General features: G+C 52.3%; 2 pseudogenes; both read right to left on the bottom strand.

Annotated features, from left to right (window-relative positions):
• Nucleotides 1-21,039: 21,039 nt before the first annotated feature.
• Nucleotides 21,040-211,547, bottom strand: LOC128949482 (zinc finger protein 850-like; annotated as a pseudogene).
• A 50,185-nt stretch (nt 211,548-261,732) lies between these two features.
• On the bottom strand, nt 261,733-266,744 carry LOC128949483 (class II histocompatibility antigen, B-L beta chain-like; annotated as a pseudogene).
• Between the last annotated feature and the right edge of the window lie 20,367 nt (nt 266,745-287,111).

Here is a 287,111-nt window from a genome sequence, read left to right on the forward strand (position 1 = left end):
TCCCTCAGCAAATCCCTCACGGGCACAAACAGACCCGGCCTGGGAACACGGAAGGAATTTATTATCAACCAAATCACAGCAGCACAAGGAGAAGGGAAAGAAATCTCTCCAACACCTTCCCCCTGCCCAACATGGATCACCCAGAACAGGGGTCACGAGGGCTCTGCCCAACGGGGGTCACTGGGTATCATCCAGCGTGGATCCTCCCATGGGGGATGGAGCTGGAGCAGCGCACGAAGCTCTTCCCACACTCGGGACACTCGCAGGGCCTCTCCCTGGTGTGGAAGTGCTGGTGAGTGATGATCTCTGAATCCCACCTGAAGCTCTTCTGACATTCCAAGCACTCCTAGGGCCATTCCCCAGTGTGGATCTTGTGGTGCTTGCTGAGGTCAGAGGTCCCCCTGAAGCTCTTCCCACTTTCCCCACACCCCCAGGCCCTCTCCCCAGTGTGGGTGTTCAGGTGTTCCATCAGGGTGGAGCTGGAGCTGAAACCCTTCCCACATTCCAAGCACTTGTGGGGCTTCTCTCTGCCATGAGGCTCCACCAGCTCTGAGCTCTGGCTGCATCTCCGGCCGCCTTCCTGGCTCAGGGGGGCTCTTTCCTCCTCACCCCTCCCAGGGCTGGGTTTGCAGCCCCTCCTCGTGAGGGATCTCTGGGGCTTTTCCTCCTCCTCCATCTGGCCACAGCTTGGTAGTGACAAACCCTGGTTTGGGGGAAACCAAGGTGGGAGCGCCTTGGAGTAGAGGCTCCTCCTGTCCAGGTCTGTCTCTAGAACTCAGCAGGATTCTTGTGTCCATGAAAATCTCCACATATCAAGATTCAGACCAGAAAAGCTCTGCCAGGAGTTCCCTATTGCAGATCTCTCCACTTTTGGGGTTCCAGAGGTTTGCTTTCCTTGGGATCATGGGGGTCCAATGGTTCCAGGGGTTCTCCATTCTCCAGTGTCCTGCTTAGGGATGATCCAGGGGCTTTTCAGGGTCCATGGGGGCCCTTCTACCCTGATATTTTACTTTGAGGTCCCAGGGATCCCTCCTCTCCAGGCTCCCTCCCTTTCCAGTCTGCCGGGGTCCCCCAGCTCTGGGATCGCCCCTCTCTGCTCTCCCCACTCTGGGGGTCCCAGGGGTTCCCCTCCTCTGCTCTCCCGAGGGTCCCCAGGACCAATGTCCTCCCCTGCCCATACGGGGCAATGGCCACGTGGGCCCCCAAAGATCCCCCAAGGGGCTCAGCTTTGGGCTCCTGCAAGATCCAAACCTACACACACAGAGAAAAAAACCTCCCAGAGACACCAGATGATATTTGGGGTCAATTTCACAATCTGCGAGCTCCAAACATACCCCAATAAAAAACCCTCTCAGGGACCCCCCGATGGATTTGGGACGAGCTCCCTCTCCCAGCTCACCTGCAGGACGAGCTTGGGGTGATGGTCCCGCGGCTGCGGCCACAGGCGGCACTGCAACCTCCTGTTCCTCCTGTTCCTGCTCCTGCTCCTCCTCTTCCTGCTCCTCCTTTTCCTCTCTCCCTCCTCCTCCTCCTTCCTAATCCCACCTCCTCCCCAGTTCCTGCCTTCTGTGTATTTACAGTGGGGAGCCTTGCTTGTTTTCAGAACTAGAACAAAGATCCCAGATGGAACAAGGCTTGCTGCTTTTAGTCAGAAGTATCTGTGACTAAAGGTCACGTTTCCTTTGGTTTGGTGCCGTCCTTGTGCCTCCTCAGTGTTCAGGCTGGGCTATGGTGTGTCCTTGTTTGCTGCATTTTCTGAGTTCCTCTTGCACTCTTTGGGCCATAGGCTGTGCCCTGGGAGGGTTCTTTGTGCTCCTTTGTGACGCAGGAGAACCTTCCAGGCGGTTTCTGCGTGAGCTGCTGCTGGGATGTCACAGGAACAGCGCCACGTCCCCGTGGTGTTCCCATTGTTGTGGGACACGGAGGCCTCAGTGCCCAGAGTGGCTCTGGGCTCGTTGCCGGAGGATCCTCCTGCCTGAGGCATTCTCAGCAGCCAGCCCAGCCCTGACGGGTGTCCTTCTGGGCTTGCAGGTGTTATGTTTGCCCAATTATCCCATCATAATAAAAAACCAAACAATATTTAAGTTAGCAGCAATTTTAATTAAATAGTTTAGAAAATATATAAATAAGGGATAATTTGGTTCAAATAATAGCACATAAGCAAAAAGAACCGCGGGGTACGGAGGGCAGGGTTCAATGACCCTTGCCACTTCATGTACAAGCTTGCCAAGTGAAAGTCACCCCTTATATGCCATGTGCAAACGCCATCTCCTCCAATATTTTGTTCGTCACTTTTCTGTCTCCGCCCTCCTCACTACCTTTACCACGCATGCGCCACCACTCGGTTTGGTGGTTGCACAAGTCTTTAGGGGTCGTCACTGATGAAGGCCCTATAGTCTTCTTCGTTGTCCTTTAATTCACCTTTGGGTTACACATGCACACCAAGCCAGTACAATGTAAGCCAAGACTAACGTATCACTGCATCTACATATCAAGGCAATAAATCCCTTATAATTAGCATTTTCTTGGGACCCAACCGGGTTCTTGCTCATTTTTAGCAACTGTACCTTCAGCTTCTTTCCTGTGGTCCTTCCTTCTGCTGGGAAGGGGGGGTGGAGCCCCTCCTCTCCCTCTCCTCCTTGGCATTACAACTTTTAACTATCAACTATTTTATTATTCTCAAATATTAATTACTGTATCAATATTGATTACTGTTTCAATTTTTATCAGCACGAATCATACCTATTTATCATCCCCCATTTCTCTTTTTGATCATTATTATTTGTGCTGTATTTAAAAAGCTGTGCCCTGATATCTTTTATATTTTTCAGAATTTTGGTTTCCTCGTTGTCTCTTTTCATCTTCAAACTTTTCCAGCATTTCTATTACTGCTTCTAGTCTTTCACACTCTCTTTCAAGTTTAGTTAGCATTTCCTGGTTTATTTCTATCTTTTTAGGTCCTTGTTCCTTAACAGGGGTCAATTTAGCTTTTAATACCATTATAGATCTTGATTTTCCTTTTTCTGCTGATTCTGAATCTAGAGACGTTGTAATCTGCATCTTTTGAATCACTGAGTGAATTAGCCTAATAAAACACAAAATCATACAAGGCAGAAACAGAAGTCCCAGAATTGAGCATAACAACATGAACTCTAACTTTTTTCTCCAAACACTTCCAAAGAGGTTACCCCACCAATCTGCTTTCAAGATTGAATTCCACTTTTGTAGTGGCACATGAGCTGCTCTTTTAATTTCCTCTACAAGTTTTGTGATAGCTTCCCCATAATCATCAATTTCTACACAGCACTTAAATTCATTAAATCTCCCACAAGCTCCTCCTTCTTTTGCTAACATATAGTCTAGGGCAATCCTGTTTTGGTACACAAACGCCCGCATTTGTGTATATTGCCTGGCCAACATTTTTAAAGCGTCAGAGGTGTGATTTGACACCACTTCCACTAGTGCTTGGAGCCTTATTAATTTATTCAACAGGTAAATTGGGGTCCTATGTCCCCATGACCCATCCTGAGCCCATGTTGCTGGGTCATAATATGCTATAATTTGTTCTGCAGGCCATTCGTCCTCCTCCCATTTTTGATTCCCTCCTGCTGGTGGAAAATTTAAATTCAAATCTCCTTTATTCCACTGCAGGGTTTCATACAGTGGAGTTCCTAGCACATTGCTCCTAGACCTCAGTAGAACAAAGAAGGAGGGTTGTATTACTCCCAAAGTACAGGTTCCTCCCCATTTTTGAGGTAACACACTGTATACTCGTTGCTCACAAATCCAATATATCTCATCTGAGGGTTTCCATTTCTTATCAGTTTTCTCCGGTTGTTCCCAATAAGACCTCAGGCTGTCGATGGATTGGTGGGGGTTAACTCCAGGACTTCTGTACCAGCATAAATTAATCTGTTCATCCCATTCACAATTTATTTCTTTTATTGGTCCCCAATATCCAACGGGGTTTTCAGGTCGCTAAATTTTTGAACGATCCATATTAATCACCAGTGTGGATTTACAAGGAGTATGCCCTACTATTTTAATAAATTTCCTTCCTTCTTGAGTTATACAAATGATTCCAATTACTTGATGGCTTAAAATCCATCCTTCAGGTCTCTTCAATGTTCCAGAAATTTGGGTATGGTTCCATTTTAAAAACTGCTCTGGAGCTAAGCTCTCACCTTTCCACGGCCATCTTTCAGCCATTTTTAGACCTCCACAAATCCAGCATTTTGATAATCCTAATTCTGTACCAATCTCTTTTTGTAGTGTGTTCTGTTAATTTGTTTAATTGCTCCCCCATTTTCTGTATTGTTCCCCCATTTTCTGTAATGGTTCTGCCCTCCCAGTTTTTCCCGCCTTAGCTTTGTCAATTATTATGTTCCCATTGCAACTCCCACCATGGTATTGTCTGTCATTTGGTCACCTTGGTTACTCCCGCCACAGTTTATGTCAATCCTCTCTGTTATATGATTTCCCCTTTCACTGTGTTTCCTTATATGTGAATTTTTTCTCCTCCCTGGACCCAGTCAATCACTCCCCACTCCTCCTCGTTTGCCAGAATCTTCTGTGCTTAGGGAGACTTGATTGGCTGTGGCTCCGGGGCCCCTCCTTTACATTGTTTCTATTGGGTTTTTCCTCATGTCAGTTATCCTAAGTTCACTCCCCTACCTTCCCCTATTGGTCCTTTGTAAACCCCTCCCTGGGATCCCTCCTCCCCTTTATAACCCTGTTGCACTCTCTGTTCTTGGTCACACGCTGGTAGACACATTAGATTCAACACCTGGGTGTCTGTCACTCCTTGGTTGACAATAAATCTGAGAAGTCCCCAAGTAAAGAGTGTCCAGACTCTTTACTCTCGTTGGCCAGCAGCGATTCCATCCGCTGTGAGCACAGCCCGAAGCCTTCTGACGCCGAGGGGTGCTCCCACATTTGCAGCTGGGTGTTGGCCGCCCTCCTGCTAGCCGGACACCTGACTTTAAGGCCACACCTCGCTGCAGTTTGGTGTCCAACGTTGGGGCCTGGATTACGGCCGGACGCCTTGCCGTTTGGACCGACGGACCCCACGGACGGATTCCTTAGAGTCCACTGGCCACCAAACTACCCTCAGTTGCCGCAGACTCCGTTTTAGGGGTAGCGCTCCTGGGGGACCCGAAGTCGGAACTCCCTGCACCTGTGGAGGACTTTGGAAGACGAGAGCCACTCGCCCGGGTTTTCTTTTGTGCCGCCGCTGGGTCAGGTAAGCCCCAGACTTGGTGGTTTCCCCCCTGCCTTTTTAACCCTCCCTTGGAGTTTATGCCCTGCTCTGGGGACCACTCCCTACCCTTTTCCCAAGAGGGCTGAAATCCCAAGCGGTTTCAGCTCCCGCGTGGCGATCTTGTGCTGCCATAAGCCTGGCGGATGCCGCCCGTCCTGTCTGCTCCGGCGCCGCGCAGAGTTACCGCGTGGCATGGGGGGGCCGGCAGACACTGCCTGCCATTTCCGCTTTTCGCGTGCACGGCTCTGCCACTTTTTGTGCGCCGTGGGAAGCCTAGCAGACTCCGCCCGCCGTGCCACGGAGCCCTCTGCTGCTTTTCGTGCTCGCGGTTTCCCTGTACAGCGGCGCTGGGGCGGGCTTCGGGCACTCTCGGTGTGGCGCTGAGCGGCTGCTGCGGGTATTTCAGCGCGGGGCGGCTTTTCCGCACGGGTCGGCATGGCGCGGTCATCCACCCCCCCCACCGCGTGGCGCGCTGCCCCTCCCCCCCCCCTGCTTTTTGCGCGGTTTTGGAGCGGGGCAGGGTCGCCGTGGCTTTCAGCGCGGGCAGTACTGCTCTCAGTCTCCCCGGGACTCCCCGGGAGCCCCGGCGGAGCCCCGGTCTTTTGGGGACAGCCCTCTCCCCCTTGTTTTTTATTTTTCCTTTCCCGCGGGGTCTGAATCCCCAGACTTGGGGCCAGACCTCACTGCCCAACATCCTTCCTTTCCTCGAGTTGAAACCCCAGACTTGGGGACAGCGAGGGGAGCAGGGGTCAGTGGCGTGTACCTAATTGTTTTAATTTTCGTTTTTCTGGGTGGGTGGAGTGCAACATCAAGAGTTCTAGATCCCTTTAAGGTAGCATTGTCGAGTGCTTCTTAGAGGTTAGACCATGGGTGCAGGTCTGAGCAGGACTCAAATGAGAGTCTACTGTGTTGTTAAGGGTTTGTTGCTTGGGGGAGGGTCTCAAGCCCCCGAAAAGGAGTTGAAAATGTTAATTAAGTGGGTCTTTTCTCAGGTCCCCGAGGTTTCCCCAGAAATTGCGAAGGAGCCATGGTTTTGGGCAGCTGTTGTAGCAAAATTAGAGCAGGCGGCCGACTCTGGGGAAACCCAATTATCTATCGTGGCATACTGGGTGGGCAGAGTGTTAACCTCACTCTGACCGCCCGGGGAACTGAAGGAAAGTCCATCGCATTTAAGTTTGGTCCCCAGTTCTCCCAGTTGTTGTGTTCCTATCCCTCATTCCTCACCCTCTTCCCTCAGGCAGGAGCCCTTGGGAGGGATTCTTAAGGCCAACAAGAAGCAGGGGGTTCACCTTGCCCCTGCTCCCTCTCGACCGGCTCAGCCACCTCCTCCGAAGAGTCCTGGCCAGTCTCTTCGGAGCCCTCCTCCCTATCCCTCTGCCCCTCTCCCTAAGTCCCCAGTTGCCACTCCTAAGTTTGTCAGAATCGATGAACTGGCTCAAGATGGCTCACAGGGAGCACAAAATGGCGGAGACCTCATGGTTTTTCCCGCCACGACCCCTTCTCCCTCCCACAATCCTTCCCTTGATCTATCCCCTTCTCCTGTTTCCCCTCCCTCCGTTCCTCCCCCTGCTCCTCCCCCTACTCTGCCCATGGCTCTGCCTCCCGCAAACTCCTCCCTAAATCCTCCTCCCTATTCCACCCTGCCTCTGAACTCCACCCCGGAGGTGGAGAAAACCAACTTGCCAGGCACAAGCCAGTGCCCCTCCCAAGTGCCAAGCCCCGCCTCAGCCTTCCTCCTTTCCGGTTCCCACGCTCCTCCTTCCGGTTCCCACGCTTTGTGTTCCGGGGGGGAGGGGGGGAGGGGTGGATGACCGGAAGCCAGGACAAGCACCTTTATTGGAAGCTGCCCCGGTTACATACCGCCTCAGCGGGGAGGGGAGTTCTCGGGCTCAATGGGTGTCGCTTGTACAGGCCTAGATCAAGGAACTGTGCAAGGTCCAGAGGGAGTTCTCCCGGGAATCGGAGTATTTCTGGGGTCTCCTTCGCTTGGTCCTTGCTCCAGGAGATCTGGTGCCGGTGGACCTGAGGGCTCTCTTCTCTAGCCTTTTTGGGCCCATGGAGTTTAGGGTCTGGGCAGCAGAGTGGGGGAGGGAGATTGTGGAGGTACTCCCAGTGCTCTGGGGGAGCCAGGCCATGTCTCATGATGCGGACGGCTTGGTACTATCCATGGACCATCTGGTGGGCACCGGGGCTTGGGCAAGCAGGGCGGTGCAGGCAAAGGTTTGTTCTCTGCTCAGCTATTGGAAACCTGCAAGGCCACAGAGCGGGCTTTTTACAAGCTCCTCTCTGCCACATCACAGCTAGAAGTGGAAGAGGTGAATCAGGGCACACAGGAGCCTTATCTCACGTTTGTTGAAAGACTGTATCGGTTTGTAGGGGCTCAGGTTCCGGGAGAGTGGGAGAGAGGAGGTTCTGAGGCTGATGGCCTACCTGAATGCCAGTGCGGCATGCAGGGGGGCCATCCGGTCTCTCCCCCGAGCCCTCGACCCACAGTCGAACAAATGATAGAAGTCTGTGCGAGGAAGGTTCCCCTTCAGGATCCGAAGATGTGCCCCAAGAGAACATTAGTGGCTTTTGCAGAGTTTCCATTCATCGAATGCCCTGAAGCCGAAGCTGCTGCCGCGAACGGACCCTTAACACCGGGTTCCAGCAGGAGGATGACGGCAACCCATCCTTGTCATCTCTGTGGCAAGATGGGGCACTGGATGCCGCAATGTCCCCTGCAGCAAAGGTTTCTGGAGTTCAGAAAAAAGGATGGGGAGGTAGCGAACAAAAAAACTAACTTATGAGCACAGCCCCTCCCTGGGCCAGGACAAAAATAAGGCGGGCCAATTAACATCCAGCAGGGAAGGAGGAGTAAAGGGAGAGCCGCCATACACGCTACTGGATTTGACTTATCTATTATCGGATTTGGCATTTAGCACCTGTGAGTTGTAGCCTAAACCTGTTCTTACCACCTTGTCTTCTGCTTCCCCTTACAGGCTGCAGCTAAGGATATCTATCTTCCCAACAGTGATTTTCAGCTGGTGTCTGCCGATCTGCAACATCTCGGTCGCTGGAGGAAATTAGGACGGTGCAGGTGGACCATTGTTGGTGATACAAAGCACACACCGCGTGACCTTCACATCGTCCTGGGGCTGGTTACTACAGACCGGGACCGTTTCACGGTGGGGCTGTACTGTGTCCGACCCCCACTCTTCCTCCCCAAAGGTCAGATTATTGCCCAGGCCATTCCAGTGCCAGAGGAGACGCACTGGCAAAGATCATCCAAGATACATTGCCTCCAACTGTGGCCTGGGCACAGGTAGTGGGGAGGGAGAAACCCCGACTAACTTGTCAACTTTCTTTAGGGGGAGATCGAAAAATAGTGAGGGGTCTGTGGGACACAGGGGCAGATGTGACAATAATTCCCTCTCGGGAGTGGCCGTCACATTGGGGCTTGCAAAACACGGCTGGAACCATCCAAGGTGTAGGGGGTCTCCAATTGGCCAAGCAATCAAGGAGCATTGTACAAATTATGGGACCAGACAGGCAATTGGCTTCTGTGCGCCCGTTCGTATTAGATTACACCGAGCCTCTCTGGGGGAGAGACCTTTTAGCCCAGTGGGGAGCCAAAACTGACCTTCCCAAGGCTCCCCAGGTTTTTTGGGCAGTGGCCACTGAAGAGCGCTGGACCTGGAAGCTGGAATGGCAGACTGATGAACCAGTACAGGTCTTGCAGTGGCCACTAAACAAACAAAAATTGAAGGCGCTCAACGAGCTCGTTCAGGAGCAGTTACTTAAGGGCAGTATCGTGGAGACCATGTCTCCCTGGAATTCTCCAGTTTTTGTGATCAAGAAGCCAAATAAAGATAAGTGGCGGCTCCTGACCAACCTCCGCCAAATTAACGAAAAAATAGCAGACATGGGGTCTCTCCAACCAGGGATGCCCTCCCCGGCAGTGGTCCCCCGAAATTGGAATTTGGCTGTTGTTGACATCAAAGATTGTTTCTTCCAAATTCCCCTACACCCTGACGATATCCCGCGTTTTGCGTTCACGATTCCTTCCATAAACTGTGAGTCCCCAGACAAGTGCTACCACTGGCGGGTCCTTCCGCAAGGAATGAAGAACTCTCCAGTGATCTGCCAGTGGTACGTTGTTTCTCTGCTGTCCCCCATTTTTGCAGCCCTCGGGGATGCCGTCGTGATTCATCATTATATGGACGACATTCTCGTGTGTGTGCCCGACGATAGTCTGCTTGCCCGTGCGCTTGACCTGACAACCAATGCGTTGGTTGCTGCAGGGTTTGAGCTCCAGCAGGACAAGATTCAATGGATGCCACCTTGGAGGTACCTGGGCCTTGAAATTACCAAGCGGACCATTGTGCTGCAGAAATTGGCAATAAGGACTAATGTCCAGACCCTTGCGGATGTCTATCAACTGTTGGGTGAGACCCTGGCTGGGCATTTCTACCGAGGACCTGGCCCCTGTTTTCGATTTGTTGAAAGGGGGAGAGGGGCTTAGTTCCCCTAGGACTCTCACCCTAGAGGCTTAGGTAGCTCTGGAGAAGATCCAAAAGGCTATTTCGGCCAGGCAGGCCCACCATTATCACCCGGGCTTGCCATTCAAATTCATAATACTGGGAAAATTGCCACACCTCCATGGCATTATCCACCAGTGGGACAAGACGCTGAAGGACCAAGGCTGGGGAGATAAGCTCTTATTCATAGAGTGGGTCTTTCTCAGCCACCATCGGTCCAAAAGAATGACAAGGCCACAGGAGCTGGTAGCTGAACTCATCCTCAAAGCAACGTCGAGGATCAGGGAGTTGGCAGGATGCGATTTCGAATGCATTTACATACCAATTGAATTGGAGTCGGGCCAACTAAAAATGAAGACCTTCAATGAACTGCTGCAAACAAATGAAAACCTTCAGTTTGCGTTGGACAGCTACACTGGGCGTATTGCAGTGAATCAGCCGGCCCAAAAATTATTTAATTCGGAGTTTAAATTATCACTCAAAAAGGTTCAAAGTAAGGAGCCTCTAGATGCCGTGACAGTTTTTACAGACGCGTCGGGAGCATCCCACAAGTCAGTTATGACTTGGAAGGATCCTCGGACTCAGCAGTGGGAGACAGATGTTGCTGTCGTGGAGGGTTCTCCACAAATTGCTGAGTTAGACGCAGTCATCAGGGCATTGCAGAGGTTCCAGGGACCTTTCAATTTGGTAACAGATTCTGCGTATGTCGCCGGTGTAGTGTCCAGAGCTCAATCAGCAGTTCTGCAGGAGGTCTCAAACCAAAAATTATTTGAACTACTTACAAGGCTCGTCGATTTAGTCTCCCACCACAAGCATCCGTTCTTTATAATGCATGTGAGATCGCATACTGACCTGACTGGGTTCATCGCTGAGGGCAACCATCGTGCCGATTCCCTGGCCGCGGCTGCAGTCACGGTGGGCCCACTCCCAGACGTGTTCGGCCAGGCTAAGATCAGCCACCAGCTCTTCCATCAGAACGCGCTTGGCCTGGTCCGGCAATTCCATCTGACCCAAGACCAGGCCAAGGCGATCAGGGCCATATGTCCCCAATGCCAGAGAGACCAGATGCCCACCATTGCCGCGGGGGCTAATCCCCGGGGCTTGGCAAACTGTGAGGTGTGGCAGATGGATGTGACACACATCCCTTCTTTTGGTAGATTGTGTTACGTCCATGTCTCAGTGGATACCTTTTCTGGTGCTATCTATGCCTCTGCCCACACAGGTGAGAAGGCTGCGGATGTCCAGGAGCATCTGCTTCTGGCGTTCACTGTCTTGGGCATCCCTAGGGCCATCAAAACTGACAATGGCCCAGCGTATATGTCCAAGGAACTGCAGAGCTTCCTGCAGCAATGGGGAATAGAACATAAGACCGGCATCCCCTATTCCCCGACAGGCCAAGCCATGGTGGAGAGGGCCCACCAGAGCCTGAAGAAGACCTTAGCTCGGCAGCAAGCGGCTGTGAAGGTGGAGACCCCCCACGTCCAGTTGTCAAGAGCGCTTTACACCCTCAACTTCCTCAATTGCCCATTTGACAACCCCAACCCTCCGGTGGTCCGGCACTTCGGCAGTCACCAGCAGCTGCAGCCTAAAGACAGGCCGCCGGTCCTTATCAAGGATCCGGAGACCTGGCGGACGGAGGGGCCATTTGACCTGATGACCTGGGGGAGAGGATACGCTTGCGTGTCCACTCCCTCAGGCCCCCGCTGGATACCATCCAAATGGATCAGGCCCTTCGTCCCGAAGCAGGGGACACAGAAAGGGGCTGTGCCACAGGTCCAGGTAGTGTGTTGGCGGCAGTGGAGGAAACCCTCCACTATAACATCTTCCTTTTTCTCCGAACTTTCTCCCATTCCTGAAGCAGAGCCCTCTTCTCCCTCTTCTCCTTCTCCTTTTGATTTTCCATTAGTTTATGAGTCTCGACCCTCATCTCCTGTTTCCTCCCCGTCTTCTTCAGATTTAAGTTGGTTGTTTGGGGCAAAGCCATCAGAGTGATTTCCTTATACTTTCACCATTTCTCTTTTGTTTTAGTACATCTCCCCGATGGCCCCCGCATCGTCACCAACGGCTCCCAACCCGGGCATTCTACTGCTACTTCTGGCGACCTATGGACTCCTGCTGCCATCTTCGAAACCGTGGGTTATCCCCCAGCCAAAGGTCAATGTCTGGCGTGCCTTGGCTCAGTCTTTAGGACAAGACCACATTTGCCTCGACACCGGCGCAGCAGAGGACCCGATGTCGTCTTGTCTTGTGGGGATCCCTTTCGCTCTAGGTGAGTTTCCCCCTGCCTTTCAGTCAGCCTTTTCCCCTATTTTGGCCCGGAGCTTTACTATCGTCCCCAGTTTTGATTCTAGTAACGCCTGGAGCGACGGAGTGTTTAGGCTGGATCCTTTAGCCTCCGAGCCCACAGAATTACATCTTCTCGGTTCTGCCAACTCCTCTATCTGTTTTCAGTTTGATTATACTTTAGCTCCTATAAAGAAGGGCGTGGAGGTGGTCCAGCAAACTAAAAAAGAATATCAAGTGAATCAGTGGTGCAGAGCCGTATTAAAGATCAGCAGTCCCACTACCACTGGACGGATCCCTTATGCCCTTCCCAGGGGAGCGTTTTTGATTTGTGGCAATCGAGTGTGGGCAGGCTTCCCCTCTGGTCTGATCGGAGGCCGTGCACTTTTGGCAGACTGACGCTGTTTACCCCCAACATCACCCAAATTGTCAATTGGAGAAAGACAAACGTCACGTCCCAATTGGCCAGGTCTAAAAGAGATCTTAAGGATCTCACTGAGGACTGTGATGACGAAATTACTCATTGGTCTCACTCAAAATCTGTCGCTTTTACCATCCTATTGCCGTGGGTATCAGTGGCTGGGGGTTTTTTTGGGTAGGGGGAACCTTGGCGCGCTGGGCAGGTGGAAGCGGGGATGGAGAGGCGCGGGCTGTGCTGGACCAGCCAATCAGAGCCGGTCATTTCACATTTAAGCCCATTTTTTGGCTTACTGAGCTCGTTCAGGATTTTCTGTTCAGAACCCTTGGTCCCGCTGTCCTGGTTTGAAAAGGAAGTGAGTTTTTTGGGATGCTGTGGTCAAACCAGTCAGTGTTCAGATTTAAATACTGGCACCTGGTGTGGCCCCTGAGGACATGGATTCACCTCTGAGCACACAGGGGGTTAAAAGCAGCGAACTCCCAGGGGAAGCTCTTTTGGTTCCGGTGGGTGAAAGGTTCAGAGCTGCCCTGCCCGGCTGCGGGCTGGGTGCGGGAGGGGAAGCCATGCGGCCGGGTGAGGGGAGCCGGGCCTTGGACAGAGAAGGGAGGTGAAGGCCCCTGCAGGATGGAAGGGTGGAGGAGCACTGAGAGGCATCGGGCAGCGGCCACAGAGAGAGAGAGAGCCGGTGTGTGTGCCTGTGCCACCTTGAAATTTGCTACCTTGTGCTGGCAGCACAGCCGAGAAGGAGAAGGGGTGCAGAGAGAAGGTGCCCGGCAGGGCCAGCGTGGGAGTTCTGGGCAGGCAGAGCCCGAGATTTTAACGCTTTTCTTGGATGATGGAAACCTTAGAAATGCTGATTCTCCTGGAGTTGAATGAGAAGACAGGGATGAAATAGGAGAAAATGGGCAAGTGTGATGAAAGTCCATGCAAGTGAAAGATGTCAGAAGAAGTTGAGAAGAATCCTAGGCGGGAGGAGATGATGGAGTGACCTTTGGCTGGACTTTTCTTGTATAGCCATGGACAGAACCATTTTTCCTGTGACACAGAGACTGCATTTAGGGGGAGGCAATGGCTCGGAGCCAAGAGAGTGCAGTGATGTGATGTGAAGGAGTGGCATGAACAGAGATGGATGAGGAGGGTGGTGGTGCCCTCTGCCTTCAGTGAGGAAGAAGATCTTTGTTCTAGAGACCCCTCGGCCCCAGGGGGTGAATTTGGGAGGGATAGGTGTCCCAAAAGTGAGAGACTGTGCTCATTTTTGGAACTGGGCAAAGCATCCTTAAAAGGGGAACCCCAGAAGCAGCTCTGGTCCATGTGCAGTGCTGAGAGCACTGGGCATGGAAGGAAGATATCACCATGGGAAATGATCTCCGGGCGGTGCCACGTGGTACACCGAAACACAAGAGGTTTCAACTGTGTTTCCTGGGGAAGCCTGTGGCACAAGAGGGACTCCTCTCTCCTTGATGAACTGAGAGTTGATTATCTGAGGGGTGGTGATGGACTGACAGTTGGTGACCTGAGGGGTGGCAACTGAATTGCGACTCCAAGGTTTTGCCTTACTGTGATGTATTGGGAGTTTGGCTGGGGGGAGGAGGAATGTTTGGAATGTTTTCACTCTTTCTGTGTATTTCTTTTATATATTGTAAGTTAAGAAAGTTTTTTTTCTTTGTATTCTGAAGCTGGAGCCTGCTTCACTCTGTTCCTGGTCACATCTCACAGCAGACACCAGGGAGAATGTATTTTCTTGGGGACACTGGCATTGTGCCAGCGTCAAACCGTGACACCAGGGAAAATGGCTGCTTGTGCCAGTCCATCCCCTTGCCCAGAAGGCACCCGCTTGTGTTTGGGCACGAGCTGCTGGCCACAGCCAGACAGGCAGCACCCGCAGCATTGGCCATCAGATGCTGGGCTGATGTTTTCATCCAGAGAGCAAGAAAAGCAGCCAGAAGCACACAAGGCAACTTGACAGCATCTCTGTAAGAATGTCATTGTCCTGTGAATGTCAATAGTGGATGGTGGTTTTGTGCTGCAGATAATCACTTCCGAGCAAAAATCACTCCAGGAAGGGACAACAGCCTCTGCCTTCTGATGGATACCAAGTGTGGCCACCAATTGCTCCAAGTGCTCCTGCCAACAGCCACCTGCAGAAAAGATCACACAGACACCAAGGCACGCTGGCTTTGGCTGTCCTCTGGCAGAGATGTCCCCCGGGGCCACAGGTCTCTGTGGCAGGAGAGAGGCACCAACATTGGCAGGCCTTGGGGATGGCAAATCTCCTTTGGCAGGGACTCTTCCACAGCTGCTGCTGTCAGCTCTGCCCAGGGAACAGAGCAGCATTGGAGCTCTGGGCCACACGTCCTGTGTCTGTGTCACGCCCCTGCGAGTGTGCCGGCCACCCAGCACCGGGACTGGTCCCAAAGAGGCCGTGGCAGGGCCTGTGGAAGGCCCCGGTGCCCTTCCTGCTCTGCTGCGCTGGCAGCCGTGGGGGCTCATTCTGCTGCCCTGAGCAGGCAGAGCAGAGGAGAAGCTGCTTCTTGTTTGGGCCGTTGCTAAAGTTCCTGCTGGGCTGTGTCTTCAACACTTGGGGCAAGGTCTTGCCTGCAAGCTGCGGGGGGGGTGTCCCCAGGGCATGTGGAGGTGTGTCCTGGGGCTCTCTGTGACACAGTGCACCGTGGTCACCGTGGGATGGAAAGGGACAGAGTGTGCAAGGGTGACCCTTTGTGACACGCCGTGACGTAGGTGCTGGCGGCGCCACGGCCACGCCACAGTGCTTGGTGCACGCGACGGGACAGGACAGGACAGAGCAGTGCTGTGAGGAGCCCCCACACAGCCAGCTCGTTCCTTGCTGACCCGGAACTTTTCCGAGGCGTTCCCTGTGCAGGTGCCCTCGAGGCCAGGCTGCAGGACTCGGGGACGTGGAGCATTTCCCAAGCGTCTGCCATCCTTGCAGCCCATGCCCTCGAGGACAGACTGCGAGACTTGCAGTCCTATTTCCTTCCTGAGACTTCTCTCTTGCTGCTGCCCTTGAGGACAGACCGCAGGACTTCCTGTCCTGTAGCCTTCCCGAGGCTCCTCTGTTGCAGGTGCCTTCAAGGCACAGCTGCAGCACTTGCTCATCTTCAGCCCTTCTGAGGCCTCTCTGCTTCAGCAAGCACTCCTACCTGCAAAGAGTGACATGGAGCAGAGAACCCCCAGCGTGCCCAAGCTGGCCTGGCTGGAGGAGGAAGAGGCTGGAGCTACCTCAGCACAGCAGCCTGAAGAACTGGAGCAGTTCCGGATGCTGCAGGAGGGTGAGTGTCAGAGCTGGGCCACAGGGCTGGTGCCTGCAGCCAGCTTGGCCCCATCCCATCCCATCCCATCCCATCCCATCCCATCCCATCCCATCCCATCCCATCCCTGTGGACATATCCATGGATAGGACAGAAGCTGGGCTGGAGCACCTGGCAGCCGCGCTCCATCCCCCGGGGCATCCCGAGGCTCTCCCTGCCTGGGGAGCGCAGGGCTGGGCTGTGTTCTCCGACCTCTCCCGCAGCCCCTCAGCTCTGGCTGCGCTCGCTCTTTGCCAGATGCAGCCAAGGACCGGACACAAGAACAGGAAGCCGCCCGTGGCTGCTTGGGCAGAACGGCGCAGGTACCTGCAGCCATCCCCACCTGGGCTGGGCCTGCTGGCACTGCTCAGCCAAGCACCAGGCTTGGAGTGCTCATGGATTCTCCCACCCTTGCTGCCCTTCTCCTGCAGACCCTCTGTGAATTCATCACGTGCCTTTGGCAGGAAGAGACCGCCGATGCGGGCACGGGCGTCTTGGCCAACCTTCCGTTCCTCGATGCCGAGACCGGTGCTGCCATGCTGGATTTGCTTGTGGAGAAGGGTGTCTCCAATCCAACGCAAGTAAGCAGCCTGGGCAAGGGCTCGATGCTCCCAGCAGTGGTGTGGCGCCTCGAGCTGGCTCTGCCGGGCTCCCTCGGCCTCTGAGACCCGGCCCCGTGCGGTTGGAAGGGAAGCAGTTCTCAGGGGAAGTTGCTGCTCTGGCAGCTCTGTGAGTCTCCCCATGCCCTCTGCAGGTGCCCGCCATGGTGAGGTACATCCACCAGTGGCTCACGGCCAATGAGTCTGCTGGGCACAGGCTGGACAAGGCCCTTCTGGAGCTGACCCAGGAACACCCCTGTGACGTGCTGATCACCCTCTTGCGCTGGGCCCCATCGTGTGACAGGTAGGGCAGCCCCACATGCCTTGAGGGCTTAGGCTCCACTGCCCGTCACCCTGTAGAGCCTGTCCCTGCTGGCTGCCAGACAGGCGGGCAGTTCCAGGATCCTCTGGCTCCTCTGTTTTCCAGTGCTGCCATGTCAGCTCCTGAGCCTGGTGCCACGCTCCCTCCCTGCCCCTCGGGGCCTGTACCCACGTGGGCTGGCTGGCCGCTGCCGGCCGGGGGCAGTGGGCAGAGGCAGGGCTGAGGGCCAGCGCGGGGCCCTGCAGCTGCCCAGGCCACGGCGCTGTGGCCGAGCTTGCCCTGACACAGAGCTCTGACCCCACAGAGCTGCCGCCACCATGTGGGGAACCATCATGTCCTCGAGCAGGACTGCGGAGCCGGCGCTGCAGCTGCTCCTCCATGTGCTGAGCGCCTGGCCAGTGCACAGCGTGTACACCTCCGATGGGGATGATGCAGGAGTCTTTGCCCTGGCTGTGAGTTTCTGGTGCCAGCCTTTGCCAGCCCCCAGGCCGCCTCTCCAGCAGCCAGCTCTCTGTGCTCCCCCCAGCTGCATCTCCCTGCCTCAGGCACTGGGCTGAATCCTGCCTTAGGGGCAGGGTTCAGGGGCACCAGCCCGGCTGCTCCCCCCGTGTCTCCCTCGACCTCTCCCTTGCACACTCAGGCCCTGCCACGTGGATGTCTTGGCCACTGAGCGTTGTCTCTGGCTGTTTTATTTCTTGCAGGCAACCGTGGCACTGTGGAAAATCTTCTATCTGGCCTGGTGCTCGCCTGCTGTGCTGGAGTATTTCCCCAGTCTCTTTCTGCATCTGCTCTTCCAAGCTTACATCAGCACGCAGGAGATGCCAGAAGATGTTGAGACCTTCTGGGAGGGATGCCAGGAGCAACACGGCCTCTCCGCCAACCCCAACAGGTGCTCCGTGCCAGTCCTCCCAGTCTCCCTGTCCCTCCCATGCCCCAGGGCAGGAGCCGGGGCTCCCAGCGTGACCTGGCCTTTGCTCTGCACAGAGCTTTGCGCTGCAGACCCTGAAGGCCCTGCTCTGCCAAATGCACTATGAGCACGTGGTGCTGTCCATGGAACGCAAGCGTGCCTGGGACACGCTGCTCCGTGCCGACACCCACCACTGTGCAGTGGGTCTGCTGGCCAGGTGAGACCTCGTTCTCCCCACCACCCCTCTCCTTTGTGCCCACAACGCCCCACGCAGTCCCCGTGCTCATGGGCGGCAGGGCCTTGTCACCAAGGGAGGGATGAGCAGACTGGAAAAGGCCGGCAGAGGAGGGTGCCCAGGAACAGCCGCCTCCCAAAGCGCCCCCGGGGTGCTCGGGAGCAGAGCAGAGCTCTGCCAGTCAGCCCTGGGAGAGGTCTGCCCGCCCGGCCCAGGAGCAATGGTGCCTTTTTCTCCCTGCCAGGGAGATGCGCCGTGTCTCCACCATCTGGTGCTGCAGCATGGCATCCTGCCTCTTTGAGCTGCTCAGCGAAGGCATTTCAGACTGGGAACTGCCCGCCCTGGCCTTCCTGGTGGAGGTGAGCCCCATGGCCAGCGCTGCCTGGCTGAGCTGCCTCCCACCCCTCTGCCCTCTCGTAGCCGCAGCTGCCTGGGACGCTGCCTGTGCCCTGTGCTGCTGCCTTGGCTCGGCCTGTGCACTTCTGAGCTCCTCCCAGCTGGGCACCTCTGTGCCTGCTCTGTGCCTTTCAGCTCCTGGATTTCCTGGACTTGAGCGAATGCGGTGAACAAGTCCTGGAGATCCTGACAAGGCACCTGCAGAGCCAGTCCAGGGAGATGCGTCGCGTGGCGCTCCGAGGCCTCGTGGTGCTCACCTCGATGGTGAGAAGGAGGCAGCAGCTGAAGCTGTGCTGGCAGCGTGGGGCTGGGGCAAGCAGCCCCTTGGGCTTAGCTGGGCTTTGGCAGCTGTGGCAGCTGCTCCCAGCTCTCCAGGCTCGCTGTTCAGCTGCCTGAGTGGTTTGGGACAGGCCTTCGGCCTCTGAGCCCTGCAGCAGCAGCAGCAGCAGCAGCAGCAGCGTGGGGTTGCCCAGCCTTGTTTTGCACACAGGATCCAAGCATGTACAGCCTGACCGAAAGCCTTGTGAAGCTACTGTGGGATAGGGATGAAGACATCGTGGAGAAGACCCTCATTGTGCTCATCCTCCTGATGCTGCGGAAAGACCTGGCAATAGCCAGCCCCATCGCCCTGCAGCTGGCTGAGGCGCTCTGGCACCTCTTTGACAATGTGAGGCTCTGTGCCCCCAGCCACGGGCACTTGGGTGCTGCCTGGGCACAGGGGGCCTGGAGCAGCAGATGTGGAGGGCTTTGGCTTCCTTTCCAACAGGACAACAGCCTTGTGCAGCTGCTCTCCATTCGCCTCTTCCAAGACGTGATCGCCTTTGTAGTGGCAAAGGGAGAAAAGCCCCTGAAGAAGCCTGTGAGCCAGAGCCTGCTCCCGCTCTTCTTCCACTGCCACGATGAGAACCAGTGTGTGGCACAGGTGAGGCCTCCTGGGTGTCCCCATGGAAGGGGGCTCAGCTGTCTCCCCACCCCCTGGCACCTGACGGGCTCCAGCCTCCTCCCAGCCCTGGCACAGAGATGCGGCTCCTGTGCCCTGGGCTGCGGTGCCATCTCTGGCTCTCTGCTGCTCTGCAGGCCTCTCGGGAAACGCTGCTTTCTGCAGTGAGCTTCCTGAAGAGGAAGGATCTCAAGCAGCTGCTGCAGACGGATCAAATGTGGAGATTTGCTGAGTGCTTGGTAAGGACAGCCTGGAATGCCCAGCCCAATCTCTGGAGCCTGCCCGCGGCGCCCAGTCTGTGGGGCTGGCAGCTGTGGCCCCTGCCCAGTGCCGCACGCAGGGGCACCGGCCTGCGCCCCACACGCCGCTCCCTTCCCTGGGCCGTGCGGGCTCTGCTCCAGACTCCTGTGGCCCCAAGACCGGTGCCGACGGAGCCCTGAGCCAGCCGGGCTGTGCTGCGGGGCGGCACCGCGGCTCGCCGGGCCCTGTGCCCCGTGCCGAGCCCGGCGCCTGCGGCTGCTGGCCGGGCCTCGGGGCTCTGTGGGCAGGGGGAGCAGCGCCGGCCGTAAGGAGCGCCCGGCCCAGGGGCAGGGCCCGCATCAACCCTTTCCCTCCGTGCCCTGCCGCTCTCTGCAGCTGGCAGAGGACAGGAGCCCAGCGGCCGAGCACCTGCGCCTGGCCCTGCCCTACCTGCGGAGCGCACAGGAGCCCCTGCGAGAGGCGGCCGTCAGGTTCATGGGTGAGCGCCAAGCCCGGCTCCCTCCCCGGCCCGCCCCATTGCCGCAGCTCGGCCCCGGCCCCGCCTGCTGTGCCGGCAGCAGGATCCGGGCGCGGGCATGGGCAGCCCCCGCTGGCCTGGGCATTGCTGCTGCCGCCCTCTGGCAGCCGTGCCCTGGGGCGGCAGCGTGCGCCAGGGGCCCGGGCTGAGCCCTGCCGGGCCAGCAGGGCGTGTGGCCTGAGGGCTGGCAGCGCCTGTGGGCGGCAGCTGTGCCTCTGAAGGCAGGACACGCTCTGTGCTCCCCAGGGATGGCCGGGCGCTACCTGACCGGGCAGCAGCCGCAGTTCCGCATCATCTGCAGCGGTGAGTGAGGCCCGCGGGCTCTCGGCGGGGGCTGCCGCTGGCAGCTGCGTTCCCTGGCCCGCCCGCCGACGGCTCCGCTCCCTGCGCGCCCCAAGGGCAGCGGGGCCACAGCGCAGACACCTTGCAGGGGCCTGCGGGGCATTCCTGGCCAGCAGCTGCCAGCTCATCCTTCTTGGCTCCTGCTTCCTCCAGGCCGTGCCAGCAGCTGCGTGGCACGGACGAGGCTGGAGGCTCTGCCCAGCTCCCCGCAGATCCAGCCTCTGACTGTGCCTCTGTTTCTGTCTCTGCAGCCCTTCAGGACATGACGGATGACAGCAGCCCTGCCATCTCATGCCTGGCGCTTCAAGCTCTGTACATCCTTTTAGCTGTACAGAGCGTTCCCTCCTCCCGGCTCCAGAGGATTCGAGACCAACTCCGCCGCCTCTGGAAGTCGCGGCCTTTCCTGTGTGCCCGTGGCTGAGTGTCCTGCGGCGGCACTGTGCAGAACTGATCCGGGAGGCTGCGTCGGCTGGAGCCGCCTGAGCCTGCGGGGAACACCCCTCCTCTGCCAGCACTTCCTTTCCCTTCACCCACTCGAGGAACAATAAATTGCTGTGTTGGATACCCGGGTGTCCAGGAGCTTTCTCTTGGTGCAGAGTGTCTTCAGGCGAATGGGGAAGAGGGGAAAGGCTGCTTGGTCTGCGCAATTTGCCCGAGTGTGCGGTGTGGAAGGGAAAGTGGCCAAACGCCCCTTGGCCTTTGGTGGTTCCTGCAGGAATGTTTTTGTTGCTGCATCAAGTCTTCTGGAGCTGGGGGAACAAGTGTGTTCCGTGTTGTGAGAGTCTGTCTGAAATATCCCTCATCTGCCTTACGATTGTCATGGAGAGAGACCACCAAAAAATTAAAACCCTCGTTTGCTGATCCGGTGGCCGGGAAAGTCATGTGCCTGAGGCCTGAAAGTGTTGCTAAGTTGCTGTTTTCATAGATGTTGTTTGTTATACGCTACACTGAGCTCACAGGGCATCCTGCCCTTTTGCACAATAGCCCTGGAATCCTCCCTACCACTCAGCCTGGCTGGTTTGAGCTTTAGGGTGGTCCCCTCCTCCAAGAGAAGACTGTTCATAACCACTGTGACAGACAAGTAGAGATGTAAGAAACCTCTTCATCAAGAGACTGAGACATGAAATCCCTATGTGAGAAGGCCCCTCTCACCTTCTTCCAGAGACTGGGACCGAAAGCCGCAACTCGGGGGAGGTGTACAGGGCGAGGAAGGAAAGCTGCCCAAAGCAAGATAGATGTTGCAGGTGTAGGCAGTGGACAACGAAAGCAATGACTCTCGCCAGCTGACAAACTTGGACTGTGTGTATCCTTATTTCCCACCCCCCCCCCCCCCGAAGATACAATAAACTACCTTTGTTTTGGCTGCAAAATCCATCCCCCTTGCCCCAGTGAAAAAAAGTATATTTGGGGTCCAGATGAACTGGGCCTCTGAGACCTCCCCGATGCAACAGGCGGGTCCTCGACTGGACTGGACCAAAGGACTTCGTCTCTACGTTTGGTAGCTCTATCCCCTCTCTCTTTCTCTCTCTTTTGTCTCTCTCTTCCCCCATCTTTTTCTCTCCCTTAATCCCTCTATCGCATTTTGCTGTGCTCATTCAATAAAGGTGCATTTGTTTCGATTATCATTGCAAACCCCACTGTAGCGTGTTGGTTCTTTTTGCACCCTGAGATCAAATCCTTGAACCATCACAAAACCCGTCCATGAGGACGGATTGTGACACCCCCCGAGGACCCTTCCCCAAATTCCCCTCCAAAGCCCCCCAGCACCCCCAGACCCTGCTAAAACCCCCTCAAGTTCCCCCCAGACCCTCCCCAAATCCCCCCCAAACTTCCTCAAGACCCCTCCCCAAATTCCCCTCACGACCTCTCCAGGACCCCTCACCTGTCCCTGCGCCTCCTCAGCAGCTCCCGGAGCCCCCCGTCCTCTCCCAGCGCCTCCCCCGCTCTCTCCAGCGCCTCCCGCAGGACCCGCCCGAGCCCGGGGCGGCTCCCGGGGGTCCCTGAGGGGGTCCCGGGGGCGAGGGGTGGGGGGAGGGGGCGCCCGCTCCATGCCCGGCCCCGGGGTCAGGGGGCGCTGCTTCGGGCTCGGCTCTGATTGGCTGGAGCGGCGCGAGGAGGGCGGGAGTTGCTGAGGGGAGACGCCCGGTGATTGGTTGGTTTCGTAGAGGGCACAGCGATTGACAGGAGAGGGGCGGGGGAGCCGGGCTTTGCCGCGGGGAGACGCCCAGTGATTGGTTAGATTGAGGAAAGAGAGGCAGGCGCTGCTGAGGGGAGATGCCCGGTGATTGGTTGGTTCAGCTTGAGAAAGGCAGGAGTAGCTGAGGGGAGACCTGTGGTGATTGGTTGGATCGGCGCATGGGGAGGCCGGTGTTCCTGAGGGGAGACCCGCGGAGAGTGGATGGTTTGGGGCGGGGTGCGCCATGATTCGTTAATTTGGGAGATGTAGTGCAGTGATTGGATGGTTTGGGGCAGGACGCGCCGCTATTGGCTGGGAGAAGCCGGTGATTTTTAAGGGAACATTCCCAGTGTTTTGGGGAAAAAGTCTCGAATTTTTAAGGAAAAATTCACATTTTTTGCAGGAGAAATATTCCCAGTTTTTTGAACCCACATGACCCCAAATAACCCAAATAACCCCAAAATACTTGAAATAAACCGCAAAAAACCTCCAAACAATACCTAAAAGTCCGCCAAATAACCCCAAAAAAATACAAATTACCCCAAAAAACAAAAAAAACCTTCCAAATTAAGTCAAAAAACCCCCAAATAATTTCAAATACAACTAAAAAATAATTTCATATACAACAACATAACCCCCAAGAACGTCAAATAATTCCAAATAAGCCCAAACAAACACAAACACTTCCAAATAAACCCAAATACTTCCAAATAAACCAAGTAAAACCCAAGATAAACCCTAAATAGTCCATAAATGACCCCAAAAAAACCCCAAACCAACCCCAATTAAACCCAAAGAAACCCCAAGTAACCCCAGTTCCTCCCATCCCCACCCCAAAACAGATCCTGACCAGTCAGAACGCATGGCACTGATGACGACCCAGTTGCTGGGCAGAAACTCAGAGCACTGGCCCTGCTCAGCGATTTTCAGCCAATCAGCGCCCAGCCCGACTCTGACTCATCAGTTGCCAGGCACATGCCAAGGCCTCTTACTGCGGTAAATACTCAGACACCGTACGGGGTAATTTCCAGCCAATCAGAGGGACCCCCAAATTGAGATAGCAGGGAATGGGATGCCAAAACTGAGCTGGGAAGGAGGTGGGACCCCCGAACAGGATGAAGCCAATTTTGTTCCTGGAATATGTAAAGTACTTTAGGGATATGCAAAAAGTTGAGGAATATGCAACAGGCTGATATCATGCGAGACAAGGACAACTTAGCAAAAGTTGTTCTGGCCACCAAGACTGCCCTAGTTATTTTCGGGGACACCCCTAATTAATCTGATTTTAATTACATCAGCCTGTTGCATATCCATAAACCAGTTTACATATTTCAGGAACTATTTTACATGGCCCATCCTTGGGGGTGTCTCCCCATTTCAGGAGCCTCCACTGAAATAGAAAATGTACACTCCCTCCCTTTTACTACGACGACTACTACTACTACTACTACTACTACTATTATTATTATTACTATTATTATTATTATAATTACAAACTATAAAAATATTAATACTTTTGAAATTAAGGAGCTCGCAGGCAAAGATATGGGAGTAGAAATAACAGCTTTTTATTAGGAAAAATAGAAAATAGAACTGCAGTAGTACAAATGAAAAAAAAAAACACTGACAGAGTCAGAATCCTCTGGGAATCCAGTGAAACAGGTTCATCCGCTTGGAATCCAGTGGGAAAAGGGCGGATCCTTTGGGAATCCATTCCTTACCTCCCAAAGACAGGGCAAAGGCAGAGCCGTGGAGTTTTTATAGGATATCCAGAGGGTGGAGTTGGGGTTGGGGTCAGGGGAGGAGTTCTTAGCAACATAAGGAGGCTGAGATCAAATTCCTTCCTCTAGGCAACAACAGCAGGACTCGACACAGAATGCGTCCCCAAACCCTAAATACCCTCTAAAACTACTGAGAAATTATGGAACTCAGATATATCCGATGAATGTCCTTCATTGAATCCAATTTTGGGTGTTTTTAAAGGATGAAGGTGAAGCAGAGGAAAATTAAGGCCAAACCAAAAGGAGAAGCAGCCAGGTGTGTTCCCAACATGGATCACAGGGAATGTGAGTGACCAGGGCTGTGCCCAAAGTGCTTCCTCCAGTGGGGGATGGAGCTGGAGCAGCGCACGAAGCTCTACCCGCACTCGGGGCACTCGCAGGGCTTCCCTTAGTGGTGCCTCCGTTGGTGTTGGGTCAAGTGAGAGCTGCTGGAGAAGCTCTTCCCACACTGGGGACACTCGTAGGGCCTCTCCCCAGTGTGGATGCGCCGGTGGGTGACGAGGGTGGAGTTGTACTTGAATCCCTTCCCACAGTCGGGGCACCGGAAGGGCCTCTCCTCTGTGTGAATCCGATAGTGCCGGATGAGTCTGGAGCTGGTCGGAAACCTCTTCCTGCATTTATCACACTCGTAGGGCCTCTCCCCAGTGTGGATGCGCCGGTGGGTGATGAGGGCGGAGTTATCCTTGAATCCCTTCCCGCAGTCGGGGCATTGGAAGGGCCTCTCCTCTCTGTGAATCCGATAGTGCTGGAGGAGAACGAAGCTGGTCTGAAACCTCTTCCCACACTTGGAACACTCGTAGGGCCTCTCCCCAGTGTGGGTCCTCTGGTGGCTGATCAGGCTGGAGCTCTCTCTGAAGCACATCCCACACTTAGAACACTTGTACGGCCTTTCTCCAGTGTGGATCCTCTGGTGCTTCATCAGGTGGGAGCTCTGGCTGAAGCTCTTCCCACACTCCCCACACTCGTAGGGCTTCTCCCCAGTGTGGATCCTCTGGTGCACAATCAGGTCACAGTTCCGCCTGAAGCTCTTCCCACACTCCACGCACGTGTGGGGCTTCTCCCCATCATGGAGCTGCTCATGGAGCACCAGCTCCGAGCTCTGGCTCCCTCTCCGGCCGCCTTCCCGGCCCAGGCTGGCTCCCTCCCCCTCAGATCCCCGCCGGCTGCGTTTGCAGCCCCTCCTTGTGCGGCATCTCCGGGGCTTTTCCTCCCCGTTGGCTTCCTGCGCCATGGAGCCGCTCAAAACGGCCTCTTCCACCAGGTTCTGCCGCGGGCATTTGTCCTCCCTGCTCTCCAAGCTCAGCTCCTGCTCTGGGGGAGGAAGGACAAGGACAGGATGGGATTTGCCTCCGTGCCACAGGCAAGGGCAAGGAGATCCCCCAGGCCTGAGCTGCAGCCGGGGCCGTGCTGGGCTGGGAGATGGAGCAGCACAGAGGGGAAAGGGGCACTGACTTCCTCCTCACCTGTCTCAGTGTCCCGGGGCATCTTCCTCTTCCTCGCAGCCTCCCAGGCCTTGGCAATGGGAAATCCTGGTTTGGGGAAAACAAGGGATGAGCACATTTGTAGGAGCATTGGGGGGTAGGACGGTCGGGACAGATGGAGACGAGAGATCTCTGCAGCCAGGTCATGGAACTTGCGGTTTATTGCAAAGGGCCTGGGTGCAGGGCCCTGCTGGGAGCTGCCAGGCACAGCTCGGAGCAGGCCCGAGAGAAGAGAGGGGTAGAGAGGGTAAGAAGGTAAAAGAGTAAGACAGGCAAGAGCATAAGAGAGCAACGTTCCCATTATAACACAATAAATTTTCTTCTGTGTTGAATATTCTATGTCTCACTAACCAATCTAGTACAAGATACAAATCCTACAGAATTTACATACAGTGTGTAAGAATCAATACATCATCATACTCTGTTACATTTTGCACCCTAAAAACTCCTCTTTGGACCCCTTCTATTGAGCTAGTGGGGTCTGCTCTGACCCTTGGATCTGTCTGCAAGCAGAGGGAATTGTTTCATCAAAAGGGGGTTACCTTCAGTTGGGCCACACCATTGTTTTCCAGTTGTTCACTAACTGAGGTATCTCAGAGCTTGCTTTCATTTCAGTCTTCCTTATACTTTCTATATTCTCAAAATCTTTTTCAAGACAATCATATTTATAAGGCTTTCCTGTTTCACCTTCCCCAACACACACTGAGTTTGAAAGTCCCTTTTCCCCAAGTCCATCTCTACAAGTCACCGGCCACCTCGGCTCCAGAAAAACCTCCCAAACACCAAGTTTCAGCCCGGAAAAAGCCTCCCAGGAGTTCCCCGTCCGTGGTCCCTCCCCTCTGGTGTTCAGGGAGTTCCCCCCTGTCCCAGCTGCTGGGGGTCACGCTTGGATTGGGGGTCCCCCTTCTCCTCGGTGCCCACCCTGCCCAGGCTGCCGGCAGTCCCAGCAATGCCAAAAGCTCCCCCTGCTTCGCTCTCCCCATTTCGGGATGCCGGGGCTGTTTGGGCTCCCGGGCTCCCTTCTCCCCTCATTCTCTGCTCTGGGCTGCAGCAGCTCCAAGGAGTCCCCCCTGCCCCTCTCCAGGCTCTTGAGGCTCCCGCCAATGGCGCCACTCCCCCCTCTCTGGGCTCCCCAATTTGGGCTCCTGGGGGACACAGGGCTCTGCTCCTCCAGGCTGCCTCTGCCGGCAACCGCCACCGCCACCCCCCGATGTCTCCCCAAGGGGCCTTTTCTGCTCAGCCTTGGACTTCTTCAGTCTCCAAACATCCCCCAAAAACCCCAACCCAGGGATCCCCAGGGATATCCAGGCCGAGCTCCCCATCCCCGCTCACCGGCGCGATGGGGGGGCGATGATCCCACAGGTGGGGGCTGCGAATTCAGGCAGGGATCGACAGCGTGGTTCCCTCAGCTCAGCCTCCATCTGCCTTTGTCCCTTCCTCCCCACTCCTCCCCTTCCATCCCCCATCCTTCTCCCCCTCTGTCTTATCCCCACCTCCTTCTCCTCTTCCATCCCTCCCCTTCCATCCCATCTCCTCCTCCTCCCTAACCCCACCTCCTTCTCCTCCTTCCATTGCTGCTCTCTGCCTTCATCCCTTCTCTTCCATCCCTCCCCCTGCTCCTCCTCCCTAACCCCACCTCCTCCTCCCCCTTTGTAATGAGTTAATGTCTTAGTTTGTTCAGCAAGTTTCTAAAGACTACGAAAAGGGGAAAAGCCAATAATAGAAAAACCACAAAGAAAGATGTAACAAGCTAGTATGTTGCAAGATGAATATAACGGGCTAATATACTGCAAAATAAATGTCATAAGGCTTAAACTGCAAAATGTTAGAAGCTAATATGTTGAAAGGCTAAATAAGCAATGTGTAACTATACGTAGCTATGTGCCTATTGTTAGCCGAGGAGTAAGGGGCGAGGCTGTTGACATGGGTAGCGGGCCTGCTATGATTGATAGCACAATATTTGCTTATCTGCTCAGTAAGCTTAAAGTTCCAGGAACCAGAGCAACCATACCAACTAAGGAAAGGTTGACCATGGGGCAAGAAGTGAAAGACTACCAGCCTTCATCCTCGGACGACCGGGAGGCAGACTACGACCACCTAGCAACAGGAGGAGAATGCACAGAGTACTACCCTGAAAGACACACCAACCCGGAAGCAGGACTGTATATAAACCCCACGAAATACCAGAAGCGGGCGGCAGCTGGCGGAGCGGAGACTCCCCTGTCGCCCAGCGCTGATTTGCTTTTTGCCTTGCTTGCTGTAATCAATAAAATCAATAAAAATTGTTAATCTGATTATACTCACTCGGCAGATTGTCCACTCCAATTTATAACACCCTTCATCCCTGCCCTTCCCTCCCTCCTCCTCCTCCCCCAGCAGCCACACCCTCGGTGCCCCGTTCCCGCAGCCCTCGCAGCCCGCGGCAGGAGCGGGGATGGAGCCGGGACAGGTCGGGATGGGCAGCGCGGGGCTCTCGGCTGCTCCAGCCGCTGCGGGCGGGGGGAACCCGGCCCAGGCCAAAGGAGAGGCAAACTGGGCAAACTGGGGGCTGCACATCCAAACTGGGCCTTGCTGGGGACCCTGCCTGGCCACTGCCAGCCCTTGGGGCTCCTCTCGGCACATCCGCCAGGGGGGAACGCACACAGGGCTGGGGGACCCCAGCAGTGGCAGCACTGCCAGGGACTGGGCTGGACTGGGATCGTACTGGGAGTGACTGGGAGTGCACTGGGTTTGTACAGATATCATACTGGGATCATACTGGGAGTGACTGGGACTGTACTGGGCTTGTACTGACATCATACTGGGATCATGTTGCCATGCCAGGGCAGACTGTGATCGCAATGATGGACACTGGGATCATACTGGGAGTGAGCAGGAGCCTGCAGGAGGCAACTGAGACCATGTTAGGGGCAAATGGGATATACTGGGAGTGACTGGGAATATGCTGAGGATGACTGGGAGCAGCTGTGAGTAACTGGGATCATGGTGGGAGCAACTGGGAAGAACAGGGAGTGACTGGGTGCATGCTGGCGGCGATTGGAAACTGCTGGGCTTGTACTGGGATGAACTGGGATCATACTGGTGGTGACTGGGATCATACTGGCAGTGAGTGCCACAACTCTGAGGCTGACTGGGAGTGCTTGGGAGCAAATGGGATCATACTGGAAGGAACTGGAAAGATGGTGGAGGGAACTGGGGTACCCTGGGATATACTGGGAGTGACTGGAAGGAAAGTGAGGGTGAAAGAGAGGAACTGGAACCATGTGGAGCAAAACTGGTTTATTCTGGCAGAGACTGGGAGCACACTGGGCTCATATTTGGATCATACTGGGAGGGACTGGACTAATACTGGGAGGAACTGAGTGTCACAGTGAGCACACCCTGCACATCATCCCCCATACTGGGCCTGACTGGGAACAACTGGGAGCAAATGGCATCATACTGGGACTCACTGAGTTGATTGAGGAAGCGACTGGAACCATGCTGGCGGCAGCTGGGACCAAACTGGGAGAGACTGGAAGTAAGTGGGATTATACTTGTAAAAAATGCATATTTTGTGATTGGGTTATTCCAAATATTAAAATGAATATTATATGTCTTGTGTTAGAAAGTACTGCTGTATTAATTCTCTTAATTACTGAGTTGAATATGGTTTTAGGTTATTAAAAAATGTTAAAATACAAACTATGCTTGGTAAGAGGCTTTTTTTAAAGAAAGGACTTGCAGCGAGATAGCAGCCACACGATACCTAAATCTTTCCGAGAAAAAGAATTTATTGCTCTCTTATCACAAGAAATGAACTTCTTCCTGCCTTGAAGGCACTGTTAGGATTCAGAGGAAGAAGGTGGCACTGACCAGACAGAATCCTGTGTTTGAATGGAATTTATGCATCATGTATGAAGTGTATGAATATGCAACAGGCTGTTGTTTTTAATGGTTAATCCTGTGTTAACAGGTGTCCTTTTTCAGGCTTGTGCTGCCTAGAAAAAGGTACCCGGACATCCGTTACTCTTGGTATTTATTGTCTCATATTGTCCTAATTCGATTTCTCCAAACTGTGATTACTCTAATTGTATTACTATTTTTCATACCCATTTTATTACTATTATGGTTTTAAAATTTTAAAAGCAAGAGATTGGCGTTTTTCACGATTTTAGTAGCAGAGGATGGTTACTAACACCTCGCTGCCGGTGCTTTAGGAGAGTCAGAGTGGGGAAGGCACGCCCTGCCCCGTTGGCAGCCTCGCTCTGTTTCCCCTGGGGTGACCGACAGACGCAGGTAATGGTGGACAAAAGGAGACAATAAAACAAAGAGAAGGGAAAAAGGCTCCCTACAACCGTGGTAATTGGCCCCCGAAGAGTAGTAATGGGCATTAAGAACCCGGGAAGGAAAAGGGATTGGTAAGTATTTCTCAGGGGGGCAGGTACAGGGAGATGAATGTGTGTGAATGAGAGGAGGGCTGGTTGTCCCAGACCTGCCAAGTGAGTGCTGGAGTCTCCCACGCTGCGTTTCCGACTTTCCGCGGTAAGTGGCCAGGAGAGAGACGAAGTGAATGTTAACAGGAGTGAGAGAATCCCCCGGGGTAACTGGGACTGGGTCCCAGAGAGGGGCTGGACCCCTCGGAGGGAGGGAGCAGAGGAGTTTCCGAGCCCAATCCACTAGGAAACGGGACAAAAGGGAACCCTAAATATTCTGCTGCTTTGAGGGATAAGAGAGCCCAAGAGCATCCAGAATTAAAACCTGCTGGATTGAGGAATTAACATCACAAGAGCATCCACGGTTGAGCACAATTCTACCGGATTGAGGATATGCTCAAGAGCATCTGGGGTTGGACAGCACAGCTGGGTTGAGGGATATCCAAGAGCACCAGGACTGGCCAGAAACACCTAAACTTGTAATAGGTGACGTGAAAGTGTATGGTAGAGATAATTAAAGCTATTAATGTATAAAATATTGCAAACTCCACACTAAGTCTCTTGACCATCCTGGCAGGGAGCAGTGTCTTATTCATATTCATATCTAGTTCCTGGACTTGGTTGAGATAAACATCGGGGTTTTTAATGAAAGAATAGAAGCATCCAGGGCGATAATCGCTGGCTTCCCCGGGTCACCAGGTCCAGCCAAGAGTGATTAACGCCTCGACGATTATACAGCTACCAAGATGATCCACAGACCCACCCTGATGCATGTGAATGCTGACTTCCCCAGAGTCTACTGACAACATCAGACACCTGGACTGTGCCTTTGTCCACCTCTGCACAGGTAAAGACACGGTTATGCATGGGAAGAGACACAAAGAACATTTGGTCATCTCTGCCTCGAGCAGAATAAACTGTAAAAGAACTCGCTGCGTCAGGCAGCATTTGTGAACAGGGGGAGACTCTGACATTCGGAGCTCAGATCCGTGTTCACCCAGCACCGAACCCGGGCTCGACGCTGACCCTTGGCTGTGGTAGTGTAGATGACCGAACTTGTGTCTTCCAGGAAAATTAATAAATCTTTGCTAAATTTTCCTACAAGTTTGGCTCTCGATTTGATCATTTATAACAGAAGGTACCTTATTGTTGTCTTGTTGTGTGTGAGAGTGAGTCACGCACAAAATCAGCCTCAGCTTCCCGGGCGGGTGGGAAGGGGGGCTGTGGAAAGAGGAGTGTGTGACCCACAAATAAGCCATTGTTCTCCTGGGCGTGTGGGGGCTGTGGCATAAGGTACAGGTGACCTGCAAAGGGGCCATTGTCCCCAGGGCGTGTGAGGGGGCCGTGGCTAAAGAGTGTGAGTGACACACAAATCAGCCTCACAGGTGAACGGCACCCGAGGCAGCAGAGTCAGGGCCCTCCCAGGAGGCCCGGAGATACTGAGACCCAGAGGCCACCCCAAGGTGAGGGGGGCCACAGGGACCCGCGATTCTCTGTCAACAGGGATCCACCCTGTGTCCTGGGGGTGGGAAAGAATGTGTGGGACAGAATGGGAAATAAAAGTGAGTGAATGTAGATGAATGAAAATACAGGTAATGTAGATTGTGTATTTTAAGCTTCACTATATCTCCTTGGAGGGAGGTGTATTGTACTGAAAGCAGTGTGAGAAAAAAGTTTATTATTTTTCTGTGTGTAGTTGAAAGAAAAGTGGTATTTAGGTTGTTAGTGAATGTGAAAAACAGAGGCGTAAGATTAATAGATAAGATCTTGAAAAATGAGACAGAAAAGCAGTAAGTTGGATACAGGAAAAAAAAAAAGAAAGAAATAGTCCTTTGGGAGTTATGTCAGCTAACAGAGATACAACTCCTTGCAAAAGGAGAAAATACAGGGTATGCAGTAGTCAAAGGGAAAAACATGCAAACTATGGAAAAAGGGAAATTCACCTTAAACTAGTAAGATCAAACTTGTGAATGATATACTTTAAAAAGAGCACTAGAATATTTAACACAAAATAAATGAACTATATATACTGATTCAAGGTATGCCTTTAGAGTAGTACATACCTTTAAAATATTTGGAAAGGAAAAAGATTACTTAATTCAAGACGAAAAGGACTAGTACATGAGGAACTTATTTTAGAGGTTTTAAAGGCATTACAATTACCTAAAAGAGATAGCTATAGTACATATAATGGAACTCCAAAAGGGAAAGACCCCAGAAAGAGGAGGAAATAATTTGGCAGATCACAAAGCTAAGGATGCAGCAGAAAATGGAGCTGAAATAGTTATGTTAATATTAACTCCAAATGAGGAAAAACTAGAAATTCCAAAGTTTAGGGAAGCCGAGAAAAAGGATGAAACAAGATAGGAAGTGAACAAGATAAATCAGGGAAATGGAAATTCTTGATGGAAGACAATTACTTAATAAAATGTGCTTCTAAGAAAATATTAGAAGACATGCATCAGAAAACCCACTGGGGCACTCAAGCTTTGTGTGATCATGTTTTATGGAACTTTGGGTGCATTCTGATTTTTGGAGTTGCAAAGCAAGTAACTAAAAGATGCTTAATTTGCCAAAGGATAAATAAAAACATGATGAGAAAAAAAACTCTGGGAGGTCATGAGTTAGCTCATTGACTATTTCAAAGTATCCAAGCAGAAGTTTAGATTTGCTAGGGTCTGGATTTATTTGTTAAAAAACTCATTTAATCTAGAAGAGAATATGCCATATGTTAGACAGGAGATTTCAGAATAAAAATCTTTGAAGTATCAGAAACACTCAAGAAAACACAAGACAAGAAAAAGGGGAAGTGAGAGGGAGGGGAACAAGAGGAAAAATCAGAAAGAGAGTGGGATCCTCTGCAGGTCTTGCCCCCTCCGTTCGCGGCCCAGGCGCCTGTCCCGGGTCCCGGCTCGCTGCCCGTCTCAGCTCCGCCTGCCCCGGTTTCCATCCCAGGTGCGGCCTCACTGCCCAGGGCAGCTCCACCTGCCCCGGCGCTGTCGCTCAATTTGTGTGCCCTGCTCCCACTGCCTGGCCCGCGGCCGCTCTGCCGGCCGTGCTGGGGAAGATGGGGGTTGCTCTGTCCTGCCGCCCTCTCCGAGGTCACCGCGCCCACCGCACCCAGGGGGGGTCCCAGCCATACCATCCTCGGCTGCCCTGCCCGTGCCACCTGCGATGGGCACCGCCGCTGCTGCCGGGCTCTCCCACCTGCCTTTGCTCTGCCGGCAGCTGCCGGATCAGCCGCCATCAGCCATGTGGGGGCTGCCCACGCTCCGCCTCGGGCTCCACGGGAAGATCCCCCTCTGCCGATTCCGGCAGCAGACCCTGCCCACACTCCCACCGAGCCTCGGCGGGATATCCTCCCCTGACCCCGTCCGGCTCTGAGTTACGTCCCCTTGGTAACCACAGCTCCGGCTGTTCAGGGAAACTCTCTCTCTCTACAGGAAGCAGCTCATCGAAACACTAGGAGCTCAGTTAAAAGGCAGCCCTCTCCAAATTCTTTCCCAAAACACGGGAGAAAGGCTAGAGAAGGTAAAAAAGTGAAAGAGTGAGATGAAGGGATTGCTCTATTTCCGTTCAGAGAGGTTCCCATGGGAGGGATGCGCTGCCCCGCCCCGCAGGAGCCACCAGCGCCCCTGCCGGCCGTGCCCGGAACTGCACCCAAGGGCAAAGCGCGGCAGCCCAAAGGCCGGGACTGGGTCCGGGCTCTGTTTGCTGTCAGTGCCGCAGCTGTTGGTGTTTGTTTGCTTTATTATACACACTAGTAAAGAACTGGTATTCCTATTCCCATATCTTTGCCTGAGAACCCTTTGATTTCACTAGTCTAAAAATTAAGATGGAGGCGGTTTGCATTCTCCACTCCAAGAGAGGCTTTTTCTGCCTTCCCGGGCAGACACCCATCTTGTAAAGCAAGACAAGCACCCACAGGCACTGAGGGGGCTGCAGGAGGGGCACAAGAAGGCCCTGCAGCACTTGGGCACAAAGGCACAGCAGGTGAGTGCAAGAAGGGAGCAGCAAAAGGCCAAGCTGAAGGCAAAGGCCAGGGCACAGTTCCTACAGCCCCTGAGGGATCAACCCCAGGGCCCAAGGGGGCCCCAGCACCCAGGGCACGGCTCGGCCACAAGCACCTGGCAGAGGCATTGCCCTCCTCGGCAGGGGAGAGCCCACCCAAACAGCCCCTGGCAAGGAACCAGGGCTCCAGCTGCAGGGCACAAGGACACTGCAAGCACAGACAGCAGCACCCTCAGGACCAGCAAGTCCACCCCTTGATGGACATGGATTGGCAGGGCTGTCACAGCTCCCATCACACCAGGGACCCTCCACACTGCAGCCCTTGAGAACATTCAGGGTGGGTTTGCATTGAGAGGAGGCATTCCCTGATGGACACAGGGGCTTCTCAATGCACTATGAATGTTCGACATATGGGGGGGAAAACGCTAAAAATATGTTTTATTAGTGAGGAGTTAAGTGGGAAAGATGCGTGGTTTTATTCAACCACTATTGGTACATCTGGGAGAGGGATTTGAAATGCATGAATTTTGACTTGGTCCGAATTGTTATCATGATTTACTGGGAAGGGATTTGATCGCTAAACTTGGAATGCAAATTAATATTATAAAAGGTGATACAGAGGCCAGTACTGCTGTACCTTTGTGTCAAATGTCTGGCGAGGGCTATGCTCAAGTGAATCCAGAAGTTCTGGCAGCCCCAGGGAAATAGGGAAAATTAGATATGGAGCCTCTCCAAAGCACTCTGAACCAACCAGGACAAGTGGTGTCTAAAAGCAACACCCTGTTCCAGGGGAGGGAAGGAAGGGCAATCAGACACAGTGCAGGTCACCGCCCCATGCTCAGCTCAACCCGCGCAGCTGTGGGTGCTTGTGAGAGCCTGGCACTGAAATGCCCTGAGCAGGAAGGCTTCAACATCTTCTGCTGACACCATGGCACCTAACAGGGGGGCAAAAGCAATTCTCACTGCTTCAGCAACCACTGGAGCAGATATCAAGGCACATTCTCCCACAGGAAGCTGGGCTGGCACACAGCCTGCCCTGGCACTTTGCTGCTGCCAACACCCAGCCAGGACATCGGCTCCTGCCTAAGGAGTGCCAAGCAGCACCACTGGTGGCCAAGGGGCCCATGCCAAGTGTCCCTGAGGCCAGAAACAGCCGCCAGCACAGCTCAACACGGGGGGACCCCTCAGCCTGGCCTCAAGGGCTCTGAAGCCCCGCAGATTTGCACTTCCCGCCCGCAGCAGGAGGATGGGAGGCCGCCCCTGAGCCTGCCCTGAAGGCAACGCAGCAGCAGCCAGGGCTCCACAGCGGGCCAAGCCCCTGCGCCTGCCCACAGATCCTCGCCTGGAATCCTCTGCAATCCTGGCCACCCTCCTCTGCCATCTCCAGCACCTGGGGCCAAGCCTTGCTGCCACTGCTGCAGCTTCAGCGCTGGCTGGGCCTGCACTGCCACAGCTGCTGGGGAACACCACGGCACAATTCCACTCTGGGCCTCACTGACACCCACACTCTGGGCTGCCTGCCACTGCACTGCTGCAAAATGCACCCAGTTTGGTTCTTTTAAACCTTATTTCTCTACTCAGGCTTGGTTTTCTTTGCCTTGGGGAAATGAATTTTAAAGGGTTTTTTTAAGGGGTGTTACAGCGCTCAATGAAGATGAGTTTAGCACCTGAAGAGACTGGGAACAGCACAAAAGACACCCACAGAGATAACGACCAGCAACAAAACATCAACATTGCCCAGCAGCAGGAAGAGAAGCTTCATTCCAGGCAGCCTGCAGAGCAGCTTTAGAAATGCAAATGAACACTGCTGGGCAAAGTGTGGACAATGCACCTGGGTCTCTTGCCTGGGGCAGGAATTGGGCTGATTCCCTCTGCCCCTCACCCCAAGCTCTGCCTGCTGGCACTGATGGAATTTGCACAGCTCAAGGCAGAGCCCAGGGGGAGGATATCTGACCCTGCAACACAAACGGGTGAAGCTGAAAAGGGAAACAGCAAATGGAGAATGTTGGGAAAACTTCACTATAAATAAATGGGGGGAATCAGCCCTCTGCCCATTCCCAACATGTGCTGCCACTGTCTGTGTTATATAGGGTGGATTAGAGCACTGGGGATTTTTTGCTACCAAAAATTCAGGGAAATCTGTTGGGAATCCAAGTATTTGATGATTTAATTAGAGAAAGGCAGTCAATTGACGCAGCCCTGGCTGGAGAGAGCGGCCAAAAACAGGGAAAAGATGAACGGCCAGCAGAACAAATCCTACAACACCATGGACCAGCCCCTGGAAACCCGAACCAATTCATATCAGGAGCCACAGAACCCATTCCTCATTTCAATGGCATCATTAGTTTACAAGCTCTGCTCGGAATAATAACCAACCAGACAGCTCCAGCTCCTGACCTTCCTGCTGGGCAATCCACAGAAATGAGGAACACAACACTTAACCATGGGATGGGATCAGATCATCTGTTAGCAGAAAAATAGGGGTTTGTGGAAAATTAAATGTCTCAAACTGCTGTTGGCAAAGAGATGACAAAGGAAACGTGGTGAAAAACCAAAACAACAACGGAAACAAAAAAGCAGCTCATGTATTGGTCCAAACGTGGAAAGGATGGGAATGGGACACGGTTTTGTGGCTCCCTGGCAGACCATGGGTTAAACGAATGCTGTTTCTCCTCTGATGTGCTACAGCAACTCTCATCTTTTTACCATGCTCCACACCTTGAGAGTGCAGCTCATTCAGCAGCTGAGCGAGGGGCCAGGGACTCGCAGATAAGGAAGTAAGGGACGAAATCACCAGCTTCAGTAAATGTTACTAATTAACATGGACTGCTGCTCACAGAAAGACCCGCTAAATTCCTGAACTTCCAGAAGAGCAAAGACTTAACAGAGCCGTGAATATCGGCTGTTCTACAAAAGTGGGGGTGCACATTAACGAGGACATGCAGTTGGCAGATGGGGAGATCTGAACCTTCCAAGCACCTCAGCCAGTGGGCAAATGGAGAGGGAGATGAGGCCGGGAAAATGAGAATAAAAAAGGGGCTGCGAACTACAACAATGGCAGAGAGCGCACGGCAAATGCCCCACGGCCTCTCCCTCTGCTCAGCAATAAAGTCACTTTTACAGGACTCCTCTGTCTCCTCTGCGCACAGAAACCTCCGGCCACGGCAATTTCCCCGCACAGCCCCGGGCACGGGGCAGCCCCCTCTGTCCCAGCCACAGCAACCGGGCCGAGCCAGCGCTGCTCCGCCAGCGGCTCCTGCCGAGGCAGCGGCCGCAAGGAGACCGCGGGCAGCCGCTCCCGCAGCGCCCTCACGCCAGCGGCAACACGGGCCGGACGCGGCACAACGAACCCGCCCGAGCCCCCTGCCGCCCCCGAGGCCCGCAGCCAGCCCCGAGCCCCCGCACAACCCAGCGCGGCTCCCACCTGCGCTGCGGCCGCCTCCGAGCTCCGCCGCCGCCTCACCGCGCTCCGGCCGCTGCCGCCGCTCACGGCACCGCACACACGCTCCGACAATGGCGCTGCTGCCCAGCCACGGCCGCCCTCAGCCCGCCACCGGGGCCCTGCTCCGCCCCGCTCCCACCAATCAGCGCGCCACAACCACGACTGACGCCACCATCGCCCAATCGCAGCCAGGGGCGGGCTCTGCACACGGCACAGCCCCGCCCCGCGCTCTCAGGGTCCCCCGGGCTGCGTGAGGGCAGAGCCGGAGCTGAGGAACAGCCCTGGAACGGGCCCGGGCCCGAGGGGGATTGAGCCAAAAACACAAACAAACTTCTCCGCACCTCCCGCCACGGCTTTCCCGGCACTGCGGCTCCGGTGGCTCCGGCTCAGCGGGAAGCCCTGGAGCCTCACTTCTCCTATCCCTAATTAGGAGCATCAGTGCATCGCTTTCATTTCCCTCAAAAAGAGAAAACCGCCCCAAAGCCCTGTGGATGAGTGGGGGAGGGGAGAGATTTCTGACAGAAAACTCCTAAAACTCAGAGCAGGATGATGAGAAGTAAGTGAAGAGCCTTAAATGCCGCTTTCCCCCACGCCTCCCTCCTTCCAGCTGCACCTTCTGCCCCGGCAGTGCCGCAGACAGGGAATGGGGCCGGGCTCAGTTCATGCCCCGGGGCTTCTCCCTCTGCTCAGGGACAGGAGTCGTTCCCCTGCTGCACCCTGGGCTCTCTCCCACCGGAGACTTCTCCAGGAACTTCTCCGAGCTGAGTCCATCCCACGGGGCACAGCCCCCTCCAAGTGCTGCAGCGTGGGTCACTGTGCCCCGGGGTCAGTCCTGCCAGGACAGGCTGCTCCAGCGGGGCCCTCTGGCCACGGGGTCACAGCCTCCTCTCAGGCATCGCCGTGCTCAGCGTGGCTGCTCCGGGAGCTGCAGGGGGATCTCTGCATCCAAATGGATCTGCAGGGGGATCTCTGCATCCCCAGGGATCTGCAGGGGGATCTCTGCATCCCCATGGATCTGCTGGGTGATCTCTGTGTCCCCAGGGATCTCTGCATCTGGCACCGCTGTTTTTGGAGGCACCAGGAATAGGCTGAGCTCTGCCTGAAGCTCTTCTCACATTCCCCAAGCCCTTCCCAGCACAGGGAAGGGCCCTCCTCTCAGCTCCCCAGGCTGGGTTTGCAGCCACTCCTCGTGGGGGATCTCTGGGCCTTGTCCTCCCCGGTGGATTCCTGTACCATGGAGCCGTTCCAAATGGCCTCTTCCACGAGGTTCTGTGGCAGGGATTTGTTCTCCCTGGTCTCTGTCTGCAGCTCAGTGCCTGGGGGAGGAAGGACAAGGAGAGGAAGAGACAGGGAGAAGGGAAAAGGAAAAGGCAGAAGGAGAGGAAGGAACAAGAAGGAACAAGGGAGGAAGGAGATGGGAAAGGAACATGGATGGATGAAGGACAGAATAAGGAGAAGAAGGAGGGTGGTCAAGGAGAAGATGGGATTTGCCTCCATGCCAGAGGGAAGGGGAAGGAGATCCCCCCAGTCCATCCCTGGCAGGATGGCGTTGGCAGTGAGGCTGTCCTGCAGCGATGCTGGGCTGGGAGATGGAGCAGCAGAGAGGGGAAAGGGGCAGTGATTCCTCCTGCCCTGCCTGGCTGTCCCAGCCTGGAGCGTCCTGGCGCTGCCGAGGCCCTTGGAGCGTCCGGCACTCCGGAGCCCGAAGCTCACGGCTGCTTTATAAAGCTGACAAAGTCGGCAGGATGGGTCTGGGTATGATCTGCAGCAAACTGGGTTTATTGGTACAGGAACAGGGCACAGAGCTGAGCAGGGCCCAGGGACAGAGACAGGGTGCAAGCTGAGGGCACAGGGGGTTTTTATATGGGGTAGTGAGGGTGGAGCTGAGGGTCAGGGTCCAATGGATATGGGGGAAATGGTGCAAAGGAGGGGTTAAGGGTCGGGTCAGCTAATAGGGAAACAGGGGCAGAGGAATGCAGTAAATTAGGGCCAATGGAGGGACAGAGAGGGAGAACATTCTAGGGACTAACCAGGGATGGGTAATAGGGGGTGAACTAGGGTATTTAGGCCAACGGGCCAATGGGGCAACATAAATCAGCATGTGCCTGCAGAGATCTATGGGAGAAGCAAGCTTCTCACCATAACCTTGAAATCTATTCTTCTTATTGGGGACCAGTCCTCCACGGGTGGGAGATTGAGACTCCCATGGGCCTCCACACCAGTGCATCTTCTTTTCCTTGCAGCCTCCTTCTCCTCCGTCCAGACAAAGGTTAGAATTGACAAATCCTGGCTTTGGGGGAAGAACAAGGGGTGAGCACATTGGGTTTTGTGAGAAAGGAGCCTCACTCTTTAGAATTTTTGAAAGTTTAATAAAGAATAATAAGTGGCAAATCAGTAACAGCGCTGGGTGCTTGGCGATGGCCAGAGGCACACTGGTTAACCACAGCAACTCTTCTTGTCTTGTTTTTCCATTGTATTGTTCAAATACATATTCATAATGGTTATACACATTGAAACATTTCTTGGAACTCATTTACATGTTTCAGAAATTCTTTAGGTTGGTTTGACCCCCAACTCGCCATTTTAGAGCACGTGCAGGAATCGTGGATTGCTGTTTTGAGGGTTGTGTGTCACTCCCTCACAAGGGCCCCTGTTCTGTGGTTTCAGCAGGTGACAGTTATTGACACTGGAAGGGTCAGTGGCAGGGCTCCTCATCACATCCCTTCCTTAAATGTTATCTGATCATGCAGACGGTTTTAGCTATTTCCACAAGTACTTGAAATGAACATTAGCTATTTCACAAATATCTCTGAAGTGTTATTGTCAGTTATTTACAAAAATAAAAGCATTGATTATTATTTCACAACTACAGCTACTTCTGCAAAAGTTAACATTCTAATGTACAACACATGGCATCCACTGTAATATTTTTCAAAAGCCAAAACTATAATGTATGTTTTTCATACTCTCCACAAAATAAAATATCATCCATAAATGATGTTCTGAGGATATGAGCTACACAGGGGCCAGGGCATTGGCCACAAAAAGCTGGCAAATTATACTACAGCAAAAGCAGTTAAAAGTGATTACAAACTGCACTCTATCAAAATCATTGTGATAAAGAATAGTTTGCAGAAATCAATACATAATAGCAAAAGCCAACACTACCCAGTTATTTATAACAGACACAGGGCAGGTTTTTCCCTTGCATGGAGCACTTGGGCCTTCCCCGGGCCCCTTCTGCCCTCGTGCAGAGCCGGTGGCATTTTCCAGCACACCCAGTTTGTAACCAAGAGCCGGGTACAGCCGAGAAGGCTCCAAGCGCCTCCTTCCAGGCTGACTCTGCAGGTGCCGAGGCTGCTCTGGGCTCTGCCAGGGCTCTGCTGGGGCTCAGCTCTGGGCCAGGCTGGGCCCGCTCTCCCCTCACATTGCTCCGGGCAGCTGAGGCACAGCGGGAGAAGGAAGGGACACGGCAAGGCAGTTGAGGGTTAAGAGAGTTTTTATTCAAAAAACTGCCATAACAAACAGGCTGTCATAAGAACCATAACACACATGCAGTCCTAACTACCCTAACCAACTAGCAGTGCTAACTACCATAACTAACTACCAGTGCTAACGACCATAACTAACTAGTTTTCCTGACTACTGTAACTGAAAGCTGTCCTCAAGTGCTTCATCTCCTCCGCTGCTCCCTCAGTTGCTTCGCTGCAGTGATCAGAGGGGTCAGGCTGGAGAGAGGCTTGGCTGATGATAAAAATGGGTGCTGTCCAAAGGATAAAAAGGAAAGAAATGCACTGTTACTTTCCAGAGTCAAGTTCCTCACAGGCTCTGTTGCAACATGACAAAGGGAAATGGTTTGGAAACTCAGGAGAGGGAAGCAGGCTCAGATTAGATCTAAGGAAGAATTTTTTAACCAGGAGAGTGGGGAAACACTGACAGAAGGTGCCCAGAGATGTGGGAGGTGCCTCCTCCCTGGAAACATCCAAGCTCAGGTCAGGCAGGGCACTGGGCCCCCTGAGCTGCTTGAAGATGTCCCTGCTCGCTGTGGGGCACCAGGCCCAGATGAGCTCCAAAGGAGCTGCCAAGCCACAGCAGGCGAGGATTCTGCTTGCTCTGCGTGTGGAATGCAGCCAGACTGGAGACTGTCGGAGGGGGCCCCACAAGAAAACCCCTCCCTGGCGCTGCTGCTTCCCCTGCAGCCCCTGGCCCTCAGCTGCAGCAGCTCCTGGGCAGCCCAGCGCCGCTCCTCGTCCGGCTCCAGGCTGCACTCGAGGCAGTCCCGCAGCAGAGCCGACAGGCGCCGGGGCTCCTGCAGCTGCGGGGTCCCGTTCTGCCGGATCAGAGCGCGAGCCTGCAGGGAAAGCAAACTCAGCGCTCTGCCAGCTCCCTTCACACCCACACGGGCTCACATCCACCCCAGGGCCTCAGCCCCAGCTCCAGGGGCACTTTCCTCCCTGCCACAGATGCTGCTCAGAGCTCATTTTGCTATGCCAACCAAAAAGCCCAAACCCTGGGGCTGCCACAGCCACTGCAACATCCAAATGATCTCGCCTTGAGAGCCAGTTTCATTGGCTGACTCTGTCAGTAGGAACCTCCATCAGAAATAGCACATTTTGCTTCTCCAAATGTGGACACCAGCTTTACAGGCCATTTTCCTTAGTCAGTGTGGTCTGCCTGTGTTATTTCAGAGGATTCTTTCATCAAGAGCATCTCTGCAGTGCCACTGACACTCAGAATCTGTGGTGAGGCTGGAGTCCTCTGGGAATTCCCTTCCCATATGCAGAAACCTCCAGCTGCTGCTCCCAGTGCAGGGTCCCCCTGTGCTCACAGGCCTCTGCAGCCACTGCAGAATTTGCCTCTTACCATGGCCCCCGTTTCCCTGAAGTAAGGAGGTTCTCCTTCCACCATCCCGATGGTCACAGTGGCAAAGGCCCAGATGTCCACCTTGGGGCCATAAGGAGATCTGGTCACAGCTTCTGGGGCCATCCAGTGAGCAGTGCCCACCATGGAGCTGCGCTGGTCCTGCTCAGGGCTGAGCTGAGCGCAGAGGCCAAAATCAGCTGAGGACAGAAACAAACCCTGTCAAAGGCAGCTGGAATGAGGAAACCAAGCACCAAGATTCCCCACTGTCAGTCTGAGAGTGCAGTAGTGAAGTCAGCTGGAAAAGCCCTCAGGGCTGTAGCCAAGGAAAGATGGAACTGGACCCTTCAAGAAACCGTCAGCTTTCATGCAGTGGCTTTTACTGATTCCCTTGGAGCTTTAGATTCCCACTGCTGCCCGTCTGGCAGGGCCATAGGCAGAGCAAAGGCACTGCTGGCACCCTGCTCCTCTGCTGAGCTCTCTGCAGGGGCAGCCGCTCTCAGCTGGCAGCAGGGGCCGGGCAGTGCCCCCAGCAGCCCTTGTGGGGCTCTGGCCCTCCCTGGGAAGCAGCCCCACACCCGCAGCCCGGGAGCGCCGTGCCTGGCCAGGAACACCCACCCAGCCTGACAGAGCCGTCCGTGCCCAGGAGGATGTTGGAGCTCTTCAGATCCCTGTGGATCACCCGCTTGGAATGGAGGAAATCCAGGCCCTGCACACACTGAGAGAGAACAATGTGGTAAATAGGTATGGTTTGTGCTGATAAAATTGAAACAGTCATCAATATTGATACAGTAATTAATATTTGGAAATAATAAAACAGTTAAAAGTTGTAATGCCAAAGAAGAAAGGGAGAGGGGGGGCTCTACCCCCCTCTCCTGGCAGATGTTCAAGGATAGGAGGAAAAAGCAAGAGATAACAGTTACTAAAAATTAACTGAGAGAAGTGAACATCTTGTTGGGTCCCAGGAAAATGCCCGCTATAAGAGATTTATTGCTTTGATGCTAAAATGTAGTAATATCTTAGTTTTGGCTTACATTATACTGACTTGGTGTGCATGTGTAACCCAAAGGTGAATTAAAGGACAATGAAGAAGACTATACGGCCTTCATCAGTGACGACCCCCAAAGACTTGTGCGACCACCAAACCGAGTGGTGGCGCATGCGTGGTAAAGGTGGTGAGGAGGGCGGAGACAGAAAAGTGACGAACCAAAAATAGGAGGAGATGGCATTGACACATGGCATATAAGGGGCAACTTTCACTTGGCAAACTTGTACGTGAAGTGGCAAGGGTCATTGAACCCTGCCCTCCGTACCCCGCGGTTGTTTTTGCTTATGCGCTATTATTTGAACCAAATTATCCCTTATTTATATATTTGCTAAACTATTTAATTAAAATTGCTGCTACCTTAAATATTGTTTGGGGTTTTTTTTTGATGGGATAATTGGGCAAACATAACACCTGCAAGCCCAGAAGGACACCCGTCAGGGCTGGGCTGGCTGCTGAGAATGCCTCGGGCAGGAGGATCCTCCAGCAACGAGCCCAGAGCCACTCTGGGCACTGAGGCCTCCGTGTCCCACAGCAAGGGGAACACCACGGGGACGTGGCGCTGTTCCTGTGATGTCCCGGCAGCAGCTCACGCAGAAACCGCCTGGAAGTTCTCCTATGTGACAAAGGAGCACAAAGAACCCTCCCAGGGCACAGCCCATGGCCCAAAGGGTGCAAGAGGAACTCGGAAAATGCAGCAAACAAGGACACCCCACAGCCCAGCCTGAACACAGAGGAGGAACAAGGACGCACCAAACCAAAGGAAACGTGACCTTTAGTCACTGATACTTCTGACTAAAAGCAGCAAGCCTTGTTCCGTCTGGGATCTTTGTTCTGGTTCTAAAAACGAGCAAGGTTCCCCACTCTAAATACACAGAAGGCAGAACTGGGGAGGAGGTGGGGTTAGGAAGGAGGAGGAGGAGGAGGGAGAGAGGAAAAGGAGGAGCAGGAAGAGGAGGAGCAGGAGCAGGAACAGGAGGAACAGGAGGTTCCAGTGCCCCCTGTGGCCGCAGCCGCGGGACCATCACCCCCAGCTCGTCCTGCAGGTGAGCGGGGAGGGGGAGCTTGTCCCAAATCCATCGGGGGGTCCCTGAGAGGGTTTTTTATTGGGGTGTGTTTGTAGCTCATAGACTGTGGAATTGACCCCAAATATCATCTGGTGTCCCTGGGAGGTTTTTTTCTCTGTGTGTGTAGGTTTGGATCTTGCAGGACCCCAGAGCTGAGCCCCTTGTGGGATCTTTGGGGGCCCACGTGGCCATTGCCCAGTATGGGCAGGGGAGGACATTGGTCCTGGGGACCCCTGGGAGAGCAGAGGAGGGGAACCCCTGGGACCCCCAGAGTGGGGAGAGCAGAGAGGGGCGATCCCAGAGCTGGGGGACCCCGGCAGACTGGAAAAGGGGGGAGCCTGGAGAGGAGGGACCCCTGGGATCCCTGGGATCTCAAAGTAGAACATCAGGGGAGAAGGGACCCCATGGACCCCCAAAAGCCCCTGGATCATCCCTTATCAGGACACCGGAGAATGGAGAACCCCTGGAACCATTGGACCCCTGTGATCCCAAGGAAAGGAAACCTCTGGAACCCCAAAAGTGGAGAGATCAGCAATAGGGAACCCCTGGGAGAGCTTTTTCAGGCTAAATCTTGATGTGTGGAGATTTTCATGGGCACAAGACTCCTGCTGAGTTCCAGAGATGGACCTGGCCAGGAGGAGCCTCTACTCCAAGGCGCTCCCACCTTGGTTTCCCCCAAACCAGGGTTTGTCATTCCCAAGCTGTGGCCAGATGGAGGAGGAGGAAAAGCCCCAGAGATCCCTCACAAGGAGGGGCTGCAAACTCAGCCCAGGGAGCTGTGGGGAGGAAAGAGCCCCCCTGAGCCAGGAAGGCGGCCGGAGATGCAGCCAGAGCTCAGAGCTGGTGGAGAAGCCTCATGGCAGAGAGAAGCCCCACAAGTGCTTGGAATGTGGGAAGGGTTTCAGCTCCAGCTCCACCCTGATGGAACACCTGAACACCCACACTGGGGAGAGGCCCTGGGAGTGTGGGGAATGTGAGAAGAGCTTCAGAGGGACCTCTGACCTCAGCAAGCACCACAAGATCCACACTGGGGAATGGCCCTAGGAGTGCTTGGAATGTCAGAAGAGCTTCAGGTGGGATTCAGAGATCGTCACTCACCAGCACTTCCACACCAGGGAGAGGCCCTGCGAGTGTCCCGAGTGTGGGAAGAGCTTCGTGCGCTGCTCCAGCTCCATCCCCCATGGGAGGATCCGCGCTGGATGATCCACAGTGAGCCCCGTTGGGAAGAGCCCTGGTGACCCCTGTTCTGGGTGATCCGTGTTGGGCAGGGGGAAGGTGTTGGAGAGATTTCTTTCCCTTCTCCTTGTGCTGCTATGATTTCGTTGGTAATAAATTCCCTCCGTGTTCCCAGGCCGGATCTGCTGTGCCCGTGTGGGATTTGCTGCGTGATCTCTCCCGGTCCTTGTCCCCACGCAGAAACCCTCGGTTCCATTTTCTGTCCCTGTGTGGCTGCGGGGGGCAGGGACAGAGCGGCTCTGGGGGTGCCTGGCATCGGGCCAGCGTCACCGCTCGCCACGGGCAGCCCTGAGATGCCGCGCACCTGGGCACGCATTGCTGGGCTCACCTGAGCTCCCACCTGCCCAGCGCCCCAAGGTTCCCCCTGCCCAAAAAACCCCCAGCCCGGGGCTGCAGCGTCCCGGAAAGGCCTCAGCCAATGGCAGCGCAGGCAGGAGGCGGCACAGCCAATGAGAGCTCGGGGCGTTGGATTGCCTCATCGGTTGCCGGGCAGAGCCCGTGGCCGATCGCTGCCCAGAAGCGGCGGCAGCCAATGAGAGCGCGCGGCGCTGCCGAGCCCGCCCTGCTCCGGACTGGCGCTCCCAGCGCAGCGCGGCTGCTTTGGGGCTGCTGCTCCCTGCCCGGCCCCGGCCATGGGGCGAGGGGCGGCAGCTGGGGCCCTGCTGGTGGCACTGGTGGTGCTGGGAGCCCCCCCGGCTGCGGGCGCGGAGCTCTCGGGTGAGCGGGGGGCGGGAGGCGCTGGGACAGTGGGGGAGAAGGGGGCGAAGGGGGGAGCCCGGAATGGAGGGGGAGGAGGAGGGGACCCCCCAAAGGGAGAGCGGGAGGGGCTGAGGGGTGGGAGAGGGTGGGGAAGCGGGCAAAAGCGGAGGGGGGGACCTCAAAACTGATCGCAATGGAGACTGGGGATTGGGGAATTTGTGGGAAAATGGGGAAATGGCACCCCAAAGTGATTTGGGGAGCGGCCGGAGGTGGGAGGAGAGAGGATGTGGAAGGGGAAATGGGGGAAGGGCGGCAAAGAGGAAGCGGCAGCGCGGGCAGGCGGGTCCCATGGCGGCCGTGGGGCACAGGGGGTGCGGAGTGGGGATCCGGGGTGGCCCCGGAGCTCTGGGGGTGCTGGGGGAGGGTGTTGGAGAGGCACCCCCCGATCTATGTTCTACACACACAGGGGTGTTCCAGAGGATGACAAAGTCCGAGTGTTACTTCATTAACGGCACGGAGAAGGTGAGGTACATCCAGAGATCCATCTACAACCGGGATCAGTTCATAATGTTCGACAGCGACGTGGGGCACTTTGTGGGGTTCACCCGCTATGGGGAGAAGTTGGCCAAGCGCTGGAACAGCAACGGGGTATTCATGGAGGACAGACGGACTGCGGTGGACTGGTTCTGCCGGTGCTGGTACAAGAATTTTACCCCGTTCATCACAGAGCGCCGAGGTGAGCACGAGGGAGATCGTGTACCCTCGGGGCCTGCCCTGCCAGTGACCCTGGAGCCCCTCAAAATCTCCATGGGCATCGGCCCAGAGCCCTCAGCCCACCTTGTGCCCACCCCCGGGGTCTCCAGATCCTCCCAGTCCCTCCCAGTGCCCCCCCCCGCGCGTCCATTTCAGCGACCCGTAAAGTTGACGCTTGGCAACCAATGAGATCGCATCCTGTTCATGACTCATTTGTTGCCAGGCAGACCCGCAGCACGGAGTGCCTCGCGCCGGACTCGACCTCCCAGTGCCCCGCACTTCATTCCCAGTTCCTTCCAGTTCATCCAAGATCCCTCCCAGTGCCATTCCAGTCCCTCCAAGACCATGCCCAGTTCCTCCCCAGTCTCTCCCAGTCCATTCCCAGTCTCTTCCCAGTTCATTCACGGTTCACTCTCAGACCTCCACCCTCTCTCCCAGTTCCCCCACTCCTTCCCATCTCTCTGTGTCACCCAACTCCCTCCCAGTCTCTCCCACTCCCTCCCAGCACATTCCCAATTCATCCGAGCCCATTCCTAGTCCCTCCCACCACATTCCCCAATCCATTCCCTGTCACTCCGAGTCCATTTCAGTCCATTCCCAGTCCCTCTCCAGCCCAGCCCAGCCCTCCCTTCTCTCTCCCAGTGCCCCCCAGCTGATCCCACTGTGTCCCCGCTCTCTCTCTCTCTCTCCCAGTGCCCCCCAGCGTGTCCATCTCGCTGGTGCCCCCTCGAGCTCCCAGCCCGGCCCCGGCTGCCTGCTCTGCTCCGTGATGGATTTCTACCCTGCTGCCATCCAGGTGAGGTGGTTCCAGGGCCAGCAGGAGCTCTCGGAGCACGTGGTGGCCACCGACGTGGTCCCCAACGGGGACTGGACCTACCAGCTGCTGGTGCTGCTGGAAACGCCGCCCCGGCGCGGGCTCAGCTACAGCTGCCAGGTGGAGCACGTCAGCCTGGAGCAGCCCCTGAGGCGGCACTGGGGTACGGGGGAGCCCCTGGGGGCGCTGGCAGAGCCGCTGGGCTGTACTGGGAGCCACTGGGAGGGAGCTGGAGAGAGCCGGGCTGGAACTGGGAGAGGGGCTGGGGGCTGGGCAAGGGCTGGGAAGGGGTTTGGGGGATGCTGGGGAGGGTGGGATGGGCTTGGGGGGGGGTCCTGGTGGGCACTGGGAGGGAGTTTGGGGGCGCTGGGTGTGACTGGGAGGGAGTTTGGGGGTGCTGGGTGCAAAGGGCAGGGGATTTGGAGGATGCTGGATGCGACTGGGAGGGACTGGAACGAGCCTGGAGGGGGCGCTGGGAGAGGCTTGGGGTGTCGGTGAGAGGTTTTGGGGGTGCTGAGCCCTGCGGACCCCCCAGAGATGCTGCCGGACGCCGCCCGCATCAAGACATTGATAGGGACTGGGGGCTTCGTCTTGGGCTTGGTCTTCCTGGCGCTGGGGCTCGGCTTCTCCCTGCGCAAGAAGGTCAGGGCGGGTGCCGGGGTGGCGTCCCCCCCGTGGCGGAGCGTGTGCGCTCCCATCGGGGCCCCCAGCCCGGTGTCACCCCCTTTTCTCTGCCCACAGAGCTCCTGAGCCGGCGGCGGCCGCAGCCCCTCCCCGTGGGCTCGGGCCCGGCCGGGACCCCCCGCTCCGTCCCCGCTCCGCTGATTCTGGGGGGGTCCCGTGTCCCCCCCAGCCCCCCTGGCGCTCTGCCCCCGCTCAGCGCCTGCTCCCAGTGCTCCCAATAAAGCTTCCCAGTTGGGCCCGGGGCCGCTTATTGGGGGCGATGGGGAGGGATTTGGGGGGGGCGATGGGACGGATTTGGGCAAAGGGAGGGGGACAAAGGGTGCGGGCTGGGCCCGGGGGCAGGGGTCGCTGCCCGCGGATCCCGCAGAGCCTGGTGCGGGACGAGCTCCGTGCCCCGCTCCAGCTCCATCCCCCGTGGGAGGATCCACGCTGGATAATCCCGGGTGACCCCCAGGGTCAGAGCCCCCCGTGTTGGGAACACACCTGGCTGGGGGTTCCACATCTTCCTGGCCCCCCCGTGGACACCTCGATGAAGGCCGGGGGTCCCCGCTACTTTTCTTGTTTCTGCTCCTCTCCTCATCTCCCCCTTCTCTTCCCCCGGTTCAATCGCTCCCCTCCCTCCCCGCTCCTCCTCCCGCCTCCTTCCCCTCTTCTCTCTCACATCCCCCGCCCCTTCCTCCATGGTTTCTTGAAGGGTCCAGTTCCATCTTTCCTTGGCTACAGCCCTGAGGGCTTTTCCAGCTGACTTCACTACTGCACTCTCAGACTGAGAGTGGGGAATCTTGGTGCTTGGTTTCTTCATCCCAGCTGCCTTTGACGGGGTTTGTTTCTGTCCTCAGCTGATTTTGGCCTCTGTGCTCAGCTCAGCCCTGAGCAGGACCAGCGCAGCTCCATGGTGGGCACTGCTCACTGAATGGCCCCAGAAGTTGTGACCAGATCTCCTTATGGCCCCAAGGTGGACATCTGGGCCTTTGGCACTGTGACCATCGGGATGGTGGAAGGAGAACCTCCTTACTTCAGGGAATCCAACGGCGGCCATGGTAAGAGGCAAATTCTGCAGTGGCTGCAGAGGCCTGTGAGCACAGGGGGACCCTGCACTGGGAGCAGCAGCTGGAGGTTTCTGCACATGGGAAGGGAATTCCCAGAGCACTCCAGCACCAACACAGATGAAAATTCTGCAATCTCCAGCAATAATTTGCTTTGGGATTTAAGTTGTTGCAGCTCATCTGGCTGTGAGGATGAGCTGGAAATGTGAAGCAAGTGCATCAGCTCTAATGTTACCTTGCAAGAAAAACCCACACCAACCCCACATCCCAGCCCCAAACAAAACAAGGTTTCTGCAGGAGCTTCTAAAGGACATTTTGCAAGATGATCTTCCCCCTGATTCTTCTCACTGGGAAGCTTGTCGAGAACATGAAGATGATTGTTTCACATCCCCATAGTCTAACGTATTTCTTTCCTAGTCCAAGCTACTTTCTCTGTGTCACCAAGCCTGAGCTTTCAGCATCACAAACCTCCTGTTTCTTGCCTGGCAGTTTCTGGGATGGGGCATCAGGAATGCATTTACTTGAGTGTAGGTGGCACTGCAGAGAGGCACTTGATGTAAGAATCCTCTGAAATAACACAGGCAGACCACACTGACTCTGGAAAATGGCCTGTAAAGCTGGTGTCCATGTTTGGAGAAGCAAAATGGGCTATTTCTGATGGAGGTTCCTACTAACAGAGTCAGCCAATGAAACTGGCTCTCAAGGCGAGATCATTTGGATGTTGCAGTGGCTGTGGCAGCCCCAGGGTTTGGGTTTTTTGGATGGCATAGCAAAATGAGCTGTGAGCAGCATCTGTGGCAGGGAGGAAAGTGCCCCTGGAGCTGGGGCTGAGGCCCGGGGTGGATGTGAGCCCGTGTGGGTGTGAAGGGAGCTGGCAGAGCGCTGAGTTTGCTTTCCCTGCAGGCTCGCGCTCTGATACGGCAGAACGGGACCCCGCAGCTGCAGGAGCCCCGGCGCCTGTCGGCTCTGCTGCGGGACTGCCTCGAGTGCAGCCTGGAGCCGGACGAGGAGCGGCGCTGGGCTGCCCAGGAGCTGCTGCAGCTGAGGGCCAGGGGCTGCAGGGGAAGCAGCAGCGCCAGGGAGGGGTTTTCTTGTGGGGCCCCCTCCGACAGTCTCCAGTCTGGCTGCGTTCCACACGCAGAGCAAGCAGAATCCTCGCCTGCTGTGGCTTGGCAGCTCCTTTGGAGCTCATCTGGGCCTGGTGCCACACAGCGAGCAGGGACATCTTCAAGCAGCTCAGGGGGCCCAGAGCCCTGCCTGACCTGAGCTTGGATGGTTCCAGGGAGGAGGCACCTCCCACATCTCTGGGCACCTTCTGTCAGTGTTTCCCCACTCTGCTGGTTAAAAAATTCTTCCTTAGATCTAATCTGAGCCTGCTTCCCTCTCCTGAGTTTCAAAGCATTTCCCTTTGTCCTGTTGCAACAGAGCCTGTGAGGAACTTGACTCTGGAAAGTAACAGTTAATTTCTTTCCTCTTTATCCTTAGGACAGCACCCATTTTTATCATCAGCCAAGCTTCTCTCCAGCCTGACCCCTCTGATCACTGCAGCGAAGCAACTGAGGGAGCAGCAGAGGAGATGAAGCCCTTGAGGACAGCTTTCAGTTACAGTAGCCAGGACAACGAGTTAGTTATGGTAGTTAGCAGTGGTAGTTAGTTATGGTAGTTAGCACTGATAGTTAGTTTATGGTAGTTAGGACAGCCTGTTTGTTATGGCAGTTTTTTGAATAAAAACTCTCTTAACCCTCAACTGCCTTGCCGTGTCCCTTCCTTCTCCCGCTGTGCCTCAGCTGCCCGGAGCAATGTGAGGGGAGAGCGGGCCCAGCCTGGCCCAGAGCTGAGCCCCAGCAGAGCCCTGGCAGAGCCCAGAGCAGCCTCGGCACCTGCAGAGTCAGCCTGGAAGGAGGCGCTTGGAGCCTTCTGGGCTGCACCCGGCACTTGGTTACAAACTGGGTGTGCTGGAAAATGCCACCGGCTCTGCACGAGGGCAGAAGGGGCCCGGGGAAGGCCCAAGTGCTCCATGCAAGGGAAAAACCTGCCCTGGGATTGTTATAAATAACTAGGTAGTCTTGGCTTTTGCTATTATGTATTGACTTCTGCAAACTATTCTTAATCACAACAATTTTGATAGAGTACAGTTTGTAATCACTTTTAACTGCTTTTGCTGTAGTATAATTTGCCAGCTTTTTGTGGCCAATGCCCCGGCCCCTGTGCAGCTCGTATCCTCAGAACATCATTTATAGATGATATTTTAGTTTGTGGACAGCATGGAACACATATATTATAGTTTTGGCTTTTGCAAAATATTAAAGTGGATGCCATATATTGTGCATTATAATGTTAACTATTTGCAGAAGTAGCAGTAGTTGTGAAATGAGAACTAATGCTTTTATTTTTGTAAATAACTGACAATAACACTTCAGAAATATTTGTGAAATAGCCATTGTTCATTTAAATACTTGTGGAAATAGCTAAAACCGTCTGTACGGTCAGATAACATTTAAGGAAGGGATGTGATGAGGAGCCCTGCCACTGACCCTTGCACTGTCAATAACTGTCACCTGCTGAAACCACAGAACAGGGGCCCTTGTGAGGGAGTGACACACAACCCTCAAAACAGCAATCCACGATTCCTGCACGTGCTCTAAAAAGGCAGGATGTGGGTCAAACCAACCTAAAGAATTTCTGGAACATGTAAATGAGTTCCGAGAAATGTTTGAATGTGTATAACCATTAAGAATATGTATTTGAACAATACAATGGAAAAACAAGACAAGAAGAGTTGCTGTGGTTAACCAGTGTGCCTCTGGCCATCGCCAAGCACCCAGCCCTGTTACTGATTTGCCCCTTATTATTCCTTATTAAACTTTCAAAAATTCTAAAGAGTGAGGCTCCTTTCCCACAAAACCCAAGGTGCTCACCCCTTGTTCCTCCCCCAAAGCCAGGATTTGTCAATCCTAAACTTTGTCTGGATGGAGGAGAAGGAGGCTGCGAGGAAAAGGAAGATGCACTGGTGTGGAGGCCCATGGGAGTCTCAATCTCCCACCCGTGGGGGACTGGTCCCCAATAAGAAGAACAGATTTCAAGGTTATGGTGAGAAACTTGCTTCTCCCATAGATCTTTGCAAGCACATGCTGATTTATGGAAAGTTATGTTACCCCATTGGCCCGTTGGCCTAATTACCCCAGTTCACCCCCTATTACCCATCCCTGGTTAGTCCCTAGAATGTTCTCTCTCTCTGTCCCTCCATTGGCCCTAATTTACTGCATTCCTCTGCCCCTGTTTCCCTATTAGCTGACCCGACCCTTAACCCCTCCTTCGCACCATTTCCCCCATATCCATGGGACCCTGACCCTCAGCTCCACCCTCACTACCCCACATAAAAACCCCCTGTGCCCTCAGCTTGCACCCTGTCTCTGTCCCTGGGCCCTGCTCAGCTCTGTGCCCTGTTCCTGTACCAATAAACCCAGTTTGCTGCAGATCATACCCAGACCCATCCTGCCGACTTTGTCAGCTTTATAAAGCAGCCGTGAGCTTCGGGCTCCGGAGTGCCGGACGCTCCAAGGGCCTCGGCAGCGCCAGGACGCTCCAGGCTGGGACAGCCAGGCAGGGCAGGAGGAATCACTGCCCCTTTCCCCTCTCTGCTGCTCCATCTCCCAGCCCAGCATCGCTGCAGGACAGCCTCACTGCCAACGCCATCCTGCCAGGGATGGACTGGGGGGATCTCCTTCCCCTTCCCTCTGGCATGGAGGCAAATCCCATCTTCTCCTTGTCCACCCTCCTTCCTCTCCTCATTCTGTCCTTCATCCATCCATGTTCCTTTCCCATCTCCTTCCTCCCTTGTTCCTTCTTGTTCCTTCCTCTCCTTCTGCCTTTTCCTTTTCCCTTCTCCCTGTCTCTCCCTCTCCTTGTCCTTCCTCCCCCAGGCACTGAGATGTGGACAGAGACCAGGGAGAACAAATCCCTGCCACAGAACCTCGTGGAAGAGGCCATTTGGAACGGCTCCACGGCTCAGGAATCCACCGGGGAGGAAAAGCCCCAGAGACCCCTCACAAGGAGGGGCTGCAAACGCAGCCTGGGGAGCTGAGAGGAGGTAAAAGCCTCCCTGTGCTGGGAAGGGTTTGGGGAATGTGAGAAGAGCTTCAGGCAGAGCTCAGCCTATTCCTGGTGCCTCCAAAAACAGCGGTGCCAGATGCAGAGATCCCTGGGGACACAGAGATCACCTAGCAGATCCAAGGGGATGCAGAGATCCCCCTGCAGATCCATGGGGATGCAGAGATCCCCCTGCAGATCTACGGGGATGCAGAGATCCCCCTGCAGCCCCCGGAGCAGCCACGCTGAGCACGGCGATGCCTGAGAGGAGGCTGTGACCCCGCGGCCAGAGGGCCCCGCTGGAGCAGCCTGTCCTGGCAGGACTGACCCCGGGACACAGTGACCCACGCTGCAGCACTTGGAGGGGGCTGTGCCCCGTGGGATGGACTCAGCTTGGAGAAGTTCCTGCAGAAGTCTCCGGTGGGACAGAGCCCAGGGTGCAGCAGGGGAACGACTCCTGTCCCTGAGCAGAGGGAGAAGCCCCGGGGCATGAACTGAGCCCGGCCCCATTCCCTGTCTGCGGCACTGCCGGGGTAGGAGGTGCAGCTGGGAGGAGGGAGGTGAGACAGAGTAAAGATCCATTCTGAATTAGGTGAAGTGTCTAAGAACGGTGAAAAGTCTGTGAGGCCAAAGCTGAAGGAAAAACTCGCATGCCGAGACAGCAAGGAGACAGAGAAAGAAAAACAGAAAAGACCACAAGGTCGATTTGCCCCCGACTTAGAAATTCCTTTGATAAAGAAGAACTGGTGCTAAATGTCACGCGGAATGAATATGTATGAACTTATTGTGAAACTGTAGGCATATGCATTTGGAAGGGGGATAAAAGAAGACCCGAGATCTTCAGAGTTACACAAGCCTTTTTGGGGGACTTGCGTCCGGCGCCCGTCGTAATAAAAGCATACCGGGCTTTACAGCCTTTACAAAGTTGTGAGGTTTCTTCTTTTCTCCGCAAAACAGAGGCGTGGGCAAAAACCTGGAATTAAGGATCTTCACTTACTTCTCATTATCCTGCTCTGAGTTTTAGGAGTTTTCTGTCAGAAATCTCTCCCCTCCCCCACTCATCCACAGGGCTTTGGGGCGGTTTTCCCTTTTTGGGGGAAATCAAAGCGATGCCCTGATGCTCCTAATTAGGGGTAGAAGAAGTGATGGTCCGGGGCTTCCGGTTGAGCCAGAGCCACCGGAGCCGCAGTGCGGGGAAAGCCGTGGCGGGAGCTGCGGAGAAGTTTGTTTGTGTTTTCAGCTCAATCCCCTCGGGCCCGGGCCCGTTCCAGGGCTGTTCCTCAGCTCCGGCTCTGCCCTCACGCAGCCCGGGGGGCCCTGAGAGCGCGGGGCGGGGCTGTGCCGTGTGCAGAGCCCGCCCCTGGCTGGGATTGGGCGATGGTGCCGTCAGTCGTGGTTGTGGCGCGCTGATTGGTGGGAGCGGGGCGGAGCAGGGCCCCGGTGGCGGGCTGAGGGCGGCCGTGGCTGGGCAGCGGCGCCATTGTCGGAGCGTGTGTGCGGTCCCGCGAGCGGCGGCAGCGGCCGGAGCGCGGTGAGGCGGCGGCGGAGCTCGGAGGCGGCCGCAGCGCAGGTGGGAGCCGCGCTGGGTTGTGCGGGGGCTCGGGGCTGGCTGCGGGCCTCGGGGGCGGCAGGGGGCTCGGGCGGGTCCGTTGTGCCGTGTCCGGCCCGTGTTGCCGCTGGCGTGAGGGCGCCGCGGGAGCGGCTGCCCGCGGTCTCCTTGCGGCCGCTGCCTCGGCAGGAGCCGCTGGCGGAGCAGCGCTGGCTCGGCCCGGTTGCTGTGGCTGGGACAGAGGGGGCTGCCCCGTGCCCGGGGCTGTGCGGGGAATTCCCGTGGCCGGAGGTTTCTGTGCGCAGAGGAGACAGAGGAGTCCTGTAAAAGTGACTTTATTGCTGAGCAGAGGGAGAGGCCGTGGGGCATTTGCCGTGCGCTCTCTGCCATTGTTGTAGTTTGCAGCCTCCTTTTTATCCTCATTTTCCCGGCCTCATCTCCCTCTCCCTTTGCCCACTGGCTGAGGTCCTTGGAAGGTTCAGACCTCCCGATCCGCCAACTGCAAGTGCCTGTTAATGTGCACCCCTCCTTTTGTATAACAGCTGATATTCACGGCTCTGTAAAGACTTTGTTCTTCTGGAAGTTCAGGAATTTAGCGGGACTTTCTGTGAGCAGCAATCCATGTTAATTAGTAACATTTATTGAAGCTGGTGGTTTCGCCCGTTGCTTCCTTATCTCCAAGTCCCTGGCCCCTCGCTCAGCTGCTGAATGAGCTGCACTCTCAAGGTGTGGAGCATGGTGAAAAGATGAGAGTTGCTGTTGCACATCAGAGGAGAAACAGCATTCGTTTAACCCATGGTCTGCCAGGGAGCCACAAAACCGTGTCCCATTCCTGTCCTTTCCACGTTTGAGCTGGAACATGAGCTGCTTTGTTACTTCCTTTGTTATCTGTTTCACCACTTTTCCTTTGTCAGCTCTTTGGCAACAGCAGTTTGAGACATTTAATTTTCCACAAACTCCCTTTTTTCTGCTAAAACGTAATATGATCCCATCCCATGGTTAAATGTTGTGTTCCTCATTGCAGTGGGTTGGTCAGCAGGAAGGTCAGGAGCTGGAGCTGTTTGGTTGGTTATTATTCCCAGGACAGCTTGTAATCTAATGATGCCATTGAAATGAGGAATGGGTTCTGTGGCTCCTGATATGAATTGGTTCGGGTTTCCAGGGGCTGGTCCATGGTGTTGTAGGATTTCTTCTGCTGGCCGTTCATCTTTTTCCATTTTTGGCCACTCTCTCCAGCCAGGGCTGCATCAATTGACTGCTTTTGTCTAATTAAATCATTAAATACTTGGATTCCCAACTGATTTCCCTGAATTTTTGGTAGCAAAAAATCCCCAGTGCTCTAATATACCCTATATAACACAGACAATGACAGCGCATGTTGGAGTGGGCAGAGGGCTGATTCCCCCCATTTATTTATAGTGAAGTTTTCCCAACGTTCTCCATGTCCTGTTTCCCTTTGCAGCTTCACCCGTTTGTGTTGCAGGGTCAGATATCCTCCCCCTGGGCTCTGCCTTGAGCTGTGCAAATTCCATCAGTGCCAGCAGGCAGAGCTTGGGGTGAGGGGCAGAGGGAATCAGCCCAATTCCTTACCCAGGCAATAGACCCAGGTGCATTGTCCACACTTTGCCCAGCAGTGTTCATTTGCATTTCTAAAGCTCCTCTGCAGGCTGCCTGGAATGGAGCTTCAATTCCAGGGCACCCATCTGGTGAGTCACATGTGGCCCCCCAGAATCTGCTTTTTTTTAAGAAGTATTAACTATTTACGAGTTCAAAATATTACGGTTAAAGCTCTTCAATTTTGCAAAAGCTACATAAAGGAGAACATGGAAAAACCCAGACCAAAACTTGATTCTCACACTTCTGTCCCAAACCTACCTGACAACATTAAGTGGGAATATAATGAAAAATTTTTCTCATGTTGTAATTTTGTCACTGAAACTGCAGGGAAAACAAAAACTCTGGAATAATCTCTTTAGTTTTAGAGAGTCAAGGCATTACTTGTTTCCGGCCAGGATCTGCAACAGAAATAATTTCTTTCACAAATAGGCTGGCTGTGCAGAGAAAATCATTCCATGCCATGTGAGTTTTACTCGATTTTTCCTAAACTTTATGAAGAACCCATTTAAATCCACTGCTTTTATGTTCATTGCTTGCAAGTTGTGTAAGTTTTTAGTATTTCGTTTCCTGTTGGACCCGGATTCCTTCCCCTCTGATGTGAATTCGGTCTCCACCCTCCTGGATTTCCTTCTCAGCCTTTTCCAGCCCAGGTGTCTCCAGCTCTGCCGGGGGCAGTGTCTGGGGTAGCTGCTGGTTGCTGTTTGCTGCTGGGCAGTGTTGATGTTTTGTTGCTGGTCGTTATCTCTGTGGGTGTCTTTTGTGCTGTTCCCAGTCTCTTCAGGTGTTAAACTCATCTCCATTGAGTGGTGTAACACCCTTTAAATAAAAGCCTTAAAATTCCTTTCCCCAAGGCAAAGAAAACCAAGCCTGAGTAGAGAAATAAGGTTTAAAAGAACCAAACTGGGTGCATTTTGCAGCAGTGCAATGGCAGGCAGCCCAGAGTGTGGGTGTCAGTGAGGCCCAGAGTGGAATTGTGCCGTGGTGTTCCCCAGCAGCTGTGGCAGTGCAGGCCCAGCCAGCGCTGAAGCTGCAGCAGTGGCAGCAAGGCTTGGCCCCAGGGGCTGGAGATGGCAGAGGAGGGTGGCCAGGATTGCAGAGGATTCCAGGCGAGGATCTGTGGGCAGGCGCAGGGGCTTGGCCCGCTGTGGAGCCCTGGCTGCTGCTGCGTTGCCTTCAGGGCAGGCTCAGGGGCGGCCTCCCATCCTCCTGCTGCGGGCGGGAAGTGCAAATCTGCGGGGCTTCAGAGCCCTTGAGGCCAGGCTGAGGGGTCCCCCCGTGTTGAGCTGTGCTGGCGGCTGTTTCTGGCCTCAGGGACACTTGGCATGGGCCCCTTGGCCACCAGTGGTGCTGCTTGGCACTCCTTAGGCAGGAGCCGATGTCCTGGCTGGGTGTTGGCAGCAGCAAAGTGCCAGGGCAGGCTGTGTGCCAGCCCAGCTTCCTGTGGGAGAATGTGCCTTGATATCTGCTCCAGTGGTTGCTGAAGCAGTGAGAATTGCTTTTGCCCCCCTGTTAGGTGCCGTGGTGTCAGCAGAAGATGTTGAAGCCTTCCTGCTCAGGGCATTTCAGTGCCAGGCTCTCACAAGCACCCACAGGTGGGCGGGTTGAGCTGAGCATGGGGCGGTGACCTGCGCTGTGTCTGATTCCCCTTCCTTAATAACAGCCTGTCTTGTAGCTCTTTTCCCTTCTGCTGCCCTTGCAGAGCCATCCACAAACACATTTTCTCCCTCAGGTCAGGCAATGTCCCATCATCAATCTGTCCCAGCCTGGGTCTGGAGCTCTGTCCCTTGAGTGCAGTCCTGGGTTCCTTGCCAGCCCCTCTCCAGGCTATTCAAACAGGAGGCTGGGTTAAACCCTTGCCCTGTCCTCAGTTCTAAATCCTCCTGTGCCATTGGACAAGTTTCATACTGTAATAACCGAGCCCTGCTCATCCATTTAGAGGCTCTTTTGGTTGTCAGACCTTTAACTTGATGTCAGACTTGAACTATAGGATATCCTATGTAGGGTTAAACATTTTAGCACAAGAATTCCTTAGGCAAGACCCTGTTTAACACCCACCTCTAATTCAAATTATTTTACCCTGTCTGGAAGGCCCAGGCCAGCCGCCTCAGTTAATCTTCATTTTAACACTTACAAATTCTGTGTTTCCTCCTGCTGTCCATCCATCCAGTTTGTTGACTGGCAGGATAGGAGTGTTGTAGGGAGACATCCTTGGCTCCAAAAGCCCTGCCTTTAACAGGGACTCAGTACCAGGCTGTGAGCCCTTCCTTCCCTCTCTTGGAACGGGGTATTGCTTGTTCTGGTTGCTTTAAAGTAATTTGTAGAGGCTCCATATCTAATTTTCCTTCTTTCCCTGGGGCTGCCCACACTTCTGGGTTCACTTCAGCATGGGCCTTGTCACATTTTGGCACAAAGGTAGAACAGAACTGGCCTCTGTATCACTTTTGCAGTATTAAAACCCAGCTCTCAAATTCCTTCCTAGTTAATTACAAGCACAGGAGGAAGAAAAAGCAATTCATTTATTTCTGACCTATCCCCCACAGCTTCTAATAGTGGTTGAACAAATCATTCCTGGTCATCTTTCCCACTCATTCCCTTAAAAATTAAAATATTCCTTTACTATTTTCCCCCTAGGTCTAAGATTGAGAGTGGATTGAGAGGCCCCTGTGTCCATCAGGAAATGCCTCCTGTCAATGCAGACCCACCCTGAATGTTCTCAAGGGCTGCAGTGTGGAGGGTCCCTGGTGTGATGGGAGCTGTGACAGCCCTGCCAATCCATGTCCATCAAGGGGTGGACTTGCTGGTCCTGAGGGTGCTGCTGTCTGTGCTTGCAGTGTCCTTGTGCCCTGCAGCTGGAGCCCTGGTTCCTTGCCAGGGGCTGTTTGGGTGGGCTCTCCCCTGCCGAGGAGGGCAATGCCTCTGCCAGGTGCTTGTGGCCGAGCCGTGCCCTGGGTGCTGGGGCCCCCTTGGGCCCTGGGGTTGATCCCTCAGGGGCTGTAGGAACTGTGCCCTGGCCTTTGCCTTCAGCTTGGCCTTTTGCTGCTCCCTTCTTGCACTCACCTGCTGTGCCTTTGTGCCCAAGTGCTGCAGGGCCTTCTTGTGCCCCTCCTGCAGCCCCCTCGGTGCCTGTGGGTGCTTGTCTTGCTTTACAAGAGAGGTGTCTGCTCGGGAAGGCAAGAAAAGCCTCTCTTGGAAAGGAGAATGCAAACCCCCTCCCTCTTAATTTTTAGACTAGTGAAATGAAGGGGCTCTCAGGCAAAGATATGGGAATAGGAATACCAGTTCTTTACTAGTGTGTATAATAAAGCAAAGAAACACCAACAGCTGCGGCACTGACAGCAAACAGAGCCCGGACCCAGTCCCGGCCTTTGGGCTGCGGCGCTTTGCCCTTGGGTGCAGTTCCGGGCACGGCCGGCAGGGGCGCTGGTGGCTCCCGCGGGGCGGGGCAGCGCATCCCTCCCATGGGAACCTCTCTGAACGGAAATAGAGCAATCCCTTCATCTAACTCTTTCACTTTTTTACCTTCTCTAGCCTTTCTCCCGTGTTTTGGGAAAGAATTTGGAGAGGGCTGCATTTTAACTGAGCTCCTAGTGTTTCGATAAGGTGCTTCCTGTAGAGAGAGAGAGTTTCCCTGAACAGCCGGAGCTGTGGTTACCAAGGGGACGTAACTCAGAGCAGGGTGGGGTCAGGGGAGGATATCCCGCCGAGGCTGGGTCGGAGTGTGGGCAGGGTCTGCTGCCGGAATCGGCAGATAGGGAATCTTCCCGTGGAGCCCGAGCCGGAGCGTGGGTAGCCCCCACATGGCTGATGGCGGCTGATCCGGCAGCTGCCGGCAGAGCAAAGGCAGGTGGGAGAGCCCGGCAGCAGCGGTGGTGCCCAGCGCAGGTGGCACGGGCAGGGCAGCCGGGGATGGGATGGCTGGGACCCCCCCTGGGTGCGGTGGGCGCGGTGACCTCGGAGCAGGCGGCAGGACAGAGCAAGCCCCATCTTTCCCAGCATGGGCGGCAGAGCGGCCGCGGGCCAGGCAGTGGGAGCAGGGCACACAAATTGAGCGACAGCGCCGGGGCAGGTGGAGCTGCCCTGGGCAGTGAGGCCGCACCTGGGATGGAAACCGGGGCAGGCGGAGCTGAGGCGGGCAGCGAGCCGGGATCCGGGACAGGCGCCTCGGCCGCGAACGGAGGGGGCAAGACCTGCAGAGGATCCCACTCTCTTTCTGATTTTCCTCTTTTTCCCTTCCCTTTCCTTTCCCCTTTTTCTTTTCTTGTCTTGTCTCGGTTGTTTGTGATACTTTAAAGGCTTTTATTCTCCTAAAATCTCCTGTCTAACATATGCCATTCTCTTTCTTCTAGATTAAATGGGGTTTTTTTTACAAATAAATCCGGAACCTAACAAAACTAAACTTCTGCTTAGATGCTTTAAATTGTCGATGGGCTAACTCACGACGTCCTAATGTTGTTTTTCTCTTCACCTTTTTATTTATCCTTTGGCAAATTAAGCCTCTTTCAGTTACTTGCTTTGCTACTCCAAAAATCCCAGTGCCTCCATAGTTTCTTTAAAACTGATCACGCAACACTTGAGTACCCCAGTGGGTTTTCTGATGCATGTCTTCTAATATTTTCCTAGAAGCACATTTTGTTAGCTAATTGTCTCCCATCAGGAAGTTTCCATTTCCCTGATGTATCTTGTTCACTTCCTATCTTGTTTAATTCTTTTTTCTTGGCTTCCCTAAACTTTGTAATTTCCAGTTTTTCCTCGTTTGGAGTTAGTATTAACTTACGTCTTTCAGCTCCATTTTCTGCTGCATCCTTAGCTTTGTGATGTGCCCCCAGTTTGCCCAGTTTGCCTCTCCTTTGGCCCGGGCCGGGTTCCCCCTGCCTGCAGCGGCTGGGAGCAGCCGAGAGCCCCGCGCTGCCCATCCCGACCTGTCCCGGCTCCATCCCCGCTCCTGCCGCGGGCTGCGAGGGCTGCGGGAACGGGGCACCGTGGGTGTGGCTGCTGCTGGGGGAGGAGGAGGAGGAGGCAGGGAAGGGCAGGGATGAAGGGGGAGGAGGAGGTGGGGTTAGAGGGGAGGAGCAGGGGGAGGGGGAATGGAAGAAGAGGAGCAGGAGGAAGAGGAGGGACAAAGGCGGATCAAGGCTGAGCTGAGGGAACCACACCTTCGATCCCTGCCTGAATTCGCAGCCCCCACCTGGGGAGAAGGGGGACCCCCAATCGAAGCGTGACCCCAGCAGCTGGGACAGGGGGGAGCTGCTGAACACCAGAGGGGAGGGACCAGGGACGGGGAACTCCTGGGAGGCTTTTTCAGGGCTGAATCTTGGTGTTTGGGAGGTTTTTCTGGAGCCCAGGTGGACAGTGATTGTAGAGATGGACTCAGGCAGAGGGACCTTCAAACTGAGTGTGTATTGGGGAAGATGAAACAGGAAAACCTTATAAATATGATTATCTGGTAGAAGATTTTGGGAATATAGAAAGAATAAGGAAGATTGAAATGAAAGCAAGCTTTGAGATACCTCAGTTAGTGAATAACTGGAAAACAATGGTGTGGCCAGCTGAAGGTAATCCCCTTTTGATGAAACAATTCCCTCTGCTTACAGACAGATCCAAGGGTCAGAGCAGACCCTACTAGCTCAGCAGAAGGGGTCCAAAGAGGAGTTTTTAGGGTGTGAAATGTAACACAGTATGGTGATGTAATGATTCTTATAGGCTGTATGTAAATGCTGTAGGATTTGCATCTGGTACCAGATTGGTTAGTGAGAAATAGAATATTCCACACAGAAGAAGATTTATTGTATTGTAACGGGACACTTACTCTCTTACGCTTTTGCTCTCTTACTCTCTTACCCTCTCCTCCTCTCTACCCTTCTCTTCTCTTGGGCCTCCTCTGAGCTGTGGCTGGCAGCTCCCAGCAGGGCCCTGCACCCAGGCCCTTTGCAATAAACCGCAAGTTCCACGACCTGGCTGCAGAGATCTCTCGTCTCCGTCCGTCCCGGCCGTCCTACCCCTCAACGCTCCTACAAATGTGCTCATCCCTTGTTTTCCCCTAACCAGGATTTCCCATTGCCTAGGCCTGGGAGGCTGCGAGGAAGAGGAAGATGCCCCGGGACACTGAGACAGGTGAGGAGGAAGTCAGTGCCCCTTTCCCCTCTGTGCTGCTCCATCTCCCAGCCCTGCATGGCCCCGGCTGCAGCTCAGCCCTGGGGGGATCTCCTTGCCCTTGCCTGTGGCACGGAGGCAAATCCCATCCTGTCCTTGTCCTTCCTCCCCCAGAGCAGGAGCTGAGCATGGAGAGCAGGGAGGACAAATGCCCGCGGCAGAACCTGGTGGAAGAGGCCGTTTTGAGCGGCTCCACGGCGCAGGAAGCCAACGGGGAGGAAAAGCCCCGGAGATGCCGCACGAGGAGGGGCTGCAAACGCAGCCGGCGGGGATCTGAGGGGGAAAGAGCCAGCCTGGGCCGGGAAGGCGGCCGGAGATGGAGCCAGAGCTCGGAGCTGGTGCTCCATGAGCAGCTCCATGATGGGGAGAAGCCCCACACGTGTGTGGAGTGTGGGAAGAGCTTCAGGTGGAACTCCGACCTGATCAGGCACCAGAGGATCCACACTGGGGAGAAGCCCTACGAGTGTGGGGAGTGTGGGAAGAGCTTCAGCGTGAGCTCCGACCTGATCAGGCACCAGAGGATCCACACTGGAGAAAGGCCGTACAAATGTTCCGAGTGTGGGATGTGCTTCAGCCACAGCTCCAGCCTGATCCAGCACCAGAGGACCCACACTGGGGAGAGGCCCTATGAGTGTTCCAAGTGTCGGAAGAGGTTTAAGACCAGCACCCATCTCCTCCAGCACTATTGGATTCACAGGGAGGAGAGGCCCTTCCAATGCCCCGACTGCGGGAAGGGATTCAAGCACAACTCCACCCTCATCATCCACCGGCGCATCCACACTGGGGAGAGGCCCTACGAGTGTGATAAATGCAGGAAGAGGTTTCAGAACAGCTCCAATCTCCTCGTGCACTATCGGATTCACACAGAGGAGAGGCCCTTCCGCTGCCCCAACTGCGGGAAGGGATTCAAGCACAACTCCAACCTCATCAGACACCGGCGCATCCACACTGGGGAGAGGCCCTACGAGTGTCCCCAGTGTGGGAAGAGCTTCTCCAGGAACTCTCACTTGACCCAACACCAGCGGAGGCACCAGTAGGGGAAGCCCTGCGAGTGCCCCGGGTGCGGGCAGAGCTTCGTGCGCTGCTCCAGCTCCATCCCCCACTGGAGGAGGCACTTTGGGCACAGCCCAGGTGAGCCACATTCCCTGTGATCCATGTTGGGAACTCAGCTGGCTGCTTCTACTTTTAATTTCACCTTCATTTTTTTCTATTCTCCATCTCTTTGCACTGCAGAAGCCAAGAGGAATAGATCTGTCACCTCCAAACCACTGAAATCCCAGTGAAAACAGCTCAATCTTACCCCAAAAAGAGCACAAACCCACCTCAAAAAACTCAATCGCATGCCAAACTCACTCGATTCCGCAGCCATTAGGCTGAGATGAAGTTGGGAAATGATTTAGAGTTGTGGGATGGAGATTGTGTGGGGCTGGGTGTGTGGGATGTATTTGACAGCAAATAAAACTCTGAGACTTACTGATTTCTCTCCTGTTCATGTTCAGTCTGTTGCAGTTCTGTTTGCAGAGTGCCGCCTTGTCAGCTCGTTGTCTTGGTGTCCCCTTTTCTCTCCTGCCTCTCCTTGCCTGCTCTGTTTCTCTCTCAGTGTCTCCCTGGACCCATGGACCACCAGAGACCCTGCCCTGATTTAACTGACCCAGGCACCACCAGAGACCCTCCCTATATTTAATTGCCTCAGGGACCACTCAATACCCTCCCCTGATTTATTGCCCCAGTGCCCACCAAAGACCCTCCCCTGATTTAATTGACCCCTCCCCTGATTTAATTGACCCCCCCACCAAAGAGCCTCCCCTGATTTAACTGACCTTTCCCTGTTTTAATTCCACTTCCCCTGATTTAATTGACCCCTGCCCTGATATAGATGACCCCTCATTCCCCACAGACCCTCCCCTGATTATTTATTATTTTATTTCCCAATTACTATTTCAATTCCCAGTCCCAGGCGCTGAAGTCCTGAAGGCTGGCAGGGAAATGTCTCTGTAGGATTTTGCTCCATTTCCCTTCAAGGGCGGGAACATCTTTTCCTGGATGGGAGCTGGAATTGCACACTTTTGGAATGTGTGCCGGGCAACACGGACTGGGATCAAACATGGACTGAGATCAAATAGGGGTTGGGATCAAATATGGACTACGATCAAACAGGGACTGGGATCAATTATTGATTGGAATACTACAGTGTGGTGTAAACTGGACTGAGCTTATATAGACTGAGATCAAATACGGGCTGGGATCAAATATTAATTGGGATAAAAATGGACTGGGATCAAATATGGACTAAAATCAACTATGGAGTGGGATAAACTGGACTGGGATCAAATCAGGACTGGGATCAAATATGGCCTGGATCAAATATGACAGATTTTATGGACTGGGATCAAACGTGGACTAGGATAAGCTATGGACAGGGGTCAAATATGGACAGGGATCAAATATGGATTGGGATCAAATGGACTGGGTTCCTACAGACTGGGATAAACTGGACTGAGATTATATAGATGTCGTGGTTTGAGAGGAAGTTAGTTTTCTGGGATATGAAGTGGTCAGGCCAATAGGTGCTCACATTTGAATACTGGCACCTGGTTTGGCCACTGGGGACATTGGATACGCCTCTGAGAACTCAGGGGTTAAAAAGCAGAGCACTCCCGGGGGAAGCTCTCTTGGGTTCCAGCGAGGGAAGCAGGTCGGACCTCCCCTGCCCAGCTCCTGGCTGGTTTGGGGCTGGGTGAGGTAGGCCTGGCCCGAGGATGGAAGGGTGGAAGAGCCCCGAGAGGCATCGGGCAGCCACACCTCCCCCCCAGGAGAGAGAGAGAGACAGAGCCCCTGTGCCACCGTGAAATTTGATATCCTGTGCTGGCAGCACAGCCCGGCTGGCGGAGAAGGGCGGGGGGATGCAGCGAGAAGGGGTCCGGCAGCTGTGGGAGCTTTGGGCGGGTAGAGCCCGAGCTTTTAACCCTTTTTCGGACAAGGAAAACTTTGCAGAACATTAACCTTTCCTAGAAGAGAGATAAGAGATGAAATGGAAGAAGGAAATGTGCAAGTGTGAAGGTCTGGGCAAGTGAAAGATGTCGGGAGAGTAGAGAAGAATCTTAGGTGGGAAGAGATGATGGAGTGGCCTTAGCTGGACTTTTCCTGTATGGCCATGGACAGAACCATGTTTCCTGTGACACAGAGACTGCATCCACGGGGAGGCAATCGCTCAGAGCCAAGAGGGTTCAGTGTTGGTACCCCTCAGCCCCAAGGGGTGAAATTTGGGGGGCACAGGTGTCCCAAAGGTGAGAATGTGCCCTTTTTGGAACGGGACAAAGCATCCTTAAAAGGATAACCCTAGAAGCAGCTCTGGTCCATGTGCAGTGGTGAGAGCACTGGGCATGGAAGGAAGAGGTCACAATGGCAGATGTTCTCCAGGCGGTGCCACGAGTGACGTGGAAACACACGAGGTTTCAGCGGTGTTTCCTGGGGAAGCCTATGGCACAAGAAGGACTCCTCCCCTCTTGATGAACTGAGAATTCATTACCTAAAGGGTGGTGATGGACCGAGAGTTGGTAATTTGTGGGATAGGTGTATTGAAAATTTGGTGGGAGGGGGAGGAAATGTTTTTGGAAAGTTTTCATTTTCCCTGTGTGTTTCTTGTTACTTAGAGTTGTAGTTTAGTTAATAAAGGTTTCTTTTCTTTATTTCTAAGTGGGGGCCTGCTTTGCTTATTCCTGGTCACTTCTCACAACAGACACCAGGGAGCATATATTTTCATGGGGACACTGGCATTGTGCCTGCATGAAACCGTGACACCTACACTGCCAGTTGGCCTTTTTCCACCTCTCCAGCCATCCCCACAGAGCATTGGCTACCATCCATGAATCAGTGTAGAGGTAGAGCTTTGGCCATTTCTTTCCCTTAGCAATGTCCAGGGCCAGCTGAACAGCTTTGAGTTCTGTAAGTTGACTTGATCCACCTTCTCCTTCAGCAGCCTCTGCCACCTGTCGTGTGGGGCTCCATACGGCTGCTTTCCACTTCTGGTCCATCCCTGCAATGTGACAGGAACCGTCAGTGAAAAGAGTGTAGCGCGTTTCCTCTGGGGGCAGTTGGTTATAGGGAGGAGCCTCTTCAGCCCGTGTCACTGGTTCTTGTTGCTCTTCATCAGTAAGACCAAAGTTCTCACCTTCTGGCCAGTTTGTAATTATCTCCAAAATCCCAGGGCGATTCAGGTTTCCAATACGGGCGCACTGTGGGATAAGAGCAATCCGTTTACTCCATGTAGCGTCAGTGGTGTGGTGGGGGGTGGGAACCTTTCCTTTGAACATCCACCCCAGCACTGGTAGTTGGGGTGCCAGGAGGAGTCGTGCTTCCGTGCCAATCACCTCTGAGGCAGCCTGGACTCCTTCATAGGCAGCCAAGATTTCCTTCTCTGTGGGAGTGTAGTTGGCTTCTCACCCTCTGTAGCTTCAACTCCAAAATCCCAGTGGTCGGCCTCGAGTCTCCCCAGGCACCTTCTGCCAAAGGCTCCAGGACAAGCCATGGTTCCTGGCTGCAGAGTAGAGCACGTTCTTCACCTCTGGTCCTGTCCTGACTGGGCCAAGGGCAACTGCATGAGCAATCTCCTGCTTGATCTGGGCAAAGGCTTGTTGCTGCTAAGGGCCCCACTGGAACTCGTTCTTCTTGCAGGTGACCAGGTAAAGAGGGCTCACGATCTGACTGTACTCAGGAATGTGCATCCTCCAAAAGCCTATAACACCTCGGAAAACTTGTGTTTCTTTCTTATTGGTGGGTGGAGACATCGCTGTGATCTTGTTGATTACGTCTGTAGGAATCTGATGCCGTCCATTAATAAGGCCTCCGATCAGCCTTATCATGAAGCAGAGCCTTGGTGCTCAGGATCTCAGTCCCTGAGGAGGGACCGGGTCCCGAAGCCAGCTCAGGCCAATGCCACGGGGCTACCTTTCTAGCAAGCCTGGTGATATTCAGCTCTATAGTGATTAGCAGCTCTTAGGACCTCAGCTCTTTGCTTGCTGGGTAGTGGAGCCCCGGGCTTGAGGCAGCAGCAGACGGAGAGAGGAGAAGGAGAAGGCAGAAGCTGTTCCACAGAGAAGGCTTTATTTGGGGGTTCGCGAAGGGTCTCAGCTCTTCTTCTTCTGAGCTAGTAGGGTACAGCATGCTACTTTTATATGCTTGGCAAGTATCCAAACTTGACCAATGGCAAGGGATTAGGGGGACCATAAAATGACCGATAGGTAAAGGCTACCATGGCATTGTCTTACATGGTTATAGAGACAGGTTATAGGGCAGATGTCCATGGAGTCAGGAAGCTTCCTTGCTGCTGTGTCAGCGTTCCTTTTGTTAGATTCTCCATGGTGCTTTTGCTAAATGTATGGGGTTTACTACAGTCCATCTTGCCACTTCACTGCCAGGAACTGAATCTCACGAGCTGGTCCCTTTACCTTGACTTTTTAATGGCAAAACCAGCTCCCAGGAGGATTTGGATGATTTCCTTCCCTTTCTCAAACACTTCCGCAGCTGTGTTTCCCCACACAATGATATCATCAATATACTGCAGATGTTCTGGAGCCTCTCCCCTTTCCAGTGCAGCCTGGATCAGTCCATGGCAGATGGTGGGGCTGTGCTTCCACCCCTGGGGCAGTCGGTTCCAGGTGTGCTGCACTCCCCTCCATGTGAAAGCAAACTGCGGCCTGCATTCTGCTGCCAGAGGAATGGAGAAAAATGCATTGGCAATGTCTATAGTGGCAAAGCACTTTGCTGCCTTGGACTCCAGCTCATACTGGAGCTCTAATATGTCTGGCAAGGCAGCGCTCAGTGGTGGAGTCACTTCATTCAATGCACGGTAGTCCACAGTCAATCTCCATTCTCCTTCAGGTTTTCGCTCAGGCCAAATGGGGCTGTTGAAGGGTGAGTGGGTCTTGCTGACCACCCCTTGGCTCTCCAGCTCTTGGATCATCTTTTGGATGGGGATCACAGCATCTCGAGTGGTTCTATACTGTCGTCGATGCACTATGGATGTTGCAATTGGCACCTGTTGCTCTTCTCCCTTCAGAAGTCCTACTGCACATGGGTTTTCTGACAGTCCAGGCAAGTTGTTCAACTGCTTGACACCCTCTGTCTCTACAGCAGCTATTCCAAATGTCCATCTGAGTCCCTTTGGGTCTTTGAAATAGCCACTTCGGAGGAAGTCTATGCCTAAAATGCATGGGGCTTCTAGGCCAGTCACAATAGGGTGTTTCTTCCACTCATTTCCAGTCAGGCTCACCTCAGCTTCCACCAAAGCAAAATCCTGTGATCCCCCTGTCACACCAGCAATAGAAACAGATCCCGTCCCCACATGTAATCCTTCCGTAAGCCACAAAGGTCCTTCAGGGAAAAAGACCCAATATTTGCATCTGATCTTGCACCTGCTGCTTTGACTCCTGATTTTATGTCAGGAGGCATTGAGGTTCCTTCTCCTTCATCATCATCATCATCCACTGGTCGATTGGTCTTGTCCGTGCATTTCTCACTTCTAGTACTGGCAGCAACAGCCATTGGTTGAGGCTTATTTTCTGGTTTAGCTGCTGGCTTAGGCTCACTATCTGGTTTGGCTGCTGGCTTCGAGCCTGGGCTGTTGGCTGCAGCCTGAGTCACCGGGATAGTTGCTGATTTATCTCCCTGCCCCCCTGCCTCTCTCTGCTGCCCGACAGGATCTAGCAGTGAGCGATGAGCACAAGCCAGGGCCCAGCTCACTGCAATGACCTTCCTCTCCTTAGGCTCATCCTGGTACTTCTCTTGCAGATATTTCCCCACCTCAGCTGGGTTGTGAATTTGCTCATGGGGAAAATCCCAGACTATAGGGTCAGAGAATTCCTTCAGGATTTGGCCCATATCTTCCCATTTCCCACACCACTTAGGATTTTCCACACCGGGGTCTACTCCTGAGTCAGGGGTCTCATCAGCCCATCTAGAAATCTCAGCCCTCATCCTAGAGAAGCAGCAGGCTGTATAGACGAAGGTTACCAGATTGAATACCAGAAAGATGGTTTCTTTAACGTTCAGGGGAAACTCAACATCCTTCACTAGTGATGCAACAGATTCATAGGACAAGAAGGAAAGCAAAGGCTGAAAAGCCTCATCCCCTGCTGCTCCTCCTCTAACAAACTGGATGCATAACCATAGCCATGAACCATTCATACCTGGAGCAGACCCCAGCATGTTTATAAACTTTTTACACATCATTACCACCAAGCCCAGCAGGATAGCGATTCTGGTCACTGCCCCTCTGCTATAAAAACTACATATTAGGGACAATACTAAAGCTATTTCTGGGTAAGAAAATAAACCTAGGGTCCACAGAGGTATTAAAATCTCAAAAAACCCTAGGGACCAGAAATGCATGCAAGCCTTCAGCCCAACAGACATTATGAATTGAAAAATCATGGCTATTAACTGCTTTATACAAACACAGAGTAATAGCAACCAAAATGCACTCAAAACAGGGTTTTTCCACTCTCTCTCGAGCCCCACGTGTTGGGCGCCAAATTTTGTCCTGGTTTAGCGTAAATTTGGTAGAGAATCTCCAAAGGGGGCCCCTCCAGAAAGCAAACCCACATGGCCCCTCCCTCCAACTGGTTTGGGAAGGATTCCTCAGAGAGAAGAGGAAAGAACCTGTTTATTTAACAGGCACAGCACCCCCAGCACACAGAATGAACAATACCGGATGACACCGCTCTGAAAAAGGTGACAAATTCAGAAAGTCTCTCTCGGGGGTGGTCGCTCTGTTCTCAGTCCCTCCGGCGCTGGGGCAGCTGCTGCAGCCACAAGGTGCAAACTCTCGGTGTTCCCAGGTCCCAGTCTGGAGCAGGTTTGAGAAGGTTGAAAAAAGGAAAGGAGAAACAGTCCAGGAAGGAATTTGGACTGTTTAGCTAAACTAGCTAATGAGCAGGAGCAAAAGCAAGCCGAAGTAAGAGCCAGAGAGAGAGAGAGAGCAAAGCAAAAAGGCGAAAGCAGAACTGTGCACTGCCCCGTCTCTGTGTCCTTGATAAGAAAAACCCAAACAAAACTTTCACATTACAGATACAGTCTTAAAGGCACAGAACATATGAATGGGGATACAAGAATCGTAACGTCACCCTAGGACACACGGGTGTCCTGAACAGTGTCATCCCATTGTTATCCTTTTGATACTAATTCTGTTTGGTTTTATTTTATCAGTAGTCCTATTCATTATTAATTGGAGCATGAAACAGCTGACAAGATTGACGTCTATATTCATGCACACAACTTGGCTGATGTACTCTATCTACACTTTGGACATCCCCATGACATTTGACACAAGGCAGTTATGAATGAAGCCTATGTGTTTTGGAATAATCCTTGATTTCCATTTATGATTTTGTGGAAATTAGTTTCGATTTTTAGTGAATTGTTTTAGAAAATAATTTTTTAAAGTTAATGCTTGTATTAATATGTGTTGATTGCTTTTGCTTTTGATTATTTGTGACTGGTTTTAACCCTTTAAATATTGTTTTAAAAGTAATATTGTTTTAATTAATCAACCATTTGTGAAAATTATTATGATAATCAATATTATGTTTGTTTATTGTTTCCCTTTCCCCCTCCTTCTCCTATCCTTTCTTTTCCTTCTCTCACTCTCTTTTTCCTCTCTTTCTATCATCCCTATTTTTCCGGGTTATACTACCAACGTACGGCGAGTTCTGCAGACTCATCAATGATGCTTGAGAGTTCTGCTGATGAAGATCCCTCAAGACAATCGTGACTCACAAGGTCATGTGAGAGTCTGTCCGAATTTTCCCTCATCTGCCTCACAATCGTCATTGGGGGACCACTGAAGAGAAGACACCCCCTGTCTGAAATCTCTGTCTCCAAGGGAGAAAGTCATGTGCCTGAGACCTGAGAGCGTTGCTAAGCCATTGTTTTCATAGGTGTTCTTTGCTGTGTGCTACACTGAGCCCAATGAGAAGAAGAAGGGGCACCGTGCCCTTTTTGCAACAACAGCCTTGGGAGCTCTCCCACCTCTCGGCCTGGCTGGACTTCTCCTCAGTTTCAGGTGGTCCCCCCACAGAAGACCCTCACCTGTTTTACAACCACCGTGACAGACAGACTGGGATGGAAGGAGCCTCTCCATCAAGGACTGAGACATGGAACCCCCATGTGAAAAGGCCCCTCTGCTCCTTCCAAGGACTGGGACTGAAACCCCCAGCCCGGGGCAGGTGTGTGGGGGAGGCAAGCTGACCAAAGCGAGATGTTTGCCTGCAGGTTGTGACCCCTGGACCAAGAAGACAATGGCTCTCGCTTACTGCTGAGAGCATGGACTACCTGTTACATCTATTCCTCATTGTATCTGTTTCCCCCCCCTCGCAATTTCCAATGGAGTTATCATAATAAAAACCTCTCAGTTACTGAGAGACTTTGAGATCTCCCTGATGTAACAGGCGGATCCTGGACTGGACTGGACCAAAGGACTTTGTCTCTACGTTTGGTAGCTCTATCCCCCTCTTTCTCTCTCTCTCTCCTTTGTCTCTCTCTTCCCCCATCTTTTTCTCTCCCTTAATCCCTCTATCGCATGTCGGTTCTTCGTGCATCCTGAGATCAAATCCATGAACCATTACGAAACCCGTCCATGAGAACGGATCGTGACACCCCCCGAGGATCCCTCCCCAAATTCCCCCCCAAAGGCCCCCAGCACCCCCAGACCCTGCTAAAACCCCCGCAAGTTCCCCCCAGACCCTTCCCAAATCTCCCCCAAATGTCCTCAAGACCCCTCCCCAAATTCCCCTCACGACCCCTCCAGGACCCCTCACCTGTCCCTGCGCCTCCTCAGCAGCTCCCGGAGCCCCCCGTCCTCTCCCAGCCCCTCCCCCGCTCTCTCCAGCGCCTCCCGCAGGACCCGCCCGAGCCCGGGGCGGCTCCCGGGGGTCCCTGAGGGCGTCCCGGGGGGCGGGGGGGGGCAGGGGGCGCCCGTTCAATGCCCGGCCCCATAGTCAGGGGGCGCCGCTTGAGGCTCGGCTCTGATTGGCTGGAGTGGTGCGGGGAGGGCGGGAGTTGGTGAGGGGAGACACCCGGTGATTGGTTGGTTACATAGAGGGCGTGGTGATAGACAGGAGAGGGGCGCGGGAGGCGGGCTTTGCGGAGTGGAGACGCCCAGTGATTGGTCAGATTGAGGAAAGAGAGGCGGGCATTGCTGAGGGGAGACGTGCAGTGATTGGTTGGATCGGGCGCATGAGAGGCGGGTGTGTCTGAGGGGAGGCATGCGGTGATTGGTTGGATCGGCGCACGGGGAAGTCGGTGTTCCTGAGAGGAGACCTGCAGTGATTTGTTGGTTTGGGGCAGGGTGCGCCGTGATTCGTTAATTTGGGAGATGAAGTGCGGTGATTGGATGGTTTGGGGCAGGACGTGCCGCTATTGGCTGGGAAAAGCCAGGGATTTTTAAGGGAACATTCCCGGTGTTTTGGGGAAAAATTCTCAGATTTTTAAGGAAAAATTCACATTTTTTGCAGGAGAAACATTCCCAGTTTTTTGAACCCACATGACCCAAATAACCCAACTAACCCCAAAATACTCGAAATAACCCCCAAATAACTCCAAACAATACTTAGAAGTCCCTCAAATAACCCCAAACAAATCCAAATAACCCCCAAAAAAAGAAAACAAAACCCAAATTAAGTCAAAAAAAACGCAAATGACTTCAAGTACACCTAAAAAAAGCCCTATATAAAACAACATAAACCCCAAGAGCCTCAAATAATTCCAAATAAGCCCAAACAAACCCAAATACATCCAAATATACCCAAATAAACCTAAAAAATTTCAAATAAACCGAGTAAAACCCAAGATAAACCACAAATAGTCCATAAATAACCCCAAATAAACCCCAAACAAACCCTAAATAAACCCTAAGAAAACCCAAGTAACCCCAGTTCCTCCCATCTCCACCCCAAAACAGATCCCGACCAATCAGAATGTGCGGTACTGATGACGTTCCACTTGCTGGGCACAAACTCAGAGCACTGGCCCCGCTCAGCGATTTTCAGCCAATCAGCGCCCGGCCCCACTCTGACTCATCACTTGCCAGGCACATACCAAGGCCTCTCACTGCGGTAAATACTCAGAGACCGCGCGGGGTAATTTCCAGCCAATCAGAGCGTGTCTCGCTGATGACTCATCAGTTGCCAGAAGCGGAATATGGGGGCGGGGGGCGGATGATGACCCTGGGGATGGATTGGAGACCCCACGTTAATCCAAAACGGGGTCGGGACCCCAAAACGGAGCAGGAGGGGCCTGGAGCCCCCAAAACCAAACACGAGCGAGAGGATTGGGAGAACGATTGGAAAGGGGAGCGAGGGCGGGGAAAAGAGGGGGGTGAGACCCCAAAAATGAGCTGGGAGGGGAATGGGACCCCCAAATTGAGGTGGGAGGGAGGTGGGACCCCCAAACAGGATGAAGCCAATTTTGTTCCTGGAATATGTAAAGTACTTTACGGATATGCAAAATGTCGATGAATATGCAACAGGCTGATGTCATGGGAGACAAGGACAACTGAGCAAAAGTTGTTATGGCCACGAAGACCCCCCTAGTTATTTTCGAGGACACCCCTAATTATTCTGGTTTTAATTACATCAGCCTGTTGCATATTCATGGCCCCTCATGCATATCCATAAACTAATCTACATATTTCAGGAACTGTTTTACATGGCCCATCCTTGAGGGTGTCTCCCCATTTCAGGAGCCTCCACTGAAATGGAAAATGAAAACCCCCTCCCTTTTACTATTATCATTGTTATTATTATTATTATTATTATTATTACTATTATTACTATTACTACTATAATTACTATTATTATATTAATCAATTTTGAAATTAAGGGGCTCTCAGGGAAAGATACGGGAGTAGAAATAACAGTTCTTTATTAGGAAAAATTAAAAATATAAATGCAGTAGTACAAACAAAAAAACCAGTGACACAGTCAGAATCCTCTGGGAATCCAGTGAAAAAGGTTGATCCTTTAGGAATCCAGTGGAGAACATGGCTGATCGTTTGGAATCCAGTCGGAAAAAGGGCTGATCCTTTGGGAATCCATTTCTTATCCCCCAAAGACAGGGTACAGGAAGGGCCGTGGAGTTATTATAGGGCATCCCAAGGGTGGAGTTGGGGTTTGGGTCAGGGGAGGAGTTCCTAGCAACACAAGAAGGGTGAGATCAAATTCCTGCCTCTTGGCAATGGCAGCACTCCACACAGAACCTGACCCCAAATCCTAAATTCCCTCTAAAACAACTGAAAAGTTATGGAACTTCAGATATATTCGAAGCTTCATTTAACCCAGTTTTGGGTGTTTTTAAAGGATGAAGGTGAAGCAGAGGAAAATTAAGGCCAAACCAAAAGGAGAACCAGCCAGGTGTGTTCCCAACATGGATCACAGGGAATGTGAGTGACCAGGGCTGTGCCCAAAGTGCCTCCTCCAGTGGGGGATGGAGCTGGAGCAGCGCACGAAGCTCTGCCCGCACTCAGGGCACTCCCAGGGCTTCCCCTACTGGTGCCTCCGTTGGTGTTGGGTCAAGTTAGAGTTGCTGGAGAAGCTCTTCCCACACTGGGGACACTCGTAGGGCCTCTCCCCAGTGTGGATGCGCCGGTGGGTGATGAGGGCAGAGTTCTGCTTGAATCCCTTCCCGCAGTCGGGACAGCGGAAGGGCCTCTCCTCTCTGTGAATCCGATAGTGCTGGAGGAGACAGAAGCTGGTTGGAAACCTCTTCCTGCATTTATCACACTCGTAGGGCCTCTCCCCAGTGTGGAAGCGCCGGTGGTTGATGAGAACGGAGTTCTGCTTGAATCCCTTCCCGCAGTCGCGGCACTGGAAGGGCCTCTCCTCTCTGTGAATCTGATAGTGCCGGAGGTGACAGGAGCTGGTCTTGAACCTCTTCCCACACTTGGAACACTCGTAGGGCCTCTCCTCAGTGTGGGTCCTCTGGTGCCTGATCAGGTTGGAGCTCCGGCTGAAGCTCTTCCCACACTCCCCACACTCGTAGGGCCGTTCCCCAGTGTGGATCCTCTGGTGGCTGATCAGGCTGGATCTCTGCCTGAAGCTCTTCCCACACTCCTCACACTCGTAGGGCCGTTCCCCAGTGTGGATCCTCTGGTGCACAATCAGGTTGCACTTCCACCTGAAGCTCTTCCCACACTCCACGCACGTGTGGGGCTTCTCCCCATCATGGAGCTGCTCATGGAGCACCAGCTCCGAGCTCTGGCTCCGTCTCCGGCCGCCTTCCCGGCCCAGGCTGGCTCTTTCCCCCTCAGATCCCCGCCGGCTGCGTTTGCAGCCCCTCCTTGTGCGGCATCTCCGGGGCTTTTCCTCCCCGTTGGCTTCCTGCGCCGTGGAGCCGCTCAAAACGGCCTCTGCCACCAGGTTCTGCCGCAGGCATTTGTCCTCCCTGCTCTCCATGCTCAGCTCCTGCTCTGGGGGAGGAAGGACAAGGACAGGATGGGATTTGCCTCCGTGCCACAGGCAAGGGCAAGGAGATCCCCCCAGGGCTGAGCTGCAGCCAGGGCCGTGCTGGGCTGGGAGATGGAGCAGCACAGAGGGGAAAGGGGCACTGACTTCCTCCTCACCTGCCTCAGTGTCCCGGGGCATCTTCCTCTTCCTCACAGCCTCCCTGGGGGTGGCAATGGGAAATCCTGGTTTGGGGAAAACAAGGGATGAGAGCGTTTGTAGGAGTGTCGGGGGGTAGGACGGTCGGGACGGACGGAGACAAGAGATCTCTGCAGCCAGGTCGTGGAACTTGCGGTTTATTGCAAAGGGCCTGGGTGCAGGGCCCTGCTTGGAGCTGCCAGGCACAGCTCGGAGCAGGGCTGAGAGAAGAGAGGGGTAGAGAGGATGAGAGGGTAACAGAGTAAGACAGGAAGGAGCGTAAGAGAGTAACGTTCCCATTACAACACAATTAATTTTCTTCTGTGTTGAATATTCTATTTCTCACCAACCAATCTAGTACGAGATACAAATCCTAGAGCATTTACATACAGCGTGTAAGAATCATTACATCACCATACTGTGTTACATTTTGCACCCTAAAAACTCCTCTTTGGACCCCTTCTGCTGAGCTACTAGGGTCTGGATCTGCCTGCAAACAGGGGGAATTGTTTCATCAAACGGGGATTACCTTCAGTTGGGCCACACCATTGTTTTCCAGTTGTTCACTAACTGAGGTATCTCAAAGCTTACTTTCATTTTAATCTTCCTTATACTTTCTATATTCTCAAAGTCTTTTGCCAGACAATCATATTTATAAGGTTTTCCTGTTTCATCTTCCCCAACACACATTGAGTTTGAAGGTCCCTCTGCCCAAGTCCATCTCTACAAGTCACTGTCCACCTGGGCTCCAGAAAAACCTCCCAAACACCAAGATTCAGCCCTGAAAAAGCCTCCCAGGAGTTCCCCGTCCCTGGTCCCTCCCCTCTGGTGTTCAGCAGCTCCCCCCTGTCCCAGCTGCTGGGGTCACGCTTGGATTGGGGGTCCCCCTTGTGCCCGGTGCCCGCCCTGCCCAGGCTGCTGGCAGTCCCAGCAATCCCAAAAGCTCCCCCCACTTCGCTCTCCCCATTTCGGGATGCCGGGGCTGTTTGGGCTCCCGGGCTCCCTTCTCCCCTCATTCTCTGCTCTGGGCTGCAGCGGCTCCAAGGAGTCCCCCCTGCCCCTCTCAGGCTCTTGAGGCTCCCGCCAATGGCGGCGCTCCCCCCTCTCTGGGCTCCCCACTTTGGGCTCCTGGGGGACACAGGGCTCTGCTCCTCCAGGCTGCCTCTGCCGGCAGCCGCCACCGCCACCTCCGATGTACCCCCAAGGGGCCTTTTCCGCTCAGCCCTGGACTTCTTCATTCTCCAAACATTCCCCCAAAAAACCCAACCCAGGGACCCGCCTCAGGATATCCGTGCCAAGCTCCCCCTCCCCGCTCACCAGTGCGATGGAGGGGGGGGGGGGGGGGGGGCGATGATCCCACAGCTGGGGGCTGCGAATTCAGGCAGCGTTTGACAGCTTGGGTCCCTCAGCTCAGCCGCAATCCGCCTTTGTCCCTCCTCTTCCTCTTCCTCACACTCCTCCCCTTCCATCCCCCATCCTCCTCTCCCTCTGTGTTATTCCCACCTCCTTCTCCTCCTTCCATCACTGCTCTCTCTCCGCCTTCATCCCTCCTCTTCCATCCCTCCTCCCCCTGCTCCTCGTCCCTAACCCCACCTCCTCCTCCCCCTTCATCCCTGCCCTTCCCTCCCTCCTCCTCCTCCCCCAGCAGCAGCCACACCCTCGGTGCCCCGTTCCCGCAGCCCTCGCAGCCCGCGGCAGGAGCGGGGATGGAGCCGGGACAGGTCGGGATGGGCAGCGCGGGGCTCTCGGCTGCTCCAGCCGCTGCGGGCGGGGGGAACCCGGCCCGGGCCAAAGGAGAGGCAAACTGGGCAAACTGGGGGCTGCACATCCAAACTGGGCCTTGCTGGGGACCCTGCCTGGCCACTGCCAGCCCCTGGGGCTCCTCTCGGCACATCCGCCAGGGGGGAACGCACACAGGGCTGGGGGACCCCAGCAGTGGCAGCACTGCCAGGGACTGGGCTGGACTGGGATCGTACTGGGAGTGACTGGGACTGTACTGGGTTTGTACAGATATCATACTGGGATTGTACTGGGACTGTACTGGGATTGTACTGATATCATACTGGGATCATACTGGGATCATGATGGGACTGTACTGGGTTTGTATTGACATTATGCTGGGATCATATTGCCATGCCAGGGCAGACTGTGATCGCACTGATGGACACTGGGATCATTCTGGGATCATACTGGGAGTGACTGGGACTTTACTGGCTTTCTGTTGACATCCTATTGGCATCATACTGGGATTGTACTGAGTTTGTACTGACTCCATGCTGCCATCATACTGGGATCATGCTGAGATCACACTGGGAGTGAGTAGGAGCCTGGGGGGGGGGAATTGAGACCATGTTAGGGGTAAATGGGATATACTGGGATGAACTGGGATGGTGAGAGGATGGCTAGGATCATACTGGCAGTGAGTGCCACTACACTGAGGCTGACTGGGAGTGCTTGGGAGCAAATGGGATCATACTGGAAGGAACTGGAAAGATGGTGGAGGGAACTGGGGTACCCTGGGTATATACTGGGGCTGACTAGAAGGAAAATGAGGGTGAAAGAGAGCAACTGGAACCATGTGGAGCACAACTGGTACATTCTGGCAGAGAGTGGGAGCACATTGGGCTCATATTTGGATCATACTGGGAGGGACTGGACTAATACTGGGAGGAACTGAGTGTCACAATGAGCACTCCCTGCACATCATCCCCCATACTGGGCCTGACTGGGAGCAACTGGGAGCAAATGGCATCATACTGGGACTCACTGAGTTGATTGAGGAAGCAACTGGAACCATGCTGGAGACAGCTGGGACTAAACTGGGAGAGATTGGAAGTAAGTGGGATTATACTTGTAAAAAATGCATATTTTGTGATTGGGTTTTCCCAAATATTAAAATGAATATTATATGTCTTGTGTTAGAAAGTAATGCTGTATTAATTATCTTAAGTAGTGGGTTAAATATAGTTTTAGGTTATTAAAAAAATGTTAAAATAGAAACTATGCTTGGTAAGAGGCTTTTTTCCAAGAAATGACTTGCAGCGAGACAGCAGTCACAGGACACCTAAATCTTTCAGAGAAAAAGAATTTATTGCTCTCTTGTCAGAAGAAATGAACTTCTTCCCACCTCGAAGGCGCTGTTAGGATTCAGAGGAAGAAGGTGGCACTGACCAGACAGAATCCTGTGTTTGAATGGAATTTATGCATCATGTATGAAGTGTATGAATATGCAACAGGCTATTGTTTTTAATGGTTAATCCTGCGTTAACAGGTGTCCTTTTTCAGGCCCGGGTGTCCTTTTTCAGGGGTGTCCTTTTTCAGGCTCGTGCTGCCCAGAAAAAGGTACTCAGACATCCGTAACTCTTTGTATTTCTTGTCTCATATTGTCCTAATTCGATTTATCCAAATTGTTATTACTCTAATTGAATTGCAAATTTTTATAACCATTTTATTACTATTAAACATGTAAAATTTTAAAAGCAAGTGATTGGCACTTTTCACAATTTTGGTAGCAGAGGATGGTTACTAACACCTCGCTGCCGGTGCTTTAGGAGAGTCAGAGTGGGGAAGGCGCGCCCTGCCCCGTTGGCAGCCTCGCTCTGTCTCCCCGAACCTCGCTCTCTTACTCCTTTACTCTCTCATCCTCTCTACCCCTCTCTTCTTTCGGGCCTGCTCCGAGCTGTGCCTGGCAGCTTCAAGCAGGGCCCTGCACCCAGGCCCTTTGCCATAAACCGCAATTCCATGCCCTGGCTGCAGAGATCTCTCGACTCCGTCCGTCCCGACCGTCCTACCCCCCGACACTCCGACACCCAAGAGCATCTGGGGTTGGACAACACAGCTGGGTTGAGGGATATCCAAGAGCACCGGAACTGGCCAGAAACACCTAAAATTGTAATAGGTGATGTGAAACTAAAAGGTACCTTATTGTTGTCTTGTTGTGTGTGAGAGCGAGTCACACACAAAATCAGCCTCAGCTTCCCGGGCAGGTGGGAAGGGGGGCTGTGGAAAGAGGAGTGTGTGACCCACAAATAAGCCATTGTTCTCCTGGGTGTGGGGGCTGTGGCATAAGGTACAGGTGACCTGCAAAGGGGCCATTGTCCCCAGGGCGTGTGAGGGGGCCGTGGCTAAAGAGTGTGAGTGACACACAAATCAGCCTCACAGGTGAACGGCACCCGAGGCAGCAGAGTCAGGGCCCTCCCAGGAGGCCCGGAGATACTGAGACCCAGAGGCCACCCCAAGGCGAGGGGGGGCCACAGGGACCCGCGATTCTCTGTCAACAGGGATCCACTCTGTGTCCTGAGGGTGGGAAAGAATGTGCGGAAGGGAATGAGAAATAAAAGTGAGTGAATGTAAACGAATGAAAGTATAGGTAATGTATATTGTGTATTTTAAGCTTCACTCTATTTCCTTGGAGGGAGATGTATTGTATTGAAAGTAGTGTGAGAAAAAGATTTTTTATTTTCATGAGTGTAGTTGAAAGAAAAGTGGTATTTAGGTTGTTAGTGAATTTGAAAAACAGAGGCAGAAGATGAATAGATAAGATCTTGAAAAATGAGACAGAAAACCAGTAAGTTGGACACAGGGGAAAAAAAATAGTCCTCTGGGAGTTATGTTAGCTAACAGAGATACAAATCCTTGCAAAAGGAGAAAATACAGGGTATGCAGTAGTCGATGGGAAAAACATGCAAACTATGGAAAAAGGGAAATTAAACTTAAACTAGTAAGCTCAAACTTGTGAATTATATTCTTTAAGAAGAGCACTAGAATATTTAACACAAAATAAAGGAAGTATATATACTGATTTAAGGTATGCCTTTACAGTAGCACATTCCTTTAAAAAATTTGGAAAAGGAAAAAGATTACTTAATTCAAGAAGAAAAGGACTAGTACATGAGGAGCTTATTTTAGAGGTTTTAGAGGCATTACAATCACCTAGAAGAGATAGTTATAGTACATAATAAGAAACCCCCAAAGGGAAAGACCCCAGAAATAAGAGGAAATAATTTGGTGGATCACGAAACTAAGGCTGCAGCAGAAAATGGAGCTGAAAGAGTTATGTTAATATTAACTCCAAACCAAAAAAACTGGAAATTCCAAAGTTTAGGGAAGCCGAGAAAAAAGAATTAAACAAGACTGGAAGTGACCAAGATAAATCAGGGAAATGGAAACTTCTTGATGGAAGACAATTACTTAATAAAATGTGCTTACTAGGAAAATATTAGAAGACATGCATCAGAAAACCCACTGGGGTACTCAAGCTCTGTGTGATCATTTTTTAAGGAACTATGGGTGCACTGGGATTTTTGGAGTGGCCAAGCAAGTAACTGAAAGATGCTTAATTTGCCAAAGGATAAATAAAAAGGTGAAGAGAAAAACAACATTAGGAGGTTGCGAGTTAGCTAGTAGAGCGCTTCAAAGTATCAGAGCAGAAGTTTAGATTTGCTAGGCTCTGGATTTATTTGTAAAAAAATCCCCATTTAATCTAGAAGAAAGAGAATATGCCATATGTTAGACAGGAGATTTCAGGAGAATAAACATCTCTAAATCATCAGAAACACCCGAGAAAAAACAAGAAAAAGAAAACAGGAAGTGAGAGGGAGGGGAGCAGGAGGAAAAATCAGACAGAGAGTGGGATCCTCTGCAGGTCTTGCCCCCTCCGTTCGCGGCCCAGGCGCCTGTCCCGGGTCCCGGCTCGCTGCCCGCCTCAGCTCCGCCTGCCCCGGTTTCCATCCCAGGTGCGGCCTCACTGCCCAGGGCAGCTCCACCTGCCCCGGCGCTGTCGCTCAATTTGTGTGCCCTGCTCCCACTGCCTGGCCCGCGGCCGCTCTGCCGGCCGTGCTGGGCAAGATGGGGGTTGCTCTGTCCTGCCGCCTGCTCCGAGGTCACCGCGCCCACCGCACCCAGGGGGGGTCCCAGCCATCCCATCCCCGCCTGCCCTGCCCGTGCCACCTGCGCTGGGCACCGCCGCTGCTGCCGGGCTCTCCCACCTGCCTTTGTTCTGCCGGCAGCTGCCGGATCAGCCGCCATCAGCCATGTGGGGGCTGCCCACGCTCCGCCTCGGGCTCCACGGGAAGATCCCCCTCTGGCGATTCCGGCAGCAGACCCTGCCCACACTCCCACCGAGCCTCGGCGGGATATCCTCCCCTGACCCCGTCCTGTTTTGAGTTACGTCCCCTTGGTAACCACAGCTCCGGCTGTTCAGGGAAACTCTCTCTCTCTACAGGAAGCACCTCACCGAAACACTAGGAGCTCAGTTAAAAGGCAGCCCTCTCCAAATTCTTTCTCAAAACATGAGAGAAAGGCTAGAGAAGGTAAAAAAGTGAAAGAGTGAGATGAAGGGATTGCTCTATTTCCGTTCAGAGAGGTTCCCATGGGAGGGATGCGCTGCCCCGCCCCAAGGGAGCCACCAGCGCCCCTGCCGGCCGTGCCCGGAACTGCACCCAAGGGCAAAGCGCCGCAGCCCAAAGGCCGGGACTGGGTCCGGGCTCTGTTTGCTGTCAGTGCCGCAGCTGTTGGTGTTTCTTTGCTTTATTATACACACTAGTAAAGAACTGGTATTCCTATTCCCATATCTTTGCCTGAGAGCCCCTCGATTTCACTAGTCTAAAAATGAAGAGGGAGGGGGTTTGCATTCTCCATTTCAAGAGAGGCTTTTTCTGCCTTCCCGGGCAGACACCTCTCTTGGAAAGCAAGACAAGCAGCCACAGGCACTGAGGGGGCTGCAGGAGGGGCACAAGAAGGCCCTGCAGCACCTGGGCACAAAGGCACAGCAGGTGAATGCAAGAAGGGAGCAGCAAAAGGCCAAGCTGAAGGCAAAGGCCAGGGCACAGTTCCTACAGCCCCTGAGGGATCAACCCCAGGGCCCAAGGGGGCCCCAGCACCCAGGGCACGGCTCGGCCACAAGCACCTGGCAGAGGCATTGCCCTCCTCGGCAGGGGAGAGCCCACCCAAACAGCCCCTGGCAAGGAACCAGGGCTCCAGCTGCAGGGCACAAGGACACTGCAAGCACAGACAGCAGCACCCTCAGGACCAGCAAGTCCACCCCTTGATGGACATGGACTGGCAGGGCTGTCACAGCTCCCATCACACCAGGGACCCTCCACACTGCAGCCCTTGAGAACATTCAGGGTGGGTCTGCATTGAGAGGAGGCATTTCCTGATGGACACAGGGGCCTCTCAATCCACTCTGAATCTTAGACCCAAGGGGGAAAAATGCGAAAAATATGTTTGATTACTGAAGGGATAAGTGGGAAAGATGTATCGTTTTAACCAACCGCTATTAGTAGATCCGAGAGATGGATTTGAAATGCATGAATTTTTATTTACTCCTAATTGCTATAATGATTTACTGGGAAGGGATTTGATCACTAAACTCAGAACAAAATATTATAAAAGGTGGTAACGAAGCCAGTTCTTTTGTACATCTGTGTCAAATGTCTGACGAGGCCTATGCTGAGGTGAACCCAGAAGTGTGGGCAGCCCCAGGGAAAGTGGGAAAATTAGATATGGAGCCTCTCCAAAGCACTCTGAAGCAACCAGGACAAGTGGCGTCTAAAAGCAACACCCTGTTCCAGGGCAGGGAAGGAAGGGGAATCAGACACAGCGCAGGTCACCGCCCCATGCTCAGCTCAACCCGCCCAGCTGTGGGTGCTTGTGAGAGCCTGGCACTGAAATGCCCTGAGCAGGAAGGCTTCAACATCTTCTGCTGACACCATGGCACCTAACGGGGGCAAAAGCAATTCTCACTGCTTCAGCAACCACTGGAGCAGATATCAAGGCACATTCTCCCACACGAAGCTGGGCTGGCACTGAGCCTGCCCTGGCACTTTGCTGCTGCCAACACCCAGCCAGGACATCGGCTCCTGCCTAAGGAGTGCCAAGCAGCACCACTGGTGGCCAAGGGGCCCATGCCAAGTGTCCCTGAGGCCAGAAACAGCCGCCAGCACAGCTCAACACGGGGGGACCCCTCAGCCTGGCCTCAAGGGCTCTGAAGCCCCGCAGATTTGCACTTCCCGCCCGCAGCAGGAGGATGGGAGGCCGCCCCTGAGCCTGCCCTGAAGGCAACGCAGCAGCAGCCAGGGCTCCACAGCGGGCCAAGCCCCTGCGCCTGCCCACAGATCCTCGCCTGGAATCCTCTGCAATCCTGGCCACCCTCCTCTGCCATCTCCAGCCCCTGGGGCCAAGCCTTGCTGCCACTGCTGCAGCTTCAGCGCTGGCTGGGCCTGCACTGCCACAGCTGCTGGGGAACACCACGGCACAATTCCACTCTGGGGCTCACGGACACCCACACTCTGGGCTGCCTGCCATTGCACTGCTGCAAAATGTACCGAGTTTGGTTCTTTTCAATCTTATTTCTCTCCTCAGAAAGGTTTGTCTTTGCCTTGGGGAAATGAATTTTAAAGGTTTTTTTTAAGGGCTTTTACACCACTCAATGGAGATGAGTTTAACATCTCAACAGACTGGGAACAGCCCATAAGACACCCACAGAGATAACGACCAGCAACAAAACATCAACATTGCCCAGCAGCAGGAAGAGAAGCTCCATTCCAGGCAGCCTGCAGAGGAGCTTTAGAAATGCAAATGAACACTGCTGGGCAAAGTGTGGACAATGCACCTGGGTCTCTTGCCTGTGGCAGGAATTGGGCTGATTCCCTCTGCCCCTCACCCCAAGCTCTGCCTGCTGGCACTGATGGAATTTGCACAGCTCAAGGCAGAGCCCAGGGGGAGGATATCTGATCCTGCAACGCAAACGGGTGAAGCGGCAAAGGGAAACAGCAAGTGGACAATGTTGGGAAAACTTCACATTAAATAAATGGGGGGAATCATCCCTCTGCCCACACCAACATGTGCTGTCACTGTCTGTGTTATATAGGGTGTATTACAGCACTGGGGATTATTTTGCTACCTAAAATTCAGGGAAATCAGTTGGGAATCCAAGGATTTGATGATTTAATTAGAGAAAAGCAGTCAATTGATGCAGCCCTGGCTGGAGAGAGTGGCCAAAAATGGAAAAAGATGAACGGCCAGCAGAACAAATCCTACAACACCATGGACCAGCCCCTGGGAACCCGAACCAATTGATATCAGGAGCCACAGAACCCATTTCTCATTTCAATGGCATCATTAGATTACAAGCTCTGCTCAGAATAATAACCAACCAGACAGCTCCAGCTCCTGACCTTCCTGCCGACCAATCCACTGAAATGAGGAACACAACACTTCACCATGGGATGGGATCAGATCATCTGTTAGCAGAAAAAGGAGGAGTTTGTGGAAAATTAAAATACTCAAACTGCTGTTGACAAATAGATGACAAAGGAAAAGTGGTGAAAAAAAAAACACCACCAGAAACAAAAAAGCAGCTCATGTATTGGTCCAAACGTGGAAAGGATGGGAATGGGACACGGTTTTGTGGCTCCCTGGCAGACCATGGGTTAAACGAATGCTGTTTCTCCACTGATGTGCTACAGCAACTCTCATCTTTTTACCATGCTCCACACCTTGAGAGTGCAGCTCATTCAGCAGCTGAGCGAGGGGCCAGGGACTTGGAGATAAGGAAGTAACGGGCAAAACCACCAGCTTCAATAAATGTTACTAATTAACATGGATTGCTGCTCACAGAAAGACCCGCAAAATTCCTGAACTTCGACAAGAATAAAAACTTAACAGAGCCGTGAATATCGGCTGTTCTACAAAAGTGGGGGTGCACATTAACGAGGACATGCACTTGGCGGATCGGGAGGTCTGAACCTTCCAAGCACCTCAGCCAGGGGGCAAAGGGAGAGGGAGATGAAGCCGGGAAAAAGAGGATAAAAAGGAGGCTGCGAACTACAACAATGGCAGAGAGCGCACGGCAAATGCCCCACGGCCTCTCCCTCTGCTCAGCAATAAAGTCACTTTTACAGGACTCCTCTGTCTCCTCTGCGCACAGAAACCTCCGGCCACGGGAATTCCCCGCACAGCCCCGGGCACGGGGCAGCCCCCTCTGTCCCAGCCACAGCAACCGGGCCGAGCCAGCGCTGCTCCGGCAGCGGCTCCAGCCGAGGCAGCGGCCGCAAGGAGACCGCGGGCAGCCGCTCCCGCAGCGCCCTCACGCCAGCGGCAACACGGGCCGGACACGGCACAACGAACCCGCCCGAGCCCCCGGCCGCCCCCGAGGCCCGCAGCCAGCCCCGAGCCCCCGCACAACCCAGCGCGGCTCCCACCTGCGCTGCGGCCGCCTCCGAGCTCCGCCGCCGCCTCACCGCGCTCCGGCCGCTGCCGCCGCTCGCGGGCCCGCACACACGCTCCGACAATGGCGCCGTTGCCCAGCCACGGCCGCCCTCAGCCCGCCGCCGGGACCCTGCTCCGCCCCGCTCCCACCAATCAGCGCGCCACAACCACGACTGACGCCACCATCGCCCAATCCCAGCCAGGGGCGGGCTCTGCACACGGCACAGCCCCGCCCCGCGCTCTCAGGGGCCCCCGGGCTGCGTGAGGGCAGAGCCGGAGCTGAGGAACAGCCCTGGAACGGGCCCGGGCCCGAGGGGGATTGAGCTGAAAACACAAACAAACTTCTCCGCACCTCCCGCCACGGCTTTCCCGGCACTGCGGCTCCGGTGGCTCCCGCTCATCGAGAAGCCCTGGAGCCTCACTTCTCCTACCCCTAATTAGGAGCATCAGGGCATCGCTTTGATTTCCCCCAAAAAGAGAAAACCGCCCCAAACCCCTGTGGATGAGTGGGGGAGGGGAGAGGTTTCTGGCAAAAACTCCCAAAACTCAGGGCAGGATAATGAGAAGTAAGTGAAGAGCCTTAAATGCAGCTTTCCCCCACGCCTCCCTCCTTCCAGCTGCACCTCCTACCCCGGCAGTGCCGCAGACAGGGAATGGGGCCGGGCTCAGTTCATCCCCCGGGGCTTCTCCCTCTGCTCAGGGACAGGAGTCGTTCCCCTGCTGCACCCTGGGCTCTCTCCCACCGGAGACTTCTCCAGGAACTTCTCCAAGCCGAGTCCATCCCACGGGGCACAGCCCCCTCCAAGTGCTGCAGCGTGGGCCACTGTGCCCCGGGGTCAGTCCTGCCAGGACAGGCTGCTCCAGCGGGGCCCTCTGGCCACGGGGTCACAGCCTCCCCTCAGCGTGGCTGCTCCGGGCGCTGCAGGGGGATCTCTGCATACCCATGGATCTGCAGGGGCATCTCTGCATCCCCATGGATCTGCAGGGGGATCTCTGCAGCCCCATTGATCTCTGCATCCTGCACCGCCGTTTTTGGAGGCACCAGGAATAGGCTCAACTCTGCCTGAAGCTCTTCTCACATTCCCCAAACCCTTCCCAGCACAGGGAGGGTTTTACCTCCTCACAGCTCCCCAGGCTGGGTTTGCAGCCCCTCCTCGTGTGGGATCTCTGGAGCTTTTCCTCCCTATTGCATTCCTGTGCCGTGGAGCCGTTCCAAATGGCCTCTTCCACGAGGTTCTGTGGCAGGGATTTGTTCTCCCTGGTCTCTGTCCACATCTCAGTGCCTGGGGGAGGAAGGACAAGGAGAGGGAGAGACAGGGAGAAGGGAAAAGGAAAAGGCAGAAGGAGAGGAAGGAACAAGAAGGAACAAGGGACGAAGGAGATGGGAAAGGAACATGATGGATGAAGGACAGAATGAGGAGAGGAAGGAAGGTGGACAAGGAGAAGATGGGATTTGCCTCCATGCCAGAGGAAAGGGGAAGGAGATCCCCCCAGTCCATCCCTGGCAGGATGGCGATGGCAGTGAGGCTGTCCTGCAGCGATGCTGGGCTGGGAGATGGAGCAGCAGAGAGGGGAAAGGGGCAGTGATTCCTCCTGCCCTGCCTGGCTGTCCCAGCCTGGAGCGTCCTGGCGCTGCCGAGGCCCTTGGAGCGTCCGGCACTCCGGAGCCCGAAGCTCACGGCTGCTTTATAAAGCTGACAAAGTCAGCAGGATGGGTCTGGGTATGATCTGCAGCAAACTGGGTTTATTGGTACAGGAACAGGGGACAGAGCTGAACAGGACCCAGGGACAAAGACAGGGTGCAAGCTGAGGGCACAGGGGGTTTTTATATGGGGTAGTGAGGGTGGAGCTGAGGGTCAGGGTCCAATGGATATGGGGGAAAATGGGGCAAAGGAGGGGTTAAGGGTCGGGTCAGCTAATAGGGAAACAGGGGCAGAGGAATGCAGTAAATTAGGGCCAATGGAGGGACAGAGAGGGAGAACATTCTAGGGACTAACCAGGGATGGGTAATAGGGGGTGAACTAGGGTATTTAGGCCAACAGGCCAATGGGGTAACATAACTTTCCATAAATCAGTATGTGCCTGCAAAGGTCTATGGGAGAAGCAAGTTTCTCGCCATAACCTTGAAATCTATTCTTCTTATTGGGGACCAGTCCCCCACGGGTGGGTGATTGAGACTGCCATGGGCCTCCACACCAGTGCATCTTCCTTTTCCTCGCAGCCTCCTTCTCCTCCATCCAGACAAAGTTTAGGATTGACAAATCCTGGCTTTGGGGGAGGAACAAGGTGTGAGCACATTGGGTTTTGTGAGAAATGAGCCTTGCTCTTTAGAATTTTTGAAAGTTTAATAAGGAATAATAAGGGGCAAATCAGTAACAGTGCTGGGTGCTTGGCGATGGCCAGAGGCACACCGGTTAACCACAGCAACTCTTCTTGTCTAGGTTTCCCATTGTATTGTTCAAATTCATATTCATAATGATTATACATATTCAAACATTTCTTTGAAGTCGTTTACATGTTCCAGGAATTCTTCAGGTTGGTTTGACCCCCAACCTGTCTTTTTAGAGCACGTGCAGGAATCGTGGATTGCTGTTTTGAGGGTTGTGTGTCACTCCCTCACAAGGGCCCCCTGTTCTGTGGTTTCAGCAGGTGACAGTTATTGACAGTGGAAGGGTCAGTGGCAGGGCTCCTCATCACATCCCTTCCTTAAATGTTATCTGACCATGCAGACGGTTTTAGCTATTTCCACAAGTACTTGAAATGAACATTAGCTATTTCACAAATATTTCTGAAGTGGTATTGTCAGTTATTTACAAAAATAAAAGCATTGATTATTATTTTACAACTACAGCTACTTCTGCAAAAGTTAACATTCTAATGTACAACACATGGCATCCACTGTAATATTTTTCAAAAGCCAAAACTATAATGTATGTTTTTCACACTCTCCAAAAACTCAAATATCATCCATAAATGATGTTCTGAGGATATGAGCTACACCGGGGCCAGGGCATTGGCCACAAAAAGCTGGCAAATTATACTATAGAAAAAGCAGTTAAAAGTGATTACAAACTGCACTCTATCAAAACCAGTGGATTAAGAATAGATTGCAGAAGTCAATACATAATAGCAAAAGCCAACACTACCCAGTTATTTATAACAAACCCAGGGCAGGTTTTTCCCTTGCATGGAGCACTTGGGCCTTCCCCGGGCCCCTTCTGCCCTCGTGCAGAGCCGGTGGCATTTTCCAGCACACCCAGTTTGTAACCAAGAGCCGGGTGCAGCCGAGAAGGCTCCAAGCGCCTCCTTCCAGGCTGACTCTGCAGGTGCCGAGGCTGCTCTGGGCTCTGCCAGGGCTCTGCTGGGGCTCAGCTCTGGGCCAGGCTGGGCCCGCTCTCCCCTCACATTGCTCCGGGCAGCTGAGGCACAGCGGGAGAAGGAAGGGACACGGCAAGGCAGTTGAGGGTTAAGAGAGTTTTTATTCAAAAAACTGCCATAACAAACAGGCTGTCCTAACTACCATAAACTAACTACCAGTGCTAACTACCCTAACCAACTACCAGTGCTAACTACCATAACTAACTAGTTGTCCTGACTACTGTAACTCAAAGCTGTCCTCAAGGGCTTCATCTCCCCCGCTGATCCCTCAGTTGCTTCGCTGCAGTGATCAGAGGGGTCAGGCTGGAGAGAGGCTTGGCTGATGATAAAAATGGGTGCTGCCCAAAGGATACAAAGGAAAGAAATGAACTGTTACTTTCCAGAGTCAAGTTCCTCACAGGCTCTGTTGCAACAGGACAAAGGGAAATGGTTTGAAACTCAGGAGAGGGAAGCAGGCTCAGATTAGATCTAAGGAAGAATTTTTTAACCAGCAGAGTGGGGAAACACTGACAGAAGGTGCCCAGAGACGTGGGAGGTGCCTCCTCCCTGGAACCATCCAAGCTCAGGTCAGGCAGGGCTCTGGGCCCCCTGAGCTGCTTGAAGATGTCCCTGCTCGCTGTGGGGCACCAGGCCCAGATGAGCTCCAAAGGAGCTGCCAAGCCACAGCAGGCGAGGATTCTGCTTGCTCTGCGTGTGGAACGCAGCCAGACTGGAGACTGTCGGAGGGGGCCCCACAAGAAAACCCCTCCCTGGCGCTGCTGCTTCCCCTGCAGCCCCTGGCCCTCAGCTGCAGCAGCTCCTGGGCAGCCCAGCGCCGCTCCTCGTCCGGCTCCAGGCTGCACTCGAGGCAGTCCCGCAGCAGAGCCGACAGGCGCCGGGGCTCCTGCAGCTGCGGGGTCCCGTTCTGCCGGATCAGAGCGCGAGCCTGCAGGGAAAGCAAACTCAGCGCTCTGCCAGCTCCCTTCACACCCACACGGGCTCACATCCACCCCGGGGCCTCAGCCCCAGCTCCAGGGGCACTTTCCTCCCTGCCACAGATGCTGCTCAGAGCTCATTTTGCTATGCCAACCAAAAACCCACACCCTGGGGCTGCCACAGCCACTGCAACATCCAAATGATCTCGCCTTGAGAGCCAGTTTCACTGGCTGACTCTGTTAGTAGGAACCTCCATCAGAAATAGCACATTTTGCTTCTCCAAATGTGGACACCAGGTTTACAGGCCATTTTCCAGAGTCAGTGTGGTCTGCCTGTGTTATTTCAGAGGATTCTTACATCAAGTGCATCTCTGCAGTGCCACCGACACTCAAGTAAATGCATTCCTGATGCCCCATCCCAGAAACTGCCAGGCAAGAAACAGGAGGTTTGTGATGCTGAAAGCTCAGGCTTGGTGACACAGAGAAAGTAGCTTGGACTAGGAAAGAAATACGTTAGACTATGGGGATGTTAAACAATCATCTTCATGTTCTCGACAAGTTTCCCAGTGAGGAGAATCAGGGGGAAGATCATCTTGCAAAATGTCCTTTAGAAGCTCCTGCAGAAAACTTGTTTTGTTTGGGGCTGGGATGTGGGGTTGGTGTGGGTTTTTCTTGCAAGGTAACATTAGAACTGATGCACTTGCTTCACATTTCCAGCTCATCCTCACAGCCAGATGAGCTGCAACAGTTTAAATCCCAAAGCAAATTATTGCTGGAGATTGCAGAATTTTCATCTGTGTTGGTGCTGGAGTGCTCTGGGAATTCCCTTCCCATGTGCAGAAACCTCCAGCTGCTGCTCCCAGTGCAGGGTCCCCCTGTGCTCACAGGCCTCTGCAGCCACTGCAGAATTTGCCTCTTACCATGGCCGCCGTTGGATTCCCTGAAGTAAGGAGGTTCTCCTTCCACCATCCCGATGGTCACAATGCCAAAGGCCCAGATGTCCACCTTGGGGCCATAAGGAGATCTGGTCACAGCTTCTGGGGCCATCCAGCGAGCAGTGCCCAGCATGGAGCTGCGCTGGTCCTGCTCAGGGCTGAGCTGAGCACAGAGGCCAAAATCAGCTGAGGACAGAAACAAACCCTGTCAAAGGCAGCTGGAATGAGGAAACCAAGCACCAAGATTCCCCACTCTCAGTCTGAGAGTGCAGTAGTGAAGTCAGCTGGAAAAGTCCTCAGGGCTGTAGCCAAGGAAAGATGGAACTGGACCCTTCAAGAAACCATGGAGGAAGGGGCGGGGGATGTGAGAGAGAAGAGGGGAAGGAGGCGGGAGGAGGAGCGGGGAGTGGGGGAAGCGATTGAACCGGGGGAAGAGAAGGGGGAGATGAGGAGAGGAGCAGAAACAAGAAAAGTAGCGGGGACCCCCGGCCTTCATCGAGGTGTCCACGGGGGGCCAGGAAGATGTGGAACCCCCAGCCAGGTGTGTTCCCAACACGGGGGGCTCTGACCCTGGGGGTCACCCGGGATTATCCAGCGTGGATCCTCCCACGGGGGATGGAGATGGAGCGGCGCACGGAGCTCGTCCCGCACCGGGCACTGCGGGATCCACGGGCAGCGACCCCTCCCCCCGGGCCCAGCCCCCACCCTTTGTCCCCCTCCCTTTGCCCAAATCCGTCCCATCGCCCCCCCCAAACCCCTCTCCATCGCCCCCCAATAAACGGCCCCGGGGCCAACTGGGAAGCTTTATTGGGAGCACTGGGAGCAGGCACTGGGCGGGGACAGAGCGCCAGCGGGGCTGGGGGGGACACGGGACCCCCCCAGAATCAGCGGAGCGGGGACGGAGCGGGGGGGTCCCGGCCGGGCCCGAGCCCACGGGGAGGGGCTGCGGCCGCCGCCGGCTCAGGAGCTCTGTGGGCAGAGAAAAGGGGGTGACACCGGGCTGGGGGCCCCGGCGGGATCGCACACTCTCTGCCACGGCGGGGACGCCACCCCCGGCACCCGCCCTGACCTTCTTGAGCAGGGAGAAGCCGAGCCCCAGCGCCAGGAAGACCAAGCCCAAGACGAAGCCCCCGATGCCCGTCAGCATCTTGCTGCGGGCGGCGTCCGGCGGCATCTCTGGGGGGTCCGCAGGGCTCAGCACCCCCAAAACCTCTCACCGACACCCCGAGCCCCTCCCAGCGCCCTCCCTGTGGCCCCCAGCCCAGCCAGGAACCACTGAAACCTCCCTCCGATTCCTTCCCAGCCCCACCAGGACGCACTAAGACCACTCCCAGTCTCTTCCCCGCACAACCAACCTCAACCCAACCCCTGCTTTGCCATTCGCGATCTCCTTCCAGCCCGTCCAGGCTCACTCCAACTCCCTCCATTTACACCCAGCACCCCCAAACTCCCTGCCAGGCACACCCAGCACCCCCAAACTCCCTCCCAGTGCCCACCAGGACCCCCCCAACCCCATCCCACTTTCCCCAGCGTCCCCCAAACCCCTTCCCAGCCCTTGCCCAGCCCCTCTCCCAGCTCCAGCCCGGCTCTCTCCAACTCCCTCCCAGTGGCTCCCAGCACAGCCCAGCGGCTCTGCCAGCGCCCCCAGGGGCTCCCCCGTACCCCAGTGCCGCCTCGGGGGCTGCTCCAGGCTGACGTGCTCCACCTGGCAGCTGTAGCTGAGCCCGCGCCGGGGCGGCGTTTCCAGCAGCACCAGCAGCTGGTAGGTCCAGTCCCCGTTGGGGACCACGTCGGTGGCCACCACGTGCTCCGAGAGCTCCTGCTGGCCCTGGAACCACCTCACCTGGATGGCAGCAGGGTAGAAATCCATCACGGAGCAGAGCAGGCGGCCGGGGCCGGGCTGGGAGCTCGAGGGGGGCACCAGAGAGATGGACACGCTGGGGGGCACTGGGAGAGACAGAGAGAGAGAGCGGGGACACTCTGGGATCAGCTGCGAGGCAATGGGAGAGAGAAGGGAGAGCTGGGCAGGGCTGGAGAGGGAGTGGGAATGCACTGGGAGGGACTGGGAGCGATTGGGGTGGCACTGAGAGAGATGGGACAGGGTGGACGTCCGGGCTTGAACGGAGAATGAACTGGGAATTAATTTGGAATGGATTTGGAATAGGCTGAGAAGAGGAGGGAGGGACTTTGGAAGTACTGAGAGCGACTAGGATGGCACTCGGAGGGATTTTGGTGGCCCTGGAATTAACTGGGAATGAAGTGCGCGGCACTGGGAGGCCGAGTCCAGCGCGGGGCCCTCGGGATTTCAGCGCCAGGGACTCTGCATGGCAACCGATGAGTCACCAGAGAGACGCGCTCTCATTGGCTGAAAGGAGCCGGCTACACGGACAACCGGGATGGACACGCCGGGCAGGCCCAGGGATGGACTGGGACGGACTGGGAGAGCCACGGGGGTCACTGGGTGGGACAGGAGGCCCAGGGGTTGTTCCGAAGGCGGGCTGAGGGCCCTGGGCTGATTCTCAGAGACGTTTTGAGGGGCTCCAGGGTCATTGGCAGGGCAGGGCCCGAGGGGACACGCTCTGCCCCGCGCTCACCTCGGTGCCCCGTGAGGAACGGGGCAGCAAGCTCGTAGCCGGCCCGGCAGAACGTGTCAACCGCAGCCCGATTATCCTCCAGTATTTCCGGCATTCCGTTGCAGCACCGAGCCTGTGTCTCCCCATAGGGGGTGTCCCCCACGAACACCCGCACGTCGCTGTCGAACATCATGTACTGCTTCCGGTTGTAGATCTACCTCCCCATGAACCTCACCTTCTCCGTACCAATAATGAAGTGACACTCTCTCGTTCTCATCTCCGGGAACACTCCTGTGAGTGCAGAACACAGATCCGGGGTTGTCCCCCCAGCACGCCCCCAGCGCTCCGGGGGCCACCCTGGATCCCCACTCCACACCCGCTCTGCCCCACGGCCGCCATGGGACCCTCCTGCCCGCCCTGCCGCTTCCTCTTTGCCGCTCTTCTCCCATTTCCTCTTTCACATCCGCTCCCCTCCCACCTGCGGCGGCTCCCAAATCACTTTTGGGGTCCCATTTCCCCATTTTCCCACAAATCCCCCAATCTCCAGCCCCCTCGGGATCAGTTTTGGGGGCCCCCCTCCCCTTTTCCCCCCTTCCCTACCCTCTCCCTCCCCTCCCTCCCCTCCCCCCACCCCTCAGCCCCTCCTGCTCTCCCTTTGGGGGGGTCCCTTTTTCTCCCCCTCCATTCCGGGCTCCCCCCTTCGCCCCTTTTCCCCCTTCTCCCCCACTGTCCCAGCGCCTCCCGCCCCCCGCTCACCCGAGAGCTCCGCCCCCGCAGCCGGGGGGGCTCCCAGCACCACCAGTGCCACCAGCAGGGCCCCAGCTGCCGCCCCTCGCCCCATGGCCGGGGCCGGGCAGGGAGCAGCAGCCCCAAAGCAGCCGCGCTGCGCTGGGAGCGCCAGTCCGGAGCAGGGCGGGCTCGGCAGCGCCGCGCGCTCTCATTGGCTGCCGCCGCTTCTGGGCAGCGATCGGCCACGGGCTCTGCCCGGCAACCGATGAGGCAATCCAACGCCCCGACCTCTCATTGGCTGTGCCGCCTTCTGCTTGCGCTGCCATTGGCTGAGGCCTTTCCGGGACCCTGCAGCCCCGGGCTGGGGTTTTTTTGGGGAGGGGGAAGCTTGGGGCGCTGGGCAGGTGGGGCGGGAATGGAGAGGCACGGGCTGTGCTGGACCAGCCAATGAGAGCCGCTCATTTCACATTTAAGCCCATTTTTTGGGTTACTGAGCTCGTTCAGGATTTTCTGTTCGGATCCCTTGGTCCCGCTGTCCTGCTTTGAAAAGGAAGTGAGATTTTGGGATGCTGTGGTCAAACCAATCACTGCTGAGATTTGAATATTGGCACCTAGTGTGGCCCCTGAGGACATGGATTCACCTCTGAGCACACAGGGGGTTAAAAGCAGAGAACTCCCAGGGGAAGCTCTCTTGGTTCCGGTGGGTGAAAGGTTCAGAGCTGCCCTGCCCGGCTGCGGGCTGGGTGCGGGAGGGGAAGCCATGCGGCCGGGTGAGGGGAGCCGGGCCTTGGACAGAGAAGGGAGGTGAAGGCCCCTGCAGGATGGAAGGGTGGAGGAGCACTGAGAGGCATCGGGCAGCGGCCACAGAGAGAGAGAGAGCCGGTGTCTGTGCCTGTGCCTCCTTGAAATTTGCTATCATGTGCTGGCAGCACAGCCGAGAAGGAGAAGGGGTGCAGAGAGAAGGTGCCTGGCAGGGCCAGCATGGGAGTTCTGGGCAGGCAGAGCCTGAGATTTTAACCCTTTTCTTGGATGATGGAAACCTTACAAATGCTGATTCTCCTGGAGCTGAATGAGAAGAGAGATAGAGATGAGATAAGAGGAGATGGGCCACAAGAGAAGTTGAGAAGAATCCTAGGTGGGAGGAAATGATGGATTGGCCTTTGGCTGGACTTCTCTTGTGCAGCCATGGACAGAACCATTTTTCCTGTGGCACAGAGACTGCATTTAGGGGGAGGCAATGGCTCGGAGCCAAGAGAGTGCAGTGATGTGATGTGAAGGAGCGGCATGAACAGAGATGGATGAGGAGGGTGGTGGTGCCCTCTGCCTTCAGTGAGGAAGAAGATCTTTGTTCTTGAGACCCCTCGGCCCCAGGGGGTGAATTTGGGAGGGATAGGTGTCCCAAAAGTGAGAGACTGTTGCTCATTTTTGGAACTGGGCAAAGCATCCTTAAAAGGGGAACCCCAGAAGCAGCTCTGGTCCATGTGCAGTGGTGAGAGCACTGGGCATGGAAGGAAGATGTCACCATGGGAAATGATCTCTGGGCAGTGCCACGTGTGACATGGAAACACAAGAGGTCTCAACTGTGTTTCCTGGGTAAGCCTGTGGCACAAGAGGGACTCCTCTCTCCTTGATGAACTGAGAGTTGATTATCTGAAGGGTGGCAACTGGATTGAGAATCCAATGTTTTATCTCATTGTGCTGTGGTGGAAATTGGTAGGAGGAGGAGGAATGTTTTGGAAGATTTTCATTCTGAGTTTTGTGTGTGTTCCTTTTTACATACAGTTGTAGGTTAATAAAGTTTTTTTTTATTCATTTCTAGAGCTGGAGCCTCTTTGCTGCATTTCTGGTCCCATCCCACAGCAGACACTGGGGAGAATATATTTTCATGGGGGCACTGGCATTATGCCAGCATCAAACCATGACAAAGTCATGTTCCCCAGAATCCACTTATTTTAAGTTATTCACCATGCATTGATCAGTTTAAAAACAGGGGAGTTGTGGAGTGCCCCTGTTCCTAAGGAACAGGAATTTGGTCTCACCCTCCTTGTGTTGCTGAGAACTCCTCCCTCACCCCGAACCCCAACTCCCCCCAGGATCCCCTATAAAAACCCCCTGCCCTGCCTTTGCCTGGTCCTTCATCCCCATCCTGCCCCTCCTGCCCGGGGGTCAGGAACGGATTCTGGAGCTTTCTGGAACCAGGACCCTTCTCGTTTGTTCCCCTGCCCGGTGCCGGCAGCTGCGCCCTCCCTGGGCATGATGAGCCCAGCTGAAACACCCCGCAACAGCAGGGACCCCAAAATCACCCTAAATTCCCCAAACTCCGGTCAGGGACCATGAAATTACCCCAAATATCCCAAAACTCCAGTCAGGGAGCCCAAAATTATCCCCAAATCCCCCAAACTCCAGTCAGGGACCATGAAATTACCCCAAAAATTTCACAAAAATACCTCAAAAAGCTGAAATTCCACTCAGGGATCCCAAAATGACACAAAAATACCCCAAAATCCAGTCAGGAGTCCCAAAATCCTCCAAAATCAGGGCAGGGACCCCAAAATGACCCTAAAATTTGGTCAGTGAGCTAACATTACCCCAAAATTACACGAAAATACCCTAAAATCCCAACAGGAACCCCAAAATTACCCCAAATCCCCCCTGAATCCAGTCAGGGACCCCAAAATTACCCGAGAATATCTCAAAATCTAGTCAAGGATCCCAAACCCCCAAATTACCCCAAATTCAGTCAGGGACCCCAAAATGACCCCAAATACCCCGCAAATTGCCTCAAATCCATTCAGGACACCCCAAACTCCCCCAAAATCAGCCCAGACCTCCCCCCGAATTCAGTAATGAACTCACAAATGCAGTCAAGGACCTCCCAAACCCCACCCCAGATCCTCTCATGACCCCAGTTCTCTGTCAGGACCCCACAATCTCCCTCAGGACTCCCAGTTCCCCCTAAAACTCCTCAGGATCCCTCACATCCCCTCACGACCCTTCACACCCACTCAAGAACCCCCATTTCCCCTCAGAACCCTCCAAAACCCCCCAAATCCCCTCAGGACCCCAAACCCACATACAACCCCTCTCAACCCTCCCCCCATTCCCCCTCAGGACTCCCAGAAATCCTCCCCAGGTCCCCTCACAACCCCTCAGGAACCCAGTCCCCCTCAGGGCCCCAATGCTCCCTCAGGATCACCCCAACCCCCCTGGGACCTCCCCGGAGCCCTCCTCAGCCGCCCCCCCCCCCCGCTCCCGGTGCTGACCGCGGTCGCTGTCGCCCATCCCGCGCTGCCGGGGGAGGTCCCGGGGCTCCCTCGGCGCCCCCAGATTCCCGCCCCGCCCCCTCCCCCCCCCCGCGGCCTCAGCCCCGCTCCGCCGCCGCCGGCCCCCATCAGGACCACAATGCCCACAATGCACCGCGTTTCTACCGGAAGCGGCCGCCACTAGGGGAACTTCCGCCAATACTTCTGCAAGGCGCGGCTTCTGATTGGTCTGCGCCGCATTTGGCGCTTCTCGCCAGAGGTCTCTCTCGCGAGAGAAGCAGCGCGGCCCTGTTTGTTGAGGGCAACTCTGTGGGCTCCTCAGAGCGAACCGCGTTCCTTCATAAATGGAGCCGGGAACAGCGGAATCCGCCTGGAAATGGCGGGATGGAGCCTAAATCCCCTGGGGATGGAGCCTAAATCCCCTGGGGTTCAACCAAAGGGCCCAAGTCCTGGAGCTTTCCATGGATACGGGCGGTACTGCGGCGGCGCGAGGGCCGGTGACGTCACATCGGCCCCCACCTCTTTTTCCGGCCCCTCCTGAGGGGGCTCCGCCTTTTCCCGGTGCCGACCCCGGGGCCTGTTCTGGGCGGGACCGGAGCGGGTTCCGGGGCTCCTTCGCCACCGGAGCGCCCTGACGGTGTCCCCAAGGTGTCCCCAAGGTGTCTGCAGTGAGCATGGAGCCCCAAGAGGTGCGACGGGAGGGGGAGAGGAGGGGAAACGTGGGGTGGTAAAAGGGGGCAGTGAGGGAGGGGAGAGGATACGGGGGCTGGCGAGGGGGTGGCAGAGGGGACAGCAGAGGGTGGCAGAGGGGACAGCAGTGGGGGCAGGAGGGTGGCAGAGGCTACGAGGGAAGTGGCAGAGGTGGCAGCGGGAACAATGGAGGGACAGACGGGCAGCAGAGCCCTCCAGGGAGGGGCAAAAAGGACCCCTCGGTGTTGTCTGATTGATAAATGACACAAAACTCGGATAAGTTTTGTGGGTGCTTTATTAAGGGCCCGGGGAGCTGGGGGACTCACGTCTCAAAAACCCGAGCTTCCGATTTCACATATGGGTGCTTCTTTCTTATACATGCGATTCACAACAAAGTCTCCAAGAAACAGTTCTCCGTTCCCCTTGCCTAGTCACAGACCTCTTGTGATACATTCCTTAGTTCACAAGCAAGATCATAAATCTTCTGCTTATCTTATTCTAAGAGCATTGTATGCTGCCTCTAGACAGGTTAGCATTCTTACTTTCTTGCACTAGTTTAATTATTTATTAAATTCCTAAGACTACCTGCTAGGTTACACACAAACCCAACACACACACTATCAACGGCTACAAAACTGCTTTTAACAAACCAATTCACACACAACTCATAACTAAACTATAATTACACATTTTGCTAAATTTCATTTCTTTTCCAACATTTCTCTCCTTTTGAGCATCCTTCAGTCCTGCTGCAAGGATGCTCAATCACCAGTATTGACAGTAACATCTTCATAACGAGGTGGGGAGTGTTCTTCATTCTGCCGCCCGCGGGTCATCGCCTTCAGCAACCGGAGAGATCGCTTCTTTTCCTTTTCGATCACACCCAAGAGGCATCTATATACAATCCATATAGTCATTAAAAATACTAAAAACATTAGTGCATACTGTATAGCAGACGTAATCCAGCCAGACAGGTGAAGCCCCAAAGAATCAAATACTGCTCTTATCTAGTTATGCTGTGCTTCCTTTTCAATTTCTTTGGTTTTTGTTTTTACTTCTGCCAGTTGAGAAATATCTTTCTCAACTTCAAGTGTAACATTTGGAATGTGTACACAGCAATGATCTATTCTGCTACTCAGGTAACTACAAACTCTATGTTCTTTTAACAATAGCAAATCTAATGCCATTCTGTTTTGTAGGGTCATTCTTGATATAGCTTGCAATTGCAAATTTAGATCTTTAAATCTCTTCTTAGTAGCTGCTGCCAACTTTTCTGTCTGTCCTAACAAGTTGTTGAGCATTTCTTTATTTCAATATGTCGCTACCGGAGGGAATAATGACTCTAATATCCATCCAAAATGTACTCCTAAGCCAGGTTCATGCCACTGCTCCTCTGGGGATTCTTTCTTCTTTCTGAGTCTTTTCTTTTGGATCAATCTATTCTGTTTCCAGTATGGACACAATGTGGGAACCCTTAGGGTAATTTGTGTTACTGATCTATCTAGAGGTAAATGTGTGGTCCATTGTCCATGTCCCAACACCCAGACTAGATTTCCAGGACTGTGCACAGTAGTATATCTGCAATCTATAGGTCCATCCATGGACTCTCGGCTAACCGTGTGATCATACCCCCTACACTTGCATCCCCACTTTAATGCCATTTTCACCGGTACCAATCCAATTCGGTCTTCCGGTGTATCACATGTAAAAACCTCAGTACAATTCCAATCCTCTTTCTGCGGTCTGAACTCTCGGGAAGATGTAGACATGATGAGGGCCCTATAATGTGACTGATTCTTTACTCCTGACCATTGGATGCACCATTGTACTTCTTCAAGGTAATTATAGTGTTCCAAAACACTAGGTCTCCATAATGTCTTCTAACTATTCCAGGTGTCAAAATTCTGTGTGACATTCTGACAACTCATCTCATTTCGGTGGGATTTCGTTCTTATTCGTATTGTATTGCATGGCTCATCTATTGGGGTTGCAATTAAACACTTCTTGGTATTTTGAATCCAACCATAGTGATGGGATTTCTTTTCACATTCTTCTCTAGTCATAACTCGAATGGTCATACACAAATCTCTCTATACATCTACTGGTTTGGGAACTGACTGGCAGGACCATGAAACATTCTTAAATGTTTCAGGCATTTTGGTTACTGGTATTATTCCTTAGGGAATTGGTTCAGCCTGTGGTAATGGCAGGCAAGCTGTTATTTTAGTCACGTTCTGCATGATCTCAAAATCTCTAATTAATCCTACTACTAAGTTTTCTTGCTCAGTATTCTGTTCTATTGTATCATTAGGCTCCCGTCTACTCCTTCTACCGTGTCTCTGTAAGGATAACATCATTCTGTCATGCCTCCACCATGCATTTCCTATTCTAGGATTAGTGACATTCAACCACCCACAACTTTTGCCTTCCTTCTCCCACCAACTGGTCTCGTCTTCTATTCTGTCCCAGGTCAGTTCCCTATTTTGCTTCTACCGTTTGACCCGTAGGTTCCTTTGATATCTTGATCTTACTAGGAAGGAACAATTTATTCTGAGGGGTGGCTCATCTCACATGTCCGCTGCCATTGATACTGGATCAACCTTTATGTTTTCATCACGATCTCCTGTCTCTGGCAAAACCCTCATACTCACTCTTTTGTAATCAAAATTATCTCATATCTTGACCAAACATGTATATTCTTCCGTATCGTTTGTGTTTACCTTAGTAAGTTTCAGTACTTTGCTTCTTTGTTGTTTATCTTGATCTGAACTGACTCCGATCTTGCCTCGGCTTCTTTCAGCTCCCTGTTGCCATATTGCAATAACTTCACCAGCCTCGACTTTCTGGCTGTCAAATATAACACAAGTTAATTGAACATCCATCCCTTCCATGACTGTAACCTTTGTTTCTTCAACTTGTACTAGAGTAGACCCTTGAACGGGTAATAGTCTCATGATCACTAACAGTAATATAATTAAGAAGGCGGCTTTGCGCAGAAGATCATCCGGGTTGGAGACACCATCTGGGTTTCCCATTGGACCGGTGCCTTCTTTACCCTGGTGTAATGGATCCAAGCATCCATCCCCTGGACCTTCACCGCCGTGTAGGTCGTCATCATCACCTGGTGGGGTCCGCTCCATGATTCCCGTAGCGGATCCGTGATCCACTTCTTGACGTACACCTGGTCCCCAGGCTGAATGTCGTGGACAGAATTCTCCAGCGTGAGCGGTCTATTCCATTGTAAGGTATTTCTTAAAGAATTCAAGATCTTATTAAGTGACATAACATACTCTGCAATCGCCTGGTCCCCACTCACATGTACCTCCCCTTTTAATACAGTTGCATGATATGGTTTGCCATATAGTATCTCATATGGACTTACGCCTACCTTTTCCCTTGGCTTAATTCGAATCCTGAGTAGGGCCAAAGGCAAAGCTTGAGGCCAGTGCAGTTTAGCTTCCTGGCAAATCTTTTTGATTTCTTTTCAGGGTTTGATTCATCTTTTCTACTTGCCCACTAGACTGAGGTCTCCAGGGGGTATGCAAATTCCAGGTTATATCTAACAGTCGTGCTAATTCTTGTACTACCCTGGCTATAAAATGTGTACTCCTATATGATGACAATCCTAAAGGTACTCCAAATCTTGGTATTATTTCTTTTAACAAGGTTTTTACTACCTTTTTAGCTTGATTAGTTCTACATGGAAAAGCTTCCGGCCACTCTGAAAACGTACATACATACACTAACAAGTATCTGTATCCCTGTGCCCTAGGCAATTCGGAAAAATCAACTTGCCAATAATCTCCCGGTTGTGGCCCGACTTGCAGCTTTCCCATTTGTATTTGTCTCCTAACTACTGGATTATTTTTCAAACATACCGGGCACATTGCATTAACTCTTTTTGCTATTGTTAACGTCTGATTAGAGATTATCTCATTCTTCAAAAATTTTACTAATACTTCTGCCCCCCAATGACATTTGTTATGTTCTGATTCTAAAATAAATTTCATTATGCGAGTAGGTACTACTATTTGTCTCATTGGTGTAACATACTACCTAAGTTGATTCTTCTGTGCCCCTAGCAAGTTTATTAGTTTTCCATCTTCTATTGAATATTTGGGCTCCTGATTCAGGTATGGGGTAGCCGGATTCGTTCTTACCGGTACTAATGCCATTTGAGTCCATATTTCTCGTGCCACTTGCCGTGCTGTAACATCAGCAAATCGGTTTCTTCTGTAAATGTCTCCTTCCGCAGTCTGATGTCTTCTAACATGCATAACTGCAACTGCTTTGGGACTATGTACCGCATCCAGGAGCTGTAGCACTTCTTCCCGGTGCTTGATGTTGGTTCTCTGTGAATTCAAAAGCTCCTTTTCTTTCTATAACGCCCCATGTACATGAACCACACCAAAGGCATATTTAGAATCCGTCCAGATATTAACCCTTTTGTCCTTGCTCAAATACAGGGCTCTGGTGAGTCCAATCACCTCTGCCTTCTGGGCCGAAGTTCCAGGTAACAAAGCCTTTGCCTCTATTACCTGATCCAATGTTACCACTGCATACCCAGCATAGCGAGTCCCATTCTCGACAAAACTGGATCCATCAGTGTATAGTTCCCATTCAGGGTCTTCCAATGGTTCATCCTTTAGGTCGGGTCTGCTGGCATATACTTGTTCAATTACCTCTACGCAATCGTGCACCAGTCCCCCAGCCTCCTGGTCACTGCGTAAAAATTCTGCTGGATTAACATGATTAGCAGTCCTTATTTCAATATCATCCTGTTCTCTCAGGATAGCCTGGTATTGCAACATTCGACTGGATGATAGCCAGTGACCTCCCTTTTGCTCTAAAACGGCCATGACCATATGGGGAACAAAGACTTTCATTTTTGCCCCCAAAGTCAATTTCTGGGCCTCTTGAATAAGAATTATTGTTGCTGCCACGGCTCGTAAACACGAGGGCCACCCGGAACTTACCGAATCCAGTTGTTTAGAGAAGTATCCCACTGGCCTCTTCTAGGATCTTACCTTCTGGTTGAGGACCCCCAATGCCAGTTTTTGCCTCTCATTCACATACAACTGGAATTCCTTGGTCAGGTCAGGGAGTCCTAGGGCTGGGGCCTCCTTTAGTGCCTGCTTCAATTCCTGGAAGGCCTTCTTTTGCTGTGTTGTCCACTCCAGCCGATGCTGCTTCAAGGCCTCATACAGTGGCTTGGCTAGGAGACCGAAATTCATAATCCACAGTCGACACCATCCCACCATTCCTAGAAAAGATCTCAATTCCTGATGGTTACGAGGCAAAGGAATAGCACATATTGCCTCTATTCGGTTTACTCTCAAATGTCTCTGCCCTTGTGTGATCTCACAACTGAGATAAATAACGCTATTTTTGACCAATTGAGCTTTTTCCTTAGAAACCCGATACTCTGCTTGGGCTCAGCATGTTGAGTAATTTAATTGTTAATTCTACACACATTTCCCTTTCTTTGGCAGCCAGAAAAATGTCGTCTACGTACTGCAGGACTACATACAAGGATGGGGATATTGTTACCTGGGTTGTCTTCCATTCCTCTAACTCCTTGGCCAGTTGGTTTCCAAAAATAGTAGGGGAGTTTTTAAATCCCTGTGGAATTCTCGTCTACGTAAGCTGCTTCTTTATCCCAGAATCAGGACTCTCTCACTCGAAGGCAAAATATTTCTTACTCTCTACTGCCAGTGGGATGCAGAAGAAGGCATCTTTAAGGTCAATCACTGAGAACCATTTAAACTCCTCCGATACAGATGTTAACAAGGTGTAAGGATTAGCAACAACTGGATGTATGTCTTTCACTATTTCATTAATAGCTGTCAAGTCCTGTACCAAACAGTACTTACCATTAGGCTTCTTCACTGGAAAAATTGGAGTATTATACTCTGATTTACATTCCTGTAATATTCCTTGAACTAAAAATTGTTTAATTAACGGGGCTACTCCCCTCTTTGCTTCAAGCTTCAAGGGGTATTGCTTTACCCTCACTGGTCGGGCCCCTTCCTTTAGTTCTACCTTTACTGGCTGCGCGGCTTTAGATTTTCCAGGGACTCCTGACTCCCATACCCAGGGTACTACAGCCTGCTCAATTTCTTCTGGAATAGGAGAGGCATCCACTTCCTTGATCACAAAAATGCCTGCTATTTGTTTTTCAGGTATTTCCAATTTCACTCTTCCCCTTTCAAATATTATTTTCACATTAAGTCAGGACAACAGGTCTCTACTAAGAAGGGGTGTGGGGCAGTTTGGCATATACAAAAATTGGTGATCTAATTCCTTCCCCCAAACCTAAGATTTAAAGGTTGTAAAAATGGTTGTTCCTCTAGCTTCCCTGTTGCCCCCACCACCTGTACTGTTGTGTCACTCAAAGGTCCCAATCGTCTATTGAGTACAGAATATGTTGCTCCAGTGTGTACCATAAATTCTTGATCCTTTCCATCTATTTCCAAAACTACTCTTAAATCCTGGTCTAGTCAGCTTTGATTCTGATAGTTTCCTAAAACTAGTGCTTGAGCGACTTCTGCTGGTCCTCCCCTGAATCCTCCCACAGGAGCATTCCCCATTGGACCTGTCCTTAATCCTATGTTTCCCATGCCCATACCTGCTCTAACCGGGCATTCATTTTTCCAGTGTCCCAATTGTCGGCAAAACGCACACTGGTTTGGATCCAACCTCTCCATGTTAGGTGCAAACCCAAATCCTCCCCGACCTCTTGCCAGCCCCCTCTGTCCGCGATTAGCTCCTCCCCGACCTCAACCCCTAATGGGTCTTCCTCCTGCCCCTGTCTGTTGCATTACAGCCAGAATACTAGCTTGTTGTCTTTTTGCAGTTTCTTTTCCTCTGTTGTTGTATACCTTCCACGCTACCTCCAGCATTTTATCCAAACTCCGAGTATCCTCTCCTTCCAGCTTTTGTAACTTTTTCCTAATATCCTCTTGTGATTGCCCCATAAACAACAATGCCAATTGAAGTTTTCCTGATTGATCCTCTACATCTAAATTAGTAAACTTCCGAGCCATGTCTTTTAATCGTTCTAAAAAGGCAGACGGAGGCTCATTCTTGTCCTGCTTGACCAAATGCAACTTAGACCAGTTCATAGTCTTAGGTATTCCTGTCCTAATTCCTTCCACCAACAATTCCTGATATTGTTTTACAGCCCTTATTCCTCCCGTAGAGTTTGGGTCCCACTTAGGTTCCTCACTTGGTACCAATTCATCAACTGTCTCACTTAGTTGTCTCAACCGAATTTCCTCACGAGCCTTTTCTCTAGTGGCTCTAATAACCATTTCCTTTTCCGTGGAATCCATTATAGTATCTAATAATACCTGTAAATCATTCCAGTCCGGATTCTGAGTCTTTATTACCATTTTAACCACCCTTGCCACCCTTTCAGGATCCTCCCGATAACTCCCCGCTGATTGCTTCCATATTACCAAATCCCCGGGGGAGAAAGGCACCTTTATAAGTATCCTTTCTCCCTGTGGTCCCACAGCTTCCCTTAACGGCGCAATTAACTGTGGCCCCTTCTGCCCCTTCCTTCCCTGGCGAGTCCGCCCTGCTAACGGAGTTCTTTTAACACTCTCATTCTTTTCACCATCACCACCATCACTATCACTCTCACTAGATCCCGTTTTTATAGCTATATCCGCAGGGGAGCAGGGGGCACATTAGGAGCAACCGGAACCTTGGGAGGTGCTATACAATAAGACAAATCTTCCTCGACTGAAGGATACAAATTACGCTCCTTTCTTTCTTTACATCCCACACACTCCCTCTCATCATTCACTTCTAAAACCAAAATACCGCACTCCTTTTGCCATTCCTCTTTCCGGTACAAAACGAAAAACAAATCCAAATATGGTATTTCATCCCATTTCTCATTTCTCCTTAAAAATTGCATCAAAGGTTCCATTATCCCCAATTCCAGTGTACCATTCACCAGCCATCCCGCTTCCCCAATCTCATATTCAGGTCACCAATGATTACAATAATCTATCATTTTACTTTTATCCAATTCTTGATAATACCCTTCACTTTTCCACCGTTTCAATATACAACCTAATGGTGTATTTCCAGGTATTTTACCATTGGCTTGCACTAAGGTTTTAAATGTTTTAAAAGACATCATATTACAACCTTTAATTCCACCTTTAATCCCAATAAACCAATATACCTTCTCGCCGTCCTTCCCTAAAAAACACAGGAGGCGAGTTCCGGTCCTGCATCCTTAGACGTCTTATGGCCGGAGCCTAGGCTTTTTTTACCAACCACCAAATCCAAATCCAATTATCACCTTTTTCCAATATAAAGCACCTTCGGGCTTACCTTGGCAGTTGTCCGACAGGCGCGGGGTCGGGTACGACCGATGACTCCCCGAGAAGTGCTCGGTGCCAGCTTGGAGTGGATCGGGACGCGAACCGCCCCAGCAGCCTTCGGAGTCCTGTCACGGTCGCCAGAAAACTGTTGCCCGATTGATAAATGACACAAAACTCGGATAAGTTTTGTGGGTGCTTTATTAAGGGCCCAGGGAGCTTGGGGGACTCACGTCCCAAAAACCCGAGCCCCCAAATTCACATATGGGTGCTTCCCTCTTATACATGCAATTCACAACAAAGTCTCCAAGAAACAGTTCCCTGTTCCCCTTGCCTAGTCACAGACCCCTTGTGATACATTCCTTGGTTCACAAACAAGATCATTAATCCTCTGCTTATCTTATTCTAAGAGCATTGTATGCTGCCTCCAGACAGGTTAGCATTCTTACTTTCCTGCACTAGTTTAATTATTTATTAAATCCCTATGACTACCTGCTAGGTTACACACAAAACCCAACACACTTTCAATGGCTACAACACTACTTTTTAACAAACCAGTTCACACACAACTCACTATAATTAAACATTTTCCTAAATTTCATTTCTTTTCCAACAAGCGGGGAGGGAGAGCTCATCCCAAATCCATCGGGGGGTCCCTGAGAGGGTTTTTTATTGGGGTATGTTTGGAGCTCGCAGATTGTGAAATTGCCCCCAAATATCATCTGGTGTCTCTGGGAGGTTTTTTCCTCTGTGTGTATAGGTTTGGATCTCACAGGACCCCAGACCTGAGCCCCTTGGGGGATCTTTGGGGGCCCACATGGCCATTGCCCAGTATGGGCAGGGGAGGACATTGGTCCTGGGGACCCCTGGGAGAGCAGAGGAGGGGAACCCCTGGGACCCCCAGAGTGGGGAGAGCAGAGAGGGGCGATCCCAGAGCTGGGGCACCCCGGCAGACTGGAAAGGGAGGGAGCCTGGAGAGGAGGGACCCCTGGGATCCCTGGGACCTCAAAGCAGAGCATCAGGGGAGAAGGGCCCCCATGGACCCCCAAAAGCCCCTGGATCATCCCTAAGCAGGACGCTGGAGAATGGAGAACCCCTGGAACCATTGGACCCCCATGATCCCAAGGAATGGAAACATCTGGAACCCCAAAAGTGGAGAGATCAGCAATAGGGAACTCCTGGGAGAGTTTTTTCGGGCTAAATCTTGATGTGTGGAGATTTTCATGGACGCAAGACTCCTGCTGAGTTCCAGAGATGGACCTTGCCAGGAGGAGCCTCTACTCCAAGGTGCTCCCACCTTGGTTTCCCCCAAACCAGGGTTTGTCACTCCCAAGCTGTGGCCAGATGGAGGAGGAGGAAAAGCCCCAGAGATCCCTCACGAGGAGGGGCTGCAAACCCAGCCCAGGGAGGTGTGAGGAGGAAAGAGCCCCCCTGAGCCAGGAAGGCGGCCGGAGATGCAGCCAGAGCTCAGAGCTGGTGGAGCCTCATGGCAGGGAGAAGCCCCACAAGTGCTTGGAATGTGGGAAGGGTTTCAGCTCCAGCTCCACCCTGATGGAACACCTGAACATCCACGCTGGGGAGAGGCCCTGTGAGTGTGGGGAATGAGGGAAGAGCTTCAGTGGGACCTCCGACCTCAGCAAGCACCACAAGATCCACACTGGGGAATGGCCCTAGGAGTGCTTGGAATGTCAGAAGAGCTTCAGGTGGGATTCAGAGATCGTCACTCACCAGCACTTCCACACCAGGGAGAGGCCCTGCGAGTGTCCCGAGTGTGGGAAGAGCTCCGTGCGCCGCTCCATCTCCATCCCCCGTGGGAGGATCCACGCTGGATGATCCCCAGTGACCCCCGTTGGGAGAGCCCTCGTGACCCCTGTTCTGGGTGATCCGTGTTGGGCAGGGGAAGGTGTTGGAGAGATTTCTTTCCCTTCTCCTTGTGCTGCTATGATTTGGTTGGTAATAAATTCCCTCCGTGTTCCCAGGCCTGGTCTGTTTGTGCCCGTGCGGGATTTGCTGAGGGATCTCTCCCGGTCCTTGTCCCCACGCAGGAACCCTCGGTTCCATTTTCTGTCCCTGTGCGGCTGTGGGGGGCAGGGACAGAGCGGTTCTGGGGGTGCCTGGCATCGGGCCAGCGTCACGGACACCCCTGAGATGCCGCGCACCTGGGCACGCATTGCTGGGCTCACCTGAGCTCCCACCTGCCCAGCGCCCCAAGGTTCCCCCTGCCCAAAAAACCCCCAGCCCGGGGCTGCAGCGTCCCGGAAAGGCCTCAGCCAATGGGAGCGCAGGCAGGAGGCGGCTTAGCCAATGAGAGCTCGGAGCGTTGGATTGCCTCATCGGTTGCCGGGCAGAGCCCGCGGCCGGTCGCTGCCCAGAAGCGGCGGCAGCCAATGAGAGCGCGCGGCGCTGCCGAGCCCGCCCTGCTCCGGACTGGCGCTCCCAGCGCAGCGCGGCTGCTTTGGGGCTGCTGCTCCCTGCCCGGCCCCGGCCATGGGGCGAGGGGCGGCAGCTGGGGCCCTGCTGGTGGCACTGGTGGCGCTGGGAGCCCCCCCGGCTGCGGGCGCGGAGCTCTCGGGTGAGCGGGGGGCGGGAGGCGCTGGGACAGTGGGGGAGAAGGGGGAAAAGGGGGCGAAGGGGGGAGCCCGGAATGGAGGGGGAGGAGGAGGGGACCCCCCAAAGGGAGAGCGGGAGGGGCTGAGGGGTGGGGGGAGGAGGGGGGTGGGGAGAGAGTGGGGAAGGGGAAAAGGGGGAGGGGTACCCCAAACTGAGCCCAAGGGGGCTGAGGATTGGGGGATTTTTCGGAAAATGGGGAAATGGGACCCCAAAAGTGATTTGGGAGTGGCTGGATGTGGGAGGGGAGAGGATGTGGAAGGGGAAATGAGGGAAGGGCGGCAAAGAGGAAGCGGCAGCGCGGGCAGGAGGGTCCCATGGCGGCCGTGGGGCACAGGGGGTGCGGAGTGGGGATCCGGGGTGGGCCCCGGAGCTCTGGGGGTGCGGAGCGGGGGGCGCCCCCTGAGCTGTGTCCGGCACACACCGGGGTGTTTCAGCTCATGTTTAAGTGCGAGTGTTACTTCATTAATGGCACGGAGAGGGTAAGGTTCGTGGAGAGGTACATCTACAACCGGGAGCAGTTCGTGATGTTCGACGGCGACGTGGGGCTGCACGTGGGGTTCACCCCCTGTGGGGAGAGGTTTGCCGGGAAGATGAACAGCGACCCGGCTAGACTGGAGTACGCACGGACTGCGCTGGACTGGTACTGCCGGTACAACTACGACTATTACACCCCGATCACTGTGGAGCGCCGAGGTGAGCGCAGGGCAGAGCGTGTCCCCTCGGGCCCTACCCTGCCAATGACCCTGGAGGCCCTCAAAACCTCCCTGGGAATCTCCCCAGAGCCCCCAGCCCTCCTTGTGCCCATCCCCGAGGCCTCCTGTCCCTTACCAGTCCCTCCCAATCGTCTCCAGTTCATTCTCAATCCCTCCCAGTTTATTCCCAGTCCCACCCAGCCACTCCAAATCAATTCCCAATCTATTCCCAGTTCCCTCACAGTTCACTCTCAGACGTCCACCCTCTCTCCCAGTGCACCCCCATCCCCTCCCACCTCTCGCAGTGCCACCCAACTCCCTCCCAGTCCCTCCCAGTCCCTCCCAACACATTCCCAGTCCATCCGAGCCCATCCCCAGTCCCTCCCACCACTTGCCCCTGGCCATTCCTTGTCACTCCCCGTCACTCCCAATCGCTCCCAGTCCCTTCCCAGTCCATTCCAGTCCATGCCAGTCTCTCACCAGCCCACCCCAGCCCTCCCCTCTCTCTCCCAGTGCCCCCCAGCTGATCCCAGTGTGTCCCCGCTCTCTCTCTGTCTCTCCCAGTGCCCCCCAGCGTGTCCATCTCGCTGGTGCCCCCCTCGAGCTCCCAGCCCGGCCCCGGCCGCCTGCTCTGCTCCGTGATGGATTTCTACCCTGCTGCCATCCAGGTGAGGTGGTTCCAGGGCCAGCAGGAGCTCTCGGAGCACGTGGTGGCCACCGACGTGGTCCCCAACGGGGAATGGACCTACCAGCTGCTGGTGCTGCTGGAAACGCCGCCCCGGCGCGGACTCAGCTACAGCTGCCAGGTGGAGCACGTCAGCCTGGAGCAGCCCCTGAGGCGGCACTGGGGTACGGGGGAGCCCCTGGGGGCGCTGGCAGAGCCGCTGGGCTGTGCTGGGAGCCACTGGGAGGGAGCTGGAGAGAGCCGGGCTGGAACTGGGAGAGGGGCTGGGGGCTGGGCAAGGGCTGGGAAGGGGTTTGGGGGATGCTGGGGAGGGTGGGATGGGGTTGGGGGGGTACTGGTGGGCACTGGGAGGGAGTTTGGGGGTGCTGGGTGTGACTGGGAGGGATCGCAGTGAGCCCCGAGGGGCTGGAAGGAGATCGGCGATGGCAAAGCGGGGCTCGCCATGAGCTCGGTTGTGCTGGGCACAGCCTGGGAGGGCTCTGGCTGAGTCCTGCTGGGGCTGCCAAGGGACTGCGAGAGGCTTTGGGGGTCCTGGGGCGCTGGGGGCAACTGGGAGGGGGCTGTGAGATGCTGAGAGGGACGGGAGGGGCTTTGGTGGCTCCTGGCCAGGACAAAAAGGGATCGAGGGGAGGTTTCAGGGGGTCCTGGCTGGGCCGAGGGCCACAGGGAGGGCGCTGGGAGGGGCTCGGGGTGTCGGTGAGAGGTTTTGGGGGTGCTGAGCCCTGTGGACCCCCCAGAGATGCCGCCGGACGCCGCCCGCAGCAAGATGCTGACGGGCATCGGGGGCTTCGTCTTGGGCTTGGTCTTCCTGGCGCTGGGGCTCGGCTTCTCCCTGCGCAAGAAGGTCAGGGCGGGTGCCGGGGGTGGCGTCCCCGCCGTGGCGGAGCGTGTGCGCTCCCGCCGGGCCCCAGCCCGGTGTCACCCCCTTTTCTCTGCCCACAGAGCTCCTGAGCCGGCGGCGGCCGCAGCCCCTCCCCGTGGGCTCGGGCCCGGCCGGGACCCCCTGCTCCGTCCCCGCCCCGCTGATTCTGGGGGGGTCCCGTGTCCCCCCCAGCCCCGCTGGCGCTCTGCCCCCGCCCAGTGCCTGCTGCCAGTGCTCCCAGTAAAGCTTCCCAGTTGGGCCCGGGGCCGTTTATTGGGGGGCGATGGGGAGGGGTCTGGGGGGGGGGGGACAAAGGGTGGAGGGAGGGGGACAAAGGGTGGAGGCTGGGCCCGGGGGGAGCGGGAAGAGGATGTGGAGGAGGAGGAAGAGGAAGAGGAAGAGGAAGAGGAAGAGGAAGAGGAAGAGGAAGAGGAAGAGGAAGAGGAAGAGGAAGAGGAAGAGGAAGGATCAGGAGAAAGGCCGGAGAGAGGAGGAGAAGGAGGCGGGATAAGAAATGAGGAGGAGGTGGGGGAAGGAGAAACTGGAAAGAAGAAGAAGAGGAGGAAGAAGAGCAGCAGCACCAGAACCTCGCCATTTTTCCACGCCCCCAGAGCTGCAGCCCCCCCGGCACCATCAGCATCGCCCCCTCCCCACATCCTGCACTGAGCACGGAGGGAGAGCTCAACCCTTGTTAAGAATATCTAATTAATTTAAAATAACTAATACTTTTTAATTTTAATAAAATGTTATTTTTATTTATGAAAACACCCTACAACTTAAATTTATATAATTTAAAAAATAATTTTATATTGGTGTGAGAGTCGGTTCTGAATTTTCCCTCGTCTGCCTCAGGATTGTCATTGGGGGACCACTAAGAAAAGACCGCCCCTTTCTTAAATCTCTGGCTCCAAGGGAGAAAGTCACATGCCAACAACGCCCTAGATCTGAGAGCGTTGTTAAGCCATTGTTCTCACAGGTGGTGTTTGCTGTGTGCTACACTGAGCCCAATGAGAAGAAGAAGGGGGCACCGTGCCCTTTTTGCAACAACAGCCTTGGAAGCTGTCCCACCTCTTGGCCTCGCTGGACTTCTCCTGAGTTTCAGGTGGTCCCCCCACAGAAGACCCTCACCTGTTTTACAACCACCGGGACAGACAGACTGAGATGGAAGGAGCCTCTCCACCAAGGACTGAGACATGGAACCCCCATGTGAAAAGGCCCCTCTGCTCCTTCCAAGGACTGGGACTGAAACCCCGAGCCCGGGGCAGGTGTGTGGGGGAGGCAAGCTGACCAAAGCGAGATGTTTGCCTGCAGGTTGTGACTGCTGGACCAAGAAGACAATGGCTCTCGCTTACTGCTGAGAGCATGGACTACCTGTTACATCTATTCCTTATTGAATCTGTTTCCCCATCCTCGCAATTTCCAATAGAGTTATCATAATAAAAACCTCTGAGTTAGCGAGAGACTTCAAGATCTCCCCGACGCAACAGGCGGATCCTCGACTGGACTGGACCAAAGGACTTTGTCTCTACGTTTGGCAGCCGTATTCCCTCTCTCTTCCTTTATCTTTTCTCTCCCTTAATCCCTCTATCGCATTTTGCTGTGGTCATTCAATAAAGGTGCATTTGTTTTGATTATCATTGCAAACCCCTTTGTACCGTATCAGTTCTTTTTCACCCTGAGATCAAATCCACGAGCCATCACGAAACCCGTCCGTGAGGACGGATCGTGACACCCCCCGAGGACCCCTCCCCAAATTCCCCCCCAGCACCCCCAGACCCTGCTAAAACCCCCTCAAGTTCCCCCCAGACCCTCCCCAAATCCCCCCCAAACCTCCTCAAGACCCCTCCCCAAATTCCCCTCACGACCCCTCCAGGACCCCTCACCTGTCCCTGCGCCTCCTCAGCAGCTCCCGGAGCCCCCCGTCCTCTCCCAGCGCCTCCCCCGCTCTCTCCAGCGCCTCCCGCAGGACCCGCCCGAGCCCGGGGCGGCTCCCGGGGGTCCCTGAGGGGGTCCCGGGGTGGGGGGAATAGGGGGCGCCCGCTCCATGCCCGGCCACTTGTCAGGGGGCGCTGCTTTGGGCTCGGCTCCGATTGGTTGAGGAGGGGCGGGGAGGACGGGAGTTGCTTAGGGGAGACTCCCGGTGAGTGGTGGGTTTGATAGAGGGCGCGGTGATTGACAGGAGAGGGGCGAGGGAGGCGGGCTTTGCCGAGGGGAGGCGCGCGGTGATTGGTTGGTTCAGCTCGAGAGAAGCGGGAGTAGCTGAGGGGAGACCTGCGGTGATTGGTTGATTCGGCGCGCGAGAGGCGGGCGGTGGGGAGTCATGCAGTGATTGGTTGGATCCGCGCAGGGGAAGGCCGGTGTTCCTGAGGGAATACCCGCGGTGATTGGTTGGTTTGGGGTGGGGTGCACCATGATTCGTTAGTTTGGGAGATGAAGAGTGGTGATTGGATGGTTTGGGGTGGGGCGCGGTGCTATTGGCTGGGAAAAGTCTGGGATTATTTAAAGGACTTCCCCGGTTTTTTGGGGAAAAACTCTCAGATTTTTAAGGAAAAATTCCCGTTTTTTTACAGGAGAAACATTCCCGGGTTTTTTGACCCCACATGACGCCAAATAACCTAAATAACCCCAAAACACTCCAAATAAACCCCAAAGAACACCCAAAAACCCCCAAATACCTGAAAATGCCCCAAATAACCCCCCAAAAAATCCAAATAACCCAAAAAAACCAAACAAAAAAAAAATTAAACTCAAAGACCCCCTAATGATTTCCAGTACACCTAAAAAAACCCCATGTACACCAACATAACTCCCAAGAACCCCAAATAATTCCAAATAAGCCCAAATAAACCCAAACAAACCAAAATACTTCCAAATAAACCCAAATAATTCCAAATAACACCAAATAAACAGAAATAAATCAAGTAAAACCCAAGAGAAACCCCAATTAGTCCATAAATAGCCCCAAATAAACCCCAAACAAACTCTAAATTAACCCAAAGAAACCCCAAGAAACCCCAGTTCCTCCGGTCCCCACCCATAAACAGATCCCAACCAATCAGAACGCGTGGCACTGATGACGTTCCACTTGCTGGGCACAAACTCAGAGCGCGAGCCCCGCCCAGCGATTTTCAGCCAATCAGCGCCCGGCCCGACTCTGACTCATCACTTGCCAGGCAGACACCACACACAAAAGCTTCTCACTGCAGTAAATACTCAGAGATCGCGGGGGGGGGAGGGGGGGTGTAATTTCCAGCCAATCAGAGCATGTCCCGCTGATGACTCATCAGATGCCAGGAGCGGAATTTGGGGAGGGGGGGAAGGTGACCCTGGGGATGGGCTGGGGACCCCAAATTAATCCAAAATGGGGTCGGGACCCTAAAACGGAGCTGGAGGGGCCTGGAGCCCCCAAAACCAAACACGGGGGAGGGGATTGGGGGAACCATCGGAAAGGGGAGGGAGAGCAGGGAAAAGAGGGGTGTGGGACCCCCAAATTGAGCTGGGAGGGGGATGGGACCCCCAAACAGGATGAAGCCAATTTTGTTCCTGGAATATGTGAAGTAGTTTATGGATATGCGAAAAGCCTATTAATATGCAACAGGCTGTTGTAATGGGAGAAAAGGACCGTAAAGCAAAGGTTGTTATGGCCACCAAGACCCCCCAGTTATTTTCAGGGACACCCCTTAATTAATCTGGTTTAACTACATCAGCCTGTTGCATATTCATAGACCCTCATGCATATCCATAAACTAATCTACATATTTCAGGAACTATTTTACATGGCCCGTCCTTCGGGGTGTCTCCCCATTTCAGGAGCCTCCACTGAAATGGAAAACGAAAACCCCCTCCCTTTGATGATGATGATGATGATGATGATTACATTAATTAATTTTGAAATTAAGGGGTTCTCAGGCAAAGATACGGGAGTAGAAATAACAGTTCTTTATTAGGAAAAATTAAAAATACAAATGCAGTAGTACAAACAAAAAAACCAGTGACACAGTCAGAATCCTCTGGGAATCCAGTGAAAAAGGCTGATCCTCTGGGAATCCAGTGGGCAAATATTTATCCTCAGGGAATCCAGTGGGAAAAGGTGGACAGTCTGGGAATACAGTGGAAAAAAGGGTGATCCTTTGGGAATTCAGTGGGAAAAGCTGAAATTTTTGGAATCTGGTCAGAAAAAGGCTAATCCTCTAAGAATCCAGTGGGGAAAAGGCTGATCCTCTGGGAATCCACTGGGAAAAGCTTTGTCCTCTAGGAATCAAGTGGAGAATGAGGCTGATCCTTTGGAATCCAGTAGGAATAGGGCCGATCCTTTGGGAATCCATTTCTTAACCCCCAAAGACACGGCACAGGAAGGGCCATGGAGTTTTTATAGGGTATGCCAAGGGTGGAGTTGGGGTTGGGGTCAGGGGAGGAGTTCTTAGCAACACAAGAAGGGTGAGATCAAATTCCTGCCTATTAGCAACAGCAGCATGCCACACAGAACGTGTCCCCAAAACCTAAATCCCCTCTAAAACAACTGAGAAATTATGCAACGTCAGATATATTCGATGAATTTCCTTCATTTAAACCAGTTTTGGGTGTTTTTAAAGGATGAAGTTGAAGCAGAGGCCAAACCAAAAGGCGAAGCAGCCAGGTTTGTTCCCAACATGGATCACAGGGAATGTGAGTGACCAGGGCTGTGCCCAAAGTGCCTCCTCCAGTGGGGGATGGAGCTGGAGCAGCGCACAAAGCTCTGCCCGCACTAGGGGTACGCGCAGGGCTTCCCTTACCGGTGCCTCCGTTGGTGTTGGGTCAAGTGAGAGCTCTGTGAGAAGCTCTTCCCACACTGGGGACACTCGTAGGGCTTCTCCCCAGTGTGGATGCGCTGGTGCTTGACAAGGGTGGAGTTGTGCTTGAATCCCTTCCCGCAGTCGGGGCAGCGGAAAGGCCTCTCCTCTCTGTGAATCCGAGACTGCAGGAGGAGACGGGAGCTGGTTGGAAACCTCTTCCTGCATTTATCACACTCGTAGGGCCTCTCCCCCGTGTGGATGCGCCGGTGGGTAATGAGGTGGGAGTTGTTCTTGAATCCCTTCCCGCAGTCGGGGCATTGGAAGGGCCTCTCCTCTCTGTGACTCTGATAGTGCCGCAGGAGATCGGAGCTGGTCTGAAACCTCTTCCCACACTTGGAACACTGGTAGGGCCTCTCCCCAGTGTGGGTCCTTTGGTGCCTGATCAGGCTGGAGCTCTGGCTGAAGCACATCCCACACTCAGAACACTTGCACGGCCTTTCTCCAGTGTGGATTCTCTGGTGCCTGATCAGGTGGGAGCTCAGGTTGAAGCTCTTCCCACACTCCCCACACTCGTAGGGCCGTTCCGCAGTGTGGATCCTCTGGTGCACAATCAGGTTGGAGTTCCACCTGAAGCTCTTCCCACACTCCACGCACGTGTGGGGCTTCTCCCCATCATGGAGCTGCTCATCGAGCACCAGCTCCGAGCTCTGGCTCCGTCTCCAGCCGCCTTCCCGGCCCAGGCTGGCTCTTTCCCCCTCAGATCCCCGCCGGCTGCGTTTGCAGCCCCTCCTCGTGCGGCATCTCCGGGGCTTTTCCTCCCTGTTGGCTTCCTGCGCCATGGAGCTGCTCAAAACGGCCTCTTCCACCAGGTTCTGCCGCGGGCATTTGTCCTCCCTGCTCTCCATGCTCAGCTCCTGCTCTGGGGGAGGAAGGACAAGGACAGGATGGGATTTGCCTCCGTGCCACAGGCAAGGGCAAGGAGATCCCCCCAGGGCTGAGCTGCAGCCAGGGCTGTGCTGGGCTGGGAGATGGAGCAGCACAGAGGGGAAAGGGGCACTCATCACCAGCTCGGGGCTGTGCACAAATCACAAACAGGACTGGACTGCTGGGAATGCGTCCTGAGCTGTGTGATTTTCCAACCATCTGTCTCATTACTTGCTTATGACAATGGGAAGATGCCAGTAGCTCACTTCACAGGTAGCAGACAAAGGACTTCATGTTAAAACTTATTTTAAAAGGTTTTTGGCCAATCACACAAAGCAAAAGCATATTGACTGTAGTTCCATCCAAGCACTATAAGCACATTGATGGTTAAAACAACGCTTGCTTATTTCAAGTACAATACCTGCTTGTAAGCCTTAAAAAACAATACACAGAGCTCCATTATTAAGCTTGAAACTTCCTAATATCTGGCTAGATACACTTTTCCGCGGGTTAGGGAGTTATTCTAGATAAGTGTTAATGCACAGACCATTGTTCTATTTCTCCTTACTTTCTACTTCTTATACAATTTTTCCACTGATCAATCTATTGGCTGCTGCAAAGCTCAAATCAGTTCTAATGTCTCTGAGGCTTGTCTTTTGCAGCTTTCCCAAAACCATCTGATTTTAAGCATTCCAGAGACACTGACTTCCTTCTCACCTGCCTCATTGTCCTGGGGCATCTTCCTCTTCATCGCAGCCTCCCAGGAGCTGGCAATGGGAAATCCTGGTTTGGGGAAAACAAGGGATGAGAATGTTGAGTTTGAAGTTCCCTCTGCCCAAGTCCATCTCTACAAGTCACTGGCACTCTGGGCTCCAGAAAAACCTCCCAAACACCACGATTCAGCCCTGAAAAAGCCTCCCAGGGGTTCTCCGTCCCTGGTTCCTCCCCTTAGTGTTCGGGGGTTCCCCCTGTCCCAGCTGCTGGGGGTCACACTTGGATTGGGGGTCCCCCTTGTGCTCGGTGCCCGCCCTGCCCAGGCTGTTGGCAGTCCCAGCAATCCCAAAAGGTCCCCTGGCTTCCCTCTCCTCATTTCAGGATCCAGGGGCTTTTTGGGCTCCTGGGCTCCCTTCTCCCCTCATTCTCTGTTCTGGGCTGCAGCGGCTCCAAGGAGTCCCCCCTGCCCCTCTCCAGGCTCTTGAGGCTCCCGCCAATGGCGGCGCTCCCCCCTCTCTGGGCTCCCCACTTTGGGTTCCTGGGGGACACAGGGCTCTGCTCCTCCAGGCTGCCTCTGCCGGCAGCCGCCACCGCCACCCCCCTGATGTCCCCCCAAGGGGCCTTTTCCACTCAGCCTTGGACTCCTTCATTCTCCAAACATCCCCCAAAACCCCAACCCAGGGACACCCCGGGATATCCGGGCCAAGCTCCCCCTCCCTGCTCACCAGTGCGATTGGGAGGCGATGATCCCACAGGTGGGGGCTGCGAATTCAGGCAGGGATTGACAGCGTGGTTCCCTCAGCTCAGCCTCGATCTGCCTTTGTCCCTCCTCTTCCTCTTCCTCCCACTCCTCCTCTTCCATCCCCTGCACTCCTCCTCCTCCTCTGTCTTATTCCCACCTCCTTCTCCTCTTCCATCGCTGCTCTCTCTCTGCCTTCATCCCTCCTCTTCCATCCCTCCCCCTGCTCCTCCTCCCTAACCCCACCTCCTCCTCCCCCTCCATCCCTGCCCTTCCCTGCCTCCTCCTCCTCCCCCAGCAGCAGCCACACCCTCGGTGCCCCGTTCCCGCAGCCCTCGCAGCCGCGGCAGGAGCGGGGATGGAGCCGAGACAGGTCGGGATGGGCAGCGCGGGGCTCTCGGCTGCTCCCAGCCGCTCTGGGCGGGGGGAACCCGGCCCGGGCCAAAGGAGAGGCAAACTGGGCAAACTGGGGGCTGCACATCCAAACTGGGCCTTGCTGTGGACCCTGCCTGGCCACTGCCAGCCCTTGGGGCTCCTCTCGGCACATCCGCCAGGGGGGAACGCACACAGGGCTGGGGGACCCCAGCAGTGGCAGCACTGCCAGGGACTGGGACTGCACTGGGATCATACTGGGAGTGACTGGGACTGTACTGGGTTTGTACAGATATCATACTGGGATTGTACTGGGTTTGTACTGACATCATACTGGGATCATACTGGAGTGACTGGGACTGTACTGGGCTTGTACAGATATCATACTGGGATTGTACTGGGTTTGTACTGACATCATACTGGGATCGTACTGGGATCATGATGGGACTGTACTGGGTTTGTACTGACATTATTCTGGGATCATATTGCCATGCCAGGGCAGACTGTGATCGCACTGATGGACACTGGGATCATACTGGGATCATACTGGGAGTGACTGGGACTTTACTGGCTTTCTATTGACATCCCATTGGCATCATACTGGGATTGTACTGAGTTTGTACTGACTCCATACTGCCATCATACTGGGATCATGCTGAGATCACACTGGGAGTGAGTAGGAGCCTGGAGGGGGCAATTGAGACCATGTTAGGGATAAATGGGATATACTGGGATGAACTGGGATGGTGCTGAGGATGGCTAGGATCATACTGGCAGTGAGTGCCACTACACTGAGGCTGACTTGGAGTGCTTGGGAGGAAATGGGATCATACTGGAAGGAACTGGAAAGATGGTAGAGGGAACTGGGGTACCCTGGGATATACTGGGACTGACTAGAAGGAAAATGAGGGTGAAAGAGAGCAGCTGGAACCACGTAGAGCACAACTGGTTTATTCTGGCAGAGACTGGGAGCACACTGGGGCCAAATTTGGATCATACTGGGACTGACTGGACTAATACTGGGAGGAACTGAGTGTCACAGTGAGCACACCTTGCACATCACCCCCCATACTGGGCCTGACTGGGAGCAACTGGGAGCAAATGGCATCATACTGGAACTCACTGAGTTGATTGAGGAAGCAACTGGAACCATGCTGGCGGCAGCTGGGACCATACTGGGAGAGACTGGAAGTAAGTGGGATTATACTTTTGAAAAGTGCATTTTTTGTGATTGGGTTTTCGCAATTATTAACATGAATATTATACGTCTTGTGTTAGAAAGTAACTCTGTATTAATTCTCTAAAGTAGTGGGTTAAATATAGTTTTAGGTTATTAAAAAAATGTTAAAATAGAAACTATGCTTGGTATGAGACTTTTTTAAAGAAAGGACTTGCAGCGAGATAGCAGCCACAGGACACCTAAATCTTTCAGGGAAAAAGAATTTATTGGTCTCTTGTCAGAAGAAATGAACTTCTTCCTGCCTCGAAGCTGCTGTTAGGTTTCAGAGGAAGAAGTTGACAATGACCGGACAGAATCCTGTGTTTGAATGGAATTTATGCATCATGTATGAAGTGTATGAATATGCAACAGGCTATTGTTTTTAATGGTTAATCCTGTGCTAACAGGTGTCCTTTTTCGGGCTCGTACCGCCCAGGAAAAGGTACCCAGATGTCCGTAACTCTTTGTATTTGTTGTCTCATATTGTCCTAATTCGATTTCTCCAAATTGTTATTACTCTAATATTATTACTATTTTTTATAACCATTTTATTACCATTAAACTTTTAAAATTTTAAAAGCACGTGATTGGCGTTTTTCACAATTTGGTAGCAGAGGATGGTTACTAACACCTCGCTGCCGGTGCTTTAGGAGAGTCAGAGTGGGGAAGGCGCGCCCTGCCCTGTTGGCAGCCTCGCTCTGTTTCCCCTGGGGTGACCGACAGACACAGGTTATGGTGGACAAAAGGAGACAATAAAACAAAGAGAAGGGAAAAGGCTCCCTACAACTGCGGTAATTGGCCCCCTAAGAGTAGCAATATGCAGGAAGAACCTGGGAAGGAAAAGGGATTGGTAAGTATTTCTCAGGAGGGCAGGTACAGGGGGATGAATGTGTGTGAATGAGAGGAGGGCTGGTTGTCCCAGACCTGCCAAGTGAGTGCTGGAGTCTCCCACACTGCGTTTCCGACTTTCCGCGGTAAGTGGCCAGGAAAGAGACGAAGTGAATGTTAACAGGAGTGAGAGAACCCCCCGGGGTAACTGGGACTGGGTCTCAGAGAGGGGCTGGACCCCTCGGAGGAAGGGAGCAGAGGAGTTTCCGAGCCAAATCCACTAGGAAATGGGACAAAAGGGGCCCCTAAAAACCTGCTGGGTTGAGGGATAAGAGTGCCCAAGAGCATCCAGAATTAAAACCTGCTGGGTTGAGGGACTAACATTCCAAGAGCATTCAGGGTTGAGCAAAATTCTGCCAGAGTGAAGATATCCTCAAGAGCATCTGGGATTGGAGCACACAGCTGGGCTGAGGGATAAAAAAATGCCCAAGTGTTGGGGAAGATGAAACAGGAAAGCCTTATTGATAGTGGAACCCTGGAAAAAGTTAAAGATAGAATCCAAAATGTTAGGCTTTGTGCTTTCCCAGATCAACTTCACCTGCGTAAGCAGTATGATAAATTATATAATTGTTAGATGTGATGATTGTTTAGTAATTAAATGTAATTATTATATAACCATAAGAAGAATAGTGAGAAACTATGTTGGAAATTCAGAGAGGGGCTAAATTTATGTATAAAATAGAACAATATAAGTTTAATAATTAACATGAAAATTATGTAACGATAGAGTATAAAACATGATCATTTCGGATGTATGGTCGGAGTCAGATTTGGGTTGAATATACCCTGATTCCCAGAGCTCTTAATAAAAAGCACCGCATATAATCGCTCCGTGATTATGTGTTTTTGAACGCTAACATTTTGGCGACCCGAAGATGGGACCCTTGTGAGTGCTGCTGAGCGAGTTCGCGACTCGATCACGCTCCAGCCGGCACCGAGGGATTCTCGGGGAGCCCATCGGCCGCGACCGCTTCAGCCGCTCACAAACATCCCCGGGAGAAAGGTAAGGTGCTTTTTACTTTGGTTTGGATGCCTGCCAATAAGACGCAGCGAAAGCTACGCTTGGTTGGGCTAATGGAATTCCTGTTGGTGTAAGCCTAGGCGCCGTTCCGTAAGACAATCGCGAAAGCGTTGCAGGTTCGGCATTTGTGGTATTTTTGAAATGGAGAAACTTAAAGGGATTTTGGGCAGTAACACCCCTATCCCGCAAAATTCTGCTTTGGGGTGCTTATTAGCACATTGGAAACAAGGTAACTTTGGGGAAGGATTACGTAAAACTAAGTTGATTGATTATTGTAATTCATGGTGGCCAGAATATGCCTTGGAGAATGGTGAAAAATGGCCAAAATACAGTACTCTGCAATATAACACTATTTCGCAGTTAATGTCGTTTTGTAAACAAGAAGGAAAATGGGATGAAGTCCCATATGTTGATCTGTTTTTCTACTTACGGGGAAAGCCAGAATGGCAGAATGAATGTGAATTATTAATGGTTAAAACATCTGCAAAGTGTGGGGTTTGTGAGGAACGTTGTTTAGAACACTTGGCGTTAAGAGAAAGCTTGAGTAGAGAAAATTATACAGATATTGATTTACAAGTAGCTCCAATAAGAACAAGAGAACCTAACCCTATCCCACCTGTTTCATCTGTCCCTATCCCACTACCTGCTCCTCACCCACCTACCCCTGAACCTGTCTCGTCTAGTACACCTTTCCCTCTTTATCCTCCTCTCCCATCATCACCCGATCCCTCTTCCTCGGAAGATGAGCAAAACCTAACTGTGATAGAAAGAGGAAAGAGGAATGCGAGTGAAAAAGATAGCGATGGTAATGAATCAGTGACCCCAATAGCTCATAGAACCCGGGGTCGGGCAAAGTTTGCTCCAGTTGTGCATAGAGATGGCATAAGGAAACAAAAACGGACTGTGATTGCCCCCTTGCGACAAGGTGTCGGAGTGGAAGGGCCAGTATTTGTAAAAGTGCTTTTTTCCCCAGCAGACTTAGTAATTTGGAAACAGTCAGCCGGAACTTATAGAGAAAATCCTGATAAAGTGGCACACATAGTAAAAATGGTTATGAAAACGCAAAATCCTGACTGGGATGACATACAAGTGATATTAGATACTCTGATGGATTCTACTGAAAAAGAAATGGTACTTAAGGCAGCCAAAGAGAGGGCAAGAGAAGATATTAGAAATGGGCTGGTAACAGGGAACTTAGACCTGAATTTCCCAATTGAGGATCCAAATTGGGACCCTAATTTATTGTGTGATATGAGGAGATTACGGAAATACCAAGAGTGGATCCAAATAGGAGTTCAGAATGCTGTGCCCAAAACTATAAATTGGTCCAAACTATATGAGGTTCGACAGGAAAAGAAGGAATCTCCCACTGCGTTTTTGGAGAGGCTTAAGGAGGTAGCAAGGAAATATACAGACCTCCAAATGGATACAGAGCAAGCAAAGGCTCAGCTTGCTCTCATATTCTTGGGCCAATCACAGGATGACATTCGTAGAAAATTGCAAAAATTAGAAGGGGAAGAATTAAGGAATTTGGATAAGTTACTCGAGGTCGCTTGGAAGGTATACAACAATCGGGAAAAAGAAGCTAGTAAAAGGCAGCAGCAAAATCTTTTGGCAGTAATACAGGGGAGAGGGAACCCAAATTTCAGGGGGCGTAACAGGAATGGTCGGGGTAGGAGACCAGTTACCCAGGGGTTAAGCCTGAATCAGTGTGCATATTGTAAGCAGGAGGAGCATTGGAAGCGAAATTGCCCAAGTTTGAATAACCAGTTTGACCAGGGCAATCAGCTCCAGCAGGCTACCAAGGAGATGGTCCTGGGGGAGTATACCAGCTGACTAGACGTAGAACCGGTAGAACAAGTTAAGGAACCTGTTGAAAATATACAGTTAGGGCATAAAGAGGTCAGATTTCTAATAGATACGGGAGCTAGTTTTTCTGTATTGAATGATTTGGAAGGAGAAATTGGGGACAAGGAAACGACAATAGTCGGCGCTACAGGGAAAGAGGAAAAACGGCCTTTTCTACAACCCCTAGATTTGTGTTTTGGAAACAAGGTCATGACACACGAATTTTTATATGTACCTGAGTGTCCAATTCCGCTTTTAGGGAGAGATTTGCTAGCGAAACTTGATGTGGTAATAACCTTTGAAAATGGAGAGCTTATAATGAAAATACCTGAATCAAAGACGGGACAGATATTAATGATCAAAGAAAAACCTGTCCCCTCTATCCCTAGGGAGGTAGAAGATGCAGTGATTCCCTCTGTATGGGAGACGGATATACCAGGGAAATCTAAATTGGCACAACCAGTGCATGTAGAGTTAAAAGAAGGGGCAAGGGCTGTACAAGTCAAACAATATCCCATAAAACCAGAAGCACGGCAAGGAATAGTAAAGATTATTGAGAAATTCTTGAAATACCGAATTTTAGAAGAATGTGAATCAGAATTTAATACACCAATATTTCCAGTAAAGAAGCCAAATGGTGAATATAGATTAGTGCAGGATTTGAGAGCAATAAATAAAATAACAAAGGACATTTATCCAGTGGTAACAAATCCTTATACATTGCTAACATCCGTAAAGGAGATATATAAATGGTTTACCGTAATTGATTTAAAAGATGCCTTTTTCTGCATCCCCCTTGACAAAGAAAGTAGGAAACTGTTTGCCTTTGTGTGGGAAAACCCAGGGAATGGAAGAAAGACCCAGCTCACCTGGACACGAAAAGAACTCACCGACCCTATTCGGAAACCAACTGGAAAAGGAACTGGAGATTTGGACTGAAAATGGGCAAGTACCAAGAGACCAATACTTATTGTTGCAGTATGTTGATGATATACTAATAGCTATAGAAGCAAGAGCAACCTGTATAAAGGTAATCATTGAGATTTTAAATTCACTGGGAATGGGAGGCTATAAAGTATCCAGAGGAAAGGCACGAATCGCACAACAGACTGATTTACCTGGGATGTGAAATTTCACAAGGGCAACGAAAACTAGGTACTAACCATATCCAAGCTATTTGTGCTATTCCAGATCCCCAGAATTTACATGAGCTGCGAGTCTTCCTCGGGATGGCAGGATGGTGTCGCTTGTGGATCATGGACTATGGACTGATTGCAAACCCCCTGTATGAAGCTCAGAAGACGCAGCCATTCACCTGGGGCAAACCACAGAAAGAAGCCTTCCTAAAATTAAAGGAAGCACTGACAACTGCTCCAGCACTAGGGTTACCTGATCTGTCTAAAGATTTTCAGCTGTTTGTACATGAAAGGCTGCGCCTAGCACTAGGAGTCCTGACCCAACATCTGGGAAGCTGGAAAAGGCCGGTGGGCTACTTTTCCAAACAACTCGACAACATAAGTGCCGGGTGGCCCCTATGTCTGCGGGCAGTCGCAGCTACTGTGATCCTGATACAAGAAGCCAGGAAACTTGCTATGGGAAGGCACATAGATGTCTATGTACCACACATGGTAACCACTGTCTTAGAACAAAAGGGGGGCCATTGGCTATCTCCCAGCAGGATGATGAAATTCCAGGTAGTCCTGACTGAGCAGGATGATGTCACATTAAAAACAACTAACCTTTTGAATCCAGCTTTGTTCCTAGGTACCACAACTGAAGAAGGCCCATTAGAACACGACTGTGTAGAAGTAATAGAGTACACCTATTCAGCAAGAGAGGACCTGAAAGATGTCCCACTAGAGCAGCCGGAGTGGGAGCTGTTTATAGATGGGAGCAGCTTCGTGGAAAATGGAACCAGATACGCTGGATATGCGGTAACAACAGTCAATACAGTAGTGGAGGCAAAGGCATTACCACCAAATACATCTGCCCAGAGGGCAGAACTGGTTGCTTTAACCAGGGCACTAGAATTGAGTGAAGGGAAAAAGGTAAATATCTGGACTGACTCAAAATATGCTTTTGGAGTGGTGCATGTACACGGAGCACTGTGGAAAGAAAGAGGACAGTTATCTTCTCGGGGTACGCACATTAAACATCAAGATGCAGTCCTGCAATTGATACAGGCAGTACAAAAACCTGAACAAGTAGCAATCATTCACTGCAAAGCACACCAATCAGGAAACTCCAAAATCTGTGAGGGAAATCGAAAGGCAGACTGGGCAGCCCGACAGGTTGCTCGAAAGGTACAAACAACAATGGCATTGATACCTTTGAAGCTTAATGTATCCCAATTCAATTTGCCTCCAAAACCAAAATATTCAGTAGAAGATGAGAGACTGGCACGTTTGCTAAATGCACAAAAGAATTCAGAGGGATGGTATGTAACTTGCACAAGGACAAATAGTGGTACCCCCCTTGATAATGAGAGAGGTTCTACAAATTAAACATAACGAATGTCACTGGGGAGCAGAGGCATTGGTAAAATTGCTAAAGCAGAGTTTAATTTCAGTACGGATGTTAACAATGGCAAAATCAGTAATGTCAAAATGTGATATCTGCTTGAAAAACAACGCAGTGGCCAGGCGACAGGCACAGCTAGGAAGAATTCGGATAGGAATAGAGCCAGGAGACTATTGGCAGGTAGATTTTGTAGAACTACCAAGGACTCGAGGATACAAATACCTGTTAGTGGGGGTTGACACATTCTCTGGGTGGCCAGAAGCCCTTCCCTGTCGCACGAACCAAGCAAAGGAAACAGTTAAGTGGTTACTACAGGAGATTATTCCCAGGTTTGGGGTACCCCTAGGGGTATCATCAGATAGGGGACCCCATTTCGTAGCTACAGTAGTAAGAGAGGTAAGTAGATTGCTGGGGATAAATTGGGACCTCCACACACCGTGGAGACCCCAGTCAAGTCGACAGGTAGAGAGGATGAATCAGACACTAAAAAGGCAAATCAGAAAAATATGCCAATGTGGAGAGTTTAGTTCAAGAATGACTTAAAGAAAAAGGCCATGAAGACATACAATTGAGAGAAAAGTAAAAGGTAAAAGTAAAGCAGTTCCTAAAGCAGTTCCCAGCCTGATTTCTATAAACAATTAGACTCTCTTTATAAACAATAAGGTTCTCAGACAGTCTTCCCATAACAAGCAGAACACCCTCTCTGGGAGAAGATGGCACCCTGGGAACAGATGTGGAAGCTTTGGGAACACTGGTTCTGTTTTTAATAAACAATTGTAGGTATTGTAAAACAAAAGGAGTGGTTAGAGTTTTCTCTGTTAGCCTATCATGAACTCGGATTTTGGAATATGCATGAAGTTCGTTAACATTATTATTTAAAGTGGCTGATCGATCAATAAACCTGAGTTCGATGCATTAAAGGATGGTCATTCTCCCTTCATTTCCAACATGCCAAGAAGCCAAATTGCAGTGGCCCCAGGCTTTGCCAATAGCACTGTTGAGGATTCAGATAAAGCCTAGGAGTGGGATGTCAGTCAGTCCTTATGAGATATTGTATGGGAAACCATATGAATCTCCTGAGTCTAACCCTAATGTACACGTCACAGGAAAGCAGGAAGTGTATAATTATGTTCTGTCTCTTGGGAAAACTTTAGCTCGGCTCTGGAGTATCCTCGTGTGGAATAGACCACTGACTCTCGAGAACCCAGTCCATAACGTACATCCAGGAGACGAGGTGTACATCAAGAACTGGAACGAGGAACCGCTGAAAGAAAAGTGGAGTGGACCCCATCAGGTACTACTGACCACCTTTACAGCAGTCAAAGTAGCCGGCGTGGAACCCTGGATCCACTACACCCGAGTGAAGAAAGTCCATCCTGGATCACAGACTGTATAAACTCTGGAATCAACAAAGGCTGCAGATAAGACGTGTTTAATTGCTTTCAGAATGCTATCAGTAATTGTGCTAGCGTTATGGTTATTAATATCTTTGGGATGTGGAATGCAAAATGATCAACCAACCACTCTTCATTCTAGAGTGAAGAGAGAGGTACAAACGGAAACACAGGTGATAAAGGTTTCTAATGCAGTTCGGGCTGAGAATGTAATGATCAGATTAGTCAAAGATTTTGCCAAAATGCAAAACACCAGCTGAATAACTGCCTGTCTGCCAATACCAAAGGCAGCAGGAGACCCAGTAAATTGGGGAATCATAACATCAAAACTACCTGAAATACAAAAGAACAAAACAATTACATGTAAACTGGTACCCGAATCGAGGCAAGTTACAGAAACAACTCTGGTATGGGAATGTGAGGCCAAGGATAAGAAAGATCAGATAGAACCTTGGGACAGTGCGTGGTCTGTGAGTATTCTTCAAAGATTCCAATATATGGCAAACACCCCTTGGTGTATTAAGTGCAAGGCCCCGAGAATGAAACAGATCCAGCAATAACGAACACTGACACTAGAAGCAGAACGAGGGCAGACAAAGTAAGTTGGTGGGCATGTAATAAAACTCATGACTGCACTTCAGATGATGAAGAGATAAAACAGATGCCACCCCTGGCAATAGCCCTACAAATTGGTTGTGTTTGCAGAGGGATCAAACATAAACAAGGCAGAGTGAATTATAAAGTAATTATAGGGTGTACCAGGATTACAATCCGAGGTCCAGGACAATTTGTATGGGCAGCAAGTGATGGTACCTGGACAACACATCTGCCTATAGATGGGAAAGTAAAGGAGATTACTTTAGGCCTCCCAACCTTATGTCCAATTTGGAAAAAGTCCCCATTTAATGGAAAACATGAACTTCTGCAGATAAGAGCAAGACGAGAAGTTCTAGACAATGAAAATCCAGATGACACTTGGCAAGAATCCTCTAGTGGAGTGAAATTTGGATGGGCCCTAGAGTCATTGCTTGGTCCTATAGCAAACTATAAGAGCAGAGAGATGCTGTACAAACTTACAGGTCAGGTAGGTAGACTGGCAAGAGTCACCCGGGAAGGATTTAAAGAATTAAATATACAATTACAAACCACCACAAAAATGACTTTACAAAATCGATTGGCCCTAGATATGTTACTCCCGAAAGAGCATGGAGTATGTGGATTTTTAAAGGGACAAGTTGATCATTGCTGCGTTCATATCCCAAATGTAACTGCAGATGTAGAATATGACATCAATCAGTTGAAACAAATAGATCATGAAGCACAAGAAGAGCAAAAGGATTTGGCTACAAGCTGGTTAGGAAAAATCTTTAAAGGATTGGGGTGGAATGTGAGTTCATGGATTAAATCTATCATTGAGAGTGTGATAATCTTACTAATTGTATTCTTAGCAATTTAGTTAGTTTACAGCATCTTAAAGGGAAAGATACAGAAGAAAACATCCTGGAACCAGAGGATAATAAAGGAACTAACACGAGATCCACGCCCACCATCTTCTGGTTCTCCAGTTCGTAGCAGCATCCACGACAACGTTTACATCAACCCTGGATTTGAAGAACCAAGTACGAACTGAGGAATAAAGGACTGTATTAAGTGAAAACATTTACACCTATAGTGAAGTGAAAATGCTTTCAAAGGGGGGAGAATGATAGTGGAACCCTGGAAAAAGTTAAAGATAGAATCCAAAATGTTATGCTTTGTGCTTTCCCAGATCAATTGCACCTGCATAAGCAGTATGATAAATTATATAATTGTTAGATGTGATGATTGTTTAGTAATTAAATGTAATTATTATATAACCATAAGTAGAATAGTGAGAAACTATGTTGGAAATTCAGAGAGGGGCTAAATTTATGTATACAATAGAACAAAATAAGTTTAATAATTAACATGAAAATTATGTAACGATAGAGTATAAAACATGATCATTTCGGATGTATGGTCGGAGTCAGATTTGGGTTGAATATACCCCGATTCCCAGAACTCTTAATAAAAAGCACCGCATATAATCGCTCCGTGATTATGTGTTTTTGAACGCTAACATTATAAATATGATTGTCTGGCAAAAGATTTTGACAATATAGAAACTATAAGCGAGACTGAAATGAAAGCAAGCTTTGAGATATCTTAGTTTCTGAACAACTGGAAAACAATGGTATGGCTGGCTGAAGGTAATCCCCTTTTGATGAAACAATTCCCTCTGCTTGCAGACAGGTCCAAAGGTCAGAGCAGACCCCACTAGCTCAGCAGGAGGGGTCCAAAAAGGAGTTTTAAGGGTTTAAAATGTAACACAGTATGGTAATGTCATGATTCTTATAGGCTGTGTGTAAATTCTATAGGATTTCTATCTTGTACTAGATTGGTTAGTGAGAAATAGAATATTCAACACAGAAAATTTATTGTATTGTAACGGGAACCTCGCTCTCTTACGCTTTTACTCTCTCACCCTCTCATCCTCTCTACCCCTCTCTTCTCTCGGGCCTGCTCTGAGCTGTGCCTGGCAGCTCCAAGCAGGGCCCTGCACCCAGGCCCTTTGCAATAAACCGCAAGTTCCACGCCCTGGCTGCAGAGATCTCTCGTCTCCGTCCGTCCTGACCGTCCTACACCCAAGAGCATCTGGGGTTGCACAACACAGCTGGGTTGAGGGATATCCAAGAGCACCAGGACTGGCCAGAAACACCTAAACTTGTAATAGGTGATGTGAAAGTAAAAGGTACCTTATTGTTGTCTTGCTGTGTGTGAGAGTGAGTCACACACAAAATCAGCCTCAGCTTCCCAGGCGGGTGGGAAGGGGGGCTGTGGAAAGAGGAGTGTGTGACCCACAAATAAGCCATTGTTCTCCTGGGCGTGTGGGGGCTGTGGCATAAGGTACAGGTGACCTGCAAAGGGGCCATTGTCCCCAGGGCTAAAGAGTGTGAGTGACACACAAATCAGCCTCACGGGTGAACGGCACCAGAGGCAGCAGAGTCAGGGCCCTCCCAGGAGGCCCGGAGATACTGAGACCCAGAGGCCACCCCAAGGCGAGGGGGGCCACAGGGACCCGTGATTCTCTGTCAACAGGGATCCACTCTGTGTCCTGAGGGTGGGAAAGAATGTGTGGAAGTGAATGGGAAACAAAAGTGAGTGAATGTAGATGAATGAAAGTATAGGTAATGTGGATTGTGTATTTTAAGCTTCACTATATTTCCATGGAGGGAGGTGTATTGTATTAAAAGTAGTGTGAGAAAAAGATTTTTTATTTTTGTGTGTGTAGTTGAAAGAAAAGTGGTATTTAGGTTGTTAGTGAATGTGAAAAACAGAGGCAGAAGATGAATAGATAAGATCTTGAAAAATGAGACAGAAAACCAGTAAGTTGGACACAGGGGGGAAAAAAATGAAAAAAAAAATTCCTTTGGGAGTTATGTTAGCTAACAGAGATACAACTCCTTGCAAAAAGAGAAAATACAGGGTATGTAGTAGTTGATGGGAAAAACATGCAAACTATGGAAAAAGGGAAATTAACCTTAAACTAGTAAGCTCAAACTTGTGAATTATATACTTTAAAAAGAGCACTAGAATATTTAACACAAAATAAAGGAACTATATATACTGATTCAAGGTATGTCTTTAGAGTAGTACATACCTGTAAAAAATTTGGAAAGGAAGAAGATTACTTAATTCAAGAAGAAAAGGACTGGTACATGAGGAGCTTATTTTAGAGGCATTACAATCAACTAAGAGAGATAGCTATAGTACATATTAGGGAACTCCAAAAGGGAAAGACCCCAGAAAGAGGAGGAAATAATTTGGCAGATCACAAAGCTAAGGATGCAGCAGAAAACGGAGCTGAAAGAGTTATGTTAATATTTACTCCAAACCAGGAAAAACTGGAAATTCCAAAGTTTAGGGAAGCCGAGAAAAAAGAATTAAACAAGACAGGAAGTGAAAAAGATAAATCAGGGAAACGGAAACTTCTTGATGGAAGACAATTACTTAATAAAATGTGCTTCTAGGAAAATATTAGAAGACATGCATCAGAAAACGCACTGGGGTACTCAAGCTTTGTGTGATAAATTTTTAAGGAACTATACGTGCACTGGGATTTTTGGATTTAGGATGTATCCTTAATTTGCCAAAGGATAAATAAAAAGGTGATGAGAAAAACAACATTAGGAGGTCCTGAGTTAGCTCGTTGGCCATTTCAAAGTATCCAAGCAGAAGTTTAGATTTGTTAGGTTATGGGTTTATTTGTAAAAAAACCCCATTTCATCTAGAAGAAAGAGAATATGCCATATGTTAGACAGGAGATTTCAGGAAAATAAAAATTTTTGAAGTATCAGAATACACAAGAGAAAAAACAAGAAAAGAAAAAGGGAAAATGAAAAGGAAGGGAAGAAGAGGAAAAATCAGAAAGAGAGTGGGATCCTCTGCAGGTCTTGCCCTCCGTTCACGGCCCAGGCGCCTGTCCCGGGTCCCGGCTCGCTGCCCGCCTCAGCTCCGCCTGCCCCGGTTTCCCTCCCAGGTGCGGCCTCACTGCCCAGGGCAGCTCCACCTGCCCCGGCGCTGTCGCTCAATTTCTGTGCCCTGCTCCCACTGCCTGGCCCGCGGCCGCTCTGCCGCCCATGCTGGGCAAGATGGGGGTTGCTCTGTCCTGCCGCCTGCTCCGAGGTCACCGCGCCCACCGCACCCGGGGGGGTCCTAGCCATCCCATCCCCGCCTGCCCTGCCCGTGCCACCTGCGCTGGGCACCGCCGCTGCTGCCGGGCTCTCCCACCTGCCTTTGCTCTGCCGGCAGCTGCCGGATCAGCCGCCATCAGCCATGTGGGGGCTACCCACGCTCCGCCTCGGCCTCCACGGGAAGATCCCCCTCTGCCGATTCCAGCAGCAGACCCTGCCCACACTCCCACCGAGCCTCGGCGGGATATCCTCCCCTGATCCCGTCCTGCTCAGAGTTACATCCCCTTGGTAACCACAGCTCCGGCTGTTCAGGGAAAATTTCTCTCTCTCTACAGGAAGCACCTTATCGAAACACTAGGAGCTCAGTTAAAAGGCAGCCCTCTCCAAATTCTTTCCCAAACCACGGGAGAAAGGCTAGAGAAGGTAAAAAAGTGAAAGAGTTAGATGAAGGGATTGCTCTATTTCCGTTCAGAGAGGTTCCCATGGGAGGGATGCGCTGCCCCGCCCCAAGGGAGCCACCAGCGCCCCTGCCGGCCGTGCCCGGAACTGCACCCAAGGGGAAAGCGCCGCAGCCCAAAGGCCGGGACTGGGTCTGGGCTCTGTTTGCTGTCAGTGCTGCAGCTGTTGGTGTTTGTTTGCTTTATTATACACACTAGTAAAGAACTGGTATTCCTATTCCCATATCTTTGCCTGAGAACCCTTTGATTTCACTAGTCTAAAAATTAAGAGGGAGGGGGTTTGCATTCTCCACTCCAAGAGAGGCTTTTTCTGCCTTCCCGAGCAGACACCTCTCTTGTAAAGCAAGACAAGCACCCAACAGGCACTGAGGGGGGCTGCAGGAGGGGCACAAGAAGGACCTGCAGCACTTGGGCACAAAGGCACAGCAGGTGAATGCAAGAAGGGAGCAGCAAAAGGCCAAGCTGAAGGCAAAGGCCAGGGCACAGTTCCTACAGCCCCTGAGGGATCAACCCCAGGGCCCAAGGGGGCCCCAGCACCCAGGGCACGGCTCGGCCACAAGCACCTGGCAGAGGCATTGCCCTCCTCGGCAGGGCAGAGCCCACCCAAACAGCCCCTGGCAAGGAACCAGGGCTCCACCTGCAGGGCACAAGGACACTGCAAGCACAGACAGCAGCACCCTCAGGACCAGCAAGTCCACCCCTTGATGGACATGGATTGGCAGGGCTGTCACAGCTCCCATCACACTAGGCACCCTCCACAATGCAGCCCTTGAGAGCATTCAGGGTGGGTCTGCATTGAGAGGAGGCATTTCCTGATGGACACAGGGGCCTCTCAATCCACTCTGAATTCTTGACCTAAAGGGGAAAATAGTAAAGGAATATTTTAATTTTTAAGGGAGTGAGTGGGAAAGATGAGCAGCTATGATTTGTTCAACCCCGTTAGAAGCTGTGGGGGATAGGACTGAAATAAATGGATTTTAACACTGTAAAAGGGGATACAGAGGACTGTTCTGTTCCACTTTTGTGTGAAGATCAGACAATGCCTATGCTGCAGTGAAACCTTAAGTGTGGGCAGCCCCAGGGAAATAGGGAAAATTAGATTTGGAGCCTCTACAAATTACTTTAAAGCAACCAGGACAAGCAGTACCCTGTTCCAAGAGAGGGAAGGAAGGGCTCACAGTCTGGTATTGAGTCCCTGGTAAAGGCAGGGCTTTTGGAGCCAAGGATGCCTCCCTACAACACTCCTATCCTGCCAGTCAACAAACTGGATGGATGGACAGGAGGAGGAATCACAGAATTTTAAAGTGCTAAAATGAAGAGTAACTGAGGTGGCAGGCCCTGGCCTTCCAGACAGGGAAAAAGAATTTGAATCCTAGGTGGATGTTAAACAGGGTCTTGCCAAAGGAATTCTTGTGCTAAAATGTTTAACCCAGTAGCCAGAGAGTGGCCTCATTCTCTGCAGAATTGTGCAGCCACAGCTTTCATTGGAACTGTGGCCTGAAAACTGATGACAACAGGAGGATCTCCTAGAGTTCAAGTCTGGCATCAAGTTAAAGCTCTGGCGACCAAAAGAGCCTCTACATGGATGAGCATGGCTCGGTTATTACAGTATGAAAGTTGTTCAATGGCACAAGAGGATTTAGAACCGAGGACAGGGCAAGGGTTTAACCCAGCCTCCTGTTTGAACAGCCTGGAGAGGGGCTGGCAAGGAACCCAGGACTGCACTCAAGGGACAGAGCTCCACACCCAGGCTGGGAGAGATTGATGATGGGACATTGCCTGGCCTAAGGGAGAAAATGTGTTTGTGGATGGCTCTGCAAGGGCAGCAGAAGGGAAAAGAGCTACAAGACAGGCTGTTATTAACGAAGGGGAATCAGACACAGCGCAGGTCACCGCCCCATGCTCAGCTCAACCCGCCCACCTGTGGGTGCTTGTGAGAGCCTGGCACTGAAATGCCCTGAGCAGGAAGGCTTCAATATCTTCTGCTGACACCATGGCACCTAACAGGGGGGCAAAAGCAATTCTCACTGCTTCAGCAACCACTGGAGCAGATATCAAGGCACATTCTCCCATAGGAAGCTGGGCTGGCACACAGCCTGCCCCGGCACTTTGCTGCTGCCAACACTCAGCCAGGACATCGGCTCCTGCCTAAGGAGTGCAAAGCAGCACCACTGGTGGCCAAGGGGCCCATGCCAAGTGTCTCTGAGGCCAGAAACAGCCGCCAGCACAGCTCAGCACGGGGGGACCCCTCAGCCTGGCCTCAAGGGCTCTGAAGCCCCAGAGATTTGCACTTCCCACCTGCAGCAGCAGGATGGGAGGCCGCCCCTGAGCCTGCCCTGAAGGCAACGCAGCAGCAGCCAGGGCTCCACAGCGGGCCAGGCCCCTGCGCCTGCCCACAGATCCTAGCCTGGAATCCTCTGCAATCCTGGCCACCCTCCTCTGCCATCTCCAGCCACTGGGGCCAAGCCTTGCTGTCACTGCTGCAGCTTCAGCGCTGGCTGGGCCTGCATTGCTACAGCGACTGCGGAACACCAGGGCACAATTCCACTCTGGGGCTCACGGACACCCACACTCTGGGCTGCCTGCCATTGCACTGCTGCAAAATGCACCCAGTTTGGTTCTTCTAAATCTTATTTCTCTGCTCAGTCTTGGTTTGTCTTTGCCTTGGGGAAAGGAATTTTAAAGGTTTTATTTAAGGGGTTTTACACTACTCAATGGAGATGAGTTTAACATCTCAACAGACTGGGAATAGCCCTAAAGACACCCACAGAGATAACGACCAGCAAAAAAACATCAACATTGCCCAGCAGCAAACAGCAACTAACAGCTACCCCAGACACTGCCCCCGGCAGAGCTGGAGACACCTGGGCTGGAAAAGGCTGAGAAGGAAATCCAGGAGTGTGGAAACCAAATTCACATCAGAGGGGAAGAAATCCGGGTCCAACAGGAAACCAAATAATAAAAACTTACACAACTTGGAAGCAATGAACATTAAAGCAGTGGATTTAGATTGGTTTAGACTACATAAAGTTTAGGAAAAATCTAGTAAAACTCACATGGCATGGAATGATTTTCTCTGCACAGCCGGGCTATTTGTGAAAGAAGTTATTTCTGTTGCACATCCTGGCCAGAACCAAGTAATGCCTTGACTCTCTAACACTAAAGAGATTCTTGGAGAGGTTTTGTTTTCCCTGCAGTTTCAATGACAAAATTAAAACATGAGAAAAATTTTTCATAATATTCCCACTTTATATTATCAGGTAGGTTTGGGACAGAAGTGTGAGAATCAGTTTTTGGTCTGGGTTTTTCCACATTCGCCTTTATGTTGCATTTTACAAAATCGAAGAGATTTAACTGTAATACTTTGAACATAAATAGTTAATACTTTTTTTTCAAAAAGCATATTCTGGGGGGGCCACATGTGACTCACCAGATGGCTGCCCTGGAAGAGAAGCTTCATTCCAGGCAGCCTGCAGAGCAGCTTTAGAAATGCAAATGAACACTGCTGGGAAAAGTGTGGAAAATGCACCTGGGTCCCTTGCCTGGGGCAGGAATTGGGCTCATTCCCTCTGCCCCTCACCCCAAGCTCTGCCTGCTTGCATTGATGGAATTTGCACAGCTCGAGGCAGAGCCCAGGGTGAGTGAAGCAAAGTGAAAATTTTCCAGGATAGAAATCCATTTTAATTTAAGTGAAATGTACATTTTTGAGTTGAGTCTGTAGTTAGAAACCATAGTTATTTAGCCAGACTGCAAGGTCTAAGCTCAGTGGAGTTACTTCAGCGAAGGACAGAGATAAAGGCGGGAGACAGAAGATGATAGAAGGAGACAGAGACAGAGACTGCTGTAAGAGCAAGTCAACCTGACCTCGGAATTTTTTCTGATAAAGAGGAACTAGTGGTAAATGTCACACAAAACCCATAAAAATGAATATGTATGAACCTGTTGTGAAACTGTATGCATATGTATTTAAGAGTGAGATAAACAGAGACCTGAAGTTCTCAGAGGTACACATGCCTCTTTTGAAGAGAGCAATCTCCGCATGCATCCAGCGCTGTAATAAACATACCAGCTTTACAACTTTGACAAAGTTGTAGAGTTTTCTTCTTTTCTCTGCAAAACATTATGGCGAGCCAAGGCAGGAGTTCTCTGTCCCTGCAGGGGCGGAGGGATAGACAGACCTCCAAGGCGCTCCCTACGATTTTTTTCCTGGTGGGACTCCGCTCATCTCGACTTGCCTCCTGCGAGGACAGACAAGGACATGTTGGCCTGTGGGGGAGAATACGGTATGTATTGAGGGGCCCCTGGGGGGGAAAAAGAGAGCTAGGGAGTAAATCACTCAGAGACATCTGGGTGTAGCTGGTGGAGCAGCTGGATTTGAGGCGGGGGTTCATTGTTCTGATAGAGCAGCCGCTAGCGACCCTGGGGGTGGGTCGAGTGGACCTCTATGCGTGTGTATGTGTGTAGTGTCCGGACACTGTATCAGGGGTTCATTGTCTGATAGAGCAGCTGCTAGCGACCCTGGGGGTGGGTCGAATGAATCTCTATATGCGTGTGTGTGTCAAACACTGTGTCACTGTACGGTAAATGCATTGTGTGGTCAGTGCACTGTGTTTCTAATTATGCAAGTGTATAAGTGTATGGTGTATAAAACAGAGTAGATCTACAGTGCCCTGCAGTGCGAGGGGAGTGAGTACTACCCGTGTTTGAAGCAGCCGAGTGAGGCCTGAGGCTGCAGCAGGCTGTGGGGGGAGGGAGAGAAGTGCCCCGAGGAGAAGCGAGTGGAGAAACGTCAGTGACGGTATTTATTGTGTTTAAATGTAGTGATTTATGTAAATTTGGTACATTTTAACCGTGAGTACGAGCTCAGAGAGTTCCTTTGCCCTGAATGTTTGGACTTGATCTCTGGACTATGTGCTGTTATTTTGATTTGTGTCCAGGGAAAACTGATGTGAGTAAATGCTGAATTATGGTATGCTGTGTTAGGTTGAGAAAAGTGGGCACTTTGAGAGATATGCCCATTCCCAGTGATTTTGTGTGGTGATTTTCTTCCACTGCATTATGGTAATTTGATTCTCGGATTGTATAGTGGTGTTTGTGGAGATTTTAAGATTTTGTTTGCAACAAGAGTAGCATTTTACACAGAAGAACTATGGTATGGTGATTTATGTTTAACTATGGTAAAGCAAATTAAAGGAATTCCAAGAATTCTCCCCTCACAGCAATTCAAGCCCTGGCTCTAGTGAATTTGAGATAAAGGGGGGGTGCGTGTGTCTGTGTCTGTGGGCGTATCAGAGTTTCTGCTGTGACAAGCACAGCCTTTTTGCAAGGCAGTAAAACGAGTGTAAGTAGACACAGTGCTTAATTAGATTGTGCAAGAAGAGAACTAGAAAATACTGATATTTTGTGAAACAGAGTTTAGATAGAAGAGATGAATGAGTTTATGAGACTTGAGCTGCTACTATAGTAAGTCTGGACTGGGAACAGCCTGCTGTAGGGATTTAGAGTTCTCTGTAATAAACAGAATAGCCTGCCTCTGCGGGCAATTCCTTCGGTGCATCAAGAGGCTGGCACGCTGCGTTAGTATTATTGTAGTGCAGTGTTTGTGAGAAACGCTGGTATTGCTGTTCTAATAAGCGTCAGGGCACATGCCCTCAATGTAAATTAAAGTTTTCTGATCAAGCTGATTCAGAACCTAAGATCTTAAACCTTGTGTATGGGAAATCACATCTGATACCTGCCACCTGGAGCTGTGTGTGTGTGTGTGTGTGTGTGTGTGTGTGTGTAGGAGGAAGACTGAGAAATTACTGTGAAGCTTTGTAAAGAGAAGATGTGGTGGAAGCGAGATAGGGCAAGGAGAAAGAGATAATGAGAACTGACCAGAGCAAAGAGATTGCTATATTAGCCCCTTTTAGAAGGGGCTCACTGGGAGAAGGCTGCCAGTAGAAGCAGCTCAGAAAATAAGATTTATAATACTTCATTGCAGTTAATACTGTTTTAAAATAGGAAGGTAAATGGGATGGGGTTTTGTATGCTGATATGTCTTTTTGTTTTAAGAAGTCACCCAGAATGGCAAAGAGACTGTGAGATCAGACCGCCCTCTGGTCTTGGCCCTTGAAAAGGAAGACAAGGCAAAGAGAAAGCAAATCAAACGTGTTGTTCAGCATGCAGCATAAGATAGCAATGTATGAAGTCAAACAAAGATTATCATGCTGAAATACAAAGCGATTACAGTTTACAAAATGAGTACATATGATTTGTTGAAGGCTCCTCCTAAGGTAAAGGAGGAAGGATAAAGATGACCTCCCTAAAAGGGAAGAAGGCTTAGGCTCCAAAAGTATACCCACTCGAACCCATCCCCCTCCTGGCAGTTCAATTTCATCCAGAACTAGGATGTAACACACCCCTCTGCAAGAGGCAGTGAGATCAGAAGAAAGAAAAGGGTAGAATTTTAGTCAACAGAAGGACCATATATTCAGTTTTAAATAAAGCTTTAGTACTTGTGGAGAATGTTTAGGTTGTAGTGTGGGGAAAAACTGGCCAGTCTGAGAAGGCATACTTTTGCAAACCTTTAAAGTAACATGTGTACTATGTGTACTTAGAAGCTTTTGTACAATTCACTCAATTCACTAAACATTCCCAAATGAGAAAGGTTACTCTGGAGGCAAATGACATAAAGATGTTAGGCTTAACATTAACAGCCATTGAAATTAGGAAAGACATTAGTAAAGAGATAGTAAATATACTAGAATAAATAAATAAGTGTTTTCGAGGGTATGGGCCTCTGCTGCACCAGGGAGGGTGAAAAATGCCCCCATACAGTAATCAAGCTTAAGGAAAGAACACAACCAGTGAGAATTGAGTAGTACCCTCAAAAGGAAGATAGGGAAGGAATCAGCAAAATAATTGATAGTACTGGATTGAGGGCTGTCAATAAGATAACACAGAATTTATACCCTGTGTAAGCAAATCCATATACTTTACTAACTTGTTTAACACCTGAGCTAACCTGGTTCACTGTTTTAGGCCTAAGAGAGGCCTTCTTTTGCCTCCCTATCCACAAAGCCAGCCAGAAAATTTTTGCATTCAAACACAGCTCACATGGTCCATGTGCCTGAAGGCTTCAAAATTCCCCACTCCAATTAGAGAACAGCTTGCAAAGACCCAGAGTCCCGAGAAGCTCCACAAGAGGAAAGGAGGCTGTTGCAGTACGTGGATGATCTTCCAGTAGCCACTCAGACGAGGGAAGCCTGGATGGTAAGCCTTTTGAATTTCCTAGGACTCCAAGGATGCAGAGTCTCAAAGAAAAAGGCACAGGTAGTGAAACAGAAGGTAATCTACCTGGGGTAAGAAGTGAGTGCTGAGCAGCAGGCTTTAAGGCAGGGAAGCCGTATGCCAAACCCCGAAACCCCAGACAACAAAGGAACTCCCAACTTTCTTAGGCATGGCAGGGTGGTGCCGGCTGTGGGTTTATAGTTATGCACTGCTCGTCAGACCCCTCTATGCTCTTATTGCCGATGGAAACAGAGATCTCTAGTTGACAAAAGGAGCCACACAGGCCTTTCACCAGCTAGAGAGTGTCCTTATGTCAGCTCCAGCCTTGAGACTTCCAGATGTCAGTAAACCATTCTTTCTATTTTTCCATGCGAGGAGTTTCCCTGGGAATACTGGCTCAGGACTTGGGTCCATACCGAAGGGCAGTTGCTTACTTCTCTAAGCAACTAGATGCAACAGCCAAAGGATGGCCAGGTTGCCTCAGAGGTGTAGCAGCAGTTGTGCTGAATATTCAAGAAGCACCCAAGTCTACCCTAGGACAAAAATGACTGTGCTAGTGTCCCACACAGTGTCTGCAGTACTGGAAGTAAATGGTGGCCACTGGCTTTCACCACAGAGGTTTCTGAAATACCAGGCCATCATGGTAGAGCAAGATGATGTAGAGATAGTGGTGACTAATATTGTCAACCCAGCATCTATTCTCAGTGGAATCAAGGAGAAGCAGTACACCATGATTGCCTAGAGACCATGAAAGCTGCCTACTCCTGCTGCCCAGACTTAAAGGACACTCCTTTGGACGATGCAGAGCCCTGGCTCACTTACGGGAGCAGCTACATTGCCAGCGTAAAGCGACATGCAAAGTACACAGTGACTACCTGCAGAGAGGTAATAGAGTCTGGACCCTTACCAACAGGTACCTCTGCACAGAAGGCTGAGATAAATACATTGTCCCATGCCTTAGAAACAGCAAAAGGCATTCAGAGTCGTGCATGTGCATGGAGCCATCTGGAAGGAGAGGGGACTGCTGACCTCACAAGGGAAAAAGAGACAAACAGGCTCCTGGAAGCAGTTCAGCTACCTGAAAAAGCATATTAAGGCACACCAGAGAGTGAGCTTAAAATTGGAGGAAAGAAATGAGCTGGCGGCTAGAGAGGCAAAGAAAGCAGCAAAGGGTGAGGTAATTATGGACAGATTTTCCTCAAAGGTAAGCCATAATACAATAATACTAATCAAAACAGACATACAACTACAAGGGGTGTGTCACCCTGGTTTTTTAGGATTTTCTATGCCTTCTGATGTTGACATTCTTGTAGTGAACTTTCTCACACACTTTCTGTAAATAACTCATTGTTTTGCATTCCTTGATGGAGGAGGAGAGAGTTGATGGACTGTTGGTTTAACCAGTGTCATTGGAGAGGTGTCACTGTCACCCTCCAATCCGCTGTCACTTTTGTAAAACTACAAATATTGGAGTCAGAAAATAAACTTCCCTTTTTTCCTTCACCTTGAGAACGGTGGTGTGCTTGTGTTCTTTCGTGTCCTACAGCGACATCTGGTGACCGCCCAAGTGCTCCTCACCACCTTTACTGCAATCAAGATTAAGGAACAAAGCACCAAGATCCATCATTCCCGAGTGAAGAAGGCTCCTGAGGGACTTTAGAAAGTTACAATGGGTAACAACAAACTGAAATTAAAACTTTCTCGAGAAAATAAATAGAGTGTGAGTAAAATGATAAGCACAGTGTAATAATCGCCCAAAGAACAGAACTACTTGTAGTTGAAATAGATAATCAAGTAGATGTAGCTTAGAGAGTTGTGTCATTTATGATTCTTGCTGTAACCACAGCTGATGCAGCACCACTTCCATATCATGTGACTAGTATATAAGTGCCAAGGAAAAGCCTATGATTTTAACTCCTAAAAATCTCTGGGTCAAATGCTAAAAATTACAAATGCAACTGTGTAAAAAGAAGAAATGGTTGGGGATGTAAATATGTGTTTGTCCAAGACAGATTCCATGAATCTCATCAAGAATTCTAAATACCATGACAAATGCTTAACTAGCTGCTCTGAGTTTAGACTTAGATACAGAGCAAAGTATTTATCACTTTGAAATGCATCCCATTAACCAGATAACCTTGCCCATGTATACAAGACAAAGTTGTATCTGCCTCAGAACAGCATGCCCCACTATAATAGTAGATGAGATCACAGTGAAGGAAACTCAATTTAACTTGTGCATTTGTAACTTTGTCAAAATCAAAGGATGCGCTTTTTCCTATCAGGCACCTGTTGTATCATACCAACATAGAAAGGCGAATTTGATCACTGTCCAAGAAATATTGCCTGTGCCCACAGGGATGAACTTAGCTTTGGTTACCAAATTGTTAAAACATTATGAATTAAAGAAAATTCTTAAAAAAGTTAAAGATAAAAGGAAAAGAACTTTGATTACAACACACCATGACACAGAGACTATACGGAAAGTATTTAAAAGATTGGAAAAAGGCCCATCCCATCATTAGTGGGATGTGCTTTGTGAGCAGTCTCCAATGGCAGCTGACTTGCTCAATACCTTCGTTCATCCAATTATTGTTTTACTTCTCTTGGTTAGTATAAGTTTGATTTTGTCTATTACAGTACTTATTTAGAATTAGAGACTGTTGCAGCAAGTAGCAGCTTTAACTTCAATACTGAGAACATATGGTACGGTTTTAAGAAACACCACATAAGTTGGCTAGACAAAGAAGAATCTATATGTTAGTGTAAGAATTTACCAGCCTTAAAGAAGGAGTAGGGATTGAATTATGATTTAAAAAATTTAAGATTTTAGCTGAGGGTTAGAACCAATTCATATTGAAGTCAGATACACCAACAACTGGTTAATGATTATTAGACGCTTAAGTTAAAGCTAATTGTTACATTATGAGCTCATTTGTAGAAGGAAGAGGAGCAAGTGAACCAATATAGGAACATATTGAAACCAGCAGAACAATGCCCAGCACCTGGACTCTGTGTCAATCCATCACGAAGCAGGGGGCCTTGGATTGTGCCAGAGGATCACAGAGACCTGACCAAGACCTTCCTGACTTCATCCCTGGGACCACTGACCCAATTTGAGACCACTGACCCAATTCAAGAGAAGAATTGCGCACACATGAAGGACTAATAACCTCATTTTAATACAAAGCGGGGATGGGAGGTGCTGGGGTTATGCATATATATTATTTTGGGAAATAAATAGAAGGCAAAAATCCTTGTGTGGTGCAGTCATGCATTTCAAGAATGACCCCTTCCGGGCCACCCACCAGCGTAATAAACATACCACTTTCTAACTTTAACTAGTTAGAGAGTCTTTGTCCCTGATTTTCAGTTTTAATGATTAAGTGACAATGCTATAGACCCAAAACTGACTACATCTGGGACTGCACAAAAGATTATGTGCATACAAAATAATAAGAAAGACCACTTGGAAGAAGCAAAAATTATTTATGAAAAAAAAAAAAGCAAATAATGGAGGATAGAAAAAAAGAAATACTGCTCAAGCCAAATTATTTGTAAAAAGGGAAGAGGAAAGATTATTACAGAGGCTTATTATATTGTTATATTAAGAGGAATCTTATATGTACAATGTTAAAATAACTTTGCTTTTATTTCTGCTGTTAATAAAAACTTAGACATGGCAGTAGTGGTAGCTGATCTAGTTAGGAGTGAACTGTTTGGTCGGGATAACATCCAGTGAACACGTCATGAGCACCCTGCTATTGATGTGCCAACTATCAGCATCTGCCGTCTGAAGAAAGTGTGGGCCAAGGCCCAGAGTGGAAGTGATCAAGAGAGGGAACCAAAACCACAGCCAAGAAACACACATGCTCTAAAAAGGCAGAGCTGAGGAGGAGCCATGCTAAACAGTTCCTGAAATATGTAAACTAGATGATGGATATGCATAAGAGTCTATGAATATGCAACAGGCTGATGTAATAGAAATGGTATAAAAAGGGTGTTTCCCAAACTAGCAGGGATGCTCTTGGCTTAGTACCAAGATGCACTAAGCCGTAATTTTTGTTTTACTGTCTCTGTCTCCTACTGTCCTTTATTAAAGTTTTAAATTTTAACAGGAAAGTGAACCGTGTTTTTCACAAGGGAAGATGGAACCTTAACGTGTATCGATCCCTGGTTGCCAACTGCTGGTCGTAGTGGGGATTGTAAAACCGGTTCTTTTCTCATTTTTTAGCTTGTACGTTTCACTATGGGGCTACACCCTTTGATGGCTTTTCTCGCGATCTTTCCCCTCCTTCGCTTGCTCAAGGCTGCAATGAGTTCATCAATTTCACCTTCCCCGGAGCTGCTGGAGCAGGAGCTCTCTGGTTCGGCTGACCCTGTTGTACCATATAATCTATTTTGCCTCCCCCCAATCCTAGGGAGCCCCACGCGGGATTTGCTGCGTCTTTTAACCCGGGCTGCGCGTCCGCCCGCGCCGGTGACGTCATCCCCCGAAGCCGCTGTCCGGCGTTCAGGGTTGCCATGGAAACTGACAGGGCTGGGAGCGGAGAGACCCCGCCCCCATGGGAGGTTCCCTCTCCGCCCTCCCGGCACAAGGCTCCGCCCCCGGCTCCTCCTCCTGCTCTCGGGGCGGTGCCGTGGGCGGTGCCCGCCATCCATCCCCTCCCCTCTCCCGGCACAAGGCTCCGCCCCGGCTCCTCCTCCTGGCCCGGGGCCGGCGCCATCCCTGCCGGCCCGGGCTCGCCTTTCTCCTCCTTCCCCGGCTGGGCCCCGTCTGAGCTGCGCCTCCCCCGCCCCCCGATCGTGTCGGCGCTGGCGGCGGGGGGGGGCGCGCCTTGGCCCGGACCCGACCGACCCCACCCTCAGGGCGGGAGAGACTCGATCTGAGCCTTTTTCCTCCCTTTTTTTACTTTTGTTTGCCAATATTGGCTCTTTTTCCTTTTCTCCCCTTTTCCCTTTCAGACTAAGGGATGCTCTTCCTATTGCTTTGCTGCTGGGCTCCGCTGACATGCTGGCACCATAAAGAGCCTCGCATACTCCAGCTCACCTGAGCACCCTGAGGATTTATCCTCGCGTCTACGGCAAATCAAACTTGATATTAATCTCTTATCCCAACTACCAAACTCGGGCCTTGTCTGATTGCCCTCTAGCTCATACCGCCGCCAGATCTTTTCTGAGAGTCCAATAAGTTTGCATTTGAAAAACAAGGCTCCCCGCGGTAAGGGGTCCCCAGTTTCTCAGTGCTAATCTCAGGGGACTGTCTCTCGGGATATTATCACTACAGCACTCGCAGCAGAATATACACACGGAATTTTAACAGTTCTGAGCAGAAATTAAAAGAACCAGCGAGAGAGAGAAAGAGCGAGATTCCGATCGCGGCGCTCCGGAGCGGCGGTGCGGGAACGATCCCTGCGCCAGCACTGCCGGCCCCAGGCCAAGCCCAGCCCCGCAATCCAACCCCGCTGCTCACAGCGCCCGCCCTCCCCGGCCCGGGGCACAGCGAGCCCCGCACCCGCTGCGCTCCCGAGCACAAAGCGCCCCTTCCCACCGCGCTCACCCGATAAACACAGCGCCCCTGCAGCCGCTCACGCCTCTCTCGCTCCTCCCGAGCTTCTCGGCCTCCCGCACCCTCCGCCCCGCACCTGAGCCCCGCCAGTGCCGCGGCTGGGGGCAGCAGCTGCACCTTCCTCTGCCTCTGCTCCAGCCCTGCCCAGGTGCCTCGGCTCCCTTCGTGCTCGCCACAAACTGAGGCCTTCACAAGGCTGACCTAGAACAGAGGCCAGACACGGTTACACAATAAAGCAGGCATTTGTTAAAAGGCCTCCGTGGATACACCTTGGGCAGAACAAGAGCCCAGCCAGGGCTTCGCCCAAGATCAACCAAAATGGCCACAAAATGGACGGCCGGTCACGAGGTCTGTCACTTTTATAAGTTCTGCTCCATTTGCATATTGGAGTTAATTGTCCAATTATGTCTTTAGATGATGAAGTCCCATCCTTCTTGTTTTTCTCTCTTCAGTGCCCGTTGTTTATGCTCTCGGGCCTGAAGTTTGGATTATTTGTCCTTGGGTTCCCAGCTAGAGCAGGAATTGTTTTGTCTCCCTGCTCTGTGAACAGAGCTCAGCATCCCTTAATATGAAGCCCAGACCCAGAGAGTAAAGCAGCACAGAATCTGAAAAACAGAAAAGCCAAAGCCTGAGGCATCAAATCCATGACAGCCCCCCACACACTCACCACGCCTCCCCCTCGGCAACCCCCAGGCCCTCCCCATTGATTGAAGCCCCCAAAATGCTCCCAGGCCCGAGCCCCTTGGCCCCCCTGAACCCCCAGCCCGTGTTCTCACCTGGGAAACCCCAAATCTTTGGGAATTCTCAAGTGGGATTACCCAATTCCCTGGAAACCTCACCTGGGACCCCCAAAACCTCACCTGGGAACTCCAAACCTTCCAGGATCCCCCCAACCCCCCCAGGACCCTCCTAACTTTATCTGGGATTCCCCCAAACTCCCCTGGGAGCCCCCAAACTCCACCTGGGATCCCCCAAACCCCCCAAAACACTGGTGACAGTGGGACAGAACTGGGGCGTTGGGTTGGTGACACTGGAATGAGGCTGTGGACACCGGGTTGGTGGCACTGGAATGATGACACAGGGGTGGTGGCACTGGGACAGCCCTGGGGACACTGGGGTGGTGACAGTGGGATAGAACTGGTGGCACTGGGGTTGAATTGGTGGCACTGGGCTGGTGGCACTGGGATGGAACTGGGGACACTGGGACAGGACTGGTGGCCGTGGCACAGGGACACGGGGATTGAACTGGTGGCACTGGGCTGTTGGCACTGCCATGTCCCTGGTGCCACCTGTCCAGTGTCCCCATGTCCCTGCAGTGTCCCTGGGGGTGGCCGAGGATGGTCACCTGCTGCTGGCCCTGGCCATGGTGGCCGTGTCCTGCGAGGTGGCCTGGCGGGATCTGAGGACATTGCAGCATCACCTGGCCACCAGCGGGGCCACCAGCGGGACATGGCCCTGCGCCTGCATGACCGCGCCCGGTGGGTGGCGGCCACCAGGGCCAGCGCCGAGGCCACCGCGGCCACCAACGAGGTCACCGTGGATGTGCTGGGGCAGCTGGAGGAGGTGACGCGGGCGCTGGGGACGTTGGTGGCCGCTGTCACCCGGGACAGGGAGGTGACGCCATGGGGGACAAGGGGACAGGGCTTCCCCAGCGCTGCCCGGGTGCTCGGGGACATCGTGGTGGCCTTGGGGACACCGGGGGAAGGGCACAAGGAGGTGACACGGAGGCTGGAGGTGGCCCAGGGGGCACTGGCGGGGCAGGGGTAGGGACAGGGTGGGGACACGTGGGTGGCACTGTCACCGCTGGGGCACGGGGACACCCTGAGGGACATTGGGGACCTTGGGGACACCCCCGTGTCCTTCCCTTGGAGACACCAGGGCCAACTTGACGTCCCCTGTCCCGTTTTGGGTCACCACAATGTCCCTGATGTCCCCGCAGTGTCCCCAACAGGACATCAGGGGACACTTGGGCCTTGTTCAGGACCCTGAGGAGACATCAGGGCCGTGTGGGGACACTCAGGGGACATTGGGGTCTTGTTGGGGACATCGGCGGGACATTGGGGACCCCGCCCTGGCCCTGCCGGCGGGGGGCGGTGCCGGGGGGTGACCTCACCTTTCCCTCGCCCCTCCCCACCCCCCCGGCCGCCCCATTCGGGCGAGTCTCTGACTGTCGCTCGGGTGTGTTCACCCCCCGGAGTGTCACCAAAGTGTCACCAGACTGTCTCCAAGGCGTCCCCGGCGTGTCCCCCAGCAGCCATGGAGCCCCTCGAGGTGCGACAATCCCGGCGCGGGGGCGGGAGGGGACACAGGGGACACAGGGGGTGGCGGGAGGGGCCGGGGGGGCCAGAGGGGACCAAGGTGGTGGAGGGGCAGGAGGGGAGAGGGGTTCGCAAGGGGGACGGGAGGGTGTGGCAGGAAGGGGGGACGTGACAGAGGGATGGAGGGGACTGAGGGTGGTGGGGTTGGTGGGACATTGGGGGGCAGGGTGTGGCAGAGGGGACGAGGGGGTAACAAAGGGACAGAGGGGACAGCAGAGCCCTCCAGGGAGGGGACGAATGGGACCCTGGGAGGGCACAAAGGCACCACCGCAGGAGGCCACAAGAGCCACCAGGTCCCTCACACCTCCCCTGTCCCCTCCTCAGCTGTTCCCATCCCTGCTGGAGTCACTGGTCACCGTGGTGGCCACCCTGAACAAGGTGGCAGACACCACGGCCCCGCTGGAAAAAATCGATGAGGTGCTGGATGTGCCCCCAGAGTGCCTGCACGCAGGCCTGGAGGGCTTCGCCAATCGCCTCCGGAACACCCTGGACCACGGTGGTGTCACCTGGTGGCACCGTGGTGTCACCTTCGAGCGCAAGTACACTCTCACCTCCCTGGGCCAGGCCCTGGCCGCCTATGAGAGCACCCCATGGACCACCTGGGCCCAGGTGACGAGGGGGGCCAGGGCCTGGCGGAAGTCGGTGGCCACACTGGTGGACAGCTGGTTCCAGCTGCTGGGGAAGGCCACCGAGCTCTGGGATGCCTGCAGGGACGTGGTCGCCGGTGAGGGCACCACTGCGGCCATAGAAGATGCTATGGGAGAGGCCGAGGTGGACAGCAGTGAGGAGGAGGAGGAGGCCACCACAATGAGAGAGCAGGCAGAGGCGGCATTGGAGATGCTGGAGCAATTGGTGGCCGCATGTGACGAAGCCACTGCATTCCCCCGGGAGCTGCGGCGCAGGGTTCGGGACATCGAAGCTGCCCTGAAGGGGACAAATGAGCCGTCCCGCGACTTCTGTGTGACCTTGGCGGCCAAGGGGGCCGAGGCTGAGCGGCTGTGGGATGCCAGCGCCCGCCTGGCCAACAATCACCTGCTGCACACACTCAGGGACACGGAGTGTATCTACTGGGATTCCTATTGTGACCCTTGGCTTGATAACCATAGCCACCATGAGGTGGTCAAGAAATGCCAAAGAGCCATCGAGGACATCCCAAGTCTGCTGTGGGAACAGTGATGTCACCACTGTGCTGTCACTGGGGACAGTGACATCATTGGGGACATCACTGGTGTCACTTGTCCCCTCCCTACTCCCCACATGGGATTTGAGACAAATTTAGGGAATTTTCTGGGAATTTTCTTTGAAATTGTCCCAAATCCTGATGGGAATTCCTGGGGTACTGTCACTTGGGATGCTCAGGGACACGCAGGGACACTTTGGGGACACGCAGGGACATGCAGGGACATGGTAGCAGGTCAGGGGGTGAATGAGCCCCCTCGGTGCCTTCAGCAGAGGCAGCTTTCCGCCGTGGCTGCAGTGCAGCCGGGTTATAAATGACAATATGATAATTGGCTTTTGCAATTCCTGTATTGGCTTTTGCAATTGTTGTTATTGATCACAAGTATTTTGCTATGGTGCTTGGTATTGATACTGATGACTGATAATCCCTTGCAGCTGCTTGCTGGTACAATATAATCTATCCGTTGATGTGTGCACTGTGTTACCGATTTATTGTTCGCCTAATGGTGCCTTGAGTCCCTGCCTCTGCCCCCAGCCCCGTTATCATCAAGGACCCCCCCCCAATTTACCAGGGCCCCCCCATTCACTGCTCCCCCCCTTCACCGATTCCCCCAAAGGGCTGGGAACCCCCCGATCCATGAGCTCCCCCCAGTGCGCCAGGACACCGACACCACCATCCATGGGACCCGACCCCCACCCCCCACCCCTCACTGCCCTCCCACTCACCAGGACTCCCAATCCATGGGACCCCCCCGCACTCACCAGGACCCCCCCGGCACCCCCCCATTGATTGAACCCCCCCGAAACGCCCCGAGCCCCTCCCCGGCCCCCCCGAGCCCCCGGCCCGTGTTGGGCCCCGGTGGAGCCGCCGCTGAGCGGAGCCTGTCAATCAACGCCGATCGGGCTTGTAGTCACGCCCACGGGGAGGCGGGGCCTCGAGGGACGGCCAATGGAGACTGACAGAGCGGGGAGGGGGCGGGGATTGGAAAGGCGAGGAATGGGAGCGTATAAAAGGGGCGGAGCCCCATAAGCAGCGACCAATGGGGAGGGGAGAGGGCGTGGCCTGGGATGCGAAAAAAGGGGAGCGCGGGAAAAAGCGGGCAAGGAATGGGGGTGTGGGAAAGGGGCGGGGCCTGGAGGGAAACAAAAGTGGGCGTGACTTGACAGATAAGGAATGGGGCGGGGAAAGGGGCGGGGCCTAAAAGGAAACGAAACTGGACGGGGCCTGGCGAGCAAGAAATGGGGCGTGGGAAAGGGGCGGGGTTCCAAGCGGAGCCCAGGAAGGGGAGAAAAAGAGACCCCTTGGGGACACTGGGGGGTTGTTGGGGACACCAAGGCTCCCAAGCGATCCCAAATCCTACTGGATCCCAAGGAATAACCCCAAAGGGTCTCAAATCCCAAATCCTGGATCTAAAATTCCCAGATCACAAATGCCGCTGGATACCCCAAATCCAATCCTAAAAGGTCACAAATCCTGGATCCAAACCAATGCCAAAGCCCAGACCCCTACTGGATCTCCAAAAACAATCCACAAAAACCAATTTCAAATCAAGATCCTGGCAGGAAAATGGACAGGGATAGTGGGACAGGAAGGGGGACACTGGGGTGAAACTGGTGGCAATGGGATGGAGACATTGGTATGGGGACAGTGGGGTGGTGGCACTGGGCTGGCACTGAGAGCGCTGGGATAGAACTGGGCTGGTGGCACTGGGATGAACCTGGTGGCACTGGGATTGAACTGGGGACACTGGAGTGTGACAGTGGGGCAGCCCTGGGGACACTGGACTGCTGGCACTGGACTGGTGGCACTGGGATGGAACTGGGGACATGGGGACAGGGCTGGTGGCAGTGGCACAGGGACACTGGGATTGAACTGGTGCCACTGGGATTGAACAGGTGGCACTGGACGGGTGGCACTGCTGTGTCCCTGGTGCCACCTGTGCGGTGTCCCCGTGTCCCCACAGTGTCCCTGGGGTGGCTGAGGATGGTCACCTGCTGCTGGCCCTGCCCGCGGTGCCCGTGTCCTGCCAGATGGCCCAGCAGGGGAGGGGACATCGCAGTGTCACGGGGCCGCCAGCGGGGCCTGGTTTTATGACGTCATCTCGCCCTGCCCCTTTCGGCGGGCGCCATTCCTTGGACATCGGCTCTGGCTCTGCGGGGAGATCGAACCGGCACCGAGAGATCAAAGGAACGATGGGAAGGGTTCCCCTGAGCGATGGATGCAAAACGAGCTTTGCCTTCGCAAACAATCGGGGCCTGGGGGGTTAATTAATTAATTAATGCTGGCATCAGCAACCCAGTGCCAGCCCAGTGTCCCCAGTCCTGCCCCAGTGCCACCAGCCCAGTGCTCCCAGTGCCAGCCCAGTGCCACCGCCCCATTGTCCCCATACCAATGTCACCATCCCAGTGTCCCCATCCTGTCCCAGCGTCCCTGTCCCAGTGCTCCCATTTCTGTCCCAGTGTCCCCAGTTCCACCCCAGTAGCAAAACAGCAAAAAAGAAGAATTTATGAATTCTTCTCTCGTCACCAGAGAGTGGAAACACTACACGATTTAACTGCAAGGAGAAACAAAAAATATTGGTTTAATGCACAAGATAGCATGGAGGCAAGTCAAGGGTTAAAACCAAACGAAACAACATCTGAACTCACAAGAATGTTTGAAAATAATTTATATAGAATATAGAAAAATATATGCATAATTTTATATAAAAAGGAGCAAATTTTTACTCAATACATTAATAATACATAAGTATAATATAAACTCTGTTAGTATAAAATACATTAATGTAAAATATTTTATCAAATATATAATATTCCTATTGTATAACTTTCTATATAATACTAATATATATTTTGATTAACATTATATTATGAATATGCATAAACCCTAATGAATATGCATGAAAACCTCTTTGATGTAACAGGACGTAAAGAACATGGCTTAATTAACGGTGAGCTTTTGGCAATTAGCACCAGAATTTTAACCTTTAACGAACTTTTATAAATATTTCAATTCTGACCCGTGTTTCTCACAGGGGGTCCCGGCTGATAATGGGGGAGGGGGGGACAGGACTGAGCCCCAAGAGACCCCCCCAGTGCTGGGGACCCCCCTGTGCCCCCCCAGCACTTGGAGCCCCCCGGTCCCACTCCCGGCTCCCCCCAGTCCCGGTGCTGCTCCCGGGGGTCCCGCGGCTCTGGGGGCTCAAAGGGGAGGGGGCAGAACCCCCGTGATGGGTGGGGGGCACAAAGGGGGGTCCCGGCCCGGTGCTCGGGGGGGTCGGTACACGAGGGGGGGTCCGGTCCCTGTCCCGGTGCTCGGTGAGGGGGGATCAGGGCACGAGGAGGGTCCAGTCCCGGTGCTGGTGCACAGGGGGTGCTCAGTGATTCGGGGGAGTCTCCAGCGGCCCCAGTGCACGAGGGGGGGTCTCGGTGCTCGGTGATTTGGGGGGGTTTCTGGTGGTCCCAGTGCCTGAGGGGGGTCCCAATGAACGATGACAGCACTGATTGATGGGGGGGTCTCCGGTGGTCCCGGTGCACCAGGGGAGGGTCCCGGTTCCTCGGGGGGTTCCGGTGGTGCCGGTGCACGAGGAGAGGGAGGGAAACTCGAGGGTCCTGATACCTGAGGGGGGTCCTGAGGGGGGCGTCCCGGTGCATGAGGATGGTGAAATTCGGGGGTCCCGGTGCTCAGGGGGGTCCCAGTGGGTGCTCAAGGATGGCGTGTGACACAGAGAGAGATCCCAGTGACACCAGGGACCCCCACACATCGACTGGGCCAGTCCTGGTGACACTCAGGGGTCTCTTGGTGGCACTTGAGGAACTGGTGGCAATCCGGAGGCTCGTGGTGACATAAGGAGCTGGTGGCACTGGAGGTGCTCTTGGTGACACGAGAGGCTGGTGGCACTTGAGGAACTGGTGGCACTTGAGGGGCTCTTGGTGACACGAGAAGCTGGTGGCACTTGAGGAACTGGTGGCACTCGAGGGGCTCTTGGTGACACGCAGCGCTGTGGCACTCAAGGAGCTGGTGGCACTCGACTATCCACAAGTCTCTCCAGTGACATCACTGCACCAATGACATCACAGTGGTGACATCACTGTCCCCGCAGCAGCCTTGGGATGTCCTCGATGGCTTTTTGGCACTGCTCAGCCACTGCACGGCTGCTGGGGCCACTGGGGCCACCGTGGCCACCATAGGGACTCAAGAGGAGGTCGTGGATGTCCCCAAGTGTCCCCAAAAGGTGATGCTTGAAGAGGCGGGCGCTGGCCTCCCGCAGCTGCTCAAACTTGACCACTTTCGCCACCAAGTCCTCAGGGACATTGGGGGATGCCTCCTTTGTCCCCTCCAGGGCAGCCTCAATGTCCCTGAGCTGGCACTCCATGTAACTGATAAACTCAGTGGCTCTGTCACACGCATCCACCAAGCGCTGCAGCGGCTCCAGGGCCACCTCTGCCCAATGTCTCCTCCTGATGGCCGCCCTCGCCCGCCTGGAGGCCACCACAGCCTCTCCCATGGCCTCGTTGGTGGCCATTGCCACCTGGGCATCACTTGTGGCCCCCACTGAGGCCTCCTCATCCCTGTCCAGGGCCACCATGAGCTGCTGGGCTGTGGCTGCCAGGTTGTCCCCAGCTGTCCCCCTGCGGGTGGCCTTGTCCTGCTGGTCCCTGGCCCGGGCGAGGGTCGTGTCCTCGCAGGCATCACGGAGCTTGGTGATCTCCTCGACCAGCTGTTTCCATCTCTCCTCACACGCAGACACCAACTCCCGCCAGGCGCTGCCTGCGGCTCTCACATCGGCCCAGGTGGCCCCAGGGGTGGCCCCGAGGGTGGCCAGGGCCTGGCCCAGAGAGGGGACACCGGGGTGTTCCAGGCCCTTACGGAGGCTCCAGGTGAAGATCCTCAGGGCCGCGTGCAGCAACTTTGGGGGTGCACAGCGCCGCACGCCCCGGTGTGGCCCGGTCACGGTGGCTGTCACATCACCCAGGGTGGCCACCACGGACACCAGAGCCTCCAGCAGCTGGGGAGGGGACAGGGGAAGTGTCAGGGACCTGGTGGCACATGTGGCCTCTTGTGTGGCCCCTGTGCCCTCCTGAGATCCCATTTGTCCCTTCTCCCTGGAGGGCTCTGCTGAACCCCTGTCCCTTTGTCACCCCCTCATCACCTCAGCCACCCCCTGCCACCCTCCCTGCTGTCCCTGCTGCCAGGCCCTGCCACCGCACTCGTAGCCTCTGCCATCCTCTGCTGTCCCTTCTGCCAGCCCTCATGTCCCCATCCCCCTGTGTCACCCCCATCCCCCCCTGCCCCCACACCATTTCCCCTCTCCCCTTCCTGCCACTGCCTTCTGTCCCCTTTGCCACCCCCTGTCCCCTCCCACCACATCCCCCATCTCCCCCCATTCTCCACTGCCCCTCACCCCTAGTGTCCCCTCTGTCCCCCTCTCCCCCCACCCCATCGCACCTCTTGGGGCTCCACGCTCACTGGGGACACACTGGGGATGCTCTGGGGACACTCTGGGGGTCGAAGGAGCCTTGGGATGTCCTCGATGGCTCTTTGGCACCGCTCGGCCACCCCACAGGCACTGGGGCAGGCAGGACCACCAGTGAAATAGACCTTGATGATGTCATCAACTGCCCCCAGCAGGTGATCCTTGACCAGGTGCGTCTTGGTCTCCCACAGCTGCTTGGCCACGGCCACCTTGGCCACCAAGTCCTCAGGGACATCGGGGACACCTTATGTGTCCCCTCCAGGGTGGCATCGATACAGTGCCCATACAGGCACCCTGGGAACACGAGCAGATTCATCTCCTCGTCCTGCCTGGGCAGGGTGCCCAGCAGCTCACCCAGGATGGCCACTACAGTGACCTCTGGCTGCAGCAGGGCCGGGGATAGCTGGAGAGGGGACAGGAGAAGAGTCAGAGACCTGGTGGCACTTATGGCCTCCTCAAGAGGCCCCGGTCCTTTCCCGGGGTCCCCTTTGTCCCCTCCCTTGAGGGCTCTGCTTCCCCCGCTGTCCATTTGTCACCCCCTCATCCTCTCTGCCACCCCCTACCACCACGCTCGTAGCCCCTGCCACCCTCTGCTGTTCCTTCAGCCACTGCCCGCTAGACCATGTGTCCCCAACACCCCCCGTCATCCCCATCCCCCACTGCCACCTTCCCCCGCCTTTCCCCTCCACCTGTCACCTCCCTCCTTCCTGCCACTCCCTCCTATCCCCTTTGTGACCCCTGTCCCCTCCCACCAGCCCCCATGTCCCCTCCAGCCCCCATTGGCTCCTCTCTCCCCCCACCACTCCCCCAACCCATCGCACCTCTTGGAGCTCCGTGGTCACTGGGGAGACACTGGGGACACCTTGGGGACACTCTGGGGATCGAACGAGCCTTGGGATGTCCTCGATGGCTCTTTGGCAGTGCTCAGCCACCCCATGGCTGGGGTGGGCACTGGGGCGGGCAGGACCACTATCGAAATACAACCTGATGATGTCTCGAACTGTCCCTGCCAGGTGACCCTTGACCAGGCGGGTGTTGTCCTCCCACAGCCACTCAGCCACGGCCACCTTGGCCACCAAGTCCTCAGGGACAGTGGGGGATGCCTCGCTTGTCCCCTTCAGGGTGGTCTTGATGTCCCTGAGCAGGCGCCACAGCTCCCAGGGGAACACAGAGGCTTCATCACACGCGGCCACCAAGCGCTCCAGCAGCCCCAGGGCCGCCTCCACCCGCTGTCTCACCATGGTGGCCCTTGTTGCCTCGCTGGCAGCCACCCTGGCCTCTCTCCTCACCTGGGCTCCATGCCCGGCCACCACCTCAGCCCCCTCCTCCCAGCCCAGGACCTGACCCAGCTCCACCATGTTTTCCTGAGCTGTCCCATCACGGGCAGCCTCATCCTGCAGCTCCCTGGCCCGGGCAGTGGTGGCGGCCGCCCTGTCGGCCGCCTTGGTGGCCAAATCCCTGCAGGCGTTGCGGAGCTTGGTGGCCGTCCTGGCCAGCTGGGCCCAGCTGTTCACAAGCGGAATCACCGACCTGTGCCACTTCCTGGCTGCCATGGTCACACGCTTCTGGGGGGGCCACGGGGGTTTCTCTCCGACGAACAGGGCCCGGCTCAGGGAGGTGAAAGGGTCTTCATCATCATAGAGGACATTGTGGCACTACCAGGGGACTTCAATGCAGTCCCGGATGGCCTTGAGCTGCCAGCTGAATGACCCCAGGTGCGAGCACATGTGCCTTGAGGGCGTGAGCAGCAGATTCATCTCATCACGACTGGGCAGGGTGGCCAGCAGCTCGCCCAGGATGGCCGCCATTGTGACCTGTGGTTGCAGCAGGGCCGGGGACAGCTGGGGAGGGGACAGGGGAGGTGTCAGGGAGCTGGTGCCATTTGTGGCCTCCTGGGGTGGCCCTGTGGCCCCAATGGGTTCCCTTTTGTCCCCTGCATCCGTTTGTCAGCCTCTTGTTCCTTCTGCCATCCCCTGCCCCTCCCTTTGCAGCCCCTCCTGCCCGCTGCCCGTCTGCTGTCCCCTCTGCCACCGCACTGCTCCCACTGCTGTCCTCTCTGCCACCCCCTGCCACCACATTCCTAGCCCCTGAAAACCCCTGCTGTACCATCTGTCACTGTCTGCCAGCCCCCATGTCCCCACCACCCCATGTCCCCCAAATTCCTCACTGCCCCCTCCCCATCATGTCTCCTCGCCTGGCACCTCCCCCTCGCCCGCCACTCACTCCTGTCCCCTTTATGACCCCCTGTCCCCTATGCCACCCCCCAGAACCTCCCATCCCCCATTACCCCATCCCCCTCATTGTCCTCTCTGTCCCCCTTAACCCCCCCCCCCCATCGCGCCTCTTGGGGATCCATGCTCACTGAGGACACTTTGGAGACGCTCTGGGGACACTCTGGGGATCGAACGAGCCTTGGGATGTCCTCGATGGCTCTCTGGCACTGCTTGGCCACCTCACAGGCACTGGGGCTGTTGGGACCATCAGTGAACAAGAATTCGATGGTGTCTGGAAGAGTCTTCCCAAGGTGATCCTTGGCCAGGCGGGCGTTGTCCTCCCACAGCTGCTCAGCCACGGTCACCTTGGCCACCAAGTCCTCAGAGACATTAAGGGACTGCTTCTTTGTCTCCTTCAGGATGCCTTTGGCGTCCCTGAGCAGGCGCTGCAGCTCCCAGGGGAACGCGGTGGCTTCGTCACACATGGCCACCAAGCGCTCCAGCAGCCCCAGGGCCACCTCCAGCGGCTGTCTCTCCATGGTGGCCCTTGTTGCCTGGCTGGCAGCCACCATGGCATCTCTCCTCACCGAGGATTCACACCTGGCTACCACCTCGGCCCTCTCCTCCCGGCCCAGGGCCTGACCCAGCTCCACCATGTTTTCCTGAGCTGTCCCATCACAGGCAGCCGCATCCTGCAGCTCCCTGGCCCGGGCAGTTTGGAAGGCCACCACGTCGGCCGCTTCAGTGGCCACTTCCATGCAGATGTTGTGGAGCTTGGTGGCCTTCCTGGCCAGCTTGGCCCTGCTGTTCACAAGCTCATCCACCGACTCCTGCCACTTGCTGGCCACCATTGTCACATCATCCCAGGGGACCATGGGATGCTCTTGTGGGCGGCCAGGGCGTGACTCAGGGAGGTGAGAGGCTCATCAGCATCGGAGATGACACTGCGGCGCCACCAGGCATCATCAATGCGGTTCAGGGTGTACTGGAGCTCCTCGGTGAATTTCTCCAGTTTCCAGTACAGGCACCCTGGGGACACGGGCAGCATCTCCTCATCCCGCCAGGGCAGGGTGGCCAGCAGCTCGCCCAGGGTGGCCACCACAGTGACCTGTGCCTGCAGCAGGACCGGGGACAGCTGGGGAGGGGACACAAGAGGTGTCACGGACCTGGTGGCATGTGTGGCCTCCTGAGGCAGCCCCTGTGCCCTCCCAGGGTCCCCTTTGTCCCCTGTCCCTTTGTCAGCCTCTTTGTGCCTCTGCCACGCCCTGCCTCACCCCTCATAGCCCCTCCTCCCACGTGCCCAACTGCTGTCCCCTCTACCACCTTCCTGCAAGCCCCCATGTACCCTCCCCCCTGAATCATCCCCATCCCCCACTGGCACCTCCTCCCATGTCTCCTCCCCCCACCTCAGCTCCCCCCTTCCTGCCACTCACTCCTGTCCCCTTTGTGACCCCCATCCCCTCCCGACATTCCCGTGCTCCCTCCATTCTCCATTGCCCCCTCTCCCACCCCAGTGTGCCCTCAGTCCCCCTCTCCACCCCACCCCCCTGCCATCGCACCTCTTGTGGTTCCACGCTCACTGGGGCCACCTTAGGGACGCTCTGGGGACACTCCAGGGGTTGAAGGAGCCTTGGGATGTCCTCGATGGCTCTTTGGCACTGCTTGGCCACCCAGCGGCAATGGGGGCTGTCGGGACCACAACCGTCACAGAACTCGATGATGTCATGAAGTGTCCCCCCCACGTGATCCTTGACCAGGCGGGCGTTGGCCTCCCACAGCCACTTGGCCTCAGCCACCTTGGCCACCAAGTCCTCAGGGACATCAGGGGACGCCTCATTTGTCCCCTTCAGGGTGGCCTCAATGTCCCCAACCCTGCGCCGCAGCTCCCAGGGGAACGCGGTGGCTTCGTCACACGCGGCCACCAAGTGCTCCAGCAGCCCCAGGGCCACCTCCACCCGCTGTCTTACCATGGTGGCCCTTGTTGCCTCGCTGGTAGCAACTCTGGCCTCTCTCCTCACCTGGGCTCCATGCCCGGCCACCACCTCGGCCCCCTCTTCCCTGCCCAGGGCCTGACCCAGCTCCACCATGTTTTCCTGAGCCGTCCAATAACGGGCAACTTCCTCCTGCAGCTCCCTGGCCCGGGAGGTGGCGGTGGTCACCAAGTCTGCTGCCACAGTGGCCATCACCCTGCAGGCGTTGCAGAGCTTGGTGGTTTTCCTGGCCAGGTCTGCCCAGCTGTCCACAAGCACAGACACTGATTGCTGCCACTTGCTGGCCGCCATTTTTACATGGTTCCAGGTGCTCCATGGGGTACTGTTGGAGGCGGTCAGGGCCCGGCTCAGGGAGGTGACAGGGTCATCATCATTGGAGGTGACATTGTGGCACCACAAGTTGTCATCAATGCAGTATAAGGTGGCCCGGAGCTCCCTGGTGAAATCCTCCAGGTTCCAGCGCAGACACGTTAGGGACACAGGCAGCATCTTGTCCCATCTGCGCAGGGTGGCCAGCAGCTCACCCAGGATGGCCACCACGGTGACCTGTGGCTGCAGCAGAGCTGGGGACAGCTGGGGAGGGGACAGGGGAGGTGTCAGGGATCTCATGGGACTTGTGGCCTCCTGGGGTGGACCCCTGCCCCCAAGGGGTCCCCTTTGTTCCCTCCATCCCTTTCTCAGCCTCTTGTTCCCTCCACCACCCTCTGCCTCTCCCCTAGTAGGCCCTGCCACCACCCTGCCCCACTGCTGTCCCCTCAGCTACCCCTCGCCTGCCCTAGTGTCCCCTCCCCTCCATCACTCACTGCCCCCTCACCCCTCTTTCCCCTCCCCTCGCTGCCACTGCCTCCTGTCCCCTTTGTGACTCCCTGTCACATTCACCACCTCCTGTGTTCCCCCATCCCCCACTGACCCCTCCCCCCCAGTGTCCCCTCTGTCCCTCTCCCTCCCCCTCCCTCCATCGCACCTCTTGGAGCTCCACAGTCACTGGGGACACCTTGGGGACAACTCGGGGACACTACAGGGGTTGAACTAGCCTTGGGATGTCCTCGATGGCTCTTTGGCACTGCTCAGCCATCCCACAGGCACTGGGGCTGGCAGGACCACCCGTGAACAAGAAGTTGACAAAATCTTGAAGTGTCTTCCCAAGGTGATCCTTGGCCAGGCGGGCGTTGGCCTCCCACAGCTGCTCAGCCACGGCCACCTTGGCCACCAAGTCCTCAGGGACATTAAGGGACTGCTTCTTTGTCTCCTTCAGGATGCCTTTGGTGTCCCTGAGCAGGCGCTGCAGATCCCAGGGGAATGCGGTGGCTTCGTCATACGCGGCCACCAAGCGCTCCAGCAGCCCCAGGGCCACCTCCAGCTGCTGTCTCTCCATGGTGGCCCTTGTTGCCTCACTGGCAGCCACCATGGCCTCTCTCCTCATCCAGGATTCACGCCTTGCCACCACCTCGGCCCAGGGCCTCCCCACCCAGGGCCTGACCCAGCTCCACCATGTTTTCCTGAGCTGTCCAATAATGGGCAGTCTTGGCCTGCAGCTCCCTGGCCCGGGCAGTGGCGGTGGCCGCCCTGTCGGCCGCCTTGGTGGCCAAATCCCTGCAGGCGTTGGGGAGCTTGGTGGCCGTCCTGGCCAGCTGGGCCCAGCTGTCCTTGAGTGCAGCCACCAACTCCTGCCACACCCAGGCCACCATTTGCACATCGAACCTGCTGGTCCAATGGGTGCTCTTGTAGGCGGCCAGGGCCTGGCTCAGGGAGGCGGGAGGGTCATCATCATCAGAGGTGAAAGGGTCATCATCATCGCAGGTGACATTGCGGTGCCTCCAGGTCTCATCAGTGCACAGGCTGTCGCGGAGCTCATTGGTGAAGTCCATCAGGTCCGAGTACAGGTGCAATGGGGACACGAGCAGAGTCATCTCGTCCAGGCTGGGCAGGGTGGCCAGCAGCTCGCCCAGGGTGGCCACCACGGTGACCTGCGGCTGCAGCAGGGCCGGGGACAGCTGGGGAGGGGACAGAGGAAGTGTCAGGGACCTAGTGGCACTTACGGCCTCCTGCGATGACCCCTGTGCCCTCCCGGGCTCCCCTTTGTCCCATCCCTGGAGGGCTCTGCTGTCCCCTCTGTCCCTCTGTCAACCCCCCGACCCCTCTGCTACCCCGCACTGTCGCTCGCGTGTGCTCCCCATTCCCCACTGCCCCCTCCCCCACCGTCGCACCTCTTGGGACTCCATGCTCACTGGGGACACCTTGGGGACGCTCCGCTGCCGAAGGAGCCCCGGCACCAGCTCCGGTCCCGGCCCAGAACAGGCCCCGGGGTCGGCGCCGGGAAAAGGCGGAGCCGCCTCAGGAGGGGCCGGAAAAGGGGTTGGGCGAGGTGACGTCACCGCCCGCCCTTTCCAGTACCGCTCCTATCCATGGAAAGCGCCTGGATTTGGGCGTTTTGATTGAATCCCAGGGGATTTAGGCTCAGTAGAAGGGGATTTAGGCTCCATCTCCAGGGGATTTAGGTTCCATCCCACCATTTCTAGGCGGATTAATTCCGCCGTTCCCGGCTGGATTTACGAGGGAACGCGGAGCGCTCTGAGGAGCCCGCAGAGTTGCCCTCAACAAATAGGGCCGCGCTGCTTCTCTCGCGAGACCTCTGGCGAGAAGCCCCCAAAGGCAGCGCGGACCAATCAGAAGCCGCGCCGGCCAGAAGTACTGGCAGAAGTTCCCGTTGCTTTGGCGTCGGCAGCTGCTTCCGGCGAACCCGCGGTGCATTGTGGACATTGTGGTCCCCGTAGGGCCCAGCGGCGGAGGAGCGGGGCTGAGGCCGCAGGGGGGGGGAGGGGGCGGGGCGGGAATTGGCGGGCGCCGAGGGAGCCCCGGGAGCCCCCCGGCAGCGCGGGATGGGCGACAGCGACCGCGGTCAGCACCGGGAGCGGGGAGCGGGGGAGGGGCGATGAGGGGGGGGTTTGGAGGGGTTATGAAAGGATTGGGAGGGACTGAGGGAGAACTGGGGGTCCTGAGGGGATGTGGGGTGTTCTGAGGGCGTTTGGGGAGATCCAGAGGGAGAACTGGGGGTCGTGAGGAGATTTGGGGGCTCCTGAGGGGGTTGGAGGGGTTGTGAGGGGATTTTGGGGGGTGAGAGGGAGAACTGGGGATCCTGAGGGTATTTGGGGGGGTCCTGAGGGGGTTTGGGGGGATTGTGAGGGGGCTGAGGTGGCTGAGGGGTTGTGAGGGGGTTTGGGACGTGGTGAGGGGATGTGGAGGGTCCTGGGGGAGAATTAGGTGTCCTGAGGGGATTTGTGGGGCTCTGGAGAGATCTGGGAGGGTCTTGAGGGATATGGGGAACTCATGAGGAAATCTGGGGGGATTCTGAGGAGATTTTCGAGGGTCCTAAGGAGGATATGGGAGCCCTGCGGGGGACCTGGGGTACTGAGGGTAGTTTGGAAGTTGTGAGGGCATTTGGGGGCATTCTGAGTGGGTTTGGGAGGATTTTGGGAGTTTCCGACTAGATTTGGGGCATCCTGAGGGAATTTTGGAGATCCCCGAGTGGATTTTGTGGGTCCCTGACAGGATTAGGGGTGATTTGGGGTTATTTTGGGGTCCCTGACTGGATTTGGAGGCATTTGGGGAATTTTGGGATCCCTGGCTGAATTTTGGGGTATTTTCAGATAATTTTGGGGTCCCTGACTGGATTCTGGGAGGATTTGGGGTAATTTAGGAGTCCCTGAGGGGACTTTGGGGTATTTTCAGGTGTTTTTGGGGTAAGTTTGGCTATCTGACCAGATTTTGGGGTCCTTGTCCTGATTTTGGGATATTTTGGAATACCTGACTACATTTTGGGGTATTTTTGGGTCATTTTGGGGTTCCTCACCAGATTTTAGCCATGTTGGGGTAATTTCATGGTCCCTGACCAGAGTTTGAAGATTTTTTGGGGTATTTTTTGGAGTAATTTTGTGATCTCACACTAGAGTTTGGGGTTTTTTTGGGGTATTTTTGTAGGACAACAGGGGAAGGATGGTCGGGATGGAGAGAGACAAGAGATCTCTGAAGCCAGGCCATGGAACTTGGGGTTTATTGCAAAGGGCCTGGGTGCAGGGCCCTGCTTGGAGCTGCCAGGCACAGCTGGAGCAGGCCTGAGAGAGGGAGAAGAGTGGTGTTATATTTGCCCAATTATCCCATCATCAAAAAAACCCAAACACTATTAAAGGTAGAAGCAATTTTCATTGAATAGCTTAGAATATATAAAATCGGATAGACTTGAAATATTGACAATGTAATTTGGTTAAAATAAGGGATAATTTGGTTCCAATAATAGCGCATTAGCAAAAAAAAACCAAACAGCGAGGGGTACGGAGCGCAGGGCCCTTGGACCCGTGCCACCTCACATGCGAGCTTGCCAAGGGAAAATTCCCCCTGTTGTGCCATGTGTCAATGCCATCTCCTCCCATTTTCGAATCATCACACTTCTACCTCCGCCCTCATCACCACCTTTACCGCGCATGCTCCACCGCTCGGTTTGGTGGTCACACCCGTCTTTGGGGGTCATCACTGATGAAGGCCTCTCCTCTTCCTCGATGTCCTTTAATTCACCCTTGGGTTACACATGCGCACCAAGCCAGTATAATGTAAGCCAAAATTAACATACTACTACATTTTAGCATCAAAGCAATAAATTTATTATAGCGGGCATTTTCCAGGGACCCAACCAGATTTTCCTTACTTTCTGTTAATTTTTAGTAACTGTTATCTCTTGCTTTTTCCTGCCTTGAACATCTGCAGGAAAGTGGGGGGGAATGGAACCCCTCCTCCCCTTTCTTTCTTGGCATTACACCTTTTAACTGTTTTATTATTTCCAAATATTAATTACTGTATCAATATCAATTCCTGTTTCTATTTTGTCAGCACGGATCATACCTATTTACCACACTTATCATGATCCTGCTCTGAGTCTCCCCTCCCCCACTCATCCACAGCGGTTTGGGGCGGTTTTTCCTTTTTGGGGGGAATCAAAGCGATGCACTGATGCTCCGAATTAGGGGCAGGACAAGTGAGGCTCCAGGGCTTCCCGCTCAGCCGGAGCCACCGGAGCCGCAGTGCCGGGAAAGCCGTGGCGGGAGGTGCGGAGAAGTTTGTTTGTGTTTTCAGCTCAATCCCCTCGGGCCCGGGCCCGTTCCAGGGCTGTTCCTCAGCTCCGGCTCTGCCCTCACGCAGCCCGGGGGGCCCGGAGAGCGCGGGGCGGGGCTGTGCCGTGTGCAGAGCCCGCCCCTGGCTGGGATTGGGCGATGGTGCCGTCAGTCGTGTTTGTGGCGCGCTGATTGGTGGGAGCGGGGCGGAGCAGCGTCTCGGTGGCGGGCTGAGGGCGGCCGTGGCTGGGCAGCGGCGCCATTGTCGGAGCGTGTGTGCGGACCCGCGAGCGGCGGCAGCGGCCGGAGCGCGGTGAGGCGGCGACGAAGCTCGGAGGCGGCCGCAGCGCAGGTGGGAGCCGCGCTGGGTTGTGCGGGGGCTCGGGGCTGGCTGCGGGCCTCGGGGGCGGCAGGGGGCTCGGGCGGGTTCGTTGTGCCGTGTCCGGCGCGTGTTGCCGCTGGCGTGAGGGCGCTGCGGGAGCGGCTGCCCGCGGTCTCCTTGCGGCCGCTGCCTCGGCAGGAGCCGCTGGCGGAGCAGCGCTGGCTCGGCCCGGTTGCTGTGGCTGGAACAGAGGGGGCTGCCCCGTGCCCAGGGCTGTGCGGGGAAATTCCCGTGGCCGGAGGTTTCTGTTTCCAGAGGAGATAGAGGAGTCCTGTAAAAGTGACTTTATTGCTGAGCAGAGGGAGAGGCCGTGCGGCATTTGCCGTGCGCTCTCTGCCGTTGTTGTAATTCGCAGCCTCCTTTTTATCCTCATTTTCCCAGCCTCATCTCCCTCTCCCTTTGCCCACTGGCTGAGGTACTTGGAAGGTTCAGACCTCCCGATCCGCCAACTGGATGTCCTCGTTAATGTGCATCCCCACTTTTGTATAACAGCCGATATTCATGGCTCTGTTAAATCCTTGTTCTTCTGGAAGTTCAGGAATTTAGCGGGACTTTCTGTGAGCAGCAGTCCCATGTAAATTAGTAACATTTATTGAAGCTGGTGGTTTCGCCCGTTACTTCCTTATCTGCAAGTCCCTGGCCCCTCGCTCAGTTGCTGAATGAGCTGCACTCTCAAGGTGTGGAGCACGGTAAAAAGATGAGAGTTGCTGTAGCACATCAGAGTCGAAACAACATTCATTTAACCCATGGTCTGCCAGGGAACCACAAAACCGTGTCCCATTCCCATCCTTTCCGCGTTTAAATCCGTACATGAGCTACTTCTTTCCTTTGTTATCTTATTCACCACTTTTCCTTTTTCATCTTTTTGCCAACAGCAGCTTGAGTCATTTAATTTTCCACAAACTCCTCCTTTTTCTGCTAACAGATGATCTGACCCCATCCCATGGTTAAGTATTGTGTTCCTCATTTCAGTGGATTGGTCGGCAGGAAGGTCAGGAGCTGGAGCTGTCTGGTTGGTTATTATTGTGAGGGCAGCTTGTAATCTAATGATGCCATTGAAATGAGAAATGGGCTCTGTGGCTCCTGATATGAATTGGTTCGGGTTCCCAGGGCCTGGTCCATGGTGTTGTAGGATTTGTTCTGCTGGCCATTCATCTTTTCCCTATTTTTGGCCACTCTCTCCAGCCAGGGCTGCATCAATTGACTGCTTTTCTCTAACTAAATCATCAAATCCTTGGATTCCCAGCTTATTTCCCTGAATATTTGGTAGCAAAAAACCCCCAGTGCTCTAATATAACCTACATAACACAGATAGTGACAGCACATGTTGGAGTGGGCAGAGGGATGATTCCCCCCCCATTTATTTATAGTGAAGTTTTCCCAACGTTCTCCATTTGCTGTTTCCCTTTGCAGCTTCACCCGTTTGTGTTGCAGGGTCAGATATCCTCCCCCTGGGCTCTGCCTTGAGCTGTGCAAATTCCATCAGTGCCAGCAGGCAGAGCTTGGGGTGAGGGGCAGAGGGAATCAGCCCAATTCCTGCCCCAGGCAAGAGACCCAGGTGCATTGTCCAGGCTTTGCCCAGCAGTGTTCATTTGCATTTCTAAAGCTCCTCTGCAGGCTGCCTGGAATGAAGCTTCTCTTCCTGCTGCTGGGCAACGTTGATGTTTTGTTGCTGGTCGTTATCTCTGTGGGTGTCTTTTGGGTTGTTCCCAGTCTGTTCAGGTGTTAAACTCATCTCCATGGAGCAGTGTAACACCACTTAAATAAAACCTTTAAAATTCATTTCCCCAAGGCAAAGAAACCCAAGCCTGAGTAGAGAAATAAGGTTTAAAAGAACCGAAATCGGTGCATTTTGCAGCAGTGCAATGGCAGGCAGCCCAGAGTGTGGGTGTCAGTGAGCCCCAGAGTGGAATTGTGCCGTGGTGTTCCCCAGCAGCTGTGGCAGTGCAGGCCCAGCCAGCGCTGAAGCTGCAGCAGTGGCAGCAAGGCTTGGCCCCAGTGGCTGGAGATGGCAGAGGAGGGTGGCCAGGATTGCAGAGGATTCCAGGCGAGGATCTGTGGGCAGGCGCAGGGGCTTGGCCCGCTGTGGAGCCCTGGCTGCTGCTGCGTTGCCTTCAGGGCAGGCTCAGGGGCGGCCTCCCATCGTCCTGCTGCAGGCGGGAAGTGCAAATCTGCGGGGCTTCAGAGCCCTTGAGGCCAGGCTGAGGGGTCCCCCGTGTTGAGCTGTGCTGGCGGCTGTTTGTGGCCTCAGGGACACTTGGCATGGGCCCCTTGGCCACCAGTGGTGCTGCTTGGCACTCCTTAGGCAGGAGCCGATGTCCTGGCTGGGTGTTGGCAGCAGCAAAGTGCCAGAGCAGGCTGTGTGCCAGCCCAGCTTCCTGTGGGAGAATATCCCTTGATATCTGCTCCAGTGGTTGCTGAAGCAGTGAGAATTGCTTTTGCCCCCCTGTTAGGTGCCATGGTGTCAGCAGAAGATATTGAAGCCTTCCTGCTCAGGGCATTTCAGCTCCAGGCTCTCACAAGCACCCACAGCTGGGCGGGTTGAGCTGAGCATGGGGCAGTGACCTGCGCTGCGTCTGATTCCCCTTCCTTCCCTCCCCTGGAACAGGGTGTTGCTGTTAGACACCACTTGTCTTGCTGGCTTCAGAGTGCATTGGAGAGGCTCCATATCTAATTTTCCCTCTTTCCCTGGAGCTGCCCACACTTCTGGGTTCACTTCAGATAGGCCTCGCCAGACATTTGACACAGTGGTACAACAGAACTAGCCTCGTTACTGAAATAAACAAAAAAGGGGCCAGGAGACTTCTTCTCCTGTTTAATGCCTTTATTAAAAGTGATCAGCTCAGGATTGGGCGGCTCGACGCGTCTGCAGTCTCCGTCGTCTCTCCCAAGGCGACTCAGAAAAGGAGGATATGCGCAGCTCTGTCCACTAGGGGCAGAGCTGGGGATCACGTCCTCGTGGGAGCCTTTAGGGCCTGCTGATCCCGTCAGATGGTACCTTTGCCGGCTCAGTCAGCCTGGTCTCACCACCGGGGTCGTCTCTCGTGGTCAGGGCGAGAGGCTCTGAAGGTGTTTTGCATCTCTGCAGGTTCAGCATTCGGCTCTTTACGTCTAGACATCACTCTAGTCTCTCAACTCTTAGGTGGCTCGTCGTTTTGGGGTCTTCTCTGTACACCGGGGGACCCATGCTGCATTGTGGTCTTGGAGTCACTTTGCATAGCCCCCCCCACCTTCTCAGGTCTCTTCTACTGTTCGGGAAGGTTCCCACCCTTCTGGGAAAGGTACAACTTAGCCTCGGGCGAGGCTCTGCTGATACAAAAGGAGCGATTAGCCACAACGACTCGTGATTACAATAACAAAACACAAAGAACTTCAGCAGCTACCCGTGGTCTGGCTGCTTTTTGTAACTTTTTCTCACAAAAAAATATTACCCGAATTTTTGTTCATAACAGTCCCCCCTCTTTTTCTTTGATCGAGCTTAAATTCCAAGCTCGCATCAACTCACAATTTTTTTGTTTTGAATCTACTATAAATCTCTTGTGCACTTTGGTAATCATGGTTACTAAACCTTGTTACTTTCCTTGGTTTCTTCAGGTTGGTCTGCACGGCAAGTACTATTCTACTAAAACAGATAAATAAGCATAGTAAAAAAAGCAATCCTCCAAGTACACACACAGTGAGAAAAACTACCTTTTCCCATACATCCTTTTTGAAAATCTCCCACCCACTGGGATCAAGTGTAGGAGTTTGATCTTGATTATTTACACATGCTAATCTTTTTATTTCATTTGAAATGTTCCTAATAATCGAATTCTTTATTTTTTATACTGCCTGGAGCCTGATGACTTTGTTTAACATAGGTATTGGGGTCCGAATTTGGCTTTTACAATTTTGGATTTTCTCAATTTCTATTTCACTTTCCCGGTTCTGTTTATTTTCTCCCAAATCATTATATATAGGAACTCCCAAATTTGATCCAGTTTCTTTGGGTAATAAGAGAATTGGTTTTATCACTCTAGCAATGCAGTTGCCAGATGAGATCAAACTTAGGGATTTTGGGCTCCCCTGAAATGTGTTCCAAAAGGGGTTGATCTCCTTTCCAGTACACTTATATAAATACTTGTAACAAACAATTTTTCTTACTATTTTCACCATTTCTTTACTTTTTACTAGATCTGCTGAGCTTGTTTCAGCAGCATCACATTCAAAGCACAACCAGGCTTCCCCTACAGTACACTCTCCTAGGAGTGGCTGCCTAGAAGTGGCAGTATTGTGTGCTCTCCAATACACTCTCTTATTTTTCTGATAAAGGACCAATTGGGAGGGGTTAACACAATCAGGGTTAGAACTGATGTGGACTCTCGACAAGGAGCTCACTTCCTCCTCACAGAGAGGTTGGTAGCATTCACAGCATGGCTCAGCTGGGCTCCCCTGAGCACCACCAGCAATTAGAGCCATCAGTACTACCCTTCCCAAGAGTCCGGTATGGGTCATCTTGCACAGCTTGCCCACCCGGCCTTGCCTCTTGGGGAATTTTACTGAGGAAAAGCTTCCAAGCTCTTTAGAGTCCCTTCTACCCGCTTCTCTGGTTAAACCTCTCTTGGTCTGTTCCCTACCAATTTTGGTTTCCCCTCCCAGGGGAGTGTTCTGTAGAGGATTAACCTGGAGTCTTTAGAACTCAATTAAGGAACTTAATCAGAATTTCTTATTTACAGTCTTAAACTTTTTACCAACATAGTTTACACAGAACAGTTTTGAAACATTTTAAGCAATATTAGAACTCTTGATACCAATTTTTTCCCACACAGTTCAGTCTATTTGACTCTTCCTTCTGAGAGTCAACTTTAAATCCTTTGGTCCTTTTACCACAGTATACTCAGGTGATTTAGCTTGTGAAGCAGATGAATCCTTATCCAGTGCCCAGAGGTGAGTGGTGTGGACTCTGGCCCAATGCCAGAGGGAAAAACTGGGAGTCTGGCCCAATGCCAGAAGGAGAAAGGGGTGGAGTCCGGTCCAATGCCAGAGGAAAAAAAACCTGATGTTGAATCCTGGTCTAATGCCAGGAGGAGAATGGGGTGCAGTCTAGTCCAATGCCAGAGTGCCAGAGGAAAAAAACCTGGTGTTGAATCCTGGTCCAATGCCAGGGGGTGAGAGTGATGTAAGTCCAACCTTTTTTTTTTGGTCTGCACAGTCGAAGTAGTAATGAAGAGTACCTGAAACGGGCTTTCAAACACAGGCATTAATGGTCTGTTATTTAATGATTTTATCAAAACTCAGTTTCTCTGTCCAATGCTATTGGTTAATTTCTCTTTTTCCATAGTTTGCACGTTTCTCTCATCAACTTCTGCATACTCTGTATTTTGCAAGGAGTTGTATTTCTCAGCTAACTTAACTCCCAAAGTATTTTTGTTCCCTTATATCTCTGTGTATTTCATTCACTGGTTTTCTGTTCTATTTTCAAGATCTTATTTATCTCTTGCTTCTGTTTCTTACTTTCACTTAGAGCCTAAATATTTCTTTCAACCCCTTACACTTAAATTTTTGGGGTTTTTTTCTTACACCATTCTTCTACACAATACACTTCCCTCTAAGGAGATGTGGTAAAACTTATAATGCACAATCTACATTACCTCTATTCTAATTTGTCTATATTCACTCCCACACATTCCTTCACACCTTCAAGACACAAACTGGATCATTATTGCTAGAAAATCACAGGTCCCTGTAGCCCCCTCTCACCCTGGGGTTGGCCCACAGGTCTCAGTATCCCTGGGCCTCTTGGAAGGGCCCTGACTCTGGTTGCCTCTGGTGCACAGTCACCTGTGAGGCTGTCTGTGTGTCACTCACGCTCTTACAGCTAGGGCTCCCTCACACATCTGGGGAGCACTAGTCTGGTTTGCAGGTCACACACGCTCTTTGGCCACAGCCCCCACCCGCCCGGGGGACACAAGCCTGGTTTGCAGGTCACACATACACACACTTGCACTGCCCCCTTCCCACCTGCCCGGGAAGTTGAGGCTGACTTCGTGACTCACTCTCACACACACAAGACAACAAAAAGGTACCTTTTACTTTCACATAATTTATTACAAGTAAAGTATTACTGGCCAGTTTTGGTGCTACTGGATACCCTTTCTACCTAGCTGTTTTTTTGTCTAACTTCAGATGTTTTTTCACTATACTATACTATACTTCTTAGTACTTTGTTGAGACAGGACTTATCTGCTCCTGTATCTACTCAAAAATTCAAATTCTTCATTTAGGGGTCCCACCTCAAAGTTTACCAAGGGGCTCTTCTAGATGTTGCATCGGGTCCCCTATAGTGTAAAGCCCCTGACCTTCTAATCGTCACCTCTAAGGATCTTCCCTAAATTATCTTGTTCCCTGGCTATTGCCGCATCGAGACTAAGCTTTCTACAAAACCTCCTGACGTGTCCTGGCTCTCCACAGTAATAGCAATGTCGCTCTCTCAAAGGGCTTTGAGGTGTCTCCATCCCTCTTGCACCTGACAGTACTGGCCTATCCTTGCCTCCTTGGTGGTGGACCCGCCCACCCTGCACTTTCTCTAGCTACAGCAACCATGATCTTAGCCTTGGCCTTTGCTTTTTCTTCCTCCCTCCTTAAATACACCTTCAATGCTTCTCTTAACAACTCATTAATGTCCTTCTCTTGCCAATCTTCCATCTTTTCCAGTTTTCTCCTTATATCAGGCCAAGATTTGGTAACAAATTGGACTTTTAACAGCATTTGACCTTCTGGGGTGTCTGTGTCTATTTTAGAATACAACTGGAAGTTCCGCCTTAGGCGATTTAGCCAAGCAGCAGGAGCTTCATCCTTCTCTTGTGCACCCTCAAATGCCAATTGGGTGTTAGTTCCTTTGGGAACTGACTCTTTGATCCCCCGTATCATCAAAGACCTATATTCCCTCATGGCCTTCCTCCCCTCCTCCTGGTTAGGGTTCCAGCTGGGCTCCGTTAGTGGCAATTTCTGTTCACCTGTTGGCACCTGGGGTCCTGGACTGTTATCTTTCTCCCATATTCTTATGCCAGCCGCCCTTATCATCCGGACCTCTTCTGGGGAAAATAATATACTCAGGATGGAATTCATCTCCCCCCAAGTGTAGATATTTGGACCTAGAAATTGTTCCACTTGGTTGGCTATGCCCACTGGGTCCTCCACTAAATGCCCCAACTCTTTCTTGAATCCTCTCACCTCAGAAGCAGTTAGGGGAGCATTCACAAAGCCAACACCTCCCGCTACTCCTCCCATAGGAACCTCTCTGAGGGGAAAGAGTCTCTCCGCCTTGGAGGTCTTGGATCTGGTGCTACAGTACGGCCCATCTTCAGATGCCAAACTACTTTGAGGGATCTCTGGGTTACCGTGAACATTCTGCCCATCAGCAGGTGTATTTGCTGATGGCTGTTTATCGGGCAAGGAGGCATTTGTGTCCCAACTAGGAGGAGGTAAAGGGACAGCAATAGGAGGGGGAGAAGAGCCTGAGTGAATATTAAGCGGAGCTGGAGAAGGGGTGGAGAATGCAGCAGGTGGAGTAGGCGCTTGTGGTGATGCAGAAGGAACTGGAGGAGCTGAAGGGGGTGGTGAGGGAGTGGTTGGAGGAGATACTGGGTTTATCATAGCGGAAGCTGAAGAGGTAGAAGGAGGAATTTGAGCAGGTGGTAGTGGGATGGCAGCCGGGGGAGGAACCGGACCTGCCATTTGAGGTGCTTGTAGAAGAGGATTATAAGGTGGAGGGGCAGAAGGAGGCAAATAATCCAGGGGGTCCCATCTTTTACTAGTTCTATCATCCCCTCCTTCATTCCCTTCTTTCTTCCTCTGTACCTTACAAATTCGCACCCCTTCATCCCCAATAGCGCTCTTTACCCAGCAAGATATATACAGTAATTGCTCAGGATCAGTATCTCCTCGAGCTGTCAGATAATTATTTAATTGTTGGCACATCCACTTATCCTTTGTCCCACACCAAGGCCATCCTCCTTGCACCTCTAATTCTGGCCAGACTTCCATACAATAATGGATCATTTTCACTTTATCTAATCCCTCCGTGGCCTCTATAGAATCCCATTTTTCTAACAGTTCTCCTAAGGGACTAGTGGGATGTACATACCTCAGTCTCTTGCCGGTCTTTTTACTATTACAACATCCCATTTTTCAGGTCTCAATAACAAAGTCTCAAAGGTGCCTCAACTGACCGGTAGTTTCAAAAAAACCTTGTTTGAGGAGCTTCAGCCTCCTCCACTGAACTTCAAATTTCTGCCTGATGCTCAGGACTTTATACTGAAACAACTGCCCAATCTCTTGATTGCCCAACTTTCGTCAGGTCTTATATCTATCGGGACTTGAACACACGATGCCTCGGCCAAGAATCCGGGTCGTGCCTGACTCCCTCAGTCAGGAGAAACAACTGCCTGATTTTTAGTTTGCCTAACTCGCCAATTTTTAGGCATCACCGTATCAGGACTTAAAAGCAAACCACAGCCTCCTTCGCTGGGGTTTGTGCCTGACTCCCTTTGTCAGGACTTACTTTGCCTGCAGGGCTTGCGAAAACACCCGAATCCTTCTCGGGACTGACAAATCTTACGCGAATCCTTCTGGAGACTTACAAAAGTGCCTGACCTCCCTTTGTCAGGACTTTGGGGTGCGTGCCACTCATACACAGTAATTCACTCCGCACGCCCGGAGTGGGGGGGCCCTTTATTCCCCCTTGGGAGACGGCTTCACTCACACTGAGTCCACTCGCTTCCCCCTGGTCCTGGCCGGTTTTCTCGCGAAAATCCGGAAACGCAGTACTGAGGGGTCCCTCTCACTTCGAAGGTCCGGCTGCCGGCCCTCGTCTCACTCACACACACATGCGCACGTCTCCCACTCCCGCCACCGGATTTCTCACCAGTCCGGTGCTCCGGTGCTCCTCTGCGTCGCTGTCCTGAGCCGGTCCCTCTTGGTCCTGGTAGCCAGCTGTCCTCTGAAGATCCAAGATGGCCAGTCCTGAGTCCTCTTGCGGCGTGGCTATTCCGGACAAGCGCCCCCAGCTGAAATAAACAAAAAAGGGGCCAGGAGACTTCTTCTCCTGTTTAATGCCTTTATTAAAAGTGATCAGCTCAGGATTGGGCGGCTCGACGCGTCTGCAGTCTCCGTCGTCTCTCCCAAGGCGACTCAGAAAAGGAGGATATGCGCAGCTCTGTCCACTAGGGGCAGAGCTGGGGATCACGTCCTCGTGGGAGCCTTTAGGGCCTGCTGATCCCGTCAGATGGTACCTTTGCCGGCTCAGTCAGCCTGGTCTCACCACCGGGGTCGTCTCTCGTGGTCAGGGCGAGAGGCTCTGAAGGTGTTTTGCATCTCTGCAGGTTCAGCATTCGGCTCTTTACGTCTAGACATCACTCTAGTCTCTCAACTCTTAGGTGGCTCGTCGTTTTGGGGTCTTCTCTGTACACCGGGGGACCCATGCTGCATTGTGGTCTTGGAGTCACTTTGCATAGCCCCCCCCACCTTCTCAGGTCTCTTCTACTGTTCGGGAAGGTTCCCACCCTTCTGGGAAAGGTACAACTTAGCCTCGGGCGAGGCTCTGCTGATACAAAAGGAGCGATTAGCCACAACGACTCGTGATTACAATAACAAAACACAAAGAACTTCAGCAGCTACCCGTGGTCTGGCTGCTTTTTGTAACTTTTTCTCACAAAAAAATATTACCCGAATTTTTGTTCATAACAGTCCCCCCTCTTTTTCTTTGATCGAGCTTAAATTCCAAGCTCGCATCAACTCACAATTTTTTTGTTTTGAATCTACTATAAATCTCTTGTGCACTTTGGTAATCATGGTTACTAAACCTTGTTACTTTCCTTGGTTTCTTCAGGTTGGTCTGCACGGCAAGTACTATTCTACTAAAACAGATAAATAAGCATAGTAAAAAAAGCAATCCTCCAAGTACACACACAGTGAGAAAAACTACCTTTTCCCATACATCCTTTTTGAAAATCTCCCACCCACTGGGATCAAGTGTAGGAGTTTGATCTTGATTATTTACACATGCTAATCTTTTTATTTCATTTGAAATGTTCCTAATAATCGAATTCTTTATTTTTTATACTGCCTGGAGCCTGATGACTTTGTTTAACATAGGTATTGGGGTCCGAATTTGGCTTTTACAATTTTGGATTTTCTCAATTTCTATTTCACTTTCCCGGTTCTGTTTATTTTCTCCCAAATCATTATATATAGGAACTCCCAAATTTGATCCAGTTTCTTTGGGTAATAAGAGAATTGGTTTTATCACTCTAGCAATGCAGTTGCCAGATGAGATCAAACTTAGGGATTTTGGGCTCCCCTGAAATGTGTTCCAAAAGGGGTTGATCTCCTTTCCAGTACACTTATATAAATACTTGTAACAAACAATTTTTCTTACTATTTTCACCATTTCTTTACTTTTTACTAGATCTGCTGAGCTTGTTTCAGCAGCATCACATTCAAAGCACAACCAGGCTTCCCCTACAGTACACTCTCCTAGGAGTGGCTGCCTAGAAGTGGCAGTATTGTGTGCTCTCCAATACACTCTCTTATTTTTCTGATAAAGGACCAATTGGGAGGGGTTAACACAATCAGGGTTAGAACTGATGTGGACTCTCGACAAGGAGCTCACTTCCTCCTCATAGAGGGGTTGGTAGCATTCACAGCATGGCTCAGCTGGGCTCCCCTGAGCACCACCAGCAATTAGAGCCATCAGTACTACCCTTCCCAAGAGTCCGGTATGGGTCATCTTGCACAGCTTGCCCACCCGGCCTTGCCTCTTGGGGAATTTTACTGAGGAAAAGCTTCCAAGCTCTTTAGAGTCCCTTCTACCCGCTTCTCTGGTTAAACCTCTCTTGGTCTGTTCCCTACCAATTTTGGTTTCCCCTCCCAGGGGAGTGTTCTGTAGAGGATTAACCTGGAGTCTTTAGAACTCAATTAAGGAACTTAATCAGAATTTCTTATTTACAGTCTTAAACTTTTTACCAACATAGTTTACACAGAACAGTTTTGAAACATTTTAAGCAATATTAGAACTCTTGATACCAATTTTTTCCCACACAGTTCAGTCTATTTGACTCTTCCTTCTGAGAGTCAACTTTAAATCCTTTGGTCCTTTTACCACAGTATACTCAGGTGATTTAGCTTGTGAAGCAGATGAATCCTTATCCAGTGCCCAGAGGTGAGTGGTGTGGACTCTGGCCCAATGCCAGAGGGAAAAACTGGGAGTCTGGCCCAATGCCAGAAGGAGAAAGGGGTGGAGTCCGGTCCAATGCCAGAGGAAAAAAAACCTGATGTTGAATCCTGGTCTAATGCCAGGAGGAGAATGGGGTGCAGTCTAGTCCAATGCCAGAGTGCCAGAGGAAAAAAACCTGGTGTTGAATCCTGGTCCAATGCCAGGGGGTGAGAGTGATGTAAGTCCAACCTTTTTTTTTTGGTCTGCACAGTCGAAGTAGTAATGAAGAGTACCTGAAACGGGCTTTCAAACACAGGCATTAATGGTCTGTTATTTAATGATTTTATCAAAACTCAGTTTCTCTGTCCAATGCTATTGGTTAATTTCTCTTTTTCCATAGTTTGCACGTTTCTCTCATCAACTTCTGCATACTCTGTATTTTGCAAGGAGTTGTATTTCTCAGCTAACTTAACTCCCAAAGTATTTTTGTTCCCTTATATCTCTGTGTATTTCATTCACTGGTTTTCTGTTCTATTTTCAAGATCTTATTTATCTCTTGCTTCTGTTTCTTACTTTCACTTAGAGCCTAAATATTTCTTTCAACCCCTTACACTTAAATTTTTGGGGTTTTTTTCTTACACCATTCTTCTACACAATACACTTCCCTCTAAGGAGATGTGGTAAAACTTATAATGCACAATCTACATTACCTCTATTCTAATTTGTCTATATTCACTCCCACACATTCCTTCACACCTTCAAGACACAAACTGGATCATTATTGCTAGAAAATCACAGGTCCCTGTAGCCCCCTCTCACCCTGGGGTTGGCCCACAGGTCTCAGTATCCCTGGGCCTCTTGGAAGGGCCCTGACTCTGGTTGCCTCTGGTGCACAGTCACCTGTGAGGCTGTCTGTGTGTCACTCACGCTCTTACAGCTAGGGCTCCCTCACACATCTGGGGAGCACTAGTCTGGTTTGCAGGTCACACACGCTCTTTGGCCACAGCCCCCACCCGCCCGGGGGACACAAGCCTGGTTTGCAGGTCACACATACACACACTTGCACTGCCCCCTTCCCACCTGCCCGGGAAGTTGAGGCTGACTTCGTGACTCACTCTCACACACACAAGACAACAAAAAGGTACCTTTTACTTTCACATAATTTATTACAAGTAAAGTATTACTGGCCAGTTTTGGTGCTACTGGATACCCTTTCTACCTAGCTGTTTTTTTGTCTAACTTCAGATGTTTTTTCGCTATACTATACTATACTATACTTCGTAGTACTTTGTTGAGACAGGACTTATCTGCTCCTGTATCTACTCAAAAATTCAAATTCTTCATTTAGGGGTCCCACCTCAAAGTTTACCAAGGGGCTCTTCTAGATGTTGCATCGGGTCCCCTATAGTGTAAAGCCCCTGACCTTCTAATCGTCACCTCTAAGGATCTTCCCTAAATTATCTTGTTCCCTGGCTATTGCCGCATCGAGACTAAGCTTTCTACAAAACCTCCTGACGTGTCCTGGCTCTCCACAGTAATAGCAATGTCGCTCTCTCAAAGGGCTTTGAGGTGTCTCCATCCCTCTTGCACCTGACAGTACTGGCCTATCCTTGCCTCCTCCTGGTGGTGGACCCGCCCACCCTGCACTTTCTCTAGCTACAGCAACCATGATCTTAGCCTTGGCCTTTGCTTTTTCTTCCTCCCTCCTTAAATACACCTTCAATGCTTCTCTTAACAACTCATTAATGTCCTTCTCTTGCCAATCTTCCATCTTTTCCAGTTTTCTCCTTATATCAGGCCAAGATTTGGTAACAAATTGGACTTTTAACAGCATTTGACCTTCTGGGGTGTCTGTGTCTATTTTAGAATACAACTGGAAGTTCCGCCTTAGGCGATTTAGCCAAGCAGCAGGAGCTTCATCCTTCTCTTGTGCACCCTCAAATGCCAATTGGGTGTTAGTTCCTTTGGGAACTGACTCTTTGATCCCCCGTATCATCAAAGACCTATATTCCCTCATGGCCTTCCTCCCCTCCTCCTGGTTAGGGTTCCAGCTGGGCTCCGTTAGTGGCAATTTCTGTTCACCTGTTGGCACCTGGGGTCCTGGACTGTTATCTTTCTCCCATATTCTTATGCCAGCCGCCCTTATCATCCGGACCTCTTCTGGGGAAAATAATATACTCAGGATGGAATTCATCTCCCCCCAAGTGTAGATATTTGGACCTAGAAATTGTTCCACTTGGTTGGCTATGCCCACTGGGTCCTCCACTAAATGCCCCAACTCTTTCTTGAATCCTCTCACCTCAGAAGCAGTTAGGGGAGCATTCACAAAGCCAACACCTCCCGCTACTCCTCCCATAGGAACCTCTCTGAGGGGAAAGAGTCTCTCCGCCTTGGAGGTCTTGGATCTGGTGCTACAGTACGGCCCATCTTCAGATGCCAAACTACTTTGAGGGATCTCTGGGTTACCGTGAACATTCTGCCCATCAGCAGGTGTATTTGCTGATGGCTGTTTATCGGGCAAGGAGGCATTTGTGTCCCAACTAGGAGGAGGTAAAGGGACAGCAATAGGAGGGGGAGAAGAGCCTGAGTGAATATTAAGCGGAGCTGGAGAAGGGGTGGAGAATGCAGCAGGTGGAGTAGGCGCTTGTGGTGATGCAGAAGGAACTGGAGGAGCTGAAGGGGGTGGTGAGGGAGTGGTTGGAGGAGATACTGGGTTTATCATAGCGGAAGCTGAAGAGGTAGAAGGAGGAATTTGAGCAGGTGGTAGTGGGATGGCAGCCGGGGGAGGAACCGGACCTGCCATTTGAGGTGCTTGTAGAAGAGGATTATAAGGTGGAGGGGCAGAAGGAGGCAAATAATCCAGGGGGTCCCATCTTTTACTAGTTCTATCATCCCCTCCTTCATTCCCTTCTTTCTTCCTCTGTACCTTACAAATTCGCACCCCTTCATCCCCAATAGCGCTCTTTACCCAGCAAGATATATACAGTAATTGCTCAGGATCAGTATCTCCTCGAGCTGTCAGATAATTATTTAATTGTTGGCACATCCACTTATCCTTTGTCCCACACCAAGGCCATCCTCCTTGCACCTCTAATTCTGGCCAGACTTCCATACAATAATGGATCATTTTCACTTTATCTAATCCCTCCGTGGCCTCTATAGAATCCCATTTTTCTAACAGTTCTCCTAAGGGACTAGTGGGATGTACATACCTCAGTCTCTTGCCGGTCTTTTTACTATTACAACATCCCATTTTTCAGGTCTCAATAACAAAGTCTCAAAGGTGCCTCAACTGACCGGTAGTTTCAAAAAAACCTTGTTTGAGGAGCTTCAGCCTCCTCCACTGAACTTCAAATTTCTGCCTGATGCTCAGGACTTTATACTGAAACAACTGCCCAATCTCTTGATTGCCCAACTTTCGTCAGGTCTTATATCTATCGGGACTTGAACACACGATGCCTCGGCCAAGAATCCGGGTCGTGCCTGACTCCCTCAGTCAGGAGAAACAACTGCCTGATTTTTAGTTTGCCTAACTCGCCAATTTTTAGGCATCACCGTATCAGGACTTAAAAGCAAACCACAGCCTCCTTCGCTGGGGTTTGTGCCTGACTCCCTTTGTCAGGACTTACTTTGCCTGCAGGGCTTGCGAAAACACCCGAATCCTTCTCGGGACTGACAAATCTTACGCGAATCCTTCTGGAGACTTACAAAAGTGCCTGACCTCCCTTTGTCAGGACTTTGGGGTGCGTGCCACTCATACACAGTAATTCACTCCGCACGCCCGGAGTGGGGGGGCCCTTTGTTCCCCCTTGGGAGACGGCTTCACTCACACTGAGTCCACTCGCTTCCCCCTGATCCTGGCCGGTTTTCTCGCGAAAATCCGGAAACGCAGTACTGAGGGGTCCCTCTCACTTCGAAGGTCCGGCTGCCGGCCCTCGTCTCACTCACACACACATGCGCACGTCTCCCACTCCCGCCACCGGATTTCTCACCAGTCCGGTGCTCCGGTGCTCCTCTGCGTCGCTGTCCTGAGCCGGTCCCTCTTGGTCCTGGTAGCCAGCTGTCCTCTGAAGATCCAAGATGGCCAGTCCTGAGTCCTCTTGCGGCGTGGCTATTCCGGACAAGCGCCCCCAGCTGAAATAAACAAAAAAGGGGCCAGGAGACTTCTTCTCCTGTTTAATGCCTTTATTAAAAGTGATCAGCTCAGGATTGGGCGGCTCGACGCGTCTGCAGTCTCCGTCGTCTCTCCCAAGGCGACTCAGAAAAGGAGGATATGCGCAGCTCTGTCCACTAGGGGCAGAGCTGGGGATCACGTCCTCGTGGGAGCCTTTAGGGCCTGCTGATCCCGTCAGATGGTACCTTTGCCGGCTCAGTCAGCCTGGTCTCACCACCGGGGTCGTCTCTCGTGGTCAGGGCGAGAGGCTCTGAAGGTGTTTTGCATCTCTGCAGGTTCAGCATTCGGCTCTTTACGTCTAGACATCACTCTAGTCTCTCAACTCTTAGGTGGCTCGTCGTTTTGGGGTCTTCTCTGTACACCGGGGGACCCATGCTGCATTGTGGTCTTGGAGTCACTTTGCATAGCCCCCCCCACCTTCTCAGGTCTCTTCTACTGTTCGGGAAGGTTCCCACCCTTCTGGGAAAGGTACAACTTAGCCTCGGGCGAGGCTCTGCTGATACAAAAGGAGCGATTAGCCACAACGACTCGTGATTACAATAACAAAACACAAAGAACTTCAGCAGCTACCCGTGGTCTGGCTGCTTTTTGTAACTTTTTCTCACAAAAAAATATTACCCGAATTTTTGTTCATAACAGTCCCCCCTCTTTTTCTTTGATCGAGCTTAAATTCCAAGCTCGCATCAACTCACAATTTTTTTGTTTTGAATCTACTATAAATCTCTTGTGCACTTTGGTAATCATGGTTACTAAACCTTGTTACTTTCCTTGGTTTCTTCAGGTTGGTCTGCACGGCAAGTACTATTCTACTAAAACAGATAAATAAGCATAGTAAAAAAAGCAATCCTCCAAGTACACACACAGTGAGAAAAACTACCTTTTCCCATACATCCTTTTTGAAAATCTCCCACCCACTGGGATCAAGTGTAGGAGTTTGATCTTGATTATTTACACATGCTAATCTTTTTATTTCATTTGAAATGTTCCTAATAATCGAATTCTTTATTTTTTATACTGCCTGGAGCCTGATGACTTTGTTTAACATAGGTATTGGGGTCCGAATTTGGCTTTTACAATTTTGGATTTTCTCAATTTCTATTTCACTTTCCCGGTTCTGTTTATTTTCTCCCAAATCATTATATATAGGAACTCCCAAATTTGATCCAGTTTCTTTGGGTAATAAGAGAATTGGTTTTATCACTCTAGCAATGCAGTTGCCAGATGAGATCAAACTTAGGGATTTTGGGCTCCCCTGAAATGTGTTCCAAAAGGGGTTGATCTCCTTTCCAGTACACTTATATAAATACTTGTAACAAACAATTTTTCTTACTATTTTCACCATTTCTTTACTTTTTACTAGATCTGCTGAGCTTGTTTCAGCAGCATCACATTCAAAGCACAACCAGGCTTCCCCTACAGTACACTCTCCTAGGAGTGGCTGCCTAGAAGTGGCAGTATTGTGTGCTCTCCAATACACTCTCTTATTTTTCTGATAAAGGACCAATTGGGAGGGGTTAACACAATCAGGGTTAGAACTGATGTGGACTCTCGACAAGGAGCTCACTTCCTCCTCATAGAGGGGTTGGTAGCATTCACAGCATGGCTCAGCTGGGCTCCCCTGAGCACCACCAGCAATTAGAGCCATCAGTACTACCCTTCCCAAGAGTCCGGTATGGGTCATCTTGCACAGCTTGCCCACCCGGCCTTGCCTCTTGGGGAATTTTACTGAGGAAAAGCTTCCAAGCTCTTTAGAGTCCCTTCTACCCGCTTCTCTGGTTAAACCTCTCTTGGTCTGTTCCCTACCAATTTTGGTTTCCCCTCCCAGGGGAGTGTTCTGTAGAGGATTAACCTGGAGTCTTTAGAACTCAATTAAGGAACTTAATCAGAATTTCTTATTTACAGTCTTAAACTTTTTACCAACATAGTTTACACAGAACAGTTTTGAAACATTTTAAGCAATATTAGAACTCTTGATACCAATTTTTTCCCACACAGTTCAGTCTATTTGACTCTTCCTTCTGAGAGTCAACTTTAAATCCTTTGGTCCTTTTACCACAGTATACTCAGGTGATTTAGCTTGTGAAGCAGATGAATCCTTATCCAGTGCCCAGAGGTGAGTGGTGTGGACTCTGGCCCAATGCCAGAGGGAAAAACTGGGAGTCTGGCCCAATGCCAGAAGGAGAAAGGGGTGGAGTCCGGTCCAATGCCAGAGGAAAAAAAACCTGATGTTGAATCCTGGTCTAATGCCAGGAGGAGAATGGGGTGCAGTCTAGTCCAATGCCAGAGTGCCAGAGGAAAAAAACCTGGTGTTGAATCCTGGTCCAATGCCAGGGGGTGAGAGTGATGTAAGTCCAACCTTTTTTTTTTGGTCTGCACAGTCGAAGTAGTAATGAAGAGTACCTGAAACGGGCTTTCAAACACAGGCATTAATGGTCTGTTATTTAATGATTTTATCAAAACTCAGTTTCTCTGTCCAATGCTATTGGTTAATTTCTCTTTTTCCATAGTTTGCACGTTTCTCTCATCAACTTCTGCATACTCTGTATTTTGCAAGGAGTTGTATTTCTCAGCTAACTTAACTCCCAAAGTATTTTTGTTCCCTTATATCTCTGTGTATTTCATTCACTGGTTTTCTGTTCTATTTTCAAGATCTTATTTATCTCTTGCTTCTGTTTCTTACTTTCACTTAGAGCCTAAATATTTCTTTCAACCCCTTACACTTAAATTTTTGGGGTTTTTTTCTTACACCATTCTTCTACACAATACACTTCCCTCTAAGGAGATGTGGTAAAACTTATAATGCACAATCTACATTACCTCTATTCTAATTTGTCTATATTCACTCCCACACATTCCTTCACACCTTCAAGACACAAACTGGATCATTATTGCTAGAAAATCACAGGTCCCTGTAGCCCCCTCTCACCCTGGGGTTGGCCCACAGGTCTCAGTATCCCTGGGCCTCTTGGAAGGGCCCTGACTCTGGTTGCCTCTGGTGCACAGTCACCTGTGAGGCTGTCTGTGTGTCACTCACGCTCTTACAGCTAGGGCTCCCTCACACATCTGGGGAGCACTAGTCTGGTTTGCAGGTCACACACGCTCTTTGGCCACAGCCCCCACCCGCCCGGGGGACACAAGCCTGGTTTGCAGGTCACACATACACACACTTGCACTGCCCCCTTCCCACCTGCCCGGGAAGTTGAGGCTGACTTCGTGACTCACTCTCACACACACAAGACAACAAAAAGGTACCTTTTACTTTCACATAATTTATTACAAGTAAAGTATTACTGGCCAGTTTTGGTGCTACTGGATACCCTTTCTACCTAGCTGTTTTTTTGTCTAACTTCAGATGTTTTTTCACTATACTATACTATACTTCTTAGTACTTTGTTGAGACAGGACTTATCTGCTCCTGTATCTACTCAAAAATTCAAATTCTTCATTTAGGGGTCCCACCTCAAAGTTTACCAAGGGGCTCTTCTAGATGTTGCATCGGGTCCCCTATAGTGTAAAGCCCCTGACCTTCTAATCGTCACCTCTAAGGATCTTCCCTAAATTATCTTGTTCCCTGGCTATTGCCGCATCGAGACTAAGCTTTCTACAAAACCTCCTGACGTGTCCTGGCTCTCCACAGTAATAGCAATGTCGCTCTCTCAAAGGGCTTTGAGGTGTCTCCATCCCTCTTGCACCTGACAGTACTGGCCTATCCTTGCCTCCTTGGTGGTGGACCCGCCCACCCTGCACTTTCTCTAGCTACAGCAACCATGATCTTAGCCTTGGCCTTTGCTTTTTCTTCCTCCCTCCTTAAATACACCTTCAATGCTTCTCTTAACAACTCATTAATGTCCTTCTCTTGCCAATCTTCCATCTTTTCCAGTTTTCTCCTTATATCAGGCCAAGATTTGGTAACAAATTGGACTTTTAACAGCATTTGACCTTCTGGGGTGTCTGTGTCTATTTTAGAATACAACTGGAAGTTCCGCCTTAGGCGATTTAGCCAAGCAGCAGGAGCTTCATCCTTCTCTTGTGCACCCTCAAATGCCAATTGGGTGTTAGTTCCTTTGGGAACTGACTCTTTGATCCCCCGTATCATCAAAGACCTATATTCCCTCATGGCCTTCCTCCCCTCCTCCTGGTTAGGGTTCCAGCTGGGCTCCGTTAGTGGCAATTTCTGTTCACCTGTTGGCACCTGGGGTCCTGGACTGTTATCTTTCTCCCATATTCTTATGCCAGCCGCCCTTATCATCCGGACCTCTTCTGGGGAAAATAATATACTCAGGATGGAATTCATCTCCCCCCAAGTGTAGATATTTGGACCTAGAAATTGTTCCACTTGGTTGGCTATGCCCACTGGGTCCTCCACTAAATGCCCCAACTCTTTCTTGAATCCTCTCACCTCAGAAGCAGTTAGGGGAGCATTCACAAAGCCAACACCTCCCGCTACTCCTCCCATAGGAACCTCTCTGAGGGGAAAGAGTCTCTCCGCCTTGGAGGTCTTGGATCTGGTGCTACAGTACGGCCCATCTTCAGATGCCAAACTACTTTGAGGGATCTCTGGGTTACCGTGAACATTCTGCCCATCAGCAGGTGTATTTGCTGATGGCTGTTTATCGGGCAAGGAGGCATTTGTGTCCCAACTAGGAGGAGGTAAAGGGACAGCAATAGGAGGGGGAGAAGAGCCTGAGTGAATATTAAGCGGAGCTGGAGAAGGGGTGGAGAATGCAGCAGGTGGAGTAGGCGCTTGTGGTGATGCAGAAGGAACTGGAGGAGCTGAAGGGGGTGGTGAGGGAGTGGTTGGAGGAGATACTGGGTTTATCATAGCGGAAGCTGAAGAGGTAGAAGGAGGAATTTGAGCAGGTGGTAGTGGGATGGCAGCCGGGGGAGGAACCGGACCTGCCATTTGAGGTGCTTGTAGAAGAGGATTATAAGGTGGAGGGGCAGAAGGAGGCAAATAATCCAGGGGGTCCCATCTTTTACTAGTTCTATCATCCCCTCCTTCATTCCCTTCTTTCTTCCTCTGTACCTTACAAATTCGCACCCCTTCATCCCCAATAGCGCTCTTTACCCAGCAAGATATATACAGTAATTGCTCAGGATCAGTATCTCCTCGAGCTGTCAGATAATTATTTAATTGTTGGCACATCCACTTATCCTTTGTCCCACACCAAGGCCATCCTCCTTGCACCTCTAATTCTGGCCAGACTTCCATACAATAATGGATCATTTTCACTTTATCTAATCCCTCCGTGGCCTCTATAGAATCCCATTTTTCTAACAGTTCTCCTAAGGGACTAGTGGGATGTACATACCTCAGTCTCTTGCCGGTCTTTTTACTATTACAACATCCCATTTTTCAGGTCTCAATAACAAAGTCTCAAAGGTGCCTCAACTGACCGGTAGTTTCAAAAAAACCTTGTTTGAGGAGCTTCAGCCTCCTCCACTGAACTTCAAATTTCTGCCTGATGCTCAGGACTTTATACTGAAACAACTGCCCAATCTCTTGATTGCCCAACTTTCGTCAGGTCTTATATCTATCGGGACTTGAACACACGATGCCTCGGCCAAGAATCCGGGTCGTGCCTGACTCCCTCAGTCAGGAGAAACAACTGCCTGATTTTTAGTTTGCCTAACTCGCCAATTTTTAGGCATCACCGTATCAGGACTTAAAAGCAAACCACAGCCTCCTTCGCTGGGGTTTGTGCCTGACTCCCTTTGTCAGGACTTACTTTGCCTGCAGGGCTTGCGAAAACACCCGAATCCTTCTCGGGACTGACAAATCTTACGCGAATCCTTCTGGAGACTTACAAAAGTGCCTGACCTCCCTTTGTCAGGACTTTGGGGTGCGTGCCACTCATACACAGTAATTCACTCCGCACGCCCGGAGTGGGGGGGCCCTTTATTCCCCCTTGGGAGACGGCTTCACTCACACTGAGTCCACTCGCTTCCCCCTGGTCCTGGCCGGTTTTCTCGCGAAAATCCGGAAACGCAGTACTGAGGGGTCCCTCTCACTTCGAAGGTCCGGCTGCCGGCCCTCGTCTCACTCACACACACATGCGCACGTCTCCCACTCCCGCCACCGGATTTCTCACCAGTCCGGTGCTCCGGTGCTCCTCTGCGTCGCTGTCCTGAGCCGGTCCCTCTTGGTCCTGGTAGCCAGCTGTCCTCTGAAGATCCAAGATGGCCAGTCCTGAGTCCTCTTGCGGCGTGGCTATTCCGGACAAGCGCCCCCAGCTGAAATAAACAAAAAAGGGGCCAGGAGACTTCTTCTCCTGTTTAATGCCTTTATTAAAAGTGATCAGCTCAGGATTGGGCGGCTCGACGCGTCTGCAGTCTCCGTCGTCTCTCCCAAGGCGACTCAGAAAAGGAGGATATGCGCAGCTCTGTCCACTAGGGGCAGAGCTGGGGATCACGTCCTCGTGGGAGCCTTTAGGGCCTGCTGATCCCGTCAGATGGTACCTTTGCCGGCTCAGTCAGCCTGGTCTCACCACCGGGGTCGTCTCTCGTGGTCAGGGCGAGAGGCTCTGAAGGTGTTTTGCATCTCTGCAGGTTCAGCATTCGGCTCTTTACGTCTAGACATCACTCTAGTCTCTCAACTCTTAGGTGGCTCGTCGTTTTGGGGTCTTCTCTGTACACCGGGGGACCCATGCTGCATTGTGGTCTTGGAGTCACTTTGCATAGCCCCCCCCACCTTCTCAGGTCTCTTCTACTGTTCGGGAAGGTTCCCACCCTTCTGGGAAAGGTACAACTTAGCCTCGGGCGAGGCTCTGCTGATACAAAAGGAGCGATTAGCCACAACGACTCGTGATTACAATAACAAAACACAAAGAACTTCAGCAGCTACCCGTGGTCTGGCTGCTTTTTGTAACTTTTTCTCACAAAAAAATATTACCCGAATTTTTGTTCATAACAGTCCCCCCTCTTTTTCTTTGATCGAGCTTAAATTCCAAGCTCGCATCAACTCACAATTTTTTTGTTTTGAATCTACTATAAATCTCTTGTGCACTTTGGTAATCATGGTTACTAAACCTTGTTACTTTCCTTGGTTTCTTCAGGTTGGTCTGCACGGCAAGTACTATTCTACTAAAACAGATAAATAAGCATAGTAAAAAAAGCAATCCTCCAAGTACACACACAGTGAGAAAAACTACCTTTTCCCATACATCCTTTTTGAAAATCTCCCACCCACTGGGATCAAGTGTAGGAGTTTGATCTTGATTATTTACACATGCTAATCTTTTTATTTCATTTGAAATGTTCCTAATAATCGAATTCTTTATTTTTTATACTGCCTGGAGCCTGATGACTTTGTTTAACATAGGTATTGGGGTCCGAATTTGGCTTTTACAATTTTGGATTTTCTCAATTTCTATTTCACTTTCCCGGTTCTGTTTATTTTCTCCCAAATCATTATATATAGGAACTCCCAAATTTGATCCAGTTTCTTTGGGTAATAAGAGAATTGGTTTTATCACTCTAGCAATGCAGTTGCCAGATGAGATCAAACTTAGGGATTTTGGGCTCCCCTGAAATGTGTTCCAAAAGGGGTTGATCTCCTTTCCAGTACACTTATATAAATACTTGTAACAAACAATTTTTCTTACTATTTTCACCATTTCTTTACTTTTTACTAGATCTGCTGAGCTTGTTTCAGCAGCATCACATTCAAAGCACAACCAGGCTTCCCCTACAGTACACTCTCCTAGGAGTGGCTGCCTAGAAGTGGCAGTATTGTGTGCTCTCCAATACACTCTCTTATTTTTCTGATAAAGGACCAATTGGGAGGGGTTAACACAATCAGGGTTAGAACTGATGTGGACTCTCGACAAGGAGCTCACTTCCTCCTCATAGAGGGGTTGGTAGCATTCACAGCATGGCTCAGCTGGGCTCCCCTGAGCACCACCAGCAATTAGAGCCATCAGTACTACCCTTCCCAAGAGTCCGGTATGGGTCATCTTGCACAGCTTGCCCACCCGGCCTTGCCTCTTGGGGAATTTTACTGAGGAAAAGCTTCCAAGCTCTTTAGAGTCCCTTCTACCCGCTTCTCTGGTTAAACCTCTCTTGGTCTGTTCCCTACCAATTTTGGTTTCCCCTCCCAGGGGAGTGTTCTGTAGAGGATTAACCTGGAGTCTTTAGAACTCAATTAAGGAACTTAATCAGAATTTCTTATTTACAGTCTTAAACTTTTTACCAACATAGTTTACACAGAACAGTTTTGAAACATTTTAAGCAATATTAGAACTCTTGATACCAATTTTTTCCCACACAGTTCAGTCTATTTGACTCTTCCTTCTGAGAGTCAACTTTAAATCCTTTGGTCCTTTTACCACAGTATACTCAGGTGATTTAGCTTGTGAAGCAGATGAATCCTTATCCAGTGCCCAGAGGTGAGTGGTGTGGACTCTGGCCCAATGCCAGAGGGAAAAACTGGGAGTCTGGCCCAATGCCAGAAGGAGAAAGGGGTGGAGTCCGGTCCAATGCCAGAGGAAAAAAAACCTGATGTTGAATCCTGGTCTAATGCCAGGAGGAGAATGGGGTGCAGTCTAGTCCAATGCCAGAGTGCCAGAGGAAAAAAACCTGGTGTTGAATCCTGGTCCAATGCCAGGGGGTGAGAGTGATGTAAGTCCAACCTTTTTTTTTTGGTCTGCACAGTCGAAGTAGTAATGAAGAGTACCTGAAACGGGCTTTCAAACACAGGCATTAATGGTCTGTTATTTAATGATTTTATCAAAACTCAGTTTCTCTGTCCAATGCTATTGGTTAATTTCTCTTTTTCCATAGTTTGCACGTTTCTCTCATCAACTTCTGCATACTCTGTATTTTGCAAGGAGTTGTATTTCTCAGCTAACTTAACTCCCAAAGTATTTTTGTTCCCTTATATCTCTGTGTATTTCATTCACTGGTTTTCTGTTCTATTTTCAAGATCTTATTTATCTCTTGCTTCTGTTTCTTACTTTCACTTAGAGCCTAAATATTTCTTTCAACCCCTTACACTTAAATTTTTGGGGTTTTTTTCTTACACCATTCTTCTACACAATACACTTCCCTCTAAGGAGATGTGGTAAAACTTATAATGCACAATCTACATTACCTCTATTCTAATTTGTCTATATTCACTCCCACACATTCCTTCACACCTTCAAGACACAAACTGGATCATTATTGCTAGAAAATCACAGGTCCCTGTAGCCCCCTCTCACCCTGGGGTTGGCCCACAGGTCTCAGTATCCCTGGGCCTCTTGGAAGGGCCCTGACTCTGGTTGCCTCTGGTGCACAGTCACCTGTGAGGCTGTCTGTGTGTCACTCACGCTCTTACAGCTAGGGCTCCCTCACACATCTGGGGAGCACTAGTCTGGTTTGCAGGTCACACACGCTCTTTGGCCACAGCCCCCACCCGCCCGGGGGACACAAGCCTGGTTTGCAGGTCACACATACACACACTTGCACTGCCCCCTTCCCACCTGCCCGGGAAGTTGAGGCTGACTTCGTGACTCACTCTCACACACACAAGACAACAAAAAGGTACCTTTTACTTTCACATAATTTATTACAAGTAAAGTATTACTGGCCAGTTTTGGTGCTACTGGATACCCTTTCTACCTAGCTGTTTTTTTGTCTAACTTCAGATGTTTTTTCGCTATACTATACTATACTATACTTCGTAGTACTTTGTTGAGACAGGACTTATCTGCTCCTGTATCTACTCAAAAATTCAAATTCTTCATTTAGGGGTCCCACCTCAAAGTTTACCAAGGGGCTCTTCTAGATGTTGCATCGGGTCCCCTATAGTGTAAAGCCCCTGACCTTCTAATCGTCACCTCTAAGGATCTTCCCTAAATTATCTTGTTCCCTGGCTATTGCCGCATCGAGACTAAGCTTTCTACAAAACCTCCTGACGTGTCCTGGCTCTCCACAGTAATAGCAATGTCGCTCTCTCAAAGGGCTTTGAGGTGTCTCCATCCCTCTTGCACCTGACAGTACTGGCCTATCCTTGCCTCCTCCTGGTGGTGGACCCGCCCACCCTGCACTTTCTCTAGCTACAGCAACCATGATCTTAGCCTTGGCCTTTGCTTTTTCTTCCTCCCTCCTTAAATACACCTTCAATGCTTCTCTTAACAACTCATTAATGTCCTTCTCTTGCCAATCTTCCATCTTTTCCAGTTTTCTCCTTATATCAGGCCAAGATTTGGTAACAAATTGGACTTTTAACAGCATTTGACCTTCTGGGGTGTCTGTGTCTATTTTAGAATACAACTGGAAGTTCCGCCTTAGGCGATTTAGCCAAGCAGCAGGAGCTTCATCCTTCTCTTGTGCACCCTCAAATGCCAATTGGGTGTTAGTTCCTTTGGGAACTGACTCTTTGATCCCCCGTATCATCAAAGACCTATATTCCCTCATGGCCTTCCTCCCCTCCTCCTGGTTAGGGTTCCAGCTGGGCTCCGTTAGTGGCAATTTCTGTTCACCTGTTGGCACCTGGGGTCCTGGACTGTTATCTTTCTCCCATATTCTTATGCCAGCCGCCCTTATCATCCGGACCTCTTCTGGGGAAAATAATATACTCAGGATGGAATTCATCTCCCCCCAAGTGTAGATATTTGGACCTAGAAATTGTTCCACTTGGTTGGCTATGCCCACTGGGTCCTCCACTAAATGCCCCAACTCTTTCTTGAATCCTCTCACCTCAGAAGCAGTTAGGGGAGCATTCACAAAGCCAACACCTCCCGCTACTCCTCCCATAGGAACCTCTCTGAGGGGAAAGAGTCTCTCCGCCTTGGAGGTCTTGGATCTGGTGCTACAGTACGGCCCATCTTCAGATGCCAAACTACTTTGAGGGATCTCTGGGTTACCGTGAACATTCTGCCCATCAGCAGGTGTATTTGCTGATGGCTGTTTATCGGGCAAGGAGGCATTTGTGTCCCAACTAGGAGGAGGTAAAGGGACAGCAATAGGAGGGGGAGAAGAGCCTGAGTGAATATTAAGCGGAGCTGGAGAAGGGGTGGAGAATGCAGCAGGTGGAGTAGGCGCTTGTGGTGATGCAGAAGGAACTGGAGGAGCTGAAGGGGGTGGTGAGGGAGTGGTTGGAGGAGATACTGGGTTTATCATAGCGGAAGCTGAAGAGGTAGAAGGAGGAATTTGAGCAGGTGGTAGTGGGATGGCAGCCGGGGGAGGAACCGGACCTGCCATTTGAGGTGCTTGTAGAAGAGGATTATAAGGTGGAGGGGCAGAAGGAGGCAAATAATCCAGGGGGTCCCATCTTTTACTAGTTCTATCATCCCCTCCTTCATTCCCTTCTTTCTTCCTCTGTACCTTACAAATTCGCACCCCTTCATCCCCAATAGCGCTCTTTACCCAGCAAGATATATACAGTAATTGCTCAGGATCAGTATCTCCTCGAGCTGTCAGATAATTATTTAATTGTTGGCACATCCACTTATCCTTTGTCCCACACCAAGGCCATCCTCCTTGCACCTCTAATTCTGGCCAGACTTCCATACAATAATGGATCATTTTCACTTTATCTAATCCCTCCGTGGCCTCTATAGAATCCCATTTTTCTAACAGTTCTCCTAAGGGACTAGTGGGATGTACATACCTCAGTCTCTTGCCGGTCTTTTTACTATTACAACATCCCATTTTTCAGGTCTCAATAACAAAGTCTCAAAGGTGCCTCAACTGACCGGTAGTTTCAAAAAAACCTTGTTTGAGGAGCTTCAGCCTCCTCCACTGAACTTCAAATTTCTGCCTGATGCTCAGGACTTTATACTGAAACAACTGCCCAATCTCTTGATTGCCCAACTTTCGTCAGGTCTTATATCTATCGGGACTTGAACACACGATGCCTCGGCCAAGAATCCGGGTCGTGCCTGACTCCCTCAGTCAGGAGAAACAACTGCCTGATTTTTAGTTTGCCTAACTCGCCAATTTTTAGGCATCACCGTATCAGGACTTAAAAGCAAACCACAGCCTCCTTCGCTGGGGTTTGTGCCTGACTCCCTTTGTCAGGACTTACTTTGCCTGCAGGGCTTGCGAAAACACCCGAATCCTTCTCGGGACTGACAAATCTTACGCGAATCCTTCTGGAGACTTACAAAAGTGCCTGACCTCCCTTTGTCAGGACTTTGGGGTGCGTGCCACTCATACACAGTAATTCACTCCGCACGCCCGGAGTGGGGGGGCCCTTTGTTCCCCCTTGGGAGACGGCTTCACTCACACTGAGTCCACTCGCTTCCCCCTGATCCTGGCCGGTTTTCTCGCGAAAATCCGGAAACGCAGTACTGAGGGGTCCCTCTCACTTCGAAGGTCCGGCTGCCGGCCCTCGTCTCACTCACACACACATGCGCACGTCTCCCACTCCCGCCACCGGATTTCTCACCAGTCCGGTGCTCCGGTGCTCCTCTGCGTCGCTGTCCTGAGCCGGTCCCTCTTGGTCCTGGTAGCCAGCTGTCCTCTGAAGATCCAAGATGGCCAGTCCTGAGTCCTCTTGCGGCGTGGCTATTCCGGACAAGCGCCCCCAGCTGAAATAAACAAAAAAGGGGCCAGGAGACTTCTTCTCCTGTTTAATGCCTTTATTAAAAGTGATCAGCTCAGGATTGGGCGGCTCGACGCGTCTGCAGTCTCCGTCGTCTCTCCCAAGGCGACTCAGAAAAGGAGGATATGCGCAGCTCTGTCCACTAGGGGCAGAGCTGGGGATCACGTCCTCGTGGGAGCCTTTAGGGCCTGCTGATCCCGTCAGATGGTACCTTTGCCGGCTCAGTCAGCCTGGTCTCACCACCGGGGTCGTCTCTCGTGGTCAGGGCGAGAGGCTCTGAAGGTGTTTTGCATCTCTGCAGGTTCAGCATTCGGCTCTTTACGTCTAGACATCACTCTAGTCTCTCAACTCTTAGGTGGCTCGTCGTTTTGGGGTCTTCTCTGTACACCGGGGGACCCATGCTGCATTGTGGTCTTGGAGTCACTTTGCATAGCCCCCCCCACCTTCTCAGGTCTCTTCTACTGTTCGGGAAGGTTCCCACCCTTCTGGGAAAGGTACAACTTAGCCTCGGGCGAGGCTCTGCTGATACAAAAGGAGCGATTAGCCACAACGACTCGTGATTACAATAACAAAACACAAAGAACTTCAGCAGCTACCCGTGGTCTGGCTGCTTTTTGTAACTTTTTCTCACAAAAAAATATTACCCGAATTTTTGTTCATAACAGTTACCCCTTTTTATAATATTAATTTGTATTACGAGTTTAGTGATCAAATCCCTTCCCAGTGAATCATGATAGCAAAAGCAAGTAAAAATTCATGCATTTCAAACCCATCTTCTGGGTATACTAATCGTGATTGAATAAAACCATACGTCTTTCCCACTTATCCCCTCACAAAGGAAACATAATATTAGCATTTTCCCCCCTTAGGTCTAAGATTCCGAGTGGATTGAGAGGCCCCTGTGTCCATCAGGAAATGCCTCCTCTCAATGCTGACCCACCCTGAATGTTCTCAAGGGCTGCACTGTGGAAGGTCCCTGGTGTGATGGGAGCTGTGACAGCCCTGCCAATCCATGTCCATCAAGGGGTGGACTTGCTGGTCCTGAGGGTGCTGCTGTCTGTGCTTGCAGTGTCCTTGTGCCCTGCAGCTGGAGCCCTGGTTCCTTGCCAGGGGCTGTTTGGGTGGGCTCTCCCCTGCCGAGGAGGGCAATGCCTCTGCCAGGTGCTTGTGGCCGAGCCGTGCCCTGGGTGCTGGGGCCCCCTTGGGCCCTGGGGTTGATCCCTCAGGGGCTGTAGGAACTGTGCCCTGGCCTTTGCCTTCAGCTTGGCCTTTTGCTGCTCCCTTCTTGCACTCACCTGCTGTGCCTTTGTGCCCAAGTGCTGCAGGGCCTTCTTGTGCCCCTCCTGCAGCCCCCCTCAGTGCCTGTGGGTGCTTGTCTTGCTTTACAAGAGAGGTGTCTGCTCGGGAAGGCAGAAAAAGCCTCTCTTTGAATGGAAAATGCAAACCCCCTCCCTCTTAATTTTTAGACCAGTGAAATCAAGGTGGTCTCAAGCAAAGATATGGGAATAGGAATACCGGTTCTTTGCTAGTGTGTATAATAAAGCAAACAAACACCAACAGCTGCGGCACTGACAGCAAACAGAGCCCGGACCCAGTCCCGGCCTTTGGGCTGCGGCGCTTTTCCCTTGTGTGCAGTTCTGGGCATGGCCGGCAGGGGCGCTGGTGGCTCCCGCGGGGCGGGGCAGCGCATCCCTCCCATGGGAACCTCTCTGAACGGAAATAGAGCAATCCCTTCATCTAACTCTTTCACTTTTTTACCTTCTATAGCCTTTCTCCCGTGTTTTGAGACAGAATTTGGAGAGGGCTGCCTTTTAACTGAGCTCCTAGTGTTTTGATAAGGTGCTTCCTCTAGAGAGAGAGAGTTTCCCTGAACAGCCGCAGCTGTGGTTACCAAGGGGATGTAACTCAGAGCAGGACGGGGTCAGGGGAGGATATCCCGCCGAGTCTGGGTGGGAGTGTGGGCAGGGTCTGCTGCCGGAATCGGCAGAGGGGGATCTTCCCGTGGAGCCCGAGGTGGAGCATGGGCAGCCCCCACATGGCTGATGGCGGCTGATCCGGCAGCTGCCGGCAGAGCAAAGGCAGGTGGGAGAGCCCGGCAGCAGCGGCGGTGCCCAGCGCAGGTGGCACGGGCAGGGCAGCCGGGGATGGGATGGCTGGGACCCCCCCCTGGGTGCGGTGGGCGCGGTGACCTCGGAGCAGGCGGCAGGACAGAGCAACCCCCATCTTCCCCAGCATGGCCGGCAGAGCGGCCGCGGGCCAGGCAGTGGGAGCAGGGCACACAAATTGAGCGACAGCGCCGGGGCAGGTGGAGCTGCCCTGGGCAGTGAGGCCGCACCTGGGATGGAAACCGGGGCAGGCGGAGCTGAGGCGGGCAGCGAGCCGGGACCCGGGACAGGCGCCTGGGCCGTGAACGGAGGGGACAAGACCTGCAGAGGATCCCACTCTCTTTCTGATTTTTCCTCCTGCTCCCCTCCCTCTTACTTCATCTTTTCCTTTTCCTGTTTTTTCTCATATGTTTCTGATAATTTAGAGATTTGTATTCTCCTAAAATCTCCTAACATATGGCATATTCTCTTCTAGATTAAATGGGTTTTTTAACAAATAAATCCAGAGCCTAGCAAATCTAAACTTCTGCTTTGATACTTTGAAATGGTTGATGATCTAACTCACGATCTCCTAATCTTGTTTTTCTCATCACCTTTTTATTTATCCTTTGGCAAATTAAGCATCTTTCAATTACTTGCTCTGCTACTCCAAAATCGCAGTACACCCATAGTTCCTTAATGATCACACAAAGCTTGAGTACCCCAGTGGGTTTTCTAATGCATGTGTTCTAATATTTTTCTAATAAGCACATTTTATTAAGTAATTGTCTTCCATCATGAAGTTTCCATTTCCCTGATTTATCTTGATCACTTCCTGTCTTGTTTAATTCTTTTTTCTCAGCTTCCCTAAACTTTGGAATTTCCAGTTTTTCCTGGTTTGGAGGTAATATTAACATAACTATTTCAGCTCCATTTTCTGCTGCATCCTTAGCTTTGTTTTCTGCCAAATTATTTCCTCTTCTTTCTGGGGTCTTTCCCTTTTGGAGTTCCCTAATATGTACTATAGCTATCTCTTTTAGGTAATTGTAGTGCCTCTAAAACCTCTAAAATAATTGCCTCCTGTACTAGTCCTTTTCTTCTTGAATTAAGTAATCTTTTTCCTTTCCAAATTTTTTACAGGTATCTACTACTCTAAAGGCATACCTTGAATCAGTATATATAGTTCCTTTATTTTGTGTTAAATATTCTAGTGCTCTTTTCAAAGTATATCCATCACAAGTTTGAGCTTCCTAGTTTAAGGTTAATTTCCCTTTTTCCATAGTTTGCACGTTTTTCCCATCAACTTCTACATACCCTGTATTTTCTGCTTTAGGAAGTTGTATCTCTGTTAGCTGACATAACTCCCAAAGGACTATTTTTTTCTTTTTTTTCCCCTGTATCCAACTTACTGGTTTTCTGTGTCATTTTTCAAGATCTTATCTATTCATCTTCTGCCTCTGTTTTTCCCTTTCACTAACAACCTAAATACTACTTTTCTTTCAACTACACACACAAAAATAAAAAACTTTTTCCTCACACTACTTTCAGTACAATACACCTCCCTCCAAGGAGATATAGTGAAGCTTAAAATGCACAATCCACATTACCATTACTTTCATTCATCTACATTCACTCACTTTTATTTCTCACTCACTTCCACACGTTCTTTCCCACCCTCAGGACACAGAGTGGATCCCTGTTGACAGAGAATCGCGGGTCCCTGTGGCCCCCCCTCACCTTGGGGTGGCCTCTGGGTCTCAGTATCTCCGGGCCTCCTGGGAGGGCCCTGACTCTGCTGCCTCCGGTGCCGTTCACCTGTGAGGCTGATTTGTGTGTCACTCACACTCTTTAGCCACGGCCCCCTCACACGCCCTGGGGACAATGGCCCGTTTGCAGGTCACCTGTACCTTATGCCACAGCCCCCACACCCAGGAGAACAATGGCTTATTTGTGGGTCACACACTCCTCTTTCCACAGCCCCCCCTTCCCACCCGCCCAGGAAGCTGAGGCTGATTTTGTGTGTGACTCACTCTCACACACAACAAGACAACAATAAGGTACCTTCTGTTATAAATGATCAAATCGAGAGCCGAACTTGTAAGAAAATTTAGCTAAGATTTATTAATTTGTCTGTGAGACTGAAGTGCGCTTGTCAAAACCAGCACAGCCAAGGGTCAGCGTCGAGCCCGGGTTCGGTGCTGGGTGAACACGGATCTGAGCTCCGAATGTCAGAGTCTCCCCCTGTTCACAAATGCTGCCTGACGCAGCGAGTTCTTTTACAGTTCATTCTGCTCAAGGCAGAGATGACCGAATGTTCTTTGTGTCTCTTCCCATGCATAACCGTGTCTTTACCTGTGCAGAGGTGGACAAAGACTCAGTCCAGGTGTCTGATGTTGTCAGTAGACTCCAGGGAAGTCAGCATTCACATGCATCAGGGTGGGGCTGTGGATCATCTTGGTAGCTGTATAATCTTCGAGGCAATAATCACTCTTGGCTGGACCTGGTGACCTGGTGAAGCCAGCGATTATCGCCCTGGAAGCTTCTATTATTTCATTAAAAACCCCGATGTTTATCTCAGCCAAGTCCAGGAACTAGATGTATATGAATAAGACACTGCTGCTGGCCAGGATGGTCAAAAGACATAATGTGGATTTTACAATATTTTATACTTTAATAGCTTTAGTTATCTCTACCATACACTTTCACATCACCTATTACAAGTTTAGGTCTTTCTGGCCAGTCCCCGTGCTCTTGGATATCCCTCAACCCTGCTGTGTTGTCGAATCCCAGATGCTCTTGAGCATATCCTCAATCCGGCAGGATTTTGCTCAACCGTGGATGCTCTTGGAATGTTAATTCCTCCACCCAGCAGGTTTTAATTCTGGATGCTCTTGGGCTCTCTTATCCCTCAATCCAGCAGAATTTTTAGGAGCCCCTTTTGTCCCGTTTCCTAGTGGATTTGGCTCAGAAAGTCCTCTGCTCCCTTCCTCCGAGGGGTCCAGCCCCTCTCTGGGACCCAGTCCCAGTTACCCCGGGGGATTCTCTCACTCCTCTCATCACTCGCTGTGTCTCTTTACTGGCTGCTTCCCTCGAGGAAAGTTGGAAACGCAGCGTGGGGGACTCCAGCACTCACTTGGCAGGTCTGGGACAACCAGCCCTCGTCTCATTCACAGCCCAAAGCAGAGAATGAGGGGAGAAGGGAGCCCGGGAGCCCAAAAAGTCCCGACATCCCGAAATGGGGAGAGGGAAGCAGGGGGAGCTTTTGGCATTGCTGGGACTGCCAGCAGCCTGGGCAGGGCGGGCACCGAGGAGAAGGGGGACCCCCAATCCAAGCATGACCCCCAGCAGCTGGGACAGGGGGGAACCCCCGAACACCAGAGGGGAGGGACCAGGGATGGAGAACTCCTGAGCGGAGTTTTTCAGGGCTGAATCTTGGTGTGTGGGAGGTTTTTCTGGAGCCCTGATGGCCGGTGACTTGTAGAGATGGACTTGGGCAGAGGCACCTTCAAACTCAGTGTGTGTTGGGGAAGATGAAACAGGAAAGCCTTATAAATACAATTGTCTGGCAAAAGATTTTGTGAACATAAAAAGTATAAGGAAGATTGGAATGAAAGCAAGCTCTGAGATACCTCAGTGAACAAGTGGAAAACAATGGTGTGGCCCAACTGAAGGTAATCCCCTTTTGATGAAACAATTCCCTCTGCTTGCAGACAGATCCAAGGGTCAGAGCAGACCCTACTAGCTCAATAGAAGGGGCCCAAAGAGGAGTTTTTAGGGTGTAAAATGTAACACAGTATGGTGATGTAATGATTTTACAGGCTGTATGTAAATGCTGTAGGATTTGTATCTTGTACTAGATTGGTTAGTGAGAAATAGAATATTCAACACAGAAGAAGATTGATTGTATTGTAACAGGAACCTTACTCTCATACGCTCTTCTCTTACTCTGTTACTCTCTCACCCTCTCTACCCCTCTCTTCTCTCAGGCCTGCTCCGAGCTGTGCCTGGCAGCTCCAAGCAGGGCCCTGCACCCAGGCCCTTTGCAATAAACTGCAAGTTCCACGACCTGGCTGCAGAGATCTCTCGTCTCCGTCTGTCCCGACCGTCCTACCCCCCGACGCTCCTACAAACGCGCTCATCCCTTGTTTTCCCCAAACCAGGATTTCCCATTGCCAACCCCAGGGAGGCTGCGAGGAAGAGGAAGATGCCCCGGAACACTGAGGCAGGTGAGGAGGAAGTCAGTGCCCCTTTCCCCTCTGTGCTGCTCCATCTCCCAGCCCAGCACGGCCCCGGCTGCAGCTCAGCCCTGGGGGGATCTCCTTGCCCTTGCCTGTGGCACGGAGGCAAATCCCATCCTGTCCTTGTCCTTCCTCCCCCAGAGCAGGAGCTGAGCATGGAGAGCAGGGAGGACAAATGCCCGCAGCAGAACCTGGTGGCAGAGGCCGTTTTGAGCGGCTCCACGGCGCAGGAAGCCAACGGGGAGGAAAAGGCCCGGAGATGCCGCACGAGGAGGGGCTGCAAACGCAGCTGGAGGGGATCTGAGGGGGAAAGAGCCAGCCTGGGCCGGGAAGGCGGCTGGAGATGGAGCCAGAGCTCGGAGCTGGTGCTCCATGAGCAGCTCCATGATGGGGAGAAGCCCCACACATGTGTGGAGTGTGGGAAGAGCTTCAGGTGGAACTCCGACCTGATCAGGCACCAGAGGATCCACACTAGGGAGAAGCCCTACGAGTGTGAGGAGTGTGGGAAGAGCTTCAGCCAGAGGTCCAACCTGATCAGCCACCAGAGGATCCACACTGGGGAGAGGCCCTACGAGTGTTCCAAGTGTGGGAAGAGGTTTACGACCAGCTCCCATCTCCTCCAGCACTATCGGATTCACAGAGAGGAGAGGCCCTTCCAATGCCCCGACTGTGGGAAGGGATTCAAGCACAACTCCACCCTTGTCACTCACCGGCGCATCCACACTGGGGAGAGGCCCTACGAGTGTGATAAATGCAGGAAGAAGTTTTCGACCAGCTGCCATCTCCTCCGGCACTATCGGATTCACAGAGAGGAGAGGCCCTTCCGCTGCCCTGACTGCGGGAAGGGATTCAAGCGCAACTCCACCCTCGTCAGGCACCGGCACATCCACACTGGGGAGAGGCCCTACGAGTGTCCCCAGTGTGGGAAGAGCTTCTCCAGCAGTTCTAACTTGACCCGGCACCAACGGAGGCACCGGTAAGGGAAGCCCTGTGAGTGCCCCGAGTGCGGGCAGAGCTTCGTGCGCTGCTCCACCTCCATCCCCCACTGGAGGAGGCACTTTGGGCACAGCCCTGGTGAGCCACATTCCCCGTGATCCATGTTGGGAACACACCTGGCTGCTTAGCCTTTTGGTTCGGCATTAATTTTCTTCTGCTTCACCTTCATCCTTTAAGGACACCCAAAAATGGGTTAAATAAAGGAAATTGATCTAATAGATCTGAAGTTCCATAGTTGCTCAGTTGTTTTAGAGGGAATTTAGGATTTGGGGACACGTTCTGTGTGCAGTGCTGCTGTTGCTAAGAGGAAGGAATTTGATCTCACCCTTTTTGTGTTGCTAAGAACTCCTCCCCTGACCCCAACCCCAATTCCACCCTTGGGATACCCTGTAAATATTCCACAGCCCTGCCTTTCACCTGCCTTTCGGGGTTAAGAAATGGATTCCCAAAGGATCAGCCCTGTTCCCACTGTATTCCAAGAGGATGGACCTGTTTCACTGGATTCCCAGAGGATACTGGGTCTATCACTCGTTTTTTTTGGTTTGTACTACTGCATTTTATGTTTAATTCTTGCTAGTAAAGAACTGTTATTTCTACTCTCATATCTTTGCCTGAGAGTTCCTTAATTTCAAAAGTATTTAATATTTTTATACTATAATAATAATAATAATAATAATAATAATAGTAATAATACTACTATTACTACTACTAATAATAGTAATAATAATAATAATAATAATAATAATAATAATAATAATAGTATTAATAGTGATAATAGTAATCAAAGGGAGGGGGTTTACATTTTGTATTTCAGTGGAGATTCCTGAAATTGGGAGACACCTCCAAGGCTGGGCCATGTAAAATAGTTCCTGAAAGATGTAAATTACTTTATGGATATGGATGAGGGTCTATGAATATGCAACAGGCAGATGTAATTAAAACCAGATTAATTAAGAGGTGTCCCCGAAAATAACTAGGGGGGTCTTTGTGGCCATAACAACCTTTGCTCGAAGGTCCTTGTCTCCCATTACATCAGTCTGTTGCATATTCATGGCCTTGTTGTATATCCATAAACTACTTTACATATTCTGGCATCAAAAGTGGATTCATCCTGGTTGGGGGTCCAGCCCCCTCCCAGCTCAATTTGGGGGTCCCATCCTCCTCCCAGCTCAGTTTTTGGATCCCATACCCATCCCAGCTTAATTTGGGGGTCCCATTCTCCTTCCACCTCAATTTGGGGGTCCCATCCGTCTCCCACCTCAACTTTGGGGTCCCACGCCCCTCTTTTTCCCACTCTCCCTCCCCTTTTCAATCATTCCCCCAATCCCCTCCCCCGTGTTTGGTTTTAGGGGCTTCAGGGTCCTCCTGGGGGCTCCAGGCCTCTACTGCTCCATTTTGCGGTCCCGACCCGGTTTTGGAATAATTTGGGGTCTCCAATGCTTCCCCAGGGTCACCTTCCCCCTCCCCCTCCCCCAAATTCCGCTCCTGGCAACTGATGAGTCATCAGCGAGACACGCTGTGATTGGCTGGAAAATTGAAAATTCCGGGGAAGGGAGGAAACAGATACAATAAGGAACAGATGTAACAGGTAGTCCATGCTCTCAGCAGTAAGCGAGAGCCATTGTCTTCTTGGTGCAGCGGTCACAACCTGCAGGCAAACATCTCACTTTGGCCAGCTTGCCTCCCCCACACACCTGCCCTGGGCTGGGGGTTTCAGTCCCAGTCCTTGGAAGGAGCAGAGGGGCCTTTTCACATGGGAGTTCCATGTCTCAGTCCGTGATGGAGAGGCTCCTTACCTCTCAATCTGTCTGTCACGGTGGTTGTAAAACAGGTGAGGGTCTTCTGTGGGGGGGGACCACCTGAAACAGAGACAGAGATTTCAGACAGGGGGGTCTTCTCTTCAGTGGTCCCCCAGTGACGATCATGAGGCAGGTGAGGGAAAATTCGGACAGACTCTCACACGACCCCGTGACTCATGATTGTCTTGAGGGATCTTCATCAGCAGAACTCTGAAGCATCATTGATGAGTCTGCAGAACTCGCTGTACATTGGTAGTATAACCCGGGAAAATAGGGATGATAGAAAGAGAGGAAAAAGAGAGTGAGAGAAGGAAAAGAAAGGATAGGAGAAGGAGGGGGAAAGGGAAACAATAAACAAACATAATATTGATTATCATAACTATTTTCACAAATGGTTGATTAATTAAAACAACATTACTTTTAAAACAGTATTTAAATGGTTAAAACCAGTCACAAATAATCAAAAGCAAAAGAAATCAACACATATTAATGCAAGCATTAACTTTAAAAAATTATTTTCTAAAACAATTCACTAAAAATCGAAAGTAATTTCCACAAAATAATAAATGGAAATCAAGGATTATTCCAAAACACAGAGGCTTCATTCATAATTGCCTTGTGTCAAATGTCATGGGGATGTCCACAGTGTAGAGGACATCAGCCAAGTTGTGTGCATTAACTATAGACATCAATCTTGTCAGCTGTTTTATGCTCCAATTAATAATGAATAGGACTACTGATAAAATAAAACCAAATAGAATTAGTATCAAAAGGATGACAATGGGATGACACTGTTCAGGACACCCATGTGTCCTAGGGTGACGTTATGATGCTTGTATCCCCATTCATATGTTCTGTGCCTTTAAGACTGTCTCTGTAGTGTGAAAGTTTTGTTTGGGTTTTTCTTATCAAGGACACGGAGACGGGGCAGTGCATAGTTCTGCTTTCGCCTTTTTGCTTTGCTCTCTCTCTCTCTCTGGCTCTTACTTCTGCTTCACTTCTGCTTGCTTTTGCTCCTGCTCATTAGTTAGTTTAGCTAAACAGTCCAAATTCCTTCCTGGACTGTTTCTCCTTTCCTTTTTTCAACCTTCTCGAACCTGCTCCAGACTGGGACCTGGGAACACCGACAGTTTGCACCTTGTGGCTGCAGCAGCTGCCCCAGCGCCGGAGGGACTGAGAACAGAGCGACCACCCCCGAGAGAGACTTTCTGAATTTGTCACCTTTTTCAGAGCGATGTCATCCGGTATTGTTCATTCTGTGTGCTGGGGGTGCTGTGCCTGTTAAATAAACAGGTTCTTCCCACTTCTCTCTGAGGAATCCTTCCCAAACCGGTTGGGGGGAGGGGCCGTGTGGGTTTGCTTTCTGGAGGGGCCCCCTTTGGAGATTCTCTACCAAATTTACCCTAAACCAGGACAAAATTTGGCGCCCAACACGTGGGGCTCGAGAGAGAGTGGAAAAACCCTTTTTTGAGTGCATTTTGGTTGCCATTACTCTGTGTTTGTATAAAGCAGTTAATAGCCATGCTTTTTGAATTCATAATGTCTGTTGGGGTGAAGGCTTGCATGCATTTCTGGTCCCTAAGGTTTTTTGAGATTTTAATACCTCTATGGTCCCTAGGTTTATTTTCTTACCCAGAAATAGCTCTAGTATTGTCCCTAATATGTAGTTTTTATAGCAGAGGGGCAGTGACCAGAGTAGCTATCCTGCTGGGCTTGGTGGTAATGATGTGTAAAAAGTTTATAAACATGCTGGGGTCTGCTCCAGGTATGAATGGTTCACGGCTATGGTTATGCATCCAGTTTGTTAGAGGAGGAGCAGCAGGGGATGAGGCATTTCAGCCTTTGCTTTCCTTCTTCTCCTATGAATCTGTTGCATCACTATTGAAGGATGTTCAGTTTCCCCTGAACGTTCAAGAAACCATCTTTCTGGTATTGAGTCTGGTAACCTTCGTCTATACAGCCTGCTGCTTCTCTAGGATGAGGGCTGAGATTTCTAGACCGGCTGATGAGACCCCTGACTCAGGAGTAGACCCCGGTGTGGAAAATCCTAAGTGGTGTGGGAAATGGGAGGATATGGGCCAAATCCTGAAGGAATTCTCTGACCCTATAGTCTGGGATTTTCCCCATGAGCAAATTCAGAACCCAGCTGAGGTGGGGAAATATCTGAAAGAGAAGTCCCAGGATGAGCCTAAGGAGAGGAAGGTCATTGCAGTGAGCTGGGCCCTGGCTTGTGCTCATCGCTCACTGCTGGATCCTGTCGGGCAGCAGACAGAGGCAGGGGGGCAGGGAGATAAATCAGCAGCTATCCCGGTGACTCAGGCTGCAGCCAACAGCCCAGGCTCAAAGCCAGCAGCTAAACCAGATAGAGAGCCTAAGCCAGCAGCTAAACCAGAAAATAAGCCTCAACCAATGGCTGTTGCTGCCAGTACTAGAAGTGGGAAATGCACGGACAAGACCAATCGACCAGTGGATGATGTGGATGATGATGATGATGGAGAAGGAACCTCAATGCCTCCTGACATAAAATTAGGAGTCAAAGCAGCAGGTGCAAGATCAGATGCAAATATTGAGTCCTTTTCCCTGAAGGACCTTCGTGGCTTACGGAAGGATTACATGTGGGGACAGAGTCTGTTTCTATTGCTGGTGTGACCAGGGGGATCACAGGATTTTACTTTGGTGGAAGCTGAGGTGAGCCTGACTGGAAATGAGTGGAAGAAACACCCTATTGTGACTGGCCCAGAAGCCCCATGCATTTTAGGTATAGACTTCCTCCGAAGTGGGTATTTCAAAGACCCAAAGGGACTCAGATGGGCATTTGGAATAGCTGCTGTAGAGACAGAGGGTGTCAAGCAGTTGAACACCTTGCCTGGACTGTTAGAAAACCTATCTGCAGTAGGACTTCTGAAGGGAGAAGAGCAACAGGTGCCAATTGCCGCTTCCATAGTGCATCGACGACAGTATAGAACCACTCGAGATGCTGTGATCCCCATCCAAAAGATGATCCAAGAGCTGGAGAGCCAAGGGGTGGTCAGCAAGACCCACTCACCCTTCAACACCCCCTTCTGGCCTGAGTGAAAATCTGAAGGAGAATGGAGATTGACTGTGGACTACCGTGCATTGAATGAAGTGACTCCACCACTGAGCGCTGCCGTGCCAGACATATTAGAGCTCCAGTACGAGCTGGAGTCCAAGGCAGCAAAGTGCTTTGCCACTATAGACATTGCCAATGCATTTTTCTCCATTCCTCTGGCAGCAGAATGCAGGCCTCAGTTTGCTTTCACATGGAGGGGAGTGCAGTACACCTGGAACCGACTGCCCCAGGGGTGGAAGCGCAGCCCCACCATCTGCCATGGACTGATCCAGGCTGCACTGGAAAGGGGTGAGGCTCCAGAACATCTGCAGTATATTGATGACATCATTGTGTGGGGGGAACACAACTGCGGAAGTGTTTGAGAAAGGGAAGGAAATCATCCAAATCCTCCTGGGAACTGGTTTTGCCATTAAAAAGTCAAGGTAAAGGGACCAGCTTGTGAGATTCAGTTCCTGGCAGTGAAGTGGCAAGATGGACTGTAGTAAACCCCATTCATTTAGCAAAAGCACCATGGAGAATCTAACAAAAGGAATGCTGGCACAGCAGCAAGGAAGCTTCCTGACTCCATGGACATCTGCCCTATAAACTGTCTCTATAACCATGTGAGACAATGCCATGGTAGCCTTTACCTATCGGTCATTTTATGGTCCCCCTAATCCCTTGCCATTGGTCAAGTTTGGATACTTGCCAAGCCTATAAAAGTAGCATGCTGTACCCTACTAGCTCAGAAGAAGAAGAGCTGAGACCCTTCACGGACCCCCAAATAAAGCCTTCTCTGTGGAACAGCTTCTGCCTTCTCCTTCTCCTCTCTCCGTCTGCTGCTGCCTCAAGCCTGGGGCTCCACTACCCAGCAAGCAAAGAGCTGAGGTCCTAAGAGCTGCTAATCACTATAGAGCTGAATATCACCAGGCTTGCTAGAAAGGCAGCCCCGCGGCATTGGCCTGAGCTGGCTTCGGGACCCGGTCCCTCCTCAGGGACTGAGATCCTGAGCACCAAGGCTCTGCTTCATGATAAGGCTGATCGGAGGCCTTATTAATGGACGGCATCAGATTCCTACAGACATAATCAACAAGATCACAGCGATGTCTCCACCTACCAATAAGAAAGAAACACAAGCTTTCCTAGGTGCCACAGGCTTTTGGAGGATGCACATTCCTGAGTACAGTCAGATCGTGAGCCCCCTTTACCTGGTCACCTGCAAGAAGAACGAGTTCCACTGGGGCCCTGAGCAGCAACAAGCCTTTGCCCAGATCAAGCAGGAGATTGCTCATGCAGTTGCCCTTGGCCAGTCAGGACAGGACCAGAGGTGAAGAACGTGCTCTACTCTGCAGCCGGGAACCATGGCTTGTCCTGAAGCCTTTGGCAGAAGGTGCCTGGGGAGACTCGAGGCCGACCACTGGGATTTTGGAGTCGAAGCTACAGAGGGTGAGAAGCCAACTACACTCCCACAGAGAAGGAAATCTTGGCTGCCTATGAAGGAGTCCAAGCTGCCTCAGAGGTGATTGGCACGGAAGCACAACTCCTCCTGGCACCCCGACTACCGGTGCTGGGGTGGATGTTCAAAGGAAAGGTTCCCACCCCCCACCACACCACTGATGCTACATGGAGTAAACGGATTGCTCTTATCACACAGCACGCCCGTATTGGAAACCTCAATTGCCCTGGGATTTTGGAGATAATTACAAACTGGCTGGAAGGTGAGAACTTTGGTCTTAGTGATGAAGAGCCACAAGAACCAGTGACAGGGGCTGAAGAGACTCCTCCCTATAACCAACTGCCCCCAGAGGAAACGCGCTACGCTCTTTTCACTGACGGTTCCTGTCGCATCGCAGGGATGAACCAGAAGTGGAAAGCAGCCGTATGGAGCCCCACACAACAGGTTGCAGAGGCTGCTGAAGGAGAAGGTGGATCAAGTCAACTTACAAAACTCAAAGCTGTTCAGGTTGCTGTGGACAATGCTAAGGGAGAGAAATGGCCAAAGCTCTACCTCTACACTGATTCATGAATAGTAGCCAATGCTCTGTGGGGATTGCTGGAGAGGTGGAAAAAGGCGAACTGGCAGTGTAGGTGTCATGGTTTGATGCTGGCACAATGCCAGTGTCCCCATGAAAATATATGCTCCCTGGTGTCTGCTGTGAGATGTGACCAGGAATAAGCAAAGCAGGCCCCCACTTGGAAATAAAGAAAATAAACCTTTATTAACTAAACTACAACTCTAAGTAACACGAAACACACAGGGAAAATGAAAACTTTCCAAAAACATTTCCTCCCGCCGCCATCAAATTTCCAATACACCTATCCTACAAATCACCAACTCTCGGTCCATCACCACCCTTTAGGTAATCAATTCTCAGTTCATCAAGGGGAGAGGAATCCTTCTTGTGCCATAGGCTTCCCCGGGAAACACCGCTGAAACCTCGTGTGTTTCCACGTCACTCATGGCACCGTCTGGAGAACATCTGCCATTGTGACCTCTTCCTTCCACATCCAGTGCTCTCACCACTGCACATGGACCAGAGCTGCTTCTAGGGTTGTCCTTTTAAGGATGCTTTGTCCCGTTCCAAAAAGGGCACAGTCTCACCTTTGGGACACCTATCCCCCCCAAATTTCACCCCCTGGGGCCCAGGGGTACCAACACTAAACCCTCTTAGCTCTGAGCCATTGCCTCCCCCTGGATGCAGTCTCTGTGTCACAGGAAACATGGTTCTGTCCATGGCCATACAGGAAAAGTCCAGCTAAGGCCACTCCATCATCTCTTCCCACCTAAGATTCTTCTCTACTCTCCTGATATCTTTCACTTGCCCAGACCTTCACACTTGCACAATTCCGTCCTCCATTTCATCTCTTATCTCTCTTCTAGCAAAGGTTAATGTTCTGCAAAGTTTTCCTTGTCCGAAAAAGGGTTAAAAGCTCGGGCTCTGCCCATCCAAAGCTCCCACAGCTGCCGGACCCCTTCTCGCTGCATCCCCCCGCCCTTTCACGGTGGCACAGGCGCTCTCTGTCTCTCTCTGTGTCCTGGGGGGGAGGTGTGGCTGCCCCCGATGCCTCTCGGGGCTCTTCCACCCTTCCATCCTCGGGCCAGGCCTACCTCACCCAGCCCCAAACCAGCCAGGAGCTGGGCAGGGGAGGCCCGACCTGCTTCCCTCACTGGAACCCAAGAGAGCTTCCCCCGGGAGTGCTCTGCTTTTTAACCCCTGAGTTCTCAGAGCGGTATGCAATGTCCCCAGTGGCCAAACCCGGTGCCAGTATTCAAATGTGAGCACCTATTGGCCTGACCACTTCATATCCCAGAAAACTAACTTCCTCTCAAACCACGACATCTATATAATCTCAGTCCAGTTTATCCCAGTCTGCAGGAACCCAGTCCATTTGATCCCAATCCATATTTGATCCCAGTCCATATTTAATCCCTGTCCACAGCTTATCCTAGTCCATATTTGATCGCAGTCCATAAAATCTGTCATATTTGATCCAGGCCATATTTGATCCCAGTCCAAAGTTGATCCCTGTCCTGATTTGATCCCAGTCCAGTTTATCCCAGTCCATAGTTGATTTTAGTCCATATTTGATCCCAGTCCATTTTTTATCCCAACTCATATTTGATCCCAGTCCATATTTGACCCCAGTCCATATTTGATCCCAGTCCCTGTTTGATCCTAGTCCATATTTGATCCCAACCCCTATCTGATCCTAGTCCATGTTTGATCCCAGTCCGTGTTGCCCGGCACACATTCCAAAAGTCTGGAATTCCAGCTCCCATCCAGGAAAAGATGTTCCCGCCCTTGAAGGGAAATGGAGCAAAATCCTACAGAGACATTTCCCTGCCAGCCTTCAGGACTTCAGCTCCTGAGACTGGGAATTGAAATAGTAATTGGGAAATAAAACAATAAATAATCAGGGGAGGGTCTGTGGGGACAGAGGGGTCATCTAAATCAGGGCAGGGGTCAATTAAATCAGGGCAGGGTCAATTAAATCAGGGAATGGGACAGCTAAATCAGGGCAGGGGTCAATTAAATTGGGGGAAGGGGAATTAAAACAGGGAAAGGGTAAATTAAATCAGGGGAGGGGTCAATTCAGGGGAGGGGTTAATTAAATCAGGGAAAGGTCAACTAAATCAGGGGAGGGTCTTTGGTGGCAGGGGTCAATTAAATCAGGGGAGGGGTCAATTTAATCAGGGGAGGGTCTTTGGTGGTCACTGGGGCAATAAATCAGGGGAGGGTATTGGGTGGTCCCTGAGGCAATTAAATATAGGGAGGGTCTCTGGTGGTGCCTGGGTCAACTAAATCAGGGCAGGGTCTCTGGTGGTCCCAGGGTCCAGGGAGACACTGAGAGAGAAACAGAGCAGGCAAGGAGAGGTAGGAGAGAAAAGGGGACACCAAGACAATGAGCTGAGAAGGCGGCACTCTGCAAACAGAACTGCAACAGACTGAACATGAACGGGAGAGAAATCAGTAAGTCTCAGAGTTTTATTTGCTGTCAAATACATCCGACACACCCAGCCCCACACAATCACCATCCCACCACTCTAATTGAGACCCCACGACTCTAAATCACCTCCCAACCTCATCTCAGCCTGATGGCTGCGGAATCGAGTGAGTTTGGCATGGGACTGAGTTTTTTGAGGTGGGTTTGAGCTCTTTTTGGGGTAAGATTGAGCTGTTTTCACTGGGATTTCAGTGGTTTTCAGGTGACAGATCCATTTCTCTTGGCATTTGCAGTGCAAAGAGATGGAGAATAGAAAAAAATTAAGGTGAAATTAAAAGGTGAAGCAGCCAGGTGTGTTCCCAACATGGATCACATGGAATGTGGCTCACCTGGGCTGTGCCCAAAGTGCCTCCTCCAGTGGGGGATGGAGCTGGAGCAGCGCACGAAGCTCTGCCCGCACTCGGGGCACTCCCACGGCTTCCCTTAGTGGTGCCTCTGTTGGTGTTGGGTCAAGTGAGAGTTCCTGGAGAAGCTCTTCCCACACTGGGGACACTCGTAGGGCCTCTCCCCAGTGTGGATGCGCCGGTGCCTGATGAGGTGGGAGTTGTGCTTGAATCCCTTCCCACAGTCGGGGCAGTGGAAGGGCCTCTCCTCTCTGTGAATCCGATAGTGTCGGAGGAGATGGGAGCTGGTCTGAAACCTCTTCCTGCATTTATCACACTTGTAGGGCCTCTCCCCAGTGTGGATGCGCCGGTGAGTGACAAGGGTGGAGTTGTGCTTGAATCCCTTCCCGCAGTCGGGGCATTGGAAGGGCCTCTCCTCTCTGTGAATCCGATAGTGCTGGAGGAGATGGGAGCTGGTCAGAAACCCCTTCCCACACTTGGAACACTCATAGGGCCTCTCCCCAGAGTGGGTCCTCTGGTGCATGACCAGGCCGGAGCTCTGGCTGAAGCACTTCCCACACTCCCCACACTCGTAGGGCTTCTCTCCAGTGTGGGTCCTCTGGTGGACAATCAGGTCGGAGCTCTGGCTGAAGCACTTCCCACACTCCTCACACTCGTAGGGCTTCTCCCCAGTGTGGATCCTCTGGTGCCTGATCAGGTCACAGTTCCGCCTGAAGCTCTTCCCACACTCCCCACACGTGTGGGGCTTCTCCCCATCATGGAGCTGCTCATGGAGCACCAGCTCCGAGCTCTGGCTCCATCTCCAGCCGCCTTCCCGGCCCAGGCTGGCTCTTTCCCCCTCAGATCCCCGCCGGCTGCGTTTGCAGCCTCCCCTCGTGCGGCATCTCCGGGGCTTTTCCTCCCCGTTGGCTTCCTGCGCCGTGGAGCCGCTCAAAACGGCCTCTGCCACCAGGTTCTGCCGCGGGCATTTGTCCTCCCTGCCCTCCATGCTCAGCTCCTGCTCTGGGGGAGGAAGGACAAGGACAGGATGGGATTTGCCTCCGTGCCACAGGCAAGGGCAAGGAGATCCCCCCAGGCCTGAGCTGCAGCCGGGCCGTGCTGGGCTGGGAGATGGAGCAGCACAGAGGGGAAAGGGGCACTGACTTCCTCCTCACCTGCCTCAGTGTTCCGGGGCATCTTCCTCTTCCTCGCAGCCTCCCTGGGGTTGGCAATGGGAAATCCTGGTTTGGGGAAAACAAGGGATGAGCGTGTTTGTAGGAGCGTCGGGGGGTAGGACAGTCGGGACAGACGGAGACGAGAGATCTCTGCAGCCAGGGCGTGGAACTTGCGGTTTATTGCAAAGGGCCTGGGTGCAGGGCCCTGTTTGGAGCTGCCAGGCACAGCTCGGAGCAGGCCCGAGAGAAGAGAGGGGTAGAGAGGGTGAGAGGGTAAGAGAGTAAGACAGGCAAGAGGATAACACAGTAACGTTCCCATTACAACACAATAAATTTTCTTCTCTGTTGAATATTCTATTTCTCACCAACCAATCAAGTACAAGATAAAAATCCTACAGCATTTACATACAGCCTGTAAGAATCATCACATCACCATACTGTGTTACATTTTACACCCTAAAAACTCCTCATTGGACCCCTTCTGCTGAGCTAGTAGGGTCTGCGCTGACCCTTGGACCTGTCTGCAAGCAGAGGGAATTGTTTCATCAAAAGCGGATTATCTTCAGTCAGGCCACACCATTGTTTTCCAGTTGTTCACTAACTGAGATATCTCAGATCTTGCTTTCATTTCAGTCTTCCTTACACTTTCTATATTCTCAAAATCTTTTGCAAGACAATCATATTTATAAGGCTTTCCTGTTTCACCTTCCCCAACACACATTGCGTTTGAAGGTCCCTTTTGCCCAAGTCCATGTCTACAACTCACCGGCCACCTCGTCTCCAGGAAAATCTCCCAAACACCAAGATTCAGCCCTGAAAAAGCCTCCCAGGAGTTCCCCGTCGCTGGTCCCTCCCCTCTGGAGTTCAGGGCTTTCCCCCTGTCCCAGCTACTGGGGTCACGCTTGGATTGGGGGTCCCCCTTCTCCTCGGTGCCCGCCCTGCCCAGGCTGCTGGCAGTCCCAGCAATCCCAAAAGCTCCCCTCGCTTTGCTCTCCCCATTTCAGGATGCCGGGGGTTTTTGGGCTCCCGGGGTCCCTTCTCCCCTCATTCTCTGCTCTGGGCTGCAGCGGCTCCAAGGAGTCACCCCTGCCCCTCTCCAGGCTCTTGAGGCTCCCGCCAATGGCGGCGCTCCCCCCTCTCTGGGCTCCCCACTTTGAGCTCCTGGTGGACACAGGGCTCTGCTCCTCCAGGCTGCCTCTGCCGGCAGCCGCCACCGGCACCCCCGATGTCCCCCCAAGGGGCCTTTTCCGCTCAGCCTTGGACTTCTTCATTCTCCAAACATCCCCAAAAACCCCAACCCGGGGACCCCCCGGGATATCTGGGCCGACCTCCCCCACTCTGCTCACCGGCGCGATTGGGGGGGCGATGATCCCACAGGTGGGGGCTGCGAATTCAGGCAGGGATTGACGGCGTGGTTCCCTCAGCTCAGCCTCGATCTGCCTTTGTCCCTTCCTCCCACTCGTCCCCTTCCATCCCCCATCCTCCTCCCCCTCTGTCTTATCCCCACCTCCTTTTCCTCTTCCATCCCTCCCCTTCCATCCCATCTCCTCCTCCTCCCTAACCCCACCTCCTCCTCCCCCTTTTTAATGAGTTAATGTCTTAGTTTGTTCATCAAGTTGCTAAAGACTATGAAAAGGGGAAAAGCCAATAATAGAAAAACCGCAATGAAAGATGTAACAAGCTAGTATGTTGCAAGATGAATATAACGGGCTAATATACTGCAAAATAAATGTCATAAGGCTGAAACTGCAAAATGTTAGAAGCTAATATGTTGAAAGGCTAAATAAGCAATATGTAACTATACGTAGCTATGTGCCTATTGTTAGCCAAGGAGTAAGGGGCAAGGCCCTTGACACGGGTAGTGGGCCTGCTATGATTGATAGCACAATATTGGCTTATCTGCTCAGTAAGCTTAAAGTTCCAGGAACCAGACCAACCATACCAACTAAGGAAAGGTTGACCGTGGGGCAAGAAGAAGAAGACTACCGGCCTTCACCCTCGGACCACCGGGAGGCAGACTACGACCACCTAGCAACAGGAGGAGAATGCACAGAGTACTACCCTGAAAGACACACCAACCCGGAAGCAGGACTGTATATAAACCCCACGAAATACCAGAAGCGGGCGGCAGTTGGCGGAGCAGAGACTCCCCTGTTGCCCAGCGCTGATTTGCTTTTTGCCTTGCTTGCTGTAATCAATAAAAATTCTTAATCTGATTATACTCACTCGGCAGATTGTCCACTCCAATTTATGACACCCTTCATCCCTGCCCTTCCCTCCCTCCTCCTCCTCCCCCAGCAGCAGCCACACCCTCGGTGCCCCGTTCCCGCAGCCCTCGCAGCCCCCGGCAGGAGCGGGGATGGAGCCGGGACAGGTTGGGATGGGCAGCGCGGGGCTCTCGGCTGCTCCCAGCCGCTGCGGGCGGGGGGAACGCGGCCCGGGCCAAAGGAGAGGCAAACTGGGAAAACTGGGGGCTGCACATCCAAACTGGGCCTTGCTGGGGACCCTGCCTGGCCACTGCCAGCCCTTGGGGCTCCTCTCGGCACATCCGCCAGGGGGGAACGCACACAGGGCTGGGGGATCCCAGCAGTGGCAGCACTGCCAGGGACTGGGCTGGACTGAGATCATACTGGGAGTGACTGGGAGTGTACTGGCTTTGTACTGACACCATACTGGGATCGTGATGGAACTGTACTGGGTTTGTATTGACATTATTCTGGGATCATATTGCCATGCCAGGGCAGACCGTGATCGCACTGATGGACACTGTGATCATACTGGGAGTGAGCAGGAGCCTGCAGGAGGCAACCGAGACCATGTTAGGGGCAAATGGGATATAGTGGGAGTGACTGGGAATATGCTGAGGATGACTGGGAGCAGCTGTGAGTAACTGGGATCATGGTGGGAGAAACTGGGAAGAACAGGGAGTGACTGGGTGCATGCTGGCGGCGACTGGAAACTGCTGGGCTTGTACTGGGATGAACTGGGATCATACTGGTGGTGATTGGGATCATACTGGCAGTGAGTGCCACAACTCTGAGGCTGACTGGGAGTGCTTGGGAGCAAATGGGATCATACTGGAAGGAACTGGAAAGATGGTGGAGGGAACTGGGCTACCCTGGGAGATACTGGGAGTGACTGGAAGGAAAGTGAGGGTGAAAGAGAGCAACTGGAACCATGCAGAGCAAAACTGGTTTATTCTGGCAGAGACTGGGAGCACACTGGGCTCATATTTGGGCCATACTGGGACTGACTGGACTAATACTGGGAGGAACTGAGTGTCACAGTGAGCACTCCCTGCACATCATCCCCCATACTGGGTCTGACTGGGAGCAACTGGGAGCAAATGGCATCATACCGGGACACACTGAGTTGATTGAGGAAGCAACTGGAACCATGCTGGCGGCAGCTGGGACCAAACTGGGAGAGACTGGAAGTAAGTGGGATTATCCTTGTGAAAAATGCATATTTTGTGATTGGGTTATCCCAAATATTAAAATGAATATTATATGTCTTGTGTTAGAAAGTACTGCTGTATTAATTCTGTTAATTAGTGAGTTGAATATGGTTTTAGGTTATTAAAAAATGTTAAAATAGAAACTATGCTTGGTAAGAGGCTTTTTTTAAAGAAAGGACTTGCAGCGAGATAGCAGCCACAGGATACCTAAATATTTCAGAGAAAAAGAATTTATTGCCCTCTTATCAGAAGAAAGGAACTTCTTCCAACCTCAAAGGCGCTGTTAGGATTCAGAGGCAGAAGCTGGCACTGACCAGACAGAATCCTGTGTTTGAATGGAATTTATGCATCATGTATGAAGTGTATGAATATGCAACAGGCTATTGTTTTTAATGGTTAATCCTGTGTTAACAGGTGTCCTTTTTCAGGCTTGTGCTGCCCAGAAAAAGGTACCCGGACATCCGTAACTCTTGGTATTTATTGTCTCATATTGTCCTAATTCGATTTCTCCAAACTGTGATTACTCTAATTGTATTACTATTTTTCATACCCATTTTATTACTATTATGGTTTTAAAATTTTAAAAGCAAGTGATTGGCGTTTTTCACAATTTTGGTAGCAGAGGATGGTTATTAACACCTCGCTGCCGGTGCTTTAGGAGAGTCAGAGTGGGGAAGGCGCGCCCGGCCCCGTTGGCAGCCTCGCTGTTTTTCCCCTGGGGTGACCGACAGACGCAGGTTATGGTGGACAAAAGGAGACAATAAAACAAAGAGAAGGGAAAAGGCTCCCTACAACCGCCGTAATTAGCCCCCTAAGAGTAGTAATGTGCATGAAGAATCCGGGAAGGAAAAGGGATTGCTAAGTATTTCTCAGGGGGACAGGTACAGGGGGATGAATGTGTGTGAATGAGAGGAGGGCTGGTTGTCCCAGACCCGCCAAGTGAGTGCTGGAGTCTCCCACGCTGCGTTTCCGACTTCCCGCCGTAAGTGGCCAGGAAAGAGATGAAGTGAATGTTAACAGGAGTGAGAGAATCCCCCGGGGTAACTGGGACTGGGTCTCAGAGTGGGGCTGGACCCCTCGGAGGAAGGCAGCAGAGGAGTTTCCGAGCCCAATCCACTAGGAAACGGGACAAAAGGGAACCCTAAAAATTCTGTTGGTTTGAGGGATAAGAGAGCCCAAGAGCATCCAGAATTAAAACCTGCTGGGTTGAGGAATTAACATTCCAAGAGCATTCAGGGTTGTGCAAAATTCTGCTGGATAGAGGATATGCTCAAAAGCATCTGGGGTTGGACAGCACAGCTGGGTTGAGGGATATCCAAGAGCACCAGGACTGGCCAGAAACACCTAAACTTGTAATAGGTGATGTGAAAGTGTATGGTAGAGATAATTAAAGCAATTAATGTATAAAATATTGTAAACTCCACACTAAGTGTCTTGACCATCCTGGCAGGGAGCAGTGTCTTATTCATATACATCTAGTTCCTGGACTTGGTTGAGATAAACATTGGGGTTTTTAATGAAAGAATAGAAGCTTCCAGGGCGATAATCGCTGGCTTCCCCAGGTCACCAGGTCCAGCCAAGAGTGATTATTGCCTCGACGATTACACAGCTACCAAGATGATCCACACCCCACCCTGATGCATGTGAATGCTGACTTCCCTGGAGTCTACTGACAACATCAGACACCTGGACTGAGTCTTTGTCCACCTCTGCACAGGTAAAGCCAAGGTTATGCATGGGAAGAGACACAAAGAACATTCGGTCATCTCTGCCTCGAGCAGAATAAACTGTAAAAGAACTCGCTGCGTCAGGCAGCATTTGTGAATAGGGGGAGACTCTGACATTCGGAGCTCAGATCCGTGTTTGCCCAGCACCGAACCCGGGCTCGACGCTGACCCTTGGCTGTGCTGGTTTTGACAACCGAACTTCAGTCGACAGACCAATTAATAAATCTTTGCTAAATTTTCTTATAAGTTTGGCTCTGGATTTGATCACTTATAACAGAAGGTACCTTATTGTTGTCTTGTTGTGTGTGACAGTGAGTCACACACAAAATCAGCCTCAGCTTCCCCGGCGAGTGGGAAGGGGGGGCTGTGGAAAGAGGAGTGTGTGACCCACAAATAAGCCATTGTTCTCCTGGGCGTGTGGGGGCTGTGGCATAAGGTACAGGTGACCTGCAAAGGGGCCATTGTCCCCAGGGCGTGTGAGGGGGCCGTGGCTAAAGAGTGTGAGTGACACACAAATCAGCCTCACAGGTGAACGGCACCAGAGGCAGAAGAGTCAGGGCCCTCCCAGGAGCCCCGGAGATACTGAGACCCAGAGGCCACCCCAAGGTGAGGGGGGCCACAGGGACCCGCGATTCTCTGTCAACAGGGATCCACTCTGTGTCCTGAGGGTGGGAAAGAATGTGTGGAAGTGAATGGGAAATAAAAGTAAATGAATGTAAATGAATGAAAGTATAGGTAATGTGGATTGTGCATTTTAGGCCTTACCATATGTCTTCGGAGGGAGATGTATTGTACTGAAAGTGTGAGAAAAAAGTTTTTTATTTTTGTGTGTCTAGTTGAAAGAAAAGTCATATTTAGGTTGATAGTGAAAGGGAAAAACAGAGGCAGAAGATGAATAGATAAGACCTTGAAAAATGAGACAGAAAACCAATAAGTTGGATACAGGGAAAAAAAAAAAGAAAAAATAATCGTTTGGGAGTTATGTTAGCTAACAGATACAACTCCTTCCAAAAAAAGAAAACAGAGGGTATGTAGTAGTCGAAGGGAAAAACATGCAAACTATGGAAAAAGGGAAATTAACCTTAAACTAGTAAGCTCAAACTTGTGAATTATACACTTTATAAAGAGCATTAGAATATTTAACACAAAATAAAGGAACTATATATACTGATTCAAGGTATGCCTTTAGAGTAGAACATACCTTGAAAAAATTTAGAAAGGAAAAAGATTACTTAATTTAAGAAGAAAAGGACTAGTACATGAGGAACTTATTTTAGAGGTTTTAAAGGCATTACAATTACCTAAAAGAGATAGCTATATGACATATTAGGGAACTCCAAACGGGAAAGACCCCAGAAAGAGGAGGAAATAATTTGGCGGATCACGAAGCTAAGGATGCAGCAGAAAATGGAGCTGAAAGAGTTACGTTAATAATAACTCCAAATGAGGAAAAAACGGAAATTCCAAAGTTTAGGGAAGCCGACAAAAAAGAATTAAACAAGACAGGAAATGATCAAGATAAATCAGGGAAATGGAAACTTCATGATGGAAGACAATTACTTAATAAAATGTGCTTCTAAGACAATATTAGAAAACAGGCATCAGAAAACCCACTGGGGTACTCAAGCTTTGTGTGATCATTTTTTAGGAATTATGGGTGCATTGGGATTTTTGGAGTTGCAAAGCAAGTAACTAAAAGATGTTTCATTTGCCAAAGGATAAATAAAAAGGTGATGAGAAAAACAACATGAGGAGGTCATGAGTTAGCTCATTGACTATTTCAAGGTATCCAAGCAGAAGTTTAGATTTGCTAGGGTCTGGATTTATTTGTTAAAAAACCCATTTAATCTAGAAGAGAATATGCCATATGTTAGACAGGAGATTTTAGGAGAGTAAAAATCTTTAAAGTATGAGAAAGCCCCGAGAAAAAAACAAGAAAAGACAAAGGGAAATGAAAGGGAGGGGAACAAGAGGAAAAATTATAAAGAGTGGGATCCTCTGCAGGTCTTGCCCCCTCTGTTCGCGGCCGAGGCGCCTGTCCCGGGTCCCGGCTCGCTGCCCGCCTCAGCTCCGCCTGCCCCGGTTTCCATCCCAGGTGCGGCCTCACTGCCCAGGGCAGCTCCACCTGCCCCGGCGCTGTCGCTCAACTTGTGTGCCCTGCTCCCACTGCCTGGCCCGCGGCCGCTCTGCCGGCCATGCTGGGGAAGATGGGGGTTGCTCTGTCCTGCCGCCTGCTCCGAGGTCACCGCGCCCACCGCACCCAGGGGGGTCCCAGCCATCCCATCCCCGCCTGCCCTGCCCGTGCCACCTGCGCTGGGCACCGCCGCTGCTGCCGGGCTCTCCCACCTGCCTTTGCTCTGCCGGCAGCTGCCGGATCAGCCGCCATCAGCCATGTGGGGGCTGCCCACGCTCCGCCTCGGGCTCCACGGGAAGATCCCCCTCTGGCGATTCCGGCAGCAGACCCTGCCCACACTCCCACCGAGCCTCGGTGGGATATCCTCCCCTGACCCCGTCCTGCTCTGAGTTACGTCCCCTTGGTAACCACAGCTCTGGCTGTCCAGGGAAACTCTCTCTCTCTAGAGGAAGCACCTTATCGAAACACTAGGAGCTCAGTTAAAAGGCAGCCCTCTCCAAATTCTTTCTCAAAACACAGAAGAAAGGCTAGAGAAGGTAAAAAAGTGACAGAGTTAGATGAAGAGATTGCTCTATTTCCATTCAGAGGGGTTCCCATGGGAGGGATGCGCTGCCCCGCCCCGTGGGAGCCCCCAGCGCCCCTGCCGGCCGTGCCCGGAACTGCACCCAAGGGGAAAGCGCCGCAGCCCAAAGGCCGGGACTGGGTCCAGGCTCTGTTTGCTGTCAGTGCCGCAGCTGTTGGTGTTTGTTTGCTTTATTATACACACTAGTAAAGAACTGGTATTCCTATTCCCATATCTTTGCCTCAGAGCCCCTTAATTTCACTAGTCCAAAAATTAAGAGGGAGGCGGTTTGCATTCTCCATTCCAAGAAAGGCTTTTTCTACCATCCCAAGAAGACACCTCTCTTGTAAAGCAAGACAAGCACCCACAGGCACTGAGGGGGCTGCAGGAGGGGCACAAGAAGGCCCTGCAGCACTTGGGCACAAAGGCACAGCAGGTGAGTGCAAGAAGGGAGCAGCAAAAGGCCAAGCTGGAGGCAAAGGCCAGGGCACAGTTCCTACAGCCCCTGAGGGATCAACCCCAGGGCCCAAGGGGGCCCCAGCACCCAGGGCACGGGCTCGGCCACAAGCACCTGGCAGAGGCATTGCCCTCCTCGGCAGGGGAGAGCCCACCCAAACAGCCCCTGGCAAGGAACCAGGGCTCCAGCTGCAGGGCACAAGGACACTGCAAACACAGACAGCAGCACCCTCAGGACCAGCAAGTCCACCCCTTGATGGACATGGATTGGCAGGGCTGTCACAGCTCCCATCACACCAGGGACCCTCCACACTGCAGCCCTTGAGAACATACAGGGTGGGTCTGCATTGAGAGGAGGCATTTCCTGATGGACACAGGGGCCTCTCAATCCACTCTGATCTTAGACCGAAAGGGGAAAATAGTGAAGGAATATTTCGATTTTTAAGGGAATGAGTGGGAAAGATGAGCAGGTATGATTTGTTCGACTACTATTAGAAGCTGGGGGGGATAGGTTGGAAATAAATGAATTCCTTTTTCTTTCTCCTGTGATTCTAATTAACTAGGAAGGAATTTGAGAGCTGGATTTTAATACTGTAAAAGGGGATACAGAGGCCAGTTCTGCTCTACCTTTGTGCTAGAAGTCTGACAAGGCCCATGCTGAAGTGAACCCAGAAGTGTGGGCAGCCCCAGGGAAAGAGGGAAAATTGGATATGGAGCCTCTACAAATTACTTTAAAGCAACCAGGACAAGTAATACCCTGTTCCAAGAGAGGGAAGGAAGGGCTCACAGCCTGGTATGGAGTCCTGGTTAAAGGCAGGGCTTTTGGATCCAAGGATGCGTCCCTACAACACTCCTATCCTGCCAGTCAGCAAATTGGATGGATGGACACAAGGAGGAGGAAACACAGAATTTGCAAGTGTTAAAATGAAGATTAACTGAGGCGGCTGGCCTGGGCCTTCCAGACAAGGTAAAAGAATTTGAATTACAGGTGGATGTTAAACAGGGTCCTGCCAAAGGAATTCTCGTGCTAAAATGTTTAACCCAGTGGCCAGAGAGTTGCCTCATTGTCTGCAGAATTGTGCAGCCACAGCTTTCATGGGAGCTGAGGCCTGAAAACTGATGACAACAGGAGGATCTCCTAGAGTTCCAGTCTGGCATCAAGTTAAAGCTCTAAAAACCAAAAGAGCCTCTAAATGGATGAGCAGGGCTCGTTTATTACAGTATGAAACTTGTTCAGTGGCACAGGGGGATTTAGAACTGAGGACAGAGCAAGGGTTTAACCCAGCCTCCTGTTTGAACAGCCTGGAGAGGGGCTGGCAAGGAACCCAGGACTGCACTCAAGGAACAGAGCTCCAGACCCAGGCTGGGACAGATTGATGGGACATTGCCTGGCCTGAGGGAGAAAATGTGTTTGTGGATGGCTCTGCAAGGGCAGCAGAAGGGAAAAGAGTTACAAGACAGGCTGTTATTAAGGAAGGGGAATCAGACACAGCGCAGGTCACCGCCCCATGCTCAGCTCAACCCGCGCAGCTGTGGGTGCTTGTGAGAGCCTGGCACTGAAATGCCCTGAGCAGGAAGGCTTCAATATCTTCTGCTGACACCACGGCACCTAACAGGGGGGCAAAAGCAATTCTCACTGCTTCAGCAACCACTGGAGCAGATATCAGGGGATATTCTCCCACAGGAAGCTGGGCTGGCACAGAGCCTGCCCTGGCACTTTGCTGCTGCCAACACCCAGCCAGGACATCGGCTCCTGCCTAAGGAGTGCCAAGCAGCACCACTGGTGGCCAAGGGGCCCATGCCAAGTGTCCCTGAGGCCACAAACAGCTGCCAGCACAGCTCAACACGGGGGGACCCCTCAGCCTGGCCTCAAGGGCTCTGAAGCCCCGCAGATTTGCACTTCCCGCCCGCAGCAGGAGGATGGGAGGCCGCCCCTGAGCCTGCCCTGAAGGCAACGCAGCAGCAGCCAGGGCTCCACAGCGGGCCAAGCCCCTGCGCCTGCCCACAGATCCTCGGCTGGAATCCTCTGCAATCCCGGCCACCCTCCTCTGCCATCTCCAGCCCCTGGGGCCAAGCCTTGCTGCCACTGCTGCAGCTTCAGCGCTGGCTGGGCCTGCACTGCCACAGCTGCTGGGGAACACCACGGCACAATTCCACTCTGGGGCTCACTGACACCCACACTCTGGGCTGCCTGCCATTGCACTGCTGCAAAATGTACCGATTTCGGTTCTTCTAAATCTTATTTCTCTGCTCAGGCTTGGTTTGTCTTTGCCTTGGGGAAAGGAATTTTAAAGGTTTTATTTAAGGGGTGTTACACCACTCAATGGAGATGAGTTTAACAGACTGGGAACAGCCCAAAAGACACCCACAGAGATAACGACCAGCAACAAAACATCAACATTGCCCAGCAGCAGGAAGAGAAGCTTCATTCCAGGCAGCCTGCAGAGGAGCTTTAGAAATGCAAATGAACACTGCTGGGCAAAGTGTCGACAATGCACCTGGGCCTCTTGCCCGGGGCAGGAATTGGGCTGATTCCCTCTGCCCCTCACCCCAAGCTCTGCCTGCTGGCACTGATGGAATTTGCACAGCTCAAGGCAGAGCCCAGGGGGAGGATATCTGACCCTGCAACACAAACGGGTGAAGCTGCAAAGGGAAACAGCACATGGAGAATGTTGGGAAAACTTCACTATAAACAAATGGGGGGGAATCATCCCTCTGCCCACTACAACATGTGCTGTCAATGTCTATTCTATATACGGTACATTAGAGCACTGGGGTGTTTCTGCTACTCCAACTTCAGCGAAATCAGCTGGGAATCCAAGTTTAAATTGATATTTAAATTAGAGAAAATCGGCCATTCATTCAGCCCTGGCTCCTGAGGCAGTGCAAACAATTACAAAAACATAAACGTCCACCAGAACAAATCTGACAACACCATGGACCAGCCCCTGGGTACCCGAACCAATACATAGCAGGAGCCACAGAACCCATTTCTCATTTCAATGGCATCATTAGATTACAAGCTCTCCTCGCAAAAACCAACCAGACAGCTCCAGCTCCTGACATTCCTGCTGACCAATCCACTGAAATGAGGAACACAACACTTCACCATGGGATGGGATCAGATCATCTGTTAGCAGAAAAAAGAGGAATTTGTGAAAATTTAATGACTCAAACTACTGTTGGCAAATAGATGACAAAGGAAAAGTGGTGAAAAAGAAAACAACAACGGAAACAAAAAAGCAGTTCATGTATTGGTCCAAATGTGGAAAGCATGGGAAGGGGACATGGTTTTGTGGCTCCCTGACAGACCATGGGTTAAACGAATGTTTTTTCTTCTCTGACGTGCTACAGCAACTCTCATCTTTTTACTGTGCTCCACGCCTTGAGAGTGCAGCTCATTCAGCAGCTGAGCGAGGGGATGCAGGCGGCAGCCAGGCCTCCTGATCCAGAAACGGCTACAGAACGACAGGGAATGAGGGCACTGCGAATAATCCCAAAACCAAACAAGACTCAGTAAGGAAAAAAGAAAGAAAAAAAAAAAAAGGAAAAGAAAAAAAAAAATCACTGAGTGAATCTACCTGGAGATTGAGTCAGGGACTCGTACATAAGGAAGGGAAAAAACATCAGTTTCAAAAACTGTTACTAATTTACATGGACCACTGCTCAGACAAAGTCCCGCTGAATTCCTGAACTTCCACAAGAACAAAGACTTAACAGAGCCGTGAATATCGGCTGTTCTACAAATGTGGGGGTGCACATTAACGAGGACATGCAGTTGGCGGATCGGGAGTTCTGAACCTTCCAAGTACCTCAGCCAGGGGGCAAGGGGAGAGGGAGATGAGCCGGGAAAATGAGGATAAAAAGGAGGCTGCGAATTACAACAACGGCAGAGAGCGCACGGCAAATGCCCCACGGCCTCTCCCTCTGCTCAGCAATAAAGTCACTTTTACAGGACTCCTCTGTCTCCTCTGGGCACAGAAACCTCCGGCCACGGGAATTCCCCGCACAGCGCCGGGCACGGGGCAGCCCCCTCTGTCCCAGCCACAGCAACCGGGCCGAGCCAGCGCTGCTCCGGCAGCGGCTCCGGCCGAGGCAGCGGCCGCAAGGAGACCGCGGGCAGCCGCTCCCGCAGCGCCCTCACGCCAGTGGCAACACGGGCCGGACACAGCACAACGAACCCGCCCGAGCCCCCTGCCGCCCCCGAGGCCCGCAGCCAGCCCCGAGACCCCGCACAACTCAGCGCGGCTCCCACCTGCGCTGCGGCCGCCTCCGAGCTCCGCCGCCGCCTCACCGCGCTCCGGCCGCTGCCGCCGCTCACGGACCCGCACACACGCTCCGACAATGGCGCCGCTGCCCAGCCACGGCCGCCCTCAGCCCGCCACCGGGGCCCTGCTCCGCCCCGCTCCCACCAATCAGCGCGCCACAACCACGACTGACGGCACCATCGCCCAATCCCAGCCAGGGGCGGGCTCTGCACACGGCCCCGCCCCGCCCCGCGCTCTCAGGGCCCGCCGGGCTGCGTGAGGGCAGAGCCGGAGCTGAGGAACAGCCCTGGAACGGGCCCGGGCCCGAGGGGATTGAGCTGAAAACACAAACAAACTTCTCTGCAGCTCCCGCCACGGCTTTTCTGGCACTGCGGTCCGGTGGCTCCAGCTCAGCCGGGAGTCCTGGAGCCTGACTTCTCCTACCCCTAATTAGGAGCATCAGTGCATCGCTTTGATTTCCCCCAAAAAGAGAAAACCGCCCCAAACCCCTGTGGATGAGTGGGGGAGGGGAGAGATTTCGGACAGAAAACTCCAAAAACTCAGAGCAGGATAACGAGAAATAAGTCAAGACCCTTACATCTTGCTTTTCCCCACGCCTCCCTCCTTCCAGCTGCACCTCCTACCCCTGCAGTGCCGCAGACAGGGAATGGGGCCGCGCTCAGTTCATGCCCCGGGGCTTCTCCCTCTGCTCAGGGACAGGAGTCGTTCCCCTGCTACAGCCTGGGCTCTCTCCCACCGGAGACTTCTCCAGGAACTTCTCCAAGCTGAGTCCATCCCATGGGGCACAGCCCCCTCCAAGTGCTGCAGCGTGGGTCACTGTGCCCCAGTTTCTCAGTGCTAATCTCAGGGGACTGTCTCTCGGGATATTACCACTACAGCACTCGCAGCAGAATATACACACGGAATTTCAACAGCTCTGAGTAGAAATTTAAAAAACCAACGAGAGAGAGAAAGAGCGAGATTCCGATCGCGGCGCTCCGGAGCTTCGCTGCGGGAACGATCCCTGCGCCAGCACTGCCGGCCCCAGGCCAAGCCCAGCCCCGCAATCCAACCGCGCTGCTCACAGCGCCCGCCCTCCCCGGCCCGGGGCACAGCGAGCCCCGCACCCGCTGCGCTCCCGAGCACAAAACGCCCCTTCCCACTGCGCTCACCCGATAAACACAGCGCCCCTGCAGCCGCTCACGCCTCTCTCGCTCCTCCCGAGCTTCTCGGCCTCCCGCACCCTCTGCCCCGCACCTGGGCCCCGCCAGTGCCGCGGGCTGGGGGCAGCAGCTGCACCTTCCTCTGCCTCTGCTCCAGCCTTGCCCAGGTGCCTCGGCTCCCTTCGTGCTCGCCACAAACTGAGGCCTTCACAAGGCTGACCTAGAACAGAGGCCAGACACGGTTACACAATAAAGCAGGCATTTGTTAAAAGGCCTCCGTGGATACACCTTGGGCAGAACAAGAGCCCAGCCAGGGCTACGCCCAAGATGAACCAAAATGGCCACAAAATGGACGGACGGTCACGAGGTCTGTCACTTTTATAAGTTCTGCTCCATTTGCATATTGGAGTTAATTGTCCAATTATGTCTTTAGATGATGAACTCCCATCCTTCTTGTTTTTCTCTCTTCAGTGCCCGTTGTTTATGCTCTTGGGCCTGAGGTTTGCATTATTTGTCCTTGGGTTCCCAGCTAGAGCAGGAATTGTTTTGTCTCCCTGCTCTGTGAACAGAGCTCAGCATCCCTTAATATGAAGCTATGGTAGATAGGGAAAGGCGCTGCGGAAGATCTCGCGATGTCACGGAAAGGCAGGACCCTCTGTTCCCCTTAGATAAGACCATCCATTCCCTGTAGATAAGAAATTAACATAGGAATGTAGCCCCCCTCAACCGAATACCAGTCCATCCCCTACCCAGTAACTTTCCACCCCTTACTAACCATAGATGGTAAAGACAGACCCACGTTGGCGTAGAGACCCCTTAGACTATAAAAACCCAAGAGATGAGATAATAAAGGCCTTTTGACCGTCCATCACATTGATGCCTGCGTGTGTCATTGGCCCGAGCGGCCCTGGAGAGTTTGGGCCGCCGTGCTGTTCCTCTGAACCAGGTCGCCTGCCTTGCTCCAGAAGGCCACATACTGGTGCCGAGACCCGGGAAAGCTGCAACGCCCGGGGAACGGGGATTCTCCTGGACAGAGGTCGGCGACTGTAGTGGCGGGTCCGACTACAGCGGGAGGGACGCCTCCGGACCAGCGTGGACCATGGAATCCACAGCGAAGGTCGTAAGTGAGGCTCATGAGCAATGGGGAATTAAAGGTGAGCTCAGGAATTCTAATCTTGCTATTGCAAGGCTCCTAGAGCTGGGGACGATCGGATATCCGGTAAATATATTATGTTCGGAAGCGCGGGAGAAGTGCACTGCACAGTAGAGGACTCTAAGTCCGCCGGCAGAGGAAAAAACCTCAGAGCGTGGGGGAAAGTAGAAGAGGCCCTACGCGAGACGTTAGAAGAACAGGAGACGCAGAAAGCCATGCGTACAGGTTTATTAGCTACACCAAAGCCGGGGGCGGGGGCCGCGACACAAACCGCCTCTGAGAGCAATCGGATTGAAGGCGGGAACATGCGGGGGCCGGGCGCGTTCCACCCCTTCCCGAGCCCGAGCCCAGACCCCCCTGAGCCCCCAGGAGAGCCCCCCGGAACCCCCAGGGGACCCCCCGACCTTCCCACGGAGCCCGCCGGGTCCTAGCCCCCCCGCAGAACCATCCGAAAAAACCGCGGTTTCTCTATCCGTCTCTTCCCCGCCGATTGCCGATCCAGCAGAAGAGGCAGAGCAGCGCGTGCGATGCTTCCAGCAGGGACCCGCGGAGAAGGTGCGGAACGCGGCCGGATTGTCGGACCCCGCCAGGATCGGTAAAAACTCACCCCCGCCATGTGCGTTTAAAAATGGCGCCGAACCACATGGCGAGGGCGGAAGGGAGGAAGAGAAGGGCGGAAATGCAGTCAGCCCGCTTAACAACGCATGCGTGGGCGAGCGGGGAGACGGGGCAGCCCCCATGGAGACGCGTAAGACCAATCAGAGCGCATTATTCAAATTAGGTCCTTATAGGGCAAGGACCTCCCCCAGCAGGAGGTGGGGGGACCCCAGGGGGAGGGAGCGGCACAACCCCCAAAGGGAGGAGCGGGATCGGAGCCGCACAAAACAGCACGGAGCGCCGGAAGTGTACTGGCAGTCAGCTTCCAGCTCAGAGTCAAGTAACAGCTGCTCAAACAGCTCGGAAGAGCCGACCGAGTCCGGCTGGGACTTGGAAACCGAGAGAGCAGAATTAATGCGGTTTCGAGCGAAACCGAATAAAGCTTTAAACAATATCGGGAAACAATCGCAACACAAACTCACCGATGGGGGAAAAATAAAAGCAGCCTGTGGGGACCGGGCACCGGCAGCCTCCATGCACGCTTTCCCGGAGGGGGTTGCCGGAGCGCGGGGGAACCAACAAAGGGCATATACCCCAGTTAACACAAAAGAAGCCAAAGCGATTTCAGAAATAGGGATCAACTCAGCTGTAGTACCCACTCCTGAGGACGACCTTTCTAGCAATAACGATCTGCTCACTTCTGATATTACGCAAATAAGCCGCATGCCTTTTGACGGGACGGGGCGGATTATATTTAAGCAGGAGTGGCAGGACGACCGCGTTAGCCCAGGCTTCCGGGGAAGGACAGCAACTCAGCGAGCTGTCCCCAGCCGGCACAGCCTTCCCTGGCAGCACTCTCACTTCAAGCACGCCCGAGAGGGACCTGTCGGAGGTGCGGGAAGACGCCTCGCTAGGGACTGTAGATCCTGACCCCGGGGAAATGGGAGAGGGAGGGGGCGCGCGGGCCACACTCAGCCTCCTCCCGCTGCAAATGCGAGACGGCCCATCTATGCCAACCCCCAGTGGGGCAGGGGACCCTCATACCCTATGCCCCCACAGGGAGCAGTCAACTTTGCAAAATTCTCCACCCCTGTTAGGAAGGGATGTTCTCTCCTTGCTAGGATTCCGGATCACAAATTTATCATGAGAGCCACTGCCGTACACCCTCCGCTGCCAATCAAATTGACTTGGAAATCATCAGACCCTGTATGGGTTGAGCAGCGGCCCCTGACAGAGCCTCGAGCGGCAGCCTTGCGGGAACTGGTCGATTGAGAACTGCAAAAGGGTCACATAGAACCCTCCACCAGCCCATGGAACACCCCTGTATTCGTGGTCCCCAAAAGGTCCGGAGAAGGCTATCGTCTCGTCCATGACCTGAGAGAAGTGAACAAGATTATCAGACCCATGGGTCCAGTCCAGACACCGTTACCCACGAACTCAGCCATCCCCGCAGGGCAGCCATGCGCAGTATTGGATATCAAGGACTGCTTCTCTTCAATACCCCTGCACCCTGAGGACAGAGAGAGATTCGCCTTTTCCGGGGCATTTCGGAACGGCGAGCGGCCCAACCTTCGCTTCCAATGGAGAGTACTTCCACAAGGCCTGGTCGACAGCCCGACCATATGCCAAATCACGGTGGACAAAGCACTGACGCCAGTCTGACACTCCTACCCCACCGCAACCATCATCCAGTACAAGGACGACATCCGGGTCGCAGCACCATCGACAAGCCAAGTAGATCACCTGGTGACCACAGTCACAGAGACCCTTCAGGCCAACGGCTTCGAGATCGCGAGCGCAAAGATCAAGAGAGGACCCTGCATGACCTTCCTGGGAGTGGGGACCACAAGCTCCTACGTGACACCCCCCGAGGTGAAGGTCAACCGAGACATCAAGACGCTCCACGACGTGCAACGCCTGGTAGGATCGCTGCAGTGGCTTCGCAACATCGTCCAGATTCCTCCCGAGGTCAGGGACCCTCTGTACGACCTCCTGAAAGGAAAGCACCCCTGGGAACCCAAGGAGCTGACACCGCAAGCAACGAGCTCCCTCGACTTCATCAAAAACCAGATGGCCACTGGCACGCTTGCCAGGTGGAACCCAGCCATGCCTCTGGACCTGTAGGACCACTTTACACCGAAGGGGGGAGTGGGAGCACTGGCCCAAGGACTTGCAGAAAAGGCCCGACCGATCCAATGGGTGGTCCTCGGAAGACCCGCTCGTGCATTTTCCCCAGGAATCGAATGCATCGCCAGCCTCATCATGAAAGGCAGGAGACTCACCTCGAAACACCTAGGGACAGAGCTGACAAACATCCACCTTCCGTTTCGCAAGCAGCCGACCACGGAGCCAGCCACAATATCGGAGTACCTGGCCCTTGCTCTCACCGGCTTCGGAGGAGAAATCTCCTACTCCTCCAGACCACCCTGGACTCAGCTGCTGACCATGGTCGACATGGACATGCCACCGAAGGTCAAGGACAGACTGCAGCCAGGACCAACGGTCTTCACAGACGCTTCCTCCACGACTTCAACCGCAGCAGTGGTGTGGCAGGCAGGAGAGCAATGGCACTGCGTCAAAGAGTGTGACCCCACGCTGTCAGTGCAACAACTGGAGGCAGCAGCAGTGGCTTTGGCATGCGGACTCTTCCAAGAAGAACACCTCAACATCATAACGGACTCTATATTCGTGGCAAGGCTCTGCCTAGCCATGGCAGGACCAGGAACGTCAACATCAGCAGCAGCCCTAATGCTGGAAGAAGCACTCTCCTCGCGACAGGGCACCGCGTCAGTCATCCACATCAACAGCCATGACCCAGTCAAAGGTTACTTCCAGATCGGCAACGACAAAGTGGACGCCGCAGCAAAAGGCGTTCGGACCTTGCAAAGAGCTCGTCAACTGCACGAGTTGCTCCACATCGGAGCCAAAGCACTGGTGAAGAGATGCGAAATCTCGGCGGACGCAAAACATGTGGTAGCCACCTGCCCTCATTGCCAGAAGTTACCCCTTTGGACCTGCGAAGTCAACCCGAGAGGTCTCAAGCCCTCAGAAATCTGGCAGTCGGACTTCACCTGGTGCGAACTGCTGAAGCCCCGAGCATGGCTTGCAGTGACAGTGGACACTTATAGCGGAACGATCATAGCTACACAGCACCCCAAAACTAACTCCAAAGCCACAATTCAGCACTGGCTGACAGCCATGGCTTGGCTTGGTATCCCCAAGCAGATCAAAATGGACAATGGCTCCAATTTCACCACCAAACAAGTACAGGAATTTGCCTCGAAATAGGGCACCACGTTAGTGCAAGGCATCCCACATAACAGTACTGGACAGGCCATAGTTGAGAGAGCAAACCAGACCCTGAAAACCAAGATAGAAGTGTTGGCAAAAGCAGAGGGCTTTGCCAATGCCATTCCCCCAGGAGATCAGGCACATATGCTGGCAACCGCTTTGCTGGCACTGAATCAGTTCCCTAGGGGAGATGAAACAAACAGTCCCGTCCAAAAACACTGGGCCACTCGAACGCTAGAAGAGGGCCCAGAGGTGGTAATCAGAAACGAGCTAGGCAAGTGGGAACGGGGTTGGAGGCTGATTCTCACGGGGCGAGGGTACGCAGCAGTCAAAAAGGACGGCAAAATCAGGTGGTGTCCACTTAAGTCAATTAAACCGGACCTTCATAGCGAGCAGAATGAGACTGACGAGAATTGCGAGTATTTGTTTACAGGACCTGCTCACGGGACGTCCTCGTGACGCGCACTTCCCGGTTCCAGACGAAAGACACAGGCCACCAAGCCGCCAGGCAGCGCCCAAGAGACCCGCACAGGTGAGACCCAAGCACCAAGGAAGTTTCTGTGGGATTTTGCTGTTGGGGCTAGTCGTCAGAGGGCAAGCCAGCCCAGACCGCAATCCCCATCGGCCATTCAGGTGGGTCATGCGACACCTTAGTAGGGGCAAAGCACTCAGAGAAATCGCCACACCGAACACCCCATCCTTCGTGCTCCGCATCACCAATCGGTTTCCAGGACGGCCAAAGGAAAACCCCTATTCCCTACACGTCACACACTCGTACCTATCCTACTGGTGCCCAGCTTCAAACCCTGGGAAAAGCTACTGCAATCACCCAGGGTGGGGATATTGTGGGCACTGGGGCTGCGAAACCATAGTTACAGATGCCAGACTGTCGGGGCCTGGGTGGGATCCACAAGAGCCAGACAAATTCTCACAGTTCACCTGGGCACCCATTGGCTGCAAAATACCCTTCTTCTCTCACGGAAACTTCCATCGAAACCAACATAAAATCCCTAGATTTTGGGCATGCACAGGTTACAATGGGACGGTCTTGCAGCCAGATCACCCTAGCTGGGCCACAGGACAGTGGTCCTTCAAGGGTCAAAAGAGAGGGGGAATGTGCAAATTATCAGGTTCCAACCATCGGCACCCCAAGCGGTCGGACCCAACAAAGCGATTAAAAGCGTGCCGAAAGGGAGAAACGTAACCTACCCCAAAACCTTACCCACAGGGGTCAGCCATGTCCCGACCAGTCAAGCGGAGACCTTTCAGAGGAGCCGCTTAACCGAGTCAGACTCAGACCCAATCCTTCATATGTTAGAAGCTACCTTTGTATCCCCGAACGAATCCAACCCTAACCTAACCGAATCCTGCTGGCCTTGTTACGATGTCAAACCCCCCTTTTACAAAGGAGTCGGTCTAAACACTCCCTTCGGTTACTCCACAGCAGACACACCCAACCAATGTAGATGGGACAACCCCGCAAAGGAATCACCCTGAGTCAAGTCACAGGCTGAGGCAGATGCTTTGGCAATGCAACCCTAGCTAGGCGGAGAGGTAACGTCTGCACCAAAATTGTCAAGCCTAACAGGAAAAACAATAAATGGGCAGTCCCATCCGCATCTGGGAGGTGGGTTTGCCAGCGATCCGGAGTGAATCCTTGTGAGTTCCTTCCCAAATTCAATGGCTCTAACGACTTCTGTGTCCAAGTCCTGATTGTTCCTAGGGTCCTGTACCACTCAGAGGAAGAAGTGTACCATCTTCTTGAGGGACCCAGCCGGATCCACAAAAGGGAAATATTGACAGGTTTCTAACGGTCACCTTCGGACCATGCCTGCTGAACAAGCTGGTCTCGTTCGTTCAGACCCGCCTGGAACGGACCAACATCCAGTTCTTAGGCCGACGACAATTGCTGTGAATTCAACCAAAGAATTCAACCAGGGAACACTGCCAGTCACAAGATTTTCCGAACTTGTCTGGCAAAAGCTTACTCAGGTTTCCCAAGACCCCTTTCCCTTGTCAAGTTACAACCTTATACCTCATTTCAGTACCTATGTATATGACTACCTCATTCATTTGTGAAAAAGGTGGGGGAGATGTGGTAGATAGGGAAAGGCCCTGCGGAAGATCTCGTGATGTCACGGAAAGGCAAGACCCTCTGTTCCCCTTAGATAAGACCATCCGTTCCCCGTAGATAAGAAATTAACATAGGAATGTAGCCCCCTCAACCGAATACCAGTCCATCCCCTACCCAGTAACTTTCCACCCCTTACTAACCATAGATGGTAAAGACAGACCCACGTTGACGTAGAGACCCCTTAGACTATAAAAACCCAAGAGATGAGATAATAAAGGCCTTCTGACCGTCCATCACATTGATGCCTGTGTGTGTCATTGGCCTGAGCGGCCCTGGAGAGTTTGGGCCGCCGTGCTGTTCCTCTGAACCAGGTCGCCTGCCTTGCTCCAGAAGGCAACAAGTCTTCCTCATTCTGACCTTTCTAACTTTTCAATGCAAATATGACAAATGAACCCTTGGTAGAACTCCCATTCTCCATCTTCAATTGGTTTCAGAACAGAGGAAGCCACAATTGTCTTATGTTCCTAAAAGCTATTTATCAGTTTCTATATTCTTCATTAAAAACCCAGCTAACCAAACAGTATGTTGACAAGCAATCAATTATTAATTAACTACTAACTCTTAAGTTCCTCAAGGCCTTCCCATTTTTTGATTAACTCTAATAAAGCTTATCTCTAACTGAAACCTCAGTTCCTTTAAAATCTCTAAATTTCTTAAAGTTTATGTCTCACAGGGACGTGGCCACTAATGAGGCCACCACTGTGGCCACCGCCACTGCCCTGGCTGGGGACCTGCAAGACACGGCCACCTGCTAGGGGACATAAATCCACAACCTGGTGGCCATGGCACAGCAGCCGCTGGTGGCCCTGGCCAAGGAGGAGGTGACTTCAGTGGTGGCTGCGCTTGAGGCCCGGGTTGCAGCCTCCGCCATGGAGGAAGAGGCAGCCACCAAGGCCATGGGAGAGGCCATGGCGGCCAGCAGCCAGGCAAAGGTAGCCACCAGGAGGGACAGAGGGCGGAGGCGGCCCTGGGGCTGCTGGAGCGCTTGGCGGCTGCCTGTGACGAAGCCACCGTGTTTCCCCGGGAGCTGCGGCACTGGTTCAAGGACATCAAGGCTGGCTCTGAAGGGGACAAATCAGATATCCCCTGATGTCCCCAAGGCCTTGGTTGCTGCAGTGGCCAAGGCCAAGTGGCTGTGGGAGGCCAGCAGCCGCCTGGCCACATGTCACCTGCTGAGAACACCTGGGGACATCTGCAGGCTCCTTCTGAGTCCCCCCAGTGGCCCCGGTGGCCTTGGTGGCCGTGCAGTGGCTGAGTGGTGCCAAAAAGCCACTGAGGACATCCAAAAGCTGCTGCGGGAACAGTGATGACAGCACTGTGACATCATCAGGGCAGTGACATCATCAGGGACATCGCTGGTGTCACTTGTCTTGTCTCCCCTCCCTGTGTGGGATTTTAGACACATTTGGGGAGTTTTCTGAGAATTTTCATTAAAATTGCCCCAAATCCTGGGGTAATTCCTGGAGTAACACACCAGGATCCCCCCCTTTGCTGCCTGCCTGCTTCACAACATCCCCCAGAACTCCTCCAGCCACTTCCCCCTCGGTCCTCCCAAGCCCCTGGCCCACGTTGGCCCCTGCTGGGGCCTGGCTGGCTCTACCCCCTGGGGCCCCCCAGAGTTTGACTGCCATTTTCTCTTCCTCTGGAAGTACCCCGATACCTAACTGCACTTGCAAATCCCTTCCCATCAGATTATATCCTTCCCCCCATACGAATAAAACATCCCTCATTCCTAATTTGTTTGTTCCTTCAAATATTGCATTTTTTATAACAGGTGCTTCATATCTTTCTCCCTTTGCCCCTACTACTTGAACTGTATTTTGGCTTTTTTTTGCATCCTCTTGGAATTCTATAAACATGTCCTCTTAGCCCCTGTGTCTACTAAAAATTCAAATTCTTCCTCCTGAGGGCCTAGTTTGAAATTTATCAAGGGCTCTTGCTGATATTTTGACCCCAGGAGACAAAGCCCCTGACTTCCCTATTCAACCCAATTCCTCATGTGCCCCTCCCAGTGGCACTTCTAGGAGGGGCTTTAGTGCCACTGCTTGGTTCTCATTTTTCCATTCCTCTCGCTGGACTGCTCTGCCCCAGGAATTCTGGCTGGGTCCATCAGGGGGTGCATCAAGTGCTGGCAGATATAGAGGGGACAGATACTCTAAGGTCTCAATTTTCAGTTTCTTTTAACTTAAATGTGTTCACCTACCTCAGGGAAGCCTCACCCTTCCAACTGGCAGCAGAATCTGTTTTTTCTTGACTGACTGGTTCTTTGGCATTCACATGAATATTCAAAGTTTGGCATATCCACCCTTGAAAGGAACTCTATTTTGGCCAGATCAATGATAAATGATCAGATCTTGTCTCCTGATGAGTCTATTTCATCATATAGTAATCAATCATTTTGATTTTATTTGCATTCTTTTTGTCAGGGTTATGTACCCTCTGTGCCAATTTCATGCCTAGGAGGCTGTTTGGAGGTATATCTGTTGCCCGATTGATAAATGACACAAAACTCGGATAAGTTTTGTGGGTGCTTTATTAAGGGCCCGGGGGAACTGGGGGACTAATGTCCCAAAGCCCGAGCCCCCCGATTTCACGTATGGGTGCTTCCCTCTTATACATGCGATTCACAACAAAGTCTCCAAGAAACAGTTCCCCTTGCCTAGTCACAGTCCCCTTGTGATACATTCCTTAGTTCACAAGCAAGATCATAAATCTTCTGCTTATCTTATTCTAAGAGCATTGTATGCTGCCTCCAGACAGGTTAGCATTCTTACTTTCCTGCACTAGTTTAATTATTTATTAAATTCCTAAGACTACCTGCTAGGTTACACACAAACCCAACACACACACTATCAACGGCTACAAAACTGCAAAACTGCTTTTAACAAACCAATTCACACACAACTCATAACTAAACTATAATTACACATTTTGCTAAATTTCATTTCTTTTCCAACATTTCCCCCCTTTTGAGCATCCTTCAGTCCTGCTGCAAGGATGCTCAATCAACAGTATTGACAGTAACATCTTCATAACGAGGTGGGGAGTGTTCTTCATTCTGCCGCCCGCGGGTCATCGCCTTCAGCAACCGGAGAGATCGCTTCTTTTCCTTTTCGATCACACCCAAGAGGCATCTATATACAATCCATATAGTCATTAAAAATACTAAAAACATTAGTGCATACTGTATAGCAGACGTAATCCAGCCAGACAGGTGAAGCCCCAAAGAATCAAATACTGCTCCTATTCAGTTATGCTGTGCTTCCTTTTCAATTTCCTTGGTTTTTGTTTCCACTTCTGCCAGTTGAGAAATATCTTTCTCAACTTCAAGTGTAACATTTGGAATGTGTACACAGCAATGATCTATTCTCCTACTCAGGTAACCACAAACTCCATGTTCTTTTAACAGTAGCAAATCCAATGCCATTCTGTTTTGTAGGGTCATTCTTGATGTAGCTTGCAATTGCAAATTTAGATCTTTAAATCTCTGCTTAGTAGCTGCTGCCAACCTTTCTGTCTGTCCTAACAAGTTGTTGAGCATTTCCCTATTTCGATATGTCGCTACCGGAGGGAATAATGACTCTAATATCCATCCAAAGTGTACTCCTGAGCCAGGTTCATGCCACTGCTCCTCTAGGGATTCTTCCCTCTTTCTGAGTCCTTTCCTTTGGATCAATCTATTCTGTTTCCAGTATGGACACAATGTGGGAACCCCTAGGGTGATTTGTGTTACTGATCCATCTAGAGGTAAATGTGTGGTCCACTGTCCATGTCCCAACACCCAGACTAGATTTCCAGGGCTATGCACAGTAGTATATCTGCAATCTATAGGTCCATCCATGGACTCTCGGCTAACCGTGTGATCATACCCCCTACACTCGCATCCCCACTTTAATGCCATTTTCACCGGTACCACTCCAATTCGGTCTTCCAGTGTATCACATGTAAAAACCTAAGTACAATTCCAATCCTCTTTCTGCGGTCTGAACTCTCGGGAAGATGTAGACGTGATGAGGGCCCTATAATGTGACTGATTCTTTACTCCTGACCATTGGATGCACCATCGTACTTCCCCAAGGTAATTATAGTGTTCCAAAACCTGGGTCCCCATAATGTCTTCCAACTATTCCAGGTGTCAAAATTGTGTGTGACATTCTGACAACTCATCTCATTTCGGTGGGATTTCGTTCTTATTCGTACTGTATTGCATGGCTCATCTATTGGGGTTGCAATTAAACACCTTCTGGTATTTTGAATCCAACCATAATTATTTGGTTTCTTTTCACATTCCTCTCTAGTCATAGCCCGGATGGTCATACATAAATCCCTCCATACATCTACTGGTTTGGGAACTGACTGGCAGGACCATGAAACATTCTTAAATGTTTCAGGCATTTTGGTTACCGGTATTATTCCCCAGGGAATTGGTTCACCTGCAGCCTGTGGTAATGGTAGGCAAGCTGTTATTTTAGTCACGTTCTGCATGATCCCAAAATCTCTAATTAATCCTACCACTAAGTTTTCCTGCTCAGTATTCCATTCTATTGTATCATTAGCCTCCCGTCTACTCCTTCTACCGTGTCTCTGTAAGGATAACATCATTCTGTCATGCCTCCACCATGCATTTCCTATTCTAGGATTAGTGACATTCAATCACCCACAACTTTTGCCTTCCTTCTCCCACCAACTGGTCCCATCCTCTATTCTGTCCCAGGTCAGTTCCCTATTTTGCTTCCACCATTTGACCTGTAGGTTCAAAGGATATCTTGATCTTACTAGGAAGGAACAATTTATTCTAAGGGGTGGCCCATCCCACATGTCCGCTGTCATTGATACTGGATCAACCTTTATGTTTTCAGCACGATCCCCTGTCCCTGGCAAAACCCTCATACTCACTCTTTTGTAATCAACACTATCCCGTATCTTGACCAAACATGTATATTCTCCCGTATCATTTGTGGTTACCTTAATAAGATTCAGTACCGTGTTTCCTTGTTGTTTATCCTGATCCCAACCGACTCCGATCTTGCCTCAGCTTCTTTCAGCCCCCCGTTGCCATATTGCAATAACTTCACCGGCCTCAACTTTCTGGCTGTCAAATATAACACAAGTTAATTGAACATCCATCCCTTCCATGACTGTAACCTTTGTTTCTTCAACCTGTACTAGAGTAGACCCTTGAACGGGTAATAGTCTCATGATCACTAGCAGTAATATAATTAAGAAGGCGGCTTTGGGCGGAAGATCATCCGGGTTGGAGACACTATCTGGGTCTCCCATTGGAACGGTGCCTTCTTTACCCTGGTGTAATGGATCCAAGTGTCCATCCCCTGGACCTTCACCGCCGTGTAGGTCGTCATCATCACCTGGTGGGGTCCGCTCCATGATTCCCGTAGCGGATCCGTGATCCACTTCTTGACGTACACCTGGTCCCCAGGCTGAATGTCGTGGACCGAATTCTCCAGCGTGAGCGGTCTATTCCACTGTAAGGTATTTCTTAAAGAATTCAAGATCTTATTAAGTGACATAACATACTCTGCAATCGCCTGGTCCCCACTCACATGTACCTCCCCTTTTAATACAGTTGCATGGTATGGTTTGCCATATAGTATCTCATATGGACTTACGCCTACCTTTTTCCCTTGGTTTAATTCGAATCCTGAGTAGGGCCAAAGGTAAAGCTTGAGGCCAGTGCAGTTTAGCTTCCTGGCAAATCTTTTTGATTTGTCCTTTCAGGGTTTGATTCATCCTTTCCACCTGCCCACTAGACTGAGGTCTCCAGGGGGTATGCAAATTCCAGGTTATATCTAACAGTCGTGCTAATTCCTGCACTACCCTGGCTATAAAATGCGGACCCCTATCTGATGACAATCCTAAAGGTACTCCAAATCTTGGTATTATTTCTTTTAACAAGGTTTTTACCACCTCCTTAGCCTGATTAGTTCTACATGGAAAAGCTTCCGGCCACCCTGAGAACGTACATACGTACACTAACAAGTATCTGTATCCCTGTGCCCTAGGCAATTCGGAAAAATCAACCTGCCAGTAATCTCCCGGTTGTGGCCCGACTTGCAGCTTTCCCATTTGTATTTGTCTCCTAACTACTGGATTATTTTTCAAACATACCGGGCACATTGCATTAACTCTTTTTGCCATTGTTAACATCTGATTAGAGATTATCTCATTCTTCAAAAATTTTACCAATACTTCTGCCCCCCAATGACATTTGTTATGTTCTGATTCCAAAATAAATTTCATTATGCGAGTAGGTACCACTATTTGTCCCATTGGTGTAACATACCACCCAAGTTGATTCCTCTGTGCCCCTAGCAAGTTTATTAGTTTTCCATCTTCTATTGAATATTTGGGCTCCTGATTCAGGTATGGGGTAGCCGGATTCGTTCTTACCGGTACCAATGCCATTTGAGTCCATATTTCCCGTGCCACTTGCCGTGCTGTAGCATCAGCAAATCGGTTTCCTCTGTAAACATCTCCTTCTGCAGTCTGATGTCCTCTAACATGCATAACTGCAACTGCTTTGGGACTATGTACCGCATCCAGGAGCTGTAGCACTTCTTCCCGGTGCTTGATGTTGGTTCCCTGTGAATGCAATAGCCCCCTTTCCTTCCATAACGCCCCATGTACATGAACCACACCAAAGGCATATTTAGAATCCGTCCAGATATTAACCCTTTTGTCCTTGCTCAAATACAAGGCTCTGGTGAGTCCAATCACCTCTGCCTTCTGGGCCGAAGTTCCAGGTAACAAAGCCTTTGCCTCTATTACCTGATCCAATGTTACCACTGCATACCCGGCATAACGAGTCCCATTCTCGACAAAACTGGATCCATCAGTGTATAGTTCCCATTCAGGGTCTTCCAATGGTTCATCCTTTAGGTCGGGTCTGCTGGCATATATTTGATCAATTACCTCTATGCAATCGTGCACCAGTCCCCCAGCCTCCTGGTCACTGCGTAAAAACTCTGCTGGATTAACATGATTAGTAGTCCTTATTTCAATATCATCCTGTTCTCTCAGGATAGCCTTGTATTGCAACATTCAACTGGATGATAGCCAGTGACCCCCCTTTTGCTCCAAAACGGCCATGACCATATGGGGAACAAACACTTTCATTTTTGCCCCCAAAGTCAATTTCCGGGCCTCTTGAATAAGAATTATTGTTGCCGCCACGGCTCGTAAACACGAGGGCCACCCGGAACTTACTGAATCCAGTTGTTTAGAGAAGTATCCCACTGGCCTCTTCCAGGATCCCACCTTCTGGGTGAGGACCCCCAATGCCAGTTTTTGCCTCTCATTCACGTACAACTGGAATTCCTTGGTCAGGTCAGGGAGTCCTAGGGCTGGGGCCTCCTTTAGTGCCTGCTTCAATTCCTGGAAGGCCTTCTTTTGCTGTGTTGTCCACTCCAGCCGATGCTGCTTCAAGGCCTCATACAGTGGCTTGGCTAGGAGACCGAAATTCATGATCCACAGTCAACACCATCCCACCATTCCTAGAAAAGATCTCAATTCCTGATGGTTACGAGGCAAAGGAATAGCACATATTGCCTCTATTCGGTTTACTCCCAAACGTCTCTGCCCTTGTGTGATCTCACAACCGAGATAAATAACGCTATTTTTGACCAATTGAGCTTTTTCCTTAGAAACCCGATACCCTGCTTGGCCCAGCATGTTGAGTAATTTAATTGTTAATTCCACACACATTTCCCTTTCCTTAGTAGCCAGAAAAATGTCGTCCACGTACTGCAGGACTACATACAAGGATGGGGATATTGTTACCTGGGTCATCTTCCATTCCTCCAGCTCCTTGGCCAGTTGATTTCCAAAAATAGTAGGGGAGCATTTAAATCCCTGTGGGAGTCTCGTCCACGTAAGCTGCTTCTTTCTCCCAAAATCAGGACTGTCCCACTCGAAGGCAAAATATTTCCTACTCTCTACTGCCAATGGGATGCAGAAGAAGGCATCTTTAAGGTCAATCACTGAGAACCATTTAAACTCCTCCGATACAGATGTTAACAAGGTATAAGGATTAGCAACAACTGGATGTATGTCTTTCACTATTTCATTAATAGCCCTTAAGTCCTGTACCAAACGGTACTTACCATTAGGTTTCTTTACTGGAAAAATTGGAGTATTATACTCCGATTCACATTCCTGTAATATTCCTTCAGCCAAAAATTGTTTAATTAACTGGGCTACTCCCCTCCTTGCTTCAAGCTTCAAGGGGTATTGCTTTACCCTCACTGGTTGGGCCCCTTCCTTTAGTTCCACCTTTACTGGCTGCGCAGCTTTAGATTTTCCGGGGACCCCTGACTCCCATACCCAGGGTACTACAGCCTGCTCAATTTCTTCTGGAATAGGAGAGGCATCCACTTCCTTGATCACAAAAATGCCTGCTATTCGTTCCTCAGGTATTTCCAATTTCACCCTTCCCCCCTCAAATATTATTCTCACATTAAGTCAAGACAACACGTCTCTGCCAAGAAGGGGTGTGGGGCAATTTGGGATATACAAAAATTGGTGATCTAATTCCTTCCCCCCAAACCTAAGATTTAAAGGTTGTAAAAATGATTGTTCCTCTAGCTTCCCTGTTGCCCCCACCACCTGTACTGTTGTGTCACTCAAAGGTCCCAATCGTCTATTAAGTAAAGAATAGGTTGCTCCAGTGTCTACCATAAATTCTTGATCCTTTCCATTTATCTCTAAAACTACCCTAAGATCCTTTTCTAGTCAGCTTTGATTCTGATAGTTTCCCAAAACTAGTGCTTGAGCGACTTCTGCTGGTCCTCCCGTGAATCCTCCCACAGGAGCATTCCCCATTGGACCTGTCCTTAATCCTATGTTTCCCATGCCCATACCTGCTCTAACCGGGCATTCATTTTTCCAGTGTCCCAATTGTCGGCAAAACGCACACTGGTTTGGATCCAACCTCCCCATGTTAGGTGCAAACCCAAATCCTCCCCGACCTCTTGCCAGCCCCCTCTGTCCGCGATTAGCTCCTCCCCGACCTCGACCCCTAATGAGTCTTCCTCCTGCCCTGTCTGTTGCATTACAGCCAGAATACTAGCTTGGTGTCTTTTTGCAGTTTCTTTTTCCCTGTTGTTGTATACCTTCCACGCTACCTCCAACATTTTATCCAAACTCCAGGTGTCCACTCCTTCCAGCTTTCTTAACTTTTTCCTAATATCCTCTTGTGATTGCCCCATAAACAACAATGCCAACTGAAGTTTTCCTGATTGATCCTCTACATCTAAATTAGTAAACTTCCGAGCCATGTCTTTTAATCGTTCTAAAATGGCAGACGGAGACTCATTCTTGTCCTGCTTGACCGAATACAGCTTAGACCAATTCATAGTCTTAGGTATTCCTGTTCTAATTCCTTCCACCAACAATTCCTGATATCGTTTTACAGCCCTTATTCCTCCCGTAGAGTTTGGGTCCCACCTTGGTTCCTCACTAGGTACCAATTCATCAACTGTTTCATTTAGTTGTCTCAACCGAATTTCCTCACGAGCCTTTTCTCTAGTGGCTTTAATAGCCATTTCCTTTTCCGTGGAATCCATTATAGTATCTAATAATACCTGTAAATCATTCCAGTCCGGATTCTGAGTCTTTATTACCATTTTAACCACCCTTGCCACCCTTTCAGGATCCTCCCGATAACTCCCCGCTGATTGCTTCCATATTACCAAATCCCCGGGGGAGAAAGGCACCTTTATAAGTATCCTTTCTCCCTGTGGTCCCACAGCTTCCCTTAACGGCGCAATTAACTGTGGCCCCTTCTGCCCCTTCCTCCCCTTGCGAGTCTGCCCTGCTAACGGAGTTCTTTTAACACTCTCATTCTTTTCACCATCACCACCATCACTATCACTCTCACTAGATCCCGTTTTTATAGCTATATCCGCAGGGGGAGCAGAGGGCACATTAGGAGCAACCGGAGCCCTCGGAAGTGCTATACAGTAAGACAAATCTTCCTCAACTGAAGGATACAAATTACACTCCTTTCTTTCTTTACATCCCACACACTCCCTCTCACCATTCACTTCTAAAACCAAAATACTGCACTCCTTTTGCCATTCATCTTTCCGGTGTAAAACAAAGAACAAATCTAAATATGGTATTTCATCCCATTTCTCATTTCTCCTTAAAAATTGCATCAAAGATTCCATTATCCCCAATTCCAGTGTACCATTGACCGGCCATCCTGCTTGCCCAATCTCATATTCAGGCCACCAATGATTACAATAATCTATCATTTTGCTTTTATCCAATTCTTGATAATACCCCTCACTTTTCCACCGTTTCAATATACAACCTAATGGCGTATTTCCAGGTATTTTACCATTGGCTTGCACTAAGGTTTTAAAAGTTTTAAAAGGCATCATATTACAGCCTTTAATTCCACCTTTATTCCCAGTAAACCAGTACACCTTAAACCAATATACCTTCTCGCCGTCCTTCCCAGAAAAAAAACAGGAGGCGAGTTCCGGTCCTGCGTCCTTAGACGTCTTATGGCCGGAGCCTAGGCTTTTTACCAACCACCAAATCCAAATCCAATTATCACCTTTTTCCAATATAAAGCACCTTCGGGCTTACCTTGGCAGTTGTCCAACAGGCGCAGGGTCGGTTACGACCGATGTCTCCCTGAGAAGTGCTCGGTGCCGGCTTGGAGTGGATCGGGACGCGGAACCGCCCCAGCTGCCTTTGGAGTCCTGCCGCGGTCGCCAGAAAAATTGTTGCCCGATTGATAAATGACACAAAACTCAGATAAGTTTTGTGGGTGCTTTATTACGGGCCCGGGGGAACTGGGGGACTCACGTCCCAAAAACCCAAGCCCCCGATTTCACATATGGGTGCTTCCCTCTTATACATGCGATTCACAACAAAGTCTCCAAGAAACAGTTCCCTTGTGATACATTCCTTAGTTCACAGGCAAGATCATAAATCTTCTGCTTATCTTATTCTAAGAGCATTGTATGCTGCCTTCAGACAGGTTAGCATTCTTACTCTCCTGCATTAGTTTAATTATTTATTAAATTCCTAAGACTACCTGCTAGGTTACACACAAACCCAACACACACACTATCAACGGCTACAAAACTGCAAAACTGCTTTTAACAAACCAATTCACACACAACTCATAACTAAACTATAATTACACATTTTGCTAAATTTCATTTCTTTTCCAACAGAAGTACTGGCAGAAGTTCCTATTGCTTCGGCGTCGGCAGCTGTTTCCGGCGAATCCGCGGTGCATTGTGGGCATTGTGGTCCCGGTGAGGCCCAGCGGCGGAGGAGCGGGGCTGAGGCCGTGGCCGGGGGAGGGGGCGGGGCGGGAATTTGCGGGCGCCGAGGGAGCCCCGGGACCGCCCCCCGGCAGCGCGGGATGGGCGACAGCGACCGCGGTCAGCACCGGGAGCGGGGAGAGGGGGAGGGGCAATGAGGGGGGGTTTGGAGGGGTTATGAAAGGATTGGGAGGGACTGAGCGAGAACTGGGGGTCCTGAGGGGATGTGGGGGGTTCTGAGGGCGTTTGGGGAGATCGAGAGGGAGAACTGGGGGTCGTGAGGAGATTTGGGGGCTTCTGAGGGGATTGGAGGGGTTGTGAGGGGGTTTGGGACGTGGTGAGGGGATGTGGAGGGTCCTGGGGGAGAATTAGGTATCCTGAGGGGGTTTTTGGGGCTCTAAGGAGATCTGGGGGGGTCTTGAGGGGATATGGGGACATCATGAGGAAATCTGGGGGGATTCTGAGGAGCTTTTTAAGGGTCTTGAGGAGGACTGGGGGGCCGTGCTGGAGACCTGGGTGTACTGAGAGTAGTTAGGAGGATTGTGAGGGCATTTGGGGGCATTCTGAGTGGGTTTGGGAGGATTTGGGGAGTTTCCGACTAGATTTGGGGCATCCTGAGGGAATTTTGGAGATCCCCGAGTGGACTTTATGGGTCCCTGACTGGATTTGGGTTGGTTTGGGGTTATTTTGGGGAACCTGACTGGATTTTGTGGCATTTAGGGAATTTTGTGATCCCTGGCTGGATTTTGGGGTATTTTCAGGTAATTTTGGGGTCCCTAAATGGATTCTGGGAAGAGTTGGTGTAATTTAGGAGTCTCTGATGGGATTTTGGGGTGTTTTCAGGTGTTTTTGCGGTAAGTTTGGCCTTCTGATCGGATTTTGGGGTCCCTGCCCAGATTTTGGGATATTTTGGGATACCTGACTGGATTTTGCGGTCCCTCACCAGATTTTGGCCATTTTGGGGTAATTTCATGGTCCCTGACCAGAGTTTGGGGATTTTTTTGGGTATTTTGGGGTAATTTTGTGATCTCTGGCTGCAATTTTGGGTTTTTTTGGGGTATTTTTGTAGGACAACAGGGGAAGGATGGTCGGGATGGAGAGAGACAAGAGATCTCTGAAGCCAGGTCATGGAACTTGGGGTTTATTGCAAAGGGCCTGGGTGCAGAGCCCTGCTTGGAGCTGCCAGGCACAGCTGGAGCAGGCCTGAGAGAGGGAGAAGAGTGGTGTTATATTTGCCCAATTATCCCATCATCAAAAAAACCAAACACTATAAAAGGTAGCAGCAATTTTCATTGAATAGCTTAGAATATATAAAATCGGATAGACTTGAAATATGGACAATGTAATTTGGTTAAAATAAGGGATAATTTGGTTCCAATAATAGCGCATTAGCAAAAAAACCAAACAGCGAGGGGTACGGAGTGCAGGGCCCTTGGACCCCTGCTACCTCACGTAGGAGCTTGCCAAGGGAAAATTCCCCCTTTTGTGCCATGTGTCAATGCCATCTCCTCCCATTTTAGATTCAAAATTCCCCCTTTTGTGCCATGTGTCAATGCCATCTCCTCCCATTTTAGATTCATCGCACTTCTACCTCCGCCCTCATCACCACCTTTACCGCGCATGCTCCACCACTCGGTTTGGTGGTCATACCCGTCTTTGGGGGTCATCACTGATGAAGGCCTCTCCTCTTCCTTGATGTCCTTTCATTCACCCTTGGGTTACACATGCACACTAAGCCACTAAAATGTAATCCAAAACGAACATAATATTATATTTAAGCATCAAAGCAATAAATCTCTTCTAACTAGCATTTTCCTGGGACACAACCAGATTTTCCTTTCTTTCTGTTAATTTTTAGTAACAGTTATCACTTGCTTTTTTCTACCTTGAACATCTGCAGGAAAGTGGGGGGGAATGCAACCCCTCCTCCCCTTTCTTTCTTGGCATTACACCTTTTAACTGTTTTATTATTGCCAAATATTAATTACTGTATAAATATTGATTGCTGTTTCAATTTTGTCAGTATGAATCATACCTATTTAGCACACTTCTCATTATCATGCTCTGAGATTTTGGAGTTTTCTGTCAGAAATCTCTCCCCTCCCCCACTCATCCACAGAGGTTTGGGGCGGTTTTCCCTTTTTGGGGAAAATCAAAGCGATGCCCTGGTGCTCCTAATTAGGGGTGGGAGAAGTGAGGTTCCAGGGCTTCCCGCTGAGCCGGAGCCACCGGAGCCGCAGTGCCGGGAAAGCCGTGGCGGGAGATGCGGAGAAGTTTGTTTGTGTTTTCAGCTCAAGCCCCTCGGGCCCGGGCCCGTCCCAGGGCTGTTCCTCAGCTCCGGCTCTGCCCTCACGCAGCCCGGGGGGCCCTGAGAGCGCGGGGCGGGGCGGGGCCGTGTGCAGAGCCCGCCCCTGGCTGGGATTGGGCGATGGTGCCGTCAGTCGTGGTTGTGGCGCGCTGATTGGTGGGAGCGGGGCGGAGCAGGGCCCCGGTGGCGGGCTGAGGGCGGCCGTGGCTGGGCAGCGGCGCCATTGTCGGAGCGTGTGTGCGGTCCCGTGAGGGGCGGCAGCGGCCGGAGCGCGGTGAGGCGGCGGCGGAGCTCGGAGGCGGCCGCAGCGCAGGTGGGAGCCGCGCTGGGTTGTGCGGGGGCTCGGGGCTGGCTGCGGGCCTCGGGGGCGGCAGGGGGCTTGGGCGGGTTCGTTGTGCTGTGTCCGGCCCGTGTTGCCGCTGGCGTGAGGGCGCTGCGGGAGCGGCTGCCCGCGGTCTCCTTGCGGCCGCTGCCTCGGCAGGAGCCGCTGCCGGAGCAGCGCTGGCTCTGCCCGGTTGCTGTGGCTGGGACAGAGGGGGCTGCCCCGTGCCCGGGGCTGTGCGGGGAAATTCCCGTGGCCGGAGGTTTCTGTTTCCAGAGGAGACAGAGGAGTCCTGTAAAAGTGACTTTATTGCTGAGCAGAGGGAGAGGCCGTGGGGCATTTGCCGTGCGCTCTCTGCCATTGTTGTAGTTCGCAGCCTCCTTTTTATCCTCATTTTCCCGGCTTAATTTCCCTCTCCCTTTGCCCACTGGCTGACGTGCTTGAAAGGTTCAGACCTCCCGGTCCGGTAACTGCATGTCCGTGTTAATGTGCACCCCCACTTTTGTATAACAGCCGATATTCACGGCTCTGTAAAGGCTTTGTTCTTCTGGAAGTTCCGGAATTTAGCGGGACTTTGAGGAGCTTTCTGTGTCAGTTTCTAACATTTTCTAAAACTGGTGTTTTCTCCCATTTCTTCCTTATCTGCAAGTCCCTGGCCCTATCTCCAGGCAGACTCACTCATTGACTCTGTTTTTTCTTCCTTCGTCCTCTTTGGATTTGGGATTATTCTTAGTGCCCTCATTCCCTGTCCTTCTGTTGCCGTTTCTGGATCAGGAGGCCTGGCTGCCACCTGCATCCCCTCCCTCAGATGTCGAATGAGCTGCACTCTCAAGGTGTGGAGCATGGCAAAAAGATAAGAGTTGCTGTAGCACATCCGAGGAGAAACAGCATTCGTTTAACCCATGGTCTGCCAGGGAGCCACAAAACCGTGTCCCATTCCCATTCTGTTTGAGCTGGAACATGAGGTGCTTTCTTACTTCCTTCGTTATCTGTTTCACCACATTTCCTTTGTCATCTCTTTGCCAACAGCAGTTTGAGTCATTTAATTTTCCACAAACTCCCCTTTTTTTCTGCTAAAAGGTAATATGATCCCGTCCCATGGTGAAGTGTTGTGTTCCTCATTTCAGTGGATTGGTCGCCAGGAAGGTCAGGAGCTGGAGCTGTCTGGTTGGTTATTATTCCGAGCAGAGCTTGTAATCTAATGATGCCATTGAAATGAGAAGTGGGTTCTGTGGCTCCTGATATGAATTGGTTCGGGTTCCCAGGGGCTGGTCCATGGTGTTGCAGGATTTGTTCTGCTGGCCGTTCATCTTTTCCCCAATTTTGGCCACTCTTTCCAGCCAGGGCTGCAGCAATTGACTGCTTTTCTCTAACTAAGTCATCAAATCCTTGGATTCCCAACTGATTTCCCTGAATTTTTGGTAGCAAAAAACCCCCAGTGCTCTAAATTGGAGTGGGCAGAGGGATGATTGCCCCCAATTTTTTATAGTGAAGTTTTCCCAACATTCTCCATTTGATGTTTCCCTTTGCAGCTTCACCCGTTTCTGTTGCAGGGTCAGATATCCTCCCCCTGGGCTCTGCCTTGAGCTGTGCAAATTCCATCAGTGCCAGCAGGCAGAGCTTGGGGTGAGGGGCAGAGGGAATCAGCCCAATTCCTGCCCCAGGCAAGAGACCCAGGTGCATTGTCCAGGCTTTGCCCAGCAGTGTTCATTTGCATTTCTAAAGCTCCTCTGCAGGCTGCCTGGAATGAAGCTTCTCTTCCTGCTGCTGGGCAATGTTGATGTTTTGTTGCTGGTCGTTATCTCTGTGGGTATCTTTTGGGCTATTCTCAGTCTGTTCAGGTGTTAAACTAATCTCCTTTGAGTGGTGTAACTTCCCCTTAAAAAAAACCTTTAAAATTCCTTTCCCCAAGGCAAAGACAAACCAAGCCTGAGCAGAGAAATAAGATTTTAAAAGAACCAAAATCGGTACATTTTGCAGCAGTGCAGTGGCAGGCAGCCCAGAGTGTGGGTGTCAGTGAGCCCCGGAGTGGAATTGTGCTGTGGTGTTCCCCAGCAGCTGTGGCAGTGCAGGCCCAGCCAGCGCTGAAGCTGCAGCAGTGGCAGCAAGGCTTGGCCCCAGTGGCTGGAGATGGCAGAGGAGGGTGGCCGGGATTGCAGAGGATTCCAGGCGAGGATCTGTGGGCAGGCGCAGGGGCTTGGCCCGCTGTGGAGCCCTGGCTGCTGCTGCGTTGCCTTCAGGGCAGGCTCAGGGGCGGCCTCCCATCCTCCTGCTGCGGGCGGGAAGTGCAAATCTGCGGGGCTTCAGAGCCCTTGAGGCCAGGCTGAGGGGTCCCCCTGTGTTGAGCTGTGCTGGGGGCAGTTTGTGGCCTCAGGGACACTTGGCATGGGCCCCTTGGCCACCAGTGGTGCTGCTTTGCACTCCTTAGGCAGGAGCCGATGTCCTGGCTGGGTGTTGGCAGCAGCAAAGTGCCAGGGCAGGCTGTGTGCCAGCCCAGCTTCCTGTGGGAGAATATCCCTTGATATCTGCTCCTGTGGTTGCTGAAGCAGTGAGAATTGCTTTTGCCCCCCTGTTAGGTGCCATGATGTCAGCAGAAGATATTGAAGCCTTCCTGCTCAGGGCATTTCAGTGCCAGACTCTCACAAGCAGCCACAGCTGCGCGGGTTGAGCTGAGCATGGGGCGGTGACCTGCACTGTGTCTGATTCCCCTTCCTTAATAACAGCCTGTCTTGTAGCTCTTTTCCCTTCTGCTGCCCTTGCAGACCCATCCACAAACACATTTTCTCCCTCAGGCCAGGGAATGTCCCATCAATCTCTCCCAGCCTGGGTCTGGAGCTCTGTCCCTTGAGTGCAGTCCTGGGTTCCTTGCCAGCCCCTCTCCAGGCTGTTCAAACAGGAGGCTGGGTTAAACCCTTGCCCTGTCCTCAGTTCTAAATCCTCCTGTGCCACTGAACAAGTTTCATACTGTAATAACCAAGCCCTGCTCATCCATTTAGAGGCGGTTTTGGTTGTCAAAGCTTTAACTTGATGCCAGACTTGAACTGTAGGAGATCCTATGTAGAGTTAAATATTTTAGCTCAAGAATTCCTTAGGCAAGACCCTCTTTAATATCCACCTCTAATTCAAATTCTTTTTCCCTGTCTGGAAGGCCCAGGCCAGCCGCCTCAGTTAATCTTCATTTTAACACTTGCAAATTCTGTGTTTCCTCCTCCTTGTGTCCATCCATCCAGTTTGTTGGCTGGCAGGATAGGAGCGTTGTAGGGAGGCATCCTTGGATCCAAAAGCCCTGCCTTTAACCAGGACTCAATCCCAGGCTGTGAGCCCTTCCTTCCCTCTCTTGGAACAGGGTATTGCTTGTCCTGGTTGCTTTAAAGTAATTTGTAGAGGCTCCATATCTAATTTTCCCTCTTTCCCTGGGGCTGCCCACACTTCTGGGTTCACTTCAGCATAGGCCTTGCATGACATTTGGCACAGAGGTACAACAGAAATGGCCTCTGTATCACTTTTTATAATATTAATTTGCATTACGAGTTTAGCGATCAAATGCCTTCCCAGTAAATCATGATAACAATTAGGAGCAAATACAACTTCATGCATTTCAGACCCATCTCCCACTTCTGCTAACAGTGGTTGAATAAAACCACACATCCTTCTCACTTATCCCCTGAATAATCAGAGACATTTTTGCCCCCATTAGGTCTAAGATTCAGAGTGGATTGAGAGGCCCCTGTGTCCAACAGGACATGCCTCCTCTCAATGCAGACCCACCCTGAATGTTCTCAAGGGCTGCAGTGTGGAGGGTCCCTGGTGTGATAGGAGTTCTGACAGCCCTGCCAATCCATGTCCATCAAGGGGTGGACTTGTTGGTCCTGAGGGTGCTGCTGTCTGTGCTTGCAGTGTCCTTGTGCCCTGCAGCTGGAGCCCTGGCTCCTTGCCAGGGGCTGTTTGGGTGGGCTCTCCCCTGCCGAGGAGGGCAATGCCTCTGCCAGGTGCTTGTGGCCGAGCCCGTGCCCTGGGTGCTGGGGCCCCCTTGGCCCCTGGGGTTGATCCCTCAGGGGCTGTAGGAACTGTGCCCTGGCCTTTGCCTTCAGCTTGGCCTTTTGCTGCTCCCTTCTTGCCCTCACCTGCTGTGCCTTTGTGCCCAAGTGCTGCAGGGCCTCCTTGTGCCCCTCCTGCAGCCCCCCTCAGTGCCTGTGGGTGCTTGTCTTGCTTTACAAGAGAGGTGTCTGCTCGGGAAGGCAGAAAAAGCCTCTCTTGGAATGGATAATGCAAACCCCCTCCCTCTTAATTTTTAGACTAGTGAAATGAAGGGGCTCTCAGGCAAAGATATGGGAATAGGAATACCAGTTCTTTACGAGTGTGTATAATAAAGCAAACAAACACCAACAGCTGCGGCACTGACAGCAAACAGAGCCCGGACCCAGTCCCGGCCTTTGGGCTGCAGCGCTTTGCCCCTTGGGTGCAGTTCCGGGCACGGCCGGCAGGGGCGCTGGCGGCTCCCGCGGGGCGGGGCAGCGCATCCCTCCCATGGGAACCTCTCTGAACGGAAATAGAGCAATCCCTTCATCTCACTCTTTCACTTTTTTACCTTCTCTAGCCTTTCTCCCGTGTTTTGGGAAAGAATTTGGACGGGGCTGCCTTTTAACTGAGCTCCTAGTGTTTCGATAAGGTGCTTCCTGTGGAGAGAGAGAGTTTCCCTGAACATCCGGAGCTGTGGTTACCAAAGGGATGTAACTCAGAGCAGAACGAGGTCAGGGGAGGATATCCCGCCGAGGCTCGGTGGGAGTGTGGCCAGGGTCTGCTGCCGGAATCGCCAGAGGGGGATGTTCCCGTGGAGCCCGAGGCGGAGCGTGGGTAGCCCCCACATGGCTGATGGTGGCTGATCCAGCAGCTGCCGGCAGAGCAAAGGCAGGTGGGAGAGCCCGGCAGCAGCGGCGGTGCCCAGCGCAGGTGGCATGGGCAGGGCAGGCGGGGATGGGATGGCTGGGACCCCCCCTGGGTGCGGTGGGCGCGGTGACCTCGGAGCAGACGGCAGGACAGAGCAACCCCCATCTTCCCCAGCATGGCCGGCAGAGCGGCCGCGGGCCAGGCAGTGGGAGCAGGGCACACAAGTTGAGCGACAGCGCCGGGGCAGGTGGAGCTGCCCTGGGCAGTGAGGCCGCACCTGGGATGGAAACCGGGGCAGGCGGAGCTGAGGCGGGCAGCGAGCCGGGACCCGGGGCAGGCGCCTCGTGAACGGAGGGGGCAAGACCTGCAGAGGATCCCACTGTCTTTATGGTTTTTCCTCCTGTTCCCTTCCCTTTCATTTCCCTTTTTCTTTTCTTGTTTGTTCTCGGGGCATTCTGATACTTCAACGATTTTTATTCTCCTAAAATCTCCTGTCTTACATATGGCATATTCTCTTTCTTCTATATTAAATGTGGTTTTTTTACAAATAAACCCACAACCTAACAAATCTAAACTTCTGCTTGGATACTTTGAAATGGCCAACGAGCTGACTCAGGACCTCCTAATGTTGTTTTTCTCTTCAGCTTTTTATTTATCCTTTGGGAAATTAAGGATTCATCCTAAATCCAAAAATCCCAGTGCACGTATAGTTCCTTAAAAAATGATCACACAAAGCTTGAGTACCCCAGTGCGTTTTCTGATGCATGTCTTCTAATATTTTCCTAGAAGTAAAGCAATTTATTAAGTAATTGTCTTCCATCAAGAAGTTTCCATTTCCCTGATTTATCTTGTTCACTTCCTGTGTTGTTTGATTCTTTTTTCTTGACTTTCCTAAACTTTGGAATTTCCAGTTTTTCCTCGTTTGGGGTTAATATTAACATAACTCTTTCAGCTCCATTTTCTGCTGCATCCTTAGCTTCGTGATCTGCCAAGTTATTTCCTCTTATTTCTGGGGTCTTTCCCTTTTGGAGTTCCCTAATATGTACTATAGCTATCACTTTTAGGTGATTGTAATGCCTCTAAAATAAGTTCCTCATGTACTAGTCCTTTTCTTCTTGAATTAAGTAATCTTCTTCCTTTCCAAATTTTTTACAGGTATGTACTACTCTAAAGGCCTACCCTGAATCAGTATGTATAGTTCCTTTATTTTGTGTTAAATATTCTAGTGCTCTTTTAAAATTATTTAATTCACAAGGTAGAGCTTACTAGTTTAACAGTAATTTCCCTTTTTCCATAGTTTGCATGTTTTTCCCATCAACTACTACATACCCTATATTTTCTCCTTTTGCAAGGAGTTGTATCTCTGTTAGCTAACATAACTCCCAAAGGAATGTTTTTTTTCATTTTTTTTCCCCTGTGCCCAACTTACTGGTTTTTGATCTCATTTTTCAAGATCTTATCTATTCATCGTCTTCCTCTGTTTTTCACATTCACTAACAAGCTAAATACCACTTTTCTTTCAAATACACTCATGAAAATAAAAAATCTTTTTCCTCACACTACTTTCAGTAGAATACACCTCCCTCCAAGGAAATATATTGAAGCTTAAAACACACAATCCACATTACCTATACTTTCATTCATCTACATTCAGTCACTTTTATTTCTCACTCACTTCCACACATTCTTTCCCACCCTCAGGACACAGAGTGGATCCCTGTTGACAGAGAATCGCGGGTCCCTGTGGCCCCCCCTCACCTTGGGGTGGCCTCTGGGCCTCAGTATCTCCGGGCCTCCTGGGAGGGCCCTGACTCTGCTGCCTCCGGTGCCGGTCACCTGTGAGGCTGATTTGTGTGTCACTCACACTCTTTAGCCAGGGCCCCCTCACACGCCCTGGGGACAATGGCCCCTTTGCAGGTCACCTGTACCTTATGCCACAGCCCCCACACGCCCAGGAGAACAATGGCTTATTTGTGGGTCACACACTCCTCTTTCCACAGCCCCCCCTTCCCACTCGCCCGGGAAGCTGAGGCAGATTTTGTGTGTGACTCACTCTCACACACAACAACACAACAATAAGGTACCTTTTACTTTCACATCAGCTATTAAAACTTTAGGTGTTTCTGGCCAGTCCTGGTGCTCTTGGATATCCCTCAACCCAGCTGTGTTGTGCAACCCCAGATGCTCTTGGGTGTTGGAGTGTTGGGGGGTAGGACGGTCGGGACAGACGGAGACGAGAGAGCTCTGCAGCCAGGTCGTGGAACTTGCGGTTTATTGCAAAGGGCCTGGGTGCAGGGCCCTGCTTGGAGCTGCCAGGCACAGCTGGAGCAGGCCCGAGAGAAGAGAGGGGTAGAGAGGGTGAGAGAGTAAAAGCGTAAGAGAGCGAGGTTCCCATTACAATACAATAAATTTTCTGTGTTGACTATTCTATTGCTCACTAACCAATCTAGTACAAGATAGAAATCCTAGAGCGTTTACATACAGCCTATAAGAATCATTACATTACCATACTGTGTTACATTTTAAACCCTTAAAAGTCCTTTTTGGACCCCTTCTGCTGGGCTAGTAGGCTCTGCTCTGACCCTTGGACCTGTCTGTAAGCAGAGAGAATTATTTCATCAAAAGGGGATTACCTTCAGCCAGCCATACCATTGTTTTCCAGTTGTTCAGAAACTAAGATATCTCAAAGCTTGCTTTCATTTCAATCTCGCTTATAGTTTCTATATTCTCAAAATCTTTTGCCAGACAATCATATTTATAAGGCTTTCCTGTCTCATCTTCCCCAACACTTTGGCATTGTTTTATCCCTCAGCCCAGCTGTGTGCTCCAATCCCAGATGCTCTTGAGGATATCTTCACTCTGGCAGAATTTTGCTCAACCCTGAATGGTCTTGGAATGTTAGTCCCTCAGCCCAGCAGGTTTTAATTCTGGATGCTCTTGGGCACTCTTATCCCTCAATCCAGCAGGTTTTTAGGGTCCTCGTTTGTCCCATTTCCTAGTGGATTGGGCTCGGAAACTCCTCTGCTGCCTTCCTCCGAGGGGTCCAGCCCCTCTCTGAGACCCAGTCCCAGTTACCCCGGGGGATTCTCTCACTCCTGTTAACATTCACTTTGTCTCTCTCCTGGCCACTTACCGTGGAAAGTCGGAAACGCAGCGTGGGAGACTCCAGCACTCACTTGGCAGGTCTGGAACAACCAGCCCTCCTCTCATTCACACACATTCATCCCCCTGTACCTGCCCCCCTGAGAAATACTTACCAATCCCTTTTCCTTCCCGGGTTCTTCCTGCACATTACTACTCTTATGGGGCCAATTACCGCGGTCGTAGGGAGCCTTTTCCCTTCTCTTTGTTTTATTGTCTCCTTTTGTCCGCCATAACCTGCGTCTGTCGGTCACCCCAGGGGAGACAGAGCGAGGCTGCCAACGGGGCAGGGCGCGTCTTCCCCACTCTGACTCTCCTAAAGCACCGGCAGCGAGGTGTTCGTAACCATCCTCTGCTACAATTGTGAAAAATGCCAATCACGTGCTTTTAAAATTTGCAAAGTTTAATGGTAATAAAATGGTTATAAATAATAGTAATAATATTAGAGTAATAACAATTTGGAGAAATCGAATTAGGACAATATGAGACAACAAATACGAAGTTACGGACGTCTGGGTACCTTTTTCTGGGCAGCACAAGCCTGAAAAAGGACACCCGTTAACACAGGATTAACCATTAAAAACAATAGCCTGTTGCATATTCATACACTTCATACATGATGCATAAATTCCATTCAAACACAGGATTCTGTCTGGTCATTGTCAACTTCTTCCTCTGAAACCTAACAGCAGCTTCAAGGCAGGAAGAAGTTATTTCTTCTGACAAGAGACCAATAAATTCTTTTTCCTTGAAAGATTTAGGTGTCCTGTGGTTGCTATCTCGCTGCAAGTCCTTTCTTTAAAATGTCTCATACCAAGCATCGTTTCTATTTTAACATTTTTTAATAACCTAAAACTATATTTAACCCACTACTTAAGAGAATTAATACAGCAGTACTTTCTAACACAAGACATATAATATCCATTTTTGTTAATAATTGTGAAAACCCAATCACAAAATATGCACTTTTCAAATGTATATTCCCACTTTTTCCAGTCTCTCCCACTATGGTCCCAGCTGTCTCCAGCATGGTTCCAGTTGCTTCCTCAATCACCTCAGTGAGTCCCAGTATGATGCCATTTGCTCCCAGTTGCTGCCAGTCAGGCCCAGTATGGGGGATGATGTGCAAGGTGTGCTCACTGTGACACTCAGTTCCTTCCAGTATTAGTCCAGTCAGTCCCAGTATGATCCAAATTTGGCCCAAGTGTGCTCCTAGTCTCTGCCAGAATAAACCAGTTTTGCTCCACATGGTTCCAGTTCCTCTCTTTCACCCTCATTTTCCTTCTTGTCACTCCCAGTATCTCCCAGGGTAGCCCAGTTCCCTCCACCATCTTTCCAGTTCCTTCCAGTATGATCCCATTTGCTCCCAAGCACTCCCAGTCAGCCTCAGTGTAGTGGCACTCACTGCCAGTATGATCTTAGCCATCCTCAGCACCATCCCAGTTCATCCCAGTATATCCCATTTACCCCTAACATGGTCTCAATTGCCCCCCCCCAGGCTCCTGCTCACTCCCAGTGTGATCTCAGCATGATCCCAGTATGATGGCAGTATGGAGTCAGTACAAACTCAGTAGAATCCCAGTATGATGCCAATAGGATGTCAATAGAAAGCCAGTAAAGTCCCAGTTGCTCCCAGTATGATCCCAGAATGATCCCAGTGTCCATCAGTGCGATCACAGTCTGCCCTGGCATGGCAATATGATCCCAGAATAATGTCAGTACAAACCCAGTACAGTCCCATCATGATCCCAGTACGATCCCAGAATGATGTCAGTACAAACCCAATATGATTCCAGTATGATATCTGTACAAGCCCAGTACAGTCCCAGTCACTCCCAGTACGATCCCAGTCCAGCCCAGTCCCTGGCAGTGCTGCCAGTGCTGGGATCCCCCAGCCCTGTGTGCGTTCCCCCCTGGCGGATGTGCCGAGAGGAGCCCCAAGGGTGGCAGTGGCCAGGCAGGGTCCCCAGCAATGCCCAGTTTGGATGTGCAGCCCCCAGTTTGCCCAGTTTGTGTCTCCTTTGGCCCGGGCCGGGTTCCCCCCGCCCGCAGCGGCTGGGAGCAGCCGAGAGCCCCGCGCTGCCCATCCCGACCTGTCCCGGCTCCATCCCCGCTCCTGCTGCGGGCTGCGAGGGCTGCGGGAACAGGGCACCGAGGGTGTGGCTACTGCTGGGGGAGGAGGAGGATGGAGGGAAGGGCAGGGATGGTGGGGGAGGAGGAGGTGGGGTTAGGGAGGAGGAGCAGGGGGAGGGATGGAAGAGGAGGGATGAAGGCGGAGAGAGAGCAGCGATGAAAGAGGCGAAGGAGGTGGGAATAAGACAGAGAGGGCGGACGAGTGCAGGGGATGGAAGGGGAGGAGTGGGAGGAAGAGGAGGCACAAAGGCAGATCGAGGCTGAGCTGGGGTAGGGAACCACGCAGTCGATCCCTGCCTGAATTCGCAGCCCCCACCTGTGGGATCATCATCCCCCCATCGCGCCGGTGAGCGGGGAGGGGGAGCTCGGCCCGGATATCCTGGGGGGTCCCTGGGTTGGGGTTTTTGGGGGATGTTTGTAGAATGAAGAAGTCCAAGGCTGAGCGGAAAAGGCCCCTTGGGGGGACATCAGGGGGTGACGGTGGCGGCTGCCGGCAGAGGCAGCCTGGAGGAGCAGAGCCCTGTGTCCCCCAGGAGCCCAAAGTGGGGAGCCCAGAGAGGGGGGAGCGGCGCCATTGGCGGGAGCCTCAAGAGCCTGGAGAGGGGTAGGGGGAACTCCTTGGAGCCGCTGCAGCCCAGAGCAGAGAATGAGGGGAGAAGGGAGCCCGGGAGCCCAAACAGCCCCTGGATCCCGAAATGGGGAGAGTGAAGCAGGGGGAGCTTTTGGGATTGCTGGGACTGCCAGCAGCCTGCGCAGGGCAGGCACCGAGGAGAAGGGGGACCCCCAATCCAAGCGTGACCCCAGCAGCTGGGACAGGGGGAACCCCCGAACACCAGAGGGGAGGGGCCAGGGACGGGGAACCCCTGGGAGGCTTTTTCAGGGCTGAATCTTGGGTGTTTGGGAGGTTTTTCTGGAGCCCAGAGTTCCAGTGACTTGTAGAGATGGACTTGGGCAGAGGCACTTTCAAACTCACCGTGCTCATCCCTTGTTTTCCCCAAACCAGGATTTCCCATTGCCAGCTCCTGGGAGGCTGCGAGGAAGAGGAAGTTGCCCCAGGACAATGAGGCAGGTGAGGAGGAAGTCAGTGTCTCTGGAATGCTTAAAATCAGATGGTTTTGGGAAAGCTGTGAAAGACAAGCCTCAGACACATTAGAACTGATTTGAGCTTTGCAACAGCCAATAGATTGATCAGCAGAAAGATTGTATAAGAAGTAGCAAGTAAGGAGAAATAGAACAATGGTCTGTGCATTAACACTTATCTAGAATAACTCCCTAACCTGCGGAAAAGTATATCTAGCAAGATATTAGGAAGATTCAAGCTTAATAATGGAGCTCTGTGTATTGTTTTTTAAGGCTTACAAGCAGGTATTGTACTTGAAATAAGCAAGCGTTGTTTTAACCATCAATGTGCTTAGAGTGCTTGGATGGGACTACTGTTAATATGCTTTTGCTTTGTGTGATTGGCCAAAAACCTTTTAAAGTAAGTTTTAACATAAAGGCCTTTGTCTGCTACCTGTGATGTGAGCTACTGGCATCTTCCCATTGTCATAACCAAGTAATGAGACAGATGGTTGGACAATCACACAGCTCAGGACGCATTCCCAGCAGTCCAGTCCTGTTGGTGGTTTGTGCACAGCCCCGAGCTGGCGATGAGTGCCCCTTTCCCCTCTGTGCTGCTCCATCTCCCATCCCAGCACGGCCCTGGCTGCAGCTCAGCCCTGGGGGGATCTCCTTGCACTTGCCTGTGGCACGGAGGCAAATCCCATCCTGTCCTTGTCCTTCCTCCCCCAGAGCAGGAGCTGAGCATGGAGAGCAGGGAGGACAAATGCCCGCGGCAGAACCTGGTGGAAGAGGCTGTTTTGAGCGGCTCCACGGCGCAGGAAGCCAATGGGGAGGAAAATCCCCGGAGATGCCGCACGAGGAGGGGCTGCAAACGCAGCCGGCGGGGATCTGAGGGGGAAAGAGCCAGCCTGGGCCGGGAAGGCAGCCGGAGACGGAGCCAGAGGTCGGAGCTGGTGCTCCATGAGCAGCTCCATGATGGGGAGAAGCCACACACATGCATGGAGTGTGGGAAGAGCTTCAGGTGGAACTGCCACCTGATTGTGCACCAGAGGATCCACACTGGGGAGAAGCCCTACGAGTGTGGGGAGTGCGGGAGGAGCTTCAGCATGAGCTCCCACCTTATCAGCCACCAGAGGATCCACACTGGAGAAAGGCCGTACAAGTGTTCCGAGTGTGGGATGTGCTTCAGAGAGAGCTCCATCCTGATCACACACCACAGGACCCACACTGGGGAGAGGCCCTATGAGTGTTCCAAGTGTGGGAAGGGGTTTCTGACCAGCTCCGATCTCCTCCAGCACTATCTGAGTCACAGAGAGGAGAGGCCCTTCCAATGCCCTGACTGCGGGAAGGGATTCAAGCGCAACTCCGCCCTCGTCACCCACCGGCGCATCCACACAGGGGAGAGGCCCTACGAGTGTGATAAATGCAGGAAGAGGTTTCAGAACAGCTCCTGTCTCCTCCAGCACTATTGGATTCACACAGAGGAGAGGCCCTTCCGCTGCCCCGACTGTGGGAAGGGATTCAAGCGCAACTCCGCCCTCGTCATGCACCGGCGCATCCACACAGGGGAGAGGCCCTACGAGTGTCCCCAGTGTGGGAAGAGCTTCTCACAGAGCTCTCACTTGACCCAACACCAATGGAGGCACTGGTAAGGGAAGCCCTGCGAGTGCCCCGAGTACGGGCAGAGCTTCGTGCGCTGCTCCAGCTCCATCCCCCACTGGAGAAGGCACCTTGGGCACAGCCCTGGTCACTCACATTCCCTGTGATCCATGTTGAGAACACACCTGGCTGCTTTGCCTTTTGGTTTGCTTCACCTTCATCCTTTAAGAACACCCAAAACTGGGTTAAATGAAGGAAATTCATTGAATATATCTGACGTTGCATAATTTCTCAGTTGTTTTAGAGGGAATTTAGGATTTGGGGACACGTTTTGTGTGGAGTGCTGCTGTTGCTAAGAGGCAGGAATTTGATCTCACCCTTTTTGTGTTGCTAAGAACTCCTCCCCTGACCCCAACCCCAACTCCACCCTTGGCACGCCCTATAAAAACTCCATGGCCCTTCCTGTGTCCTGTCTTTGGGGGTTAAGAAATGGATTCCCAAAGGATCAGCCCTATTCCTACTGGATTCCAAAGGATCAGCCTCATTCTCCACTTGATTCCTAGAGGACAAAGCTTTTCCCAGTGGATTCCCAGAGGATCAGCCCTTTCCCCACTGGATTCTTAGAGGATTAGCCTTTTTCTGACCAGATTCCAAAAATTTCAGCTTCTCCCACTGGATTCCCTGAGGATAAATATTTGCCCACTGGATTCCCACAGGATCAGCCTTTTTCACTGGATTCCCAGAGGATTCTGACTGGGTCACTGTTTTTTTTTTGTTTGTACTACTGCATTTGTATTTTTAATTTTTCGTAATAAAGAACTGTTATTTCTACTCCCATATCTTTGCCTGAGAACCCCTTAATTTCAAAATTAATTAATGTCATCATCATCATCATCAAAGGGAGGGGGTTTACATTTTCTATTTCAGTGGAGACTCCTGAAATAGGGAGACACCCCCAAGGCTGGGCCATGTAAAATAGTTCCTGAAATATGTAGATTAGTTTATGGATATGGATGAGGGTCTATGAATATGCAACAGGCCGATGTAGTTAAACCAGATTAATTAAGGGGTGTCCCTGAAAATAACTGGGGGGTCTTGGTGGCCATAACAACCTTTGCTTTACGGTCCTTTTCTCCCATTACATCAGCCTGTTACATATTAATAGGCTTTTCGCATATCCATGAACTACTTTACATATTCCAGGAACAAAATTGGCTTCATCCTGTTTGAGGGTCCCATCCCCCTGCCAGCTCAATTTTGGGGTCCCCCCCCCCTCTTTTCCCTGCTCTCCCTCCCCTTTCCGATCGTTCCCCCAGTCCCCTCCCCCGTGTTTGGTTTTGGGGGCTCCAGGCCCTTCCTGCTCCGTTTTAGGGTCCCGACCCCATTTTGGATTAATTTGGGGTCCCCAGCCCATCCCCAGGATCCCCTTCCCCCCCCCCACCGAATTCCACTCCTGGCAACTGATGAGTCATCAGCGAGACACGCTCTGATTGGCTGGAAATTACACCCTTCCCCTTCCCCCGCGATCTCTTAGTATTTACCGCAGTGAAAGGCCTTAGTGTGTACCGGCGACTGATGAGTCAGAGTCGGGCCGGGCGCTGATTGGCTGAAAATTGCTGAGCGGGGCCAGTGCTCTGAGTTTGTGCCCAGCAAGTGGATTGTCATCAGTGCTGCGCGTTCTGATTGGTCGGGATCTGTTTATGGGTGGGGACCGGAGGAACTGGGGTTTCTTGGGGTTTATTTGGGTTAATTTAGGGTTTGTTTGGGGTTTATTTGGGGCTATTTATGTACTAATTGGGGTTTCTCTTGGGTTTTACTTGATTTATTTCTGTTTATTTGGTGTTATTTGGAATTATTTGAGTTTATTTGGAAGTACTTTGGTTTGTTTGGGTTTATTTGGGCTTCTTTGGAATTATTTGGGGTTCTTGGGAGTTATGTGGGTGTACATGGGGTTTTTTTAGGTGTACTGGAAATCATTTGGGGGTCTTTGAGTTTAATTCGGTTGCTTTTGTTTGTTTTTTTGGGGTTTTTTTGGTTTTTTTGGGGGGTTATTTGGGGCATTTTCAGGTATTTGGGTTTTTTTGGGTGTTCTTTGGGGCTTATTTCGAGTGTTTTGGGGTTATTTAGGTTATTTGGGGTCATGTGGGGTCAAAAAACCCGGGAATGTTTCTCCTGTAAAAAAACGGGAATTTTTCGTGAAAAATCTGAGAGTTTTTCCCCAAAAAACCGGGAAAGTCCTTTAAAAAATCCCAGACTTTTCCCAGCCAATAGCGGAGCGCCCCACCCCAAACTATCCAATCACCACTCTTCATCTCCCAAACCAACGAATCATGGCGCACCCCACCCCAAACCAACCAATCACCGCGGGTATTCCCTCAGGAACACCGGTCTTACCGTGCGCGGATCCAACCAATCACCGCATGCCTCCCCACCGCCCGCCTCTCGCGCGCCGAATCAACCAATCACCGCAGGTCTCCCCTCAGCTACTCCCGCCTCTCTCGAGCTGAACCAACCAATCACCGCGCGCCTCCCCTCGGCAAAGCCCACCTCCCTCGCCCCTCTCCTGTCAATCACCGCGCTCTCTATCAAACCAACCACTCACCGGGCGTCTCCCCTCAGCAACTCCCGCCCTCCCCGCCCCTCCTCAACCAATCGGAGCCGAGCCCAAAGCAGCGCCCCCTGACCACGGGCCGGGCATGGAGCGGGCGCCCCCTCCCCCCGCTCCCCCGAGACCCCCTCAGGGACCCCCGAGAGCCGCCCCGGGCTCGGGCGGGTCCTGCGGGAGGCGCTGGAGAGAGCGGGGGGGGGCGCTGGGAGAGGACGGGGGGCTCCGGGTACTGCTGAGGAGGTGCAGGGACAGGTGAGGGGTCCTGGAGGGGTCGTGAGGGGAATTTGGGGAGGGGTCTTGAGGATGTTTGGGGGGGGATTTGGGGAGGGTCTGGGGGGAACTTGAGGGGGTTTTAGCAGGGTCTGGGGGTGCTGGGGGGGAATCTGGGGAGGGGTCCTCGGGGGGTGTCAAAATCCGTCGTCACGAACGGGTTTCGTGATGGTTCATGGATTTGATGTCAGGGTGCAAAAAGAACTGACACGGTACAAGGGGGTTTGCAATGATAATCGAAACAAATGCACCTTTATTGAATGACCACAGCAAAATGCGATAGAGGGATTAAGGGAGAGAAAAGATAAAGGAAGAGAGAGGGAATAGGGCTGTCAAATGTAGAGACAAAGTCCTTTGGTCCAGTCCAGTCGAGGATCCGCCTGTTGCGTCGGGGAGATCTCGAAGTCTCTCGCTAACTCAGAGGTTTTTATTATGATAACTCCATTGGAAATTACGAGGGGGGGGATACAGATACAATAAGGAATAGATGTAACAGGTAGTCCATGCTCTCAGCAGTAAACGAGAGCCATTGTCTTCTTGGTCCAGCGGTCACAACCTGCAGGCAAACATCTCGCTTTGGTCAGCTTGCCTCCCCCACACACCTGCCCCGGGCTGGGGGTTTCAGTCCCAGTCCTTGGAAGGAGCAGAGGGGCCTTTTCACATGGGGGTTCCATGTCTCAGTCCTTGATGGAGAGGCTCCTTCCATCTCAGTCTGTCTGTCACGGTGGTTGTGAAACAGGTGAGGGTCTTCTGTGGGGGGACCACCTGAAACTCAGGAGAAGTCCAGCCAGGCCGAGAGGTGGCACAGCTCCCAAGGCTGTTGTTGCGAAAAGGGCACGATGCTCCCTTCTTGTCCTTGGGCTCAGTGTAGCATACAGCAAACAACACCTGTGAGAACAATGGCTTAGCAATGCTCTCAGATCTAGGGCGTTGTTGGCATGTGACTTTCTCCTTTGGAGCCAGAGATTTAAGACAGGGGCGGTCTTTTCTTAGTGGTCCCCCAATGACGATCCTGAGGCAGACGAGGGAAAATTTGGAACCGACTCTTACACCAATATAAAATTATTTTTTAAATTATATAAATTTAAGTTGTATGGTGTTTTCATAAAATAAAATAACATTTTATTAAAATTAAAAACTATTATTTTAAATTAATTAGCTATTCTTAACAAGGGTTGAGCTCTCCCTCCCTGCTCAGTGCAGGATGTGGGGAGGGGGCGATGCTGACGGGGCCGGGGGGGCTGCAGCTCTGGGGGCGTGGAAAAACGGCGAGGTTCTGGTGCTGCTGCTCTTCTTCCTCCTCTTCTTCTTCTTTCCAGTTCCTCCTTCCCTCACCTCCTCCTCTTTTCTTCTTATCCTGCCTCCTTCTCCTCCTCTCTCCGGCCTTTCTCCTGATCCTTCCTCTTCCTCTTCCTCTTCCTCTTCCTCCCCCTCCTCCTCCACATCCTCTTCCCGCTCCCCCCGGGCCCAGCCCCCACCCTTTGTCCCCCTCCCTCTTTCCACACCCCTCTCCATCGCCCCCCAATAAACGGCCCCGGGCCCAACTGGGAAGCTTTACTGGGAGCACTGGGAGCAGGCACTGGGCGGGGGCAGAGCGCCAGCAGGGCTGGGGGGGACACGGGACCCCCCCAAAGTCAGCGGAGCGGGGACGGAGCGGGGGGTCCCGGCGGGCCCGAGCCCACGGGGAGGGGCTGCGGCCGCCGCCGGCTCAAGAGCTCTGGGGGCAGAGAAAAGGGGGTGACACCGAGCTGGGGGCGCCGGCGGGAGCGCACACGCTCCGCCACGGCGGGGACGCCACCTCCGGCACCCGCCCTGACCTTCTTGCGCAGGGAGAAGCCGAGCCCCAGCGCCAGGAAGACCAAGCCCAAGACGAAGCCCCCGATGCCCGTCAGCATCTTGCTGCGGGCGGCGTCCGGCGGCATCTCTGGGGGGTCCGCAGGGCTCAGCAGCCCCAAAACCTCTCACCGACACCCCGAGCCTCTACCAGGGCCCTCCCTGTGGCCCCCAGCCCAGCCAGGAACCACTGAAACCTCCCCCCGATCCCTTTTTGGCCTGGCCAGGAGCCACCAAAGCCCCTCCCGTCCCTCTCAGCATCCCACAGCCCCCTCCCAGTTGCCCCCAGCACCCCAGGACCCCCAAAGCCTCTCGCAGTCTCTTGGCAGCCCCAGCAGGACTCAGCCAGAGCCCTCCCAGGCTGTGCCCAGCACAACCGAGCTCATGGCGCGCCCCGCTTTGCCATCGCCGATCTCCTTCCAGCCCCTCCGGGCTCACTGCGATCCCTCCCAGTCACACCCAGAGCCCCCAAACTCCCTCCCAGTCAGACCCAGCGCCCCCAAACTCCCTCCCAGTGCCCACCAGGACCCCCCCAAGCCCATCCCACCCTCCCCAGCATCCCCCAAACCCCTTCCCAGCCCTTGCCCAGCCCCTCTCCCAGTTCCAGCCCGGGTCTCTCCATCTCCCTCCCAGTGGCTCCCAGCACAGCCCAGCGGCTCTGCCAGCGCCCCCAGGGGCTCCCCCGTACCCCAGTGCCGCCTTGGGGGCTGCTCCAGGCTGACGTGCTCCACCTGGCAGCTGTAGCTGAGCCCGCGCCGGGGCGGCGTTTCCAGCAGCAGCAGCAGCTGGTAGGTCCAGTCCCCGTTGGGGACCACGTCGGTGGCCACCACGTGCTCCGAGAGCTCCTGCTGGCCCTGGAACCACCTCACCTGGATGGCAGCAGGGTAGAAATTCATCACGGAGTAGAGCAGGCGGCCGGGGCCGGGCTGGGAGCTCGAGGGGGGAACCAGCGAGACGGACACGCTGGGGGGCACTGGGAGAGAGAGCAAGAGAGAGAGCGGGGACACAGTGGGATCAGCTGGGGGGCACTGGGAGAGAGAGGGGAGGGCTGGGCTGGGCTGGATAGGGACTGGGAACGGACTGAAATGGACTCGGAGTGACAGGGAATGGATTGGGGAATGTGGTGGGAGGGACTGGGAATGGGCTCGGATGAATTGGGAATGTGCTGGGAGGGAGTGGGAGAGACTGGGAGGGAGTTGGGTGACACAGAGAGATGGGAAGGAATGAGGGAACTGGGAGAGAGGGTGGAGGTCTGAGAGTGAACTGTGAATGAACTGGGAGGAGACTGGGAATGGACTGGGAGAGACTGGGGAGGAACTGGGCATGGTCTTGGAGGGACTGGAATGGCACTGGGAGGGATCTTGGTGGCACTGGGAGGAACTGGGAATGAAGTGCACGGCACTGGGAGGTCGAGTCCGGCGCGAGGCACTCGGCGCTGCGGGTCTGCCTGGCAGCAGATGAGTCATGAACAGGATGCGATCTCATTGGTTGCCAAGCGTCAACTTTACGGGTCGCTGAAATGGACGCGCGGGGGGCCACTGGGAGGGACTGGGAGCATCTGGAGACCTCGGGGGTCGGCACAAGGAGGGCTGAGGGCTCTGGGCCGATGCCCATGGAGATTTTGAGGGGCTCCAGGGTCACTGGCAGGGCAGGCCCCGAGGGGACGCGCTCTGCCTCGCGCTCACCTCGGCGCTCCGTGTGGAACGGGGTAAAATTCTTGTACCAGCACGGGCAGAACCAGTCCACCGCAGTCCGTCTGTCCTCCATGAATACCGCGTTGCTGTTTCAGCGCTTGGCCAACTTCTCCCCATAGGGGGTGAACCCCACAAAGTGCCCCACGTCGCTGTCGAACATTATGAACTGATCCCGGTTGTAGACGGATCTCTGGACGTACCTCACCTTCTCCGTGCCGTTAATGAAGTAACACTCGGACTTTGTCATCCTTTGGAACACCCCTGTGTGTGCAGAACATAGATCGGGGGGTGCCTCTCCAACACCCTCCCCCAGAACCCCCAGAGCGCCGGGGCCACCCCGGATCCCCACTCCGCACCCCCTGTGCCCCTCGGCCGCCATGGGACCCTCCTGCCCGCGCTGCCGCTTCCTCTTTGCCGCCCTTCCCCCATTTCCCCTTCCACATCCTCTCCCCTCCCACCCCCGGCCGCTCCCCAAATCACTTTGGGGTGCCATTTCTCCATTTTCCCACAAATTCCCCAAACCCCAGGCCCCATTGCGATCAGTTTTGAGGTCCCCCCCTCCGCTTTTGCCCGCTTCCCCACTCCTCCCTCTCCTCCCCCCGCCCCTCAGCCCCTCCTGCTCTCCCTTTGGGGGGGTCCCTTCCTCCTCCCCCTCCATTCCGGGCTCCCCCCTTCGCCCCCTTTTCCCCCTTCTCCCCCCCGTCCCAGCGCCTCCCGCCCCCCCGCTCACCCGAGAGCTCCGCGCCCGCAGCCGGGGGGGCTCCCAGCACCACCAGTGCCGCCAGTAGGGCCCCAGCTGCCGCCCCTCGCCCCATGGCCGGGGCCGGGCCGGGAGCAGCAGCCCCAAAGCAGCCGCGCTGCGCTGGGAGCGCCAGTCCGGAGCAGGGCGGGCTCGGCAGCGCCGCGCGCTCTCATTGGCTGCCGCCGCTTCTGGGCAGCGATCGGCCACGGGCTCTGCCCAGCAACCGATGAGGCAATCCAACGCACCGACCGCTCATTGGCTGCACCGCCTCCTGCCTGCGCTGCCATTGGCTGAGGACTTTCCGGGACGCTGCAGCCCCGGGCTGGGGGTTTTTTGGGCAGGGGGAACCTTGGGGCGCCGGGCAGGTGGGAGCTCAGGTGAGCCCAGCAATGCGGGCCCAGGTGCGCGGCATCTCAGGGCTGCCCGTGGCGAGCGGTGACGCTGGCCCGCTGCCAGGCACCCCCAGAGCCGCTCTGTCCCTGCCCCCGCAGCCGCACAGGGACAGAAAATGGAACCGAGGGTTCCTGCGTGGGGACAAGGACCGGGAGAGATCCCTCAGCAAATCCCACACTGGCACAACAGACCCGGCCTGGGCACACGGAGGGAATTTATTATCAACCAAATCACAGCAGCACAAGGAGAAGGGAAAGAAATCTCTCCAACACCTTCTCCCTGCCCAACACGGATCACCCAGAACAGGGGTCACCAGGGCTCTGCCCAACGGGGGTCACTGGGGATCATCCAGCGCGGATTCTCCCATGGGGGATGGAGCTGGAGCAGCGCACCAAGCTCTTCCCACACTCGGGACACTCGCAGGGCCTCTCCCTGGTGTGGAAGTGCTGGTAAGTGACGATCTCTCAATCCCACCTGAAGCTCTTCTGACATCCCAAGCACTCCTAGGGCCATTCCCCAGTGTGGATCTTGTGGCGCTTGCTGAGGTCGGACATCCCATTGAAGCGCTTCCCACATTCCTCACACTCACAGAGCCTCTCCCCAGTGTGGATGTTCAGGTGTTCCATCAGGGTGGAGCTGGAGCTGAAACCCTTCCCACATTCCAAGCACTTGTGGGACTTCTCCCTGCCATGAGGCTCCTCCACCAGCTCTGAGCTCTGGCTGCATCTCCGGCCGCCTTCCTGGCTCAGGGCGGCTCTTTCCTCCCCACACCTCCCTGGGCTGGGTTTGCAGCCCCTCCTTGTGAGGGATCTCTGGGGCTTTTCCTCCTCCTCCATCTTGCCACAGCTTGGGAATTACAAACCCTGGTTTGGGGGAAACCAAGGTGGGAGCACCTTGGAGTAGAGGCTTCTCCTGGCAAGGTCCATCTCTGGAACTCAGCAGGAGTCTTGTGTCCATGAAAATCTCCACACATCAATATTTAGCCTGAAACAACTCTCCCAGGAGCTCCCTATTGCTGATCTCTCCACTTCTGGGGTTCCAGAGGTTTCCTTTCCTTGGGATCACAGGGGTCCAATGGTTCCAGGGGTTCTTCATTCTCCGGCGTCCTGCTTAGGGATGATCCAGGGGCTTTTGGGGGTCCATGGGGTCCCTTCTACCCTGATGTTCTACTTTGAGATCCCAGGGGTCCCTCCTCTCCAGGCTCCCCCTCTTTCCAGTCTGCCGGGGTCCCCCTGCTCTGGGCTTGCCCCTCTCTGCTCTCCCCACTCTGGGGGTCCCAGGGGTTCCCCTCCTCTGCTCTCCCGGGGGTCCCCAGGACCAATATCCTCCCCTGCCCATATGGGGCAATGGCCTTGTGGGCCCCCAAAGATCCCCCAAGGGGCTCAGCTTTGGGGTCCTGCAAGATCCAAACCTACACACACAGAGAAAAAAACCTCCCAGAGACACCAGATGATATTTGGGGTCAATTCCACAACCTGCAAGCTCCAAACACACCCCAATAAAAAACCCTCTCAGGGACCCCCCCGATGAATTTGGGATGAGCTCCCCCTCCCCGCTCACCTGCAGGACGAGCTGGGGGCGATGGTCCCGCGGCTGCGGTCACAGGGGGCACTGGAACCTCCTGTTCCTCCTGTTCCTGCTCCTGCTCCTCCTCTTCCTGCTCCTCCTTTTCCTCTCTCTGTCCCTCCTCCTCCTCCTTCCTAACCCCACCTCCTCCCCAGTTTCTGCCTTCTGTGTATTTAGAGTGGGGAACCTTGCTCGTTTTTAGAACTAGAACAAAGATCCCAGACGGAACAAGGCTTGCTGCTTTTAGTCAGAACTATCAGTGACTAAAGGTCACGTTTCCTTTGGTTTGGTGCCATCCTTGTTCCTCCTCAGTGTTCAGGCTGGGCTGTGGGGTGTCCTTGTTTGCTGCATTTTCCGAGTTCCTCTTACACCCTTTGGGCCATAGGCTGTGCCCTGGGAGGGTTCTTTTTGCTCCTTTGTGACACACGAGAACCTTCCAGGCGGTTTCTGCGTGAGCTGCTGCTGGGATGTCACAGGAACAGCGCCACATCCCCGTGGTGTTCCCGTTGCTGTGGGACACGGAGGCCTCAGTGCCCAGAGTGGCTCTGGGCTCGTTGCCGGAGGATCCTCCTGCCCGAGGCGTTCTCAGCAGCCAGCCCAGCCCTGACCGGTGTCCTTCTGTGCTTGCAGGTGTTATGTTTGCCCAATTATTCCATCATAAAAAAACCCCAAAGAATATTTAAGGTAGCAGCAATTTTAATTAAACAGTTTAGCAAATATATAAATAAGGGATAATATGGTTCAAATAATAGCGCATAAGCAAAAACAACCGCGGGGTACGGAGGGCAGGGTTCAATGACCCTTGCCACTTCACGTGCAAGTTTGCCAAGTGAAAGTCGCCCCTTATATGCCATGTGTCAATGCCATCTCCTCCTATTTTTGGTTCGTCACTTTTCTGTCTCCGCCCTCCTCACCACCTTTACCACGCATGCGCCACCACTCGGTTTGGTGGTCGCACAGGTCTTTGGGGGTAGTCACTGATGAAGGCCGTATAGTCTTCTTCATTGTCCTTTAATTCACCTTTGGGTTACACATGCGCACCAAGCCAGTATAATGTAAGCCAAAACTAAGATATTACTACATTTTAGCATCAAAGCAATAAATCTCTTATAGCGGGCATTTTCCTGGGACCCAACAAGATGTTCACTTCTCTCAGTTAATTTTTAGTAACTGTTATCTCTTGCTTTTTCCTCCTATCCTTGAACATCTGCCAGGAGAGGGGTGTAGAGCCCTCCCTCTCCCTTTCTTCTTTGGCATTACAACTTTTATTTGTTTTATTATTTCCAAATATTAATTACTGTATCAATATTGATGACTGTTTCAATTTTATCAGCACGAATCATACCTATTTACCACATTGTTCTCTCTCAGTGTGTGCAGGACCTGGATTTTCTCCATTCCAACCGGGTGATCCACAGGGATCTGAAGAGCTCCAACATTCTCCTGGGCATGGACGGCTCTGTCAGGCTGGGTGGGTGTTCCTGGCCAGGCACGGCGCTCCCGGGCTGCGGGTGTGGGGCTGCTTCCCAGGGAGGGCCAGAGCCCCACAAGGGCTGCTGGGGGCACTGCCCGGCCCCTGCTGCCAGCTGAGAGCGGCTGCCCCTGCAGAGAGCTCAGCAGAGGAGCAGGGTGCCAGCAGTGCCGTTGCTTTGCCTATGGCTCTGCCAGAGGGGCAGCAGTGGGAATCTAAAGCTCCAAGGGAATCAGTAAAAGCCACTGCATGAAAGCTGAGGGTTTCTTGAAGGGTCCAGTTCCATCTTTCCTTGGCTACAGCCCTGAGGGCTTTTCCAGCTGACTTCACTACTGCACTCTCAGACTGAGAGTGGGGAGTCTTGGTGCTTGGTTTCCTCATTCCAGCTGCCTTTGACAGGGTTTGTTTCTGTCCTCAGCTGATTTTGGCCTCTGCGCTCAGCTCAGCCCTGAGCAGGACCAGCGCAGCTCCATGGTGGGCACTGCTCACTGGATGGCCCCAGAAGTTGTGACCAGATCTCCTTATGGCCCCAAGGTGGACATCTGGGCCTTTGGCACTGTGACCATCGAGATGGTGGAAGGAGAACCTCCTTACTTCAGGGAAACAGCGGCCATGGTAAGAGGCAAATTCTGCAGTGGCTGCAGAGGCCTGTGAGCACAGGGGGACCCTGCACTGGGAGCAGCAGCTGGAGGTTTCTGCACATGGGAAGGGAATTCCCAGAGGACTCCAGCCTCAGCACAGATGAATATTCTTCAGTCTCCAGCAACAATTTGCGTTGGGATTTATTTTGTTGCAGCTCATCTGGCTGTGAGGATGACCTGGAAATGTGAAGCAAGTGCATCAGGTCTAATGTTACCTTGCAAGAAAAACCCACACCAACCCCACATCCCAGCTCCAAACAAAACAAGGTTTCTGCAGGAGCTTCTAAAGGACATTTTGCAAGATGATCTCCCCCCTGATTCTTCTCACTGGGAAACTTGTTGAGAACAGGAAGATGATTGTTTAACATCCCCATAGTCTAACATATTTCTTTCCTAGTCCAAGCTGCTTTCTCTGTGTCACCAAGCCTGAGCTTTCAGCATCACAAACCTCCTGTTTCTTGCCTGGCAGTTTCTGGGATGGGGCATCAGGAATGCATTTACTTGAGTGTCAGTGGCACTGCAGAGATGCACTTGATGTTAGAATCCTCTGAAATAACACAGGCAGACCACACTGACTCTGGAAAATGGCCTGTAAAGCTGGTGTCCATGTTTGGAGAAGCAAAATGTGCTATTTCTGATGGAGGTTCCTACTGACAGAGTCAGCCAATGAAACTGGCTCTCAAGGCGAGATCATTTGGATGTTGCAGTGGCTGTGGCAGCCCCAGGGTTTGGGTTTTTTTGGTTGGCATAGCAAAATGAGCTCTGAGCAGCATCTGTGGCAGGGAGGAAAGTGCCCCTGGAGCTGGGGCTGAGACCCCGGGGTGGATGTGAGCCCGTGTGGGTGTGAAGGGAGCTGGCAGAGCGCTGAGTTTGCTTTCCCTGCAGGCTCGCGCTCTGATCCGGCAGAACGGGACCCCGCAGCTGCAGGAGCCCCGGCGCCTGTCGGCTCTGCTGCGGGACTGCCTCGAGTGCAGCCTGGAGCCGGACGAGGAGCGGCGCTGGGCTGCCCAGGAGCTGCTGCAGCTGAGGGCCAGGGGCTGCAGGGGAAGCAGCAGCGCCAGGGAGGGGTTTTCTTGTGGGGCCCCCTCCGACAGTCTCCAGTCTGGCTGCGTTCCACACGCAGAGCAAGCAGAATCCTCGCCTGCCGTGGCTTGGCAGGCTCCTTTGGAGCTCATCTGGGCCTGGTGCCCCACAGCGAGCAGGGGCATCTTCAAGCAGCTCAGGGGGCCCAGAGCCCTGCCTGACCTGAGCTTGGATGTTTCCAGGGAGGAGGCACCTCCCACATCTCTGGGCACCTTCTGTCAGTGTTTCCCCACTCTCCTGGTTTAAAAATTCTTCCTTAGATCTAATCTGAGCCTGCTTCCCCCTCCTGAATTTCAAACCATTTCCCTTTGTCCTGTTGCAACCGAGCCTGTGAGGAACTTGACTCTGGAAAGTAACAGTTAATTTATTTCCTTTTTATCCTTTGGGCAGCACCCATTTTTATCATCAGCCAAGCCTCTCTCCAGCCTGACCCCTCTGATCACTGCAGTGAAGCAACTGAGGGAGCAGTGGAGGAGATGAAGCCCTTGAGGACAGCTTTCAGTTCTAGTAGTCAGGACAACTAGTTAGTTATGGTAGTTAGCACTGGTAGTTAGTTTATGGTAGTTAGCACTGGTAGTTAGTTATGGTTCTTATGACAGCCTGTTTGTTATGGCAGTTGTTTGAATAAAAACTCTCTTAACCCTCAACTGCCTTGCCGTGTCCCTTCCTTCTCCCGCTGTGCCTCAGCTGCCCGGAGCAATGTGAGGGGAGAGCGGGCGCAGCCTGGCCCAGAGCTGAGCCCCAGCAGAGCCCTGGCAGAGCCCAGAGCAGCCTCGGCACCTGCAGAGTCAGCCTGGAAGGAGGCGCTTGGAGCCTTCTCGGCTGCACTCGGCTCTTGGTTACAAACTGGGTGTGCTGGAAAATGCCACCGGCTCTGCACGAGGGCAGAAGGGGCCCGGGGAAGGCCCAAGCGCTTCATGCAAGGGAAAAACCTGCCCTGGGTCTGTTATAAATAACTGGATAGTGTTGGCTTTTGCTATTATGTATTGACTTCTGCAAATTTTTCTTAATCACACTGATTTTGATAGAGTACAATTTTGTCGTGGTTTCACTGACAGGAAGTAGGGGTTTTTTTTCGGATATGCTGTGGTTACCAATAGATGCTCAGGTTTTGACATTGGCACCTGTTGTAGCCACTGAGGTTCGGAGACACATCTGAGAACACACAGGGGTTAAAAACCAGAGCTGCTCCTCTGGGAAGCTCTCTTGGGACTTTGAGGGAAAGAGGTCGGATCTCCCTCTCCCGTCCCTGGACAGAGATGGGAGGTGAGGAGGCCCTTGAGGATGGAAGGGTGGAAGAGCGGCAAGAGACATTGGGCAGCCACCCCCCACCCCCCCACCAGGGGAGAGAGAGCGAGAGAGCCAGCATCTGAATTTGATAGCGGGTGCCGGCCCAGGAGGAGAAGGGGGGGGTGCAGCGAGAAGGTGCCTGGCAGGGCAGCGTGGGAGTTCCGGAGCTCCAGACAGGCATGAGACTGAAATTTTTAACCCTTTTCTTGCGTGATAGAAACCTTGCAAATGCTGGTCCTCCTGGAGCTGCATGAGAAGAGAGATAAGAGATGAGATAAGAGGGGATGGCCACGAGGGAAGTGCAGAAGACTCTTGAGTGGGGGTAGAGATGACGGAGTGGCCTTTTGGCTGGACTTTTCTTGTGTGGCCATAGATGGAACCATTTTTTTCCTGTGACACAGAGACTGCATTTAGGGGGAGGGAGTGCCTCAGAACCAGGAGGGTTCAGTGTGGGTACCCCTCAGCCCCAGGGATGCAAAAAATTTGGGCGGGACAGATGTCCCCAAGGAGAGACTCTGCCTTTTTGGAGTGAGACAAGGCATCCTTGAAAGACAACCCTAGAAGCAGCTCTGGTCCATGCACAGTGGTGAGAGCACTGGGCCTGGAAGGGAGATGTCAAATAGGCAAAGGATTTTCCGGGCGGTGCTGAGTGACATGGAAACACACGAGGTTTCAGCGTGTTTCCAGGGGAAGCCTATGGTGCAAGAAGGACTCCTCTCCTATTGATGAATTGAAGATTGAGTATTCTAAAGGGTGGTGCCGGACTGAGAGTTGGTGATTTGGGGGGAATGTATTGCACTGGGAAATTTGGTGGGTGGGAGGAGGAAAATGCTTTTGTAAAGTTTTCATTTTCCTTGTGGTTTTTTTTTTTCTTTTCTTGTAGCTTACTTAATAAAGTTTTCTTTATTTCTAAGCAGGAGCCTGCTTTGCTTATTCCTGGTGACATCTCACAGCAGACACCAGGGAGAGGGTATTCTCATGGGGGCACTGGCATTGTGCCAGGGTCAAACTATGACACATGGGAAGGTTGAATGGGAAACCCACTTCTGTCCTGGCAGCACGGGTGCATCAGCTCAAGGAGGGAAACACTAACCAAGGGAGTTCCACTAAAGTGAAGGTACCTCTAGCATGTATGCCCAGGAAAGGGGGGCCCTGCCTGTAGCCAGGGAGAGGCACGGAAAACCAGATCTTTTGGACGGTGTGGATCCGATGGCCAGGCACATCAGAACCACAAAAATACAATGTCTTAGTTGATACTGGTGCGCAGTGTACCCTGATACCATCAGGGCATGTGGGGGCAGAACCTGTTTCCATTGACGGGGGGATCCCAGCAATTGACCCTGTTGGGAGCTGAGGTGAGCCTGACTGGGAAGGAGTGGATCCTTCCCAGAAACATCCTGTTGTGACTGGCCCATGTATTCTGGGCATAGACGTCCTCTGAAATGGCTTTACAAAGACCCAAAGGGACTCAGGTGGGCTTTTGGAATAGCTGCTGTAGATTCAGAGATCATAAAGCAGTTGAACACCTTGGCTGGACTATCAGAAAACCCATCTGCAGTAGGACTCGTGGAGGGAGAACAGCAACAATTACCAATTGCCACCTTGACAGTGCACCGCCGGCAGTATTGGATGAATTGGGATGCCGTGATCCCCATCCACAAAATGATCCATGAGCTGGAGTGTCAAGGGGTGGTCAGCCAAACCCACTCACCCTTCAACAGCCCCATCTGCAGCAAAGTGGTTTGCCACCATTGGCATTGCTAATACATTTTTTTCCATTTCTCTGGCAGCAGAATGCAGGCCTCAGTTTGCTTTCACCTGGTGGGGTGTGCAGTACACCTGGAACCGACTGCCCCAGGGGTGGAAGCACAGTCCTACCATCTGCCATGGACTGATCCTGGCTGCACTGGAAAAGGGTGAAGCTCCAGAACAGCTGCAGTACATCAATGACATCATTGTGTGGGGGAAGATGGCAGCAAAAGTGTTCGAGAAAGGAGAGAAAATCATCCAGAATCATCCCCATTCCACACCTGCTGTGCACCGCCCACTTTTGTTTCTGTCCAGGCACTGCCCCTTTTCCACATCCCATTCATTGCCTGCCCCTTCCCACGCTCCTATTCCAGCCCCCCAGGCCTCTCATCTCCCCATCGGCCATCACTCACTGGGCTCCGCCCCATTTCCCACAGTCCCATTTCTAACTCTTTTCAATCCCTGCCCCCTCCCTGCTCCGTCGCTCCCCACTGGCCGCCCCGAGCAGTCCTCCCCCTCTATGGGCATGACTACAAGACCGATTGGCATTTATTGAATGGCTCCACGCAGGGTTTTGGAGCCAGCCTGGCCCTGGCAGGGCCCAGTGCAAGCTGGGGATTCGGGGGAGGCCAAGGGGTGTCCTGACACTCTGGGTGGGGCTCATGGATCAGGGTGGTCCCAGCACTTTGGGGGGACAGTGAATGGGGGGGCAGTGAAGGAGGGGTCCCAGTGCATCGGGGAGTAGTGAGCCTTAATTGGTCTTTTCCTAGGGCAAGCTATGACAGCTCCAGAGCTCAGCCCCCAAGGGGACTGAGTGCCAGAGGCCAGCTCGGTCAGACCAAGGCTGCGGGTCAGCCCCTAGCAAGCAGGGGGATATTCAGCTTTATAGTGATTAGCCAGCTCTTATGATTTCAGCTTTGCTTGCTAGGTAGCTTGCCCTTGGCTTGAGGCTCCAGCAGACGGTAGAGAGAGGAGAAGGAGAAGATGCCGGCTGTTCCACAAGTATGGCTTTATTGGAGGGGTTCGTGAAGGGTCTCAGCACTTCTTCTTCTAAGTTAGTAGGGGTACAGTATGCTGCTTTTATAGCCTTGGCCCAGTTCCAATCTTGACCAATGGCAAAGGTTAGAGGGACCATAAGTGACCAATAGTAGGGTTAACAAGGTATTGCCTTACATGGTTTTAGGGATAGGTTATAGGGCGGATGTCCCTAGAGTCAGGAAGCTTCTTTGCTGCTGTGTCAGCATTTCTATTATTCAGATTCTCCACGGGGCCCTGGCTAAAGCTGTGCGTCTCACCACAGGGAAGGCCCTGGTAAATTGAGGGGTGTCCTTGGTGATAATGGGGTGCAGCCATGATATTTTCTGAAAAACCCTTTCCTTAGGATTTTTTCTCCTGAGAAGCTGAGAGGCCTCAGAAACAAAATGTAAACAATGGTTATCTGCTGCTGTGGAATGCAACAGGCGCATCTGTGATTGGTGTCATGTCGTTGTTTCTAATTAATGGCCAATCACAGCCCAGCTGTCTGGACTGTCTTGGTCAGTCACAAGCCTTTGTTATTCATTCTTTTTCTATTCTTAGCTGGCCTTCTGATGAAATCCTTCCTTCTATTCTTTTAGTATGGTTTTAATATAATATATATAGCATAAAATAATAAGTCAGCCTTCTGAAACACAGAGTCAGCATCCTCTGCATCTGAAGACCCCTGCGAACACCATCACAATGGGGGGTCCCGGTGATAACAGGGTGGGGGCGACAGGGCCGAGCCCCAAGGGACCATTATGTTACCATTAAAAAGGCTCTACAGTGGACAAAAAACCTAGATAGATTATATTGTACTAACAAGTAGATACAAGGAATTATCAATAATGTATATCAATATCAAGCACCATAGCAAAATAATTGTGATCAATTACAATGTGCAAAAGCCAATACAGAAATGCAAAAGCCAATTATTATTTTGCCATTTATAAGACAGTTCTGCTGCAGCCACAGTGGAAAGCTGCCTCTGCTGCAAGGCACTGAGGGGGTTCATTCACCCCCTGACCTGCCACTATGTCCCTGCGTGTCCCTGAGTGCTGCCAGAGTGTCCCCAGAGTGTCCCCAGTGACATCACCCCAGGAATTCCCACCAAGAATATAAATGAAAATTCGCAGAAAATTCCCCACTTTTGTCCCAAATCCTGTGTGGAGAGGAGGGAGGGCACAGATGACATAAGCGCTGATGTCACCACCCCCAATGACATCACAGCGGGGACATCCCTGTCCCTGCAGCAGATTTGGGATGTCCTCCATGGCTTTTTGGCATGGCTCAGCTGTGGGATCTCAGCACCTCAGGACTGATGTCCAGAGTGACCGAGACCACCCTTGGGGGGCTCGGAGGTCCTGGAATGTTGCCAGAAGTGTCTGGTGGCTGGACTTCGATCCTACACGGGAGACGACACCTGTATGAGGATGGGAGGATTTCACTGGGGTAAATGGTGAAGGGATAAGTTAATTAGAGTGTGAAACACAGGGTTTAGGATTTCTGTACAGGGGGTTCTAAAGAAGTAAGATGGAGGAATTGGGGCGTGTCCTGTCCTTCTTCTTCTTCTTCTTGACCTCCATCTTTTGTGGTGATGTTGGCACTTTGGGATTGGTTATTACTAAAAGTGCACTGGTCAATAAGGGTAAGAGGTATTGGGGGAAATAGATAAATATTGTATATGTAGTTTTGAGTATAAAGACAAGTGACCACCCCGGGGGCGCTCAGTGTGCTCATGGCTGACTTGCTGTGCAGACCTCTGTCGGGCCGAGAGAAAATCTTTTAGATAAACAACTAATAAATACTGAAGACCGAGAAAAACCTGAAGCCTCTTCTCGTCCTTTGAAGCGCAGGCTGCCCAAGGCCATCCCCGAGCCTTTCCAGGCCATAAAACAGCCGAAAAACCAACACTCAGCCACCGTGCTGCTGCTGGGGCCACCACAGGGACTGAAGAGGAGGTCGTGGATGTTCCCAAGTGTCCCCAGCAGGTGATGCATGAACAGGCGAGCGCTGGCCTCTCACAGCTGCTCAGCCTCAGCCACGGGGGCCTCCAAGGCCTTGGAGACATTGTGGGACGCCTCCTTTGTCCCCTCCAGGGTAGCCTCAATGTCCCCGAGCAGGTGCCGCATTTTCCAGAGGTACCGTGTGGCTTTGTCATACGCGGTCACCAAGCATTCCAGTGGACCCAGGGCCACACCCACCCACTGTTCCCTCCTGGTGGCTGCCCTTGCCTGGCTGGCAGCCAATATGGCCTCTCTCATGGCCTTGGGGGCTGCCACCACCTCATGGTGGCCACTGCCACATGGGCCTTGTGTGCAGCCACTGCCAAGGCCAAGTCCTTCATGGCCAGAAACACTGGAGGCCGCTGGGCCATGGCCATCAGAGTGTGCATTGACATCCCCGGGCGGGTGGCCTTGTCCCACGGGTCCCCAGCCTGGGCAGTGGTGGTGGCTGCAGCACCGGCCTCAGCAGTATCCATGTCCCTGCAGGTGTCATGGAGATCAGCGGCCTCCCTGGCCAGTTGGACCCAGCTGTCCATGAGCATGGCCACCAAGTCCCGCCAGACACTGGCTCAGAAGATCTGTGGGTTGATGCTGCAGAACTTAAGGACTCTCAAGGACCAGGCCAGAGTGAGGACATTGAATCTGCCCAGGGAATTGACATCGCCATGCTCCAGGGTCTAACAGAGGTGCCAGGTGAAGTTCCTCAGGGCTGCGTGCAGGGACTTCGGGTACACACGCCGCCACACACACTTGTATGGCCTGGTCAGTGTGGCCACCACCTTGCCCAGGGTAGCCACCACAGCCACCAGTGGCTCTAGCAGCTGGGGAGAGGAAAGAGGAGGTGTCAGGGACCCCGTGGCGCTTGTGGCCACCTGTGGTGGGCCCCTGTGCCCTCCCAGGGTCCCCTTTGTCCCCTCCTTGGAGGGCTCTACTGTCCCTTCTATCCCTTTGTCACCTCCTTGTCCCCTCTGCCAACCCCCCTGACAGGCCACTCATCCTCTCTGCCGTCTTCCTGCCACCCTTGGTCCCCTCCACTCCCCTGTCACCTGCCCCCATCCTGCCACACGCTCCTGTGCCCTTTGTGACCCTCTGTCCCCCCTGCCCCCTCCCCCCACCCCCTGTGCCCACTCTGCCACCTCCTTGCCGGAATTGTCACACCTTGCAGGGGTCCATGGCCGCTGGGGACACACTGGGGACACTCCAGGGACACTCCAGGGGTCGAACACAGCCAGGGTGGTGCTGGCTGAGTCCAGCAACACTGTGGGGACATGGGGACACTGGGCAGGTGGCACCAGGGACACAGCATTGCCACCAGTTCCAGCCCAGCGCTGCTGGTTCTGTCCCTCTGTCACCATAGACTTGACCTCACCAGAAAACCTTTTTCATGGGGGCCATTGATCAGCCGTTCCAAAACCAAATACTGGACATATGTGAACTCCCAAGGTGGACTGAAGACCCTGCATGGGTCGACCAATGGCCCTTATGAAAAGAACGTCTACTAAATTTAAAACAGCTTGTGGAACAGCAATTGCCCTTAGGCCATATCTGTCGATCTTCTAGCCCCCGGAACACCAATATTCTGTATACCTAAGCAAAATGGCAAGTGGTGAGCTATTAATGGGCAGTAAATGCAGTTATTGAAGCTATGGGTGCTCTTTCATCAACTACAATGATGCCATTCAATTGGCCCTTAGTAATGTTAGACCTAAAGATTGTTATTTCACCATACCTTTACACCCTGATGATGTATCTCTGTTTGCCTTTTCTGTGCCTACCTCCAATCATGCAGAACCTCAGCCTTTGAGGCTTTGTGTTAAAGTCACCCTCACTTTAAATGAATTACAGAAACTGCTGGGTTCTTTGAATTGGCTGCATCCTGTTTTGGGTACATCCACAGAACTTTCACATCCTTTGTTTGGCTTAGAGGAAACCCCCACCTGCATTCGCTTTGACAGCTTATCCCAGAAGCTAGAAGTGCCCTTGCACACTGTGCTCAAGCAATAGAAAACCAACAGAATTGGAGAGGGGATCCTGATAAATCTGTGTACCTTGCCATAATTGCTAAAAAATTTCAACATTTTGCTGTTCTGTTTTGATTGTTTGCTAATGATACAGACCGTTTGCCTGTGTTAGAATGGTTATTCTTACCTCACATAGCAACAAAACCTGTGTGGACTGTTAATGATATGTTCTCTTATTTAGTTAAGAAAGGTAGAAACAGATTGCAAACTCTCAATGGCCAGGATCATCATGCCATCAACGTACTTGCAAGTAAAGAAGACTCTGACAGCAACTAACTTCCAAATTGTGCTTGCAGGTTTTTCTGGACAATTATGTATCCATTATCCCTCACATCGTTTATGGACAGAGATGGGTAACCTCCCCCTGCACTCAAAGCATCACTGCAGCACGACCCCTGTCAACAGACCAGGTGTTTTTACAGATGCATCCAGCAAAACCAACAAAGGTGCAGGGATTTGGCATGAAGGTGACTCTTTCCAGTGGCATAAAAGGGTGTTAATGTTAAAGGATGCCTCGGTGCACATTTTAGAATTGGCTGCTATCCGCTATGCCCTTCAGTGATTTTCACAGGAACCACTTAACACCGTAACTGATTCCTTGTATGCTGCCAATGTTGTATTCCATTGACAATTTTCCTATTTAAAGCATGTTAATAACTATCTTTTGTTTACAGAGTTAAGAACATTGTGGACTTTAATTAACAGCCAGCTGCATGATTTTTATGTGTTGCATGTTCGCTCCCACACAGGTTCACCTGGCCCTATTGCAGAAGGTAATAACTATGCAGATGTCATTGTCATGACAGGTGTGGTACCAAATACTGATAAGTTTTCTCCTCGAGCCAGGTCTCATGAGCTCTTAGAGGACTTATCACACCCAAGATAGCTCAGCTACTTCAAATGGCATAAAATTAGCAGGATGACTTCTGAGGTAGTGTTGGAAACAGGAAAGTTTTAATAAAAGGCAAATAACAAACCTCTTGGCAGAGAAAACCTGAGCCAGGGGCAAGAGGTTCTTGCTCCTGCTAAAAACACCCCACAAAAACAATGATTTCTTTTGTTCTCTTCTTTTTCTAGTGAATTACTTAGGCGGGACTTTTTGGCTTCTATCCAATTGGGTAGTCTTAAGTTTGAGATGAAGTCCCAAAGGTTCTGTGAGGTGTCTTTTTACGAAATTGAGGAGAGAAACTTCTGGGTTTTTTCCTTTTTAAGGAGATAAAGGATAATTTGGTCACTCTTTCAATAGGGGGAACATTCCTACAAAATACTTTTGCACAGGCCAAGCTATGTCACAACTTTTTTACACCAGAATTCTTATTCTCTTCACAAGCAATTTCAAATAACTTCCTCACAAGCCCATGATATCCTGTTGTCTTGTCCCTCCTGTCATGAGGTTGATCCTGCTCCTTTAGCAGAAGGCACTGAGCCCTGAGGCTTAGCTCCTAACTCCATTTGCAAATTGATGTCACCCCTATCCCAGAGTTTGGTTGCTGTTGCCTTCTGATGCAAGGCAAGGCGACCTGGTTCTGAGGAAACGGCACAGCGACCCAAACTCTCCAGGGTCACTCGGGCCAAGAACACACACAGACACCAGTATGGTGGACGGTTCAAGACCTTTATTGTCCCGTCTCGTAGGGTTTTATACTGGGAAAGTTTTTTCTCTACCTCAGGGTTCTTACCTTACTGTAATTGGTTAGTAAGGAGTCAAAAGTTACTAATGTTAGGGGGGACTACATTCTTGGGTGATCCCTTATCACTAGGCGTTAGGGGGAGAGGAATCCTGCTGCTTTCCGTGACATTGCGAGATTTTCCGAGCGCCTATCCCTATCTACTACATCTCCCCCCGCCTTTTTTACAAATGAACGAAGTAGTCATATACATAGGTACTGAGATGAGGCATGGGGTTGTTGACCGAGAAAGGGGTTTGGTAAACCTGGGTAGAAAGTCTTGTGACTGGCAGTGTTCCCTGGTCGAATTCACAGCAGTTGTTGCCGGCCTATGAACAGGATGTTGGCCCGTTTTAGGCGGGTCTGAATCAATGAGACTAGCTTGTTCAGCAGACATGGTCAGAAGGTGACAGCTAAAAGTAGCATTGCCAAAGGACCTATTAGGGTAGAAATTAGAGTGGTTAGCCATGGTGATCGATTGAACCAGGACTCGAACCAACCCTGTTGGGCTTCCCTGTCTTTCTGTCTCTGAGCCAGTCTGTTCCAGAGTTCTGCCATGGAGTCTCTCACGACTCCCGTGTGGTCTGCGTAGAAGCAGCACTCCTCCTTCAAGGCGGCACACAGGCCTCCTTGCTGCATGAACAGGAGGTCCAGACCTCGCCTGTTCTGCAAGACCACTTCCGAGATTGAGGAGACTGACTTCTCTAGAAAGGAGATGGATTTCTCGATCCTCTGCAGGTCCTCATCAATTGTTGCCTGCAGCTGTTACAGTCCTTGGTGCTGGGTCGCCAAGGCTGAGACTCCTGTGGCCGTTCCGGCTGCTCCTAGGCCCAGCAGTATTGCGATAGTTATACCTATTACTATTTCTCTTTTGTGGAGCCGACTGGGTTCCTCGAAATGGCGATACACTTCTTCATCTGAATGGTACAGGACCCTAGGAACAATCAGAACTTGGACACAAAAGTCGTTAGAGTCATCGAATTTGGCAAGGTACACACAGGGACTCGCTCCAGATCGCTGGCAAACCCACATCCCAGATGCGGATGGGACTACCCACTTATTGTTTTTCCCGTTGGGTTTGACAACATCGGTGCAGACGTTGCCTTTCCGCCTAGCTAGGGTTGCATTGCCTAAGCATCTGCCCTGGCCTGTGACTTGACTCAGGGTGATCCCTTTGCGAGGGGTGTCCCATCTACATTGGTTGGGTGCATCTGCTGTGGAGTAACTGAAGGGAGTGTTTAGAGCGACTCCTTCGTAAAAGGGAGGTTCGACATCGTAACAAAGCCAGCAGGATTCGGTTAGGTTAGGGTTAGATTCGTTCAGGGATAGGAAGGTAGCTTCTAACATACGGAGGATTTGGTCTAAGTCTGACTCGGTTAAACGGTCTATCTGAAAGGCTTCCGCATGGCCGGTCGGGATATTAGCGACCCTTGTGGGCAAGGCTTTGGGGTGGGTCGCGTTTCTCCCTTTCGGCATGCTTTTAATCACTTTGTTGGGTCTGACCGCTCGGGGTGCCAATGGTTGGAGCCTAATAATTCGCACATTCACTCTCTCTTTTGACCCTTGAAGGACTACTGTCCACGCTCTGCCTATTGCCCAGCTAGGGTGATCTGGCTGCAAAACTGTCATGTTGTAGCCTGTACATTTTCGAACTTTGGGGATTTTATGGTGGTTTCGATAAAAGTTACCGTGGAGGAAGAGGGGTGTTTTGCAACCGGTGGGTGCCCAGGTGAACTGTAAGAATTTGTCAGGCTCTTGTGGATCCCACCCAGGCCCCGATGGTCTGGCATCTGTGACAATGGTTTCACAGCCCCAGTGCCCACAATGTCCCCACCCTGGGTGATTGCAGTAGCTTTTGCCAGGGTTTGAAGCTGGGCACCAGTAGGATAGGTACAAGCGTGTGACGTGTGGGGAATAGGGGTGTACCTTTGGCTGTCCTGGAAACAGGTCGGTGATGCGGAGCACGAAGGATGGGGTGTTCGGTGTGGTGATTTCTTTGAGCACCTTGTCACTACTAAGGTGTCGCATGACCCACCTGAATGGCCGATGGGGGTAGTGATCTGGGCTGGCTTGCCCTCTGGCAACAAGCCTCAACAGCAAAATCACACAGAAACACCATTGATGCTTGGGTCTCACCCGTGCGGGTCTCTCGGGCGCTGCTTGGCGGCTTGATGGTCTGTCGCTTTCGTCTGCAATGGGGATGTACACGTCACAAGGACGTCCCACGAGCAGGTCCTGTAAACAGAAACTCGCAACTCTCATCAGTCTCATTCTGCTCACTATGGGGGTCTGGCTTAATTGACTTAAGTGGACACCACCTAATTTGCTGTCCTTTCTTACAGCTGCGTACCCTCGGCCCGTGAGCATCAACCTCCAGCCCCGTTCCCATTCGCCTAGCTCGTTTCTAATTACCACCTGTGGGCCCTCCACTCCTGTTTCTGCTCCTGGGCCTTCTGATCCTCCCTTTTTCATCTGCTCCAGTCGCTCCAGCTGCCTCTGGCCCTGCTGGTACAGCTCCTCAGCCCTTAATGCCCGCTCCTCTACATTCTGCTCCATCTATTTCACAATGCCCTGCCGGGCTCTCATCAGCTCCTGCTTCCTCTGGCGCTCCAGCTCCTCTTGTTCAAGCGCTTCTCTTCCTCCGCCAGTTCCTCGAGGATCATCTGCTTCTCCAGGACTTGCTTGTCCCAGTTCATGTTGCACTTGGCATTGAGGAACAGCGCGTTCAGTTCCCGCGCATCTGCCTCCTCGTCCAGCTTCATCCTTGTCGCTCGCTGTGGCAGCTTCTGCTTCCCCTGCTGCAGCTCCTCATCCACGTCTCTCCCGTGGTCCCTCTCGTCCTCCAGCTCTGCCTTTCTCTGCTCCTCGATCTGAGCGTTTTTCCGGGCTTCCTGCAACGTCCAGACGCCTTTTGCTGCGGCATCCGCTTTGTCATTGCCGATCTGGTTGTAGCCTTTGACTGGGTCGTGGCTGTTGATGTGAATGACTGACACGGTGCCCTGTCGCAAGGAGAGTGCTTCTTCCAGCATTAGGGCTGCTGCTGATGTTGACACTCCTGGTCCCTTTTTTGTGTGAAGTGTTAAAGCCACCAGCTGGGTGCTTTTCCATGCCCGGGACTGCCCTCCCACTCCGTTCACTGGAGGGACTTCTTTGAATTGCCAATGTCCGGGCCAATGCGCTTGGGGAAAAATCGTGCAGTCTGATCCCGTGTCCGCCCAAAATTGGAGCCCTACGACGTGGGGATCCGGACTGCCATAAAGGCTGCATGTCCCCCACACCATCAGGGGTTCCTTCCCAATTTTCATGGCCAGGGCCACCCAGGGATCCCGCTCTGGGGCGTCCCCTGCTGGCCCTGTACCACCGGGGCGGCTTGCGGCTGTGGGGGGTGTGAGGGCACTGAGGGTGCTGCATAGCTCTGCCATTGCACCGTAGGCGGGGATGCGAAATTGACTGCTCCCTGTGGGGGCATGGGGTATGAGGGTCCCCTGCCCCACTGGGGGTTGGCATAGATGGGCCGTCTCGCATTTGCAGCGGGAGGAGGCTGAGTGTGGCCCGCGCGCCCCCTCCCTCTCCCATTTCCCCGGGGCTGGGATCTACAGTCCCTAGCGAGGCGTCTTCGCGCAGCTCCTACAGGTCCCTCTCGGGCGTGCTTGGAGTGAGGGTGCTGCCAAGGAAAGCTGTGCCGGCTGGGGACAGCTCGCTGAGTTGCTGCCCTTCCCCAGAAGCCTGGGCTAACGCGGTCGTCCTGCCACTCCTGCTTAAATATAATCCGCCCCGCCCCATCAAAAAGCATGCGGCTTATTTGCGTAATATCAAAAGTGAGCAGATCGTTATTGCTAGAAAGGTCGTCCTCAAGAGTGGGTACTACAGCTGAGTTGATCCCTATTTCTGAAATCGCTTTGGCTTCTTTTGGGTTAAATGGGGTATATGCCCTTTGTTGGTTCCCCCGCGCTCCGGCAACCCCCACCGGGAAAGCGTGCATGGAGGCTGCCGGTGCCCGGTCCCCACAGGCTGCTTTTATTTTTCCCCCATCGGTGAGTTTGTGTTGCGATTGTTTCCCGATATTGTTTAAAGCTTTATTCGGTTTCGCTTGAAACCGCATTAATTCTGCTCTCTCGGTTTCCGAGTCCCAGCCGGACTCGGTCGGCTCTTCCGAACTGTCTGAGCAGCTGTTACTTGACTCCGAGCCGGAAGCTGACTGCCGGTACACTTCCGGCGCTCCATGCCGTTTTGTGCGGCTTCGACCCCGCTCCTCCCTTTGGGGGTGGTGCCGTTCCCTCCCCCTGGGCTCCCCCCGCCTCCTGCTGGGGGAGGTCCTTACCCTATAAGGACCTAATTTGAATAGAGCGCTCTGGTTGGTTTTGCACTCTACCGCGGGGACCGCCCCCCCTCCCCGCTCGCCCACGCATGCGATGTTAAGCAAGCTGACTGTATTTCCGCCCTTTTCCCCCTCTTCTCTTCCGCCCTCGCCGTGTGGTTCGGCGCCATTAAACGCACATGGCGGGGGCGAGTTTTTACCGATCTCGGCGGGGTCCGACAATCCGGTCGCGTTCCGCGCCTCCTCCGCCAGCCCCTGCCAGAAGCATCGCGCGCGCTGCTCTGCCTCCTGCGCCGGATCAGCGACCGGCGGGGAAGGGACGGATAGAGAAACCGCGGTTTTTTCGGATGGCTCCGCGGGGGGGCCCGGGACCCGGCAGGCTCTGTGGGAGGGTCAGGGGGGTCCCCTGGGTGTTCCGGGGGGTCCCCTGGGGGCTCCAGGGGTTCTGGGTTTGGTCTCAGGAAGGGGTGGGACGTGCCCGGCCCCCGCATGTTTCCACCTTCGATCTGATCGCTCTCAGAGGCGGTTTGTGTTGCGGCTCCCACCCCCAGCTTTGGTGTAGCTAACAAACGTGTACACGCGGCTTTCCGGATCTCCTGTTCTTCTAACGTCTTGCGTAGGGCCTCTTCTGCTTTCCCCCACGCTTTGAGGTTTTTACCGCTGCCTGCGGACTTAGAGTCCTCTGCTGAGGCGGCAGTGCACTTCTCCCGCGCTTCCACATATAATATATTTACGGGACATCCGATCGTCCCGAGCTCTAGGAGCCTTGCAATAGCAAGATCAGAATTCCTGAGCTCACCTTTAATTCCCCATTGCTCATGAGCCTCACTTACGACCTTGGCTATAGCTTCCATGATTCGAGGGTGTCCCCTCCGCTGTAGTTGGATCCGCCGCTACAGCCGCCGTCCTCTGTCCAGGCGATTCCTGTTCCCTGGGCGCTAATCGGCTTCCCGGGTTGCGGCACCAGTTGTTGCCTTCTGATGCAAGGCAAGGCGACCTGGTTCTGAGGAAACGGCACAGCGACCCAAACTCTCCAGGGTCACTCGGGCCAAGAACACACACAGACACCAGTATGGTGGACGGTTCAAGACCTTTATTGTCCCGTCTCGTAGGGTTTTATACTGGGAAAGTTTTTTCTCTACCTCAGGGTTCTTACCT

Source organism: Melozone crissalis, unplaced genomic scaffold (assembly GCF_028551555.1).
Source record: "Melozone crissalis strain CALT ecotype California unplaced genomic scaffold, PUWL_Pcris_2 ptg000244c_1, whole genome shotgun sequence".
NCBI lineage: Eukaryota > Metazoa > Chordata > Aves > Passeriformes > Passerellidae > Melozone > Melozone crissalis.